Below are 285,510 nucleotides of genomic sequence, written 5' to 3'. Positions count from 1 at the left end.
GCGGCAACTTGCACAGATGTGCTGGGCTTTCCCTGTGAATTTTGTCTCTCTGAGTGCGCCCGTACTGACCCAAGCATTACCCGGGAAGCTGGGTGTGAAACGCTGTGTGCACGACCGAGTGGCAAGATGATTTCTTACCGTGGAGGACTGAACACCTTGGTCCCGTCCAGCTTTCTTCAGAGCCAAGGAGCGATGCTGAGCTCTCCAAGCTTTGTAGCATTTCTCTTTTTAAAATTCTCTGCTCCTAAGTTCCGGTATCTCCTCTGATGTCGTTTCTGAGGTACTTAGGAACGGAGTTTCTTTCTGGCTTGCGTTGACGGAGTCAGAGTCTGGGTACAGTTCTGTAATGTTGGCTGCTGCTGGTAAATAGGTTGTCTACTGCATTCTAAAAGCCTTTTCCTGAGGGTTTTAGAAGAAAAATAACGATTCATGGCAACGTGAATGAATGTTGAAAAAGACCAGCTAGTCGAACTAATGGTTAAACATTGCTATATGAATGCTGTTAATGATTTTATACGATCAAATCATTCTGCTTCCTGACGTGAAAAAGAATCTTCCGGTTAGAGGCACATCAACAAGAACAAAAATGATTGTTCTTACCTTAAATAATGTTGTGCTGTCAAATTCTGCTTCCATTTCATCTGAGAGCGTTGGGGTCAGTCCTATGGCACAGCCTTGCTTCGTAAAGCACACGGGAAAGGATCGAACACCGGGAACTTGAAGCAGCTCAAACTTTAAAACCCCAAACGTTCCTGCTGTGAGGAAACCTGGTTTGTAAATCTCCAGGGTGTTCTTGCAGGGATCCTCTGAAGAACCCATGATGTCTTAAACCCCACAAATGGGACAGCATGAGCTGGTTGCAGGGCAGACCCCGATACTGGTGGCACCTGGCCCGTGCCTATAGCACTCGGGTAGAACTGTAATGCCGTCAGATGTCAAGTGCATTGTTGCATTAATTGCAAAAATGATGCTTCATACATTTTTGTGGTTTTAGGGACCAGAACTTTGCTGGAGAAGTGCTGTCTTTCTTTCCTGTTTCTGAAGTACTCTTCCTTATCGAGTCAAGTTGCCAGAGAAGGAAAAGCAAAATCATTCCCTCTCCTCGACGGCCTAAAGAGGCAATCGTACTGTGTCAGGAATGGCTGATTCCTCCTTGAGATGGGAACAGACAGATTATTCCTCGTGGTTTCTTCCATCTGCGTCTTCTATAAATTTTTTAAATAGGTGTGTGTGTATACGTACATACCTCAGATTGCTGCATTCATGCAGTCCTGCCATCAGGGTAAAAAAAGTTCTCCTAGGGTGTCATCTTCAGTTAATACTATCATTAAAAATCTGACGTAGTCTGAGGTTAATGGAAAGGTACCCGCTGACTTCTGTGATTTTTCGTGAAATCCTAGAGAAAACATAGCGTGCTGTTCACAGAAGAACCACGGTTCAGGAGGGGACTCAGGAGTAGTAACTGGCAGTATTTACTGGAAAAAAAAAAAAAAATTACTGTCCTTCAGATACTTTTGAGTGTAGATCCTAAAGGTTTTCAAATCCTTAATTCCAGATTATGTTTGAGACGTTCAATGTGCCAGCCAGGTACGCAGCAATTCAGGCGGTGCTGTCTCTGTATGCATCTGGAAGAACGACTGGTGAGTCTTTCTGGGAGTCGTGTTTTCCACCTGTCCTCCTCCCGTGGATGTGCGTGCACGTGCGCCCACACAGACAGACGTCGATTGTGGTGCACCCAGCTGTGTGTTGAGAGGAGCTGGTGGCCATATGGCAACTGAACACTTCCCACCGTGCTGTGCAAGTACCTCTTTGGTTTTTTCCAACTTCACGGCAGGTATGGGTGTAGATCTGTGTCTTTCAAAAGCTCAGGTGACCGCAGCTCAGCTGTATCAACAGATGAAAGATGATAGTTTGATACTGCCCTTAATTGCACAGGATGGAGAAGAGGCTCTGGCTTAACTAGATTGTGCCAAACCCATGGTTCCTTCTTAGTTTAGACATATCTCTATTGTTAAGCTCCATTCCCAGTAAGAAAAAACACCCCAATCGGTAGCTAAATGAAAAAGTTTCATTGAAATCAGTGATGACTTTTGATGACACAATCATGACTGCTGTTAAGCGATCATTAGAATTAGCATGGAGGTCTCTTCTTATTGCTGTTTAGAGTCTGATCAAGCATTAAGACGATAAATTACTTCTTAGCAACCCTTGAGTCTTTGTATACTTTGAAAAAAATCAAAATGCCATCTGCCTCTCTAGCCTGATGCCACCATATAATTTTGTATAAAAAGATCGCCAGCTTACAGGAATTACAGTTGTCATAAATACTTGTTTTGTGTTTAAAAATCAACTATTTGTATGCATGTTTGGTATCAGAAATGCCTTATTCATTTTGAGTGGAAAACATGTACTTCATTTCCTATCCAAGAATAGAAGTGACATGGCTGTGCACAGATAAACTCTTGTTATCTTTTCCCTAATGAGGTGGTTTATTTTAATGGCAGATTCCAAGTTTTGATTTTATAGATAGAAGTTTATTTACAGTTTGTACATTGTTTCATGTCTGTAAAGCGCTAGGGGTTGTCTGAAGTGAAGTTGTCTCCGCGTACGTGTAAGATCACGATTGCTAGCATCCGTTCAGCAAGAGCAATACAATCAAATTGCTGAACGTTACACGTCTTTTTTTCCTCAAAATGCTTAGTTTGTGCCAACAATTTCATCTCACGTGAGCAGCTCTTCAGTTACAGCAATGACAGAAGCAATCATCACGTGAGCGTCTTTGTTGTTGCGTGTCACGGTTGAGAATACGGAGTATGTGGAGACCCTGTGTCGGTGGGCAATAACCAGCTTTTCCTTTTCTTTGACTTTCCAGGAGTAGTTTTGGATTCTGGAGATGGTGTCACTCACAATGTGCCTGTCTATGAGGGCTATGCCTTGCCCCCATCATGAGACTGGATCTGGTGGGCAGATACCTGACTGACTAACTCAATGAAAATTCTGACAGAGAGAGGCTACTCGTTTGTCACCACTGGTAATGAGCTGGGCTTTGGATATGCTTTGCATATGTTTGCTCTGTTACTTGTCATCTTATGCAGGAAGCCTGTACCTGGTGAGATGCATCAAAATGCCTGTCACTAGGTTGGCCTGGGAAAAACAGTTCCTGTTAGCTAATGGGATGCTCCTGGCTTTGGCTTTCAGCGTGTTTGTTGAGCATCAAGGACAAGGATGCCACCGCGTTTGGGAATCCTGAGTTACTGGCAAATTGAACGGGTTGTTGTGTTTTGATTATACCTCTTCCACAGAGAAAGGAACAAAGTTAGTAGCTGGCAATGGGTGACCCTCGGGAGATCTGGTCAAGGTTTTGTGACATAGACATGTAAACATTAATCTTTGCAGTATTCTGTAGTACAATATATCTGTTACTTGCCGATGAGGGAAATCTGGTAATCCAAAGGGAAAGTAATGTTGCTGAGACAAGAGAGAGGGCCAATGAACCACACGACCATCATGAACTCAGGGAAATGTGCATGAGAAAGTCTGTGTCCTGGCTGTTGTACTGTATGTTGATTAAAATCTTGTTGGCTGTCTGCAGCGGAACGGGAGATTGTGAGAGACGTCAAGGAGAAGCTTTGTTATGTGGCTTTGGATTTTGAAAATGAAATGGCAACTGCTGCTTCCTCCTCCTCTCTTGAAAAGAGCTATGAGCTTCCTGATGGACAGGTCATCACCATTGGAAATGAGCGGTTCCGATGCCCTGAAACTCTCTTCCAGCCATCCTTCATAGGTGAGACAGGGCTTTTCTTTCTAGGGACTTGACAGAGAATGAAAAGAAGAATTTCGTAGGAAGTATAGACAACCTGCAGCTATAGGAACTGAGGTACTGATTCTCAAATGTCCATAGAAACACGCAGCTTCTATTGACTTAATCAGCTCTTTAGAAGCGATGAACACTGCTGCTACAGCTGCTGGATGAGAAGGCGCCTGTCAGTTTAGAGGTACCTGCATCGTAAGATGATTTCAGCCTCTTATAAGAGCAGTAGAGTTTCTAAGGTGATGGTTTAGAGTACTGTCAGAAGATCGTGCTTTTTATCTCGACTGGCTGATGTATAACTGCACGGTGCTGCTTATGTGGGTTTTATATCTAGATGCTGCTTCAGGTTATTGTTTGATTATATTAATCTGTAGTGTAATCGTACAAAATGAAATCGTACATGATTTTCCAGTAGTTTTATCTGTAGTGTCAAATTTCCCATTCTATCCAGTGGATGACTGCCACTTTCTATGGTAACTTGTACCGCCCTCACACAAATTTCCTACTTTCAATTTAAATTCCACTTGTGAGGAGTGAGCCAAATGACTGCGGGCAGTTTGGCACGATTTCCATTAAACGAAGTGGTAAAGCTAGCTGCGTTTGTGTGTAGAAAGCAAACTATTGAAGCATTAATATAGCTCCAAGTTCTGCATTTGAACATCAGCAGGAGTGATGTTCAAATATTCTGCATTTGAACATCAGCAGGAGAAATGCTCGTTAGGAGGTGGGGGGATTTGGCTGCCAGAAGTGTATCGAGGATCAGCGTTGGTGTTCAACAGTGGTGTCAGAAACGTAGCGGTGGAAATCGGGACTTCCTGGATCACAGATCTTTGTCAAAATATGCGTGTTAAGCTAGTTTAAAAGTCTAGTACTTACAGTCCTGGGAACACAGTTTGGACTTTATCTGGTCTGTTCCTTTTCTTTAGCAAGGAACAGTACCACGAGATGCTCTCCTGAGCATCACGTAGGTTTTTTTTCCTGGAATTCTCTTGGACTACTGAGCTTCCCTTTCATTTGAACAGTAAGAAAAAGAAGGGAAGAAAGAGAAATCACATGTGTTGAAACTTCTTTCCACTCAGGGATGGAATCTGCAGGTATCCACGTAACCACTTACAACAGTACTCTGAAATGTGATATCGACATCCGTAAGGATCTCTATGCCAATAACGTCCTCTCTGGAGGAACCACGATGTATCCTGGGATTGGCGCTCTTATGCAGAAAGAGATTACCGCTTTGGCTCCAAGTGCTATGAAGATTCAGGTAATTTTGCACACCTGCGGTTCCAGAAGAAGCTTTTGTTGGAAAGTTAGATCCTATAGTCAAATGCAAATGTCCACAAGGGAATGTGCAGGTCTTGCATCCCAGGCCCTGATGTTAGGAGACCCTCGGACAGCCTGCTTAATTCATGCCTCTTTTCCTCCTAACAGCCAAAGCAGAATGAAGAGAGGGATTGGAGAGGTACTGGAATAGAAATGGTTGCTGAAGCCATGGGAGTTTCTGAGGTCATTTTGAGAAAATGTGAAAGAACAGTTAAGGAAGACAGTCCTGTGGGCTTCCCAGTGAAATAGGGCTAAGAAGGAGAAAGGGGCTCCTTGAAAGACACCACAGAACAGCAAGATAGGTAGGGATGAACCTAGAGAAGATGGAGCTGTAAATACTAAAGGGAACATGACCAACCTGAGAAGATACAGGGGATATTGTAGGCTTCAAGGCTTGGCTATCAGAGAAAAGGGTGAAAGAATAAATCCAAAATCCAAGCAGCGTGCAAAGTCTGCGGCTTGTTAGCTGTTTGGAAGGACCCTTTTGCCTTGGAGCAAGGCAATGTGTAGTGAAATAGAGAGGCCATGTTTGTCAGGCAGCAGACGACATGTTGCACGGGCATGACGTGGAGTGGCAGGCGTGGAAACGGGAGCACGCAGGAGCAGGGGTACATGCAGTGTATTTGAGCAATTGAGTGGCTCAGGCGGGAATCAGCGGGAGGTCTTCTAGCTTCACATCTAGTGCTTAGCTAGATACACAGTGCCAGTGTATCTCAGTGTTTTGGGGTTTGGGATTCTTTTTATGTAAAAGAATTCCTTTATCATTAGAAAAATGCTCCGACCGTTCTGTGCAGTGTTGTCCCAGCGGTCTTTATTTACAACCAAATTGGATAAATATTTCAAAACTTTACTTTTCTTTCGTATACGTTTGTAATTTTTTGGTAGCTGTGTTGTAGGCCATCTGCAGATCTCTCAACGGGCTGCAGTATTTGTCTGTTCATAGTAACGTTATAGCAGCTCTGTCGACTCAAGGTGGAAGACAAAATATGGCAGCCTTTCTACCTCTTCGGTGCTTTACTTCATTGGAGTTGTGCTTTGATGATGAAAAGCGTTTCACCTAGTTGTTTCCTCCAAAGAGATGTTTACTGTGTTAGCTGCTTGTCACTTTATTTACAACAGATTGTGCTTCTCTTCTAGATGATTGCACCAGCAGAATGTAAATACTCTGTCTGGACTGGGGGTTCAATACTGGCGTGTCTGTCCACTTTTCAGCAAATGTGGGTCAGCAAAGATGAATATGAGGAAGCTGGCCCCTCTATTGTCCATCGCAAGTGCTTTTAAATACTTCTGTCGCGTCCTGTCGGCGATAAGTAGTGCTGTTCCTCTACACATCACCTGTGCTCATTCACCTCTGAGGGTGGTTTGGCTTGCTTGCATCCGTTAAAAAACCACGGTGTATGGATGTCATAGAAATTAGCAAGTTACTTCTAATTTTTGATGCTAAAATGAGACTAACATTTCAGTGATGGGTGTTTTCCGAGACTGAGAACAGTAGTTATGCTATCCACCTCCCTTTCTCGTGCATTTGTAAGAGTTGTTCTACCAGCCAGGAGGACGCACCCCCATAAGGATGCTGTACCCGCCGTACCCGCTGGCGCCGCCGCGTGGGCGCCACGCGGTACTGCAGGCCGGCGTTCGGCGCAGGGTGTGTCCCGTCCGGCGCGCCGTCGGCTCGTGGCGCATGCGCGGTGCGGCGGAGCAGCATGGCGGCGGTGTGTTGTCGGGTGTCGGGGCGGCGGGGGAGCAGAGAGGCCAGCGGTGAGGCGCGGGCTCCCCTCCGGCGGGTGCGGGGGTGCGTGGTGGGTGCCCGAGGGTGGTGGGACGGGAAGCTTGGAGCCGGCCGCTGCGGCAGGCTGCAGGAGGCGAGCCGGGTGCGGGCAGCCCCGGGGCCAGAGGCGGGAGGTGACGGAAGGGAAGGGGGGAAGGAGGCGGGCACCCCCCCCCCAAGCCGGCAGCGCTCCCCCGGCCCCTGTCGCCCCGCGCAGCCGCCCCCAGCTGCAGCACGTCCCCTGAAGCCTGTCCCGGAGCGCCCGGCCTCCCGCAAGGCCCGTGGTGCGGGCGGGACGCTGGCCCTGGAGCGTGCCTCGGCCTCCCTGAAGGCGGTGGCCGCTGCTTGTTTGTGTGTGGCAGGGGCCGCGCTGAGGACGCGTTTGTCCGTTCGTGGCCTGGGGATGCCGTTGGCTGTGCCCGCTCCGGGCTTGTGTGGGCTGCGTGTGCCGGGCCTCGCTGTGCTGGCGGCGTGGGGGCGAAAAGGGGGAGGCGGAGCGCTGAGTGGCTGCGGGCAGGAGGTGTCGCGGCTGAAGCTGGAGAGTCCCGAGAAGGCTGAAGAAGAAGAAGAAGAAATGGAAGGCCAGCTGGCTGGCAGCTGGCTGGGGCTGCAGGCAGGAGAGAGCCTGCCTGTGCGGGTGAGGAAGGCTCCCTCTTGGTAGCCCGCAGCAGGCCAGGCCGCCAGCGTGCCCCGCAGGGTCTGTATGTGTCACCAGCAGCAGCATGGTCCGGTTGTGGAGCGTGTGAGCGCGGCTATGTGCGTAGGGAGCCTTGTCTCGTAAGAGCTGCGAGACATGGACGTTTTCTCTTAGGTGGGGGACAGCCAAGCGACCGGAGTTAGGGAAGAGGAATGGAGGAGAGCAGGAGAGAGAAGCTTCTGAAGCGGCAGAGTCTCCCGGCAGCGCGGAGAGCGAGAGCTGCGGTGAGTGGCGGGCCCTCGGGGCCCTGTCGCCCCTCTTCTGCGTCCCGGGCCCTCCCCTGGATCCTTCTCTCTCCCACGCTGCTGTGATTTTTTTTTTTTTTTTTTTTTTCTTTTTCCTTTTCTTTTCCTTTCCCTGTACCTCCCGTCTTCTGTCTGTGTTTGTGTCGTGCTCCCTCTCCCTCTTTTTCTCCCTCCAGAATTTCTCTAGCCGGCTCCCTGTCTCTATTTCTCTGTCCTACTGCCTGTCCGGTCGTTTCTTGCTGTACCTCCCTGTCCAGCCGGCTCTTTTTGCTCTCCCTTTTTGCCTTTCTCTCCTTCTCTGTCCTGCTTCATGGCCCTTTCTTCTCTTTCTCTCCCTCTCTGTTCTCTAGCCCCTTGCTGGTTTGTTTTGGGGTTTCCCTGCACACACGCCCCTCGCCCCCTTCTTGGTCTCTTTGTCTAGATCTGACCCTTTCTTTGTTTCTCGGTCCCTTTTTTCCTGTTCACTCTCCTTTTTCTCTCTCTGTCTGTGTCCCCTGCGCTCCGTTGCCATCTTTTTCTCTCCTTTCTTCTTCATCTCCTCCCCTGCCCCCGTCTCTCTCTCCCTCTTTCGCACTCACCGGCCCTACATTTTCGTGCTCCGTCTCTGCAAGGCTCCTCGTCCCTGTATTTCTTGATTTCTCTACCTCTCTGGCGTTTCCTTTCGACCCTTCTTTCTCTCTGAGCTCCTCGGTCCTCTGCCTTGTCTTATTTTCCTCTTCCTAGTGCTCTGCCCTGCTCCCCATCGCTTATTTTCTCTCTCCGTTTCTCTGTCCTGCTCCCCGTCCCTCTCTTTCTTTCAAGGGATGATTTCGTGTTATGGTTTGTAGCTGTTGTGTGCAGTGATGGGTTTTGTGGACGTGGCTGTTGACACTGGCAGGCGGCAGGAATGTGAATGCTGCAGAATTTCAGAGAGAAAGGCTCATTAATTAAAGATTACAGTTAAAACTGAACCAGGTCAGAAATGCGATTGTAATTTTTTCAGTACCCTAAAAGAGGCAATAAGGAAACATTTAAACCGTTCTTCTGTGCTGTAGATGGTGGAAGTATACATGACCAGCAGTGCTGTCTTTTTGTTTTCAGAGTGTTGAACTGGAGGCCCAGCGCTGTCGTGGGGCTGAAACGGATGCCACGCTGGCAGAGATAGAGAAGAAGTGAGCTGAAAGAGATGCTTACATCATGGATTTACAGACAGCGTGTGGATCAAGTGGTGTTGCCAATGGAATACTCGTGCCCAATGAAGAACTGAAGGTATATTAGCAGCTGAAATAGAAAATCTCCATAGAGATTTCAAGGAATCAGCAAATTCTGCTGCGTTATGCGGTGCATCTTTCTCTGAAGCACAAATCCTCTGCACTTCTTCACGTGAATCCAAATTCTTTACTGATTATTTTCATTTATGTTAGTAGATCTATATTTCTTTATTACTTTTGTCAGTATCATTTGTATGTATTAGTATCGACTTCAGAAGGTGCTGACAAATTTCATTCCAATTCAAACCAAACCTGAGCTTTGAGTTGAATGTTGCTCTAACTCTGAGGGAAGGGCTAGGAGTCAGCTTCATGATGATTACTGTATCTTTTTTCTGGGTCCCTTCTTTTAATTGTCTTTTGGTTTGCATTCTAAAGAATGAGCTGGCTGTTAAAGAATCCTCGCTCCAAAGCATGCAGATTCTAGTTCAGAACCTTAGCAAGAGAGTTGGAGGCAGTGAAGAGAAATGTAGCTTGTTCCAGGAGCAAACTGGAAGTCTTAAAAATATTCAAAGCAAAGAAAGATAGCGTTTCCAAGGAAAAGATGCTACATATATGGAAAATGTAAGTAAACACACTAAAAATACTTACATTGTGTGGTGGAAAAGATGGTGTCTTGGCTGTGGTGTTTTTATCTCAATAGTTAAGAAATGCCATTTTTAATTTTGGATGATCATTGAGTAAAGATCTATATGGTGATCAGACAAAATGAGAGTAATGAAGCAGTAGGTGGTTTGTGCTGACGATAATTGAAGCTGAAAGTTTTATGCAAGGAAGGAGTTTGGGGATGCGGCTGTTGTTTGGGCACGGAGGAACTTGTGTGTAACAGTGAAAGGAGTTGTGCAGAATTCTAGCTGAAGAACCGCCAGACGCCTCTTTCTTGTAGCGCTATGTTTGAAGGTGCAAACATGTGCACATACTATGGCTGGTAGCATTTTTGGATTATTGGAATCATTCAGGGCACAAATGACTGCTTGGCAGATCACTTTCACTTGTGCTGTGAGCTGTCTGGCACACTTCTTAGCATGAGAGCATGGAAAAACACTATGGTTTTCTTCCTGACTGAAAAATAGCTGAAGTTTCGAGCACTTAATGGGAAATGTTTCTGGGTGTTAGCAGCTGATTAACAGGCCAAGACAAACAACAACAGTTTTGTTAAATAATACTTTAAAAAAAAAAAAAAAAGTGGCAGTGGGGAGCCATTCCTTGATGTTATCGGTTCCTTGACGTTACCAAGCTCTTCAGCTCTCTTGGAAGCTAAATCTCAGGTTTGAATGCAGTGTGCCTGACCTCTCAGCGTTTGCGTTTTGCCATGTGGGACATACTGAGATGAACAGTGTTGTACATAATTTGATGTTATCTGTAACAAAAATGCTACTTTTGATCCTGAATGTGACCACATCTATTCAGTAGCACACAGGGAATTAGTTTAGATACAGTAAAGAAAGAAAAAGACAAACAATAGAGCCTGTAAAAGCCATTTTGGTGAGCACAGTGTCATAGCTCAGATATAAACCTGGGTAGGAGTTTATGTGAATTTATTCAAAATATCGTTAGTGAGAGTGCAAAAATTATATCTGTTTACAAAAATTGTAAGATAGCTGACAAAGGCACATTGGAAGCGTTGGTCACATTTAGCTGTTATGGTTGCTGGATGTTACTACTTTTTATTTACATTTGCAGTGGGATTTGGTAAATATGTTTTCCTATGCAATTTCTCTTGTTAGGCCAGTGAATCAGGTAGTGTGGATGAACTGCAGAATCAGCTCTTGGAATGGCAGGAGAATGTGACAGTGGCAATTTTCTTTTATTTTTGTGTCTTTGAAGAGGTTTGTGTAATTTATAAAAAAAAAAAAAAATCCCTGTAGAATCTATACTTGAAAAGAAACAAAGGTGTGTAAAATGAATGCAGATAATGTGACAGTGCCAAAAGCCAAAATGTAATTAAACCCAGAAGCAGAATCCAATTTAGCAGTCCTCATTTTAAGAGGGTCATTAATTCTTTTCTTTGACTTTTTTCCTCTAGTCTTTTGTGACAACATGTGAAGTATGCAATTTTGAAATATCACAGGAAGAACTTAAGTCTAGTAGGTGTTAGAGAATTGTGTGTTGATGAAATTCGTGGTAGAAGTAATCGTTGGACAGCTGGGATGAAAGCTGACTATTTCCAGCAGGGCTGAATCTCCTCATAGTTTCTGGTGTTTACCTCACAGATGCATCGACATAAGTTCCCTGCATTTTGCATGCTGTGAGAACAACCGTGGAGTGATGTGGTTAAATTGAAAGCTAAATTTGTAACTATCTGATTCATGTAATTTTCAGTTAGTATGGAGCCACCTTTACTGTCGTGTCTTTTCGCTGGCTGTTCTGTCCTGTCTGCTTTGCATGAGCCGTCTGTTTCTTCATCTGTTACCCCAAACGTGTTTTGTCCTATCACAAAACAGATGGGAATGTACTTTAAATGAAAAATCATTTCTAACAATGAACAGAATGCCTACCTAAGCTTTCATATTCTGAATTTACTCAGTGTGTTTATTTCAAAGTGATTCTTATCTTTGTCTTAAGAAGAATGGTATGATTAATTTACGGTAAGATGGTTTGATGCCGGTTTGCAGTGTAACAGATGCTTGTGACTTCCTCAAATGATCCGGCTTTGTAGCTCGTACTAAAATTAAAGCTGAAAGGGACGTATGGCATTTCCGTAAAAACTAACGTGATTGTTCAGATTGTAAAAACCACAGTTGTCTCAGCTGATGGATGCCTTTGTCGTACAAATCAGGTATATTTCAACCTGGTAAATTGAAACGAGATCTAGTTTGGCATTTGAATTGTTTGGCTTTTTTTTGAGTATCAGCATAACCTCACCCTTTCCAGTCTCCTGTATAAAGTCTTCCTTTAGAGCTGATGAAGAAGTAAAGTTAGACTTCAGTTTGCTGCTTCTTAGCGAGATGTGCAGACTTTATTCTGATGTTCTACGTAGTAATGTTGGAGGGAAATCACAAGGTGAACGCAGTGGATTGCTTCTTTAATCTTGTTGCTGTCCGTCATTGATAGGGACTTCAGCCTGTCCCTGGTCTCTCTTCATGTAGTAGTGTCTGATATAAATGTGATAGCCTTCCTGTGGCACAAAACTGATTGAGGATGACTGGTTCTTTCCTGGCTGCTCTGATGCAGCCATAGTCTCAGGGCAACAGGAGCTGGAGGAGGAACCGACCACAGTTCAAGGAATGGGCAGGCTGCAGCAAGCAAGAAGAAAAAGCAATCAGAGCAGCAGCAAGCTTCAGGTGGGTTAAAAGAGATAAGAATTTATTTTTACCTCTATGCTAATAAAACTAGGGGTTTTTGTTAAATACACGAAGGGCTTAAGAACTTAGATTGGTTGTATAAGTGAAAACTTTGGTAAATTTAATGATCGGGTGTGTAGCCAGAAGACGAGAAATTCCAATGGCATCACGCCTCTCTGTTCCTTGAGTAGGGAGTCTACTTAATTTTACATTGAACAATAACGAGCTTCACTCTGGAGTAATTCGCATGCTTGAAGCTGTGTGCATTCTTCATGTGTTAAGGCCATTTATTTTGGTTTAGATACAATCTTGATAAAACTCTCTGTTGGTGGAGCTTTACTTTTATTAGTAAGTGGTGTCAGTTCATTCAGGTTTGCTTCTAGGTAGGTGGTGCTGTAAGACACACGAGAAAATGAAGATCTTTTGTAAGAATTAGGATGTCACTGTCACATGAACATACCACTGGCAGAATAATCTTAAATTTAGTGAACTCCAATCCTTTACCCTGAAATTCAGAGGACCCTGTTAACTGTAGAAATCAGGGGACCAATGAAGGTATCCAAACATAGGGGTGTCTTAAAAGTGCTGGCTGATACCGCACAAAACCTGTGGGAGGCTTGGCTTCTCTGGAAATACTAGCTAGAAGCTGGGCAGGTTGCTCTAGTGTCCACAGCGCTCCCGTATGCTGACATTCAGGCACCTCAATCACTTGCTGAGCTTTAGGACTTAGAATTGAAACTATGCTTTTAATAACAGGATATGTATTTTACCCTTGCTTCTTTTCTTCTTTAAATTGAACTTCATTCTCATTTTTTACGCGTAGGAAGAATACAACTTTGATGGAAAGCAAAGCTTTCAAGAATTGCACGTCACCTTGGATAGCACTGATTCAGCTGAAGGAGAAAACATGGGAGACTGGTGGCCAGAGTACACTTCACCTAACGCAGGTGTGATAGCGACTAGACAGTTTATGAAAGCATGCACAGCATCTGTATTTTGTGTCTATTTTTGTTTCCAAATTCAACTAACAACCCCCTGGTGGTGTATTCTAATCTTTGTTGCATTTTTTTGGCTTGCATTTTCTTCCTTTTCATTTCAAAGCATGTGCGTGCTGGATGAGCTGCCTAGTTTTGGTTCAGAAGCAGAACGTAAATACGTCTGCACACTGGAGTTGGTTGAGCCTTGGTGCCCGTGAAATGTCCTGTGTGGCAAGGCCATGTGTTTTTTCAGTTACGAGTCTTGTTCCTGGGACTGTGCTTCCAATCTGTAACAGTTATGTTACAAAACAGAATGGCGTTCCATTGCTGTATGCTTTTAATTTAAAAATCAAAGTCTTATTTTTCAATGCAAATGTTTTTATATCAGTGGTAAAGGCTGCAAATATATCTCGCTGTTGAAATGGAACAGACTCACTTGCAAACTTTGATATAGACCGGTTTAAATTGTTTATTAACAAGTGCTTAAGATCTGATCCTGCAAGTACATTGATAGCTTATGATTAACGTAACATGAGCCACAGTATTGTTGAGAATATTTCTGCCAGATTCTCCGAGTTCTTGAGCTGTGCAACTTTATTTTGTTTTTTCAGCAGCTGAGGGAACTTTTGCCATCTAATTTTTGGAAAAGCAGGGTCTCGGGCACTTCCACTGGAAATGGCTGAGGTCTGCTTGTTCCCAACACTGGGGAGAATTGTGAATAAAAAGCTGAAACCATTTCTAGACTTGAGGAATGTTAGCAGGCCTTTCTTGAAATAATTTTTCTTCTTTGACAGAAGCAGGTTTACGGAGTGTGGTTGAAGAGTTGGAAATGGAAGGAAATCAACTGCAGGAAGAAATTCTTCTTCTAGAAGAGCGTTGTCAGGATCTGGAAGACAGAGTGCAGCTTCAAGGTAGAATGGAGACTCTTCAGGTGAGCTTTTCGGTTTGTGTAAAAACCTCATGATGGAAGAGAATCATTTTATTCTCTGTTGATATTCTTGGAGTCGTAGCCTCCAGTAAGACAGAAATGCCCATTTGCAGCTAGCAAAAACATGTCAAGGCATTATGCTTCGTCATTCTGTTGGCAGAGGGTGTACACATGCTAGATTATGCTCTGAAGTTGAAACCTGTTGCTTCTGTTCAGCTCAGGGAGAAACTTGTTTGGAAGTAAGCTTTGTTATTTGTTATTTGTTTTAGAAACCTAGTAAAAGGCAACCTGATTTTCATTATTGTTTGTTAGGGGGGCTTTGTCAGAAGGTCCTGAAACAGATTTTGTTACTACTGGCAGAAGTGTCCCTCTTCTTACATCCCTCAAGTTTCTTTTCTGTAACTGTGTGTGTATTATTACTATTTTTCTGTGCATATATACACACACATTTATAGAAAAGAAACTGTGCAAATATATAAAAGTTAAGTAATAACTAATACTTATTTATATGTATACAATCTAAACACCAGATATTAATTTGATATATATTGATATTGTAAAAGTATTCAATGGAGGCACCAAAAGGAACAGTGAAATAAATATTTATGAGGAAGGTTATTTTTTAGTATTTCCTGATTGATGAGTTACTACGATAACTTGTAAACCTTACTTTCACTAAATGATACAACTGATCTCTTCCTCAGACTCCTTCAGGTTCAGTGCATTACTCATAGTTCTTTGTCTGTTAAGCTGCACAAATATAAAAAAGAATTAATGATTTTAAGATGAAAGACAACCTGATATGTTAATTATTATTTGAGAATCTTGTAACAAAACCTTTCAAGACAGGTAACGTTTGGTGTAGATGAAGAAGGGCAGCTATTGAGGGCGGTACAGGTGTGTTCTGCCTCCTGCAAAATGCTAGCGTATTTTCATCAGAGGTGACAAGTTTGCCAGGTTAACCATGAGCCAGCAGTGTGCCCTGGCTGCCAAGAAAGCCAATGGGATCCTGGGGTGCATCAAGAAGAGTGTGGCCAGCAGGTTGAGGGAGGTTCTCCTTCCCCTCTACACTGCCCTAGTGAGGCCTTCTCTGGAGTACTCTGTCCAGTTCTGGGCTCCCCAGTTCAAGAAAGATGAAGAACTACTGGAAAGAGTCCAGCGGAGGGCTACAAGGATGGTGAGAGGACTGGAACATCTCTCCCATGAGGAGAGGCTGGGGGAGCTGGGCTTGTTCAGCCCGAAGAAGAGAAGGCTGCAAGGGGACCTAATATATACTTAGAAATGTCTGCAGGGTGGGTGTCAGGACGATGGGGCCAAGCTCTTTTCAGTGGTGCCCAGCGACAGGACAAGGGGCAATGGGCACAAACTGAAGCACAGGAAGTTCCATCTGAACGTGAGGAAGAATTTCTTCCCTCTGAGGGTGACGGAGCACTGGAACAGGCTGCCCAGGGAGGCTGTGGAGTCTCCTTCTCCGGAGATATTCAAGAGCCGCCTGGACGCGGTCCTGTGCAGCCTGCTGTAGGTGACCCTGCTTCGGCAGGAGCGTTGGACTAGATGACCCACAGAGGTCCCTTCCAACCCCGACCATTCTGTGTGATTCTGTGTCCTGTTTGCTGTGGAGTCTGGATACATGTTCTGCTTTTGGTTTTTGGATGTTGTTGCCAGTTTTTTTTTGTGGTTTTATTTTTGAATTGATTCAGTGTATCTGGCTAGAGTAGGAGATGTGCACTGTGTTTAAAAAAAAAAACAAACCAAAAAAAAAATCACCCCCCCACCCCCCCAAAAAAAAGAAACCACAAACCTGTGTGAATGCAGCTTGCTTCCTGTTTCTTTTCTCCACAATCCCCCATATGCAGATTTTTGCATTCCTTCAACCTTAAAAAACAGGCAAAAATAAATTGCAAGTTTGGTACTGTCTTCAAAGCAATGAGGAAAGTATTTTTTCAAAGCAGTAGCTTCCCCTCTTAAGAGAAGTAAGCTGCCTTAACACAGTGTGAGTGTGTGTGTTGCTTTGGGTGTACAGCAGTCCTCCTTCAGGTCATGCTATCATAGCATTGCTGCAGGAGGTGTTTCTGCAAGGTGAGTTGCATCGGTGTGAACTAACATCACATCTGAGCTGCTGGTATCAGTGTTGTGTTCTGCACTGATGATCTGCTCATGTGCTAGAATAGTGGTCTCTGTTACCGTGTGGGATGTAAATCTCCTGAAGAGTCCGATTTTCGTGACTCCAGTTATCTTGTGCTGTTCTGGGTGTTGGTACGTGATAATCCGCTTCACTCTTCTTTTGTTGCAGAATGAGAATGAGCATTTGCAAACTCAGCTTGCCCAGTTACGCAACCAACAAACGCGAGATGCGGCAAAGCATCACATTCTGATCTCTGGCTTGCATGAACAGCTCAAAGGGTAAGATGAAGGTTTTTTACAGCTCTGTGTAGGATTCGCTTTCTTTGTTTCAAGCTTGGACGTCTGATGAGAAGTATGATCTCTTAAAACACCTGCAAAGTGTGAGTTGATCCTGCTTCAGGTTGCAGTAATCTTGTTTTTGTAGTTGCAAGTGTAAATGGAAAGTGTAAAAATAATGATTCTTTTAGGAACCTAGTTTGGGGCTGATAAGTCTAGAAAGCTTAAAGCGAGCTTTGTGTTCAAAATATCTAACTATGTATTTCCTTGTTAGATGAAGTGACAGAAATAGCTTCCTTGAAACTTCCCTTAGGGAAAAAGAAGAAAAGCTGTTGAACACGACAGAAAAACTAGAGCAAATTGAAACTTGGAGGCAACTGCTTCAAGAAAAGGATCTTCTGAACAAAGAGCTTGGTGAAAATTCTGTGCATACTGAGCAAAAAGTAAGTTAAAGTTCTTGTGAAATAATATTGATTGGAACTGGTGAGCATTAGCCGTAAGTTCCTATTTGTGTCGCAGCAGCAATATTGCTGTTTTCTGTATCTGAAGGGTTTTGCTCTTTCTTTACAGTTTTATTCGCTTCATGTAGTTGCTTGAAGTTGGGTGTGAGGATTTCTTAGACACATCACAGAGCTTTGCATGAAAGTAGTTATGTTTGCTTGGGTTGCTAAGTTATCTTTGTTTATGAATTTCAAAACATAAACTCCAGTGTTAGGTAAATTTAATATTATAACTGTAACATCACAATTTTAATACAATTCTATACGTTTCTATCACATTGACTTTTATTTTGAATACTAAGCTGAATGAAGCCTTAAAGAAATGCAGTGTTTATGAAGTGGAGAACACTGAGCAGAAGAGAGTCATCAGGGATCTAACAGAAAAAGTTGCTACACTGAAGGAAAAGGTAACTAACTCATTAAAATAAAGTAAGAGAAGAAATTTGCTGTTCTTTTAACATGGCCCATTTAAATGTCAGCAAAATAACAGCATTGGCTGCTAAAAATTTCATAGACTAAACTTTCTGTGTGCTAAAACAGTCCACAGAATAACGTGGTTATCTTGTGGCTGTACGGTTGGGTACAGATTGATTACCTTAGATAGCTGTTCTACATGTGGAGTGTAACTTCCATTCTCCCTCTAACGTATGTTTGAAGTATTCTGGTAACATTATTTTCTTGATGTTTAGACTTTGAAACAAGAGGGCGTGGTAGAGTCGATGCAGCTGGATCTGGACCAGACAAATGAAGAGCTTGACAAATTGAATACAAGCCATTTAGAGGAAAGATCTCAACTTCTTCAAGATCTCCAGAAACGCGAAAGAGAAATTGATAATCTTGAAGAAGCAGTGGCAGAAAAAGACAGGGAGGTGTCTGTCCTGTCTCGCAATATGACAGAATGTGCCGCACAGGTGATGGTCCTGAAGCGTCAAGTGCAATGCAAAGAGGAAGAAATAGAAGGGATGGAAGAGGCTTTATCAAAGGCTGAAAGGGAAACTCGTTTCCTGAAAGAAGTACAAACAGCCGATATCAGAGGTGCAAGCCTGAAGATATCTGTCCTTTCTGAGCAAAGTAATACAAAGAGACTGGAGCTAGAAAGAGTGAGAGTTGAGAATGAAGCTAAAACCAAAGAAAATGAGGAATTAATAAGACAAAGCAGTGAGACCAGCAGGACAATGAAGGAGCTCCGTTCTGAACTCAAAGCCAACAAGGTCGCATACCGTAACATACTTGCAGAGTGTGAGTCACAAATTACTTTGCTGAAAGAACAAATTAGTAAATCATCTGAAAAGCTGCAAGAAACTAAGGATAAACAAAGAAAAGAAACTGAATATTTGAAATCTCAGCTTGAGGGAAACAATGCTCTAAAGGAAAAATGGGACAATTTGCTTAAAGAGAAAGAGACTAAAGCACAAACACTTGAAAATGAGTTAAAATCAATTAAAGATTCATACAACAAACTAGTTTTGGAAAATGCTAAAAAAGATGAAGAGTTGGCTGAGTTATCTAGGAAGCATGTAGAGCATACTGAACATCAGGAGACAATTACCAAAGAATTACAGGAGAAACAAGAGTGCATTATTTCATTAGAGCAGAAGCTTGGGGTTTTGGAGCAGCAAAATAAAGAGACGAAACTTAAATTAACTGGAGATCTGAAAGCCAGAGAGACATGGTGCAATGAACTTAATAACCAGTTAAATGAAATACTTAAACAAATGAACAGGATGGAAATAGAGACACGAGAGAAGGCTTCAGTTAATAAGCAATTGCAGGCAGATCTTGAAGGGAAAGATGAAAAATTGGCGGAGCAAATAAAAGCAGAAGGAGCTGCACTTTCAGCAGATTAATTCAAAGGTAACTTAGAACAACAGCCGAGATCCTCAGTAGCTCATGTGAGTCTGAGCTGGTATCAACACAGAAATATTGCTCAATTGGTGGTGTCTGGTGTATTTGAAAGTTAGAGTGCTGTAAAACTTGTGTTCTTCAAAACACCCCTCTTGGCTCAGACTGGAAATTGCAAGCGAGTTCCCGCCGCCCCGCTCCCCCCCAGCGGCACCCAGCATGAGGGCACACGGTATGGAATACCCTGCTCTGCTTGGCCAGGTTGGGTCAGCCCGCCTGGCTGTGTCCCTTCCTGGATTCCAGTGAAAATTAACCCTGACCTGGCCGAACCCAGGACATGGATAGGTACATAAGACAACCCTTACTCTTGTGTAAACAGAATTAAAGTCAGACAAGGAGAACTGTAAAGTAAAAAATAAACAAACAGCTGCATTACTGACGAAACTGTGGTCAGTGATCAATGACGACGTGGCTGTGTGGATGCTTTGCTCACCCTTCAGAGATGGCTGCGTTACGCAGTGTACACGTGTCCTTCAAGTCCTGCAGCACACACGGGCAGGATTCTTCACCAACTTTCCGTTAGAAAAGAGGTTTGGAAAATTGCAGCTCTGGAAATTAGAAGATGAAGTGGCACAAAGGTTGGTTTACTCCACTGCTTTGTGGTGCTTGTGGCTTCTTTAGTCGAAATAAAGATTTTTAGCAAGTAGAAAGATATTGACTGGCTTTTTTTTCCCCTTTAATATTTTCTAGGATGAAACTAGAGCAGAAGTTCCCCCTGGAGCTCCACAGGAAAGATGTGCGGTTGTTGTTGAAATAGACAACATGGAGCTAAATGAACTCAGAAAAAGGTCAGGACTGCAAGCATGTATTAGCAATATTGTTTTCCTAACAGCTGTGTTGTAAGTGCGAAAGTAATGCTTTTCTATGCCCCTAAGGTGTTTGGGGGCAAAGGGAAAGCCGTGGCTATACAGTGGATTAAATGAATCCTAGCCATATTCTTGAATTGTTCTCATCTGGTAATGTTTCTGGTTTGTTTTTGTAAAGATACATACTTACTGGTGACTTTTATTTCAAGATCTAGTCTAAAGCATCTCATTCTAATGAAGCGTTGATCACTAAAAAGAACATTCCGTAACAAAAAAGAAGACGGAAGTAATTCTTGAAGTATGTAAAATACTGATTTTGGATTTCCTTTCGTCATAGGCTTGCAGAGACTGAGCAACAGCACGACTCGGTGCAGCAGGCGCTCTCGCAGCTGCCAGAAACACTGGCGGAAGAGAGGAGGAGGAGAGAATCTGCGGAAGAGGCTCTTGGACTCTGTGAGGAGCGAAGTCACAGGTAAATTACTGCTGTCTGTCAAAGGTGTTTTTTTCTATTGAAAGAAAAGTGTCTGTAAAAGGTATTTCTTTTCTTACACTTTTGAAGTATGTGACAGATGGCTGCAATAAACTCTTAGGTGGTTGGAAATAACTTGCACGTTCAGAGAGCCAGAGCCATCCTGGATGAATGCATGGTGATGTTTTCATTTACCCTCTGCCTGGAGTAAATGCAGCGCGTACTAGAGAACTGGAAAGAGGAGCGTCAGAGTTTTTGTCTTTTATTTTTAGTGAGATTAGTGATAGGTTTTTCCTGTGGGTGTTAGATTTCTGAGCAAGTAATAGAAGAAGTAGAACAACAAATAATAGAACCTGTCTGTGAGTCCACAGTACTTGGATCAATGCAAATGCATGTGTAACTGTGCTATAAAGCGAGGTCTAACTCTGTGGATCAAGAGAATGTGAGGGGCTTTGGGATTATTTTTTTAAATTTAATTTCTTGCTTCAGATTTTGGACTCGATAGTCAGTGATATTTCTCTTTTTCCAAGTTAGAAAAAGAATTCACATCTAACAGCTTTAGTGCAGCCACTGTTTAGATTTAAAATACCATCGTCCATCTGCCTACATAAAGTGTCCATCACTGCCATCATCTGAAAAGCACCATTCAGTCAGGTAGCGATGATGGGGCTTATTCTGAATAAAGGAAACACCCTGAGAGTAGATTGCAAATCGAGACTGAAAAGGGCCTGGCAACATCAACTAAGTCTTCCTGGTTTTTGTGGAGACCTTTCACCAGTAATGTAAGTATACAAAACAATGTTTCTTTTGTGAATTCAGTACTTTACAAGAGTAGCTAATTCAGTGCTCCGCTGTCTCCCTGTAATTTTTCTGTAGATGTGAAGTAAGCGGTTACAGGTCTGTAGCTAGCGAATACGCTCTTCAGATGGAAACCGAGGAGGAAAGAGAAGCCTTAATCCTGAGTCCTGGTGAACGTGTTATTGTGCGAAAGGTAAGTGAAAGCTTTTAAAGCTCCTGAATGATGAGATACTTAAAAGTGGTGTGTACACCGTGTACTGCTAGTTATAGACTGGGTTGCAGACAGTGCAGCTCGTGATCGCCCTCATGCTGCTCCTTTCTTTTTCCTGTCTTCCCTCTGCTATACCTTTCTTTCAACTGTCGCACATTCTTGGAGTGTGGATTTCCCTTGTGAGTGACTGGGAGTCACTGATTTTGCGTTGTCCTCTTTATACGTAAGCACTGGCACGAAGCAGCTACGTGTCTAATCTGCCTTTTCTCTGAAAATCTGAGTGTGAAGTACCCTCTTACTGTGTTAGGTATCACGAGGATGGGGGGGTCCGTAGAGACAGCCATTCAAAGCAGCAAACTGCTTCTGAAACTACACTTTACTGAAAGAAAAAGTCCTTAATTTCTTTCTGTTTGGGTTATGGATGGTGAATCAGAATCAAATACAGGCAGCTGTGTAAACCGTGCCATGAAACACTTTACCTATGTCCAAATTAAAATATGACGTATCCTATTTATATGATACATGCAGCCATTAAATAAAATGTGTATGCATATAATTATGCATTTTCACTTCTCGTGTGCATATGTAATTACATAATACACAAATATCTTGTATCCATTCCTCTCCCCATTGATTAATGCTGTTTTCTTTGGGCTTTGAATCTTTTACGCTTACAAGCTGTGCTGTGGCATCCGTTGCTGCATCAGAGGCAAAAGGTTTATAGTGCCTCGGCAATCTAAGTTGCAGTGAAGCATCTTACCTGTACTTATGACTGCTTACTTGAAATTTTTTGTTTCCTAACCAGATGAAAGGAGCAGCCCTTTCCTTCAGAAGATGGCTCCGAGGGCGAAGTCTTTACTGTTGTAAGCTGCTGACGGCCAGAGCCAAATCCTGGTTTTGATTCCTCACATATCTAGTTACAATACATCTTGCTGTTTTATTGTGTATTGTTTTATTGTGACTCACTGGTGTTCTCTGAATACACTGCATTTGCTGCGTAAATTATTTCCCTTTCGGTAATGGTGTGCCAGTTCAAGGTAATGGACGTTTCACATGCTGCAGTTAAGCTCTGCACTGGACACAGTCGTATATATTCTTGTTACCCCAAATGAATCTTACGCTTCTCCAAATAAATTTGTGTCTATCACAAAAAGAAATTTGTGTATATCCCAGTTGCTCCAAAGTAGACTTGAATTGCTCTTTAACAGTGGGATATTATATTTGCTAAGGAGAAAAACATTCCCCTCTGCCCTACAAAGAAACTGCTGCATCCGAGTTATTGAATATGGTTTGTGAGTACATAATGATTGATTACTACTGAATGGGTTGTAAATGATATCTTTTCTATATAAATTTTATTTTACGAGTTAAACTATGGATTTTAAAGGAATATTCAGCTTTTGCTGTTTATTGGCTTCTTGGTTGTGACAAGAATTGTTATAGAGTGCAATAAAGGAAGAGCTCGATTTTTTTCTTTTTTTATTTGGCTGAAAATAAAAGATTTAAGTTGGTTGTTCTTTGGCCGCCCAGTTTGTAGTGGCTCTGACAAGGTGCACAGACATGTGTGTGGTAGTGAGTTAAGGTGATGATTAAAGATCCAAAAATGAGATGACGTGAAGAAATGTCTTCAGCTTCTTGATCCTTTACTGTTGTTTGAAGGTGCAATTTCTGTAGCTTGTTTTGGGTTTTTTTTGTTTGTTTGTTTTGGCTTTTATTTTTTTTATTCACTTGCACTTGTTGGTGGGTTTAGTTATTGCATTTCTTTGGGGCAAAATGTTTCTCAGCTGCTCAACACGTGAAATTGAGGCTTATAAAGACACAACCTTACGTATTTGACATACGTGGCGTCCAGGTACAAACGAATAGAGGGCGGGTTTTCAACTAAGAGGCTGTAAGAAGCGGAGGATTTGCATTCAGTTTCTGTAGACACGTAATAGAGCGTTTCGCCTTGCGTAGTAATACATCCAAGTTTTGTGACAGTGTTCTCTGAAACTGCACAACTACTTGGCTGATTGAAAAAGTAGCTGATTTGTGAAGACGATGGCCACTGGAAGCTCGAGTCTTGTTTTTACACCCTGTACTGTTGTTTGTTGGTGTTTATTCTCTCTGCATTTCCATTCACATCTGTGTGAAATGGAGGTACAACCAAAACAAAGCAAGTCTGAAGGAGTAGACATAAGGTCACAAAAAGGAGTAGCCGTTTGATTTCCTCTGTGCTAGACTAAAATCCTTAAAAATCTCATGGGACAAGAAAAATTTAATGAGTATGGAAATGGAAGGGTTCCATCGGTTTTACCGATGGGCAGGGACAAGGCTGACTTTGAGCAGATGTCAGTGAATCGAATTACCCGCTTCAGGTGCGAGGATGCTTGTACGCGAGGCCTGCTGCGCGGTCACAGGGCAGGTAAGAAAGGGGGGTTGGTTGGGATTTCCATTTGCAGAGTTAACGTGTACCACATTGTATCTGATGTTCTGCTTCACTTCTGTTTGTCATGTGGAATGGGAGATGCTGCCAGCCGGAGTTACCGCTGGAGGTAAATCCTGTGAACTTTCTTCTTCTGGCGGTTCTAGAATGTTTCTTAGCCTGGCAAAGGTTTTATCTATAGAAATTCAATCTTTCCCTATACAACTGCTGTCTTTTTTTTTTTGTAAAATGGTAACGGCTTGTCTCTTCTGAAGGGCTGATTGCTGATTCGGTGCCTGTTTTCAGCCATGCCGTCACCCAAACACGGAGAGAAGTCAGCTATCTTCAGTCTGTGCACCACGCAAACGCGCAAGTACAGTTGAAACATGAGGACTGTACATGGTAAGACTTTTCCCTTTCCAGCCTGAAGATGGCTGTTAACAGCATGATAACAAGCTATTCTTAACTAATTGTTTGAGAGTGGAGCAGAACACTTTGCAGTGACAACAGCGGACCTACAAATCCTTGCAGTCTTACTGGGCTCGCGTGAGGGATTCTTGTCTTCAGGGGAGAGAGTGACCCTCTGGCATGAGGCACAGCAGGTTAGCGAGCGGGAAAGGCTCCAGAGGTGTTGGCAATTCTGCCCTGATTTATCCAGCCCTTTCTGCTGTCACTGTGATAAGCAGAAACGGAAAAATAAGGTTTCAAAAAATGGCTTGAACTGTGTAGATACTCTGAACTCCATTCCAGAAGCTGATATAAATGTAATGGGAGGTGAGATCATGTCATTTACAAAGAGGCTTTTACAAATCGTCACCTTTTCCTGGGTAAGTGTGGCCCCGAGAGTTCTTTCCATGTTACAGCTCATGCTTTTAATGCTTTTGCTTCGGCTGGTCTGAGACCTTCTGGGGATCTACAGACTTCTTCCTGGACTTGGCTGCTGTTTGCTTCAGGCTTTGAAGGCATTCCAGAGAGTCTCCTGGTGTAAGGTAACTCGGGTCTGACTGTGTGGTTGCAGAGGCAATTTGTTTTAAATAAAACCACATTCAACCATGAATTCAACCATTAATTTTATGAATGTCAGTTGCTTCTCTGGCATCTAAGCAATAGTGAGTAAAAGTGTAAGCAGCGGCAACTTGCACAGATGTGCTGGGCTTTCCCTGTGAATTTTGTCTCTCTGAGTGCGCCCGTACTGACCCAAGCATTACCCGGGAAGCTGGGTGTGAAACGCTGTGTGCACGACCGAGTGGCAAGATGATTTCTTACCGTGGAGGACTGAACACCTTGGTCCTGTCCAGCTTTCTTCAGAGCCAAGGAGCGATGCTGAGCTCTCCAAGCTTTGTAGCATTTCTCTTTTTAAAATTCTCTGCTCCTAAGTTCCGGTATCTCCTCCGATGTCGTTTCTGAGGTACTTGGGAACGGAGTTTCTTTCTGGCTTGCGTTGACGGAGTCAGAGTCTGGGTACAGTTCTGTAATGTTGGCTGCTGCTGGTAAGTAGGTGGTCTACTGCATTCTAAAAGCCTTTTCCTGAGGGTTTTAGAAGAAAAATAACGATTCATGGCAACGTGAATGAATGTTGAAGAAGACCAGCTACTCGAACTAATGGTTAAACATTGCTATATGAATGCTGTTAATGATTTTATACGATCAAATCATTCTGCTTCCTGACGTGAAAAAGAATCTTCCGGTTAGAGGCACATCAACAAGAACTAAAATGATTGTTCTTACCTTAAATAATGTTGTACTGTCAAATTCTGCTTCCATTTCATCTGAGAGCGTTGGGGTCGGTCCTATGGCACAGCCTTGCTTCGTAAAGCACACGGGAAAGGATCGAACACCGGGAACTTGAAGCAGCTCAAACTTTAAAACCCCAAACGTTCCTGCTGTGAGGAAACCTGGTTTGTAAATCTCCAGGGTGTTCTTGCAGGGATTCTCTGAAGAGCCCACGATGTCTTAAACCCCACAAATGGGACAGCATGAGCTGGTTGCAGGGCAGACCCCGATACTGGTGGCACCTGGCCCGTGCCTATAGCACTCGGGTAGAACTGTAATGCCGTCAGATGTCAAGTGCATTGTTGCATTAATTGCAAAAATGATGCTTCATACATTTTTGTGGTTTTAGGGACCAGAACTTTGCTGGAGAAGTGCTGTCTTTCTTTCCTGTTTCTGAAGTACTCTTCCTTATCGAGTCAAGTTGCCAGAGAAGGAAAAGCAAAATCATTCCCTCTCCTCGACGGCCTAAAGAGGCAATCGTACTGTGTCAGGAATGGCTGATTCCTCCTTGAGATGGGAACAGACAGATTATTCCTCGTGGTTTCTTCCATCTGCGTCTTCTATAAATCTTTTAAATAGGTGTGTGTGTATACGTACATACCTCAGATTGCTGCATTCATGCAGTCCTGCCATCAGGGTAAAAAAAGTTCTCCCAGGGTGTCATCTTCAGTTAATGTTATCATTAAAAATCTGACGTAGTCTGAGGTTAATGGAAAGGTACCCACTGACTTCTGTGATTTTTCGTGAAATCCTAGAGAAAACATAGCGTGCTGTTCACAGAAGAACCACGGTTCAGGAGGGGACTCAGGAGTAGTAACTGGCAGTATTTACTGAAGACAAAAAAAAAATTACTGTCCTTCAGATACTTTTGAGTGTAGATCCTAAAGGTTTTCAAATCCTTAATTCCAGATTATGTTTGAGACGTTCAGTGTGCCAGCCAGGTACGTAGCAATTCAGGCGGTGCTGTCTCTGTATGCATCTGGAAGAACGACTGGTGAGTCTTTCTGGGAGTCGTGTTTTCCACCTGTCCTCCTCCCGTGGATGTGCGTGCACGTGCGCCCACACAGACAGACGTCGATTGTGGTGCACCCAGCTGTGTGTTGAGAGGAACTGGTGGCCATGTGGCAACTGAACACTTCCCACCGTGCTGTGCAAGTACCTCTTTGGTTTTTTCCAACTTCACGGCAGGTATGGGTGTAGATCTGTGTCTTTCAAAAGCTCAGGTGACCGCAGCTCAGCTGTATCAACAGATGAAAGATGATAGTTTGATACTGCCCTTAATTGCACAGGATGGAGAAGAGGCTCTGGCTTAACTAGATTGTGCCAAACCCATGGTTCCTTCTTAGTTTAGACATATCTCTATTGTTAAGCTCCATTCCCAGTAAGAAAAAACACCCCAATCGGTAGCTAAATGAAAAAGTTTCATTGAAATCAGTGATGACTTTTGATGACACAATCATGACTGCTGTTAAGCGATCATTAGAATTAGCATGGAGGTCTCTTCTTATTGCTGTTTAGAGTCTGATCAAGCATTAAGACGATAAATTACTTCTTAGCAACCCTTGAGTCTTTGTATACTTTGAAAAAAATCAAAATGCCATCTGCCTCTCTAGCCTGATGCCACCATATAATTTTGTATAAAAAGATCGCCAGCTTACAGGAATTACAGTTGTCATAAATACTTGTTTTGTGTTTAAAAATCAACTATTTGTATGCATGTTTGGTATCAGAAATGCCTTATTCATTTTGAGTGGAAAACATGTACTTCATTTCCTATCCAAGAATAGAAGTGACATGGCTGTGCACAGATAAACTCTTGTTATCTTTTCCCTAATGAGGTGGTTTATTTTAATGGCAGATTCCAAGTTTTGATTTTATAGATAGAAGTTTATTTACAGTTTGTACATTGTTTCATGTCTGTAAAGTGCTAGGGGTTGTCTGAAGTGAAGTTGTCTCCGCGTACGTGTAAGATCACGATTGCTAGCATCCGTTCAGCAAGAGCAATACAATCAAATTGCTGAACGTTACACGTCTTTTTTTCCTCAAAATGCTTAGTTTGTGCCAACAATTTCATCTCACGTGAGCAGCTCTTCAGTTACAGCAATGACAGAAGCAATCATCACGTGAGCGTCTTTGTTGTTGCGTGTCACGGTTGAGAATACGGAGTATGTGGAGACCCTGTGTCGGTGGGCAATAACCAGCTTTTCCTTTTCTTTGACTTTCCAGGAGTAGTTTTGGATTCTGGAGATGGTGTCACTCACAATGTGCCTGTCTATGAGGGCTGTGCCTTGCCCCCATCATGAGACTGGATCTGGTGGGCAGATACCTGACTGACTAACTCAATGAAAATTCTGACAGAGAGAGGCTACTCGTTTGTCACCACTGGTAATGAGCTGGGCTTTGGATATGCTTTGCATATGTTTGCTCTGTTACTTGTCATCTTATGCAGGAAGCCTGTACCTGGTGAGATGCATCAAAATGCCTGTCACTAGGTTGGCCTGGGAAAAACGGTTCCTGTTAGCTAATGGGATGCTCCTGGCTTTGGCTTTCAGCGTGTTTGTTGAGCATCAAGGACAAGGATGCCACCGTGTTTGGGAATCCTGAGTTACTGGCAAATTGAACGGGTTGTTGTGTTTTGATTATACCTCTTCCACAGAGAAAGGAACAAAGTTAGTAGCTGGCAATGGGTGACCCTCGGGAGATCTGGTCAAGGTTTTGTGACATAGACATGTAAACATTAATCTTTGCAGTATTCTGTAGTACAATATATCTGTTACTTGCCGATGAGGGAAATCTGGTAATCCAAAGGGAAAGTAATGTTGCTGAGACAAGAGAGAGGGCCAATGAACCACACGACCATCATGAACTCAGGGAAATGTGCATGAGAAAGTCTGTGTCCTGGCTGTTGTACTGTATGTTGATTAAAATCTTGTTGGCTGTCTGCAGCGGAACGGGAGATTGTGAGAGACGTCAAGGAGAAGCTTTGTTATGTGGCTTTGGATTTTGAAAATGAAATGGCAACTGCTGCTTCCTCCTCCTCTCTTGAAAAGAGCTATGAGCTTCCTGATGGACAGGTCATCACCATTGGAAATGAGCGGTTCCGATGCCCTGAAACTCTCTTCCAGCCATCCTTCATAGGTGAGACAGGGCTTTTCTTTCTAGGGACTTGACAGAGAATGAAAAGAAGAATTTCGTAGGAAGTATAGACAACCTGCAGCTATAGGAACTGAGGTACTGATTCTCAAATGTCCATAGAAACACGCAGCTTCTATTGACTTAATCAGCTCTTTAGAAGCGATGAACACTGCTGCTACAGCTGCTGGATGAGAAGGCGCCTGTCAGTTTAGAGGTACCTGCATCGTAAGATGATTTCAGCCTCTTATAAGAGCAGTAGAGTTTCTAAGGTGATGGTTTAGAGTACTGTCAGAAGATCGTGCTTTTTATCTCGACTGGCTGATGTATAACTGCACGGTGCTGCTTATGTGGGTTTTATATCTAGATGCTGCTTCAGGTTATTGTTTGATTATATTAATCTGTAATGTAATCGTACAAAATGAAATCGTACATGATTTTCCAGTAGTTTTATCTGTAGTGTCAAATTTCCCATTCTATCCAGTGGATGACTGCCACTTTCTATGGTAACTTGTACCGCCCTCACACAAATTTCCTACTTTCAATTTAAATTCCACTTGTGAGGAGTGAGCCAAATGACTGCGGGCAGTTTGGCACGATTTCCATTAAACGAAGTGGTAAAGCTAGCTGCGTTTGTGTGTAGAAAGCAAACTATTGAAGCATTAATATAGCTCCAAGTTCTGCATTTGAACATCAGCAGGAGTGATGTTCAAATATTCTGCATTTGAACATCAGCAGGAGAAATGCTCGTTAGGAGGTGGGGGGATTTGGCTGCCAGAAGTGTATCGAGGATCAGCGTTGGTGTTCAACAGTGGTGTCAGAAACGTAGCGGTGGAAATCGGGACTTCCTGGATCACAGATCTTTGTCAAAATATGCGTGTTAAGCTAGTTTAAAAGTCTAGTACTTACAGTCCTGGGAACACAGTTTGGACTTTATCTGGTCTGTTCCTTTTCTTTAGCAAGGAACAGTACCACGAGATGCTCTCCTGAGCATCACGTAGGTTTTTTTTCCTGGAATTCTCTTGGACTACTGAGCTTCCCTTTCATTTGAACAGTAAGAAAAAGAAGGGAAGAAAGAGAAATCACATGTGTTGAAACTTCTTTCCACTCAGGGATGGAATCTGCAGGTATCCACGTAACCACTTACAACAGTACTCTGAAATGTGATATCGACATCCGTAAGGATCTCTATGCCAATAACGTCCTCTCTGGAGGAACCACGATGTATCCTGGGATTGGCGCTCTTATGCAGAAAGAGATTACCGCTTTGGCTCCAAGTGCTATGAAGATTCAGGTAATTTTGCACACCTGCGCTTCCAGAAGAAGCTTTTGTTGGAAAGTTAGATCCTATAGTCAAATGCAAATGTCCACAAGGGAATGTGCAGGTCTTGCATCCCAGGCCCTGATGTTAGGAGACCCTCGGACAGCCTGCTTAATTCATGCCTCTTTTCCTCCTAACAGCCAAAGCAGAATGAAGAGAGGGATTGGAGAGGTACTGGAATAGAAATGGTTGCTGAAGCCATGGGAGTTTCTGAGGTCATTTTGAGAAAATGTGAAAGAACAGTTAAGGAAGACAGTCCTGTGGGCTTCGCAGTGAAATAGGGCTAAGAAGGAGAAAGGGGCTCCTTGAAAGACACCACAGAACAGCAAGATAGGTAGGGATGAACCTAGAGAAGATGGAGCTGTAAATACTAAAGGGAACATGACCAACCTGAGAAGATACAGGGGATATTGTAGGCTTCAAGGCTTGGCTATCAGAGAAAAGGGTGAAAGAATAAATCCAAAATCCAAGCAGCGTGCAAAGTCTGCGGCTTGTTAGCTGTTTGGAAGGACCCTTTTGCCTTGGAGCAAGGCAATGTGTAGTGAAATAGAGAGGCCATGTTTGTCAGGCAGCAGACGACATGTTGCACGGGCATGACGTGGAGTGGCAGGCGTGGAAACGGGAGCACGCAGGAGCAGGGGTACATGCAGTGTATTTGAGCAATTGAGTGGCTCAGGCGGGAATCAGCGGGAGGTCTTCTAGCTTCACATCTAGTGCTTAGCTAGATACACAGTGCCAGTGTATCTCAGTGTTTTGGGGTTTGGGATTCTTTTCACGTAAAAGAATTCCTTTATCATTAGAAAAATGCTCCGACCGTTCTGTGCAGTGTTGTCCCAGCGGTCTTTATTTACAACCAAATTGGATAAATATTTCAAACCTTTACTTTTCTTTCGTATATGTTTGTAATTTTTTGGTAGCTGTGTTGTAGGCCATCTGCAGATCTCTCACGGGCTGCGGTATTTGTCTGTTCATAGTAACGTTATAGCAGCTCTGTCGACTCAAGGTGGAAGACAAAATATGGCAGCCTTTCTACCTCTTCGGTGCTTTACTTCATTGGAGTTGTGCTTTGATGATGAAAAGCGTTTCACCTAGTTGTTTCCTCCAAAGAGATGTTTACTGTGTTAGCTGCTTGTCACTTTATTTACAACAGATTGTGCTTCTGTTCTAGATGATTGCACCAGCAGAATGTAAATACTCTGTCTGGACTGGGGGTTCAATACTGGCGTGTCTGTCCACTTTTCAGCAAATGTGGGTCAGCAAAGATGAATATGAGGAAGCTGGCCCCTCTATTGTCCATCGCAAGTGCTTTTAAATACTTCCGTCGCGTCCTGTCGGCGATAAGTAGTGCTGTTCCTCTACACATCACCTGTGCTCATTCACCTCTGAGGGTGGTTTGGCTTGCTTGCATCCGTTAAAAAACCACGGTGTATGGATGTCATAGAAATTAGCAAGTTACTTCTAATTTTTGATGCTAAAATGAGACTAACATTTCAGTGATGGGTGTTTTCCGAGACTGAGAACAGTAGTTATGCTCTACACCTCCCTTTCTCGTGCATTTGTAAGAGTTGTTCTACCAGCCAGGAGGACGCACCCCCATAAGGATGCTGTACCCGCCGTACCCGCTGGCGCCGCCGCGTGGGCGCAACGCGGTACTGCAGGCCGGCGTTCGGCGCAGGGTGTGTCCCCTCCGGCGCGCCGTCGGCTCGTGGCGCATGCGCGGTGCGGCGGAGCAGCCTGGCGGCGGTGTGTTGTCGGGTGTCGGGGCGGCGGGGGAGCAGAGAGGCCAGCGGTGAGGCGCGGGCTCCCCTCCGGCGGGTGCGGGGGTGCGTGGTGGGTGCCCGAGGGTGGTGGGACGGGAAGCTTGGAGCCGGCCGCTGCGGCAGGCTGCAGGAGGCGAGCCGGGTGCGGGCAGCCCCGGGGCCAGAGGCGGGAGGTGACGGAAGGGAAGGGGGGAAGGAGGCGGGCACCCCCCCCCCCAAGCCGGCAGCGCTCCCCCGGCCCCTGTCGCCCCGCGCAGCCGCCCCGAGCTGCAGCACGTCCCCTGAAGCCTGTCCCGGAGCGCCCGGCCTCCCGCAAGGCCCGTGGTGCGGGCGGGACGCTGGCCCTGGAGCGTGCCTCGGCCTCCCTGAAGGCGGTGGCCGCTGCTTGTTTGTGTGTGGCAGGGGCCGCGCTGAGGACGCGTTTGTCCGTTCGTGGCCTGGGGATGCCGTTGGCTGTGCCCGCTCCGGGCTTGTGTGGGCTGCGTGTGCCGGGCCTCGCTGTGCTGGCGGCGTGGGGGCGAAAAGGGGGAGGCGGAGCGCTGAGTGGCTGCGGGCAGGAGGTGTCGCGGCTGAAGCTGGAGAGTCCCGAGAAGGCTGAAGAAGAAGAAGAAGAAATGGAAGGCCAGCTGGCTGGCAGCTGGCTGGGGCTGCAGGCAGGAGAGAGCCTGCCTGTGCGGGTGAGGAAGGCTCCCTCTTGGTAGCCCGCAGCAGGCCAGGCCGCCAGCGTGCCCCGCAGGGTCTGTATGTGTCACCAGCAGCAGCATGGTCCGGTTGTGGAGCGCGCGAGCGTGGCTATGTGCGTAGGGAGCCTTGTCTTGTAAGAGCTGCGAGACATGGACGTTTTCTCTTAGGTGGGGGACAGCCAAGCGACCGGAGTTAGGGAAGAGGAATGGAGGAGAGCAGGAGAGAGAAGCTTCTGAAGCGGCAGAGTCTCCCGGCAGCGCGGAGAGCGAGAGCTGCGGTGAGTGGCGGGCCCTCGGGGCCCTGTCGCCCCTCTTCTGCGTCCCGGGCCCTCCCCTGGATCCTTCTCTCTCCCACGCTGCTGTGATTTTTTTTTTTTTTTTTTTTTTCTTTTTCCTTTTCTTTTCCTTTCCCTGTACCTCCCGTCTTCTGTCTGTGTTTGTGTCGTGCTCCCTCTCCCTCTTTTTCTCCCTCCAGAATTTCTCTAGCCGGCTCCCTGTCTCTATTTCTCTGTCCTACTGCCTGTCCGGTCGTTTCTTGCTGTACCTCCCTGTCCAGCCGGCTCTTTTTGCTCTCCCTTTTTGCCTTTCTCTCCTTCTCTGTCCTGCTTCATGGCCCTTTCTTCTCTTTCTCTCCCTCTCTGTTCTCTAGCCCCTTGCTGGTTTGTTTTGGGGTTTCCCTGCACACACGCCCCTCGCCCCCTTCTTGGTCTCTTTGTCTAGATCTGACCCTTTCTTTGTTTCTCGGTCCCTTTTTTCCTGTTCACTGTCCTTTTTCTCTCTCTGTCTGTGTCCCCTGCGCTCCGTTGCCATCTTTTTCTCTCCTTTCTTCTTCATCTCCTCCCCTGCCCCCGTCTCTCTCTCCCTCTTTCGCGCTCACCGTCCCTACATTTTCGTGCTCCGTCTCTGCAAGGCTCCTCGTCCCTGTATTTCTTGATTTCTCTACCTCTCTGGCGTTTCCTTTCGACCCTTCTTTCTCTCTGAGCTCCTCGGTCCTCTGCCTTGTCTTATTTTCCTCTTCCTAGTGCTCTGCCCTGCTCCCCATCGCTTATTTTCTCTCTCCGTTTCTCTGTCCTGCTCCCCGTCCCTCTCTTTCTTTCAAGGGATGATTTCGTGTTATGGTTTGTAGCTGTTGTGTGCAGTGATGGGTTTTGTGGACGTGGCTGTTGACACTGGAAGGCGGCAGGAATGTGAATGCTGCAGAATTTCAGAGAGAAAGGCTCAGTAATTAAGGATTACAGTTAAAACTGAACCAGGTCAGAAATGCGATTGTAATTTTTTCAGTACCCTAAAAGAGGCAATAAGGAAACATTTAAACCGTTCTTCTGTGCTGTAGATGGTGGAAGTATACATGACCAGCAGTGCTGTCTTTTTGTTTTCAGAGTGTTGAACTGGAGGCCCAGCGCTGTCGTGGGGCTGAAACGGATGCCACGCTGGCAGAGATAGAGAAGAAGTGAGCTGAAAGAGATGCTTACATCATGGATTTACAGACAGCGTGTGGATCAAGTGGTGTTGCCAATGGAATACTCGTGCCCAATGAAGAACTGAAGGTATATTAGCAGCTGAAATAGAAAATCTCCATAGAGATTTCAAGGAATCAGCAAATTCTGCTGCGTTATGCGGTGCATCTTTCTCTGAAGCACGAATCCTCTGCACTTCTTCACGTGAATCCAAATTCTTTACTGATTATTTTCATTTATGTTAGTAGATCTATATTTCTTTATTACTTTTGTCAGTATCATTTGTATGTATTAGTATCGACTTCAGAAGGTGCTGACAAATTTCATTCCAATTCAAACCAAACCTGAGCTTTGAGTTGAATGTTGCTCTAACTCTGAGGGAAGGGCTAGGAGTCAGCTTCATGATGATTACTGTATCTTTTTTCTGGGTCCCTTCTTTTAATTGTCTTTTGGTTTGCATTCTAAAGAATGAGCTGGCTGTTAAAGAATCCTCGCTCCAAAGCATGCAGATTCTAGTTCAGAACCTTAGCAAGAGAGTTGGAGGCAGTGAAGAGAAATGTAGCTTGTTCCAGGAGCAAACTGGAAGTCTTAAAAATATTCAAAGCAAAGAAAGATAGGGTTTCCAAGGAAAAGATGCTACCTGTATGGAAAATGTAAGTAAACACACTAAAAATACTTCCATTGTGTGGTGGAAAAGGTGGTGTCTTGGCTGTGGTGTTTTTATCTCAATAGTTAAGAAATGCCATTTTTAATTTTGGATGATCGTTGAGTAAAGATCTATATGGTGATCAGACAAAATGAGAGTAATGAAGCAGTAGGTGGTTTGTGCTGACGATAATTGAAGCTGAAAGTTTTATGCAAGGAAGGAGTTTGGGGATGCGGCTGTTGTTTGGGCACGGAGGAACTTGTGTGTAACAGTGAAAGGAGTTGTGCAGAATTCTAGCTGAAGAACCGCCAGACGCCTCTTTCTTGTAGCGCTATGTTTGAAGGTGCAAACATGTGCACATACTATGGCTGGTAGCATTTTTGGATTATTGGAATCATTCAGGGCACAAATGACTGCTTGGCAGATCACTTTCACTTGTGCTGTGAGCTGTCTGGCACACTTCTTAGCATGAGAGCATGGAAAAACACTATGGTTTTCTTCCTGACTGAAAAATAGCTGAAGTTTCGAGCACTTAATGGGAAATGTTTCTGGGTGTTAGCAGCTGATTAACAGGCCAAGACAAACAACAACAGTTTTGTTAAATAATACTTTAAAAAAAAAAAAAAAAGTGGCAGTGGGGAGCCATTCCTTGATGTTATCGGTTCCTTGACGTTACCAAGCTCTTCAGCTCTCTTGGAAGCTAAATCTCAGGTTTGAATGCAGTGTGCCTGACCTCTCAGCGTTTGCGTTTTGCCATGTGGGACATACTGAGATGAACAGTGTTGTACATAATTTGATGTTATCTGTAACAAAAATGCTACTTTTGATCCTGAATGTGACCACATCTATTCAGTAGCACACAGGGAATTAGTTTAGATACAGTAAAGAAAGAAAAAGACAAACAATAGAGCCTGTAAAAGCCATTTTGGTGAGCACAGTGTCATAGCTCAGATATAAACCTGGGTAGGAGTTTATGTGAATTTATTCAAAATATCGTTAGTGAGAGTGCAAAAATTATATCTGTTTACAAAAATTGTAAGATAGCTGACAAAGGCACATTGGAAGCGTTGGTCACATTTAGCTGTTATGGTTGCTGGATGTTACTACTTTTTATTTACATTTGCAGTGGGATTTGGTAAATATGTTTTCCTATGCAATTTCTCTTGTTAGGCCAGTGAATCAGGTAGTGTGGATGAACTGCAGAATCAGCTCTTGGAATGGCAGGAGAATGTGACAGTGGCAATTTTCTTTTATTTTTGTGTCTTTGAAGAGGTTTGTGTAATTTATAAAAAAAAAAAAAAATCCCTGTAGAATCTATACTTGAAAAGAAACAAAGGTGTGTAAAATGAATGCAGATAATGTGACAGTGCCAAAAGCCAAAATGTAATTAAACCCAGAAGCAGAATCCAATTTAGCAGTCCTCATTTTAAGAGGGTCATTAATTTTTTTCTTTGACTTTTTTCCTCTAGTCTTTTGTGACAACATGTGAAGTATGCAATTTTGAAATATCACAGGAAGAACTTAAGTCTAGTAGGTGTTAGAGAATTGTGTGTTGATGAAATTCGTGGTAGAAGTAATCGTTGGACAGCTGGGATGAAAGCTGACTATTTCCAGCAGGGCTGAATCTCCTCATAGTTTCTGGTGTTTACCTCACAGATGCATCGACATAAGTTCCCTGCATTTTGCATGCTGTGAGAACAACCGTGGAGTGATGTGGTTAAATTGAAAGCTAAATTTGTAACTATCTGATTCATGTAATTTTCAGTTAGTATGGAGCCACCTTTACTGTCGTGTCTTTTCGCTGGCTGTTCTGTCCTGTCTGCTTTGCATGAGCCGTCTGTTTCTTCATCTGTTACCCCAAACGTGTTTTGTCCTATCACAAAACAGATGGGAATGTACTTTAAATGAAAAATCATTTCTAACAATGAACAGAATGCCTACCTAAGCTTTCATATTCTGAATTTACTCAGTGTGTTTATTTCAAAGTGATTCTTATCTTTGTCTTAAGAAGAATGGTATGATTAATTTACGGTAAGATGGTTTGATGCCGGTTTGCAGTGTAACAGATGCTTGTGACTTCCTCAAATGATCCGGCTTTGTAGCTCGTACTAAAATTAAAGCTGAAAGGGACGTATGGCATTTCCGTAAAAACTAACGTGATTGTTCAGATTGTAAAAACCACAGTTGTCTCAGCTGATGGATGCCTTTGTCGTACAAATCAGGTATATTTCAACCTGGTAAATTGAAACGAGATCTAGTTTGGCATTTGAATTGTTTGGCTTTTTTTTGAGTATCAGCATAACCTCACCCTTTCCAGTCTCCTGTATAAAGTCTTCCTTTAGAGCTGATGAAGAAGTAAAGTTAGACTTCAGTTTGCTGCTTCTTAGCGAGATGTGCAGACTTTATTCTGATGTTCTACGTAGTAATGTTGGAGGGAAATCACAAGGTGAACGCAGTGGATTGCTTCTTTAATCTTGTTGCTGTCCGTCATTGATAGGGACTTCAGCCTGTCCCTGGTCTCTCTTCATGTAGTAGTGTCTGATATAAATGTGATAGCCTTCCTGTGGCACAAAACTGATTGAGGATGACTGGTTCTTTCCTGGCTGCTCTGATGCAGCCATAGTCTCAGGGCAACAGGAGCTGGAGGAGGAACCGACCACAGTTCAAGGAATGGGCAGGCTGCAGCAAGCAAGAAGAAAAAGCAATCAGAGCAGCAGCAAGCTTCAGGTGGGTTAAAAGAGATAAGAATTTATTTTTACCTCTATGCTAATAAAACTAGGGGTTTTTGTTAAATACACGAAGGGCTTAAGAACTTAGATTGGTTGTATAAGTGAAAACTTTGGTAAATTTAATGATCGGGTGTGTAGCCAGAAGACGAGAAATTCCAATGGCATCACGCCTCTCTGTTCCTTGAGTAGGGAGTCTACTTAATTTTACATTGAACAATAACGAGCTTCACTCTGGAGTAATTCGCATGCTTGAAGCTGTGTGCATTCTTCATGTGTTAAGGCCATTTATTTTGGTTTAGATACAATCTTGATAAAACTCTCTGTTGGTGGAGCTTTACTTTTATTAGTAAGTGGTGTCAGTTCATTCAGGTTTGCTTCTAGGTAGGTGGTGCTGTAAGACACACGAGAAAATGAAGATCTTTTGTAAGAATTAGGATGTCACTGTCACATGAACATACCACTGGCAGAATAATCTTAAATTTAGTGAACTCCAATCCTTTACCCTGAAATTCAGAGGACCCTGTTAACTGTAGAAATCAGGGGACCAATGAAGGTATCCAAACATAGGGGTGTCTTAAAAGTGCTGGCTGATACCGCACAAAACCTGTGGGAGGCTTGGCTTCTCTGGAAATACTAGCTAGAAGCTGGGCAGGTTGCTCTAGTGTCCACAGCGCTCCCGTATGCTGACATTCAGGCACCTCAATCACTTGCTGAGCTTTAGGACTTAGAATTGAAACTATGCTTTTAATAACAGGATATGTATTTTACCCTTGCTTCTTTTCTTCTTTAAATTGAACTTCATTCTCATTTTTTACGCGTAGGAAGAATACAACTTTGATGGAAAGCAAAGCTTTCAAGAATTGCACGTCACCTTGGATAGCACTGATTCAGCTGAAGGAGAAAACATGGGAGACTGGTGGCCAGAGTACACTTCACCTAACGCAGGTGTGATAGCGACTAGACAGTTTATGAAAGCATGCACAGCATCTGTATTTTGTGTCTATTTTTGTTTCCAAATTCAACTAACAACCCCCTGGTGGTGTATTCTAATCTTTGTTGCATTTTTTTGGCTTGCATTTTCTTCCTTTTCATTTCAAAGCATGTGCGTGCTGGATGAGCTGCCTAGTTTTGGTTCAGAAGCAGAACGTAAATACGTCTGCACACTGGAGTTGGTTGAGCCTTGGTGCCCGTGAAATGTCCTGTGTGGCAAGGCCATGTGTTTTTTCAGTTACGAGTCTTGTTCCTGGGACTGTGCTTCCAATCTGTAACAGTTATGTTACAAAACAGAATGGCGTTCCATTGCTGTATGCTTTTAATTTAAAAATCAAAGTCTTATTTTTCAATGCAAATGTTTTTATATCAGTGGTAAAGGCTGCAAATATATCTCGCTGTTGAAATGGAACAGACTCACTTGCAAACTTTGATATAGACCGGTTTAAATTGTTTATTAACAAGTGCTTAAGATCTGATCCTGCAAGTACATTGATAGCTTATGATTAACGTAACATGAGCCACAGTATTGTTGAGAATATTTCTGCCAGATTCTCCGAGTTCTTGAGCTGTGCAACTTTATTTTGTTTTTTCAGCAGCTGAGGGAACTTTTGCCATCTAATTTTTGGAAAAGCAGGGTCTCGGGCACTTCCACTGGAAATGGCTGAGGTCTGCTTGTTCCCAACACTGGGGAGAATTGTGAATAAAAAGCTGAAACCATTTCTAGACTTGAGGAATGTTAGCAGGCCTTTCTTGAAATAATTTTTCTTCTTTGACAGAAGCAGGTTTACGGAGTGTGGTTGAAGAGTTGGAAATGGAAGGAAATCAACTGCAGGAAGAAATTCTTCTTCTAGAAGAGCGTTGTCAGGATCTGGAAGACAGAGTGCAGCTTCAAGGTAGAATGGAGACTCTTCAGGTGAGCTTTTCGGTTTGTGTAAAAACCTCATGATGGAAGAGAATCATTTTATTCTCTGTTGATATTCTTGGAGTCGTAGCCTCCAGTAAGACAGAAATGCCCATTTGCAGCTAGCAAAAACATGTCAAGGCATTATGCTTCGTCATTCTGTTGGCAGAGGGTGTACACATGCTAGATTATGCTCTGAAGTTGAAACCTGTTGCTTCTGTTCAGCTCAGGGAGAAACTTGTTTGGAAGTAAGCTTTGTTATTTGTTATTTGTTTTAGAAACCTAGTAAAAGGCAACCTGATTTTCATTATTGTTTGTTAGGGGGGCTTTGTCAGAAGGTCCTGAAACAGATTTTGTTACTACTGGCAGAAGTGTCCCTCTTCTTACATCCCTCAAGTTTCTTTTCTGTAACTGTGTGTGTATTATTACTATTTTTCTGTGCATATATACACACACATTTATAGAAAAGAAACTGTGCAAATATATAAAAGTTAAGTAATAACTAATACTTATTTATATGTATACAATCTAAACACCAGATATTAATTTGATATATATTGATATTGTAAAAGTATTCAATGGAGGCACCAAAAGGAACAGTGAAATAAATATTTATGAGGAAGGTTATTTTTTAGTATTTCCTGATTGATGAGTTACTACGATAACTTGTAAACCTTACTTTCACTAAATGATACAACTGATCTCTTCCTCAGACTCCTTCAGGTTCAGTGCATTACTCATAGTTCTTTGTCTGTTAAGCTGCACAAATATAAAAAAGAATTAATGATTTTAAGATGAAAGACAACCTGATATGTTAATTATTATTTGAGAATCTTGTAACAAAACCTTTCAAGACAGGTAACGTTTGGTGTAGATGAAGAAGGGCAGCTATTGAGGGCGGTACAGGTGTGTTCTGCCTCCTGCAAAATGCTAGCGTATTTTCATCAGAGGTGACAAGTTTGCCAGGTTAACCATGAGCCAGCAGTGTGCCCTGGCTGCCAAGAAAGCCAATGGGATCCTGGGGTGCATCAAGAAGAGTGTGGCCAGCAGGTTGAGGGAGGTTCTCCTTCCCCTCTACACTGCCCTAGTGAGGCCTTCTCTGGAGTACTCTGTCCAGTTCTGGGCTCCCCAGTTCAAGAAAGATGAAGAACTACTGGAAAGAGTCCAGCGGAGGGCTACAAGGATGGTGAGAGGACTGGAACATCTCTCCCACGAGGAGAGGCTGGGGGAGCTGGGCTTGTTCAGCCCGAAGAAGAGAAGGCTGCGAGGGGACCTAATATATACTTAGAAATGTCTGCAGGGTGGGTGTCAGGACGATGGGGCCAAGCTCTTTTCAGTGGTGCCCAGCGACAGGACAAGGGGCAATGGGCACAAACTGAAGCACAGGAAGTTCCGTCGGAACGTGAGGAAGAATTTCTTCCCTCTGAGGGTGACGGAGCACTGGAACAGGCTGCCCAGGGAGGTTGTGGAGTCTCCTTCTCCGGAGATATTCAAGAGCCGCCTGGACGCGGTCCTGTGCAGCCTGCTGTAGGTGACCCTGCTTCGGCAGGAGCGTTGGACTAGATGACCCACAGAGGTCCCTTCCAACCCCGACCATTCTGTGTGATTCTGTGTCCTGTTTGCTGTGGAGTCTGGATACATGTTCTGCTTTTGGTTTTTGGATGTTGTTGCCAGTTTTTTTTTGTGGTTTTATTTTTGAATTGATTCAGTGTATCTGGCTAGAGTAGGAGATGTGCACTGTGTTTAAAAAAAAAACAAACCAAAAAAAAAATCACCCCCCCACCCCCCCAAAAAAAAGAAACCACAAACCTGTGTGAATGCAGCTTGCTTCCTGTTTCTTTTCTCCACAATCCCCCATATGCAGATTTTTGCATTCCTTCAACCTTAAAAAACAGGCAAAAATAAATTGCAAGTTTGGTACTGTCTTCAAAGCAATGAGGAAAGTATTTTTTCAAAGCAGTAGCTTCCCCTCTTAAGAGAAGTAAGCTGCCTTAACACAGTGTGAGTGTGTGTGTTGCTTTGGGTGTACAGCAGTCCTCCTTCAGGTCATGCTATCATAGCATTGCTGCAGGAGGTGTTTCTGCAAGGTGAGTTGCATCGGTGTGAACTAACATCACATCTGAGCTGCTGGTATCAGTGTTGTGTTCTGCACTGATGATCTGCTCATGTGCTAGAATAGTGGTCTCTGTTACCGTGTGGGATGTAAATCTCCTGAAGAGTCCGATTTTCGTGACTCCAGTTATCTTGTGCTGTTCTGGGTGTTGGTACGTGATAATCCGCTTCACTCTTCTTTTGTTGCAGAATGAGAATGAGCATTTGCAAACTCAGCTTGCCCAGTTACGCAACCAACAAACGCGAGATGCGGCAAAGCATCACATTCTGATCTCTGGCTTGCATGAACAGCTCAAAGGGTAAGATGAAGGTTTTTTACAGCTCTGTGTAGGATTCGCTTTCTTTGTTTCAAGCTTGGACGTCTGATGAGAAGTATGATCTCTTAAAACACCTGCAAAGTGTGAGTTGATCCTGCTTCAGGTTGCAGTAATCTTGTTTTTGTAGTTGCAAGTGTAAATGGAAAGTGTAAAAATAATGATTCTTTTAGGAACCTAGTTTGGGGCTGATAAGTCTAGAAAGCTTAAAGCGAGCTTTGTGTTCAAAATATCTAACTATGTATTTCCTTGTTAGATGAAGTGACAGAAATAGCTTCCTTGAAACTTCCCTTGGGGAAAAAGAAGAAAAGCTGTTGAACACGACAGAAAAACTAGAGCAAATTGAAACTTGGAGGCAACTGCTTCAAGAAAAGGATCTTCTGAACAAAGAGCTTGGTGAAAATTCTGTGCATACTGAGCAAAAAGTAAGTTAAAGTTCTTGTGAAATAATATTGATTGGAACTGGTGAGCATTAGCCGTAAGTTCCTATTTGTGTCGCAGCAGCAATATTGCAGTTTTCTGTATCTGAAGGGTTTTGCTCTTTCTTTACAGTTTTATTCGCTTCATGTAGTTGCTTGAAGTTGGGTGTGAGGATTTCTTAGACACATCACAGAGCTTTGCATGAAAGTAGTTATGTTTGCTTGGGTTGCTAAGTTATCTTTGTTTATGAATTTCAAAACATAAACTCCAGTGTTAGGTAAATTTAATATTATAACTGTAACATCACAATTTTAATACAATTCTATACGTTTCTATCACATTGACTTTTATTTTGAATACTAAGCTGAATGAAGCCTTAAAGAAATGCAGTGTTTATGAAGTGGAGAACACTGAGCAGAAGAGAGTCATCAGGGATCTAACAGAAAAAGTTGCTACACTGAAGGAAAAGGTAACTAACTCATTAAAATAAAGTAAGAGAAGAAATTTGCTGTTCTTTTAACATGGCCCATTTAAATGTCAGCAAAATAACAGCATTGGCTGCTAAAAATTTCATAGACTAAACTTTCTGTGTGCTAAAACAGTCCACAGAATAACGTGGTTATCTTGTGGCTGTACGGTTGGGTACAGATTGATTACCTTAGATAGCTGTTCTACATGTGGAGTGTAACTTCCATTCTCCCTCTAACGTATGTTTGAAGTATTCTGGTAACATTATTTTCTTGATGTTTAGACTTTGAAACAAGAGGACGTGGTAGAGTCGATGCAGCTGGATCTGGACCAGACAAATGAAGAGCTTGACAAATTGAATACAAGCCATTTAGAGGAAAGATCTCAACTTCTTCAAGATCTCCAGAAACGCGAAAGAGAAATTGATAATCTTGAAGAAGCAGTGGCAGAAAAAGACAGGGAGGTGTCTGTCCTGTCTCGCAATATGACAGAATGTGCCGCACAGGTGATGGTCCTGAAGCGTCAAGTGCAATGCAAAGAGGAAGAAATAGAAGGGATGGAAGAGGCTTTATCAAAGGCTGAAAGGGAAACTCGTTTCCTGAAAGAAGTACAAACAGCCGATATCAGAGGTGCAAGCCTGAAGATATCTGTCCTTTCTGAGCAAAGTAATACAAAGAGACTGGAGCTAGAAAGAGTGAGAGTTGAGAATGAAGCTAAAACCAAAGAAAATGAGGAATTAATAAGACAAAGCAGTGAGACCAGCAGGACAATGAAGGAGCTCCGTTCTGAACTCAAAGCCAACAAGGTCGCATACCGTAACATACTTGCAGAGTGTGAGTCACAAATTACTTTGCTGAAAGAACAAATTAGTAAATCATCTGAAAAGCTGCAAGAAACTAAGGATAAACAAAGAAAAGAAACTGAATATTTGAAATCTCAGCTTGAGGGAAACAATGCTCTAAAGGAAAAATGGGACAATTTGCTTAAAGAGAAAGAGACTAAAGCACAAACACTTGAAAATGAGTTAAAATCAATTAAAGATTCATACAACAAACTAGTTTTGGAAAATGCTAAAAAAGATGAAGAGTTGGCTGAGTTATCTAGGAAGCATGTAGAGCATACTGAACATCAGGAGACAATTACCAAAGAATTACAGGAGAAACAAGAGTGCATTATTTCATTAGAGCAGAAGCTTGGGGTTTTGGAGCAGCAAAATAAAGAGACGAAACTTAAATTAACTGGAGATCTGAAAGCCAGAGAGACATGGTGCAATGAACTTAATAACCAGTTAAATGAAATACTTAAACAAATGAACAGGATGGAAATAGAGACACGAGAGAAGGCTTCAGTTAATAAGCAATTGCAGGCAGATCTTGAAGGGAAAGATGAAAAATTGGCGGAGCAAATAAAAGCAGAAGGAGCTGCACTTTCAGCAGATTAATTCAAAGGTAACTTAGAACAACAGCCGAGATCCTCAGTAGCTCATGTGAGTCTGAGCTGGTATCAACACAGAAATATTGCTCAATTGGTGGTGTCTGGTGTATTTGAAAGTTAGAGTGCTGTAAAACTTGTGTTCTTCAAAACACCCCTCTTGGCTCAGACTGGAAATTGCAAGCGAGTTCCCGCCGCCCCGCTCCCCCCCAGCGGCACCCAGCATGAGGGCACACGGTATGGAATACCCTGCTCTGCTTGGCCAGGTTGGGTCAGCCCGCCTGGCTGTGTCCCTTCCTGGATTCCAGTGAAAATTAACCCTGACCTGGCCGAACCCAGGACATGGATAGGTACATAAGACAACCCTTACTCTTGTGTAAACAGAATTAAAGTCAGACAAGGAGAACTGTAAAGTAAAAAATAAACAAACAGCTGCATTACTGACGAAACTGTGGTCAGTGATCAATGACGACGTGGCTGTGTGGATGCTTTGCTCACCCTTCAGAGATGGCTGCGTTACGCAGTGTACACGTGTCCTTCAAGTCCTGCAGCACACACGGGCAGGATTCTTCACCAACTTTCCGTTAGAAAAGAGGTTTGGAAAATTGCAGCTCTGGAAATTAGAAGATGAAGTGGCACAAAGGTTGGTTTACTCCACTGCTTTGTGGTGCTTGTGGCTTCTTTAGTCGAAATAAAGATTTTTAGCAAGTAGAAAGATATTGACTGGCTTTTTTTTCCCCTTTAATATTTTCTAGGATGAAACTAGAGCAGAAGTTCCCCCTGGAGCTCCACAGGAAAGATGTGCGGTTGTTGTTGAAATAGACAACATGGAGCTAAATGAACTCAGAAAAAGGTCAGGACTGCAAGCATGTATTAGCAATATTGTTTTCCTAACAGCTGTGTTGTAAGTGCGAAAGTAATGCTTTTCTATGCCCCTAAGGTGTTTGGGGGCAAAGGGAAAGCCGTGGCTATACAGTGGATTAAATGAATCCTAGCCATATTCTTGAATTGTTCTCATCTGGTAATGTTTCTGGTTTGTTTTTGTAAAGATACATACTTACTGGTGACTTTTATTTCAAGATCTAGTCTAAAGCATCTCATTCTAATGAAGCATTGATCACTAAAAAGAACATTCCGTAACAAAAAAGAAGACGGAAGTAATTCTTGAAGTATGTAAAATACTGATTTTGGATTTCCTTTTGTCATAGGCTTGCAGAGACTGAGCAACAGCACGACTCGGTGCAGCAGGCGCTCTCGCAGCTGCCAGAAACACTGGCGGAAGAGAGGAGGAGGAGAGAATCTGCGGAAGAGGCTCTTGGACTCTGTGAGGAGCGAAGTCACAGGTAAATTACTGCTGTCTGTCAAAGGTGTTTTTTTCTGTTGACAGAAAAGTGTCTGTAAAAGGTATTTCTTTTCTTACACTTTTGAAGTATGTGACAGATGGCTGCAATAAACTCTTAGGTGGTTGGAAATAACTTGCACGTTCAGAGAGCCAGAGCCATCCTGGATGAATGCATGGTGATGTTTTCATTTACCCTCTGCCTGGAGTAAATGCAGCGCGTACTAGAGAACTGGAAAGAGGAGCGTCAGAGTTTTTGTCTTTTATTTTTAGTGAGATTAGTGATAGGTTTTTCCTGTGGGTGTTAGATTTCTGAGCAAGTAATAGAAGAAGTAGAACAACAAATAATAGAACCTGTCTGTGAGTCCGCAGTACTTGGATCAATGCAAATGCATGTGTAACTGTGCTATAAAGCGAGGTCTAACTCTGTGGATGAAGAAAATGTGATGGGCTTTGGGATTATTTTTTTAAATTTAATTTCTTGCTTCAGATTTTGGACTCGATAGTCAGTGATATTTCTCTTTTTCCAAGTTAGAAAAAGAATTCACATCTAACAGCTTTAGTGCAGCCACTGTTTAGATTTAAAATACCATCGTCCATCTGCCTACATAAAGTGTCCATCACTGCCATCATCTGAAAAGCACCATTCAGTCAGGTAGCGATGATGGGGCTTATTCTGAATAAAGGAAACACCCTGAGAGTAGATTGCAAATCGAGACTGAAAAGGGCCTGGCAACATCAACTAAGTCTTCCTGGTTTTTGTGGAGACCTTTCACCAGTAATGTAAGTATACAAAACAATGTTTCTTTTGTGAATTCAGTACTTTACAAGAGTAGCTAATTCAGTGCTCCGCTGTCTCCCTGTAATTTTTCTGTAGATGTGAAGTAAGCGGTTACAGGTCTGTAGCTAGCGAATACGCTCTTCAGATGGAAACCGAGGAGGAAAGAGAAGCCTTAATCCTGAGTCCTGGTGAACGTGTTATTGTGCGAAAGGTAAGTGAAAGCTTTTAAAGCTCCTGAATGATGAGATACTTAAAAGTGGTGTGTACACCGTGTACTGCTAGTTATAGACTGGGTTGCAGACAGTGCAGCTCGTGATCGCCCTCATGCTGCTCCTTTCTTTTTCCTGTCTTCCCTCTGCTATACCTTTCTTTCAACTGTCGCACATTCTTGGAGTGTGGATTTCCCTTGTGAGTGACTGGGAGTCACTGATTTTGCGTTGTCCTCTTTATACGTAAGCACTGGCATGAAGCAGCTACGTGTCTAATCTGCCTTTTCTCTGAAAATCTGACTGTGAAGTACCCTCTTACTGTGTTAGGTATCACGAGGATGGGGGGGTCCGTAGAGACAGCCATTCAAAGCAGCAAACTGCTTCTGAAACTACACTTTACTGAAAGAAAAAGTCCTTAATTTCTTTCTGTTTGGGTTATGGATGGTGAATCAGAATCAAATACAGGCAGCTGTGTAAACCGTGCCATGAAACACTTTACCTATGTCCAAATTAAAATATGACGTATCCTATTTATATGATACATGCAGCCATTAAATAAAATGTGTATGCGTATAATTATGCATTTTCACTTCTCGTGTGCATATGTAATTACATAATACACAAATATCTTGTATCCATTCCTCTCCCCATTGATTAATGCTGTTTTCTTTGGGCTTTGAATCTTTTACGCTTACAAGCTGTGCTGTGGCATCCGTTGCTGCATCAGAGGCAAAAGGTTTATAGTGCCTCGGCAATCTAAGTTGCAGTGAAGCATCTTACCTGTACTTATGACTGCTTACTTGAAATTTTTTGTTTCCTAACCAGATGAAAGGAGCAGCCCTTTCCTTCAGAAGATGGCTCCGAGGGCGAAGTCTTTACTGTTGTAAGCTGCTGACGGCCAGAGCCAAATCCTGGTTTTGATTCCTCACATATCTAGTTACAATACATCTTGCTGTTTTATTGTGTATTGTTTTATTGTGACTCACTGGTGTTCTCTGAATACACTGCATTTGCTGCGTAAATTATTTCCCTTTCGGTAATGGTGTGCCAGTTCAAGGTAATGGACGTTTCACATGCTGCAGTTAAGCTCTGCACTGGACACAGTCGTATATATTCTTGTTACCCCAAATGAATCTTACGCTTCTCCAAATAAATTTGTGTCTATCACAAAAAGAAATTTGTGTATATCCCAGTTGCTCCAAAGTTGACTTGAATTGCTCTTTAACAGTGGGATATTATATTTGCTAAGGAGAAAAACATTCCCCTCTGCCCTACAAAGAAACTGCTGCATACGAGTTATTGAATATGGTTTGTGAGTACATAATGATTGATTACTACTGAATGGGTTGTAAATGATATCTTTTCTATATAAATTTTATTTTAAGAGTTAAACTATGGATTTTAAAGGAATATTCAGCTTTTGCTGTTTATTGGCTTCTTGGTTGTGACAAGAAGTGTTATAGAGTGCAATAAAGGAAGAGCTCGATTTTTTTCTTTTTTTATTTGGCTGAAAATAAAAGATTTAAGTTGGTTGTTCTTTGGCCGCCCAGTTTGTAGTGGCTCTGACAAGGTGCACAGACATGTGTGTGGTAGTGAGTTAAGGTGATGATTAAAGATCCAAAAATGAGATGACGTGAAGAAATGTCTTCAGCTTCTTGATCCTTTACTGTTGTTTGAAGGTGCAATTTCTGTAGCTTGTTTTGGGTTTTTTTTGTTTGTTTGTTTTGGCTTTTATTTTTTTTATTCACTTGCACTTGTTGGTGGGTTTAGTTATTGCATTTCTTTGGGGCAAAATGTTTCTCAGCTGCTCAACACGTGAAATTGAGGCTTATAAAGACACAACCTTACGTATTTGACATACGTGGCGTCCAGGTACAAACGAATAGAGGGCGGGTTTTCAACTAAGAGGCTGTAAGAAGCGGAGGATTTGCATTCAGTTTCTGTAGACACGTAATAGAGCGTTTCGCCTTGCGTAGTAATACATCCAAGTTTGTGACAGTGTTCTCTGAAACTGCACAACTACTTGGCTGATTGAAAAAGTAGCTGATTTGTGAAGACGATGGCCACTGGAAGCTCGAGTCTTGTTTTTACACCCTGTACTGTTGTTTGTTGGTGTTTATTCTCTCTGCATTTCCATTCACGTCTGTGTGAAATGGAGGTACAACCAAAACAAAGCAAGTCTGAAGGAGTAGACATAAGGTCACAAAAAGGAGTAGCCGTTTGATTTCCTCTGTGCTAGACTAAAATCCTTAAAAATCTCATGGGACAAGAAAAATTTAATGAGTATGGAAATGGAAGGGTTCCATCGGTTTTACCGATGGGCAGGGACAAGGCTGACTTTGAGCAGATGTCAGTGAATCGAATTACCCGCTTCAGGTGCGAGGATGCTTGTACGCGAGGCCTGCTGCGCGGTCACAGGGCAGGTAAGAAAGGGGGGTTGGTTGGGATTTCCATTTGCAGAGTTAACGTGTACCACATTGTATCTGATGTTCTGCTTCACTTCTGTTTGTCATGTGGAATGGGAGATGCTGCCAGCCGGAGTTACCGCTGGAGGTAAATCCTGTGAACTTTCTTCTTCTGGCGGTTCTAGAATGTTTCTTAGCCTGGCAAAGGTTTTATCTATAGAAATTCAATCTTTCCCTATACAACTGCTGTCTTTTTTTTTTTGTAAAATGGTAACGGCTTGTCTCTTCTGAAGGGCTGATTGCTGATTCGGTGCCTGTTTTCAGCCATGCCGTCACCCAAACACGGAGAGAAGTCAGCTATCTTCAGTCTGTGCACCACGCAAACGCGCAAGTACAGTTGAAACATGAGGACTGTACATGGTAAGACTTTTCCCTTTCCAGCCTGAAGATGGCTGTTAACAGCATGATAACAAGCTATTCTTAACTAATTGTTTGAGAGTGGAGCAGAACACTTTGCAGTGACAACAGCGGACCTACAAATCCTTGCAGTCTTACTGGGCTCGCGTGAGGGATTCTTGTCTTCAGGGGAGAGAGTGACCCTCTGGCATGAGGCACAGCAGGTTAGCGAGCGGGAAAGGCTCCAGAGGTGTTGGCAATTCTGCCCTGATTTATCCAGCCCTTTCTGCTGTCACTGTGATAAGCAGAAACGGAAAAATAAGGTTTCAAAAAATGGCTTGAACTGTGTAGATACTCTGAACTCCATTCCAGAAGCTGATATAAATGTAATGGGAGGTGAGATCATGTCATTTACAAAGAGGCTTTTACAAATCGTCACCTTTTCCTGGGTAAGTGTGGCCCCGAGAGTTCTTTCCATGTTACAGCTCATGCTTTTAATGCTTTTGCTTCGGCTGGTCTGAGACCTTCTGGGGATCTACAGACTTCTTCCTGGACTTGGCTGCTGTTTGCTTCAGGCTTTGAAGGCATTCCAGAGAGTCTCCTGGTGTAAGGTAACTCGGGTCTGACTGTGTGGTTGCAGAGGCAATTTGTTTTAAATAAAACCACATTCAACCATGAATTCAACCATTAATTTTATGAATGTCAGTTGCTTCTCTGGCATCTAAGCAATAGTGAGTAAAAGTGTAAGCAGCGGCAACTTGCACAGATGTGCTGGGCTTTCCCTGTGAATTTTGTCTCTCTGAGTGCGCCCGTACTGACCCAAGCATTACCCGGGAAGCTGGGTGTGAAACGCTGTGTGCACGACCGAGTGGCAAGATGATTTCTTACCGTGGAGGACTGAACACCTTGGTCCTGTCCAGCTTTCTTCAGAGCCAAGGAGCGATGCTGAGCTCTCCAAGCTTTGTAGCATTTCTCTTTTTAAAATTCTCTGCTCCTAAGTTCCGGTATCTCCTCCGATGTCGTTTCTGAGGTACTTGGGAACGGAGTTTCTTTCTGGCTTGCGTTGACGGAGTCAGAGTCTGGGTACAGTTCTGTAATGTTGGCTGCTGCTGGTAAGTAGGTGGTCTACTGCATTCTAAAAGCCTTTTCCTGAGGGTTTTAGAAGAAAAATAACGATTCATGGCAACGTGAATGAATGTTGAAGAAGACCAGCTACTCGAACTAATGGTTAAACATTGCTATATGAATGCTGTTAATGATTTTATACGATCAAATCATTCTGCTTCCTGACGTGAAAAAGAATCTTCCGGTTAGAGGCACATCAACAAGAACTAAAATGATTGTTCTTACCTTAAATAATGTTGTACTGTCAAATTCTGCTTCCATTTCATCTGAGAGCGTTGGGGTCGGTCCTATGGCACAGCCTTGCTTCGTAAAGCACACGGGAAAGGATCGAACACCGGGAACTTGAAGCAGCTCAAACTTTAAAACCCCAAACGTTCCTGCTGTGAGGAAACCTGGTTTGTAAATCTCCAGGGTGTTCTTGCAGGGATTCTCTGAAGAGCCCACGATGTCTTAAACCCCACAAATGGGACAGCATGAGCTGGTTGCAGGGCAGACCCCGATACTGGTGGCACCTGGCCCGTGCCTATAGCACTCGGGTAGAACTGTAATGCCGTCAGATGTCAAGTGCATTGTTGCATTAATTGCAAAAATGATGCTTCATACATTTTTGTGGTTTTAGGGACCAGAACTTTGCTGGAGAAGTGCTGTCTTTCTTTCCTGTTTCTGAAGTACTCTTCCTTATCGAGTCAAGTTGCCAGAGAAGGAAAAGCAAAATCATTCCCTCTCCTCGACGGCCTAAAGAGGCAATCGTACTGTGTCAGGAATGGCTGATTCCTCCTTGAGATGGGAACAGACAGATTATTCCTCGTGGTTTCTTCCATCTGCGTCTTCTATAAATCTTTTAAATAGGTGTGTGTGTATACGTACATACCTCAGATTGCTGCATTCATGCAGTCCTGCCATCAGGGTAAAAAAAGTTCTCCCAGGGTGTCATCTTCAGTTAATGTTATCATTAAAAATCTGACGTAGTCTGAGGTTAATGGAAAGGTACCCACTGACTTCTGTGATTTTTCGTGAAATCCTAGAGAAAACATAGCGTGCTGTTCACAGAAGAACCACGGTTCAGGAGGGGACTCAGGAGTAGTAACTGGCAGTATTTACTGAAGACAAAAAAAAAATTACTGTCCTTCAGATACTTTTGAGTGTAGATCCTAAAGGTTTTCAAATCCTTAATTCCAGATTATGTTTGAGACGTTCAGTGTGCCAGCCAGGTACGTAGCAATTCAGGCGGTGCTGTCTCTGTATGCATCTGGAAGAACGACTGGTGAGTCTTTCTGGGAGTCGTGTTTTCCACCTGTCCTCCTCCCGTGGATGTGCGTGCACGTGCGCCCACACAGACAGACGTCGATTGTGGTGCACCCAGCTGTGTGTTGAGAGGAACTGGTGGCCATGTGGCAACTGAACACTTCCCACCGTGCTGTGCAAGTACCTCTTTGGTTTTTTCCAACTTCACGGCAGGTATGGGTGTAGATCTGTGTCTTTCAAAAGCTCAGGTGACCGCAGCTCAGCTGTATCAACAGATGAAAGATGATAGTTTGATACTGCCCTTAATTGCACAGGATGGAGAAGAGGCTCTGGCTTAACTAGATTGTGCCAAACCCATGGTTCCTTCTTAGTTTAGACATATCTCTATTGTTAAGCTCCATTCCCAGTAAGAAAAAACACCCCAATCGGTAGCTAAATGAAAAAGTTTCATTGAAATCAGTGATGACTTTTGATGACACAATCATGACTGCTGTTAAGCGATCATTAGAATTAGCATGGAGGTCTCTTCTTATTGCTGTTTAGAGTCTGATCAAGCATTAAGACGATAAATTACTTCTTAGCAACCCTTGAGTCTTTGTATACTTTGAAAAAAATCAAAATGCCATCTGCCTCTCTAGCCTGATGCCACCATATAATTTTGTATAAAAAGATCGCCAGCTTACAGGAATTACAGTTGTCATAAATACTTGTTTTGTGTTTAAAAATCAACTATTTGTATGCATGTTTGGTATCAGAAATGCCTTATTCATTTTGAGTGGAAAACATGTACTTCATTTCCTATCCAAGAATAGAAGTGACATGGCTGTGCACAGATAAACTCTTGTTATCTTTTCCCTAATGAGGTGGTTTATTTTAATGGCAGATTCCAAGTTTTGATTTTATAGATAGAAGTTTATTTACAGTTTGTACATTGTTTCATGTCTGTAAAGTGCTAGGGGTTGTCTGAAGTGAAGTTGTCTCCGCGTACGTGTAAGATCACGATTGCTAGCATCCGTTCAGCAAGAGCAATACAATCAAATTGCTGAACGTTACACGTCTTTTTTTCCTCAAAATGCTTAGTTTGTGCCAACAATTTCATCTCACGTGAGCAGCTCTTCAGTTACAGCAATGACAGAAGCAATCGTCACGTGAGCGTCTTTGTTGTTGCGTGTCACGGTTGAGAATACGGAGTATGTGGAGACCCTGTGTCGGTGGGCAATAACCAGCTTTTCCTTTTCTTTGACTTTCCAGGAGTAGTTTTGGATTCTGGAGATGGTGTCACGCACAATGTGCCTGTCTATGAGGGCTGTGCCTTGCCCCCATCATGAGACTGGATCTGGTGGGCAGATACCTGACTGACTAACTCAATGAAAATTCTGACAGAGAGAGGCTACTCGTTTGTCACCACTGGTAATGAGCTGGGCTTTGGATATGCTTTGCATATGTTTGCTCTGTTACTTGTCATCTTATGCAGGAAGCCTGTACCTGGTGAGATGCATCAAAATGCCTGTCAGTAGGTTGGCCTGGGAAAAACGGTTCCTGTTAGCTAATGGGATGCTCCTGGCTTTGGCTTTCAGCGTGTTTGTTGAGCATCAAGGACAAGGATGCCACCGCGTTTGGGAATCCTGAGTTACTGGCAAATTGAACGGGTTGTTGTGTTTTGATTATACCTCTTCCACAGAGAAAGGAACAAAGTTAGTAGCTGGCAATGGGTGACCCTCGGGAGATCTGGTCAAGGTTTTGTGACATAGACATGTAAACATTAATCTTTGCAGTATTCTGTAGTACAATATATCTGTTACTTGCCGATGAGGGAAATCTGGTAATCCAAAGGGAAAGTAATGTTGCTGAGACAAGAGAGAGGGCCAATGAACCACACGACCATCATGAACTCAGGGAAATGTGCATGAGAAAGTCTGTGTCCTGGCTGTTGTACTGTATGTTGATTAAAATCTTGTTGGCTGTCTGCAGCGGAACGGGAGATTGTGAGAGACGTCAAGGAGAAGCTTTGTTATGTGGCTTTGGATTTTGAAAATGAAATGGCAACTGCTGCTTCCTCCTCCTCTCTTGAAAAGAGCTATGAGCTTCCTGATGGACAGGTCATCACCATTGGAAATGAGCGGTTCCGATGCCCTGAAACTCTCTTCCAGCCATCCTTCATAGGTGAGACAGGGCTTTTCTTTCTAGGGACTTGACAGAGAATGAAAAGAAGAATTTCGTAGGAAGTATAGACAACCTGCAGCTATAGGAACTGAGGTACTGATTCTCAAATGTCCATAGAAACACGCAGCTTCTATTGACTTAATCAGCTCTTTAGAAGCGATGAACACTGCTGCTACAGCTGCTGGATGAGAAGGCGCCTGTCAGTTTAGAGGTACCTGCATCGTAAGATGATTTCAGCCTCTTATAAGAGCAGTAGAGTTTCTAAGGTGATGGTTTAGAGTACTGTCAGAAGATCGTGCTTTTTATCTCGACTGGCTGATGTATAACTGCACGGTGCTGCTTATGTGGGTTTTATATCTAGATGCTGCTTCAGGTTATTGTTTGATTATATTAATCTGTAATGTAATCGTACAAAATGAAATCGTACATGATTTTCCAGTAGTTTTATCTGTAGTGTCAAATTTCCCATTCTATCCAGTGGATGACTGCCACTTTCTATGGTAACTTGTACCGCCCTCACACAAATTTCCTACTTTCAATTTAAATTCCACTCGTGAGGAGTGAGCCAAATGACTGCGGGCAGTTTGGCACGATTTCCATTAAACGAAGTGGTAAAGCTAGCTGCGTTTGTGTGTAGAAAGCAAACTATTGAAGCATTAATATAGCTCCAAGTTCTGCATTTGAACATCAGCAGGAGTGATGTTCAAATATTCTGCATTTGAACATCAGCAGGAGAAATGCTCGTTAGGAGGTGGGGGGATTTGGCTGCCAGAAGTGTATCGAGGATCAGCGTTGGTGTTCAACAGTGGTGTCAGAAACGTAGCGGTGGAAATCGGGACTTCCTGGATCACAGATCTTTGTCAAAATATGCGTGTTAAGCTAGTTTAAAAGTCTAGTACTTACAGTCCTGGGAACACAGTTTGGACTTTATCTGGTCTGTTCCTTTTCTTTAGCAAGGAACAGTACCACGAGATGCTCTCCTGAGCATCACGTAGGTTTTTTTTCCTGGAATTCTCTTGGACTACTGAGCTTCCCTTTCATTTGAACAGTAAGAAAAAGAAGGGAAGAAAGAGAAATCACATGTGTTGAAACTTCTTTCCACTCAGGGATGGAATCTGCAGGTATCCACGTAACCACTTACAACAGTACTCTGAAATGTGATATCGACATCCGTAAGGATCTCTATGCCAATAACGTCCTCTCTGGAGGAACCACGATGTATCCTGGGATTGGCGCTCTTATGCAGAAAGAGATTACCGCTTTGGCTCCAAGTGCTATGAAGATTCAGGTAATTTTGCACACCTGCGCTTCCAGAAGAAGCTTTTGTTGGAAAGTTAGATCCTATAGTCAAATGCAAATGTCCACAAGGGAATGTGCAGGTCTTGCATCCCAGGCCCTGATGTTAGGAGACCCTCGGACAGCCTGCTTAATTCATGCCTCTTTTCCTCCTAACAGCCAAAGCAGAATGAAGAGAGGGATTGGAGAGGTACTGGAATAGAAATGGTTGCTGAAGCCATGGGAGTTTCTGAGGTCATTTTGAGAAAATGTGAAAGAACAGTTAAGGAAGACAGTCCTGTGGGCTTCCCAGTGAAATAGGGCTAAGAAGGAGAAAGGGGCTCCTTGAAAGACACCACAGAACAGCAAGATAGGTAGGGATGAACCTAGAGAAGATGGAGCTGTAAATACTAAAGGGAACATGACCAACCTGAGAAGATACAGGGGATATTGTAGGCTTCAAGGCTTGGCTATCAGAGAAAAGGGTGAAAGAATAAATCCAAAATCCAAGCAGCGTGCAAAGTCTGCGGCTTGTTAGCTGTTTGGAAGGACCCTTTTGCCTTGGAGCAAGGCAATGTGTAGTGAAATAGAGAGGCCATGTTTGTCAGGCAGCAGACGACATGTTGCACGGGCATGACGTGGAGTGGCAGGCGTGGAAACGGGAGCACGCAGGAGCAGGGGTACATGCAGTGTATTTGAGCAATTGAGTGGCTCAGGCGGGAATCAGCGGGAGGTCTTCTAGCTTCACATCTAGTGCTTAGCTAGATACACAGTGCCAGTGTATCTCAGTGTTTTGGGGTTTGGGATTCTTTTTATGTAAAAGAATTCCTTTATCATTAGAAAAATGCTCCGACCGTTCTGTGCAGTGTTGTCCCAGCGGTCTTTATTTACAACCAAATTGGATAAATATTTCAAACCTTTACTTTTCTTTCGTATATGTTTGTAATTTTTTGGTAGCTGTGTTGTAGGCCATCTGCAGATCTCTCACGGGCTGCGGTATTTGTCTGTTCATAGTAACGTTATAGCAGCTCTGTCGACTCAAGGTGGAAGACAAAATATGGCAGCCTTTCTACCTCTTCGGTGCTTTACTTCATTGGAGTTGTGCTTTGATGATGAAAAGCGTTTCACCTAGTTGTTTCCTCCAAAGAGATGTTTACTGTGTTAGCTGCTTGTCACTTTATTTACAACAGATTGTGCTTCTGTTCTAGATGATTGCACCAGCAGAATGTAAATACTCTGTCTGGACTGGGGGTTCAATACTGGCGTGTCTGTCCACTTTTCAGCAAATGTGGGTCAGCAAAGATGAATATGAGGAAGCTGGCCCCTCTATTGTCCATCGCAAGTGCTTTTAAATACTTCCGTCGCGTCCTGTCGGCGATAAGTAGTGCTGTTCCTCTACACATCACCTGTGCTCATTCACCTCTGAGGGTGGTTTGGCTTGCTTGCATCCGTTAAAAAACCACGGTGTATGGATGTCATAGAAATTAGCAAGTTACTTCTAATTTTTGATGCTAAAATGAGACTAACATTTCAGTGATGGGTGTTTTCCGAGACTGAGAACAGTAGTTATGCTCTACACCTCCCTTTCTCGTGCATTTGTAAGAGTTGTTCTACCAGCCAGGAGGACGCACCCCCATAAGGATGCTGTACCCGCCGTACCCGCTGGCGCCGCCGCGTGGGCGCCACGCGGTACTGCAGGCCGGCGTTCGGCGCAGGGTGTGTCCCGTCCGGCGCGCCGTCGGCGCGTGGCGCATGCGCGGTGCGGCGGAGCAGCCTGGCGGCGGTGTGTTGTCGGGTGGCGGGGCGGCGGGGGAGCAGAGAGGCCATCGGTGAGGCGCGGGCTCCCCTCCGGCGGGTGCGGGGGTGCGTGGTGGGTGCCCGAGGGTGGTGGGACGGGAAGCTTGGAGCCGGCCGCTGCGGCAGGCTGCAGGAGGCGAGCCGGGTGCGGGCAGCCCCGGGGCCAGAGGCGGGAGGTGACGGAAGGGAAGGGGGGAAGGAGGCGGGCACCCCCCCCCCAAGCCGGCAGCGCTCCCCCGGCCCCTGTCGCCCCGCGCAGCCGCCCCCAGCTGCAGCACGTCCCCTGAAGCCTGTCCCGGAGCGCCCGGCCTCCCGCAAGGCCCGTGGTGCGGGCGGGACGCTGGCCCTGGAGCGTGCCTCGGCCTCCCTGAAGGCGGTGGCCGCTGCTTGTTTGTGTGTGGCAGGGGCCGCGCTGAGGACGCGTTTGTCCGTTCGTGGCCTGGGGATGCCGTTGGCTGTGCCCGCTCCGGGCTTGTGTGGGCTGCGTGTGCCGGGCCTCGCTGTGCTGGCGGCGTGGGGGCGAAAAGGGGGAGGCGGAGCGCTGAGTGGCTGCGGGCAGGAGGTGTCGCGGCTGAAGCTGGAGAGTCCCGAGAAGGCTGAAGAAGAAGAAGAAGAAATGGAAGGCCAGCTGGCTGGCAGCTGGCTGGGGCTGCAGGCAGGAGAGAGCCTGCCTGTGCGGGTGAGGAAGGCTCCCTCTTGGTAGCCCGCAGCAGGCCAGGCCGCCAGCGTGCCCCGCAGGGTCTGTATGTGTCACCAGCAGCAGCATGGTCTGGTTGTGGAGCGCGCGAGCGCGGCTATGTGCGTAGGGAGCCTTGTCTTGTAAGAGCTGCGAGACATGGACGTTTTGTCTTAGGTGGGGGACAGCCAAGCGACCGGAGTTAGGGAAGAGGAATGGAGGAGAGCAGGAGAGAGAAGCTTCTGAAGCGGCAGAGTCTCCCGGGAGCGCGGAGAGCGAGAGCTGCGGTGAGTGGCGGGCCCTCGGGGCCCTGTCGCCCCTCTTCTGCGTCCCGGGCCCTCCCCTGGATCCTTCTCTCTCCCACGCTGCTGTGATATTTTTTTTTTTTTTTTTTCTTTTTCCTTTTCCTTTCCCTGTACCTCCCGTCTTCTGTCTGTGTTTGTGTCCTGCTCCCTCTCCCTCTTTTTCTCCCTCCAGAATTTCTCTAGCCGGCTCCCTGTCTCTATTTCTCTGTCCTGCTGGCTGTCCGGTCGTTTCTTGCTGTACCTCCCTGTCCAGCCGGCTCTTTTTGCTCTCCCTTTTTGCCTTTCTCTCCTTCTCTGTCCTGCTTCATGGCCCTTTCTTCTCTTTCTCTCCCTCTCTGTTCTCTAGCCCCTTGCTGGTTTGTTTTGGGGTTTCCCTGCACACACGCCCCTCGCCCCCTTCTTGGTCTCTTTGTCTAGATCTGACCCTTTCTTTGTTTCTCGGTCCCTTTTTTCCTGTTCACTGTCCTTTTTCTCTCTCTGTCTGTGTCCCCTGCGCTCCGTTGCCATCTTTTTCTCTCCTTTCTTCTTCATCTCCTCCCCCTGCCCCCGTCTCTCTCTCCCTCTTTCGCGCTCACCGTCCCTACATTTTCGTGCTCCGTCTCTGCAAGGCTCCTCGTCCCTGTATTTCTTGATTTCTCTACCTCTCTGGCGTTTCCTTTCGACCCTTCTTTCTCTCTGAGCTCCTCGGTCCTCTGCCTTGTCTTATTTTCCTCTTCCTAGTGCTCTGCCCTGCTCCCCATCGCTTATTTTCTCTCTCCGTTTCTCTGTCCTGCTCCCCGTCCCTCTCTTTCTTTCAAGGGATGATTTCGTGTTATGGTTTGTAGCTGTTGTGTGCAGTGATGGGTTTTGTGGACGTGGCTGTTGACACTGGAAGGCGGCAGGAATGTGAATGCTGCAGAATTTCAGAGAGAAAGGCTCAGTAATTAAGGATTACAGTTAAAACTGAACCAGGTCAGAAATGCGATTGTAATTTTTTCAGTACCCTAAAAGAGGCAATAAGGAAACATTTAAACCGTTCTTCTGTGCTGTAGATGGTGGAAGTATACATGACCAGCAGTGCTGTCTTTTCGTTTTCAGAGTGTTGAACTGGAGGCCCAGCGCTGTCGTGGGGCTGAAACGGATGCCACGCTGGCAGAGATAGAGAAGAAGTGAGCTGAAAGAGATGCTTACATCATGGATTTACAGACAGCGTGTGGATCAAGTGGTGTTGCCAATGGAATACTCGTGCCCAATGAAGAACTGAAGGTATATTAGCAGCTGAAATAGAAAATCTCCATAGAGATTTCAAGGAATCAGCAAATTCTGCTGCGTTATACGGTGCATCTTTCTCTGAAGCACAAATCCTCTGCACTTCTTCACGTGAATCCAAATTCTTTACTGATTATTTTCATTTATGTTAGTAGATCTATATTTCTTTATTACTTTTGTCAGTATCATTTGTATGTATTAGTATCGACTTCAGAAGGTGCTGACAAATTTCATTCCAATTCAAACCAAACCTGAGCTTTGAGTTGAATGTTGCTCTAACTCTGAGGGAAGGGCTAGGAGTCAGCTTCATGATGATTACTGTATCTTTTTTCTGGGTCCCTTCTTTTAATTGTCTTTTGGTTTGCATTCTAAAGAATGAGCTGGCTGTTAAAGAATCCTCGCTCCAAAGCATGCAGATTCTAGTTCAGAACCTTAGCAAGAGAGTTGGAGGCAGTGAAGAGAAATGTAGCTTGTTCCAGGAGCAAACTGGAAGTCTTAAAAATATTCAAAGCAAAGAAAGATAGCGTTTCCAAGGAAAGGATGCTACCTATATGGAAAATGTAAGTAAACACACTAAAAATACTTCCATTGTGTGGTGGAAAAGGTGGTGTCTTGGCTGTGGTGTTTTTATCTCAATAGTTAAGAAATGCCATTTTTAATTTTGGGTGATCGTTGAGTAAAGATCTATATGGTGATCAGACAAAATGAGAGTAATGAAGCAGTAGGTGGTTTGTGCTGACGATAATTGAAGCTGAAAGTTTTATGCAAGGAAGGAGTTTGAGGATGCGGCTGGTGTTTGGGCACGGAGGAACTTGTGTGTAACAGTGAAAGGAGTTGTGCAGAATTCTAGCTGAAGAACCGCCAGACGCCTCTTTCTTGTAGCGCTATGTTTGAAGGTGCAAAAATATGCACATACTATGGCTGGTAGCATTTTTGGATTATTGGAATCATTCAGGGCACAAATGACTGCTTGGCAGATCACTTTCACTTGTGCTGTGAGCTGTCTGGCACACTTCTTAGCATGAGAGCATGGAAAAACACTATGGTTTTCTTCCTGACTGAAAAATAGCTGAAGTTTCGAGCACTTAATGGGAAATGTTTCTGGGTGTTAGCAGCTGATTAACAGGCCAAGACAAACAACAACAGTTTTGTTAAATAATACTTTAAAAAAAAAAAAAAAAGTGGCAGTGGGGAGCCATTCCTTGATGTTATCGGTTCCTTGACGTTACCAAGCTCTTCAGCTCTCTTGGAAGCTAAATCTCAGGTTTGAATGCAGTGTGCCTGACCTCTCAGCGTTTGCGTTTTGCCATGTGGGACATACTGAGATGAACAGTGTTGTACATAATTTGATGTTATCTGTAACAAAAATGCTACTTTTGATCCTGAATGTGACCACATCTGTTCAGTAGCACACAGGGAATTAGTTTAGATACAGTAAAGAAAGAAAAAGACAAACAATAGAGCCTGTAAAAGCCATTTTGGTGAGCACAGTGTCATAGCTCAGATATAAACCTGGGTAGGAGTTTATGTGAATTTATTCAAAATATCGTTAGTGAGAGTGCAAAAATTGTATCTGTTTACAAAAATTGTAAGATAGCTGACAAAGGCACATTGGAAGCGTTGGTCACATTTAGCTGTTATGGTTGCTGGATGTTACTACTTTTTATTTACATTTGCAGTGGGATTTGGTAAATATGTTTTCCTATGCAATTTCTCTTGTTAGGCCAGTGAATCAGGTAGTGTGGATGAACTGCAGAATCAGCTCTTGGAATGGCAGGAGAATGTGACAGTGGCAATTTTCTTCAATTTTTGTGTCTTTGAAGAGGTTTGTGTAATTTATAAAAAAAAAATCCCTGTAGAATCTATACTTGAAAAGAAACAAAGGTGTGTAAAAATGAATGCAGATAATGTGACAGTGCCAAAAGCCAAAATGTAATTAAAACCAGAAGCAGAATCCAATTTAGCAGTCCTCATTTTAAGAGGGTCATTAATTCTTTTCTTTGACTTTTTCCTCTAGTCTTTTGTGACAACATGTGAAGTATGCAATTTTGAAATATCACAGGAAGAACTTAAGTCTAGTAGGTGTTAGAGAATTGTGTGTTGATGAAATTCGTGGTAGAAGTAATCCTTGGACAGCTGGGATGAAAGCTGACTGTTTCCAGCAGGGCTGAATCTCCTCATAGTTTCTGGTGTTTACCTCACAGATGCATCGACATAAGTTCCCTGCATTTTGCATGCTGTGAGAACAACCGTGGAGTGATGTGGTTAAATTGAAAGCTAAATTTGTAACTATCTGATTCATGTAATTTTCAGTTAGTATGGAGCCACCTTTACTGTCGTGTCTTTTCGCTGGCTGTTCTGTCCTGTCTGCTTTGCATGAGCCGTCTGTTTCTTCATCTGTTACCCCAAACGTGTTTTGTCCTATCACAAAACAGATGGGAATGTACTTTAAATGAAAAATCATTTCTAACAATGAACAGAATGCCTACCTAAGCTTTCATATTCTGAATTTACTCAGTGTGTTTATTTCAAAGTGATTCTTATCTTTGTCTTAAGAAGAATGGTACGATTAATTTACGATAAGATGGTTTGATGCCGGTTTGCAGTGTAACAGATGCTTGTGACTTCCTCAAATGATCTGGCTTTGTAGCTCGTACTAAAATTAAAGCTGAAAGGGACGTATGGCATTTCCGTAAAAACTAACGTGATTGTTCAGATTGTAAAAACCACAGTTGTCTCAGCTGATGGATGCCTTTGTCGTACAAATCAGGTATATTTCAACCTGGTAAATTGAAACGAGATCTAGTTTGGCATTTGAATTGTTTGGCTTTTTTTTGAGTATCAGCATAACCTCACCCTTTCCAGTCTCCTGTATAAAGTCTTCATTTAGAGCTGATGAAGAAGTAAAGTTAGACTTCAGTTTGCTGCTTCTTAGCGAGATGTGCAGACTTTATTCTGATGTTCTACGTAGTAATGTTGGAGGGAAATCACAAGGTGAACGCGATGGATTGCTTCTTTAATCTTGTTGCTGTCAGTCATTGATAGGGACTTCAGCCTGTCCCTGGTCTCTCTTTATGTAGTAGTGTCTGATGTAAATGTGATAGCCTTCCTGTGGCACAAAACTGATTGAGGATGACTGGTTCTTTCCTGGCTGCTCTGATGCAGCCATAGTCTCAGGGCAACAGGAGCTGGAGGAGGAACCGACCACAGTTCAAGGAATGGGCAGGCTGCAGCAAGCAAGAAGAAAAAGCAATCGGAGCAGCAGCAAGCTTCAGGTGGGTTAAAAGAGATAAGAATTTATTTTTACCTCTATGCTAATAAAACTAGGGGTTTTTGTTAAATACACGAAGGGCTTAAGAACTTAGATTGGTTGTATAAGTGAAAACTTTGGTAAATTTAATGATCGGGTGTGTAGCCAGAAGGCGAGAAATTCCAATGGCATCACGCCTCTCTGTTCCTTGAGTAGGGAGTCTACTTAATTTTACATTGAACAATAACGAGCTTCACTCTGGAGTAATTCGCATGCTTGAAGCTGTGTGCATTCTTCATGTGTTAAGGCCATTTTTTTTGGTTTAGATACAATCTTGATAAATCTCTCTGTTGGTGGAGCTTTACTTTTATTAGTAAGTGGTGTCAGTTCATTCAGGTTTGCTTCTAGGTAGGTGGTGCTGTAAGACACACGAGAAAATGAAGATCTTTTGTAAGAATTAGGATGTCACTGTCACATGAACATACCACTGGCAGAATAATCTTAAATTTAGTGAACTCCAATCCTTTACCCTGAAATTCAGAGGACCCTGTTAACTGTAGAAATCAGGGGACCAATGAAGGTATCCAAACATAGGGGTGTCTTAAAAGTCCTGGCTGATACCGCACAAAACCTGTGGGAGGCTTGGCTTCTCTGGAAATACTAGCTAGAAGCTGGGCAGGTTGCTCTAGTGTCCACAGCGCTCCCGTATGCTGACATTCAGGCACCTCAATCACTTGCTGAGCTTTAGGACTTAGAATTGAAACTATGCTTTTAATAACAGGATATGTATTTTACCCTTGCTTCTTTTCCTCTTTAAATTGAACTTCATTCTCCTTTTTTACGCGTAGGAAGAATACAACTTTGATGGAAAGCAAAGCTTTCAAGAATTGCACGTCACCTTGGATAGCACTGATTCAGCTGAAGGAGAAAACATGGGAGACTGGTGGCCAGAGTACACTTCACCTAACGCAGGTGTGATAGCGACTAGACAGTTTATGAAAGCATGCACAGCATCTGTATTTTGTGTCTATTTTTGTTTCCAAATTCAACTAACAACCCACTGGTGGTGTATTCTAATCTTTGTTGCATTTTTTTGGCTTGCATTTTCTTCCTTTTCATTTCAAAGCATGTGCGTGCTGGATGAGCTGCCTAGTTTTGGTTCAGAAGCAGAACGTAAATACGTCTGCACGCTGGAGTTGGTTGAGCCTTGGTGCCCGTGAAATGTCCTGTGTGGCAAGGCCATGTGTTTTTTCAGTTACGAGTCTTGTTCCTGGGACTGTGCTTCCAATCTGTAACAGTTATGTTACAAAACAGAATGGTGTTCCATTGCTGTATGCTTTTAATTTAAAAATCAAAGTCTTATTTTTCAATGCAAATGTTTTTATATCAGTGGTAAAGGCTGCAAATATATCTCGCTGTTGAAATGGAACAGACTCACTTGCAAACTTTGATACAGACCGGTTTAAATTGTTTATTAACAAGTGCTTAAGATCTGATCCTGCAAGTACATCGATAGCTTATGATTAACGTAACATGAGCCACAGTATTGTTGAGAATATTTCTGCCAGATTCTCCGAGTTCTTGAGCTGTGCAACTTTATTTTGGTTTTTCAGCAGCTGAGGGAACTTTTGCCATCTAATTTTTGGAAAAGCAGGGTCTCGGGCACTTCCACTGGAAATGGCTGAGGTCTGCTTGTTCCCAACACTGGGGAGAATTGTGAATAAAAAGCTGAAACCATTTCTAGACTTGAGGAATGTTAGCAGGCCTTTCTTGAAATAATTTTTCTTCTTTGACAGAAGCAGGTTTACGGAGTGTGGTTGAAGAGTTGGAAATGGAAGGAAATCAACTGCAGGAACCAATTCTTCTTCTAGAAGAGCGTTGTCAGGATCTGGAAGACAGAGTGAAGCTTCAAGGTAGAATGGAGACTCTTCAGGTGAGCTTTTCGGTTTGTGTAAAAACCTCATGATGGAAGAGAATCGTTTTATTCTCTGTTGATATTCTTAGAGTCGTAGCCTCCAGTAAGACAGAAATGCCCATTTGCAGCTAGCAAAAACATGTCAAGGCATTATGCTTCGTCATTCTGTTGGCAGAGGGTGTACACATGCTAGATTATGCTCTGAAGTTGAAACCTGTTGCTTCTGTTCAGCTCAGGGAGAAACTTGTTTGGAAGTAAGCTTTGTTATTTGTTATTTGTTTTAGAAACCTAGTAAAAGGCAACCTGATTTTCATTATTGTTTGTTAGGGGGGCTTTGTCAGAAGGTCCTGAAACAGATTTTGTTACTACTGGCAGAAGTGTCCCTCTTCTTACATCCCTCAAGTTTCTTTTCTGTAACTGTGTGTGTATTATTACTATTTTTCTGTGCATATATACACACACATTTATAGAAAAGAAACTGTGCAAATATATAAAAGTTAAGTAATAACTAATACTTATTTATATGTATACAATCTAAACACCAGATATTAATTTGATATATATTGATATTGTAAAAGTATTCAATGGAGGCACCAAAAGGAACCGTGAAATAAATATTTATGAGGAAGGTTATTTTTTAGTATTTCCTGATTGATGAGTTACTACGATAACTTGTAAACCTTACTTTCACTAAATGATACAACTGATCTCTTCCTCAGACTCCTTCAGGTTCAGTGCATTACTCATAGTTCTTTGTCTGTTAAGCTGCACAAATATAAAAAAGAATTAATGATTTTAAGATGAAAGACAACCTGATATGTTAATTATTATTTGAGAATCTTGTAACAAAGCCTTTCAAGACAGGTAACGTTTGGTGTAGATGAAGAAGGGCAGCTATTGAGGGCGGTACAGGTGTGTTCTGCCTCCTGCAAAATGCTAGCGTATTTTCATCAGAGGTGACAAGTTTGCCAGGTTAACCATGAGCCAGCAGTGTGCCCTGGCTGCCAAGAAAGCCAATGGGATCCTGGGGTGCATCAAGAAGAGTGTGGCCAGCAGGTTGAGGGAGGTTCTCCTTCCCCTCTACACTGCCCTAGTGAGGCCTCCTCTGGAGTACTCTGTCCAGTTCTGGGCTCCCCAGTTCAAGAAAGATGAAGAGCTACTGGAAAGAGTCCAGCGGAGGGCTACAAGGATGGTGAGAGGACTGGAACATCTCTCCCACGAGGAGAGGCTGGGGGAGCTGGGCTTGTTCAGCCCGAAGAAGAGAAGGCTGCGAGGGGACCTAATATATACTTAGAAATGTCTGCAGGGTGGGTGTCAGGACGATGGGGCCAAGCTCTTTTCAGTGGTGCCCAGCGACAGGACAAGGGGCAATGGGCACAAACTGAAGCACAGGAAGTTCCGTCGGAACGTGAGGAAGAATTTCTTCCCTCTGAGGGTGACGGAGCACTGGAACAGGCTGCCCAGGGAGGTTGTGGAGTCTCCTTCTCCGGAGATATTCAAGAGCCGCCTGGACGCGGTCCTGTGCAGCCTGCTGTAGGTGACCCTGCTTCGGCAGGAGCGTTGGACTAGATGACCCACAGAGGTCCCTTCCAACCCCGACCATTCTGTGTGATTCTGTGTCCTGTTTGCTGTGGAGTCTGGATACATGTTCTGCTTTTGGTTTTTGGATGTTGTTGCCAGTTTTTTTTTGTGGTTTTATTTTTGAATTGATTCAGTGTATCTGGCTAGAGTAGGAGATGTGCACTGTGTTTAAAAAAAAAACAAACCAAAAAAAAAATCACCCCCCCAAAAAAAAGAAACCACAAACCTGTGTGAATGCAGCTTGCTTCCTGTTTCTTTTCTCCACAATCCCCCATATGCAGATTTTTGCATTCCTTCAACCTTAAAAAACAGGCAAAAATAAATTGCAAGTTTGGTACTGTCTTCAAAGCAATGAGGAAAGTATTTTTTCAAAGCAGTAGCTTCCCCTCTTAAGAGAAGTAAGCTGCCTTAACACAGTGTGAGTGTGTGTGTTGCTTTGGGTGTACAGCAGTCCTCCTTCAGGTCATGCTATCATAGCATTGCTGCAGGAGGTGTTTCTGCAAGGTGAGTTGCATCGGTGTGAACTAACATCACATCTGAGCTGCTGGTATCAGTGTTGTGTTCTGCACTGATGATCTGCTCATGTGCTAGAATAGTGGTCTCTGTTACCGTGTGGGATGTAAATCTCCTGAAGAGTCCGATTTTCGTGACTCCAGTTATCTTGTGCTGTTCTGGGTGTTGGTACGTGATAATCCGCTTCACTCTTCTTTTGTTGCAGAATGAGAATGAGCATTTGCAAACTCAGCTTGCCCAGTTACGCAACCAACAAACGCGAGATGCGGCAAAGCATCACATTCTGATCTCTGGCTTGCATGAACAGCTCAAAGGGTAAGATGAAGGTTCTTTACAGCTCTGTGTAGGATTCGCTTTCTTTGTTTCAAGCTTGGACGTCTGATGAGAAGTATGATCTCTTAAAACACCTGCAAAGTGTGAGTTGATCCTGCTTCAGGTTGCAGTAATCTTGTTTTTGTAGTTGCAAGTGTAAATGGAAAGTGTAAAAATAATGATTCTTTTAGGAACCTAGTTTGGGGCTGATAAGTCTAGAAAGCTTAAAGCGAGCTTTGTGTTCAAAATATCTAACTATGTATTTCCTTGTTAGATGAAGTGACAGAAATGGCTTCCTTGAAACTTCCCTTGGAGAAAAAGAAGAAAAGCTGTTGAACACGACAGAAAAACTAGAGCAAATTGAAACTTGGAGGCAACTGCTTCAAGAAAAGGATCTTCTGAACAAAGAGCTTGGTGAAAATTCTGTGCATACTGAGCAAAAAGTAAGTTAAAGTTCTTGTGAAATAATATTGATTGGAACTGGTGAGCATTAGCCGTAAGTTCCTATTTGTGTCGCAGCAGCAATATTGCAGTTTTCTGTATCTGAAGGGTTTTGCTCTTTCTTTACAGTTTTATTCGCTTCATGTAGTTGCTTGAAGTTGGGTGTGAGGATTTCTTAGACACATCACAGAGCTTTGCATGAAAGTAGTTATGTTTGCTTGGGTTGCTAAGTTATCTTTGTTTATGAATTTCAAAACATAAACTCCAGTGTTAGGTAAATTTAATATTATAACTGTAACATCACAATTTTAATACAATTCTATACGTTTCTATCACATTGACTTTTATTTTGAATACTAAGCTGAATGAAGCCTTAAAGAAATGCAGTGTTTATGAAGTGGAGAACACTGAGCAGAAGAGAGTCGTCAGGGATCTAACAGAAAAAGTTGCTACACTGAAGGAAAAGGTAACTAACTCATTAAAATAAAGTAAGAGAAGAAATTTGCTGTTCTTTTAACATGGCCCATTTAAATGTCAGCAAAATAACAGCATTGGCTGCTAAAAATTTCATGCACTAAACTTTCTGTGTGCTAAAACAGTCCACAGAATAACGTGGTTATCTTGTGGCTGTACGGTTGGGTACAGATTGATTACCTTAGATAGCTGTTCTACATGTGGAGTGTAACTTCCATTCTCCCTCTAACGTATGTTTGAAGTATTCTGGTAACATTATTTTCTTGATGTTTAGACTTTGAAACAAGAGGACGTGGTAAGAGTCGATGCAGCTGGATCTGGACCAGACAAATGAAGAGCTTGACAAATTGAATACAAGCCATTTAGAGGAAAGATCTCAACTTCTTCAAGATCTCCAGAAACGCGAAAGAGAAATTGATAATCTTGAAGAAGCAGTGGCAGAAAAAGACAGGGAGGTGTCTGTCCTGTCTCGCAATATGACAGAATGTGCCGCACAGGTGATGGTCCTGAAGCGTCAAGTGCAATGCAAAGAGGAAGAAATAGAAGGGATGGAAGAGGCTTTATCAAAGGCTGAAAGGGAAACTCGTTTCCTGAAAGAAGTACAAACAGCCGATATCAGAGGTGCAAGCCTGAAGATATCTGTCCTTTCTGAGCAAAGTAATACAAAGAGACTGGAGCTAGAAAGAGTGAGAGTTGAGAATGAAGCTAAAACCAAAGAAAATGAGGAATTAATAAGACAAAGCAGTGAGACCAGCAGGACAATGAAGGAGCTCCGTTCTGAACTCAAAGCCAACAAGGTCGCATACCGTAACATACTTGCAGAGTGTGAGTCACAAATTACTTTGCTGAAAGAACAAATTAGTAAATCATCTGAAAAGCTGCAAGAAACTAAGGATAAACAAAGAAAAGAAACTGAATATTTGAAATCTCAGCTTGAGGGAAACAATGCTCTAAAGGAAAAATGGGACAATTTGCTTAAAGAGAAAGAGACTAAAGCACAAACACTTGAAAATGAGTTAAAATCAATTAAAGATTCATACAACAAACTAGTTTTGGAAAATGCTAAAAAAGATGAAGAGTTGGCTGAGTTATCTAGGAAGCATGTAGAGCATACTGAACATCAGGGGACAATTACCAAAGAATTACAGGAGAAACAAGAGTGCATTATTTCATTAGAGCAGAAGCTTGGGGTTTTGGAGCAGCAAAATGAAGAGACGAAACTTAAATTAACTGGAGATCTGAAAGCCAGAGAGACATGTTGCAAAGAACTTAATAACCAGTTAAATGAAATACTTAAACAAATGAACAGGATGGAAATAGAGACACGAGAGAAGGCTTCAGTTAATAAGCAATTGCAGGCAGATCTTGAAGGGAAAGATGAAAAATTGGCGGAGCAAATAAAAGCAGATGAATATCTGAAAAAAAGTATCGATATGTTGGAAAAAGAGAAGCAGGAGCTAATGAGTGAAAATGAGAATCTGTCCAAACTCTTGGATGTAAAAGAATGTGAATTATTAAAGAAAGTCCAGGCTGTGGCAGAAATAGAGAAGAAGTTGTCTGTCAGCACTGCCCGTGTCTTAGCTGAGAAGAATCAGCTTCAAGATGACCTGCAGCGCTGTCTTCAGGAGATGCACCAGAAGGAGCTGCACTTTCAGCAGATTAATTCAAAGGTAACTTAGAACAACAGCCGAGATCCTCAGTAGCTCATGTGAGTCTGAGCTGGTATCAACACAGAAATATTGCTCAATTGGTGGTGTCTGGTGTATTTGAAAGTTAGAGTGCTGTAAAACTTGTGTTCTTCAAAACACCCCTCTTGGCTCAGACTGGAAATTGCAAGCGAGTTCCCGCCGCCCCGCTCCCCCCCAGCGGCACCCAGCATGAGGGCACACGGTATGGAATACCCTGCTCTGCTTGGCCAGGTTGGGTCAGCGCGCCTGGCTGTGTCCCTTCCTGGATTCCAGTGAAAATTAACCCTGACCTGGCCGAACCCAGGACATGGATACATACATAAAACAACCCTTACTCTTGTGTAAACAGAATTAAAGTCAGACAAGGAGAACTGTAAAGTAAAAAATAAACAAACAGCTGCATTACTGACGAAACTGTGGTCAGTGATCAATGACGACGTGGCTGTGTGGATGCTTTGCTCACCCTTCAGAGATGGCTGCGTTACGCAGTGTACACGTGTCCTTCAAGTCCTGCAGCACACACGGGCAGGATTCTTCACCAACTTTCCGTTAGAAAAGAGGTTTGGAAAATTGCAGCTCTGGAAATTAGAAGATGAAGTGGCACAAAGGTTGGTTTACTCCACTGCTTTGTGGTGCTTGTGGCTTCTTTAGTCGAAATAAAGATTTTTAGCAAGTAGAAAGATATTGACTGGCTTTTTTTTCCCCTTTAATATTTTCTAGGATGAAACTAGAGCAGAAGTTCCCCCTGGAGCTCCACAGGAAAGATGTGCGGTTGTTGTGGAAATAGACAACATGGAGCTAAATGAACTCAGAAAAAGGTCAGGACTGCCAGCATGTATTAGCAATATTGTTTTCCTAACAGCTGTGTTGTAAGTGCGAAAGTAATGCTTTTCTATGCCCCTAAGGTGTTTGGGGGCAAAGGGAAAGCCGTGGCTATACAGTGGATTAAATGAATCCTAGCCATATTCTTGAATTGTTCTCATCTGGTAATGTTTCTGGTTTGTTTTTGTAAAGATACATACTTACTGGTGACTTTTATTTCAAGATCTAGTCTAAAGCATCTCATTCTAATGAAGCATTGATCACTAAGAAGAACATTCCGTAACAAAAAAGAAGACGGAAGTAATTCTTGAAGTATGTAAAATACTGATTTTGGATTTCCTTTTGTCATAGGCTTGCAGAGACTGAGCAACAGCACGACTCGGTGCAGCAGGCGCTCTCGCAGCTGCCAGAAACACTGGCGGAAGAGAGGAGGAGGAGAGAATCTGCGGAAGAGGCTCTTGGACTCTGTGAGGAGCGAAGTCACAGGTAAATTACTGCTGTCTGTCAAAGGTGTTTTTTTCTATTGAAAGAAAAGTGTCTGTAAAAGGTATTTCTTTTCTTACACTTTTGAAGTATGTGACAGATGGCTGCAATAAACTCTTAGGTGGTTGGAAATAACTTGCACGTTCAGAGAGCCAGAGCCATCCTGGATGAATGCATGGTGATGTTTTCATTTACCCTCTGCCTGGAGTAAATGCAGCGCGTACTAGAGAACTGGAAAGAGGAGCGTCAGAGTTTTTGTCTTTTATTTTTAGTGAGATTAGTGATAGGTTTTTCCTGTGGGTGTTAGATTTCTGAGCAAGTAATAGAAGAAGTAGAACAACAAATAATAGAACCTGTCTGTGAGTCCACAGTACTTGGAGCAATGCAAATGCATGTGTAACTGTGCTATAAAGCGAGGTCTAACTCTGTGGATGAAGAAAATGTGATGGGCTTTGGGATTATTTTTTTAAATTTAATTTCTTGCTTCAGATTTTGGACTCGATAGTCAGTGATATTTCTCTTTTTCCAAGTTAGAAAAAGAATTCACATCTAACAGCTTTAGTGCAGCCACTGTTTAGATTTAAAATACCATCGTCCATCTGCCTACATAAAGTGTCCATCACTGCCATCATCTGAAAAGCACCATTCAGTCAGGTAGCGATGATGGGGCTTATTCTGAATAAAGGAAACACCCTGAGAGTAGATTGCAAATCGAGACTGAAAAGGGCCTGGCAACATCAACTAAGTCTTCCTGGTTTTTGTGGAGACCTTTCACCAGTAATGTAAGTATACAAAACAATGTTTCTTTTGTGAATTCAGTACTTTACAAGAGTAGCTAATTCAGTGCTCCGCTGTCTCCCTGTAATTTTTCTGTAGATGTGAAGTAAGCGGTTACAGGTCTGTAGCTAGCGAATACGCTCTTCAGATGGAAACCGAGGAGGAAAGAGAAGCCTTAATCCTGAGTCCTGGTGAACATGTTATTGTGCGAAAGGTAAGTGAAAGCTTTTAAAGCTCCTGAATGATGAGATACTTAAAAGTGGTGTGTACACCGTGTACTGCTAGTTATAGACTGGGTTGCAGACAGTGCAGCTCGTGATCGCCCTCATGCTGCTCCTTTCTTTTTCCTGTCTTCCCTCTGCTATACCTTTCTTTCAACTGTCGCACATTCTTGGAGTGTGGATTTCCCTTGTGAGTGACTGGGAGTCACTGATTTTGCGTTGTCCTCTTTATACGTAAGCACTGGCACGAAGCAGCTACGTGTCTAATCTGCCTTTTCTCTGAAAATCTGAGTGTGAAGTACCCTCTTACTGTGTTAGGTATCACGAGGATGGGGGGGGCCGTAGAGACAGCCATTCAAAGCAGCAAACTGCTTCTGAAACTACACTTTACTGAAAGAAAAAGTCCTTAATTTCTTTCTGTTTGGGTTGTGGATGGTGAATCAGAATCAAATACAGGCAGCTGTGTAAACCGTGCCATAAAACACTTTACCTATGTCCAAATGAAAATATGACTGATCCTATTTATATGACACATGCAGCCATTAAATAAAATGTGTATGCATATAATTATGCATTTTCACTTCTCGTGTGCATATGTAATTGCATAATACACAAATATCTTGTATCCATTCCTCTCCCCATTGATTAACGCTGTTTTCTTTGGGCTTTGAATCTTTTACGCTTACAAGCTGTGCTGTGGCATCCGTTGCTGCATCAGAGGCAAAAGGTTTATAGTGCCTCGACAATCTAAGTTGCAGTGAAGCATCTTACCTGTACTTATGACTGCTTACTTGAAATTTTTTGTTTCCTAACCAGATGAAAGGAGCAGCCCTTTCCTTCAGAAGATGGCTTCGAGGGCGAAGTCTTTACTGTTGTAAGCTGCTGACGGCCAGAGCCAAATCCTGGTTTTGGTTCCTCACGTATCTAGTTACAATACATCTTGCTGTTTTATTGTGTGTTGTTTTATTGTGACTCACTGGTGTTCTCTGAATACACTGCATTTGCTGCGTAAATTATTTCCCTTTCGGTAATGGTGTGCCAGTTCAAGGTAATGGACGTTTCACATGCTGCAGTTAAGCTCTGCACTGGACACAGTCGTATATATTCTTGTTACCCCAAATGAATCTTACGCTTCTCCAAATAAATTTGTGTCTATCACAAAAAGAAATTTGTGTATATCACAGTTGCTCCAAAGTTGACTTGAATTGCTCTTTAACAGTGGGATATTATATTTGCTAAGGAGAAAAACATTCCCCTCTGCCCTACAAAGAAACTGCTGCATACGAGTTATTGAATATGGTTTGTGAGTACATAATGATTGATTACTACTGAATGGGTTGTAAATGATATCTTTTCTATATAAATTTTATTTTAAGAGTTAAACTATGGATTTTAAAGGAATATTCAGCTTTTGCTGTTTATTGGCTTCTTGGTTGTGACAAGAAGTGTTATAGAGTGCAATAAAGGAAGAGCTCGATTTTTTTCTTTTTTTATTTGGCTGAAAATAAAAGATTTAAGTTGGTTGTTCTTTGGCCGCCCAGTTTGTAATGGCTCTGACAAGGTGCACAGACATGTGTGTGGTAGTGAGTTAAGGTGATGATTAAAGATCCAAAAATGAGATGACGTGAAGAAATGTCTTCAGCTTCTTGATCCTTTACTGTTGTTTGAAGGTGCAATTTCTGTAGCTTGTCTTGGGTATTTTTTGTTTGTTTGTTTTGGCTTTTATTTTTTTTATTCACTTGCACTTGTTGGTGGGTTTAGTTATTGCATTTCTTTGGGGCAAAATGTTTCTCAGCTGCTCAACACGTGAAATTGAGGCTTATAAAGACACAACCTTACGTATTTGACATACGTGGCGTCCAGGTACAAACGAATAGAGGGCGGGTTTTCAACTAAGAGGCTGTAAGAAGCGGAGGATTTGCATTCAGTTTCTGTAGACACGTAATAGAGCGTTTCGCCTTGCGTAGTAATACATCCAAGTTTTGTGACAGTGTTCTCTGAAACTGCACAACTACTTGGCTGATTGAAAAAGTAGCTGATTTGTGAAGACGATGGCCACTGGAAGCTCGAGTCTTGTTTTTACACCCTGTACTGTTGTTTGTTGGTGTTTATTCTCTCTGCATTTCCATTCACGTCTGTGTGAAATGGAGGTACAACCAAAACAAAGCAAGTCTGAAGGAGTAGACATAAGGTCACAAAAAGGAGTAGCCGTTTGATTTCCTCTGTGCTAGACTAAAATCCTTAAAAATCTCATGGGACAAGAAAAATTTAATGAGTATGGAAATGGAAGGGTTCCATCGGTTTTACCGATGGGCAGGGACAAGGCTGACTTTGAGCAGATGTCAGTGAATCGAATTACCCGCTTCAGGTGCGAGGATGCTTGTACGCGAGGCCTGCTGCGCGGTCACAGGGCAGGTAAGAAAGGGGGGTTGGTTGGGATTTCCATTTGCAGAGTTAACGTGTACCACATTGTATCTGATGTTCTGCTTCACTTCTGTTTGTCATGTGGAATGGGAGATGCTGCCAGCCGGAGTTACCGCTGGAGGTAAATCCTGTGAACTTTCTTCTTCTGCCGGTTCTAGAATGTTTCTTAGCCTGGCAAAGGTTTTATCTATAGAAATTCAATCTTTCCCTATACAACTGCTGTCTTTTTTTTTTTGTAAAATGGTAACGGCTTGTCTCTTCTGAAGGGCTGATTGCTGATTCGGTGCCTGTTTTCAGCCATGCCGTCACCCAAACACTGAGAGAAGTCAGCTATCTTCAGTCTGTGCGCCACGCAAACGCGCAAGTACAGTTGAAACATGAGGACTGTACATGGTAAGACTTTTCCCTTTCCAGCCTGAAGATGGCTGTTAACAGCATGATAACAAGCTATTCTTAACTAATTGTTTGAGAGTGGAGCAGAACACTTTGCAGTGACAACAGCGGACCTACAAATCCTTGCAGTCTTACTGGGCTCGCGTGAGGGATTCTTGTCTTCAGGGGAGAGAGTGACCCTCTGGCATGAGGCACAGCAGGTTAGCGAGCGGGAAAGGCTCCAGAGGTGTTGGCAATTCTGCCCTGATTTATCCAGCCCTTTCTGCTGTCACTGTGATAAGCAGAAACGGAAAAATAAGGTTTCAAAAAATGGCTTGAACTGTGTAGATACTCTGAACTCCATTCCAGAAGCTGATATAAATGTAATGGGAGGTGAGATCATGTCATTTACAAAGAGGCTTTTACAAATCGTCACCTTTTCCTGGGTAAGTGTCGCCCCGAGAGTTCTTTCCATGTTACAGCTCACGATTTTAATGCTTTTGCTTCGGCTGGTCTGAGACCTTCTGGGGATCTACAGACTTCTTCCTGGACTTGGCTGCTGTTTGCTTCAGGCTTTGAAGGCATTCCAGAGAGTCTCCTGGTGTAAGGTAACTGGGGTCTGACTGTGTGGTTGCAGGGGCAATTTGTTCTAAATAAAACCACATTCAACCATGAATTCAACCATTAATTTTATGAATGTCAGTTGCTTCTCTGGCATCTAAGCAATAGTGAGTAAAAGTGTAAGCAGCGGCAACTTGCACAGATGTGCTGGGCTTTCCCTGTGAATTTTGTCTCTCTGAGTGCGCCCGTACTGACCCAAGCATTACCCGGGAAGCTGGGTGTGAAACGCTGTGTGCACGACCGAGTGGCAAGATGATTTCTTACCGTGGAGGACTGAACACCTTGGTCCCGTCCAGCTTTCTTCAGAGCCAAGGAGCGATGCTGAGCTCTCCAAGCTTTGTAGCATTTCTCTTTTTAAAATTCTCTGCTCCTAAGTTCCGGTATCTCCTCCGATGTCGTTTCTGAGGTACTTGGGAACGGAGTTTCTTTCTGGCTTGCGTTGACGGAGTCAGAGTCTGGGTACAGTTCTGTAATGTTGGCTGCTGCTGGTAAGTAGGTGGTCTACTGCATTCTAAAAGCCTTTTCCTGAGGGTTTTAGAAGAAAAATAACGATTCATGGCAACGTGAATGAATGTTGAAGAAGACCAGCTACTCGAACTAATGGTTAAACATTGCTATATGAATGCTGTTAATGATTTTATACGATCAAATCATTCTGCTTCCTGACGTGAAAAAGAATCTTCCGGTTAGAGGCACATCAACAAGAACTAAAATGATTGTTCTTACCTTAAATAATGTTGTACTGTCAAATTCTGCTTCCATTTCATCTGAGAGCGTTGGGGTCGGTCCTATGGCACAGCCTTGCTTCGTAAAGCACACGGGAAAGGATCGAACACCGGGAACTTGAAGCAGCTCAAACTTTAAAACCCCAAACGTTCCTGCTGTGAGGAAACCTGGTTTGTAAATCTCCAGGGTGTTCTTGCAGGGATCCTCTGAAGAGCCCACGATGTCTTAAACCCCACAAATGGGACAGCATGAGCTGGTTGCAGGGCAGACCCCGACACTGGTGGCACCTGGCCCGTGCCTATAGCACTCGGGTAGAACTGTAATGCCGTCAGACGTCAAGTGCATTGTTGCATTAATTGCAAAAATGATGCTTCATACATTTTTGTGGTTGTAGGGACCAGAACTTTGCTGGAGAAGTGCTGTCTTTCTTTCCTGTTTCTGAAGTACTCTTCCTTATCGAGTCAAGTTGCCAGAGAAGGAAAAGCAAAATCATTCGCTCTCCTCGACGGCCTGAAGAGGCAATCGTACTGTGTCAGGAATGGCTGATTCCTCCTTGAGATGGGAACAGACAGATTATTCCTCGTGGTTTCTTCCATCTGCGTCTTCTATAAATCTTTTAAATAGGTGTGTGTGTATACGTACATACCTCAGATTGCTGCATTCATGCAGTCCTGCCATCAGGGTAAAAAAAGTTCTCCCAGGGTGTCATCTTCAGTTAATACTATCATTAAAAATCTGACATAGTCTGAGGTTAATGGAAAGGTACCCGCTGACTTCTGTGATTTTTCGTGAAATCCTAGAGAAAACATAGCGTGCTGTTCACAGAAGAACCACGGTTCAGGAGGGGACTCAGGAGTAGTAACTGGCAGTATTTACTGGAAAAAAAAAAAAAAATTACTGTCCTTCAGATACTTTTGAGTGTAGATCCTAAAGGTTTTCAAATCCTTAATTCCAGATTATGTTTGAGACGTTCAATGTGCCAGCCAGGTACGCAGCAATTCAGGCGGTGCTGTCTCTGTATGCATCTGGAAGAACGACTGGTGAGTCTTTCTGGGAGTCGTGTTTTCCACCTGTCCTCCTCCCGTGGATGTGCGTGCACGTGCGCCCACACAGACAGACGTCAATTGTGGTGCACCCAGCTGTGTGTTGAGAGGAACTGGTGGCCATATGGCAACTGAACACTTCCCACCGTGCTGTGCAAGTACCTCTTTGGTTTTTTCCAACTTCACGGCAGGTATGGGTGTAGATCTGTGTCTTTCAAAAGCTCAGGTGACCGCAGCTCAGCTGTATCAACAGATGAAAGATGATAGTTTGATACTGCCCTTAATTGCACAGGATGGAGAAGAGGCTCTGGCTTAACTAGATTGTGCCAAACCCATGGTTCCTTCTTAGTTTAGACATATCTCTATTGTTAAGCTCCATTCCCAGTAAGAAAAAACACCCCAATCGGTAGCTAAATGAAAAAGTTTCATTGAAATCAGTGATGACTTTTGATGACACAATCATGACTGCTGTTAAGCGATCATTAGAATTAGCATGGAGGTCTCTTCTTATTGCTGTTTAGAGTCTGATCAAGCATTAAGACGATAAATTACTTCTTAGCAACCCTTGAGTCTTTGTATACTTTGAAAAAAATCAAAATGCCATCTGCCTCTCTAGCCTGATGCCACCATATAATTTTGTATAAAAAGATCGCCAGCTTACAGGAATTACAGTTGTCATAAATACTTGTTTTGTGTTTAAAAATCAACTATTTGTATGCATGTTTGGTATCAGAAATGCCATATTCATTTTGAGTGGAAAACATGTACTTCATTTCCTATCCAAGAATAGAAGTGACATGGCTGTGCACAGATAAACTCTTGTTATCTTTTCCCTAATGAGGTGGTTTATTTTAATGGCAGATTCCAAGTTTTGATTTTATAGATAGAAGTTTATTTACAGTTTGTACATTGTTTCATGTCTGTAAAGCGCTGGGGGTTGTCTGAAGTGAAGTTGTCTCCGCGTACGTGTAAGATCACAATTGCTAGCATCCGTTCAGCAAGAGCAATACAACCAAATTGCTGAACGTTACACGTCTTTTTTTCCTCAAAATGCTTAGTTTGTGCCAACAATTTCATCTCACGTGAGCAGCTCTTCAGTTACAGCAATGACAGAAGCAATCGTCACGTGAGCGTCTTTGTTGTTGCATGTCACGGTTGAGAATACGGAGTATGTGGAGACCCTGTGTCGGTGAGCAATAACCAGCTTTTCCTTTTCTTTGGCTTTCCAGGAGTAGTTTTGGATTCTGGAGATGGTGTCACTCACAATGTGCCTGTCTATGAGGGCTATGCCTTGCCCCCATCGTGAGACTGGATCTGGTGGGCAGATACCTGACTGACTAACTCAATGAAAATTCTGACAGAGAGAGGCTACTCGTTTGTCACCACTGGTAATGAGCTGGGCTTTGGATATGCTTTGCATATGTTTGCTCTGTTACTTGTCATCTTATGCAGGAAGCCTGTACCTGGTGAGATGCATCAAAATGCCTGTCACTAGGTTGGCCTGGGAAAAACAGTTCCTGTTAGCTAATGGGATGCTCCTGGCTTTGGCTTTCAGCGTGTTTGTTGAGCATCAAGGACAAGGATGCCACCGCGTTTGGAAATCCTGAGTTACTGGCAAATTGAACGGGTTGTTGTGTTTTGATTATACCTCTTCCACAGAGAAAGGAACAAAGTTAGTAGCTGGCAATGGGTGACCCTCGGGAGATCTGGTCAAGGTTTTGTGACATAGACATGTAAACATTAATCTTTGCAGTATTCTGTAGTACAATATATCTGTTACTTGCCGATGAGGGAAATCTGGTAATCCAAAGGGAAAGTAATGTTGCTGAGACAAGAGAGAGGGCCAATGAACCACACGACCATCATGAACTCAGGGAAATGTGCATGAGAAAGTCTGTGTCCTGGCTGTTGTACTGTATGTTGATTAAAATCTTGTTGGCTGTCTGCAGCGGAACGGGAGATTGTGAGAGACGTCAAGGAGAAGCTTTGTTATGTGGCTTTGGATTTTGAAAATGTCAGTTTAGAGGTACCTGCATCGTAAGATGATTTCAGCCTCTTTTAAGTGCAGTAGAGTTTCTAAGGTGATGATTTAGAGTACTGTCAGAAGATCGTGCTTTTTATCTCGACTGGCTGATGTATAACTGCACGGTGCTGCTTATGTGGGTTTTATATCTAGATGCTGCTTCAGTTTATTGTTTGATTATATTAATCTGTAATGTAATCATACAAAATGAAATCGCACGTTATTTTGCAGTAGTTTTATCTGTAGTGTCAAATTTCCCATTCTATCCAGTGGATGACTGCCACTTTCTATGGTAACTTGTACTGCCCTCACACAAATTTCCTACTTTCAATTTAAATTCCACTCGTGAGGAGTGAGCAAAATGACTGTGGGCAGTTTGGCACGATTTCCATTAAACGAAGTGGTAAAGCTAGCTGCGTTTGTGTGTAGAAAGCAAACTATTGAAGCATTAATATAGCTCCAAGTTCTGCATTTGAACATCAGCAGGAGCGATGTTCAAATATTCTGCATTTGAACATCAGCAGGAGAAATGCTCGTTAGGAGGTGGGGGGATTTGGCTGCCAGAAGTGTATCGAGGATCAGCGTTGGTGTTCAACAGTGGTGTCAGAAACGTAGCGGTGGAAATCGGGACTTCCTGGATCACAGATCTTTGTCAAAATATGCGTGTTAAGCTAGTTTAAAAGTCTAGTACTTACAGTCCTGGGAACACAGTTTGGACTTTATCTGGTCTGTTCCTTTTCTTTAGCAAGGAACAGTACCACGAGATGCTCTCCTGAGCATCACGTAGGTTTTTTTTCCTGGAATTCTCTTGGACTACTGAGCTTCCCTTTCATTTGAACAGTAAGAAAAAGAAGGGAAGAAAGAGAAATCACATGTGTTGAAACTTCTTTCCACTCAGGGATGGAATCTGCAGGTATCCACGTAACCACTTACAACAGTACTCTGAAATGTGATATCGACATCCGTAAGGATCTCTATGCCAATAACGTCCTCTCTGGAGGAACCACGATGTATCCTGGGATTGGCGATCGTATGCAGAAAGAGATTACCGCTTTGGCTCCAAGTGCTATGAAGATTCAGGTAATTTTGCACACCTGTGGTTCCAGAAGAAGCTTTTGTTGGAAAGTTAGATCCTATAATCAAATGCAAATGTCCACAAGGGAATGTGCAGGTCTTGCATCCCAGGCCCTGATGTTAGGAGACCCTCGGACAGCCTGCTTAATTCATGCCTCTTTTCCTCCTAACAGCCAAAGCAGAATGAAGAGAGGGATTGGAGAGGTACTGGAATAGAAATGGTTGCTGAAGCCATGGGAGTTTCTGAGGTCATTTTGAGAAAATGTGAAAGAACAGTTAAGGAAGACAGTCCTGTGGGCTTCGCAGTGAAATAGGGCTAAGAAGGAGAAAGGGGCTCCTTGAAAGACACCACAGAACAGCAAGATAGGTAGGGATGAACCTAGAGAAGATGGAGCTGTAAATACTAAAGGGAACATGACCAACCTGAGAAGATACAGGGGATATTGTAGGCTTCAAGGCTTGGCTATCAGAGAAAAGGGTGAAAGAATAAATCCAAAATCCAAGCAGCGTGCAAAGTCTGCGGCTTGTTAGCTGTTTGGAAGGACCCTTTTGCCTTGGAGCAAGGCAATGTGTAGTGAAATAGAGAGGCCATGTTTGTCAGGCAGCAGACGACATGTTGCACGGGCATGACGTGGAGTGGCAGGCGTGGAAACGGGAGCACGCAGGAGCAGGGGTACATGCAGTGTATTTGAGCAATTGAGTGGCTCAGGCGGGAATCAGCGGGAGGTCTTCTAGCTTCACATCTAGTGCTTAGCTAGATACACAGTGCCAGTGTATCTCAGTGTTTTGGGGTTTGGGATTCTTTTTACGTAAAAGAATTCCTTTATCATTAGAAAAATGCTCCGACCGTTCTGTGCAGTGTTGTCCCAGCGGTCTTTATTTACAACCAAATTGGATAAATATTTCAAACCTTTACTTTTCTTTCGTATACGTTTGTAAATTTTTGGTAGCTGTGTTGTAGGCCATCTGCAGATCTCTCAACGGGCTGCGGTATTTGTCTGTTCATAGTAACGTTATAGCAGCTCTGTCGACTCAAGGTGGAAGACAAAATATGGCAGCCTTTCTACCTCTTCGGTGCTTTACTTCATTGGAGTTGTGCTTTGATGATGAAAAGCGTTTCACCTAGTTGTTTCCTCCAAAGAGATGTTTACTGTGTTAGCTGCTTGTCACTTTATTTCCAACAGATTGTGCTTCTCTTCTGGATGATTGCACCAGCAGAATGTAAATACTCTGTCTGGACTAGGGGTTCAATACTGGCGTGTCTGTCCACTTTTCAGCAAATGTGGGTCAGCAAAGATGAATATGAGGAAGCTGGCCCCTCTATTGTCCATCGCAAGTGCTTTTAAATACTTCCGTCGCGTCCTGTCAGCGATAAGTAGTGCTGTTCCTCTACACATCACCTGTGCTCATTCACCTCTGAGGGTGGTTTGGCTTGCTTGCATCCGTTAAAAAACCACGGTGTATGGATGTCATAGAAATTAGCAAGTTACTTCTAATTTTTGATGCTAAAATGAGACTAACATTTCAGTGATGGGTGTTTTCCGAGACTGAGAACAGTAGTTATGCTCTACACCTCCCTTTCTCGTGCATTTGTAAGAGTTGTTCTACCAGCCAGGAGGACGCACCCCCATAAGGATGCTGTACCCGCCGTACCCGCTGGCGCCGCCGCGTGGGCGCCACGCGGTACTGCAGGCCGGCGTTCGGCGCAGGGTGTGTCCCGTCCGGCGCGCCGTCGGCTCGTGGCGCATGCGCGGTGCGGCGGAGCAGCATGGCGGCGGTGTGTTGTCGGGTGTCGGGGCGGCGGGGGAGCAGAGAGGCCAGCGGTGAGGCGCGGGCTCCCCTCCGGCGGGTGCGGGGGTGCGTGGTGGGTGCCCGAGGGTGGTGGGACGGGAAGCTTGGAGCCGGCCGCTGCGGCAGGCTGCAGGAGGCGAGCCGGGTGCGGGCAGCCCCGGGGCCAGAGGCGGGAGGTGACGGAAGGGAAGGGGGGAAGGAGGCGGGCATCCCCCCCAAGCCGGCAGCGCTCCCCCGGCCCCTGTCGCCCCGCGCAGCCGCCCCCAGCTGCAGCACGTCCCCTGAAGCCTGTCCCGGAGCGCCCGGCCTCCCGCAAGGCCCGTGGTGCGGGCGGCACGCTGGCCCTGGAGCGTGCCTGGGCCTCCCTGAAGGCGGTGGCCGCTGCTTGTTTGTGTGTGGCAGGGGCCGCGCTGAGGACGCGTTTGTCCGTTCGTGGCCTGGGGATGCCGTTGGCTGCGGCCGCTCCGGGCTTGTGTGGGCTGCGTGTGCCGGGCCTCGCTGTGCTGGCGGCGTGGGGGCGAAAAGGGAGAGGCGGAGCGCTGAGTGGCTGCGGGCAGGAGGTGTCGCGGCTGAAGCTGGAGAGTCCCGAGAAGGCTGAAGGAAGAAGAAGAAATGGAAGGCCAGCTGGCTGGCAGCTGGCTGGGGCTGCAGGCAGGAGAGAGCCTGCCTGTGCGGGTGAGGAAGGCTCCCTCTTGGTAGCCCGCAGCAGGCCAGGCCGCCAGCGTGCCCCGCAGGGTCTGTATGTGTCACCAGCAGCAGCATGGTCCGGTTGTGGAGCGCGGCTACGTGCGTAGGGAGCCTTGTCTCGTAAGAGCTGCGAGACATGGACGTTTTGTCTTAGGTGGGGGACAGCCAAGCGACCGGAGTTAGGGAAGAGGAATGGAGGAGAGCAGGAGAGAGAAGCGTCTGAAGCGGCAGAGTCTCCCGGGAGCGCGGAGAGCGAGAGCTGCGGTGAGTGGCGGGCCCTCGGGGCCCTGTCGCCCCTCTTCTGCGTCCCGGGCCCTCCCCTGGATCCTTCTCTCTCCCACGCTGCTGTGATATTTTTTTTATTTGTTTTTTTCTTTTTCCTTTTCTTTTCCTTTCCCTGTACCTCCCGTCTTCTGTCTGTGTTTGTGTTGTGCTCCCTCTCCCTCTTTTTCTCCCTCCAGAATTTCTCTAGCCGGCTCCCTGTCTCTATTTCTGTGTCCTGCTGGCTGTCCGGTCGTTTCTTGCTGTACCTCCCTGTCCAGCCGGCTCTCTTTTTGCTCTCCCTTTTTGCCTTTCTCTCCTTCTCTGTCCTGCTTCATGGCCCTTTCTTCTCTTTCTCTCCCTCTCTGTTCTCTAGCCCCTTGCTGGTTTGTTTTGGGGTTTCCCTGCACACACGCCCCCCGCCCCCTTCTTGGTCTCTTTGTCTAGATCTGACCCTTTCTTTGTTTCTCGGTCCCTTTTTTCCTGTTCACTGTCCTTTTTCTCTCTCTGTCTGTGTCCCCTGCGCTCCGTTGCCATCTTTTTCTCTCCTTTCTTCTTCATCTCCTCCCCATGCCCCCATCTCTCGCTCACCGGCCGTACGCTTTCTTGCTCCTTCTCTGCAAGGCTCCTCGTCCCTGTTTTTCTTGGATTTCTCTACCTCTCTGGCGTTTCCTTTCGACCTTTCTTTCTCTCTGAGCTCCTCGGTCTTCTGCCTTGTCTTATTTTCCTCTTCCTAGTGCTCTGCCCTGCTCCCCATCGTTTATTTTCTCTCTCCGTTTCTCTGCCCTGCTCCCCGTCCCTCTCTCTCTTTCTCCGTCCCCCTCTGCTGCTCCACAGCAGAGTTTTTCCTTTCTCCAGCTCTCTGACCGCTCCCCGCCCACCCAGGTTGACCGTCCCAGGTTTTGTTCTGCATCGCCATCCTGCCGCTGTCCTGATCTATCCTTTTATGCTCTTCTCTTTCTGTCTCTTTTCGTGTGTCCCCGCTGCTTTTTTCCCATCTGTGTCCAGATTCCTGTCCCTTTCCTTTCTCCTCTTGCTGTCCTTTTGCCCTGCTGCCTCTTGCTGTTTTTTCTGCCTTTCTCTCTCTGCACCATTCCCTCTCCCATCCTTTATTTCTCTATCCCCCTGTGCTGCTCGCTGTCCCTTCTTCCCTTTCTCTCTTCCTCGGTATTTTTTTTCTTTCTCCATACCTCTCTCCCACTGCCTGTCACGGTCACTTCCCCCCCCGCCCCCGCCAGTGCTGTCCTGCTCTGTCCCTTTTCTCTCTCTGTCATTTTGTCCTGCTCCCTGTGTCTGTTTTTTTAATTCCTCTCTCAGGGTCTCTCAGCCCGGTGCTGTTTTTTCCCTTCTCCGCCTCTCTCTCCTGCTGCCCAGCTGAGGCTTTTCCCCCTCCGTCTCTGTCCTGCTCCCCCGTCTGTTATTTTTGCCTGTCTTTCTCTTTATCCTGCCTCCCTGTCCCCTTTTTCTCTCTCAGTATCACCTTGTCCCACTCCCTTTCTCTGACAATCTGTCCTGCTCCTTGTCCTTCACTTTCCCTTCTCAATCATTCCCCATCCTTCTTCTGGCCTTTCTTCCTTCTCTTTCTACCCTGCTGCCGCAGTGCTTTTTTCTCCACCGCTGTCCTGCTCCCTGGCCCTTGTTTCCTCTCGCTGTCCCTCTGTCCTGCTTCCTGTGCCCCAGTTTTTCTGTTTCTCTGTCCTGCTGCCTGTCTGGTTGTTTCTTGCTGGACCTCCCTGTCCAGCCGGCTCTCCCTTTTTGCCTTTCTCTCCTCCTCTGTCCTGCTTCCTCGTCCTTTCTTCTCTTCTTCTGTCTCTCTGTCCTTCAGCTCCTTGCTGGTTTGTTTTGGGGTTCCCTCCCCGGCACCCCCCCACCACCCCACCCCTTCTGGGTCTCTTTGTCTAGATCTGACCCTTTCTTTGTCTCTGTGTCCTGCGCTCCGTTGCCATCTTTGTCTCTCCTTTCTTCTTCATCTCCTCCCCCTGCCCCCACCTCTCTCTCCCTCTTTCGCGCTCACCGGCCCTACGCTGTCTTGCTTTGTCTCTGCAAGGCTCCTCGTCTCTGTTTTTCTTGATTTCTCTACCTCTCTGGCGTTTTCTTTCGACCCTTCTTTCTCTCTGAGCTCCTCGGTCCTCTGCCTTGTCTTATTTTCCTCTTCCTAGTGCTCTGCCCTGCTCCCCATTGCTTATTTTCTCTCTCCGTTTCTCTGCCCTGCTCCCCATCCGTCCCTCTCTTTCTTTCTCTGTCCCCCTCTGCTGCTCCACAGCAGTGTTTTTCCTTTCTCCAGCTCTCTGACCTGCTCCCCACCCCCCTCCCCCCTTTTTCTCTCTGTCATTCTTCCTGCTTCCCTGGACCTCTCTCTCTGCAATCTCGCGTCCTACTCCCTGTTTGTATCCCACTGTCCTGGTCCCCATCCCTCTCTTTGCCTCTCTATCCCTTTGTCCCTGTTTTTTCTTTCTCCGTCTCTCTGCCCTGCTGCCTAGTTCTGTCCGGTTCCCTTTCTGTTTGCTGGGTGGTTGTTTTTTTTTTTTCTCTCTTCATTCCTCTGCCTTGCTCTGTGTATTCTGTCCTCTCACTGTCGCAGTGTCCTGCTGTGTGTTACCCATCCTTCTCCCTGTTGGTTTTTTTTTTTTTTTTTCCTCTTGCTCTGTCCCTCTGTCCTGCTGCCTGGAAGTAATTTTTTATTCTCTGCATTTCTGTTCTTCTGACCATGGCTGTTTTTTCATTCTCCACCTCTCTCTCCCCTGCTCCCCACCCTCACCTTTCTCTCCCTGACGTTCTTTCCTCTTCCCAGTCCCTCTGCTTTTGTGTATCCTTGCACTCCACTCCCTCTGTCTCGCTCTGTCACGCTGTCTTGCTCCCCATCCCTCCCTTTCCTTTCTACCCTTCCGATGTGTGTGTCCCCCAAGCCCCCTTTGTACGTGTCCCTGTCAACACCCTTCTGTCACTCTTCTTCCCTTGCTCTTCTGGCTCTTTTTCTCTCTCTTCCTCTGTGCTGCGGCCCATCGCTGTTTTTAACTCCTCCATCCCTTTGTCCCGCTCCCTGTCCTTGTCAGTTTTGCCCTGTGCTCCAGGCTTGCCTTGTTTTCTGCATCTCTGTCCTTTTGCCTGTACCCTTTTTCTCTCTGCTCCTCAGTCCTTCTGCCTCGTCTTGTTTTTCTCTTGCTGCCGTCCCTCTCTTTTTGTCTGTGACCCTCTGTGCTCTTCTCCTTCTCCCTCTCAGTTTGCGGTTGTCTTATGTGTCCCCCTCTCTGTCTCTCTCTTCTGCTGTCCTGCTCCCCAGCCCCGTTATTTATTGCTTCACCCCTCAGTCTTGCTCTCAGTCCCTGTTTTCTCTCGTGCTCCGCCTCGCTGCCGTTCTCTCTGTTGCTCTCGTTTGCTGTCTGTCCCAGCGTCCTGCTCCCTGTCGCGCTCTCTGTTTCACAGTCTGGCGTCGTGTCCCTCACCTGTTTTCTCTCTCACTCTGTCCTTCCTCCTGGCTTTTCCTTGTCCCTCTGGCCTCTTACTCGTCGCTACTTTTTTCTTCCTTTCTCTACCTCTCTGCCTCTGCCCTGTCGCTTTCTTCCTCTCTCTCTCTGCAATGTTTCTTTCTCCATCTGTGCCCCCCTCCCTGTCCCTTTTCTCTTGTTCTCTCTGTCCTCCATCCTCCCCGTAACTCTTTGTCTGTGTATCTCCATACTGCTGCCTGTCCCTTTGTTTCTCGCTATATGCCCCTGTCCGGCTTGCTGTCCCGTTGTTCTCCTCTGTGCTGAACCGTGGCCTTTTCTATCATCCTGCAGCCCATCACCGATTTTACTTTCTCCACCTCTTTGGCCTGATCTGTGTGTCTCCTGCCCCCGTCCATCTGGCTTGTTCGCTCTACTTGTGTCTCCCTCCAGTGTTCTTTATTCCTCCGATTCAGTTTCTCTCTTGATCCATCAGTTCTGCTGCCCGCTCGTCGTTCTCTGTCTCTCTCTCTTTCCCTCTGTGCTGTTCCTGCGCGTAGCGCGAGAGCAAGCGAGGCTACGTGCCTGGGGAGCCTTGTCTCGTAAGAGCTGCGAGACATGGACGTTTTGTCTTAGGTGGGGGACAGCCAAGCGACCGGGGTTACGGAAGAGGAATGGAGGAGAGCAGGACAGAGAAGCGTCTGAAGCGGCAGAGTCTCCCGGCAGCGCGGAGAGCGAGAGCCGCGGTGAGTGGCGGGCCCTCGGGGCCCTGTCGCCCCTCTTCTGCGTCCCAGGCCCTCCCCTGGATCCTTCTCTCTCCCACGCTGCTGTGATTTCTTTATTTTTCTTTTTCCTTTTCTTTTCCTTTCCCTGTACCTCCCGTCTTCTGTCTGTGTTTGTGTCCTGCTCCCTCTCCCTCTTTTTCTCCCTCCAGAATTTCTCTAGCCGGCTCCCTGTCTCTATTTCTCTGTCCTGCTGGCTGTCCGGTCGTTTCTTGCTGTACCTCCCTGTCCAGCCGGCTCTTTTTGCTCTCCCTTTTTGCCTTTCTCTCCTTCTCTGTCCTGCTTCATGGCCCTTTCTTCTCTTTCTCTCCCTCTCTGTTCTCTAGCCCCTTGCTGGTTTGTTTTGGGGTTTCCCTGCACACCCCCCCCCCCCGCCCCCTTCTTGGTCTCTTTGTCTAGATCTGACCCTTTCTTTGTTTCTCGGTCCCTTTTTTCCTGTTCACTGTCCTTTTTCTCTCTCTGTCTGTGTGTCCTGCACTCCGTTGCCATCTTTATCTCTCCTTTCTTCTTCATCTCCTCCCCCTGCCCCCGTCTCTCTCTCCCTCTTTCGCGCTCACCGGCCCTACATTTTCGTGCTCCGTCTCTGCAAGGCTCCTCGTCCCTGTATTTCTTGATTTCTCTACCTCTCTGGCGTTTCCTTTCGACCCTTCTTTCTCTCTGAGCTCCTTGGTCTTCTGCCTTGTCTTATTTTCCTCTTCCTAGTGCTCTGCCCTGCTCCCCATCGTTTATTTTCTCTCTCCGTTTCTCTGCCCTGCTCCCCGTCCCTCTCTCTCTTTCTCCGTCCCCCTCGGCTGCTCCACAGCAGAGTTTTTCCTTTCTCCGGCTCTCTGACCGCTCCCCGCCCACCCAGGTTGACCGTCCCAGGTTTTGTTCTGCGTCTCCATCCTGCCGCTGTCCTGATCTATCCTTTTGTGCCCTTCTCTTTCTGTCTCTTTTCGTGTGTCCCCGCTGCTTTTTTTCCCATCTCTGTCCAGCTCCCTGTCCCTTTCCTTTTTCCTCTTGCTGTCCTTTTGCCCTGCTGCCTCTTGCTGTTTTTTCTGCCTTTCTCTCTCTGCACCATTCCCTCTCCCATCCTTTATTTCTCTATCCCCCTGTGCAGCTCGCTGTCCCTTGTTTCCTTTCTCTCTTCCTCGGTATTTTTTTTCTTTCTCCATACCTCTCTCCCGCTGCCTGTCACGGTGGCATTTCTCCCACCAATGCTGTCCTGCTCTGTCCCTTTTCTCTCTCTCTGTCATTTTGTCCTGCTCCCTGTGTTTGTTTTTTTAATTCCTCCCTCAGGGTCCCTCAGCCCGGTGCTGTTTTTTCCCTTCTCCGCCTCTCTCTCCTGCTGCCCAGCTGAGGCTTTTCCCCCTCCGTCTCTGTCCTGCTCCCCCGTCTCTTACTTGTGCCTGTCTTTCACTTTGTCCTGCCTCCTTGTCCCCTTTTTCTCTCTCAGTATCACCTTGTCCCGCTCCCTGTCCCTGTCTTTCTCTGACAATCTGTCCTGCTCCTTGTCCTTCTCTTTCCCTTCGCTGTTATTCCCCGTCCTTCTTCTGGCCTTTCTTCCTTCTCTTTCTGTCCTACTGCCCCAGTGCCTCTTTTTCCACCGCTGTCCTGCTCCCTGGCCCTTGTTTCCTCTCGCCGTCCCTCTGTCCTGCTTCCTGTCCCCAGTTTTTCTGTCTCTCTTTCTCGATCCTGCTGCCTGTCCGGTCGTTTCTTGCTGTACCTGCCTGTGCAGCCGGCTCTCCCTTTTTGCCTTTCTCTCCTTCTCTTCCTGCTTCCCGGCCCGTTCTTGTCTTCCTCTCTGTCTGTCCTCTAGCCCCTTGCTGGTTTGTGTTGGGGTTCCAACCCTGACCACCCACCCCCTTCTTCGTCTGACCCTTTCTTTGTTTCTTAGTACGTTTCTTCCTGTTGCCTGTCCTTTTTCTCTCTCTGTCAGTGTGTCCTGCACTGCGTGGGACAGGGGTGGGAGGCTGAAAAAGGGTGGGAAGCTGAATGAAGTAGAGGCCAGCAAAAAGGGAGGTAGGAGGCTGACGAGGGGTGGGAGGTGGGGGGGGGGGGTGGCCGAGGAGGGGGGAGTAGAGGCCAGGAAAAAAAAGGAGGCCGGAAAGGGGTGGGAGGCCGGGGGCGAGAGTAGAGGCCAGAAAAAAAGGGAGGCCGGGGGGTGCGAGTAGAGGCCAGAAAGGCCCTTTTCTTGTGGCTTCTTCCCTGTCTTTATCTCTCTTTCCTGCCTTGTTTACTCCTCTGATTCAAGTTCTCTCTTGATCCCTGTGTTCTGCTTCCCACTCATCATATTCTCTCTTTTTCTCTGTCCTGTTCCTGAGGCTTCTTGTCTAGGAAGCCACGTCTCGTATGAGCTCTAAGACAGCCACATGCATTTTCTCTCAGGTGGAGGAGAGCCAAACGATTGGAGTTGCGGAAGAAGAAGGGAAGAGAGAAGGAGAGAGAAACATCTGAAGTGTCCAAGTCTCCCGGCAGCACCGAGAGTGAGAGCTGCGGTGAGTCCTGGGCCCTCGGGGCCCTGTCACCCCTCTTCTGCATCCTGGGCCCTGCCCGGCTCCCTCTCTTTCCCCCACTGCTACGATTATTTTTTTTTCTGCTCTTGTGTACCTTCTTTCTCCATCTGTCTCTGACTTGTCCCCATCTTTTAGGTCCTCCCTCTTTCTGCCTTGCAGCCTGTGGCATTTTTTTCCTTCTTCCCCTCTTTCTGTTCAGCTCCCGGTTACTAGTTTTGCTTTCCTCCTACTCTGTAGCCTGTCAGTACTTTTGCTGTCTTTGGTGCTCTCTGTCTGCCTCCTCGTCCCTTGATTCGAGGCCTTCCTTCTCGGCTCCGTAGCACGTCACAGATCTACTGCTTTCTCCATGTCTATTCTATTCTATTTCCTCATCTCTCTTTGTCCAGGTCCCTGCCGCTGTTCTTTTTTCCTCTGTCATGCTGCAGGGGATTTTTTTGCATCTCCTTCCCGCTCCCCATTCTTCATTTTCGGTCTGTGTCCTGCTCCCTCTTCTTCTTTCTGCTGCTGCTCTTCCTCTCTTGCTGCTGCTTCTTTCTCCATCTCTGTGGGACTGCCTGTCCCCGTCCTTCTCTCGCTGTCCCTTTACCTGCTTCGTGCTTTCTCGTTCCACCGCCGCTGTCCAGCCACCTGTCACTTTTCTCCTCTCTTGTAGTGGCCTGCACCCTGCTCCTCATTTTTGGCAGCCTCTGCCGAGCAGCGCGTCGCTCCGGGAGGCGACGGACGGACTGTTCCCCGCTGGAGCAACGGGCACAGCTGCGGGAAGGAGTGCCGAGGTGTCGGAGGGGCAGAGGGAGCGTCGGGGGCCCCGAGCCCCGGGGCGGAGCGGCTCCCGGGACTGGCTGGGTGCGTGACTGAATAAAGACCTGCGGTCCCTTTTGCCCTGGCGGCTGCGTTTGTGCTTGGTTTGCACGGGACGAGGGGCTGCGCCAGAGGCCAGGGGAGGAGGGGACGGGCTGTGGGGCTGGGGCGACGGCCCCCTGTTCGTGCCGGGCTCCAGCCGTGGGCCGGGGGAGCCCCAGGTGCGGGCAGCGGGGCTGATGGCGACGGCCCCTCCCTCTGCCGGTGGAGGGCCCGGTGCTGCCGTGGCCCGGGTGGCCGTGGAAGGGCCGGTACGATCGCTGCTGCCACCCGGTGAGCAAAGTTCGGTACTGCGGCTCGGGCGGCGCCGTGTCGAAGAGCTCGCTGCTGCCACCCGGTGAGCAAAGTTCGGTACTGCGGCTCGGGCGGCGCCGTGTCCAAGAGCTCGCTGCTGCCACCCGGTGAGCAAAGTTCGGTACTGCGGCTCGGGTGGCGCCGTGTCCAAGAGCTCGCTGCTGCCACCCGGTGAGCAAAGTTCGGTACTGCGGCTCGGGTGGCGCCAATGCGCGGTGGCGCCGTGTCTAAGAGCTCGCTGCTGCCACCCGGTGAGCAAAGTTCGGTACTGCGGCTCGAGTGGCGCAGGTGCTTTGCGCGCTGGGAGGAGCCGTGCCCTGTGTGTCCGGCGCTGCAATAAGGAACGCCTGCCTGCTTGCTGAAGTGCCCAAAGGGCTTCAGAGAGTCTTTGTGTTTGCCCAATGACGGCATCGTGGGCTCCAGCCGTGGGCCGGGGCCGGAAGAGCCCCAGGTGCGGGCAGCGGGGCTGATGGCGACGGCCCCTCCCTCTGCCGGTGGAGGGCCCGGTGCTGCCGTGGCCCGGGTGGCCGTGGAGGGGCCGGTACGATCGCTGCTGCCACCCGGTGAGCAAAGTTCGGTACTGCGGCTCGGGTGGCGCCGTGTCCAAGAGCTCGCTGCTGCCACCCGGTGAGCAAAGTTCGGTACTGCGGCTCGGGTGGCGCCAATGCGCGGTGGCGCCGTGTCTAAGAGCTCGCTGCTGCCACCCGGTGAGCAAAGTTCGGTACTGCGGCTCGGGTGGCGCCAATGCGCGGTGGCGCCATGTCCAAGAGCTCGCTGCTGCCATCCGGTGAGCAAAGTACGGTACTGCCGCTCGAGTGGCGCAGGTGCTTTGAGCGCTGGGAGGAGGCGTGCCCTGTGTGTCCGGCGCTGCAATAAGGAACGCCTGGCTGCTTGCTGAAGTGCCCAAAGGGCTTCAGAGAGTCTTTGTGTTTGCCCAATGACGGCATCATGGGCTCCAGCCGTGGGCCGGGGCCGGAAGAGCCCCAGGTGCAGGCAGCGGGGCTGATGGCGACGGCCCCTCCCTCTGCCGGTAGAGGGCCCGGTGCTGCCGTGCCGTGGCCGATGGGAGCCGAAGGAGGAGCGGAGCCATAGCCGCGTTGCGGCTGCAGCGAGGGAGAAGGTGAGCGCGGGGTGTAGGGGGGAAGTGGATGGAGCGGCGGGACCCGGGGAAAAGCCCCCGGGAGGGCGGGGTCCGTGTCGGGGGCAAGGAGCGGCGGGGGTGCGGCGCCGTGTCGGAGCCGCGATTCGGGGCCTGCCCGGAGCCGGCGCTGGGCGTGGACGCCGCGCCGTACCCCCTGGCGCCGCCTCGTGGACGCAACGCGGTACTGCAGGCAGGCGTTCGGCGCATGGTGTGGCCCCTCCGGCGCGCCGTCGGCGCGTGGCGCATGCGCGGTGCGGCGGAGCAGCATGGCGGCGGTGTGTTGTCGGGTGTCGGGGCGGCGGGGGAGCAGAGAGGCCAGCGGTGAGGCGGGGGCTCCCCTCCGGCGGGTGCGGGGGTGCGTGGTGGCTTCCCGAGGGTGGTGGGACGGGAAGCTTGGAGCCGGCCGCTGCGGCAGGCTGCAGGAGGCGAGCCGGGTGCGGGCAGCCCCGGGGCCAGAGGCAGGCGGTGACGGAAGGGAAGGGGGGAAGGAGGCGGGCATCCCCCCCAAGCCGGCAGCGCTCCACCGGCCCCTCTCGCCCCGCGCAGCCGGCCCCAGCTGCAGCACGTTTTTGTTAAATACACGAAGGGCTTAAGAACTTAGATTGGTTGTATAAGTGAAAACTTTGGTAAATTTAATGATCAGCTGTGTAGCCAGAAGACGAGAAATTCCAATGGCATCACGCCTCTCTGTTCCTTGAGTAGGGAGTCTACTTAATTTTACACTTTTGCCATCTAATTTTTGGAAAAGCAGGGTCTCGGGCACTTCCACTGGAAATGGTTGAGGTCTGCTTGTTCCCAACACTGGGGAGAATTGTGAATAAAAAGCTGAAACCATTTCTAGACTTGAGGAATGTTAGCAGGCCTTTCTTGAAATAATTTTTCTTCTTTGACAGAAGCAGGTTTACGGAGTGTGGTTGAAGAGTTGGAAATGGAAGGAAATCAACTGCAGGAACCAATTCTTCTTCTAGAAGAGCGTTGTCAGGATCTGGAAGACAGAGTGCAGCTTCAAGTTAGAATGGAGACTCCTCAGGTGAGCTTTTGGGTTTGTGTAAAAACCTCATGATAGAAGAGAATCGTTTTATTCTCTGTTGATATTCTTGGAGTCGTAGCCTCCAGTAAGACAGAAATGCCCATTTGCAGCTAGCAAAAACATGTCAAGGCATTATGCTTCGTCATTCTGTTGGCAGAGGGTGTACACATGCTAGATTATGCTCTGAAGTTGAAACCTGTTGCTTCTGTTCAGCTCAGGGAGAAACTTGTTTGCAAGTAAGCTTTGTTATTTGTTACTTGTTTTAGAAACCTAGTAAAAGGCAACCTGATTTTCATGATTGTTTGTTAGGGGGGCTTTGTCAGAAGGTCCTGAAACAGATTTTGTTACTACTGGCAGAAGTGTCCCTCTTCTTACATCCCTCAAGTTTCTTTTCTGTAACTGTGTGTGTATTATTATTATTTTTCTGTGCATATATACACACACAGTTATAGAAAAGAAACTGTGCAAATATATAAAAGTGAAGTAATAACTTATATATATACAATCTAAACACCAGATATTAATTTGATATATATTGATATTGTAAAAGTATTCAATGGAGGCACCAAAAGGAACAGTGAAATAAATATTTATGAGGAAGGTTATTTTTTAGTATTTCCTGATTGATGAGTTACTATGATAATTTGTAAACCTTACTTTCACTAAATGATACAACTGCTCTCTTCCTCAGACTCCTTCAGGTTCAGTGCATTACTTGTAGTTCTTTGTCTGTTAAGCTGCACAAATATAAAAAAGAATTAATGATTTTAAGATGAAAGACAACCTGATATGTTAATTATTATTTGAGAATCTTGTAACAAAGCCTTTCAAGACAGGTAACGTTTGGTGTAGATGAAGAAGGGCAGCTATTGAGGGCGGTACAGGTGTGTTCTGCCTCCTGCAAAATGCTAGCGTATTTTCATCAGAGGTGACAAGTTTGCCAGGTTAACCATGAGCCAGCAGTGTGCCCTGGCTGCCAAGAAAGCCAATGGGATCCTGGGGTGCATCAAGAAGAGTGTGGCCAGCAGGTTGAGGGAGGTTCTCCTTCCCCTCTACACTGCCCTAGTGAGGCCTCCTCTGGAGTACTCTGTCCAGTTCTGGGCTCCCCAGTTCAAGAAAGATGAGGAGCTACTGGAAAGAGTCCAGCGGAGGGCTACAAGGATGGTGAGAGGACTGGAAGATCTCTCCCACGAGGAGAGGCTGGGGGAGCTGGGCTTGTTCAGCCGGAAGAAGAGAAGGCTGCGAGGGGACCTAATATATACTTAGAAATGTCTGCAGGGTGGGTGTCAGGAAGATGGGGCCAAGCTCTTTTCAGTGGTGCCCAGCGACAGGACAAGGGGCAATGGGCACAAACTGAAGCACAGGAAGTTCCGTCTGAACGTGAGGAAGAATTTCTTCCCTCTGAGGGTGACGGAGCACTGGAACAGGCTGCCCAGGGAGGTTGTGGAGTCTCCTTCTCCGGAGACATTCAAGACCCGCCTGGATGCGGTCCTGTGCAGCCTGCTGTAGGTGACCCTGCTTCAGCAGGAGGGTTGGACTAGATGACCCACAGTGGTCCCTTCCAACCCCTAATATTCTGTGAATCTGTGAACTCAGGGAAATGTGCATGAGAAAGTCTGTGTCCTGGCTGTTGTACTGTATGTTGATTAAAATCTTGTTGGCTGTCTGCAGCGGAACGGGAGATTGTGAGAGACGTCAAGGAGAAGCTTTGTTATGTGGCTTTGGATTTTGAAAATGAAATGGCAGCTGCTGCTTCCTCCTCCTCTCTTGAAAAGAGCTATGAGCTTCCTGATGGACAGGTCATCACCATTGGAAATGAGTGGTTCCGATGCCCTGAAACTCTCTTCCAGCCATCCTTCATAGGTGAGACAGGACTTTTCTTTCTAGGGACTTGACAGAGAATGAAAAGAAGAATTTCGTAGGAAGTATAGACAACCTGCAGCTATAGGAACTGAGGTACTGATTCTCAAATGTCCATAGAAACACGCAGCTTCTATTGACTTAATCAGCTCTTTAGAAGCGATGAACACTGCTGCTACAGCTGCTGGATGAGAAGGCGCCTGTCAGTTTAGAGGTACCTGCATCGTAAGATGATTTCAGCCTCTTCTAAGTGCAGTAGAGTTTCTAAGGTGATGATTTAGAGTACTGTCAGAAGATCGTGCTTTTTATCTCGACTGGCTGATGTATAACTGCACGGTGCTGCTTATGTGGGTTTTATATCTAGATGCTGCTTCAGTTTATTGTTTGATTATATTAATCTGTAATGTAATCATACAAAATGAAATCGTACGTTATTTTGCAGTAGTTTTATCTGTAGTGTCAAATTTCCCATTCTATCCAGTGGATGACTGCCACTTTCTATGGTAACTTGTACTGCCCTCACACAAATTTCCTACTTTCAATTTAAATTCCACTCGTGAGGAGTGAGCCGAATGACTGCGGGCAGTTTGGCACGATTTCCATTAAACGAAGTGGTAAAGCTAGCTGCGTTTGTGTGTAGAAAGCAAACTATTGAAGCATTAATATAGCTCCAAGTTCTGCATTTGAACATCAGCAGGAGCGATGTTCAAATATTCTGCATTTGAACATCAGCAGGAGAAATGCTCGTTAGGAGGTGGGGGGATTTGGCTGCCAGAAGTGTATCGAGGATCAGCGTTGGTGTTCAACAGTGGTGTCAGAAACGTAGCGGTGGAAATCGGGACTTCCTGGATCACAGATCTTTGTCAAAATATGCGTGTTAAGCTAGTTTAAAAGTCTAGTACTTACAGTCCTGGGAACACAGTTTGGACTTTATCTGGTCTGTTCCTTTTCTTTAGCAAGGAACAGTACCACGAGATGCTCTCCTGAGCATCACGTAGTTTTTTTTTCCTGGAATTCTCTTGGACTACTGAGCTTCCCTTTCATTTGAACAGTAAGAAAAAGAAGGGAAGAAAGAGAAATCACATGTGTTGAAACTTCTTTCCACTCAGGGATGGAATCTGCAGGTGTCCACGTAACCACTTACAACAGTACTCTGAAATGTGATATCGACATCCGTAAGGATCTCTATGCCAATAACGTCCTCTCTGGAGGAACCACGATGTATCCTGGGATTGGCGCTCGTATGCAGAAAGAGATTACCGCTTTGGCTCCAAGTGCTATGAAGATTCAGGTAATTTTGCACACCTGCGGTTCCAGAAGAAGCTTTTGTTGGAAAGTTAGATCCTATAGTCAAATGCAAATGTCCACAAGGGAATGTCCAGGTCTTGCATCCCAGGCCCTGATGTTAGGAGACCCTCGGACAGCCTGCTTAATTCGTGCCTCTTTTCCTCCTAACAGCCAAAGCAGAATGAAGAGAGGGATTGGAGAGGTACTGGAATAGAAATGGTTGCTGAAGCCATGGGAGTTTCTGAGGTCATTCTGAGAAAATGTGAAAGAACAGTTAAGGAAGACAGTCCTGTGGGCTTCGCAGTGAAATAGGGCTAAGAAGGAGAAAGGGGCTCCTTGAAAGACACCACAGAACAGCAAGATAGGTAGGGATGAACCTAGAGAAGATGGAGCTGTAAATACTAAAGGGAACATGACCAACCTGAGAAGATACAGGGGATATTGTAGGCTTCAAGGCTTGGCTATCAGAGAAAAGGGTGAAAGAATAAATCCAAAATCCAAGCAGCGTGCAAAGTCTGCGGCTTGTTAGCTGTTTGGAAGGACCCTTTTGCCTTGGAGCAAGGCAATGTGTAGTGAAATAGAGAGGCCATGTTTGTCAGGCAGCAGACGACATGTTGCATGGGCATGACGTGGAGTGGCAGGCGTGGAAACGGGAGCACGCAGGAGCAGGGGTACATGCAGTGTATTTGAGCAATTCAGTGGCTCAGGCGGGAATCAGCGGGAGGTCTTCTAGCTTCACATCTAGTGCTTAGCTAGATACACAATGCCAGTGTATCTCAGTGTTTTGGGGTTTGGGATTCTTTTTATGTAAAAGAATTCCTTTATCATTAGAAAAATGCTCCGACCGTTCTGTGCAGTGTTGTCCCAGCGGTCTTTATTTACAACCAAATTGGATAAATATTTCAAAACTTTACTTTTCTTTCGTATACGTTTGTAATTTTTTGGTAGCTGTGTTGTAGGCCATCTGCAGATCTCTCAACAGGCTGCAGTATTTGTCTGTTCATAGTAACGTTATAGCAGCTCTGTCGACTCAAGGTGGAAGACAAAATATGGCAGCCTTTCTACCTCTTCGGTGCTTTACTTCATTGGAGTTGTGCTTTGATGATGAAAAGCGTTTCACCTAGTTGTTTCCTCCAAAGAGATGTTTACTGTGTTAGCTGCTTGTCACTTTATTTCCAACAGATTGTGCTTCTCTTCTGGATGATTGCACCAGCAGAATGTAAATACTCTGTCTGGACTGGGGGTTCAATACTGGCGTCTCTGTCCACTTTTCAGCAAATGTGGGTCAGCAAAGATGAGTATGAGGAAGCTGGCCCCTCTATTGTCCATCGCAAGTGCTTTTAAATACTTCTGTCGCGTCCTGTCGGCGATAAGTAGTGCTGTTCCTCTACACATCACCTGTGCTCATTCACCTCTGAGGGTGGTTTGGCTTGCTTGCATCCGTTAAAAAACCACGGTGTATGGATGTCATAGAAATTAGCAAGTTACTTCTAATTTTTGGTGCTAAAATGAGACTAACATTTCAGTGATGGGTGTTTTCCGAGACTGAGAACAGTAGTTATGCTATCCACCTCCCTTTCTCGTGCATTTGTAAGAGTTGTGCTACCAGCCAGGAGGACGCACCCCCATAAGGATGCTGTACCCGCCGTACCCGCTGGCGCCGCCGCGTGGGCGCCACGCGGTACTGCAGGCCGGCGTTCGGCGCAGGGTGTGTCCCCTCCGGCGCGCCGTCGGCTCGTGGCGCATGCGCGGTGCGGCGGAGCAGCCTGGCGGCGGTGTGTTGTCGGGTGTCGGGGCGGCGGGGGAGCAGAGAGGCCAGCGGTGAGGCGCGGGCTCCCCTCCGGCGGGTGCGGGGGTGCGTGGTGGGTGCCCGAGGGTGGTGGGACGGGAAGCTTGGAGCCGGCCGCTGCGGCAGGCTGCAGGAGGCGAGCCGGGTGCGGGCAGCCCCGGGGCCAGAGGCGGGAGGTGACGGAAGGGAAGGGGGGAAGGAGGCGGGCATCCCCCCCAAGCCGGCAGCGCTCCCCCGGCCCCTGTCGCCCCGCGCAGCCGCCCGCAGCTGCAGCACGTCCCCTGAAGCCTGTCCCGGAGCGCCCGGCCTCCCGCAAGGCCCGTGGTGCGGGCGGCACGCTGGCCCTGGAGCGTGCCTCGGCCTCCCTGAAGGCGGTGGCCGCTGCTTGTTTGTGTGTGGCAGGGGCCGCGCTGAGGACGCGTTTGTCCGTTCGTGGCCTGGGGATGCCGTTGGCTGCGGCCGCTCCGGGCTTGTGTGGGCTGCGTGTGCCGGGCCTCGCTGTGCTGGCGGCGTGGGGGCAAAAAGGGAGAGGCGGAGCGCTGAGTGGCTGCGGGCAGGAGGTGTCGCGGCTGAAGCTGGAGAGTCCCGAGAAGGCTGAAGAAGAAGAAGAAGAAATGGAAGGCCAGCTGGCTGGCAGCTGGCTGGGGCTGCAGGCAGGAGAGAGCCTGCCTGTGCGGGTGAGGAAGGCTCCCTCTTGGTAGCCCGCAGCAGGCCAGGCCGCCAGCGTGCCCCGCAGGGTCTGTATGTGTCACCAGCAGCAGCATGGTCCGGTTGTGGAGCGCGCGAGCGCGGCTACGTGCGTAGGGAGCCTTGTCTCGTAAGAGCTGCGAGACATGGACGTTTTGTCTTAGGTGGGGGACAGCCAAGCGACCGGAGTTAGGGAAGAGGAATGGAGGAGAGCAGGAGAGAGAAGCGTCTGAAGCAGCAGAGTCTCCCGGGAGCGCGGAGAGCGAGAGCCGCGGTGAGTGGCGGGCCCTCGGGGCCCTGTCGCCCCTCTTCTGCGTCCCGGGCCCTCCCCTGGATCCTTCTCTCTCCCACGCTGCTGTGATTTTTTTTTTTTTTTTTTTTTTTCTTTTTCCTTTTCCTTTCCCTGTACCTCCTGTCTTCTGTCTGTGTTTGTGTCGTGCTCCCTCTCCCTCTTTTTCTCCCTCCAGAATTTCTCTAGCCAGCTCCCTGTCTCTATTTCTGTGTCCTGCTGGCTGTCCGGTCGTTTCTTGCTGTACCTCCCTGTCCAGCCGGCTCTTTTTGCTCTCCCTTTTTGCCTTTCTCTCCTTCTCTGTCCTGCTTCATGGCCCTTTCTTCTCTTTCTCTCCCTCTCTGTTCTCTAGCCCCTTGCTGGTTTGTTTTGGGGTTTCCCTGCACACACGCCCCTCGCCCCCTTCTTGGTCTCTTTGTCTAGATCTGACCCTTTCTTTGTTTCTCGGTCCCTTTTTTCCTGTTCACTCTCCTTTTTCTCTCTCTGTCTGTGTCCCCTGCGCTCCGTTGCCATCTTTTTCTCTCCTTTCTTCTTCATCTCCTCCCCTGCCCCCGTCTCTCTCTCCCTCTTTCGCGCTCACCGTCCCTACATTTTCGTGCTCCGTCTCTGCAAGGCTCCTCGTCCCTGTATTTCTTGATTTCTCTACCTCTCTGGCGTTTCCTTTCGACCCTTCTTTCTCTCTGAGCTCCTCGGTCCTCTGCCTTGTCTTATTTTCCTCTTCCTAGTGCTCTGCCCTGCTCCCCATCGCTTATTTTCTCTCTCCGTTTCTCTGTCCTGCTCCCCGTCCCTCTCTTTCTTTCAAGGGATGATTTCGTGTTATGGTTTGTAGCTGTTGTGTGCAGTGATGGGTTTTGTGGACGTGGCTGTTGACACTGGAAGGCGGCAGGAATGTGAATGCTGCAGAATTTCAGAGAGAAAGGCTCAGTAATTAAAGATTACAGTTAAAACTGAACCAGGTCAGAAATGCGATTGTAATTTTTTCAGTACCCTAAAAGAGGCAATAAGGAAACATTTAAACCGTTCTTCTGTGCTGTAGATGGTGGAAGTATACATGACCAGCAGTGCTGTCTTTTCGTTTTCAGAGTGTTGAACTGGAGGCCCAGCACTGTCGTGGGGCTGAAACGGATGCCACGCTGGCAGAGATAGAGAAGAAGTGAGCTGAAAGAGATGCTTACATCATGGATTTACAGACAGCGTGTGGATCAAGTGGTGTTGCCAATGGAATACTCGTGCCCAATGAAGAACTGAAGGTATATTAGCAGCTGAAATAGAAAATCTCCATAGAGATTTCAAGGAATCAGCAAATTCTGCTGCGTTATACGGTGCATCTTTCTCTGAAGCACAAATCCTCTGCACTTCTTCACGTGAATCCAAATTCTTTACTGATTATTTTCATTTATGTTAGTAGATCTATATTTCTTTATTACTTTTGTCAGTATCATTTGTATGTATTAGTATCGACTTCAGAAGGTGCTGACAAATTTCATTCCAATTCAAACCAAACCTGAGCTTTGAGTTGAATGTTGCTCTAACTCTGAGGGAAGGGCTAGGAGTCAGCTTCATGATGATTACTGTATCTTTTTTCTGGGTCCCTTCTTTTAATTGTCTTTTGGTTTGCATTCTAAAGAATGAGCTGGCTGTTAAAGAATCCTCGCTCCAAAGCATGCAGATTCTAGTTCAGAACCTTAGCAAGAGAGTTGGAGGCAGTGAAGAGAAATGTAGCTTGTTCCAGGAGCAAACTGGAAGTCTTAAAAATATTCAAAGCAAAGAAAGATAGGGTTTCCAAGGAAAAGATGCTACCTATATGGAAAATGTAAGTAAACACACTAAAAATACTTCCATTGTGTGGTGGAAAAGGTGGTGTCTTGGCTGTGGTGTTTTTATCTCAATAGTTAAGAAATGCCATTTTTAATTTTGGATGATCGTTGAGTAAAGATCTATATGGTGATCAGACAAAATGAGAGTAATGAAGCAGTAGGTGGTTTGTGCTGACGATAATTGAAGCTGAAAGTTTTATGCAAGGAAGGAGTTTGAGGATGCGGCTGGTGTTTGGGCACGGAGGAACTTGTGTGTAACAGTGAAAGGAGTTGTGCAGAATTCTAGCTGAAGAACCGCCAGACGCCTCTTTCTTGTAGCGCTATGTTTGAAGGTGCAAAAATGTGCACATACTATGGCTGGTAGCATTTTTGGATTATTGGAATCATTCAGGGCACAAATGACTGCTTGGCAGATCACTTTCACTTGTGCTGTGAGCTGTCTGGCACACTTCTTAGCATGAGAGCATGGAAAAACACTATGGTTTTCTTCCTGACTGAAAAATAGCTGAAGTTTCGAGCACTTAATGGGAAATGTTTCTGGGTGTTAGCAGCTGATTAACAGGCCAAGACAAACAACAACAGTTTTGTTAAATAATACTTTAAAAAAAAAAAAAAAAAGTGGCAGTGGGGAGCCATTCCTTGATGTTATCGGTTCCTTGACGTTACCAAGCTCTTCAGCTCTCTTGGAAGCTAAATCTCAGGTTTGAATGCAGTGTGCCTGACCTCTCAGCGTTTGCGTTTTGCCATGTGGGACATACTGAGATGAACAGTGTTGTACATAATTTGATGTTATCTGTAACAAAAATGCTACTTTTGATCCTGAATGTGACCACATCTGTTCAGTAGCACACAGGGAATTAGTTTAGATACAGTAAAGAAAGAAAAAGACAAACAATAGAGCCTGTAAAAGCCATTTTGGTGAGCACAGTGTCATAGCTCAGATATAAACCTGGGTAGGAGTTTATGTGAATTTATTCAAAATATCGTTAGTGAGAGTGCAAAAATTATATCTGTTTACAAAAATTGTAAGATAGCTGACAAAGGCACATTGGAAGCGTTGGTCACATTTAGCTGTTATGGTTGCTGGATGTTACTACTTTTTATTTACATTTGCAGTGGGATTTGGTAAATATGTTTTCCTATGCAATTTCTCTTGTTAGGCCAGTGAATCAGGTAGTGTGGATGAACTGCAGAATCAGCTCTTGGAATGGCAGGAGAATGTGACAGTGGCAATTTTCTTCAATTTTTGTGTCTTTGAAGAGGTTTGTGTAATTTATAAAAAAAAAATCCCTGTAGAATCTATACTTGAAAAGAAACAAAGGTGTGTAAAATGAATGCAGATAATGTGACAGTGCCAAAAGCCAAAATGTAATTAAACCCAGAAGCAGAATCCAATTTAGCAGTCCTCATTTTAAGAGGGTCATTAATTTTTTTCTTTGACTTTTTTCCTCTAGTCTTTTGTGACAACATGTGAAGTATGCAATTTTGAAATATCACAGGAAGAACTTAAGTCTAGTAGGTGTTAGAGAATTGTGTGTTGATGAAATTCGTGGTAGAAGTAATCGTTGGACAGCTGGGATGAAAGCTGACTATTTCCAGCAGGGCTGAATCTCCTCATAGTTTCTGGTGTTTACCTCACAGATGCATCGACATAAGTTCCCTGCATTTTGCATGCTGTGAGAACAACCGTGGAGTGATGTGGTTAAATTGAAAGCTAAATTTGTAACTATCTGATTCGTGTAATTTTCAGTTAGTATGGAGCCACCTTTACTGTCGTGTCTTTTCGCTGGCTGTTCTGTCCTGTCTGCTTTGCATGAGCCGTCTGTTTCTTCATCTGTTACCCCAAACGTGTTTTGTCCTATCACAAAACAGATGGGAGTGTACTTTAAATGAAAAATCATTTCTAACAATGAACAGAATGCCTACCTAAGCTTTCATATTCTGAATTTACTCAGTGTGTTTATTTCAAAGTGATTCTTATCTTTGTCTTAAGAAGAATGGTATGATTAATTTACGATAAGATGGTTTGATGCCGGTTTGCAGTGTAACAGATGCTTGTGACTTCCTCAAATGATCTGGCTTTGTAGCTCGTACTAAAATTAAAGCTGAAAGGGACGTATGTCATTTCCGTAAAAACTAACGTGATTGTTCAGATTGTAAAAACCACAGTTGTCTCAGCTGATGGATGCCTTTGTCGTACAAATCAGGTATATTTCAACCTGGTAAATTGAAACGAGATCTAGTTTGGCATTTGAATTGTTTGGCTTTTTTTTGAGTATCAGCATAACCTCACCCTTTCCAGTCTCCTGTATAAAGTCTTCATTTAGAGCTGATGAAGAAGTAAAGTTAGACTTCAGTTTGCCGCTTCTTAGCGAGATGTGCAGACTTTATTCTGATGTTCTACGTAGTAATGTTGGAGGGAAATCACAAGGTGAACGCGATGGATTGCTTCTTTAATCTTGTTGCTGTCAGTCATTGATAGGGACTTCAGCCTGTCCCTGGTCTCTCTTTATGTAGTAGTGTCTGATGTAAATGTGATAGCCTTCCTGTGGCACAAAACTGATTGAGGATGACTGGTTCTTTCCTGGCTGCTCTGATGCAGCCATAGTCTCAGGGCAACAGGAGCTGGAGGAGGAACCGACCACAGTTCAAGGAATGGGCAGGCTGCAGCAAGCAAGAAGAAAAAGCAATCGGAGCAGCAGCAAGCTTCAGGTGGGTTAAAAGAGATAAGAATTTATTTTTACCTCTATGCTAATAAAACTAGGGGTTTTTGTTAAATACACGAAGGGCTTAAGAACTTAGATTGGTTGTATAAGTGAAAACTTTGGTAAATTTAATGATCGGGTGTGTAGCCAGAAGGCGAGAAATTCCAATGGCATCACGCCTCTCTGTTCCTTGAGTAGGGAGTCTACTTAATTTTACATTGAACAATAACGAGCTTCACTCTGGAGTAATTCGCATGCTTGAAGCTGTGTGCATTCTTCATGTGTTAAGGCCATTTTTTTTGGTTTAGATACAATCTTGATAAATCTCTCTGTTGGTGGAGCTTTACTTTTATTAGTAAGTGGTGTCAGTTCATTCAGGTTTGCTTCTAGGTAGGTGGTGCTGTAAGACACACGAGAAAATGAAGATCTTTTGTAAGAATTAGGATGTCACTGTCACATGAACATACCACTGGCAGAATAATCTTAAATTTAGTGAACTCCAATCCTTTACCCTGAAATTCAGAGGACCCTGTTAACTGTAGAAATCAGGGGACCAATGAAGGTATCCAAACATAGGGGTGTCTTAAAAGTCCTGGCTGATACCGCACAAAACCTGTGGGAGGCTTGGCTTCTCTGGAAATACTAGCTAGAAGCTGGGCAGGTTGCTCTAGTGTCCACAGCGCTCCCGTATGCTGACATTCAGGCACCTCAATCACTTGCTGAGCTTTAGGACTTAGAATTGAAACTATGCTTTTAATAACAGGATATGTATTTTACCCTTGCTTCTTTTCCTCTTTAAATTGAACTTCATTCTCCTTTTTTACGCGTAGGAAGAATACAACTTTGATGGAAAGCAAAGCTTTCAAGAATTGCACGTCACCTTGGATAGCACTGATTCAGCTGAAGGAGAAAACATGGGAGACTGGTGGCCAGAGTACACTTCACCTAACGCAGGTGTGATAGCGACTAGACAGTTTATGAAAGCATGCACAGCATCTGTATTTTGTGTCTATTTTTGTTTCCAAATTCAACTAACAACCCACTGGTGGTGTATTCTAATCTTTGTTGCATTTTTTTGGCTTGCATTTTCTTCCTTTTCATTTCAAAGCATGTGCGTGCTGGATGAGCTGCCTAGTTTTGGTTCAGAAGCAGAACGTAAATACGTCTGCACACTGGAGTTGGTTGAGCCTTGGTGCCCATGAAATGTCCTGTGTGGCAAGGCCATGTGTTTTTTCAGTTACGAGTCTTGTTCCTGGGACTGTGCTTCCAATCTGTAACAGTTATGTTACAAAACAGAATGGTGTTCCATTGCTGTATGCTTTTAATTTAAAAATCAAAGTCTTATTTTTCAATGCAAATGTTTTTATATCAGTGGTAAAGGCTGCAAATATATCTCGCTGTTGAAATGGAACAGACTCACTTGCAAACTTTGATACAGACCGGTTTAAATTGTTTATTAACAAGTGCTTAAGATCTGATCCTGCAAGTACATTGATAGCTTATGATTAACGTAACATGAGCCACAGTATTGTTGAGAATATTTCTGCCAGATTCTCCGAGTTCTTGAGCTGTGCAACTTTATTTTGGTTTTTCAGCAGCTGAGGGAACTTTTGCCATCTAATTTTTGGAAAAGCAGGGTCTCGGGCACTTCCACTGGAAATGGCTGAGGTCTGCTTGTTCCCAACACTGGGGAGAATTGTGAATAAAAAGCTGAAACCATTTCTAGACTTGAGGAATGTTAGCAGGCCTTTCTTGAAATAATTTTTCTTCTTTGACAGAAGCAGGTTTACGGACTGTGGTTGAAGAGTTGGAAATGGAAGGAAATCAACTGCAGGAACCAATTCTTCTTCTAGAAGAGCGTTGTCAGGATCTGGAAGACAGAGTGAAGCTTCAAGGTAGAATGGAGACTCTTCAGGTGAGCTTTTCGGTTTGTGTAAAAACCTCATGATGGAAGAGAATCGTTTTATTCTCTGTTGATATTCTTGGAGTCGTAGCCTCCAGTAAGACAGAAATGCCCATTTGCAGCTAGCAAAAACATGTCAAGGCATTATGCTTCGTCATTCTGTTGGCAGAGGGTGTACACATGCTAGATTATGCTCTGAAGTTGAAACCTGTTGCTTCTGTTCAGCTCAGGGAGAAACTTGTTTGGAAGTAAGCTTTGTTATTTGTTATTTGTTTTAGAAACCTAGTAAAAGGCAACCTGATTTTCATTATTGTTTGTTAGGGGGGCTTTGTCAGAAGGTCCTGAAACAGATTTTGTTACTACTGGCAGAAGTGTCCCTCTTCTTACATCCCTCAAGTTTCTTTTCTGTAACTGTGTGTGTATTATTACTATTTTTCTGTGCATATATACACACACATTTATAGAAAAGAAACTGTGCAAATATATAAAAGTTAAGTAATAACTAATACTTATTTATATGTATACAATCTAAACACCAGATACTAATTTGATATCTATTGATATTGTAAAAGTATTCAATGGAGGCACCAAAAGGAACCGTGAAATAAATATTTATGAGGAAGGTTATTTTTTAGTATTTCCTGATTGATGAGTTACTACGATAACTTGTAAACCTTACTTTCACTAAATGATACAACTGATCTCTTCCTCAGACTCCTTCAGGTTCAGTGCATTACTCATAGTTCTTTGTCTGTTAAGCTGCACAAATATAAAAAAGAATTAATGATTTTAAGATGAAAGACAACCTGATATGTTAATTATTATTTGAGAATCTTGTAACAAAACCTTTCAAGACAGGTAACGTTTGGTGTAGATGAAGAAGGGCAGCTATTGAGGGCGGTACAGGTGTGTTCTGCCTCCTGCAAAATGCTAGCGTATTTTCATCAGAGGTGACAAGTTTGCCAGGTTAACCATGAGCCAGCAGTGTGCCCTGGCTGCCAAGAAAGCCAATGGGATCCTGGGGTGCATCAAGAAGAGTGTGGCCAGCAGGTTGAGGGAGGTTCTCCTTCCCCTCTACACTGCCCTAGTGAGGCCTCCTCTGGAGTACTCTGTCCAGTTCTGGGCTCCCCAGTTCAAGAAAGATGAAGAGCTACTGGAAAGAGTCCAGCGGAGGGCTACAAGGATGGTGAGAGGACTGGAACATCTCTCCCACGAGGAGAGGCTGGGGGAGCTGGGCTTGTTCAGCCCGAAGAAGAGAAGGCTGCGAGGGGACCTAATATATACTTAGAAATGTCTGCAGGGTGGGTGTCAGGACGATGGGGCCAAGCTCTTTTCAGTGGTGCCCAGCGACAGGACAAGGGGCAATGGGCACAAACTGAAGCACAGGAAGTTCCGTCTGAACGTGTGGAAGAATTTCTTCCCTCTGAGGGTGACGGAGCACTGGAACAGGCTGCCCAGGGAGGCTGTGGAGTCTCCTTCTCCGGAGATATTCAAGAGCCGCCTGGACGCGGTCCTGTGCAGCCTGCTGTAGGTGACCCTGCTTCGGCAGGAGCGTTGGACTAGATGACCCACAGAGGTCCCTTCCAACCCCGACCATTCTGTGTGATTCTGTGTCCTGTTTGCTGTGGAGTCTGGATACATGTTCTGCTTTTGGTTTTTGGATGTTGTTGCCAGTTTTTTTTTGTGGTTTTATTTTTGAATTGATTCAGTGTATCTGGCTAGAGTAGGAGATGTGCACTGTGTTTAAAAAAAAAACAAACCAAAAAAAAAATCACCCCCCCACCCCCCCAAAAAAATGAAACCACAAACCTGTGTGAATGCAGCTTGCTTCCTGTTTCTTTTCTCCACAATCCCCCATATGCAGATTTTTGCATTCCTTCAACCTTAAAAAACAGGCAAAAATAAATTGCAAGTTTGGTACTGTCTTCAAAGCAATGAGGAAAGTATTTTTTCAAAGCAGTAGCTTCCCCTCTTAAGAGAAGTAAGCTGCCTTAACACAGTGTGTGTGTGTGTGTGTTGCTTTGGGTGTACAGCAGTCCTCCTTCAGGTCATGCTATCATAGCATTGCTGCAGGAGGTGTTTCTGCAAGGTGAGTTGCATCGGTGTGAACTAACATCACATCTGAGCTGCTGGTATCAGTGTTGTGTTCTGCACTGATGATCTGCTCATGTGCTAGAATAGTGGTCTCTGTTACCGTGTGGGATGTAAATCTCCTGAAGAGTCCGATTTTTGTGACTCCAGTTATCTTGTGCTGTTCTGGGTGTTGGTACGTGATAATCCGCTTCACTCTTCTTTTGTTGCAGAATGAGAATGAGCATTTGCAAACTCAGCTTGCCCAGTTACGCAACCAACAAACGCGAGATGCGGCAAAGCATCACATTCTGATCTCTGGCTTGCATGAACAGCTCAAAGGGTAAGATGAAGGTTCTTTACAGCTCTGTGTAGGATTCGCTTTCTTTGTTTCAAGCTTGGACGTCTGATGAGAAGTATGATCTCTTAAAACACCTGCAAAGTGTGAGTTGATCCTGCTTCAGGTTGCAGTAATCTTGTTTTTGTAGTTGCAAGTGTAAATGGAAAGTGTAAAAATAATGATTCTTTTACGAACCTAGTTTGGGGCTGATAAGTCTAGAAAGCTTAAAGCGAGCTTTGTGTTCAAAATATCTAACTATGTATTTCCTTGTTAGATGAAGTGACAGAAATAGCTTCCTTGAAACTTCCCTTGGAGAAAAAGAAGAAAAGCTGTTGAACACGACAGAAAAACTAGAGCAAATTGAAACTTGGAGGCAACTGCTTCAAGAAAAGGATCTTCTGAACAAAGAGCTTGGTGAAAATTCTGTGCATACTGAGCAAAAAGTAAGTTAAAGTTCTTGTGAAATAATATTGATTGGAACTGGTGAGCATTAGCCGTAAGTTCCTATTTGTGTCGCAGCAGCAATATTGCAGTTTTCTGTATCTGAAGGGTTTTGCTCTTTCTTTACAGTTTTATTCGCTTCATGTAGTTGCTTGAAGTTGGGTGTGAGGATTTCTTAGACACATCACAGAGCTTTGCATGAAAGTAGTTATGTTTGCTTGGGTTGCTAAGTTATCTTTGTTTATGAATTTCAAAACATAAACTCCAGTGTTAGGTAAATTTAATATTATAACTGTAACATCACAATTTTAATACAATTCTATACGTTTCTATCACATTGACTTTTATTTTGAATACTAAGCTGAATGAAGCCTTAAAGAAATGCAGTGTTTATGAAGTGGAGAACACTGAGCAGAAGAGAGTCGTCAGGGATCTAACAGAAAAAGTTGCTACACTGAAGGAAAAGGTAACTAACTCATTAAAATAAAGTAAGAGAAGAAATTTGCTGTTCTTTTAACATGGCCCATTTAAATGTCAGCAAAATAACAGCATTGGCTGCTAAAAATTTCATGCACTAAACTTTCTGTGTGCTAAAACAGTCCACAGAATAACGTGGTTATCTTGTGGCTGTACGGTTGGGTACAGATTGATTACCTTAGATAGCTGTTCTACATGTGGAGTGTAACTTCCATTCTCCCTCTAACGTATGTTTGAAGTATTCTGGTAACATTATTTTCTTGATGTTTAGACTTTGAAACAAGAGGACGTGGTAGAGTCGATGCAGCTGGATCTGGACCAGACAAATGAAGAGCTTGACAAATTGAATACAAGCCATTTAGAGGAAAGATCTCAACTTCTTCAAGATCTCCAGAAACGCGAAAGAGAAATTGATAATCTTGAAGAAGCAGTGGCAGAAAAAGACAGGGAGGTGTCTGTCCTGTCTCGCAATATGACAGAATGTGCCGCACAGGTGATGGTCCTGAAGCGTCAAGTGCAATGCAAAGAGGAAGAAATAGAAGGGATGGAAGAGGCTTTATCAAAGGCTGAAAGGGAAACTCGTTTCCTGAAAGAAGTACAAACAGCCGATATCAGAGGTGCAAGCCTGAAGATATCTGTCCTTTCTGAGCAAAGTAATACAATGAGACTGGAGCCAGAAAGAGTGAGAGTTGAGAATGAAGCTAAAACCAAAGAAAATGAGGAATTAATAAGACAAAGCAGTGAGACCAGCAGGACAATGAAGGAGCTCCGTTCTGAACTCAAAGCCAACAAGGTCGCATACCGTAACATACTTGCAGAGTGTGAGTCACAAATTACTTTGCTGAAAGAACAAATTAGTAAATCATCTGAAAAGCTGCAAGAAACTAAGGATGAACAAAGAAAAGAAAGTGAATATTTGAAATCTCAGCTTGAGGAAAACAATGCTCTAAAGGAAAAATGGGACAATTTGCTTAAAGAGAAAGAGACTAAAGCACAAACACTTGAAAATGAGTTAAAATCAATTAAAGATTCATACAACAAACTAGTTTTGGAAAATGCTAAAAAAGATGAAGAGTTGGCTGAGTTATCTAGGAAGCATGTAGAGCATACTGAACATCAGGGGACAATTACCAAAGAATTACAGGAGAAACAAGAGTGCATTATTTCATTAGAGCAGAAGCTTGGGGTTTTGGAGCAGCAAAATGAAGAGACGAAAGTTAAATTAACTGGAGATCTGAAAGCCAGAGAGACATGTTGCAAAGAACTTAATAACCAGTTAAATGAAATACTTAAACAAATGAACAGGATGGAAATAGAGACACGAGAGAAGGCTTCAGTTAATAAGCAATTGCAGGCAGATCTTGAAGGGAAAGATGAAAAATTGGCGGAGCAAATAAAAGCAGATGAATATCTGAAAAAAAGTATCGATATGTTGGAAAAAGAGAAGCAGGAGCTAATGAGTGAAAATGAGAATCTGTCCAAACTCTTGGATGTAAAAGAATGTGAATTATTAAAGAAAGTCCAGGCTGTGGCAGAAATAGAGAAGAAGTTGTCTGTCAGCACTGCCCGTGTCTTAGCTGAGAAGAATCAGCTTCAAGATGACCTGCAGCGCTGTCTTCAGGAGATGCACCAGAAGGAGCTGCACTTTCAGCAGATTAATTCAAAGGTAACTTAGAACAACAGCCGAGATCCTCAGTAGCTCATGTGAGTCTGAGCTGGTATCAACACAGAAATATTGCTCAATTGGTGGTGTCTGGTGTATTTGAAAGTTAGAGTGCTGTAAAACTTGTGTTCTTCAAAACACCCCTCTTGGCTCAGACTGGAAATTGCAAGCGAGTTCCCGCCGCCCCGCTCCCCCCCAGCGGCACCCAGCATGAGGGCACACGGTATGGAATACCCTGCTCTGCTTGGCCAGGTTGGGTCAGCGCGCCTGGCTGTGTCCCTTCCTGGATTCCAGTGAAAATTAACCCTGACCTGGCCGAACCCAGGACATGGATAGATACATAAGACAACCCTTACTCTTGTGTAAACAGAATTAAAGTCAGACAAGGAGAACTGTAAAGTAAAAAATAAACAAACAGCTGCATTACTGACGAAACCGTGGTCAGTGATCAATGACGACGTGGCTGTGTGGATGCTTTGCTCACCCTTCAGAGACGGCTGCGTTACGCAGTGTACACGTGTCCTTCAAGTCCTGCAGCACACACGGGCAGGATTCTTCACCAACTTTCCGTTAGAAAAGAGGTTTGGAAAATTGCAGCTCTGGAAATTAGAAGATGAAGTGGCACAAAGGTTGGTTTACTCCACTGCTTTGTGGTGCTTGTGGCTTCTTTAGTCGAAATAAAGATTTTTAGCAAGTAGAAAGATATTGACTGGCTTTTTTTTCCCCTTTAATATTTTCTAGGATGAAACTAGAGCAGAAGTTCCCCCTGGAGCTCCACAGGAAAGATGTGCGGTTGTTGTGGAAATAGACAACATGGAGCTAAATGAACTCAGAAAAAGGTCAGGACTGCAAGCATGTATTAGCAATATTGTTTTCCTAACAGCTGTGTTGTAAGTGCGAAAGTAATGCTTTTCTATGCCCCTAAGGTGTTTGGGGGCAAAGGGAAAGCCGTGGCTATACAGTGGATTAAATGAATCCTAGCCATATTCTTGAATTGTTCTCATCTGGTAATGTTTCTGGTTTGTTTTTGTAAAGATACATACTTACTGGTGACTTTTATTTCAAGATCTAGTCTAAAGCATCTCATTCTAATGAAGCGTTGATCACTAAAAAGAACATTCCGTAACAAAAAAGAAGACGGAAGTAATTCTTGAAGTATGTAAAATACTGATTTTGGATTTCCTTTTGTCATAGGCTTGCAGAGACTGAGCAACAGCACAACTCGGTGCAGCAGGCGCTCTCGCAGCTGCCAGAAACACTGGCGGAAGAGAGGAGGAGGAGAGAATCTGCGGAAGAGGCTCTTGGACTCTGTGAGGAGCGAAGTCACAGGTAAATTACTGCTGTCTGTCAAACGTGTTTTTTTCTGTTGAAAGAAAAGTGTCTGTAAAAGGTATTTCTTTTCTTACACTTTTGAAGTATGTGACAGATGGCTGCAATAAACTCTTAGGTGGTTGGAAATAACTTGCACGTTCAGAGAGCCAGAGCCATCCTGGATGAATGCATGGTGATGTTTTCATTTACCCTCTGCCTGGAGTAAATGCAGCGCGTACTAGAGAACTGGAAAGAGGAGCGTCAGAGTTTTTGTCTTTTATTTTTAGTGAGATTAGTGATAGGTTTTTCCTGTGGGTGTTAGATTTCTGAGCAAGTAATAGAAGAAGTAGAACAACAAATAATAGAACCTGTCTGTGAGTCCACAGTACTTGGAGCAATGCAAATGCATGTGTAACTGTGCTATAAAGCGAGGTCTAACTCTGTGGATGAAGAAAATGTGATGGGCTTTGGGATTATTTTTTTAAATTTAATTTCTTGCTTCAGATTTTGGACTCGATAGTCAGTGATATTTCTCTTTTTCCAAGTTAGAAAAAGAATTCACATCTAACAGCTTTAGTGCAGCCACTGTTTAGATTTAAAATACCATCGTCCATCTGCCTACATAAAGTGTCCATCACTGCCATCATCTGAAAAGCACCATTCAGTCAGGTAGCGATGATGGGGCTTATTCTGAATAAAGGAAACACCCTGAGAGTAGATTGCAAATCGAGACTGAAAAGGGCCTGGCAACATCAACTAAGTCTTCCTGGTTTTTGTGGAGACCTTTCACCAGTAATGTAAGTATACAAAACAATGTTTCTTTTGTGAATTCAGTACTTTACAAGAGTAGCTAATTCAGTGCTCCGCTGTCTCCCTGTAATTTTTCTGTAGATGTGAAGTAAGCGGTTACAGGTCTGTAGCTAGCGAATACGCTCTTCAGATGGAAACCGAGGAGGAAAGAGAAGCCTTAATCCTGAGTCCTGGTGAACGTGTTATTGTGCGAAAGGTAAGTGAAAGCTTTTAAAGCTCCTGAATGATGAGATACTTAAAAGTGGTGTGTACACCGTGTACTGCTAGTTATAGACTGGGTTGCAGACAGTGCAGCTCGTGATCGCCCTCATGCTGCTCCTTTCTTTTTCCTGTCTTCCCTCTGCTATACCTTTCTTTCAACTGTCGCACATTCTTGGAGTGTGGATTTCCCTTGTGAGTGACTGGGAGTCACTGATTTTGCGTTGTCCTCTTTATACGTAAGCACTGGCACGAAGCAGCTACGTGTCTAATCTGCCTTTTCTCTGAAAATCTGAGTGTGAAGTACCCTCTTGCTGTGTTAGGTATCACGAGGATGGGGGGGTCCGTAGAGACAGCCATTCAAAGCAGCAAACTGCTTCTGAAACTATACTGAAAGAAAAAGTCCTTAATTTCTTTCTGTTTGGGTTGTGGATGGTGAATCAGAATCAAATACAGGCAGCTGTGTAAACCGTGCCATAAAACACTTTACCTATGTCCAAATGAAAATATGACTGATCCTATTTATATGACACATGCAGCCATTAAATAAAATGTGTATGCATATAATTATGCATTTTCACTTCTCGTGTGCATATGTAATTGCATAATACACAAATATCTTGTATCCATTCCTCTCCCCATTGATTAACGCTGTTTTCTTTGGGCTTTGAATCTTTTACGCTTACAAGCTGTGCTGTGGCATCCGTTGCTGCATCAGAGGCAAAAGGTTTATAGTGCCTCGGCAATCTAAGTTGCAGTGAAGCATCTTACCTGTACTTATGACTGCTTACTTGAAATTTTTTGTTTCCTAACCAGATGAAAGGAGCAGCCCTTTCCTTCAGAAGATGGCTCCGAGGGCGAAGTCTTTACTGTTGTAAGCTGCTGACGGCCAGAGCCAAATCCTGGTTTTGATTCCTCACGTATCTAGTTACAATACATCTTGCTGTTTTATTGTGTGTTGTTTTATTGTGACTCACTGGTGTTCTCTAAATACACTGCATTTGCTGCGTAAATTATTTCCCTTTCGGTAATGGTGTGCCAGTTCAAGGTAATGGACGTTTCACATGCTGCAGTTAAGCTCTGCACTGGACACAGTCGTATATATTCTTGTTACCCCAAATGAATCTTACGCTTCTCCAAATAAATTTGTGTCTATCACAAAAAGAAATTTGTGTATATCACCGTTGCTCCAAAGTTGACTTGAATTGCTCTTTAACAGTGGGATATTATATTTGCTAAGGAGAAAAATATTCCCCTCTGCCCTACAAAGAAACTGCTGCATACGAGTTATTGAATATGGTTTGTGAGTACATAATGATTGATTACTACTGAATGGGTTGTAAATGATATCTTTTCTATATAAATTTTATTTTAAGAGTTAAACTATGGATTTTAAAGGAATATTCAGCTTTTGCTGTTTATTGGCTTCTTGGTTGTGACAAGAATTGTTATAGAGTGCAATAAAGGAAGAGCTCGATTTTTTTCTTTTTTTATTTGGCTGAAAATAAAAGATTTAAGTTGGTTGTTCTTTGGCCGCCCAGTTTGTAATGGCTCTGACAAGGTGCACAGACATGTGTGTGGTAGTGAGTTAAGGTGATGATTAAAGATCCAAAAATGAGATGACGTGAAGAAATGTCTTCAGCTTCTTGATCCTTTACTGTTGTTTGAAGGTGCAATTTCTGTAGCTTGTCTTGGGTATTTTTTGTTTGTTTGTTTTGGCTTTTATTTTTTTTATTCACTTGCACTTGTTGGTGGGTTTAGTTATTGCATTTCTTTGGGGCAAAATGTTTCTCAGCTGCTCAACACGTGAAATTGAGGCTTATAAAGACACAACCTTACGTATTTGACATACGTGGCGTCCAGGTACAAACGAATAGAGGGCGGGTTTTCAACTAAGAGGCTGTAAGAAGCGGAGGATTTGCATTCAGTTTCTGTAGACACGTAATAGAGCGTTTCGCCTTGCGTAGTAATACATCCAAGTTTTGTGACAGTGTTCTCTGAAACTGCACAACTACTTGGCTGATTGAAAAAGTAGCTGATTTGTGAAGACGATGGCCACTGGAAGCTCGAGTCTTGTTTTTACACCCTGTACTGTTGTTTGTTGGTGTTTATTCTCTCTGCATTTCCATTCACGTCTGTGTGAAATGGAGGTACAACCAAAACAAAGCAAGTCTGAAGGAGTAGACATAAGGTCACAAAAAGGAGTAGCCGTTTGATTTCCTCTGTGCTAGACTAAAATCCTTAAAAATCTCATGGGACAAGAAAAATTTAATGAGTATGGAAATGGAAGGGTTCCATCGGTTTTACCGATGGGCAGGGACAAGGCTGACTTTGAGCAGATGTCAGTGAATCGAATTACCCGCTTCAGGTGCGAGGATGCTTGTACGCGAGGCCTGCTGCGCGGTCACAGGGCAGGTAAGAAAGGGAGGTTGGTTGGGATTTCCATTTGCAGAGTTAACGTGTACCACATTGTATCTGATGTTCTGCTTCACTTCTGTTTGTCATGTGGAATGGGAGATGCTGCCAGCCGGAGTTACCGCTGGAGGTAAATCCTGTGAACTTTCTTCTTCTGGCGGTTCTAGAATGTTTCTTAGCCTGGCAAAGGTTTTATCTATAGAAATTCAATCTTTCCCTATGCAACTGCTGTCTTTTTTTTTTTGTAAAATGGTAACGGCTTGTCTCTTCTGAAGGGCTGATTGCTGATTCGGTGCCTGTTTTCAGCCATGCCGTCACCCAAACACGGAGAGAAGTCAGCTATCTTCAGTCTGTGCGCCACGCAAACGCGCAAGTACAGTTGAAACATGAGGACTGTACATGGTAAGACTTTTCCCTTTCCAGCCTGAAGATGGCTGTTAACAGCATGATAACAAGCTATTCTTAACTAATTGTTTGAGAGTGGAGCAGAACACTTTGCAGTGACAACAGCGGACCTACAAATCCTTGCAGTCTTACTGGGCTCGCGTGAGGGATTCTTGTCTTCAGGGGAGAGAGCGACCCTCTGGCATGAGGCACAGCAGGTTAGCGAGCGGGAAAGGCTCCAGAGGTGTTGGCAATTCTGCCCTGATTTATCCAACCCTTTCTGCTGTCACTGTGATAAGCAGAAACGGAAAAATAAGGTTTCAAAAAATGGCTTGAACTGTGTAGATACTCTGAACTCCATTCCAGAAGCTGATATAAATGTAATGGGAAGTGAGATCATGTCATTTACAAAGAGGCTTTTACAAATCGTCACCTTTTCCTGGGTAAGTGTCGCCCCGAGAGTTCTTTCCATGTTACAGCTCACGATTTTAATGCTTTTGCTTCGGCTGGTCTGAGACCTTCTGGGGATCTACAGACTTCTTCCTGGACTTGGCTGCTGTTTGCTTCAGGCTTTGAAGGCATTCCAGAGAGTCTCCTGGTGTAAGGTAACTGGGGTCTGACTGTGTGGTTGCAGGGGCAATTTGTTTTAAATAAAACCACATTCAACCATGAATTCAACCATTAATTTTATGAATGTCAGTTGCTTCTCTGGCATCTAAGCAATAGTGAGTAAAAGTGTAAGCAGCGGCAACTTGCACAGATGTGCTGGGCTTTCCCTGTGAATTTTGTCTCTCTGAGTGCACCCGTACTGACCCAAGCATTACCCGGGAAGCTGGGTGTGAAACGCTGTGTGCACGACCGAGTGGCAAGATGATTTCTTACCGTGGAGGACTGAACACCTTGGTCCCGTCCAGCTTTCTTCAGAGCCAAGGAGCGATGCTGAGCTCTCCAAGCTTTGTAGCATTTCTCTTTTTAAAATTCTCTGCTCCTAAGTTCCGGTATCTCCTCCGATGTCGTTTCTGAGGTACTTGGGAACGGAGTTTCTTTCTGGCTTGCGTTGACGGAGTCAGAGTCTGGGTACAGTTCTGTAATGTTGGCTGCTGCTGGTAAGTAGGTGGTCTACTGCATTCTAAAAGCCTTTTCCTGAGGGTTTTAGAAGAAAAATAACGATTCATGGCAACGTGAATGAATGTTGAAGAAGACCAGCTACTCGAACTAATGGTTAAACATTGCTATATGAATGCTGTTAATGATTTTATACGATCAAATCATTCTGCTTCCTGACGTGAAAAAGAATCTTCCGGTTAGAGGCACATCAACAAGAACTAAAATGATTGTTCTTACCTTAAATAATGTTGTACTGTCAAATTCTGCTTCCATTTCATCTGAGAGCGTTGGGGTCGGTCCTATGGCACAGCCTTGCTTCGTAAAGCACACGGGAAAGGATCGAACACCGGGAACTTGAAGCAGCTCAAACTTTAAAACCCCAAACGTTCCTGCTGTGAGGAAACCTGGTTTGTAAATCTCCAGGGTGTTCTTGCAGGGATCCTCTGAAGAGCCCACGATGTCTTAAACCCCACAAATGGGACAGCATGAGCTGGTTGCAGGGCAGACTCCGACACTGGTGGCACCTGGCCCGTGCCTATAGCACTCGGGTAGAACTGTAATGCCGTCAGATGTCAAGTGCATTGTTGCATTAATTGCAAAAATGATGCTTCATACATTTTTGTGGTTTTAGGGACCAGAACTTTGCTGGAGAAGTGCTGTCTTTCTTTCCTGTTTCTGAAGTACTCTTCCTTATCGAGTCAAGTTGCCAGAGAAGGAAAAGCAAAATCATTCGCTCTCCTCGACGGCCTAAAGAGGCAATCGTACTGTGTCAGGAATGGCTGATTCCTCCTTGAGATGGGAACAGACAGATTATTCCTCGTGGTTTCTTCCATCTGCGTCTTCTATAAATCTTTTAAATAGGTGTGTGTGTATACGTACATACCTCAGATTGCTGCATTCATGCAGTCCTGCCATCAGGGTAAAAAAAGTTCTCCCAGGGTGTCATCTTCAGTTAATATTATCATTAAAAATCTGACGTAGTCTGAGGTTAATGGAAAGGTACCCGCTGACTTCTGTGATTTTTCGTGAAATCCTAGAGAAAACATAGCATGCTGTTCACAGAAGATCCACGGTTCAGGAGGGGACTCAAGAGTAGTAACTGGCAGTATTTACTGAAGACAAAAAAAAAATTACTGTCCTTCAGATACTTTTGAGTGTAGATCCTAAAGGTTTTCAAATCCTTAATTCCAGATTATGTTTGAGACGTTCAGTGTGCCAGCCAGGTACGTAGCAATTCAGGCGGTGCTGTCTCTGTATGCATCTGGAAGAACGACTGGTGAGTCTTTCTGGGAGTCGTGTTTTCCACCTGTCCTCCTCCCGTGGATGTGCGTGCACGTGCGCCCACACAGACAGACGTCGATTGTGGTGCACCCAGCTGTGTGTTGAGAGGAACTGGTGGCCATATGGCAACTGAACACTTCCCACCGTGCTGTGCAAGTACCTCTTTGGTTTTTTCCAACTTCACGGCAGGTATGGGTGTAGATCTGTGTCTTTCAAAAGCTCAGGTGACCGCAGCTCAGCTGTATCAACAGATGAAAGATGATAGTTTGATACTGCCCTTAATTGCACAGGATGGAGAAGAGGCTCTGGCTTAACTAGATTGTGCCAAACCCATGGTTCCTTCTTAGTTTAGACATATCTCTATTGTTAAGCTCCATTCCCAGTAAGAAAAAACACCCCAATCGGTAGCTAAATGAAAAAGTTTCATTGAAATCAGTGATGACTTTTGATGACACAATCATGACTGCTGTTAAGCGATCATTAGAATTAGCATGGAGGTCTCTTCTTATTGCTGTTTAGAGTCTGATCAAGCATTAAGACGATAAATTACTTCTTAGCAACCCTTGAGTCTTTGTATACTTTGAAAAAAATCAAAATGCCATCTGCCTCTCTAGCCTGATGCCACCATATAATTTTGTATAAAAAGATCGCCAGCTTACAGGAATTACAGTTGTCATAAATACTTGTTTTGTGTTTAAAAATCAACTATTTGTATGCATGTTTGGTATCAGAAATGCCTTATTCATTTTGAGTGGAAAACATGTACTTCATTTCCTATCCAAGAATAGAAGTGACATGGCTGTGCACAGATAAACTCTTGTTATCTTTTCCCTAATGAGGTGGTTTATTTTAATGGCAGATTCCAAGTTTTGATTTTATAGATAGAAGTTTATTTACAGTTTGTACATTGTTTCATGTCTGTAAAGTGCTAGGGGTTGTCTGAAGTGAAGTTGTCTCCGCGTACGTGTAAGATCACGATTGCTAGCATCCGTTCAGCAAGAGCAATACAATCAAATTGCTGAACGTTACACGTCTTTTTTTCCTCAAAATGCTTAGTTTGTGCCAACAATTTCATCTCACGTGAGCAGCTCTTCAGTTACAGCAATGACAGAAGCAATCGTCACGTGAGCGTCTTTGTTGTTGCGTGTCACGGTTGAGAATACGGAGTATGTGGAGACCCTGTGTCGGCGGGCAATAACCAGCTTTTCCTTTTCTTTGACTTTCCAGGAGTAGTTTTGGATTCTGGAGATGGTGTCATGCACAATGTGCCTGTCTATGAGGGCTATGCCTTGCCCCCATCGTGAGACTGGATCTGGTGGGCAGATACCTGACTGACTAACTCAATGAAAATTCTGACAGAGAGAGGCTACTCGTTTGTCACCACTGGTAATGAGCTGGGCTTTGGATATGCTTTGCATATGTTTGCTCTGTTACTTGTCATCTTATGCAGGAAGCCTGTACCTGGTGAGATGCATCAAAATGCCTGTCAGTAGGTTGGCCTGGGAAAAACGGTTCCTGTTAGCTAATGGGATGCTCCTGGCTTTGGCTTTCAGCGTGTTTGTTGAGCATCAAGGACAAGGATGCCACCGCGTTTGGAAATCCTGAGTTACTGGCAAATTGAACGGGTTGTTGTGTTTTGATTATACCTCTTCCACAGAGAAAGGAACAAAGTTAGTAGCTGGCAATGGGTGACCCTCGGGAGATCTGGTCAAGGTTTTGTGACATAGACATGTAAACATTAATCTTTGCAGTATTCTGTAGTACAATATATCTGTTACTTGCCGATGAGGGAAATCTGGTAATCCAAAGGGAAAGTAATGTTGCTGAGACAAGAGAGAGGGCCAATGAACCACACGACCATCATGAACTCAGGGAAATGTGCATGAGAAAGTCTGTGTCCTGGCTGTTGTACTGTATGTTGATTAAAATCTTGTTGGCTGTCTGCAGCGGAACGGGAGATTGTGAGAGACGTCAAGGAGAAGCTTTGTTATGTGGTTTTGGATTTTGAAAATGTCAGTTTAGAGGTACCTGCATCGTAAGATGATTTCAGCCTCTTTTAAGTGCAGTAGAGTTTCTAAGGTGATGATTTAGAGTACTGTCAGAAGATCGTGCTTTTTATCTCGACTGGCTGATGTATAACTGCACGGTGCTGCTTATGTGGGTTTTATATCTAGATGCTGCTTCAGTTTATTGTTTGATTATATTAATCTGTAATGTAATCATACAAAATGAAATCGCACGTTATTTTGCAGTAGTTTTATCTGTAGTGTCAAATTTCCCATTCTATCCAGTGGATGACTGCCACTTTCTATGGTAACTTGTACTGCCCTCACACAAATTTCCTACTTTCAATTTAAATTCCACTCGTGAGGAGTGAGCCAAATGACTGCGGGCAGTTTGGCACGATTTCCATTAAACGAAGTGGTAAAGCTAGCTGCGTTTGTGTGTAGAAAGCAAACTATTGAAGCATTAATATAGCTCCAAGTTCTGCATTTGAACATCAGCAGGAGCGATGTTCAAATATTCTGCATTTGAACATCAGCAGGAGAAATGCTCGTTAGGAGGTGGGGGGATTTGGCTGCCAGAAGTGTATCGAGGATCAGCGTTGGTGTTCAACAGTGGTGTCAGAAACGTAGCGGTGGAAATCGGGACTTCCTGGATCACAGATCTTTGTCAAAATATGCGTGTTAAGCTAGTTTAAAAGTCTAGTACTTACAGTCCTGGGAACACAGTTTGGACTTTATCTGGTCTGTTCCTTTTCTTTAGCAAGGAACAGTACCACGAGATGCTCTCCTGAGCATCACGTAGTTTTTTTTTCCTGGAATTCTCTTCGACTACTGAGCTTCCCTTTCATTTGAACAGTAAGAAAAAGAAGGGAAGAAAGAGAAATCACATGTGTTGAAACTTCTTTCCACTCAGGGATGGAATCTGCAGGTGTCCACGTAACCACTTACAACAGTACTCTGAAATGTGGTATCGACATCTGTAAGGATCTCTATGCCAATAACGTCCTCTCTGGAGGAACCACGATGTATCCTGGGATTGGCGATCGTATGCAGAAAGAGATTACCGCTTTGGCTCCAAGTGCTATGAAGATTCAGGTAATTTTGCACACCTGCGGTTCCAGAAGAAGCTTTTGTTGGAAAGTTAGATCCTATAGTCAAATGCAAATGTCCACAAGGGAATGTCCAGGTCTTGCATCCCAGGCCCTGATGTTAGGAGACCCTCGGACAGCCTGCTTAATTCGTGCCTCTTTTCCTCCTAACAGCCAAAGCAGAATGAAGAGAGGGATTGGAGAGGTACTGGAATAGAAATGGTTGCTGAAGCCATGGGAGTTTCTGAGGTCATTCTGAGAAAATGTGAAAGAACAGTTAAGGAAGACAGTCCTGTGGGCTTCGCAGTGAAATAGGGCTAAGAAGGAGAAAGGGGCTCCTTGAAAGACACCACAGAACAGCAAGATAGGTAGGGATGAACCTAGAGAAGATGGAGCTGTAAATACTAAAGGGAACATGACCAACCTGAGAAGATACAGGGGATATTGTAGGCTTCAAGGCTTGGCTATCAGAGAAAAGGGTGAAAGAATAAATCCAAAATCCAAGCAGCGTGCAAAGTCTGCGGCTTGTTAGCTGTTTGGAAGGACCCTTTTGCCTTGGAGCAAGGCAATGTGTAGTGAAATAGAGAGGCCATGTTTGTCAGGCAGCAGACGACATGTTGCACGGGCATGACGTGGAGTGGCAGGCGTGGAAACGGGAGCACGCAGGAGCAGGGGTACATGCAGTGTATTTGAGCAATTGAGTGGCTCAGGCGGGAATCAGCGGGAGGTCTTCTAGCTTCACATCTAGTGCTTAGCTAGATACACAATGCCAGTGTATCTCAGTGTTTTGGGGTTTGGGATTCTTTTTACGTAAAAGAATTCCTTTATCATTAGAAAAATGCTCCGACCGTTCTGTGCAGTGTTGTCCCAGCGGTCTTTATTTACAACCAAATTGGATAAATATTTCAAAACTTTACTTTTCTTTCGTATACGTTTGTAATTTTTTGGTAGCTGTGTTGTAGGCCATCTGCAGATCTCTCAACGGGCTGCGGTATTTGTCTGTTCATAGTAACGTTATAGCAGCTCTGTCGACTCAAGGTGGAAGACAAAATATGGCAGCCTTTCTACCTCTTCGGTGCTTTACTTCATTGGAGTTGTGCTTTGATGATGAAAAGCGTTTCACCTAGTTGTTTCCTCCAAAGAGATGTTTACTGTGTTAGCTGCTTGTCACTTTATTTACAACAGATTGTGCTTCTCTTCTGGATGATTGCACCAGCAGAATGTAAATACTCTGTCTGGACTGGGGGTTCAATACTGGCGTCTCTGTCCACTTTTCAGCAAATGTGGGTCAGCAAAGATGAATATGAGGAAGCTGGCCCCTCTATTGTCCATCGCAAGTGCTTTTAAATACTTCTGTCGCGTCCTGTCGGCGATAAGTAGTGCTGTTCCTCTACACATCACCTGTGCTCATTCACCTCTGAGGGTGGTTTGGCTTGCTTGCATCCGTTAAAAAACCACGGTGTATGGATGTCATAGAAATTAGCAAGTTACTTCTAATTTTTGGTGCTAAAATGAGACTAACATTTCAGTGATGGGTGTTTTCCGAGACTGAGAACAGTAGTTATGCTATCCACCTCCCTTTCTCGTGCATTTGTAAGAGTTGTGCTACCAGCCAGGAGGACGCACCCCCATAAGGATGCTGTACCCGCCGTACCCGCTGGCGCCGCCGCGTGGGCGCCACGCGGTACTGCAGGCCGGCGTTCGGCGCGGGGTGTGTCCCCTCCGGCGCGCCGTCGGCTCGTGGCGCATGCGCGGTGCGGCGGAGCAGCCTGGCGGCGGTGTGTTGTCGGGTGTCGGGGCGGCGGGGGAGCAGAGAGGCCAGCGGTGAGGCGCGGGCTCCCCTCCGGCGGGTGCGGGGGTGCGTGGTGGGTGCCCGAGGGTGGTGGGACGGGAAGCTTGGAGCCGGCCGCTGCGGCAGGCTGCAGGAGGCGAGCCGGGTGCAGGCAGCCCCGGGGCCAGAGGCAGGAGGTGACGGAAGGGAAGGGGGGAAGGAGGCGGGCATCCCCCCCAAGTCGGCAGCGCTCCCCCGGCCCCTGTCGCCCCGCGCAGCCGCCCCCAGCTGCAGCACGTCCCCTGAAGCCTGTCCCGGAGCGCCCGGCCTCCCGCAAGGCCCGTGGTGCGGGCGGCACGCTGGCCCTGGAGCGTGCCTCGGCCTCCCTGAAGGCGGTGGCCGCTGCTTGTTTGTGTGTGGCAGGGGCCGCGCTGAGGACGCGTTTGTCCGTTCGTGGCCTGGGGATGCCGTTGGCTGCGGCCGCTCCGGGCTTGTGTGGGCTGCGTGTGCCGGGCCTCGCTGTGCTGGCGGCGTGGGGGCGAAAAGGGAGAGGCGGAGCGCTGAGTGGCTGCGGGCAGGAGGTGTCGCGGCTGAAGCTGGAGAGTCCCGAGAAGGCTGAAGAAGAAGAAGAAGAAATGGAAGGCCAGCTGGCTGGCAGCTGGCTGGGGCTGCAGGCAGGAGAGAGCCTGCCTGTGCGGGTGAGGAAGGCTCCCTCTTGGTAGCCCGCAGCAGGCCAGGCCGCCAGCGTGCCCCGCAGGGTCTGTATGTGTCACCAGCAGCAGCATGGTCCGGTTGTGGAGCGCGCGAGCGCGGCTACGTGCGTAGGGAGCCTTGTCTCGTAAGAGCTGCGAGACATGGACGTTTTGTCTTAGGTGGGGGACAGCCAAGCGACCGGAGTTAGGGAAGAGGAATGGAGGAGAGCAGGAGAGAGAAGCGCCTGAAGCGGCAGAGTCTCCCGGGAGCGCGGAGAGCGAGAGCTGCGGTGAGTGGCGGGCCCTCGGGGCCCTGTCGCCCCTCTTCTGCGTCCTGGGCCCTCCCCTGGATCCTTCTCTCTCCCACGCTGCTGTGATATTTTTTTTTTTTTTTTTTTTCTTTTTCCTTTTCCTTTCCCTGTACCTCCTGTCTTCTGTCTGTGTTTGTGTCGTGCTCCCTCTCCCTCTTTTTCTCCCTCCAGAATTTCTCTAGCCGGCTCCCTGTCTCTATTTCTCTGTCCTGCTGGCTGTCCGGTCGTTTCTTGCTGTACCTCCCTGTCCAGCCGGCTCTTTTTGCTCTCCCTTTTTGCCTTTCTCTCCTTCTCTGTCCTGCTTCATGGCCCTTTCTTCTCTTTCTCTCCCTCTCTGTTCTCTAGCCCCTTGCTGGTTTGTTTTGGGGTTTCCCTGCACACACGCCCCTCGCCCCCTTCTTGGTCTCTTTGTCTAGATCTGACCCTTTCTTTGTTTCTCGGTCCCTTTTTTCCTGTTCACTGTCCTTTTTCTCTCTCTGTCTGTGTCCCCTGCGCTCCGTTGCCATCTTTTTCTCTCCTTTCTTCTTCATCTCCTCCCCTGCCCCCGTCTCTCTCTCCCTCTTTCGCGCTCACCGGCCCTACATTTTCGTGCTCCGTCTCTGCAAGGCTCCTCGTCCCTGTATTTCTTGATTTCTCTACCTCTCTGGCGTTTCCTTTCGACCCTTCTTTCTCTCTGAGCTCCTCGGTCTTCTTCCTTGTCTTATTTTCCTCTTCCTAGTGCTCTGCCCTGCTCCCCATCGCTTATTTTCTCTCTCCGTTTCTCTGTCCTGCTCCCCGTCCCTCTCTTTCTTTCAAGGGATGATTTCGTGTTATGGTTTGTAGCTGTTGTGTGCAGTGATGGGTTTTGTGGACGTGGCTGTTGACACTGGAAGGCGGCAGGAATGTGAATGCTGCAGAATTTCAGAGAGAAAGGCTCAGTAATTAAGGATTACAGTTAAAACTGAACCAGGTCAGGAATGCGATTGTAATTTTTTCAGTATCCTAAAAGAGGCAATAAGGAAACATTTAAACCGTTCTTCTGTGCTGTATATGGTGGAAGTATACATGACCAGCAGTGCTGTCTTTTCGTTTTCAGAGTGTTGAACTGGAGGCCCAGCGCTGTCGTGGGGCTGAAACGGATGCCACGCTGGCAGAGATAGAGAAGAAGTGAGCTGAAAGAGATGCTTACATCATGGATTTACAGATAGCGTTTGGATCAAGTGGTGTTGCCAATGGAATACTCGTGCCCAATGAAGAACTGAAGATATATTAGCAGCTGAAATAGAAAATCTCCATAGAGATTTCAAGGAATCAGCAAATTCTGCTGCGTTATGCGGTGCATCTTTCTCTGAAGCACAAATCCTCTGCACTTCTTCACGTGAATCCAAATTCTTTACTGATTATTTTCATTTATGTTAGTAGATCTATATTTCTTTATTACTTTTGTCAGTATCATTTGTATGTATTAGTATCGACTTCAGAAGGTGCTGACAAATTTCATTCAAATTCAGACCAAACCTGAGCTTTGAGTTGAATGTTGCTCTAACTCTGAGGGAAGGGCTAGGAGTCAGCTTCATGATGATTACTGTATCTTTTTTCTGGGTCCCTTCTTTTAATTGTCTTTTGGTTTGCATTCTAAAGAATGAGCTGGCTGTTAAAGAATCCTCGCTCCAAAGCATGCAGATTGTAGTTCAGAACCTTAGCAAGAGAGTTGGAGGCAGTGAAGAGAAATGTAGCTTGTTCCAGGAGCAAACTGGAAGTCTTAAAAATATTCAAAGCAAAGAAAGATAGCGTTTCCAAGGAAAAGATGCTACCTATATGGAAAATGTAAGTAAACACACTAAAAATACTTCCATTGTGTGGTGGAGAAGGTGGTGTCTTGGCTGTGGTGTTTTTATCTCAATAGTTAAGAAATGCCATTTTTAATTTTGGGTGATCGTTGAGTAAAGATCTATATGGTGATCAGACAAAATGAGAGTAATGAAGCAGTAGGTGGTTTGTGCTGACGATAATTGAAGCTGAAAGTTTTATGCAAGGAAGGAGTTTGAGGATGCGGCTGGTGTTTGGGCACGGAGGAACTTGTGTGTAACAGTGAAAGGAGTTGTGCAGAATTCTAGCTGAAGAACCGCCAGACGCCTCTTTCTTGTAGCGCTATGTTTGAAGGTGCAAACATGTGCACATACTATGGCTGGTAGCATTTTTGGATTACTGGAATCATTCAGGGCACAAATGACTGCTTGGCAGATCACTTTCACTTGTGCTGTGAGCTGTCTGGCACACTTCTTAGCATGAGAGCGTGGAAAAACACTATGGTTTTCTTCCTGACTGAAAAATAGCTGAAGTTTCGAGTACTTAATGGGAAATGTTTCTGGGTGTTAGCAGCTGATTAACAGGCCAAGACAAACAACAACAGTTTTGTTAAATAATACTTTAAAAAAAAAAAAAAAAAGTGGCAGTGGGGAGCCATTCCTTGATGTTATCGGTTCCTTGACGTTACCAAGCTCTTCAGCTCTCTTGGAAGCTAAATCTCAGGTTTGAATGCAGTGTGCCTGACCTCTCAGCGTTTGCGTTTTGCCATGTGGGACATACTGAGATGAACAGTGTTGTACATAATTTGATGTTATCTGTAACAAAAATGCTACTTTTGATCCTGAATGTGACCACATCTGTTCAGTAGCACACAGGGAATTAGTTTAGATACAGTAAAGAAAGAAAAAGACAAACAATAGAGCCTGTAAAAGCCATTTTGGTGAGCACAGTGTCATAGCTCAGATATAAACCTGGGTAGGATTTTATGTGAATTTATTCAAAATATCGTTAGTGAGAGTGCAAAAATTATATCTGTTTACAAAAATTGTAAGATAGCTGACAAAGGCACATTGGAAGCGTTGGTCACATTTAGCTGTTATGGTTGCTGGATGTTACTACTTTTTATTTACATTTGCAGTGGGATTTGGTAAATATGTTTTCCTATGCAATTTCTCTTGTTAGGCCAGTGAATCAGGTAGTGTGGATGAACTGCAGAATCAGCTCTTGGAATGGCAGGAGAATGTGCCAGAGTCAGAGGAGTCCCGCGATCAAGTCAGAGAATAGAAATCTGCTGTGGTCTTGAGAATGGCTCAGACTGAGGAGGAGACAGAAGGTGAATGGATTTATTTACGATACAGTTATCGTATTTGTAGATGTACATCTATGTGTGTGTGTCTGCTGTCCTTCAGATTGAATTGGCAGCACACCACCGTGACTCATTTCTGTAGTCGTAAGATTTGTAGTTAGTGAAATTGCTTAAATGTGCAATTTCTTCTTTTTCCTATTTGCTTGAATCTGTTTTTCATACATTCATCTTTTTTTGTGTCCTTGTTATGAGTAGACGTGATATTCTGTTTGCAATCTGAGTTGCTGCTCTGTGAGAGTGCTTGAATTTACTTTGGAAGCTTGTTGTCTGCATATGAAAGATCAATGATAAAAAGTTCATCACGAAAAATGAAAGCTGCCTGCCTAGAACAGCCAGTGAAGGTGTGGGGAAACAGAAATGTTGGTTTGAATTTGATGACTGAAGGGGGTACTTTAGCAGAATGTACCTGAGTCAGTTTCTCTTTGAAATAGAATCACTGCGAAACCTTTCTTAGCATATCTAGTAATCTGTTGGTAAGTGCTGCTTCTACAAGTCAGCTGGGTAACATTAACTGGCAATGGTTTGGAGCTGGTTAAGACTATTAAATCACTTACAGAAAACAAGATTTCAAGTAACCTCAGATTTTGTAGTTTCCTAAATTATGAATGAAACGGGCGATAAGAAAGCAAAGCAGCTTCTGTTCAAACTTAGAAAAGTCTGGTGAAGTTTCAGATAGCTTGTACTGCTTTTTTCCATGCAATCTAGTATCAGATGCAATCTAGTACTGTAATTTTTGTCCTGTTAGTGAAGCGTGTGGGGATGAATGGCCAATTTTCATGTGCACAACCTACCTCCATAATTAATCGAGTGAGTTAATTTGAGTCTTCTCTTTTTAATCTGCGATTGAATTATTTTGCATTTACATGATGAATGTGGAAGTTCAGTACGTAAGCACAGAAATGTTTTGAGGATCACGTCGCTTCCTTTTGAGTGATTTGCGCACGTGATGCTTTGGAATTGAAAGAGAATAGTATTCCCTTCATTAAAACTGCCGATGACCTCATCTGCGGTAACTACAGATCCACATGCAATATTAATAACAGTTGTGAAATTTCACCTGCGTCAGGCCGTGTTTAATTTTGCGGTTTTTCCCCTTGGGATCAGCATGACCTTTCTGTTTCTTTTTTCCTGCCGTTACACCTGATGAGCACTCAGCGTCCCTTCCCCCTCCACTCCTACCCCACAGTGCCATCTGGTCAGCCAGTGAGAAGAGAGTTTCCCATATCAGAAGATGTGTTTACTTACTAATTGTTGGTAAAGCAATGCATAATTTAACTGAAAGTGTTTTAACACTTGCCTGAGTGTTCCAAATCATTCTAAAGTTCTGATTTCTAAACTTTCATTTTTCATGTGACAGTGGCAATTTTCTTTTATTTTTGCGTCTTTGAAGAGGTTTGTGTAATTTATAAAAAAAAAAAAATCCCTGTAGAATCTATACTTGAAAAGAAACAAAGGTGTGTAAAATGAATGCAGATAATGTGACAGTGCCAAAAGCCAAAATATAATTAAAACCAGAAGTAGAATCCAATTTAGCAGTCCTCATTTTAAGAGGGTCATTAATTTTTTTCTTTGACTTTTTTCCTCTAGTCTTTTGTGACAACATGTGAAGTATGCAATTTTGAAATATCACAGGAAGAACTTAAGTCTAGTAGGTGTTAGAGAATTGTGTGTTGATGAAATTCGTGGTAGAAGTAATCGTTGGACAGCTGGGATGAAAGCTGACTATTTCCAGCAGGGCTGAATCTCCTCATAGTTTCTGGTGTTTACCTCACAGATGCATCGACATAAGTTCCCTGCATTTTGCATGCTGTGAGAACAACCGTGGAGTGATGTGGTTAAATTGAAAGCTAAATTTGTAACTATCTGATTCATGTAATTTTCAGTTAGTATGGAGCCACCTTTACTGTCGTGTCTTTTCGCTGGCTGTTCTGTCCTGTCTGCTTTGCATGAGCCGTCTGTTTCTTCATGTTACCCCAAACGTGTTTTGTCCTATCACAAAACAGATGGGAATGTACTTTAAATGAAAAATCATTTCTAACAATGAACAGGATGCCTGCCTAAGCTTTCGTACTCCGAATTTACTCAGTGTGTTTATTTCAAAGTGATTCTTATCTTTGTCTTAAGAAGAATGGTATGATTAATTTACGATAAGATGGTTTGATGCCGGTTTGCAGTGTAACAGATGCTTGTGACTTCCTCAAATGATCCGGCTTTGTAGCTCGTACTAAAATTAAAGCTGAAAGGGACGTATGGCATTTCCGTAAAAACTAACGTGATTGTTCAGATTGTAAAAACCACAGTTGTCTCAGCTGATGGATGCCTTTGTCGTACAAATCAGGTATATTTCAACCTGGTAAATTGAAACGAGATCTAGTTTGGCATTTGAATTGTTTGGCTTTTTTTTGAGTATCAGCATAACCTCACCCTTTCCAGTCTCCTGTATAAAGTCTTCATTTAGAGCTGATGAAGAAGTAAAGTTAGACTTCAGTTTGCTGCTTCTTAGCGAGATCTGCAGACTTTATCCTGATGTTCTACGTAGTAATGTTGGAGGGAAATCACAAGGTGAACGCAATGGATTGCTTCTTTAATCTTGTTCCTGTCAGTCATTGATAGGGACTTCAGCCTGTCCCTGGTCTCTCTTTATGTAGTAGTGTCTGATGTAAATGTGATAGCCTTCCTGTGGCACAAAACTGATTGAGGATGACTGGTTCTTTCCTGGCTGCTCTGATGCAGCCATAGTCTCAGGGCAACAGGAGCTGGAGGAGGAACCGACCACAGTTCAAGGAATGGGCAGGCTGCAGCAAGCAAGAAGAAAAAGCAATCAGAGCAGCAGCAAGCTTCAGGTGGGTTAAAAGAGATAAGAATTTATTTTTACCTCTATGCTAATAAAACTAGGGGTTTTTGTTAAATACACGAAGGGCTTAAGAACTTAGATTGGTTGTATAAGTGAAAACTTTGGTGAATTTAATGATCGGGTATGTAGCCAGAAGATGAGAAATTCCAATGGCATCACGCCTCTCTGTTCCTTGAGTAGGGAGTCTACTTAATTTTACATTGAACAATAACGAGCTTCACTCTGGAGTAATTCACATGCTTGAAGCTGTGTGCATTCTTCATGTGTTAAGGCCATTTATTTTGGTTTAGATACAATCTTGATAAATCTCTCTGTTGGTGGAGCTTTACTTTTATTAGTAAGTGGTGTCAGTTCATTCAGGTTTGCTTCTAGGTAGGTGGTGCTGTAAGACACACGAGAAAATGAAGATCTTTTGTAAGAATTAGGATGTCACTGTCACATGAACATACCACTGGCAGAATAATCTTAAATTTAGTGAACTCCAATCCTTTACCCTGAAATTCAGAGGACCCTGTTAACTGTAGAAATCAGGGGACCAATGAAGGTATCCAAACATAGGGGTGTCTTAAAAGTCCTGGCTGATACCGCACAAAACCTGTGGGAGGCTTGGCTTCTCTGGAAATACTAGCTAGAAGCTGGGCAGGTTGCTCTAGTGTCCACAGCGCTCCCGTATGCTGACATTCAGGCACCTCAATCACTTGCTGAGCTTTAGGACTTAGAATTGAAACTATGCTTTTAATAACAGGATATGTATTTTACCCTTGCTTCTTTTCCTCTTTAAATTGAACTTCATTCTCATTTTTTACGCGTAGGAAGAATACAACTTTGATGGAAAGCAAAGCTTTCAAGAATTGCACGTCACCTTGGATAGCACTGATTCAGCTGAAGGAGAAAACATGGGAGACTGGTGGCCAGAGTACACTTCACCTAACGCAGGTGTGATAGCGACTAGACAGTTTATGAAAGCATGCACAGCATCTGTATTTTGTGTCTATTTTTGTTTCCAAATTCAACTAACAACCCACTGGTGGTGTATTCTAATCTTTGTTGCATTTTTTTGGCTTGCATTTTCTTCCTTTTCATTTCAAAGCATGTGCGTGCTGGATGAGCTGCCTAGTTTTGGTTCAGAAGCAGAACGTAAATACGTCTGCACGCTGGAGTTGGTTGAGCCTTGGTGCCCGTGAAATGTCCTGTGTGGCAAGGCCATGTGTTTTTTCAGTTACGAGTCTTGTTCCTGGGACTGTGCTTCCAATCTGTAACAGTTATGTTACAAAACAGAATGGCGTTCCATTGCTGTATGCTTTTAATTTAAAAATCAAAGTCTTATTTTTCAATGCAAATGTTTTTATATCAGTGGTAAAGGCTGCAAATATATCTCGCTGTTGAAATGGAACAGACTCACTTGCAAACTTTGATACAGACCGGTTTAAATTGTTTATTAACAAGTGCTTAAGATCTGATCCTGCAAGTACATCGATAGCTTATGATTAACGTAACATGAGCCACAGTATTGTTGAGAACATTTCTGCCAGATTCTCCGAGTTCTTGAGCTGTGCAACTTTATTTTGGTTTTTCAGCAGCTAAGGGAAGTTTTGCCATCTAATTTTTGGAAAAGCAGGGTCTCGGGCACTTCCACTGGAAATGGCTGAGGTCTGCTTGTTCCCAACACTGGGGAGAATTGTGAATAAAAAGCTGAAACCATTTCTAGACTTGAGGAATGTTAGCAGGCCTTTCTTGAAATAATTTTTCTTCTTTGACAGAAGTAGGTTTATGGAGTGTGGTTGAAGAGTTGGAAATGGAAGGAAATCAACTGCAGGAACCAATTCTTCTTCTAGAAGAGCGTTGTCAGGATCTGGAAGACAGAGTGAAGCTTCAAGGTAGAATGGAGACTCTTCAGGTGAGCTTTTCGGTTTGTGTAAAAACCTCATGATGGAAGAGAATCGTTTTATTCTCTGTTGATATTCTTGGAGTCGTAGCCTCCAGTAAGACAGAAATGCCCATTTGCAGCTAGCAAAAACATGTCAAGGCATTATGCTTCGTCATTCTGTTGGCAGAGGGTGTACACATGCTAGATTATGCTCTGAAGTTGAAACCTGTTGCTTCTGTTCAGCTCAGGGAGAAACTTGTTTGGAAGTAAGCTTTGTTATTTGTTTTAGAAACCTAGTAAAAGGCAACCTGATTTTCATGATTGTTTGTTAGGGGGGCTTTGTCAGAAGGTCCTGAAACAGATTTTGTTACTACTGGCAGAAGTGTCCCTCTTCTTACATCCCTCAAGTTTCTTTTCTGTAACTGTGTGTGTAGTATTATTATTTTTCTGTGCATATATACACACACAGTTATAGAAAAGAAACTGTGCAAATATATAAAAGTTAAGTAATAACTAACATTTATTTATATATATACAATCTAAACACCAGATATTAATTTGATATATATTGATATTGTAAAAGTATTCAGTGGAGGCACCAAAAGGAACAGTGAAATAAATATTTATGAGGAAGGTTATTTTTTAGTATTTCCTGATTGATGAGTTACTATGATAATTTGTAAACCTTACTTTCACTAAATGATACAACTGATCTCTTCCTCAGACTCCTTCAGGTTCAGTGCATTACTCATAGTTCTTTGTCTGTTAAGCTGCACAAATATAAAAAAGAATTAATGATTTTAAGATGAAAGACAACCTGATATGTTAATTATTATTTGAGAATCTTGTAACAAAGCCTTTCAAGACAGGTAACGTTTGGTGTAGATGAAGAAGGGCAGCTATTGAGGGCGGTACAGGTGTGTTCTGCCTCCTGCAAAATGCTAGCGTATTTTCATCAGAGGTGACAAGTTTGCCAGGTTAACCATGAGCCAGCAGTGTGCCCTGGCTGCCAAGAAAGCCAATGGGATCCTGGGGTGCATCAAGAAGAGTGTGGCCAGCAGGTTGAGGGAGGTTCTCCTTCCCCCCTACGCTGGCCTAGTGAGGCCTCCTCTGGAGTACTCTGTCCAGTTCTGGGCTCCCCAGTTCAAGAAAGATGAGGAGCTACTGGAAAGAGTCCAGCGGAGGGCTACAAGGATGGTGAGGGGACTGGAAGATCTCTCCCACGAGGAGAGGCTGGGGGAGCTGGGCTTGTTCAGCCCGAAGAAGAGAAGGCTGCGAGGGGACCTAATATATACTTAGAAATGTCTGCAGGGTGGGTGTCAGGACGATGGGGCCAAGCTCTTTTCAGTGGTGCCCAGCGACAGGACAAGGGGCAACGGGCACAAACTGAAGCACAGGAAGTTCTGTCTGAACGTGAGGAAGAATTTCTTCCCTCTGAGGGTGACGGAGCACTGGAACAGGCTGCCCAGGGAGGTTGTGGAGTCTCCTTCTCCGGAGATATTCAAGAGCCGCCTGGACGCGGTCCTGTGCAGCCTGCTGTAGGTGACCCTGCTTCGGCAGGAGCGTTGGACTAGATGACCCACAGAGGTCCCTTCCAACCCCGACCATTCTGTGTGATTCTGTGTCCTATTTGCTGTGGAGTCTGGATACATGTTCTGCTTTTGGTTTTTGGATGTTGTTGCCAGTTTTTTTTTGTGGTTTTATTTTTGAATTGGTTCGGTGTATCTGGCTAGAGTAGGAGATGTGCACTGTGTTTAAAAAACAAACAAACCAAAAATAACATCATCCCCCCACCCCCTCCAAAAAAAGAAACCACAAACCTGTGTGAATGCAGCTTGCTTCCTGTTTCTTTTCTCCACAATCCCCCATATGCAGATTTTTGCATTCCTTCAACCTTAAAAAACAGGCAAAAATAAATTGCAAGTTTGGTACTGTCTTCAAAGCAATGAGGAAAGTATTTTTTCAAAGCAGTAGCTTCCCCTCTTAAGAGAAGTAAGCTGCCTTAACACAGTGTGAGTGTGTGTGTTGCTTTGGGTGTACAGCAGTCCTCCTTCAGGTCATGCTATCATAGCATTGCTGCAGGAGGTGTTTCTGCAAGGTGAGTTGCATCGATGTGAACTAACATCACATCTGAGCTGCTGGTATCAGTGTTGTGTTCTGCACTGATGATCTGCTCATGTGCTAGAATAGTGGTCTCTGTTACCGTGTGGGATGTAAATCTCCTGAAGAGTCCGATTTTCGTGACTCCAGTTATCTTGTGCTGTTGTGGGTGTTGGTACGTGATAATCCGCTTCACTCTTCTTTTGTTGCAGAATGAGAATGAGCATTTGCAAACTCAGCTTGCCCAGTTACGCAACCAACAAACGCGAGATGCGGCAAAGCATCACATTCTGATCTCTGGCTTGCATGAACAGCTCAAAGGGTAAGATGAAGGTTCTTTACAGCTCTGTGTAGGATTCGCTTTCTTTGTTTCAAGCTTGGACGTCTGATGAGAAGTATGATCTCTTAAAACACCTGCAAAGTGTGAGTTGATCCTGCTTCAGGTTGCAGTAATCTTGTTTTTGTAGTTGCAAGTGTAAATGGAAAGTGTAAAAATAATGATTCTTTTAGGAACCTAGTTTGGGGCTGATAAGTCTAGAAAGCTTAAAGCGAGCTTTGTGTTCAAAATATCTAACTATGTATTTCCTTGTTAGATGAAGTGACAGAAATAGCTTCCTTGAAACTTCCCTTGGAGAAAAAGAAGAAAAGCTGTTGAACACGACAGAAAAACTAGAGCAAATTGAAACTTGGAGGCAACTGCTTCAAGAAAAGGATCTTCTGAACAAAGAGCTTGGTGAAAATTCTGTGCATACTGAGCAAAAAGTAAGTTAAAGTTCTTGTGAAATAATATTGATTGGAACTGGTGAGCATTAGCCGTAAGTTCCTATTTGTGTCGCAGCAGCAATATTGCAGTTTTCTGTATCTGAAGGGTTTTGCTCTTTCTTTACAGTTTTATTCGCTTCATGTAGTTGCTTGAAGTTGGGTGTGAGGATTTCTTAGACACATCACAGAGCTTTGCATGAAAGTAGTTATGTTTGCTTGGGTTGCTAAGTTATCTTTGTTTATGAATTTCAAAACATAAACTCCAGTGTTAGGTAAATTTAATATTATAACTGTAACATCACAATTTTAATACAATTCTATACGTTTCTATCACATTGACTTTTATTTTGAATACTAAGCTGAATGAAGCCTTAAAGAAATGCAGTGTTTATGAAGTGGAGAACACTGAGCAGAAGAGAGTCATCAGGGATCTAACAGAAAAAGTTGCTACACTGAAGGAAAAGGTAACTAACTCATTAAAATAAAGTAAGAGAAGAAATTTGCTGTTCTTTTAACATGGCCCATTTAAATGTCAGCAAAATAACAGCATTGGCTGCTAAAAATTTCATGCACTAAACTTTCTGTGTGCTAAAACAGTCCACAGAATAACGTGGTTATCTTGTGGCTGTACGGTTGGGTACAGATTGATTACCTTAGATAGCTGTTCTACATGTGGAGTGTAACTTCCATTCTCCCTCTAACGTATGTTTGAAGTATTCTGGTAACATTATTTTCTTGATGTTTAGACTTTGAAACAAGAGGACGTGGTAGAGTCGATGCAGCTGGATCTGGACCAGACAAATGAAGAGCTTGACAAATTGAATACAAGCCATTTAGAGGAAAGATCTCAACTTCTTCAAGATCTCCAGAAACGCGAAAGAGAAATTGATAATCTTGAAGAAGCAGTGGCAGAAAAAGACAGGGAGGTGTCTGTCCTGTCTCGCAATATGACAGAATGTGCCGCACAGGTGATGGTCCTGAAGCGTCAAGTGCAATGCAAAGAGGAAGAAATAGAAGGGATGGAAGAGGCTTTATCAAAGGCTGAAAGGGAAACTCGTTTCCTGAAAGAAGTACAAACAGCCGATATCAGAGGTGCAAGCCTGAAGATATCTGTCCTTTCTGAGCAAAGTAATACAATGAGACTGGAGCTAGAAAGAGTGAGAGTTGAGAATGAAGCTAAAACCAAAGAAAATGAGGAATTAATAAGACAAAGCAGTGAGACCAGCAGGACAATGAAGGAGCTCCGTTCTGAACTCAAAGCCAACAAGGTCGCATACCGTAACATACTTGCAGAGTGTGAGTCACAAATTACTTTGCTGAAAGAACAAATTAGTAAATCATCTGAAAAGCTGCAAGAAACTAAGGATGAACAAAGAAAAGAAAGTGAATATTTGAAATCTCAGCTTGAGGAAAACAATGCTCTAAAGGAAAAATGGGACAATTTGCTTAAAGAGAAAGAGACTAAAGCACAAACACTTGAAAATGAGTTAAAATCAATTAAAGATTCATACAACAAACTAGTTTTGGAAAATGCTAAAAAAGATGAAGAGTTGGCTGAGTTATCCAGGAAGCATGTAGAGCATACTGAACATCAGGAGACAATTACCAAAGAATTACAGGAGAAACAAGAGTGCATTATTTCATTAGAGCAGAAGCTTGGGGTTTTGGAGCAGCAAAATGAAGAGACGAAAGTTAAATTAACTGGAGATCTGAAAGCCAGAGAGACATGTTGCAAAGAACTTAATAACCAGTTAAATGAAATACTTAAACAAATGAACAGGATGGAAATAGAGACACGAGAGAAGGCTTCAGTTAATAAGCAATTGCAGGCAGATCTTGAAGGGAAAGATGAAAAATTGGCGGAGCAAATAAAAGCAGATGAATATCTGAAAAAAAGTATCGATATGTTGGAAAAAGAGAAGCAGGAGCTAATGAGTGAAAATGAGAATCTGTCCAAACTCTTGGATGTAAAAGAATGTGAATTATTAAAGAAAGTCCAGGCTGTGGCAGAAATAGAGAAGAAGTTGTCTGTCAGCACTGCCCGTGTCTTAGCTGAGAAGAATCAGCTTCAAGATGACCTGCAGCGCTGTCTTCAGGAGATGCACCAGAAGGAGCTGCACTTTCAGCAGATTAATTCAAAGGTAACTTAGAACAACAGCCGAGATCCTCAGTAGCTCATGTGAGTCTGAGCTGGTATCAACACAGAAATATTGCTCAATTGGTGGTGTCTGGTGTATTTGAAAGTTAGAGTGCTGTAAAACTTGTGTTCTTCAAAACACCCCTCTTGGCTCAGACTGGAAATTGCAAGCGAGTTCCCGCCGCCCCGCTCCCCCCCAGCGGCACCCAGCATGAGGGCACACGGTATGGAATACCCTGCTCTGCTTGGCCAGGTTGGGTCAGCCCGCCTGGCTGTGTCCCTTCCTGGATTCCAGTGAAAATTAACCCTGACCTGGCCGAACCCAGGACATGGATAGGTACATAAGACAACCCTTACTCTTGTGTAAACAGAATTAAAGTCAGACAAGGAGAACTGTAAAGTAAAAAATAAACAAACAGCTGCATTACTGACGAAACTGTGGTCAGTGATCAATGAGGACGTGGCTGTGTGGATGCTTTGCTCACCCTTCAGAGATGGCTGCGTTACGCAGTGTACACGTGTCCTTCAAGTCCTGCAGCACACACGGGCAGGATTCTTCACCAACTTTCCGTTAGAAAAGAGGTTTGGAAAATTGCAGCTCTGGAAATTAGAAGATGAAGTGGCACAAAGGTTGGTTTACTCCACTGCTTTGTGGTGCTTGTGGCTTCTTTAGTCGAAATAAAGATTTTTAGCAAGTAGAAAGATATTGACTGGCTTTTTTTTCCCCTTTAATATTTTCTAGGATGAAACTAGAGCAGAAGTTCCCCCTGGAGCTCCACAGGAAAGATGTGCGGTTGTTGTTGAAATAGACAACATGGAGCTAAATGAACTCAGAAAAAGGTCAGGACTGCAAGCATGTATTAGCAATATTGTTTTCCTAACAGCTGTGTTGGAAGTGCGAAAGTAATGCTTTTCTATGCCCCTAAGGTGTTTGGGGGCAAAGGGAAAGCCGTGGCTATACAGTGGATTAAATGAATCCTAGCCATATTCTTGAATTGTTCTCATCTGGTAATGTTTCTGGTTTGTTTTTGTAAAGATACATACTTACTGGTGACTTTTATTTCAAGATCTAGTCTAAAGCATCTCATTCTAATGAAGCATTGATCACTAAAAAGAACATTCCGTAACAAAAAAGAAGACGGAAGTAATTCTTGAAGTATGTAAAATACTGATTTTGGATTTCCTTTTGTCATAGGCTTGCAGAGACTGAGCAACAGCACAACTCGGTGCAGCAGGCGCTCTCGCAGCTGCCAGAAACACTGGCGGAAGAGAGGAGGAGGAGAGAATCTGCGGAAGAGGCTCTTGGACTCTGTGAGGAGCGAAGTCACAGGTAAATTACTGCTGTCTGTCAAACGTGTTTTTTTCTGTTGAAAGAAAAGTGTCTGTAAAAGGTATTTCTTTTCTTACACTTTTGAAGTATGTGACAGATGGCTGCAATAAACTCTTAGGTGGTTGGAAATAACTTGCACGTTCAGAGAGCCAGAGCCATCCTGGATGAATGCATGGTGATGTTTTCATTTACCCTCTGCCTGGAGTAAATGCAGCGCGTACTAGAGAACTGGAAAGAGGAGCGTCAGAGTTTTTGTCTTTTATTTTTAGTGAGATTAGTGATAGGTTTTTCCTGTGGGTGTTAGATTTCTGAGCAAGTAATAGAAGAAGTAGAACAACAAATAATAGAACCTGTCTGTGAGTCCACAGTACTTGGAGCAATGCAAATGCATGTGTAACTGTGCTATAAAGCGAGGTCTAACTCTGTGGATGAAGAAAATGTGATGGGCTTTGGGATTATTTTTTTAAATTTAATTTCTTGCTTCAGATTTTGGACTCGATAGTCAGTGATATTTCTCTTTTTCCAAGTTAGAAAAAGAATTCACATCTAACAGCTTTAGTGCAGCCACTGTTTAGATTTAAAATACCATCGTCCATCTGCCTACATAAAGTGTCCATCACTGCCATCATCTGAAAAGCACCATTCAGTCAGGTAGCGATGATGGGGCTTATTCTGAATAAAGGAAACACCCTGAGAGTAGATTGCAAATCGAGACTGAAAAGGGCCTGGCAACATCAACTAAGTCTTCCTGGTTTTTGTGGAGACCTTTCACCAGTAATGTAAGTATACAAAACAATGTTTCTTTTGTGAATTCAGTACTTTACAAGAGTAGCTAATTCAGTGCTCCGCTGTCTCCCTGTAATTTTTCTGTAGATGTGAAGTAAGCGGTTACAGGTCTGTAGCTAGCGAATACGCTCTTCAGATGGAAACCAAGGAGGAAAGAGAAGCCTTAATCCTGAGTCCTGGTGAACGTGTTATTGTGCGAAAGGTAAGTGAAAGCTTTTAAAGCTCCTGAATGATGAGATACTTAAAAGTGGTGTGTACACCGTGTACTGCTAGTTATAGACTGGGTTGCAGACAGTGCAGCTCGTGATCGCCCTCATGCTGCTCCTTTCTTTTTCCTGTCTTCCCTCTGCTATACCTTTCTTTCAACTGTCGCACATTCTTGGAGTGTGGATTTCCCTTGTGAGTGACTGGGAGTCACTGATTTTGCGTTGTCCTCTTTATACGTAAGCACTGGCACGAAGCAGCTACGTGTCTAATCTGCCTTTTCTCTGAAAATCTGAGTGTGAAGTACCCTCTTGCTGTGTTAGGTATCACGAGGATGGGGGGGTCCGTAGAGACAGCCATTCAAAGCAGCAAACTGCTTCTGAAACTATACTGAAAGAAAAAGTCCTTAATTTCTTTCTGTTTGGGTTGTGGATGGTGAATCAGAATCAAATACAGGCAGCTGTGTAAACCGTGCCATAAAACACTTTACCTATGTCCAAATGAAAATATGACTGATCCTATTTATATGACACATGCAGCCATTAAATAAAATGTGTATGCATATAATTATGCATTTTCACTTCTCGTGTGCATATGTAATTGCATAATACACAAATATCTTGTATCCATTCCTCTCCCCATTGATTAACGCTGTTTTCTTTGGGCTTTGAATCTTTTACGCTTACAAGCTGTGCTGTGGCATCCGTTGCTGCATCAGAGGCAAAAGGTTTATAGTGCCTCGGCAATCTAAGTTGCAGTGAAGCATCTTACCTGTACTTATGACTGCTTACTTGAAATTTTTTGTTTCCTAACCAGATGAAAGGAGCAGCCCTTTCCTTCAGAAGATGGCTTCGAGGGCGAAGTCTTTACTGTTGTAAGCTGCTGACGGCCAGAGCCAAATCCTGGTTTTGATTCCTCACGTATCTAGTTACAATACATCTTGCTGTTTTATTGTGTGTTGTTTTATTGTGACTCACTGGTGTTCTCTGAATACACTGCATTTGCTGCATAAATTATTTCCCTTTCGGTAATGGTGTGCCAGTTCAAGGTAATGGACGTTTCACATGATGCAGTTAAGCTCTGCACTGGACACAGTCGTATATATTCTTGTTACCCCAAATGAATCTTACGCTTCTCCAAATAAATTTGTGTCTATCACAAAAAGAAATTTGTGTATATCACCGTTGCTCCAAAGTTGACTTGAATTGCTCTTTAACAGTGGGATATTATATTTGCTAAGGAGAAAAATATTCCCCTCTGCCCTACAAAGAAACTGCTGCATACGAGTTATTGAATATGGTTTGTGAGTACATAATGATTGATTACTACTGAATGGGTTGTAAATGATATCTTTTCTATATAAATTTTATTTTAAGAGTTAAACTATGGATTTTAAAGGAATATTCAGCTTTTGCTGTTTATTGGCTTCTTGGTTGTGACAAGAATTGTTATAGAGTGCAATAAAGGAAGAGCTCGATTTTTTTCTTTTTTTATTTGGCTGAAAATAAAAGATTTAAGTTGGTTGTTCTTTGGCCGCCCAGTTTGTAATGGCTCTGACAAGGTGCACAGACATGTGTGTGGTAGTGAGTTAAGGTGATGATTAAAGATCCAAAAATGAGATGACGTGAAGAAATGTCTTCAGCTTCTTGATCCTTTACTGTTGTTTGAAGGTGCAATTTCTGTAGCTTGTCTTGGGTATTTTTTGTTTGTTTGTTTTGGCTTTTATTTTTTTTATTCACTTGCACTTGTTGGTGGGTTTAGTTATTGCATTTCTTTGGGGCAAAATGTTTCTCAGCTGCTCAACACGTGAAATTGAGGCTTATAAAGACACAACCTTACGTATTTGACATACGTGGCGCCCAGGTACAAACGAATAGAGGGCGGGTTTTCAACTAAGAGGCTGTAAGAAGCGGAGGATTTGCATTCAGTTTCTGTAGACACGTAATAGAGCGTTTCGCCTTGCGTAGTAATACATCCAAGTTTTGTGACAGTGTTCTCTGAAACTGCACAACTACTTGGCTGATTGAAAAAGTAGCTGATTTGTGAAGACGATGGCCACTGGAAGCTCGAGTCTTGTTTTTACACCCTGTACTGTTGTTTGTTGGTGTTTATTCTCTCTGCATTTCCATTCACGTCTGTGTGAAATGGAGGTACAACCAAAACAAAGCAAGTCTGAAGGAGTAGACATAAGGTCACAAAAAGGAGTAGCCGTTTGATTTCCTCTGTGCTAGACTAAAATCCTTAAAAATCTCATGGGACAAGAAAAATTTAATGAGTATGGAAATGGAAGGGTTCCATCGGTTTTACCGATGGGCAGGGACAAGGCTGACTTTGAGCAGATGTCAGTGAATCGAATTACCCGCTTCAGGTGCGAGGATGCTTGTACGCGAGGCCTGCTGCGCGGTCACAGGGCAGGTAAGAAAGGGAGGTTGGTTGGGATTTCCATTTGCAGAGTTAACGTGTACCACATTGTATCTGATGTTCTGCTTCACTTCTGTTTGTCATGTGGAATGGGAGATGCTGCCAGCCGGAGTTACCGCTGGAGGTAAATCCTGTGAACTTTCTTCTTCTGCCGGTTCTAGAATGTTTCTTAGCCTGGCAAAGGTTTTATCTATAGAAATTCAATCTTTCCCTATGCAACTGCTGTCTTTTTTTTTTTGTAAAATGGTAACGGCTTGTCTCTTCTGAAGGGCTGATTGCTGATTCGGTGCCTGTTTTCAGCCATGCCGTCACCCAAACACGGAGAGAAGTCAGCTATCTTCAGTCTGTGCGCCACGCAAACGCGCAAGTACAGTTGAAACATGAGGACTGTACATGGTAAGACTTTTCCCTTTCCAGCCTGAAGATGGCTGTTAACAGCATGATAACAAGCTATTCTTAACTAATTGTTTGAGAGTGGAGCAGAACACTTTGCAGTGACAACAGCGGACCTACAAATCCTTGCAGTCTTACTGGGCTCGCGTGAGGGATTCTTGTCTTCAGGGGAGAGAGTGACCCTCTGGCATGAGGCACAGCAGGTTAGCGAGCGGGAAAGGCTCCAGAGGTGTTGGCAATTCTGCCCTGATTTATCCAACCCTTTCTGCTGTCACTGTGATAAGCAGAAACGGAAAAATAAGGTTTCAAAAAATGGCTTGAACTGTGTAGATACTCTGAACTCCATTCCAGAAGCTGATATAAATGTAATGGGAGGTGAGATCATGTCATTTACAAAGAGGCTTTTACAAATCGTCACCTTTTCCTGGGTAAGTGTCGCCCCGAGAGTTCTTTCCATGTTACAGCTCACGATTTTAATGCTTTTGCTTCGGCTGGTCTGAGACCTTCTGGGGATCTACAGACTTCTTCCTGGACTTGGCTGCTGTTTGCTTCAGGCTTTGAAGGCATTCCAGAGAGTCTCCTGGTGTAAGGTAACTGGGGTCTGACTGTGTGGTTGCAGGGGCAATTTGTTCTAAATAAAACCACATTCAACCATGAATTCAACCATTAATTTTATGAATGTCAGTTGCTTCTCTGGCATCTAAGCAATAGTGAGTAAAAGTGTAAGCAGCGGCAACTTGCACAGATGTGCTGGGCTTTCCCTGTGAATTTTGTCTCTCTGAGTGCGCCCGTACTGACCCAAGCATTACCCGGGAAGCTGGGTGTGAAACGCTGTGTGCACGACCGAGTGGCAAGATGATTTCTTACCGTGGAGGACTGAACACCTTGGTCCCGTCCAGCTTTCTTCAGAGCCAAGGAGCGATGCTGAGCTCTCCAAGCTTTGTAGCATTTCTCTTTTTAAAATTCTCTGCTCCTAAGTTCCGGTATCTCCTCCGATGTCATTTCTGAGGTACTTGGGAACGGAGTTTCTTTCTGGCTTGCGTTGACGGAGTCAGAGTCTGGGTACAGTTCTGTAATGTTGGCTGCTGCTGGTAAGTAGGTGGTCTACTGCATTCTAAAAGCCTTTTCCTGAGGGTTTTAGAAGAAAAATAACGATTCATGGCAACGTGAATGAATGTTGAAGAAGACCAGCTACTCGAACTAATGGTTAAACATTGCTATATGAATGCTGTTAATGATTTTATACGATCAAATCATTCTGCTTCCTGACGTGAAAAAGAATCTTCCGGTTAGAGGCACATCAACAAGAACTAAAATGATTGTTCTTACCTTAAATAATGTTGTACTGTCAAATTCTGCTTCCATTTCATCTGAGAGCGTTGGGGTCGGTCCTATGGCACAGCCTTGCTTCGTAAAGCACACGGGAAAGGATCGAACACCGGGAACTTGAAGCAGCTCAAACTTTAAAACCCCAAACGTTCCTGCTGTGAGGAAACCTGGTTTGTAAATCTCCAGGGTGTTCTTGCAGGGATCCTCTGAAGAGCCCACGATGTCTTAAACCCCACAAATGGGACAGCATGAGCTGGTTGCAGGGCAGACTCCGACACTGGTGGCACCTGGCCCGTGCCTATAGCACTCGGGTAGAACTGTAATGCCGTCAGATGTCAAGTGCATTGTTGCATTAATTGCAAAAATGATGCTTCATACATTTTTGTGGTTTTAGGGACCAGAACTTTGCTGGAGAAGTGCTGTCTTTCTTTCCTGTTTCTGAAGTACTCTTCCTTATCGAGTCAAGTTGCCAGAGAAGGAAAAGCAAAATCATTCGCTCTCCTCGACGGCCTAAAGAGGCAATCGTACTGTGTCAGGAATGGCTGATTCCTCCTTGAGATGGGAACAGACAGATTATTCCTCGTGGTTTCTTCCATCTGCGTCTTCTATAAATCTTTTAAATAGGTGTGTGTGTATACGTACATACCTCAGATTGCTGCATTCATGCAGTCCTGCCATCAGGGTAAAAAAAGTTCTCCCAGGGTGTCATCTTCAGTTAATATTATCATTAAAAATCTGACGTAGTCTGAGGTTAATGGAAAGGTACCCGCTGACTTCTGTGATTTTTCGTGAAATCCTAGAGAAAACATAGCGTGCTGTTCACAGAAGAACCACGGTTCAGGAGGGGACTCAGGAGTAGTAACTGGCAGTATTTACTGGGAAAAAAAAAAAAAATTACTGTCCTTCAGATACTTTTGAGTGTAGATCCTAAAGGTTTTCAAATCCTTAATTCCAGATTATGTTTGAGACGTTCAATGTGCCAGCCAGGTACGCAGCAATTCAGGCGGTGCTGTCTCTGTATGCATTTGGAAGAACGACTGGTGAGTCTTTCTGGGAGTCGTGTTTTCCACCTGTCCTCCTCCCGTGGATGTGCGTGCACGTGCGCCCACACAGACAGACGTCGATTGTGGTGCACCCAGCTGTGTGTTGAGAGGAACTGGTGGCCATATGGCAACTGAACACTTCCCACCGTGCTGTGCAAGTACCTCTTTGGTTTTTTCCAACTTCACGGCAGGTATGGGTGTAGATCTGTGTCTTTCAAAAGCTCAGGTGACCGCAGCTCAGCTGTATCAACAGATGAAAGATGATAGTTTGATACTGCCCTTAATTGCACAGGATGGAGAAGAGGCTCTGGCTTAACTAGATTGTGCCAAACCCATGGTTCCTTCTTAGTTTAGACATATCTCTATTGTTAAGCTCCATTCCCAGTAAGAAAAAACACCCCAATCGGTAGCTAAATGAAAAAGTTTCATTGAAATCAGTGATGACTTTTGATGACACAATCATGACTGCTGTTAAGCGATCATTAGAATTAGCATGGAGGTCTCTTCTTATTGCTGTTTAGAGTCTGATCAAGCATTAAGACGATAAATTACTTCTTAGCAACCCTTGAGTCTTTGTATACTTTGAAAAAAATCAAAATGCCATCTGCCTCTCTAGCCTGATGCCACCATATAATTTTGTATAAAAAGATCGCCAGCTTACAGGAATTACAGTTGTCATAAATACTTGTTTTGTGTTCAAAAATCAACTATTTGTATGCATGTTTGGTATCAGAAATGCCTTATTCATTTTGAGTGGAAAACATGTACTTCATTTCCTATCCAAGAATAGAAGTGACATGGCTGTGCACAGATAAACTCTTGTTATCTTTTCCCTAATGAGGTGGTTTATTTTAATGGCAGATTCCAAGTTTTGATTTTATAGATAGAAGTTTATTTACAGTTTGTACATTGTTTCATGTCTGTAAAGCGCTAGGGGTTGTCTGAAGTGAAGTTGTCTCCGCGTACGTGTAAGATCACAATTGCTAGCATCCGTTCAGCAAGAGCAATACAATCAAATTGCTGAACGTTACACGTCTTTTTTTCCTCAAAATGCTTAGTTTGTGCCAACAATTTCATCTCACGTGAGCAGCTCTTCAGTTACAGCAATGACAGAAGCAATCGTCACGTGAGCGTCTTTGTTGTTGCGTGTCACGGTTGAGAATACGGAGTATGTGGAGACCCTGTGTCGGTGAGCAATAACCAGCTTTTCCTTTTCTTTGGCTTTCCAGGAGTAGTTTTGGATTCTGGAGATGGTGTCATGCACAATGTGCCTGTCTATGAGGGCTATGCCTTGCCCCCATCATGAGACTGGATCTGGTGGGCAGATACCTGACTGACTAACTCAATGAAAATTCTGACAGAGAGAGGCTACTCGTTTGTCACCACTGGTAATGAGCTGGGCTTTGGGTATGCTTTGCATATGTTTGCTCTGTTACTTGTCATCTTATGCAGGAAGCCTGTACCTGGTGAGATGCATCAAAATGCCTGTCACTAGGTTGGCCTGGGAAAAACAGTTCCTGTTAGCTAATGGGATGCTCCTGGCTTTGGCTTTCAGCGTGTTTGTTGAGCATCAAGGACAAGGATGCCACCGCGTTTGGGAATCCTGAGTTACTGGCAAATTGAACGGGTTGTTGTGTTTTGATTATACCTCTTCCACAGAGAAAGGAACAAAGTTAGTAGCTGGCAATGGGTGACCCTCGGGAGATCTGGTCAAGGTTTTGTGACATAGACATGTAAACATTAATCTTTGCAGTATTCTGTAGTACAATATATCTGTTACTTGCCGATGAGGGAAATCTGGTAATCCAAAGGGAAAGTAATGTTGCTGAGACAAGAGAGAGGGCCAATGAACCACACGACCATCATGAACTCAGGGAAATGTGCATGAGAAAGTCTGTGTCCTGGCTGTTGTACTGTATGTTGATTAAAATCTTGTTGGCTGTCTGCAGCGGAACGGGACATTGTGAGAGACATCAAGGAGAAGCTTTGTTATGTGGCTTTGGATTTTGAAAATGTCAGTTTAGAGGTACCTGCATCGTAAGATGATTTCAGCCTCTTCCAAGTGCAGTAGAGTTTCTAAGGTGATGATTTAGAGTACTGTCAGAAGATCGTGCTTTTTATCTCGACTGGCTGATGTATAACTGCACGGTGCTGCTTATGTGGGTTTTATATCTAGATGCTGCTTCAGTTTATTGTTTGATTATATTAATCTGTAATGTAATCATACAAAATGAAATCGCACGTTATTTTGCAGTAGTTTTATCTGTAGTGTCAAATTTCCCATTCTATCCAGTGGATGACTGCCACTTTCTATGGTAACTTGTACTGCCCTCACACAAATTTCCTACTTTCAATTTAAATTCCACTCGTGAGGAGTGAGCCAAATGACTGCGGGCAGTTTGGCACGATTTCCATTAAACGAAGTGGTAAAGCTAGCTGCGTTTGTGTGTAGAAAGCAAACTATTGAAGCATTAATATAGCTCCAAGTTCTGCATTTGAACATCAGCAGGAGCGATGTTCAAATATTCTGCATTTGAACATCAGCGGGAGAAATGCTCGTTAGGAGGTGGGGGGATTTGGCTGCCAGAAGTGTATCGAGGATCAGCGTTGGTGTTCAACAGTGGTGTCAGAAACGTAGCGGTGGAAATCGGGACTTCCTGGATCACAGATCTTTGTCAAAATATGCGTGTTAAGCTAGTTTAAAAGTCTAGTACTTACAGTCCTGGGAACACAGTTTGGACTTTATCTGGTCTGTTCCTTTTCTTTAGCAAGGAACAGTACCACGAGATGCTCTCCTGAGCATCACGTAGGTTTTTTTTCCTGGAATTCTCTTGGACTACTGAGCTTCCCTTTCATTTGAACAGTAAGAAAAAGAAGGGAAGAAAGAGAAATCACATGTGTTGAAACTTCTTTCCACTCAGGGATGGAATCTGCAGGTATCCACGTAACCACTTACAACAGTACTCTGAAATGTGGTATTGACATCCGTAAGGATCTCTATGCCAATAACGTCCTCTCTGGAGGAACCACGATGTATCCTGGGATTGGCGCTCGTATGCAGAAAGAGATTACCGCTTTGGCTCCAAGTGCTATGAAGATTCAGGTAATTTTGCACACCTGCGGTTCCAGAAGAAGCTTTTGTTGGAAAGTTAGATCCTATAGTCAAATGCAAATGTCCACAAGGGAATGTCCAGGTCTTGCATCCCAGGCCCTGATGTTAGGAGACCCTCGGACAGCCTGCTTAATTCGTGCCTCTTTTCCTCCTAACAGCCAAAGCAGAATGAAGAGAGGGATTGGAGAGGTACTGGAATAGAAATGGTTGCTGAAGCCATGGGAGTTTCTGAGGTCATTCTGAGAAAATGTGAAAGAACAGTTAAGGAAGACAGTCCTGTGGGCTTCGCAGTGAAATAGGGCTAAGAAGGAGAAAGGGGCTCCTTGAAAGACACCACAGAACAGCAAGATAGGTAGGGATGAACCTAGAGAAGATGGAGCTGTAAATACTAAAGGGAACATGACCAACCTGAGAAGATACAGGGGATATTGTAGGCTTCAAGGCTTGGCTATCAGAGAAAAGGGTGAAAGAATAAATCCAAAATCCAAGCAGCGTGCAAAGTCTGCGGCTTGTTAGCTGTTTGGAAGGACCCTTTTGCCTTGGAGCAAGGCAATGTGTAGTGAAATAGAGAGGCCATGTTTGTCAGGCAGCAGACGACATGTTGCACGGGCATGACGTGGAGTGGCAGGCGTGGAAACGGGAGCACGCAGGAGCAGGGGTACATGCAGTGTATTTGAGCAATTGAGTGGCTCAGGCGGGAATCAGCGGGAGGTCTTCTAGCTTCACATCTAGTGCTTAGCTAGATACACAATGCCAGTGTATCTCAGTGTTTTGGGGTTTGGGATTCTTTTTATGTAAAAGAATTCCTTTATCATTAGAAAAATGCTCCGACCGTTCTGTGCAGTGTTGTCCCAGCGGTCTTTATTTACAACCAAATTGGATAAATATTTCAAAACTTTACTTTTCTTTCGTATACGTTTGTAATTTTTTGGTAGCTGTGTTGTAGGCCATCTGCAGATCTCTCACGGGCTGCGGTATTTGTCTGTTCATAGTAACGTTATAGCAGCTCTGTCGACTCAAGGTGGAAGACAAAATATGGCAGCCTTTCTACCTCTTCGGTGCTTTACTTCATTGGAGTTGTGCTTTGATGATGAAAAGCGTTTCACCTAGTTGTTTCCTCCAAAGAGATGTTTACTGTGTTAGCTGCTTGTCACTTTATTTACAACAGATTGTGCTTCTCTTCTGGATGATTGCACCAGCAGAATGTAAATACTCTGTCTGGACTGGGGGTTCAATACTGGCGTCTCTGTCCACTTTTCAGCAAATGTGGGTCAGCAAAGATGAATATGAGGAAGCTGGCCCCTCTATTGTCCATCGCAAGTGCTTTTAAATACTTCCGTCGCGTCCTGTCGGCGATAAGTAGTGCTGTTCCTCTACACATCACCTGTGCTCATTCACCTCTGAGGGTGGTTTGGCTTGCTTGCATCCGTTAAAAAACCACGGTGGATGGATGTCATAGAAATTAGCAAGTTACTTCTAATTTTTGGTGCTAAAATGAGACTAACATTTCAGTGATGGGTGTTTTCCGAGACTGAGAACAGTAGTTATGCTATCCACCTCCCTTTCTCGTGCATTTGTAAGAGTTGTGCTACCAGCCAGGAGGACGCACCCCCATAAGGATGCTGTACCCGCCGTACCCGCTGGCGCCGCCGCGTGGGCGCCACGCGGTACTGCAGGCCGGCGTTCGGCGCGGGGTGTGTCCCCTCCGGCGCGCCGTCGGCGCGTGGCGCATGCGCGGTGCGGCGGAGCAGCCTGGCGGCGGTGTGTTGTCGGGTGTCGGGGCGGCGGGGGAGCAGAGAGGCCAGCGGTGAGGCGCGGGCTCCCCTCCGGCGGGTGCGGGGGTGCGTGGTGGGTGCCCGAGGGTGGTGGGACGGGAAGCTTGGAGCCGGCCGCTGCGGCAGGCTGCAGGAGGCGAGCCGGGTGCGGGCAGCCCCGGGGCCAGAGGCGGGAGGTGACGGAAGGGAAGGGGGGAAGGAGGCGGGCATCCCCCCCAAGTCGGCAGCGCTCCCCCGGCCCCTGTCGCCCCGCGCAGCCGCCCCCAGCTGCAGCACGTCCCCTGAAGCCTGTCCCGGAGCGCCCGGCCTCCCGCAAGGCCCGTGGTGCGGGCGGGACGCTGGCCCTGGAGCGTGCCTCGGCCTCCCTGAAGGCGGTGGCCGCTGCTTGTTTGTGTGTGGCAGGGGCCGCGCTGAGGACGCGTTTGTCCGTTCGTGGCCTGGGGATGCCGTTGGCTGCGGCCGCTCCGGGCTTGTGTGGGCTGCGTGTGCCGGGCCTCGCTGTGCTGGCGGCGTGGGGGCGAAAAGGGAGAGGCGGAGCGCTGAGTGGCTGCGGGCAGGAGGTGTCGCGGCTGAAGCTGGAGAGTCCCGAGAAGGCTGAAGAAGAAGAAGAAGAAATGGAAGGCCAGCTGGCTGGCAGCTGGCTGGGGCTGCAGGCAGGAGAGAGCCTGCCTGTGCGGGTGAGGAAGGCTCCCTCTTGGTAGCCCGCAGCAGGCCAGGCCGCCAGCGTGCCCCGCAGGGTCTGTATGTGTCACCAGCAGCAGCATGGTCCGGTTGTGGAGCGCGCGAGCGCGGCTACGTGCGTAGGGAGCCTTGTCTCGTAAGAGCTGCGAGACATGGACGTTTTGGCTTAGGTGGGGGACAGCCAAGCGACCGGAGTTAGGGAAGAGGAATGGAGGAGAGCAGGAGAGAGAAGCGTCTGAAGCGGCAGAGTCTCCCGGGAGCGCGGAGAGCGAGAGCTGCGGTGAGTGGCGGGCCCTCGGGGCCCTGTCGCCCCTCTTCTGCGTCCTGGGCCCTCCCCTGGATCCTTCTCTCTCCCACGCTGCTGTGATATTTTTTTATTTTTTTTTCTTTTTCCTTTTCCTTTCCCTGTACCTCCTGTCTTCTGTCTGTGTTTGTGTCGTGCTCCCTCTCCCTCTTTTTCTCCCTCCAGAATTTCTCTAGCCGGCTCCCTGTCTCTATTTCTCTGTCCTGCTGGCTGTCCGGTCGTTTCTTGCTGTACCTCCCTGTCCAGCCGGCTCTTTTTGCTCTCCCTTTTTGCCTTTCTCTCCTTCTCTGTCCTGCTTCATGGCCCTTTCTTCTCTTTCTCTCCCTCTCTGTTCTCTAGCCCCTTGCTGGTTTGTTTTGGGGTTTCCCTGCACACACGCCCCTCGCCCCCTTCTTGGTCTCTTTGTCTAGATCTGACCCTTTCTTTGTTTCTCGGTCCCTTTTTTCCTGTTCACTCTCCTTTTTCTCTCTCTGTCTGTGTCCCCTGCGCTCCGTTGCCATCTTTTTCTCTCCTTTCTTCTTCATCTCCTCCCCTGCCCCCGTCTCTCTCTCCCTCTTTCGCGTTAACCGGCCCTACATTTTCGTGCTCCGTCTCTGCAAGGCTCCTCGTCCCTGTATTTCTTGATTTCTCTATCTCTCTGGCGTTTCCTTTCGACCCTTCTTTCTCTCTGAGCTCCTCGGTCCTCTGCCTTGTCTTATTTTCCTCTTCCTAGTGCTCTGCCCTGCTCCCCATCGCTTATTTTCTCTCTCCGTTTCTCTGTCCTGCTCCCCGTCCCTCTCTTTCTTTCAAGGGATGATTTCGTGTTATGGTTTGTAGCTGTTGTGTGCAGTGATGGGTTTTGTGGACGTGGCTGTTGACACTGGAAGGCGGCAGGAATGTGAATGCTGCAGAATTTCAGAGAGAAAGGCTCAGTAATTAAGGATTACAGTTAAAACTGAACCAGGTCAGAAATGCGATTGTAATTTTTTCAGTACCCTAAAAGAGGCAATAAGGAAACATTTAAACCGTTCTTCTGTGCTGTAGATGGTGGAAGTATACATGACCAGCAGTGCTGTCTTTTCGTTTTCAGAGTGTTGAACTGGAGGCCCAGCGCTGTCGTGGGGCTGAAACGGATGCCACGCTGGCAGAGATAGAGAAGAAGTGAGCTGAAAGAGATGCTTACATCATGGATTTACAGACAGCGTGTGGATCAAGTGGTGTTGCCAATGGAATACTCGTGCCCAATGAAGAACTGAAGGTATATTAGCAGCTGAAATAGAAAATCTCCATAGAGATTTCAAGGAATCAGCAAATTCTGCTGCGTTATACGGTGCATCTTTCTCTGAAGCACAAATCCTCTGCACTTCTTCACGTGAATCCAAATTCTTTACTGATTATTTTCATTTATGTTAGTAGATCTATATTTCTTTATTACTTTTGTCAGTATCATTTGTATGTATTAGTATCGACTTCAGAAGGTGCTGACAAATTTCATTCCAATTCAAACCAAACCTGAGCTTTGAGTTGAATGTTGCTCTAACTCTGAGGGAAGGGCTAGGAGTCAGCTTCATGATGATTACTGTATCTTTTTTCTGGGTCCCTTCTTTTAATTGTCTTTTGGTTTGCATTCTAAAGAATGAGCTGGCTGTTAAAGAATCCTCGCTCCAAAGCATGCAGATTCTAGTTCAGAACCTTAGCAAGAGAGTTGGAGGCAGTGAAGAGAAATGTAGCTTGTTCCAGGAGCAAACTGGAAGTCTTAAAAATATTCAAAGCAAAGAAAGATAGGGTTTCCAAGGAAAAGATGCTACCTATATGGAAAATGTAAGTAAACACACTAAAAATACTTCCATTGTGTGGTGGAAAAGGTGGTGTCTTGGCTGTGGTGTTTTTATCTCAATAGTTAAGAAATGCCATTTTTAATTTTGGATGATCGTTGAGTAAAGATCTATATGGTGATCAGACAAAATGAGAGTAATGAAGCAGTAGGTGGTTTGTGCTGACGATAATTGAAGCTGAAAGTTTTATGCAAGGAAGGAGTTTGAGGATGCGGCTGGTGTTTGGGCACGGAGGAACTTGTGTGTAACAGTGAAAGGAGTTGTGCAGAATTCTAGCTGAAGAACCGCCAGACGCCTCTTTCTTGTAGCGCTATGTTTGAAGGTGCAAAAATATGCACATACTATGGCTGGTAGCATTTTTGGATTATTGGAATCATTCAGGGCACAAATGACTGCTTGGCAGATCACTTTCACTTGTGCTGTGAGCTGTCTGGCACACTTCTTAGCATGAGAGCATGGAAAAACACTATGGTTTTCTTCCTGACTGAAAAATAGCTGAAGTTTCGAGCACTTAATGGGAAATGTTTCTGGGTGTTAGCAGCTGATTAACAGGCCAAGACAAACAACAACAGTTTTGTTAAATAATACTTTAAAAAAAAAAAAAAAGTGGCAGTGGGGAGCCATTCCTTGATGTTATCGGTTCCTTGACGTTACCAAGCTCTTCAGCTCTCTTGGAAGCTAAATCTCAGGTTTGAATGCAGTGTGCCTGACCTCTCAGCGTTTGCGTTTTGCCATGTGGGACATACTGAGATGAACAGTGTTGTACATAATTTGATGTTATCTGTAACAAAAATGCTACTTTTGATCCTGAATGTGACCACATCTGTTCAGTAGCACACAGGGAATTAGTTTAGATACAGTAAAGAAAGAAAAAGACAAACAATAGAGCCTGTAAAAGCCATTTTGGTGAGCACAGTGTCATAGCTCAGATATAAACCTGGGTAGGAGTTTATGTGAATTTATTCAAAATATCGTTAGTGAGAGTGCAAAAATTATATCTGTTTACAAAAATTGTAAGATAGCTGACAAAGGCACATTGGAAGCGTTGGTCACATTTAGCTGTTATGGTTGCTGGATGTTACTACTTTTTATTTACATTTGCAGTGGGATTTGGTAAATATGTTTTCCTATGCAATTTCTCTTGTTAGGCCAGTGAATCAGGTAGTGTGGATGAACTGCAGAATCAGCTCTTGGAATGGCAGGAGAATGTGACAGTGGCAATTTTCTTCAATTTTTGTGTCTTTGAAGAGGTTTGTGTAATTTATAAAAAAAAAATCCCTGTAGAATCTATACTTGAAAAGAAACAAAGGTGTGTAAAATGAATGCAGATAATGTGACAGTGCCAAAAGCCAAAATGTAATTAAACCCAGAAGCAGAATCCAATTTAGCAGTCCTCATTTTAAGAGGGTCATTAATTTTTTTCTTTGACTTTTTTCCTCTAGTCTTTTGTGACAACATGTGAAGTATGCAATTTTGAAATATCACAGGAAGAACTTAAGTCTAGTAGGTGTTAGAGAATTGTGTGTTGATGAAATTCGTGGTAGAAGTAATCGTTGGACAGCTGGGATGAAAGCTGACTATTTCCAGCAGGGCTGAATCTCCTCATAGTTTCTGGTGTTTACCTCACAGATGCATCGACATAAGTTCCCTGCATTTTGCATGCTGTGAGAACAACCGTGGAGTGATGTGGTTAAATTGAAAGCTAAATTTGTAACTATCTGATTCATGTAATTTTCAGTTAGTATGGAGCCACCTTTACTGTCGTGTCTTTTCGCTGGCTGTTCTGTCCTGTCTGCTTTGCATGAGCCGTCTGTTTCTTCATCTGTTACCCCAAACGTGTTTTGTCCTATCACAAAACAGATGGGAATGTACTTTAAATGAAAAATCATTTCTAACAATGAACAGGATGCCTGCCTAAGCTTTCGTACTCCGAATTTACTCAGTGTGTTTATTTCAAAGTGATTCTTATCTTTGTCTTAAGAAGAATGGTATGATTAATTTACGATAAGATGGTTTGATGCCGGTTTGCAGTGTAACAGATGCTTGTGACTTCCTCAAATGATCTGGCTTTGTAGCTCGTACTAAAATTAAAGCTGAAAGGGACGTATGTCATTTCCGTAAAAACTAACGTGATTGTTCAGATTGTAAAAACCACAGTTGTCTCAGCTGATGGATGCCTTTGTCGTACAAATCAGGTATATTTCAACCTGGTAAACTGAAACGAGATCTAGTTTGGCATTTGAATTGTTTGGCTTTTTTTTGAGTATCAGCATAACCTCACCCTTTCCAGTCTCCTGTATAAAGTCTTCATTTAGAGCTGATGAAGAAGTAAAGTTAGACTTCAGTTTGCCGCTTCTTAGCGAGATGTGCAGACTTTATTCTGATGTTCTACGTAGTAATGTTGGAGGGAAATCACAAGGTGAACGCGATGGATTGCTTCTTTAATCTTGTTGCTGTCAGTCATTGATAGGGACTTCAGCCTGTCCCTGGTCTCTCTTTATGTAGTAGTGTCTGATGTAAATGTGATAGCCTTCCTGTGGCACAAAACTGATTGAGGATGACTGGTTCTTTCCTGGCTGCTCTGATGCAGCCATAGTCTCAGGGCAACAGGAGCTGGAGGAGGAACCGACCACAGTTCAAGGAATGGGCAGGCTGCAGCAAGCAAGAAGAAAAAGCAATCAGAGCAGCAGCAAGCTTCAGGTGGGTTAAAAGAGATAAGAATTTATTTTTACCTCTATGCTAATAAAACTAGGGGTTTTTGTTAAATACACGAAGGGCTTAAGAACTTAGATTGGTTGTATAAGTGAAAACTTTGGTGAATTTAATGATCGGGTATGTAGCCAGAAGATGAGAAATTCCAATGGCATCACGCCTCTCTGTTCCTTGAGTAGGGAGTCTACTTAATTTTACATTGAACAATAACGAGCTTCACTCTGGAGTAATTCACATGCTTGAAGCTGTGTGCATTCTTCATGTGTTAAGGCCATTTTTTTTGGTTTAGATACAATCTTGATAAATCTCTCTGTTGGTGGAGCTTTACTTTTATTAGTAAGTGGTGTCAGTTCATTCAGGTTTGCTTCTAGGTAGGTGGTGCTGTAAGACACACGAGAAAATGAAGATCTTTTGTAAGAATTAGGATGTCACTGTCACATGAACATACCACTGGCAGAATAATCTTAAATTTAGTGAACTCCAATCCTTTACCCTGAAATTCAGAGGACCCTGTTAACTGTAGAAAGCAGGGGACCAATGAAGGTATCCAAACATAGGGGTGTCTTAAAAGTGCTGGCTGATACCGCACAAAACCTGTGGGAGGCTTGGCTTCTCTGGAAATACTAGCTAGAAGCTGGGCAGGTTGCTCTAGTGTCCACAGCGCTCCCGTATGCTGACATTCAGGCACCTCAATCACTTGCTGAGCTTTAGGACTTAGAATTGAAACTATGCTTTTAATAACAGGATATGTATTTTACCCTTGCTTCTTTTCCTCTTTAAATTGAACTTCATTCTCATTTTTTACGCGTAGGAAGAATACAACTTTGATGGAAAGCAAAGCTTTCAAGAATTGCACGTCACCTTGGATAGCACTGATTCAGCTGAAGGAGAAAACATGGGAGACTGGTGGCCAGAGTACACTTCACCTAACGCAGGTGTGATAGCGACTAGACAGTTTATGAAAGCATGCACAGCATCTGTATTTTGTGTCTATTTTTGTTTCCAAATTCAACTAACAACCCACTGGTGGTGTATTCTAATCTTTGTTGCATTTTTTTGGCTTGCATTTTCTTCCTTTTCATTTCAAAGCATGTGCGTGCTGGATGAGCTGCCTAGTTTTGGTTCAGAAGCAGAACGTAAATACGTCTGCACGCTGGAGTTGGTTGAGCCTTGGTGCCCATGAAATGTCCTGTGTGGCAAGGCCATGTGTTTTTTCAGTTACGAGTCTTGTTCCTGGGACTGTTCTTCCAATACGTAACAGTTATGTTACAAAACAGAATGGCGTTCCATTGCTGTATGCTTTTAATTTAAAAATCAAAGTCTTATTTTTCAATGCAAATGTTTTTATATCAGTGGTAAAGGCTGCAAATATATCTCGCTGTTGAAATGGAACAGACTCACTTGCAAACTTTGATACAGACCGGTTTAAATTGTTTATTAACAAGTGCTTAAGATCTGATCCTGCAAGTACATCGATAGCTTATGATTAACGTAACATGAGCCACAGTATTGTTGAGAACATTTCTGCCAGATTCTCCGAGTTCTTGAGCTGTGCAACTTTATTTTGGTTTTTCAGCAGCTAAGGGAAGCTTTGCCATCTAATTTTTGGAAAAGCAGGGTCTCGGGCACTTCCACTGGAAATGGCTGAGGTCTGCTTGTTCCCAACACTGGGGAGAATTGTGAATAAAAAGCTGAAACCATTTCTAGACTTGAGGAATGTTAGCAGGCCTTTCTTGAAATAATTTTTCTTCTTTGACAGAAGTAGGTTTATGGAGTGTGGTTGAAGAGTTGGAAATGGAAGGAAATCAACTGCAGGAACCAATTCTTCTTCTAGAAGAGCGTTGTCAGGATCTGGAAGACAGAGTGAAGCTTCAAGGTAGAATGGAGACTCTTCAGGTGAGCTTTTCGGTTTGTGTAAAAACCTCATGATGGAAGAGAATCGTTTTATTCTCTGTTGATATTCTTAGAGTCGTAGCCTCCAGTAAGACAGAAATGCCCATTTGCAGCTAGCAAAAACATGTCAAGGCATTATGCTTCGTCATTCTGTTGGCAGAGGGTGTACACATGCTAGATTATGCTCTGAAGTTGAAACCTGTTGCTTCTGTTCAGCTCAGGGAGAAACTTGTTTGGAAGTAAGCTTTGTTATTTGTTTTAGAAACCTAGTAAAAGGCAACCTGATTTTCATGATTGTTTGTTAGGGGGGCTTTGTCAGAAGGTCCTGAAACAGATTTTGTTACTACTGGCAGAAGTGTCCCTCTTCTTACATCCCTCAAGTTTCTTTTCTGTAACTGTGTGTGTAGTATTATTATTTTTCTGTGCATATATACACACACAGTTATAGAAAAGAAACTGTGCAAATATATAAAAGTTAAGTAATAACTAACATTTATTTATATATATACAATCTAAACACCAGATATTAATTTGATATATATTGATATTGTAAAAGTATTCAGTGGAGGCACCAAAAGGAACAGTGAAATAAATATTTATGAGGAAGGTTATTTTTTAGTATTTCCTGATTGATGAGTTACTATGATAATTTGTAAACCTTACTTTCACTAAATGATACAACTGATCTCTTCCTCAGACTCCTTCAGGTTCAGTGCATTACTCATAGTTCTTTGTCTGTTAAGCTGCACAAATATAAAAAAGAATTAATGATTTTAAGATGAAAGACAACCTGGTATGTTAATTATTATTTGAGAATCTTGTAACAAAGCCTTTCAAGACAGGTAACGTTTGGTGTAGATGAAGAAGGGCAGCTATTGAGGGCGGTACAGGTGTGTTCTGCCTCCTGCAAAATGCTAGCGTATTTTCATCAGAGGTGACAAGTTTGCCAGGTTAACCATGAGCCAGCAGTGTGCCCTGGCTGCCAAGAAAGCCAATGGGATCCTGGGGTGCATCAAGAAGAGTGTGGCCAGCAGGTTGAGGGAGGTTCTCCTTCCCCCCTACGCTGGCCTAGTGAGGCCTCCTCTGGAGTACTCTGTCCAGTTCTGGGCTCCCCAGTTCAAGAAAGATGAGGAGCTACTGGAAAGAGTCCAGCGGAGGGCTACAAGGATGGTGAGGGGACTGGAAGATCTCTCCCACGAGGAGAGGCTGGGGGAGCTGGGCTTGTTCAGCCCGAAGAAGAGAAGGCTGCGAGGGGACCTAATATATACTTAGAAATGTCTGCAGGGTGGGTGTCAGGACGATGGGGCCAAGCTCTTTTCAGTGGTGCCCAGCGACAGGACAAGGGGCAATGGGCACAAACTGAAGCACAGGAAGTTCCGTCTGAACGTGAGGAAGAATTTCTTCCCTCTGAGGGTGACGGAGCACTGGAACAGGCTGCCCAGGGAGGTTGTGGAGTCTCCTTCTCCGGAGATATTCAAGAGCCGCCTGGACGCGGTCCTGTGCAGCCTGCTGTAGGTGACCCTGCTTCGGCAGGAGCGTTGGACTAGATGACCCACAGAGGTCCCTTCCAACCCCGACCATTCTGTGTGATTCTGTGTCCTATTTGCTGTGGAGTCTGGATACATGTTCTGCTTTTGGTTTTTGGATGTTGTTGCCAGTTTTTTTTTGTGGTTTTATTTTTGAATTGGTTCGGTGTATCTGGCTAGAGTAGGAGATGTGCACTGTGTTTAAAAAACAAACAAACCAAAAATAACATCATCCCCCCACCCCCTCCAAAAAAAGAAACCACAAACCTGTGTGAATGCAGCTTGCTTCCTGTTTCTTTTCTCCACAATCCCCCATATGCAGATTTTTGCATTCCTTCAACCTTAAAAAACAGGCAAAAATAAATTGCAAGTTTGGTACTGTCTTCAAAGCAATGAGGAAAGTATTTTTTCAAAGCAGTAGCTTCCCCTCTTAAGAGAAGTAAGCTGCCTTAACACAGTGTGAGTGTGTGTGTTGCTTTGGGTGTACAGCAGTCCTCCTTCAGGTCATGCTATCATAGCATTGCTGCAGGAGGTGTTTCTGCAAGGTGAGTTGCATCGATGTGAACTAACATCACATCTGAGCTGCTGGTATCAGTGTTGTGTTCTGCACTGATGATCTGCTCATGTGCTAGAATAGTGGTCTCTGTTACCGTGTGGGATGTAAATCTCCTGAAGAGTCCGATTTTCGTGACTCCAGTTATCTTGTGCTGTTCTGGGTGTTGGTACATGATAATCCGCTTCACTCTTCTTTTGTTGCAGAATGAGAATGAGCATTTGCAAACTCAGCTTGCCCAGTTACGCAACCAACAAACGCGAGATGCGGCAAAGCATCACATTCTGATCTCTGGCTTGCATGAACAGCTCAAAGGGTAAGATGAAGGTTTTTTACAGCTCTGTGTAGGATTCGCTTTCTTTGTTTCAAGCTTGGACGTCTGATGAGAAGTATGATCTCTTAAAACACCTGCAAAGTGTGAGTTGATCCTGCTTCAGGTTGCAGTAATCTTGTTTTTGTAGTTGCAAGTGTAAATGGAAAGTGTAAAAATAATGATTCTTTTAGGAACCTAGTTTGGGGCTGATAAGTCTAGAAAGCTTAAAGCGAGCTTTGTGTTCAAAATATCTAACTATGTATTTCCTTGTTAGATGAAGTGACAGAAATAGCTTCCTTGAAACTTCCCTTGGAGAAAAAGAAGAAAAGCTGTTGAACACGACAGAAAAACTAGAGCAAATTGAAACTTGGAGGCAACTGCTTCAAGAAAAGGATCTTCTGAACAAAGAGCTTGGTGAAAATTCTGTGCATACTGAGCAAAAAGTAAGTTAAAGTTCTTGTGAAATAATATTGATTGGAACTGGTGAGCATTAGCCGTAAGTTCCTATTTGTGTCGCAGCAGCAATATTGCTGTTTTCTGTATCTGAAGGGTTTTGCTCTTTCTTTACAGTTTTATTCGCTTCATGTAGTTGCTTGAAGTTGGGTGTGAGGATTTCTTAGACACATCACAGAGCTTTGCATGAAAGTAGTTCTGTTTGCTTGGGTTGCTAAGTTATCTTTGTTTATGAATTTCAAAACATAAACTCCAGTGTTAGGTAAATTTAATATTATAACTGTAACATCACAATTTTAATACAATTCTATACGTTTCTATCACATTGACTTTTATTTTGAATACTAAGCTGAATGAAGCCTTAAAGAAATGCAGTGTTTATGAAGTGGAGAACACTGAGCAGAAGAGAGTCATCAGGGATCTAACAGAAAAAGTTGCTACACTGAAGGAAAAGGTAACTAACTCATTAAAATAAAGTAAGAGAAGAAATTTGCTGTTCTTTTAACATGGCCCATTTAAATGTCAGCAAAATAACAGCATTGGCTGCTAAAAATTTCATAGACTAAACTTTCTGTGTGCTAAAACAGTCCACAGAATAACGTGGTTATCTTGTGGCTGTACGGTTGGGTACAGATTGATTACCTTAGATAGCTGTTCTACATGTGGAGTGTAACTTCCATTCTCCCTCTAACGTATGTTTGAAGTATTCTGGTAACATTATTTTCTTGATGTTTAGACTTTGAAACAAGAGGACGTGGTAGAGTCGATGCAGCTGGATCTGGACCAGACAAATGAAGAGCTTGACAAATTGAATACAAGCCATTTAGAGGAAAGATCTCAACTTCTTCAAGATCTCCAGAAACGCGAAAGAGAAATTGATAATCTTGAAGAAGCAGTGGCAGAAAAAGACAGGGAGGTGTCTGTCCTGTCTCGCAATATGACAGAATGTGCCGCACAGGTGATGGTCCTGAAGCGTCAAGTGCAATGCAAAGAGGAAGAAATAGAAGGGATGGAAGAGGCTTTATCAAAGGCTGAAAGGGAAACTCGTTTCCTGAAAGAAGTACAAACAGCCGATATCAGAGGTGCAAGCCTGAAGATATCTGTCCTTTCTGAGCAAAGTAATACAATGAGACTGGAGCTAGAAAGAGTGAGAGTTGAGAATGAAGCTAAAACCAAAGAAAATAAGACAAAGCAGTGAGACCAGCAGGACAATGAAGGAGCTCCGTTCTGAACTCAAAGCCAACAAGGTCGCATACCATAACATACTTGCAGAGTGTGAGTCACAAATTACTTTGCTGAAAGAACAAATTAGTAAATCATCTGAAAAGCTGCAAGAAACTAAGGATGAACAAAGAAAAGAAAGTGAATATTTGAAATCTCAGCTTGAGGGAAACAATGCTCTAAAGGAAAAATGGGACAATTTGCTTAAAGAGAAAGAGACTAAAGCACAAACACTTGAAAATGAGTTAAAATCAATTAAAGATTCATACAACAAACTAGTTTTGGAAAATGCTAAAAAAGATGAAGAGTTGGCTGAGTTATCCAGGAAGCATGTAGAGCATACTGAACATCAGGAGACAATTACCAAAGAATTACAGGAGAAACAAGAGTGCATTATTTCATTAGAGCAGAAGCTTGGGGTTTTGGAGCAGCAAAATGAAGAGACGAAACTTAAATTAACTGGAGATCTGAAAGCCAGAGAGACATGTTGCAAAGAACTTAATAACCAGTTAAATGAAATACTTAAACAAATGAACAGGATGGAAATAGAGACACGAGAGAAGGCTTCAGTTAATAAGCAATTGCAGGCAGATCTTGAAGGGAAAGATGAAAAATTGGCGGAGCAAATAAAAGCAGATGAATATCTGAAAAAAAGTATCGATATGTTGGAAAAAGAGAAGCAGGAGCTAATGAGTGAAAATGAGAATCTGTCCAAACTCTTGGATGTAAAAGAATGTGAATTATTAAAGAAAGTCCAGGCTGTGGCAGAAATAGAGAAGAAGTTGTCTGTCAGCACTGCCCGTGTCTTAGCTGAGAAGAATCAGCTTCAAGATGACCTGCAGCGCTGTCTTCAGGAGATGCACCAGAAGGAGCTGCACTTTCAGCAGATTAATTCAAAGGTAACTTAGAACAACAGCCGAGATCCTCAGTAGCTCATGTGAGTCTGAGCTGGTATCAACACAGAAATATTGCTCAATTGGTGGTGTCTGGTGTATTTGAAAGTTAGAGTGCTGTAAAACTTGTGTTCTTCAAAACACCCCTCTTGGCTCAGACTGGAAATTGCAAGCGAGTTCCCGCCGCCCCGCTCCCCACCAGCGGCACCCAGCATGAGGGCACACGGTATGGAATACCCTGCTCTGCTTGGCCAGGTTGGGTCAGCCCGCCTGGCTGTGTCCCTTCCTGGATTCCAGTGAAAATTAACCCTGACCTGGCCGAACCCAGGACATGGATAGATACATAAGACAACCCTTACTCTTGTGTAAACAGAATTAAAGTCAGACAAGGAGAACTGTAAAGTAAAAAATAAACAAACAGCTGCATTACTGACGAAACTGTGGTCAGTGATCAATGACGACGTGGCTGTGTGGATGCTTTGCTCACCCTTCAGAGACGGCTGCGTTACGCAGTGTACACGTGTCCTTCAAGTCCTGCAGCACACACGGGCAGGATTCTTCACCAACTTTCCGTTAGAAAAGAGGTTTGGAAAATTGCAGCTCTGGAAATTAGAAGATGAAGTGGCACAAAGGTTGGTTTACTCCACTGCTTTGTGGTGCTTGTGGCTTCTTTAGTCGAAATAAAGATTTTTAGCAAGTAGAAAGATATTGACTGGCTTTTTTTTTCCCCTTTAATATTTTCTAGGATGAAACTAGAGCAGAAGTTCCCTCTGGAGCTCCACAGGAAAGATGTGCGGTTGTTGTTGAAATAGACAACATGGAGCTAAATGAACTCAGAAAAAGGTCAGGACTGCAAGCATGTATTAGCAATATTGTTTTCCTAACAGCTGTGTTGTAAGTGCGAAAGTAATGCTTTTCTATGCCCCTAAGGTGTTTGGGGGCAAAGGGAAAGCCGTGGCTATACAGTGGATTAAATGAATCCTAGCCATATTCTTGAATTGTTCTCATCTGGTAATGTTTCTGGTTTGTTTTTGTAAAGATACATACTTACTGGTGACTTTTATTTCAAGATCTAGTCTAAAGCATCTCATTCTAATGAAGCGTTGATCACTAAAAAGAACATTCCGTAACGAAAAAGAAGACGGAAGTAATTCTTGAAGTATGTAAAATACTGATTTTGGATTTCCTTTTGTCATAGGCTTGCAGAGACTGAGCAACAGCACGACTCGGTGCAGCAGGCGCTCTCGCAGCTGCCAGAAACACTGGCGGAAGAGAGGAGGAGGAGAGAATCTGCGGAAGAGGCTCTTGGACTCTGTGAGGAGCGAAGTCACAGGTAAATTACTGCTGTCTGTCAAACGTGTTTTTTTCTATTGAAAGAAAAGTGTCTGTAAAAGGTATTTCTTTTCTTACACTTTTGAAGTATGTGACAGATGGCTGCAATAAACTCTTAGGTGGTTGGAAATAACTTGCACGTTCAGAGAGCCAGAGCCATCCTGGATGAATGCATGGTGATGTTTTCATTTACCCTCTGCCTGGAGTAAATGCAGCGCGTACTAGAGAACTGGAAAGAGGAGCGTCAGAGTTTTTGTCTTTTATTTTTAGTGAGATTAGTGATAGGTTTTTCCTGTGGGTGTTAGATTTCTGAGCAAGTAATAGAAGAAGTAGAACAACAAATAATAGAACCTGTCTGTGAGTCCACAGTACTTGGAGCAATGCAAATGCATGTGTAACTGTGCTGTAAAGCGAGGTCTAACTCTGTGGATCAAGAGAATGTGAGGGGCTTTGGGATTATTTTTTTAAATTTAATTTCTTGCTTCAGATTTTGGACTCGATAGTCAGTGATATTTCTCTTTTTCCAAGTTAGAAAAAGAATTCACATCTAACAGCTTTAGTGCAGCCACTGTTTAGATTTAAAATACCATCGTCCATCTGCCTACATAAAGTGTCCATCACTGCCATCATCTGAAAAGCACCATTCAGTCAGGTAGCGATGATGGGGCTTATTCTGAATAAAGGAAACACCCTGAGAGTAGATTGCAAATCGAGACTGAAAAGGGCCTGGCAACATCAACTAAGTCTTCCTGGTTTTTGTGGAGACCTTTCACCAGTAATGTAAGTATACAAAACAATGTTTCTTTTGTGAATTCAGTACTTTACAAGAGTAGCTAATTCAGTGCTCCGCTGTCTCCCTGTAATTTTTCTGTAGATGTGAAGTAAGCGGTTACAGGTCTGTAGCTAGCGAATACGCTCTTCAGATGGAAACCAAGGAGGAAAGAGAAGCCTTAATCCTGAGTCCTGGTGAACGTGTTATTGTGCGAAAGGTAAGTGAAAGCTTTTAAAGCTCCTGAATGATGAGATACTTAAAAGTGGTGTGTACACCGTGTACTGCTAGTTATAGACTGGGTTGCAGACAGTGCAGCTCGTGATCGCCCTCATGCTGCTCCTTTCTTTTTCCTGTCTTCCCTCTGCTATACCTTTCTTTCAACTGTCGCACATTCTTGGAGTGTGGATTTCCCTTGTGAGTGACTGGGAGTCACTGATTTTGCGTTGTCCTCTTTATACGTAAGCACTGGCATGAAGCAGCTACGTGTCTAATCTGCCTTTTCTCTGAAAATCTGACTGTGAAGTACCCTCTTGCTGTGTTAGGTATCACGAGGATGGGGGGGTCCGTAGAGACAGCCATTCAAAGCAGCAAACTGCTTCTGAAACTACACTTTACTGAAATAAAAAGTCCTTAATTTCTTTCTGTTTGGGTTGTGGATGGTGAATCAGAATCAAATACAGGCAGCTGTGTAAACCGTGCCATAAAACACTTTACCTATGTCCAAATGAAAATATGACTGATCCTATTTATATGACACATGCAGCCATTAAATAAAATGTGTATGCATATAATTATGCATTTTCACTTCTAGTGTGCATATGTAATTGCATAATACACAAATATCTTGTATCCATTCCTCTCCCCATTGATTAATGCTGTTTTCTTTGGGCTTTGAATCTTTTACGCTTACAAGCTGTGCTGTGGCATCCGTTGCTGCATCAGAGGCAAAAGGTTTATAGTGCCTCGGCAATCTAAGTTGCAGTGAAGCATCTTACCTGTACTTATGACTGCTTACTTGAAATTTTTTGTTTCCTAACCAGATGAAAGGAGCAGCCCTTTCCTTCAGAAGATGGCTCCGAGGGCGAAGTCTTTACTGTTGTAAGCTGCTGACGGCCAGAGCCAAATCCTGGTTTTGGTTCCTCACGTATCTAGTTACAATACATCTTGTTGTTTTATTGTGTGTTGTTTTATTGTGACTCACTGGTGTTCTCTGAATACACTGCATTTGCTGCGTAAATTATTTCCCTTTCGGTAATGGTGTGCCAGTTCAAGGTAATGGACGTTTCACATGCTGCAGTTAAGCTCTGCACTGGACACAGTCGTATATATTCTTGTTACCCCAAATGAATCTTACGCTTCTCCAAATAAATTTGTGTCTATCACAAAAAGAAATTTGTGTATATCACCGTTGCTCCAAAGTTGACTTGAATTGCTCTTTAACAGTGGGATATTATATTTGCTAAGGAGAAAAACATTCCCCTCTGCCCTACAAAGAAACTGCTGCATACGAGTTATTGAATATGGTTTGTGAGTACATAATGATTGATTACTACTGAATGGGTTGTAAATGATATCTTTTCTATATAAATTTTATTTTAAGAGTTAAACTATGGATTTTAAAGGAATATTCAGCTTTTGCTGTTTATTGGCTTCTTGGTTGTGACAAGAAGTGTTATAGAGTGCAATAAAGGAAGAGCTCGATTTTTTCTTTTTTTATTTGGCTGAAAATAAAAGATTTAAGTTGGTTGTTCTTTGGCCGCCCAGTTTGTAATGGCTCTGACAAGGTGCACAGACATGTGTGTGGTAGTGAGTTAAGGTGATGATTAAAGATCCAAAAATGAGATGACGTGAAGAAATGTCTTCAGCTTCTTGATCCTTTACTGTTGTTTGAAGGTGCAATTTCTGTAGCTTGTCTTGGGTATTTTTTGTTTGTTTGTTTTGGCTTTTATTTTTTTTATTCACTTGCACTTGTTGGTGGGTTTAGTTATTGCATTTCTTTGGGGCAAAATGTTTCTCAGCTGCTCAACACGTGAAATTGAGGCTTATAAAGACACAACCTTACGTATTTGACATACGTGGCGTCCAGGTACAAACGAATAGAGGGCGGGTTTTCAACTAAGAGGCTGTAAGAAGCGGAGGATTTGCATTCAGTTTCTGTAGGCACGTAATAGAGCGTTTCGCCTTGCGTAGTAATACATCCAAGTTTGTGACAGTGTTCTCTGAAACTGCACAACTACTTGGCTGATTGAAAAAGTAGCTGATTTGTGAAGACGATGGCCACTGGAAGCTCGAGTCTTGTTTTTACACCCTGTACTGTTGTTTGTTGGTGTTTATTCTCTCTGCATTTCCATTCACGTCTGTGTGAAATGGAGGTACAACCAAAACAAAGCAAGTCTGAAGGAGTAGACATAAGGTCACAAAAAGGAGTAGCCGTTTGATTTCCTCTGTGCTAGACTAAAATCCTTAAAAATCTCATGGGACAAGAAAAATTTAATGAGTATGGAAATGGAAGGGTTCCATCGGTTTTACCAATGGGCAGGGACAAGGCTGACTTTGAGCAGATGTCAGTGAATCGAATTACCCGCTTCAGGTGCGAGGATGCTTGTACGCGAGGCCTGCCGCGCGGTCACAGGGCAGGTAAGAAAGGGGGGTTGGTTGGGATTTCCATTTGCAGAGTTAACGTGTACCACATTGTATCTGATGTTCTGCTTCACTTCTGTTTGTCATGTGGAATGGGAGATGCTGCCAGCCGGAGTTACCGCTGGAGGTAAATCCTGTGAACTTTCTTCTTCTGGCGGTTCTAGAATGTTTCTTAGCCTGGCAAAGGTTTTATCTATAGAAATTCAATCTTTCCCTATACAACTGCTGTCTTTTTTTTTTTGTAAAATGGTAACGGCTTGTCTCTTCTGAAGGGCTGATTGCTGATTCGGTGCCTGTTTTCAGCCATGCCGTCACCCAAACACGGAGAGAAGTCAGCTATCTTCAGTCTGTGCGCCACGCAAACGCGCAAGTACAGTTGAAACATGAGGACTGTACATGGTAAGACTTTTCCCTTTCCAGCCTGAAGATGGCTGTTAACAGCATGATAACAAGCTATTCTTAACTAATTGTTTGAGAGTGGAGCAGAACACTTTGCAGTGACAACAGCGGACCTACAAATCCTTGCAGTCTTACTGGGCTCGCGTGAGGGATTCTTGTCTTCAGGGGAGAGAGTGACCCTCTGGCATGAGGCACAGCAGGTTAGCGAGCGGGAAAGGCTCCAGAGGTGTTGGCAATTCTGCCCTGATTTATCCAGCCCTTTCTGCTGTCACTGTGATAAGCAGAAACGGAAAAATAAGGTTTCAAAAAATGGCTTGAACTGTGTAGATACTCTGAACTCCATTCCAGAAGCTGATATAAATGTAATGGGAGGTGAGATCATGTCATTTACAAAGAGGCTTTTACAAATCGTCACCTTTTCCTGGGTAAGTGTCGCCCCGAGAGTTCTTTCCATGTTACAGCTCACGATTTTAATGCTTTTGCTTCGGCTGGTCTGAGACCTTCTGGGGATCTACAGACTTCTTCCTGGACTTGGCTGCTGTTTGCTTCAGGCTTTGAAGGTATTCCAGAGAGTCTCCTGGTGTAAGGTAACTGGGGTCTGACTGTGTGGTTGCAGGGGCAATTTGTTCTAAATAAAACCACATTCAACCATGAATTCAACCATTAATTTTATGAATGTCAGTTGCTTCTCTGGCATCTAAGCAATAGTGAGTAAAAGTGTAAGCAGCGGCAACTTGCACAGATGTGCTGGGCTTTCCCTGTGAATTTTGTCTCTCTGAGTGCGCCCGTACTGACCCAAGCATTACCCGGGAAGCTGGGTGTGAAACGCTGTGTGCACGACCGAGTGGCAAGATGATTTCTTACCGTGGAGGACTGAACACCTTGGTCCCGTCCAGCTTTCTTCAGAGCCAAGGAGCGATGCTGAGCTCTCCAAGCTTTGTAGCATTTCTCTTTTTAAAATTCTCTGCTCCTAAGTTCCGGTATCTCCTCTGATGTCGTTTCTGAGGTACTTAGGAACGGAGTTTCTTTCTGGCTTGCGTTGACGGAGTCAGAGTCTGGGTACAGTTCTGTAATGTTGGCTGCTGCTGGTAAATAGGTTGTCTACTGCATTCTAAAAGCCTTTTCCTGAGGGTTTTAGAAGAAAAATAACGATTCATGGCAACGTGAATGAATGTTGAAAAAGACCAGCTAGTCGAACTAATGGTTAAACATTGCTATATGAATGCTGTTAATGATTTTATACGATCAAATCATTCTGCTTCCTGACGTGAAAAAGAATCTTCCGGTTAGAGGCACATCAACAAGAACAAAAATGATTGTTCTTACCTTAAATAATGTTGTACTGTCAAATTCTGCTTCCATTTCATCTGAGAGCGTTGGGGTCGGTCCTATGGCACAGCCTTGCTTCGTAAAGCACACGGGAAAGGATCGAACACCGGGAACTTGAAGCAGCTCAAACTTTAAAACCCCAAACGTTCCTGCTGTGAGGAAACCTGGTTTGTAAATCTCCAGGGTGTTCTTGCAGGGATTCTCTGAAGAGCCCACGATGTCTTAAACCCCACAAATGGGACAGCATGAGCTGGTTGCAGGGCAGACCCCGATACTGGTGGCACCTGGCCCGTGCCTATAGCACTCGGGTAGAACTGTAATGCCATCAGATGTCAAGTGCATTGTTGCATTAATTGCAAAAATGATGCTTCATACATTTTTGTGGTTTTAGGGACCAGAACTTTGCTGGAGAAGTGCTGTCTTTCTTTCCTGTTTCTGAAGTACTCTTCCTTATCGAGTCAAGTTGCCAGAGAAGGAAAAGCAAAATCATTCGCTCTCCTCGACGGCCTAAAGAGGCAATCGTACTGTGTCAGGAATGGCTGATTCCTCCTTGAGATGGGAACAGACAGATTATTCCTCGTGGTTTCTTCCATCTGCGTCTTCTATAAATCTTTTAAATAGGTGTGTGTGTATACGTACATACCTCAGATTGCTGCATTCATGCAGTCCTGCCATCAGGGTAAAAAAAGTTCTCCCAGGGTGTCATCTTCAGTTAATGTTATCATTAAAAATCTGACGTAGTCTGAGGTTAATGGAAAGGTACCCACTGACTTCTGTGATTTTTCGTGAAATCCTAGAGAAAACATAGCGTGCTGTTCACAGAAGAACCACGGTTCAGGAGGGGACTCAGGAGTAGTAACTGGCAGTATTTACTGGGAAAAAAAAAAAAAATTACTGTCCTTCAGATACTTTTGAGTGTAGATCCTAAAGGTTTTCAAATCCTTAATTCCAGATTATGTTTGAGACGTTCAGTGTGCCAGCCAGGTACGTAGCAATTCAGGCGGTGCTGTCTCTGTATGCATCTGGAAGAACGACTGGTGAGTCTTTGTGGGAGTCGTGTTTTCCACCTGTCCTCCTCCCGTGGATGTGCGTGCACGTGCGCCCACACAGACAGACGTCGATTGTGGTGCACCCAGCTGTGTGTTGAGAGGAACTGGTGGCCATGTGGCAACTGAACACTTCCCACCGTGCTGTGCAAGTACCTCTTTGGTTTTTTCCAACTTCACGGCAGGTATGGGTGTAGATCTGTGTCTTTCAAAAGCTCAGGTGACCGCAGCTCAGCTGTATCAACAGATGAAAGATGATAGTTTGATACTGCCCTTAATTGCACAGGATGGAGAAGAGGCTCTGGCTTAACTAGATTGTGCCAAACCCATGGTTCCTTCTTAGTTTAGACATATCTCTATTGTTAAGCTCCATTCCCAGTAAGAAAAAACACCCCAATCGGTAGCTAAATGAAAAAGTTTCATTGAAATCAGTGATGACTTTTGATGACACAATCATGACTGCTGTTAAGCGATCATTAGAATTAGCATGGAGGTCTCTTCTTATTGCTGTTTAGAGTCTGATCAAGCATTAAGACGATAAATTACTTCTTAGCAACCCTTGAGTCTTTGTATACTTTGAAAAAAATCAAAATGCCATCTGCCTCTCTAGCCTGATGCCACCATATAATTTTGTATAAAAAGATCGCCAGCTTACAGGAATTACAGTTGTCATAAATACTTGTTTTGTGTTTAAAAATCAACTATTTGTATGCATGTTTGGTATCAGAAATGCCTTATTCATTTTGAGTGGAAAACATGTACTTCATTTCCTATCCAAGAATAGAAGTGACATGGCTGTGCACAGATAAACTCTTGTTATCTTTTCCCTAATGAGGTGGTTTATTTTAATGGCAGATTCCAAGTTTTGATTTTATAGATAGAAGTTTATTTACAGTTTGTACATTGTTTCATGTCTGTAAAGCGCTAGGGGTTGTCTGAAGTGAAGTTGTCTCCGCGTACGTGTAAGATCACGATTGCTAGCATCCGTTCAGCAAGAGCAATACAATCAAATTGCTGAACGTTACACGTCTTTTTTTCCTCAAAATGCTTAGTTTGTGCCAACAATTTCATCTCACGTGAGCAGCTCTTCAGTTACAGCAATGACAGAAGCAATCGTCACGTGAGCGTCTTTGTTGTTGCATGTCACGGTTGAGAATACGGAGTATGTGGAGACCCTGTGTCGGTGGGCAATAACCAGCTTTTCCTTTTCTTTGACTTTCCAGGAGTAGTTTTGGATTCTGGAGATGGTGTCACTCACAATGTGCCTGTCTATGAGGGCTATGCCTTGCCCCCATCATGAGACTGGATCTGGTGGGCAGATACCTGACTGACTAACTCAATGAAAATTCTGACAGAGAGAGGCTACTCGTTTGTCACCACTGGTAATGAGCTGGGCTTTGGATATGCTTTGCATATGTTTGCTCTGTTACTTGTCATCTTATGCAGGAAGCCTGTACCTGGTGAGATGCATCAAAATGCCTGTCACTAGGTTGGCCTGGGAAAAACAGTTCCTGTTAGCTAATGGGATGCTCCTGGCTTTGGCTTTCAGCGTGTTTGTTGAGCATCAAGGACAAGGATGCCACCGCGTTTGGGAATCCTGAGTTACTGGCAAATTGAACGGGTTGTTGTGTTTTGATTATACCTCTTCCACAGAGAAAGGAACAAAGTTAGTAGCTGGCAATGGGTGACCCTCGGGAGATCTGGTCAAGGTTTTGTGACATAGACATGTAAACATTAATCTTTGCAGTATTCTGTAGTACAATATATCTGTTACTTGCCGATGAGGGAAATCTGGTAATCCAAAGGGAAAGTAATGTTGCTGAGACAAGAGAGAGGGCCAATGAACCACACGACCATCATGAACTCAGGGAAATGTGCATGAGAAAGTCTGTGTCCTGGCTGTTGTACTGTATGTTGATTAAAATCTTGTTGGCTGTCTGCAGCGGAACGGGAGATTGTGAGAGACATCAAGGAGAAGCTTTGTTATGTGGCTTTGGATTTTGAAAATGTCAGTTTAGAGGTACCTGCATCGTAAGATGATTTCAGCCTCTTCCAAGTGCAGTAGAGTTTCTAAGGTGATGATTTAGAGTACTGTCAGAAGATCATGCTTTTTATCTCGACTGGCTGATGTATAACTGCACGGTGCTGCTTATGTGGGTTTTATATCTAGATGCTGCTGCAGTTTATTGTTTTATTATATTAATCTGTAATGTAATCATACAAAATGAAATCGTACGTTATTTTCCAGTAGTTTTATCTGTAGTGTCAAATTTCCCATTCTATCCAGTGGATGACTGCCACTTTCTATGGTAACTTGTACTGCCCTCACACAAATTTCCTACTTTCAATTTAAATTCCACTCGTGAGGAGTGAGCCAAATGACTGCGGGCAGTTTGGCACGATTTCCATTAAACGAAGTGGTAAAGCTAGCTGCGTTTGTGTGTAGAAAGCAAACTATTGAAGCATTAATATAGCTCCAAGTTCTGCCTTTGAACATCAGCAGGAGTGATGTTCAAATATTCTGCATTTGAACATCAGCGGGAGAAATGCTCGTTAGGAGGTGGGGGGATTTGGCTGCCAGAAGTGTATCGAGGATCAGCGTTGGTGTTCAACAGTGGTGTCAGAAACGTAGCGGTGGAAATCGGGACTTCCTGGATCACAGATCTTTGTCAAAATATGCGTGTTAAGCTAGTTTAAAAGTCTAGTACTTACAGTCCTGGGAACACAGTTTGGACTTTATCTGGTCTGTTCCTTTTCTTTAGCAAGGAACAGTACCACGAGATGCTCTCCTGAGCATCACGTAGGTTTTTTTTCCTGGAATTCTCTTGGACTACTGAGCTTCCCTTTCATTTGAACAGTAAGAAAAAGAAGGGAAGAAAGAGAAATCACATGTGTTGAAACTTCTTTCCACTCAGGGATGGAATCTGCAGGTGTCCACGTAAGCACTTACAACAGTACTCTGAAATGTGATATCGACATCCGTAAGGATCTCTATGCCAATAACGTCCTCTCTGGAGGAACCACGATGTATCCTGGGATTGGCGATCGTATGCAGAAAGAGATTACCGCTTTGGCTCCAAGTGCTATGAAGATTCAGGTAATTTTGCACACCTGCGCTTCCAGAAGAAGCTTTTGTTGGAAAGTTAGATCCTATAGTCAAATGCAAATGTCCACAAGGGAATGTGCAGGTCTTGCATCCCAGGCCCTGATGTTAGGAGACCCTCGGACAGCCTGCTTAATTCATGCCTCTTTTCCTCCTAACAGCCAAAGCAGAATGAAGAGAGGGATTGGAGAGGTACTGGAATAGAAATGGTTGCTGAAGCCATGGGAGTTTCTGAGGTCATTTTGAGAAAATGTGAAAGAACAGTTAAGGAAGACAGTCCTGTGGGCTTCCCAGTGAAATAGGGCTAAGAAGGAGAAAGGGGCTCCTTGAAAGACACCACAGAACAGCAAGATAGGTAGGGATGAACCTAGAGAAGATGGAGCTGTAAATACTAAAGGGAACATGACCAACCTGAGAAGATACAGGGGATATTGTAGGCTTCAAGGCTTGGCTATCAGAGAAAAGGGTGAAAGAATAAATCCAAAATCCAAGCAGCGTGCAAAGTCTGCGGCTTGTTAGCTGTTTGGAAGGACCCTTTTGCCTTGGAGCAAGGCAATGTGTAGTGAAATAGAGAGGCCATGTTTGTCAGGCAGCAGACGACATGTTGCACGGGCATGACGTGGAGTGGCAGGCGTGGAAACGGGAGCACGCAGGAGCAGGGGTACATGCAGTGTATTTGAGCAATTGAGTGGCTCAGGCGGGAATCAGCGGGAGGTCTTCTAGCTTCACATCTAGTGCTTAGCTAGATACACAGTGCCAGTGTATCTCAGTGTTTTGGGGTTTGGGATTCTTTTTACGTAAAAGAATTCCTTTATCATTAGAAAAATGCTCCGACCGTTCTGTGCAGTGTTGTCCCAGCGGTCTTTATTTACAACCAAATTGGATAAATATTTCAAACCTTTACTTTTCTTTCGTATACGTTTGTAAATTTTTGGTAGCTGTGTTGTAGGCCATCTGCAGATCTCTCACGGGCTGCGGTATTTGTCTGTTCATAGTAACATTATAGCAGCTCTGTCGACTCAAGGTGGAAGACAAAATATGGCAGCCTTTCTACCTCTTCGGTGCTTTACTTCATTGGAGTTGTGCTTTGATGATGAAAAGCGTTTCACCTAGTTGTTTCCTCCAAAGAGATGTTTACTGTGTTAGCTGCTTGTCACTTTATTTACAACAGATTGTGCTTCTCTTCTGGATGATTGCACCAGCAGAATGTAAATACTCTGTCTGGACTGGGGGTTCAATACTGGCGTCTCTGTCCACTTTTCAGCAAATGTGGGTCAGCAAAGATGAATATGAGGAAGCTGGCCCCTCTATTGTCCATCGCAAGTGCTTTTAAATACTTCTGTCGCGTCCTGTCGGCGATAAGTAGTGCTGTTCCTCTACACATCACCTGTGCTCATTCACCTCTGAGGGTGGTTTGGCTTGCTTGCATGCGTTAAAAAACCACGGTAGATGGATGTCATAGAAATTAGCAAGTTACTTCTAATTTTTGATGCTAAAATGAGACTAACATTTCAGTGATGGGTGTTTTCCGAGACTGAGAACAGTAGTTATGCTATCCACCTCCCTTTCTCGTGCATTTGTAAGAGTTGTTCTACCAGCCAGGAGGACGCACCCCCATAAGGATGCTGTACCCGCCGTACCCGCTGGCGCCGCCGCGTGGGCGCCACGCGGTACTGCAGGCCGGCGTTCGGCGCGGGGTGTGTCCCCTCCGGCGCGCCGTCGGCTCGTGGCGCATGCGCGGTGCGGCGTAGCAGCCTGGCGGCGGTGTGTTGTCGGGTGTCGGGGCGGCGGGGGAGCAGAGAGGCCAGCGGTGAGGCGCGGGCTCCCCTCCGGCGGGTGCGGGGGTGCGTGGTGGGTGCCCGAGGGTGGTGGGACGGGAAGCTTGGAGCCGGCCGCTGCGGCAGGCTGCAGGAGGCGAGCCGGGTGCGGGCAGCCCCGGGGCCAGAGGCAGGAGGTGACGGAAGGGAAGGGGGGAAGGAGGCGGGCATCCCCCCCAAGCCGGCAGCGCTCCCCCGGCCCCTGTCGCCCCGCGCAGCCGCCCCCAGCTGCAGCACGTCCCCTGAAGCCTGTCCCGGAGCGCCCGGCCTCCCGCAAGGCCCGTGGTGCGGGCGGGACGCTGGCCCTGGAGCGTGCCTCGGCCTCCCTGAAGGCGGTGGCCGCTGCTTGTTTGTGTGTGGCAGGGGCCGCGCTGAGGACGCGTTTGTCCGTTCGTGGCCTGGGGATGCCGTTGGCTGCGCCCGCTCCGGGCTTGTGTGGGCTGCGTGTGCCGGGCCTCGCTGTGCTGGCGGCGTGGGGGCGAAAAGGGGGAGGCGGAGCGCTGAGTGGCTGCGGGCAGGAGGTGTCGCGGCTGAAGCTGGAGAGTCCCGAGAAGGCTGAAGAAGAAGAAGAAGAAATGGAAGGCCAGCTGGCTGGCAGCTGGCTGGGGCTGCAGGCAGGAGAGAGCCTGCCTGTGCGGGTGAGGAAGGCTCCCTCTTGGTAGCCCGCAGCAGGCCAGGCCGCCAGCGTGCCCCGCAGGGTCTGTATGTGTCACCAGCAGCAGCATGGTCCGGTTGTGGAGCGCGCGAGCGCGGCTACGTGCGTAGGGAGCCTTGTCTCGTAAGAGCTGCGAGACATGGACGTTTTGTCTTAGGTGGGGGACAGCCAAGCGACCGGAGTTAGGGAAGAGGAATGGAGGAGAGCAGGAGAGAGAAGCGTCTGAAGCGGCAGAGTCTCCCGGGAGCGCGGAGAGCGAGAGCTGCGGTGAGTGGCGGGCCCTCGGGGCCCTGTCGCCCCTCTTCTGCGTCCCAGGCCCTCCCCTGGATCCTTCTCTCTCCCACGCTGCTGTGATTTCTTTATTTTTCTTTTTCCTTTTCCTTTCCCTGTACCTCCCGTCTTCTGTCTGTGTTTGTGTTGTGCTCCCTCTCCCTCTTTTTCTCCCTCCAGAATTTCTCTAGCCGGCTCCCTGTCTCTATTTCTCTGTCCTGCTGGCTGTCCGGTCGTTTCTTGCTGTACCTCCCTGTCCAGCCGGCTCTTTTTGCTCTCCCTTTTTGCCTTTCTCTCCTTCTCTGTCCTGCTTCATGGCCCTTTCTTCTCTTTCTCTCCCTCTCTGTTCTCTAGCCCCTTGCTGGTTTGTTTTGGGGTTTCCCTGCACACACGCCCCTCGCCCCCTTCTTGGTCTCTTTGTCTAGATCTGACCCTTTCTTTGTTTCTCGGTCCCTTTTTTCCTGTTCACTCTCCTTTTTCTCTCTCTGTCTGTGTCCCCTGCGCTCCGTTGCCATCTTTTTCTCTCCTTTCTTCTTCATCTCCTCCCCTGCCCCCGTCTCTCTCTCCCTCTTTCGCGCTCACCGGCCCTACATTTTCGTGCTCCGTCTCTGCAAGGCTCCTCGTCCCTGTATTTCTTGATTTCTCTACCTCTCTGGCGTTTCCTTTCGACCCTTCTTTCTCTCTGAGCTCCTCGGTCCTCTGCCTTGTCTTATTTTCCTCTTCCTAGTGCTCTGCCCTGCTCCCCATCGCTTATTTTCTCTCTCCGTTTCTCTGTCCTGCTCCCCGTCCCTCTCTTTCTTTCAAGGGATGATTTCGTGTTATGGTTTGTAGCTGTTGTGTGCAGTGATGGGTTTTGTGGACGTGGCTGTTGACACTGGCAGGCGGCAGGAATGTGAATGCTGCAGAATTTCAGAGAGAAAGGCTCATTAATTAAAGATTACAGTTAAAACTGAACCAGGTCAGAAATGCGACTGTAATTTTTTCAGTACCCTAAAAGAGGCAATAAGGAAACATTTAAACCGTTCTTCTGTGCTGTAGATGGTGGAAGTATACATGACCAGCAGTGCTGTCTTTTCGTTTTCAGAGTGTTGAACTGGAGGCCCAGCGCTGTCGTGGGGCTGAAACGGATGCCACGCTGGCAGAGATAGAGAAGAAGTGAGCTGAAAGAGATGCTTACATCATGGATTTACAGACAGCGTGTGGATCAAGTGGTGTTGCCAATGGAATACTCGTGCCCAATGAAGAACTGAAGGTATATTAGCAGCTGAAATAGAAAATCTCCATAGAGATTTCAAGGAATCAGCAAATTCTGCTGCGTTATGCGGTGCATCTTTCTCTGAAGCACAAATCCTCTGCACTTCTTCACGTGAATCCAAATTCTTTACTGATTATTTTCATTTATGTTAGTAGATCTATATTTCTTTATTACTTTTGTCAGTATCATTTGTATGTATTAGTATCGACTTCAGAAGGTGCTGACAAATTTCATTCCAATTCAAACCAAACCTGAGCTTTGAGTTGAATGTTGCTCTAACTCTGAGGGAAGGGCTAGGAGTCAGCTTCATGATGATTACTGTATCTTTTTTCTGGGTCCCTTCTTTTAATTGTCTTTTGGTTTGCATTCTAAAGAATGAGCTGGCTGTTAAAGAATCCTCGCTCCAAAGCATGCAGATTCTAGTTCAGAACCTTAGCAAGAGAGTTGGAGGCAGTGAAGAGAAATGTAGCTTGTTCCAGGAGCAAACTGGAAGTCTTAAAAATATTCAAAGCAAAGAAAGATAGCGTTTCCAAGGAAAAGATGCTACATATATGGAAAATGTAAGTAAACACACTAAAAATACTTACATTGTGTGGTGGAAAAGATGGTGTCTTGGCTGTGGTGTTTTTATCTCAATAGTTAAGAAATGCCATTTTTAATTTTGGATGATCGTTGAGTAAAGATCTATATGGTGATCAGACAAAATGAGAGTAATGAAGCAGTAGGTGGTTTGTGCTGACGATAATTGAAGCTGAAAGTTTTATGCAAGGAAGGAGTTTGGGGATGCGGCTGTTGTTTGGGCACGGAGGAACTTGTGTGTAACAGTGAAAGGAGTTGTGCAGAATTCTAGCTGAAGAACCGCCAGACGCCTCTTTCTTGTAGCGCTATGTTTGAAGGTGCAAACATGTGCACATACTATGGCTGGTAGCATTTTTGGATTATTGGAATCATTCACGGCACAAATGACTGCTTGGCAGATCACTTTCACTTGTGCTGTGAGCTGTCTGGCACACTTCTTAGCATGAGAGCATGGAAAAACACTATGGTTTTCTTCCTGACTGAAAAATAGCTGAAGTTTCGAGCACTTAATGGGAAATGTTTCTGGGTGTTAGCAGCTGATTAACAGGCCAAGACAAACAACAACAGTTTTGTTAAATAATACTTTAAAAAAAAAAAAAAAAGTGGCAGTGGGGAGCCATTCCTTGATGTTATCGGTTCCTTGACGTTACCAAGCTCTTCAGCTCTCTTGGAAGCTAAATCTCAGGTTTGAATGCAGTGTGCCTGACCTCTCAGCGTTTGCGTTTTGCCATGTGGGACATACTGAGATGAACAGTGTTGTACATAATTTGATGTTATCTGTAACAAAAATGCTACTTTTGATCCTGAATGTGACCACATCTGTTCAGTAGCACACAGGGAATTAGTTTAGATACAGTAAAGAAAGAAAAAGACAAACAATAGAGCCTGTAAAAGCCATTTTGGTGAGCACAGTGTCATAGCTCAGATATAAACCTGGGTAGGAGTTTATGTGAATTTATTCAAAATATCGTTAGTGAGAGTGCAAAAATTATATCTGTTTACAAAAATTGTAAGATAGCTGACAAAGGCACATTGGAAGCGTTGGTCACATTTAGCTGTTATGGTTGCTGGATGTTACTACTTTTTATTTACATTTGCAGTGGGATTTGGTAAATATGTTTTCCTATGCAATTTCTCTTGTTAGGCCAGTGAATCAGGTAGTGTGGATGAACTGCAGAATCAGCTCTTGGAATGGCAGGAGAATGTGACAGTGGCAATTTTCTTTTATTTTTGTGTCTTTGAAGAGGTTTGTGTAATTTATAAAAAAAAAAAAAAATCCCTGTAGAATCTATACTTGAAAAGAAACAAAGGTGTGTAAAATGAATGCAGATAATGTGACAGTGCCAAAAGCCAAAATGTAATTAAACCCAGAAGCAGAATCCAATTTAGCAGTCCTCATTTTAAGAGGGTCATTAATTCTTTTCTTTGACTTTTTTCCTCTAGTCTTTTGTGACAACATGTGAAGTATGCAATTTTGAAATATCACAGGAAGAACTTAAGTCTAGTAGGTGTTAGAGAATTGTGTGTTGATGAAATTCGTGGTAGAAGTAATCGTTGGACAGCTGGGATGAAAGCTGACTATTTCCAGCAGGGCTGAATCTCCTCATAGTTTCTGGTGTTTACCTCACAGATGCATCGACATAAGTTCCCTGCATTTTGCATGCTGTGAGAACAACCGTGGAGTGATGTGGTTAAATTGAAAGCTAAATTTGTAACTATCTGATTCATGTAATTTTCAGTTAGTATGGAGCCACCTTTACTGTCGTGTCTTTTCGCTGGCTGTTCTGTCCTGTCTGCTTTGCATGAGCCGTCTGTTTCTTCATCTGTTACCCCAAACGTGTTTTGTCCTATCACAAAACAGATGGGAATGTACTTTAAATGAAAAATCATTTCTAACAATGAACAGAATGCCTGCCTAAGCTTTCGTACTCCGAATTTACTCAGTGTGTTTATTTCAAAGTGATTCTTATCTTTGTCTTAAGAAGAATGGTATGATTAATTTACGATAAGATGGTTTGATGCCGGTTTGCAGTGTAACAGATGCTTGTGACTTCCTCAAATGATCCGGCTTTGTAGCTCGTACTAAAATTAAAGCTGAAAGGGACGTATGGCATTTCCGTAAAAACTAACGTGATTGTTCAGATTGTAAAAACCACAGTTGTCTCAGCTGATGGATGCCTTTGTCGTACAAATCAGGTATATTTCAACCTGGTAAATTGAAACGAGATCTAGTTTGGCATTTGAATTGTTTGGCTTTTTTTTGAGTATCAGCATAACCTCACCCTTTCCAGTCTCCTGTATAAAGTCTTCATTTAGAGCTGATGAAGAAGTAAAGTTAGACTTCAGTTTGCCGCTTCTTAGCGAGATGTGCAGACTTTATTCTGATGTTCTACGTAGTAATGTTGGAGGGAAATCACAAGGTGAACGCGATGGATTGCTTCTTTAATCTTGTTGCTGTCAGTCATTGATAGGGACTTCAGCCTGTCCCTGGTCTCTCTTTATGTAGTAGTGTCTGATGTAAATGTGATAGCCTTCCTGTGGCACAAAACTGATTGAGGATGACTGGTTCTTTCCTGGCTGCTCTGATGCAGCCATAGTCTCAGGGCAACAGGAGCTGGAGGAGGAACCGACCACAGTTCAAGGAATGGGCAGGCTGCAGCAAGCAAGAAGAAAAAGCAATCGGAGCAGCAGCAAGCTTCAGGTGGGTTAAAAGAGATAAGAATTTATTTTTACCTCTATGCTAATAAAACTAGGGGTTTTTGTTAAATACACGAAGGGCTTAAGAACTTAGATTGGTTGTATAAGTGAAAACTTTGGTAAATTTAATGATCGGGTGTGTAGCCAGAAGACGAGAAATTCCAATGGCATCACGCCTCTCTGTTCCTTGAGTAGGGAGTCTACTTAATTTTACATTGAACAATAACGAGCTTCACTCTGGAGTAATTCGCATGCTTGAAGCTGTGTGCATTCTTCATGTGTTAAGGCCATTTTTTTTGGTTTAGATACAATCTTGATAAAACTCTCTGTTGGTGGAGCTTTACTTTTATTAGTAAGTGGTGTCAGTTCATTCAGGTTTGCTTCTAGGTAGGTGGTGCTGTAAGACACACGAGAAAATGAAGATCTTTTGTAAGAATTAGGATGTCACTGTCACATGAACATACCACTGGCAGAATAATCTTAAATTTAGTGAACTCCAATCCTTTACCCTGAAATTCAGAGGACCCTGTTAACTGTAGAAATCAGGGGACCAATGAAGGTATCCAAACATAGGGGTGTCTTAAAAGTGCTGGCTGACACCGCACAAAACCTGTGGGAGGCTTGGCTTCTCTGGAAATACTAGCTAGAAGCTGGGCAGGTTGCTCTAGTGTCCACAGCGCTCCCGTATGCTGACATTCAGGCACCTCAATCACTTGCTGAGCTTTAGGACTTAGAATTGAAACTATGCTTTTAATAACAGGATATGTATTTTACCCTTGCTTCTTTTCTTCTTTAAATTGAACTTCATTCTCATTTTTTACGCGTAGGAAGAATACAACTTTGATGGAAAGCAAAGCTTTCAAGAATTGCACGTCACCTTGGATAGCACTGATTCAGCTGAAGGAGAAAACATGGGAGACTGGTGGCCAGAGTACACTTCACCTAACGCAGGTGTGATAGCGACTAGACAGTTTATGAAAGCATGCACAGCATCTGTATTTTGTGTCTATTTTTGTTTCCAAATTCAACTAACAACCCCCTGGTGGTGTATTCTAATCTTTGTTGCATTTTTTTGGCTTGCATTTTCTTCCTTTTCATTTCAAAGCATGTGCGTGCTGGATGAGCTGCCTAGTTTTGGTTCAGAAGCAGAACGTAAATACGTCTGCACACTGGAGTTGGTTGAGCCTTGGTGCCCGTGAAATGTCCTGTGTGGCAAGGCCATGTGTTTGTTCAGTTACGAGTCTTGTTCCTGGGACTGTGCTTCCAATCTGTAACAGTTATGTTACAAAACAGAATGGCGTTCCATTGCTGTATGCTTTTAATTTAAAAATCAAAGTCTTATTTTTCAATGCAAATGTTTTTATATCAGTGGTAAAGGCTGCAAATATATCTCGCTGTTGAAATGGAACAGACTCACTTGCAAACTTTGATACAGACCGGTTTAAATTGTTTATTAACAAGTGCTTAAGATCTGATCCTGCAAGTACATTGATAGCTTATGATTAACGTAACATGAGCCACAGTATTGTTGAGAACATTTCTGCCAGATTCTCCGAGTTCTTGAGCTGTGCAACTTTATTTTGTTTTTTCAGCAGCTGAGGGAACTTTTGCCATCTAATTTTTGGAAAAGCAGGGTCTCGGGCACTTCCACTGGAAATGGCTGAGGTCTGCTTGTTCCCAACACTGGGGAGAATTGTGAATAAAAAGCTGAAACCATTTCTAGACTTGAGGAATGTTAGCAGGCCTTTCTTGAAATAATTTTTCTTCTTTGACAGAAGCAGGTTTACGGACTGTGGTTGAAGAGTTGGAAATGGAAGGAAATCAACTGCAGGAACCAATTCTTCTTCTAGAAGAGCGTTGTCAGGATCTGGAAGACAGAGTGAAGCTTCAAGGTAGAATGGAGACTCTTCAGGTGAGCTTTTCGGTTTGTGTAAAAACCTCATGATAGAAGAGAATCGTTTTATTCTCTGTTGATATTCTTGGAGTCGTAGCCTCCAGTAAGACAGAAATGCCCATTTGCAGCTAGCAAAAACATGTCAAGGCATTATGCTTCGTCATTCTGTTGGCAGAGGGTGTACACATGCTAGATTATGCTCTGAAGTTGAAACCTGTTGCTTCTGTTCAGCTCAGGGAGAAACTTGTTTGGAAGTAAGCTTTGTTATTTGTTATTTGTTTTAGAAACCTAGTAAAAGGCAACCCGATTTTCATTATTGTTTGTTAGGGGGGCTTTGTCAGAAGGTCCTGAAACAGATTTTGTTACTACTGGCAGAAGTGTCCCTCTTCTTACATCCCTCAAGTTTCTTTTCTGTAACTGTGTGTGTATTATTACTATTTTTCTGTGCATATATACACACACATTTATAGAAAAGAAACTGTGCAAATATATAAAAGTTAAGTAATAACTAATACTTATTTATATGTATACAATCTAAACACCAGATATTAATTTGATATATATTGATATTGTAAAAGTATTCAATGGAGGCACCAAAAGGAACAGTGAAATAAATATTTATGAGGAAGGTTATTTTTTAGTATTTCCTGATTGATGAGTTACTACGATAACTTGTAAACCTTACTTTCACTAAATGATACAACTGATCTCTTCCTCAGACTCCTTCAGGTTCAGTGCATTACTCATAGTTCTTTGTCTGTTAAGCTGCACAAATATAAAAAAGAATTAATGATTTTAAGATGAAAGACAACCTGATATGTTAATTATTATTTGAGAATCTTGTAACAAAACCTTTCAAGACAGGTAACGTTTGGTGTAGATGAAGAAGGGCAGCTATTGAGGGTGGTACAGGTGTGTTCTGCCTCCTGCAAAATGCTAGCGTATTTTCATCAGAGGTGACAAGTTTGCCAGGTTAACCATGAGCCAGCAGTGTGCCCTGGCTGCCAAGAAAGCCAATGGGATCCTGGGGTGCATCAAGAAGAGTGTGGCCAGCAGGTTGAGGGAGGTTCTCCTTCCCCTCTACACTGCCCTAGTGAGGCCTTCTCTGGAGTACTCTGTCCAGTTCTGGGCTCCCCAGTTCAAGAAAGATGAAGAACTACTGGAAAGAGTCCAGCGGAGGGCTACAAGGATGGTGAGAGGACTGGAACATCTCTCCCACGAGGAGAGGCTGGGGGAGCTGGGCTTGTTCAGCCCGAAGAAGAGAAGGCTGCGAGGGGACCTAATATATACTTAGAAATGTCTGCAGGGTGGGTGTCAGGACGATGGGGCCAAGCTCTTTTCAGTGGTGCCCAGCGACAGGACAAGGGGCAATGGGCACAAACTGAAGCACAGGAAGTTCCGTCTGAACGTGAGGAAGAATTTCTTCCCTCTGAGGGTGACGGAGCACTGGAACAGGCTGCCCAGGGAGGTTGTGGAGTCTCCTTCTCCGGAGATATTCAAGAGCCGCCTGGACGCGGTCCTGTGCAGCCTGCTGTAGGTGACCCTGCTTCGGCAGGAGCGTTGGACTAGATGACCCACAGAGGTCCCTTCCAACCCCGACCATTCTGTGTGATTCTGTGTCCTGTTTGCTGTGGAGTCTGGATACATGTTCTGCTTTTGGTTTTTGGATGTTGTTGCCAGTTTTTTTTTGTGGTTTTATTTTTGAATTGATTCAGTGTATCTGGCTAGAGTAGGAGATGTGCACTGTGTTTAAAAAAAAAACAAACCAAAAAAAAAATCACCCCCCCACCCCCCCCAAAAAAAAGAAACCACAAACCTGTGTGAATGCAGCTTGCTTCCTGTTTCTTTTCTCCACAATCCCCCATATGCAGATTTTTGCATTCCTTCAACCTTAAAAAACAGGCAAAAATAAATTGCAAGTTTGGTACTGTCTTCAAAGCAATGAGGAAAGTATTTTTTCAAAGCAGTAGCTTCCCCTCTTAAGAGAAGTAAGCTGCCTTAACACAGTGTGAGTGTGTGTGTTGCTTTGGGTGTACAGCAGTCCTCCTTCAGGTCATGCTATCATAGCATTGCTGCAGGAGGTGTTTCTGCAAGGTGAGTTGCATCGGTGTGAACTAACATCACATCTGAGCTGCTGGTATCAGTGTTGTGTTCTGCACTGATGATCTGCTCATGTGCTAGAATAGTGGTCTCTGTTACCGTGTGGGATGTAAATCTCCTGAAGAGTCCGATTTTTGTGACTCCAGTTATCTTGTGCTGTTCTGGGTGTTGGTACGTGATAATCCGCTTCACTCTTCTTTTGTTGCAGAATGAGAATGAGCATTTGCAAACTCAGCTTGCCCAGTTACGCAACCAACAAACGCGAGATGCGGCAAAGCATCACATTCTGATCTGTGGCTTGCATGAACAGCTCAAAGGGTAAGATGAAGGTTTTTTACAGCTCTGTGTAGGATTCGCTTTCTTTGTTTCAAGCTTGGACGTCTGATGAGAAGTATGATCTCTTAAAACACCTGCAAAGTGTGAGTTGATCCTGCTTCAGGTTGCAGTAATCTTGTTTTTGTAGTTGCAAGTGTAAATGGAAAGTGTAAAAATAATGATTCTTTTAGGAACCTAGTTTGGGGCTGATAAGTCTAGAAAGCTTAAAGCGAGCTTTGTGTTCAAAATATCTAACTATGTATTTCCTTGTTAGATGAAGTGACAGAAATAGCTTCCTTGAAACTTCCCTTGGGGAAAAAGAAGAAAAGCTGTTGAACACGACAGAAAAACTAGAGCAAATTGAAACTTGGAGGTAACTGCTTCAAGAAAAGGATCTTCTGAACAAAGAGCTTGGTGAAAATTCTGTGCATACTGAGCAAAAAGTAAGTTAAAGTTCTTGTGAAATAATATTGATTGGAACTGGTGAGCATTAGCCGTAAGTTCCTATTTGTGTCGCAGCAGCAATATTGCTGTTTTCTGTATCTGAAGGGTTTTGCTCTTTCTTTACAGTTTTATTCGCTTCATGTAGTTGCTTGAAGTTGGGTGTGAGGATTTCTTAGACACATCACAGAGCTTTGCATGAAAGTAGTTATGTTTGCCTGGGTTGCTAAGTTATCTTTGTTTATGAATTTCAAAACATAAACTCCAGTGTTAGGTAAATTTAATATTATAACTGTAACATCACAATTTTAATACAATTCTATACGTTTCTATCACATTGACTTTTATTTTGAATACTAAGCTGAATGAAGCCTTAAAGAAATGCAGTGTTTATGAAGTGGAGAACACTGAGCAGAAGAGAGTCATCAGGGATCTAACAGAAAAAGTTGCTACACTGAAGGAAAAGGTAACTAACTCATTAAAATAAAGTAAGAGAAGAAATTTGCTGTTCTTTTAACATGGCCCATTTAAATGTCAGCAAAATAACAGCATTGGCTGCTAAAAATTTCATAGACTAAACTTTCTGTGTGCTAAAACAGTCCACAGAATAACGTGGTTATCTTGTGGCTGTACGGTTGGGTACAGATTGATTACCTTAGATAGCTGTTCTACATGTGGAGTGTAACTTCCATTCTCCCTCTAACGTATGTTTGAAGTATTCTGGTAACATTATTTTCTTGATGTTTAGACTTTGAAACAAGAGGGCGTGGTAGAGTCGATGCAGCTGGATCTGGACCAGACAAATGAAGAGCTTGACAAATTGAATACAAGCCATTTAGAGGAAAGATCTCAACTTCTTCAAGATCTCCAGAAACGCGAAAGAGAAATTGATAATCTTGAAGAAGCAGTGGCAGAAAAAGACAGGGAGGTGTCTGTCCTGTCTCGCAATATGACAGAATGTGCCGCACAGGTGATGGTCCTGAAGCGTCAAGTGCAATGCAAAGAGGAAGAAATAGAAGGGATGGAAGAGGCTTTATCAAAGGCTGAAAGGGAAACTCGTTTCCTGAAAGAAGTACAAACAGCCGATATCAGAGGTGCAAGCCTGAAGATATCTGTCCTTTCTGAGCAAAGTAATACAAAGAGACTGGAGCTAGAAAGAGTGAGAGTTGAGAATGAAGCTAAAACCAAAGAAAATGAGGAATTAATAAGACAAAGCAGTGAGACCAGCAGGACAATGAAGGAGCTCCGTTCTGAACTCAAAGCCAACAAGGTCGCATACCGTAACATACTTGCAGAGTGTGAGTCACAAATTACTTTGCTGAAAGAACAAATTAGTAAATCATCTGAAAAGCTGCAAGAAACTAAGGATAAACAAAGAAAAGAAACTGAATATTTGAAATCTCAGCTTGAGGGAAACAATGCTCTAAAGGAAAAATGGGACAATTTGCTTAAAGAGAAAGAGACTAAAGCACAAACACTTGAAAATGAGTTAAAATCAATTAAAGATTCATACAACAAACTAGTTTTGGAAAATGCTAAAAAAGATGAAGAGTTGGCTGAGTTATCTAGGAAGCATGTAGAGCATACTGAACATCAGGAGACAATTACCAAAGAATTACAGGAGAAACAAGAGTGCATTATTTCATTAGAGCAGAAGCTTGGGGTTTTGGAGCAGCAAAATAAAGAGACGAAACTTAAATTAACTGGAGATCTGAAAGCCAGAGAGACATGGTGCAATGAACTTAATAACCAGTTAAATGAAATACTTAAACAAATGAACAGGATGGAAATAGAGACACGAGAGAAGGCTTCAGTTAATAAGCAATTGCAGGCAGATCTTGAAGGGAAAGATGAAAAATTGGCGGAGCAAATAAAAGCAGAAGGAGCTGCACTTTCAGCAGATTAATTCAAAGGTAACTTAGAACAACAGCCGAGATCCTCAGTAGCTCATGTGAGTCTGAGCTGGTATCAACACAGAAATATTGCTCAATTGGTGGTGTCTGGTGTATTTGAAAGTTAGAGTGCTGTAAAACTTGTGTTCTTCAAAACACCCCTCTTGGCTCAGACTGGAAATTGCAAGCGAGTTCCCGCCGCCCCGCTCCCCCCCAGCGGCACCCAGCATGAGGGCACACGGTATGGAATACCCTGCTCTGCTTGGCCAGGTTGGGTCAGCCCGCCTGGCTGTGTCCCTTCCTGGATTCCAGTGAAAATTAACCCTGACCTGGCCGAACCCAGGACATGGATAGGTACATAAGACAACCCTTACTCTTGTGTAAACAGAATTAAAGTCAGACAAGGAGAACTGTAAAGTAAAAAATAAACAAACAGCTGCATTACTGACGAAACTGTGGTCAGTGATCAATGAGGACGTGGCTGTGTGGATGCTTTGCTCACCCTTCAGAGATGGCTGCGTTACGCAGTGTACACGTGTCCTTCAAGTCCTGCAGCACACACGGGCAGGATTCTTCACCAACTTTCCGTTAGAAAAGAGGTTTGGAAAATTGCAGCTCTGGAAATTAGAAGATGAAGTGGCACAAAGGTTGGTTTACTCCACTGCTTTGTGGTGCTTGTGGCTTCTTTAGTCGAAATAAAGATTTTTAGCAAGTAGAAAGATATTGACTGGCTTTTTTTTCCCCTTTAATATTTTCTAGGATGAAACTAGAGCAGAAGTTCCCCCTGGAGCTCCACAGGAAAGATGTGCGGTTGTTGTGGAAATAGACAACATGGAGCTAAATGAACTCAGAAAAAGGTCAGGACTGCCAGCATGTATTAGCAATATTGTTTTCCTAACAGCTGTGTTGTAAGTGCGAAAGTAATGCTTTTCTATGCCCCTAAGGTGTTTGGGGGCAAAGGGAAAGCCGTGGCTATACAGTGGATTAAATGAATCCTAGCCATATTCTTGAATTGTTCTCATCTGGTAATGTTTCTGGTTTGTTTTTGTAAAGATACATACTTACTGGTGACTTTTATTTCAAGATCTAGTCTAAAGCATCTCATTCTAATGAAGCATTGATCACTAAGAAGAACATTCCGTAACAAAAAAGAAGACGGAAGTAATTCTTGAAGTATGTAAAATACTGATTTTGGATTTCCTTTTGTCATAGGCTTGCAGAGACTGAGCAACAGCACGACTCGGTGCAGCAGGCGCTCTCGCAGCTGCCAGAAACACTGGCGGAAGAGAGGAGGAGGAGAGAATCTGCGGAAGAGGCTCTTGGACTCTGTGAGGAGCGAAGTCACAGGTAAATTACTGCTGTCTGTCAAAGGTGTTTTTTTCTATTGAAAGAAAAGTGTCTGTAAAAGGTATTTCTTTTCTTACACTTTTGAAGTATGTGACAGATGGCTGCAATAAACTCTTAGGTGGTTGGAAATAACTTGCACGTTCAGAGAGCCAGAGCCATCCTGGATGAATGCATGGTGATGTTTTCATTTACCCTCTGCCTGGAGTAAATGCAGCGCGTACTAGAGAACTGGAAAGAGGAGCGTCAGAGTTTTTGTCTTTTATTTTTAGTGAGATTAGTGATAGGTTTTTCCTGTGGGTGTTAGATTTCTGAGCAAGTAATAGAAGAAGTAGAACAACAAATAATAGAACCTGTCTGTGAGTCCACAGTACTTGGAGCAATGCAAATGCATGTGTAACTGTGCTATAAAGCGAGGTCTAACTCTGTGGATGAAGAAAATGTGATGGGCTTTGGGATTATTTTTTTAAATTTAATTTCTTGCTTCAGATTTTGGACTCGATAGTCAGTGATATTTCTCTTTTTCCAAGTTAGAAAAAGAATTCACATCTAACAGCTTTAGTGCAGCCACTGTTTAGATTTAAAATACCATCGTCCATCTGCCTACATAAAGTGTCCATCACTGCCATCATCTGAAAAGCACCATTCAGTCAGGTAGCGATGATGGGGCTTATTCTGAATAAAGGAAACACCCTGAGAGTAGATTGCAAATCGAGACTGAAAAGGGCCTGGCAACATCAACTAAGTCTTCCTGGTTTTTGTGGAGACCTTTCACCAGTAATGTAAGTATACAAAACAATGTTTCTTTTGTGAATTCAGTACTTTACAAGAGTAGCTAATTCAGTGCTCCGCTGTCTCCCTGTAATTTTTCTGTAGATGTGAAGTAAGCGGTTACAGGTCTGTAGCTAGCGAATACGCTCTTCAGATGGAAACCGAGGAGGAAAGAGAAGCCTTAATCCTGAGTCCTGGTGAACGTGTTATTGTGCGAAAGGTAAGTGAAAGCTTTTAAAGCTCCTGAATGATGAGATACTTAAAAGTGGTGTGTACACCGTGTACTGCTAGTTATAGACTGGGTTGCAGACAGTGCAGCTCGTGATCGCCCTCATGCTGCTCCTTTCTTTTTCCTGTCTTCCCTCTGCTATACCTTTCTTTCAACTGTCGCACATTCTTGGAGTGTGGATTTCCCTTGTGAGTGACTGGGAGTCACTGATTTTGCGTTGTCCTCTTTATACGTAAGCACTGGCATGAAGCAGCTACGTGTCTAATCTGCCTTTTCTCTGAAAATCTGACTGTGAAGTACCCTCTTACTGTGTTAGGTATCACGAGGATGGGGGGGTCCGTAGAGACAGCCATTCAAAGCAGCAAACTGCTTCTGAAACTACACTTTACTGAAAGAAAAAGTCCTTAATTTCTTTCTGTTTGGGTTATGGATGGTGAATCAGAATCAAATACAGGCAGCTGTGTAAACCGTGCCATGAAACACTTTACCTATGTCCAAATTAAAATATGACGTATCCTATTTATATGATACATGCAGCCATTAAATAAAATGTGTATGCATATAATTATGCATTTTCACTTCTCGTGTGCATATGTAATTACATAATACACAAATATCTTGTATCCATTCCTCTCCCCATTGATTAATGCTGTTTTCTTTGGGCTTTGAATCTTTTACGCTTACAAGCTGTGCTGTGGCATCCGTTGCTGCATCAGAGGCAAAAGGTTTATAGTGCCTCGGCAATCTAAGTTGCAGTGAAGCATCTTACCTGTACTTATGACTGCTTACTTGAAATTTTTTGTTTCCTAACCAGATGAAAGGAGCAGCCCTTTCCTTCAGAAGATGGCTCCGAGGGCGAAGTCTTTACTGTTGTAAGCTGCTGACGGCCAGAGCCAAATCCTGGTTTTGATTCCTCACATATCTAGTTACAATACATCTTGCTGTTTTATTGTGTATTGTTTTATTGTGACTCACTGGTGTTCTCTGAATACACTGCATTTGCTGCGTAAATTATTTCCCTTTCGGTAATGGTGTGCCAGTTCAAGGTAATGGACGTTTCACATGCTGCAGTTAAGCTCTGCACTGGACACAGTCGTATATATTCTTGTTACCCCAAATGAATCTTACGCTTCTCCAAATAAATTTGTGTCTATCACAAAAAGAAATTTGTGTATATCCCAGTTGCTCCAAAGTAGACTTGAATTGCTCTTTAACAGTGGGATATTATATTTGCTAAGGAGAAAAACATTCCCCTCTGCCCTACAAAGAAACTGCTGCATACGAGTTATTGAATATGGTTTGTGAGTACATAATGATTGATTACTACTGAATGGGTTGTAAATGATATCTTTTCTATATAAATTTTATTTTACGAGTTAAACTATGGATTTTAAAGGAATATTCAGCTTTTGCTGTTTATTGGCTTCTTGGTTGTGACAAGAAGTGTTATAGAGTGCAATAAAGGAAGAGCTCGATTTTTTTCTTTTTTTATTTGGCTGAAAATAAAAGATTTAAGTTGGTTGTTCTTTGGCCGCCCAGTTTGTAGTGGCTCTGACAAGGTGCACAGACATGTGTGTGGTAGTGAGTTAAGGTGATGATTAAAGATCCAAAAATGAGATGACGTGAAGAAATGTCTTCAGCTTCTTGATCCTTTACTGTTGTTTGAAGGTGCAATTTCTGTAGCTTGTCTTGGGTTTTTTTTGTTTGTTTGTTTTGGCTTTTATTTTTTTTATTCACTTGCACTTGTTGGTGGGTTTAGTTATTGCATTTCTTTGGGGCAAAATGTTTCTCAGCTGCTCAACACGTGAAATTGAGGCTTATAAAGACACAACCTTACGTATTTGACATACGTGGCGTCCAGGTACAAACGAATAGAGGGCGGGTTTTCAACTAAGAGGCTGTAAGAAGCGGAGGATTTGCATTCAGTTTCTGTAGACACGTAATAGAGCGTTTCGCCTTGCGTAGTAATACATCCAAGTTTGTGACAGTGTTCTCTGAAACTGCACAACTACTTGGCTGATTGAAAAAGTAGCTGATTTGTGAAGACGATGGCCACTGGAAGCTCGAGTCTTGTTTTTACACCCTGTACTGTTGTTTGTTGGTGTTTATTCTCTCTGCATTTCCATTCACGTCTGTGTGAAATGGAGGTACAACCAAAACAAAGCAAGTCTGAAGGAGTAGACATAAGGTCACAAAAAGGAGTAGCCGTTTGATTTCCTCTGTGCTAGACTAAAATCCTTAAAAATCTCATGGGACAAGAAAAATTTAATGAGTATGGAAATGGAAGGGTTCCATCGGTTTTACCGATGGGCAGGGACAAGGCTGACTTTGAGCAGATGTCAGTGAATCGAATTACCCGCTTCAGGTGCGAGGATGCTTGTACGCGAGGCCTGCTGCGCGGTCACAGGGCAGGTAAGAAAGGGGGGTTGGTTGGGATTTCCATTTGCAGAGTTAACGTGTACCACATTGTATCTGATGTTCTGCTTCACTTCTGTTTGTCATGTGGAATGGGAGATGCTGCCAGCCGGAGTTACCGCTGGAGGTAAATCCTGTGAACTTTCTTCTTCTGGCGGTTCTAGAATGTTTCTTAGCCTGGCAAAGGTTTTATCTATAGAAATTCAATCTTCCCCTATACAACTGCTGTCTTTTTTTTTTTGTAAAATGGTAACGGCTTGTCTCTTCTGAAGGGCTGATTGCTGATTCGGTGCCTGTTTTCAGCCATGCCGTCACCCAAACACGGAGAGAAGTCAGCTATCTTCAGTCTGTGCACCACACAAACGCGCAAGTACAGTTGAAACATGAGGACTGTACATGGTAAGACTTTTCCCTTTCCAGCCTGAAGATGGCTGTTAACAGCATGATAACAAGCTATTCTTAACTAATTGTTTGAGAGTGGAGCAGAACACTTTGCAGTGACAACAGCGGACCTACAAATCCTTGCAGTCTTACTGGGCTCGCGTGAGGGATTCTTGTCTTCAGGGGAGAGAGTGACCCTCTGGCATGAGGCACAGCAGGTTAGCGAGCGGGAAAGGCTCCAGAGGTGTTGGCAATTCTGCCCTGATTTATCCAGCCCTTTCTGCTGTCACTGTGATAAGCAGAAACGGAAAAATAAGGTTTCAAAAAATGGCTTGAACTGTGTAGATACTCTGAACTCCATTCCAGAAGCTGATATAAATGTAATGGGAGGTGAGATCATGTCATTTACAAAGAGGCTTTTACAAATCGTCACCTTTTCCTGGGTAAGTGTGGCCCCGAGAGTTCTTTCCATGTTACAGCTCATGCTTTTAATGCTTTTGCTTCGGCTGGTCTGAGACCTTCTGGGGATCTACAGACTTCTTCCTGGACTTGGCTGCTGTTTGCTTCAGGCTTTGAAGGCATTCCAGAGAGTCTCCTGGTGTAAGGTAACTCGGGTCTGACTGTGTGGTTGCAGAGGCAATTTGTTTTAAATAAAACCACATTCAACCATGAATTCAACCATTAATTTTATGAATGTCAGTTGCTTCTCTGGCATCTAAGCAATAGTGAGTAAAAGTGTAAGCAGCGGCAACTTGCACAGATGTGCTGGGCTTTCCCTGTGAATTTTGTCTCTCTGAGTGCGCCCGTACTGACCCAAGCATTACCCGGGAAGCTGGGTGTGAAACGCTGTGTGCACGACCGAGTGGCAAGATGATTTCTTACCGTGGAGGACTGAACACCTTGGTCCTGTCCAGCTTTCTTCAGAGCCAAGGAGCGATGCTGAGCTCTCCAAGCTTTGTAGCATTTCTCTTTTTAAAATTCTCTGCTCCTAAGTTCCGGTATCTCCTCCGATGTCGTTTCTGAGGTACTTGGGAACGGAGTTTCTTTCTGGCTTGCGTTGACGGAGTCAGAGTCTGGGTACAGTTCTGTAATGTTGGCTGCTGCTGGTAAGTAGGTGGTCTACTGCATTCTAAAAGCCTTTTCCTGAGGGTTTTAGAAGAAAAATAACGATTCATGGCAACGTGAATGAATGTTGAAGAAGACCAGCTACTCGAACTAATGGTTAAACATTGCTATATGAATGCTGTTAATGATTTTATACGATCAAATCATTCTGCTTCCTGACGTGAAAAAGAATCTTCCGGTTAGAGGCACATCAACAAGAACTAAAATGATTGTTCTTACCTTAAATAATGTTGTACTGTCAAATTCTGCTTCCATTTCATCTGAGAGCGTTGGGGTCGGTCCTATGGCACAGCCTTGCTTCGTAAAGCACACGGGAAAGGATCGAACACCGGGAACTTGAAGCAGCTCAAACTTTAAAACCCCAAACGTTCCTGCTGTGAGGAAACCTGGTTTGTAAATCTCCAGGGTGTTCTTGCAGGGATTCTCTGAAGAGCCCACGATGTCTTAAACCCCACAAATGGGACAGCATGAGCTGGTTGCAGGGCAGACCCCGATACTGGTGGCACCTGGCCCGTGCCTATAGCACTCGGGTAGAACTGTAATGCCGTCAGATGTCAAGTGCATTGTTGCATTAATTGCAAAAATGATGCTTCATACATTTTTGTGGTTTTAGGGACCAGAACTTTGCTGGAGAAGTGCTGTCTTTCTTTCCTGTTTCTGAAGTACTCTTCCTTATCGAGTCAAGTTGCCAGAGAAGGAAAAGCAAAATCATTCGCTCTCCTCGACGGCCTAAAGAGGCAATCGTACTGTGTCAGGAATGGCTGATTCCTCCTTGAGATGGGAACAGACAGATTATTCCTCGTGGTTTCTTCCATCTGCGTCTTCTATAAATCTTTTAAATAGGTGTGTGTGTATACGTACATACCTCAGATTGCTGCATTCATGCAGTCCTGCCATCAGGGTAAAAAAAGTTCTCCCAGGGTGTCATCTTCAGTTAATGTTATCATTAAAAATCTGACGTAGTCTGAGGTTAATGGAAAGGTACCCACTGACTTCTGTGATTTTTCGTGAAATCCTAGAGAAAACATAGCGTGCTGTTCACAGAAGAACCACGGTTCAGGAGGGGACTCAGGAGTAGTAACTGGCAGTATTTACTGGGAAAAAAAAAAAAAATTACTGTCCTTCAGATACTTTTGAGTGTAGATCCTAAAGGTTTTCAAATCCTTAATTCCAGATTATGTTTGAGACGTTCAGTGTGCCAGCCAGGTACGTAGCAATTCAGGCGGTGCTGTCTCTGTATGCATCTGGAAGAACGACTGGTGAGTCTTTGTGGGAGTCGTGTTTTCCACCTGTCCTCCTCCCGTGGATGTGCGTGCACGTGCGCCCACACAGACAGACGTCGATTGTGGTGCACCCAGCTGTGTGTTGAGAGGAACTGGTGGCCATGTGGCAACTGAACACTTCCCACCGTGCTGTGCAAGTACCTCTTTGGTTTTTTCCAACTTCACGGCAGGTATGGGTGTAGATCTGTGTCTTTCAAAAGCTCAGGTGACCGCAGCTCAGCTGTATCAACAGATGAAAGATGATAGTTTGATACTGCCCTTAATTGCACAGGATGGAGAAGAGGCTCTGGCTTAACTAGATTGTGCCAAACCCATGGTTCCTTCTTAGTTTAGACATATCTCTATTGTTAAGCTCCATTCCCAGTAAGAAAAAACACCCCAATCGGTAGCTAAATGAAAAAGTTTCATTGAAATCAGTGATGACTTTTGATGACACAATCATGACTGCTGTTAAGCGATCATTAGAATTAGCATGGAGGTCTCTTCTTATTGCTGTTTAGAGTCTGATCAAGCATTAAGACGATAAATTACTTCTTAGCAACCCTTGAGTCTTTGTATACTTTGAAAAAAATCAAAATGCCATCTGCCTCTCTAGCCTGATGCCACCATATAATTTTGTATAAAAAGATCGCCAGCTTACAGGAATTACAGTTGTCATAAATACTTGTTTTGTGTTTAAAAATCAACTATTTGTATGCATGTTTGGTATCAGAAATGCCTTATTCATTTTGAGTGGAAAACATGTACTTCATTTCCTATCCAAGAATAGAAGTGACATGGCTGTGCACAGATAAACTCTTGTTATCTTTTCCCTAATGAGGTGGTTTATTTTAATGGCAGATTCCAAGTTTTGATTTTATAGATAGAAGTTTATTTACAGTTTGTACATTGTTTCATGTCTGTAAAGCGCTAGGGGTTGTCTGAAGTGAAGTTGTCTCCGCGTACGTGTAAGATCACGATTGCTAGCATCCGTTCAGCAAGAGCAATACAATCAAATTGCTGAACGTTACACGTCTTTTTTTCCTCAAAATGCTTAGTTTGTGCCAACAATTTCATCTCACGTGAGCAGCTCTTCAGTTACAGCAATGACAGAAGCAATCGTCACGTGAGCGTCTTTGTTGTTGCGTGTCACGGTTGAGAATACGGAGTATGTGGAGACCCTGTGTCGGTGGGCAATAACCAGCTTTTCCTTTTCTTTGACTTTCCAGGAGTAGTTTTGGATTCTGGAGATGGTGTCACTCACAATGTGCCTGTCTATGAGGGCTGTGCCTTGCCCCCATCATGAGACTGGATCTGGTGGGCAGATACCTGACTGACTAACTCAATGAAAATTCTGACAGAGAGAGGCTACTCGTTTGTCACCACTGGTAATGAGCTGGGCTTTGGATATGCTTTGCATATGTTTGCTCTGTTACTTGTCATCTTATGCAGGAAGCCTGTACCTGGTGAGATGCATCAAAATGCCTGTCAGTAGGTTGGCCTGGGAAAAACGGTTCCTGTTAGCTAATGGGATGCTCCTGGCTTTGGCTTTCAGCGTGTTTGTTGAGCATCAAGGACAAGGATGCCACCGCGTTTGGGAATCCTGAGTTACTGGCAAATTGAACGGGTTGTTGTGTTTTGATTATACCTCTTCCACAGAGAAAGGAACAAAGTTAGTAGCTGGCAATGGGTGACCCTCGGGAGATCTGGTCAAGGTTTTGTGACATAGACATGTAAACATTAATCTTTGCAGTATTCTGTAGTACAATATATCTGTTACTTGCCGATGAGGGAAATCTGGTAATCCAAAGGGAAAGTAATGTTGCTGAGACAAGAGAGAGGGCCAATGAACCACACGACCATCATGAACTCAGGGAAATGTGCATGAGAAAGTCTGTGTCCTGGCTGTTGTACTGTATGTTGATTAAAATCTTGTTGGCTGTCTGCAGCGGAACGGGAGATTGTGAGAGACATCAAGGAGAAGCTTTGTTATGTGGCTTTGGATTTTGAAAATGTCAGTTTAGAGGTACCTGCATCGTAAGATGATTTCAGCCTCTTCCAAGTGCAGTAGAGTTTCTAAGGTGATGATTTAGAGTACTGTCAGAAGATCATGCTTTTTATCTCGACTGGCTGATGTATAACTGCACGGTGCTGCTTATGTGGGTTTTATATCTAGATGCTGCTGCAGTTTATTGTTTTATTATATTAATCTGTAATGTAATCATACAAAATGAAATCGTACGTTATTTTCCAGTAGTTTTATCTGTAGTGTCAAATTTCCCATTCTATCCAGTGGATGACTGCCACTTTCTATGGTAACTTGTACTGCCCTCACACAAATTTCCTACTTTCAATTTAAATTCCACTCGTGAGGAGTGAGCCAAATGACTGCGGGCAGTTTGGCACGATTTCCATTAAACGAAGTGGTAAAGCTAGCTGCGTTTGTGTGTAGAAAGCAAACTATTGAAGCATTAATATAGCTCCAAGTTCTGCCTTTGAACATCAGCAGGAGTGATGTTCAAATATTCTGCATTTGAACATCAGCGGGAGAAATGCTCGTTAGGAGGTGGGGGGATTTGGCTGCCAGAAGTGTATCGAGGATCAGCGTTGGTGTTCAACAGTGGTGTCAGAAACGTAGCGGTGGAAATCGGGACTTCCTGGATCACAGATCTTTGTCAAAATATGCGTGTTAAGCTAGTTTAAAAGTCTAGTACTTACAGTCCTGGGAACACAGTTTGGACTTTATCTGGTCTGTTCCTTTTCTTTAGCAAGGAACAGTACCACGAGATGCTCTCCTGAGCATCACGTAGGTTTTTTTTCCTGGAATTCTCTTGGACTACTGAGCTTCCCTTTCATTTGAACAGTAAGAAAAAGAAGGGAAGAAAGAGAAATCACATGTGTTGAAACTTCTTTCCACTCAGGGATGGAATCTGCAGGTGTCCACGTAAGCACTTACAACAGTACTCTGAAATGTGATATCGACATCCGTAAGGATCTCTATGCCAATAACGTCCTCTCTGGAGGAACCACGATGTATCCTGGGATTGGCGCTCGTATGCAGAAAGAGATTACCGCTTTGGCTCCAAGTGCTATGAAGATTCAGGTAATTTTGCACACCTGCGGTTCCAGAAGAAGCTTTTGTTGGAAAGTTAGATCCTATAGTCAAATGCAAATGTCCACAAGGGAATGTGCAGGTCTTGCATCCCAGGCCCTGATGTTAGGAGACCCTCGGACAGCCTGCTTAATTCATGCCTCTTTTCCTCCTAACAGCCAAAGCAGAATGAAGAGAGGGATTGGAGAGGTACTGGAATAGAAATGGTTGCTGAAGCCATGGGAGTTTCTGAGGTCATTTTGAGAAAATGTGAAAGAACAGTTAAGGAAGACAGTCCTGTGGGCTTCCCAGTGAAATAGGGCTAAGAAGGAGAAAGGGGCTCCTTGAAAGACACCACAGAACAGCAAGATAGGTAGGGATGAACCTAGAGAAGATGGAGCTGTAAATACTAAAGGGAACATGACCAACCTGAGAAGATACAGGGGATATTGTAGGCTTCAAGGCTTGGCTATCAGAGAAAAGGGTGAAAGAATAAATCCAAAATCCAAGCAGCGTGCAAAGTCTGCGGCTTGTTAGCTGTTTGGAAGGACCCTTTTGCCTTGGAGCAAGGCAATGTGTAGTGAAATAGAGAGGCCATGTTTGTCAGGCAGCAGACGACATGTTGCACGGGCATGACGTGGAGTGGCAGGCGTGGAAACGGGAGCACGCAGGAGCAGGGGTACATGCAGTGTATTTGAGCAATTGAGTGGCTCAGGCGGGAATCAGCGGGAGGTCTTCTAGCTTCACATCTAGTGCTTAGCTAGATACACAGTGCCAGTGTATCTCAGTGTTTTGGGGTTTGGGATTCTTTTTATGTAAAAGAATTCCTTTATCATTAGAAAAATGCTCCGACCGTTCTGTGCAGTGTTGTCCCAGCGGTCTTTATTTACAACCAAATTGGATAAATATTTCAAACCTTTACTTTTCTTTCGTATATGTTTGTAATTTTTTGGTAGCTGTGTTGTAGGCCATCTGCAGATCTCTCACGGGCTGCGGTATTTGTCTGTTCATAGTAACGTTATAGCAGCTCTGTCGACTCAAGGTGGAAGACAAAATATGGCAGCCTTTCTACCTCTTCGGTGCTTTACTTCATTGGAGTTGTGCTTTGATGATGAAAAGCGTTTCACCTAGTTGTTTCCTCCAAAGAGATGTTTACTGTGTTAGCTGCTTGTCACTTTATTTACAACAGATTGTGCTTCTGTTCTAGATGATTGCACCAGCAGAATGTAAATACTCTGTCTGGACTGGGGGTTCAATACTGGCGTGTCTGTCCACTTTTCAGCAAATGTGGGTCAGCAAAGATGAATATGAGGAAGCTGGCCCCTCTATTGTCCATCGCAAGTGCTTTTAAATACTTCCGTCGCGTCCTGTCGGCGATAAGTAGTGCTGTTCCTCTACACATCACCTGTGCTCATTCACCTCTGAGGGTGGTTTGGCTTGCTTGCATCCGTTAAAAAACCACGGTGTATGGATGTCATAGAAATTAGCAAGTTACTTCTAATTTTTGATGCTAAAATGAGACTAACATTTCAGTGATGGGTGTTTTCCGAGACTGAGAACAGTAGTTATGCTCTACACCTCCCTTTCTCGTGCATTTGTAAGAGTTGTTCTACCAGCCAGGAGGACGCACCCCCATAAGGATGCTGTACCCGCCGTACCCGCTGGCGCCGCCGCGTGGGCGCCACGCGGTACTGCAGGCCGGCGTTCGGCGCAGGGTGTGTCCCGTCCGGCGCGCCGTCGGCGCGTGGCGCATGCGCGGTGCGGCGGAGCAGCCTGGCGGCGGTGTGTTGTCGGGTGGCGGGGCGGCGGGGGAGCAGAGAGGCCATCGGTGAGGCGCGGGCTCCCCTCCGGCGGGTGCGGGGGTGCGTGGTGGGTGCCCGAGGGTGGTGGGACGGGAAGCTTGGAGCCGGCCGCTGCGGCAGGCTGCAGGAGGCGAGCCGGGTGCGGGCAGCCCCGGGGCCAGAGGCGGGAGGTGACGGAAGGGAAGGGGGGAAGGAGGCGGGCACCCCCCCCCCAAGCCGGCAGCGCTCCCCCGGCCCCTGTCGCCCCGCGCAGCCGCCCCCAGCTGCAGCACGTCCCCTGAAGCCTGTCCCGGAGCGCCCGGCCTCCCGCAAGGCCCGTGGTGCGGGCGGGACGCTGGCCCTGGAGCGTGCCTCGGCCTCCCTGAAGGCGGTGGCCGCTGCTTGTTTGTGTGTGGCAGGGGCCGCGCTGAGGACGCGTTTGTCCGTTCGTGGCCTGGGGATGCCGTTGGCTGTGCCCGCTCCGGGCTTGTGTGGGCTGCGTGTGCCGGGCCTCGCTGTGCTGGCGGCGTGGGGGCGAAAAGGGGGAGGCGGAGCGCTGAGTGGCTGCGGGCAGGAGGTGTCGCGGCTGAAGCTGGAGAGTCCCGAGAAGGCTGAAGAAGAAGAAGAAGAAATGGAAGGCCAGCTGGCTGGCAGCTGGCTGGGGCTGCAGGCAGGAGAGAGCCTGCCTGTGCGGGTGAGGAAGGCTCCCTCTTGGTAGCCCGCAGCAGGCCAGGCCGCCAGCGTGCCCCGCAGGGTCTGTATGTGTCACCAGCAGCAGCATGGTCTGGTTGTGGAGCGCGCGAGCGCGGCTATGTGCGTAGGGAGCCTTGTCTTGTAAGAGCTGCGAGACATGGACGTTTTCTCTTAGGTGGGGGACAGCCAAGCGACCGGAGTTAGGGAAGAGGAATGGAGGAGAGCAGGAGAGAGAAGCTTCTGAAGCGGCAGAGTCTCCCGGGAGCGCGGAGAGCGAGAGCTGCGGTGAGTGGCGGGCCCTCGGGGCCCTGTCGCCCCTCTTCTGCGTCCCGGGCCCTCCCCTGGATCCTTCTCTCTCCCACGCTGCTGTGATTTTTTTTTTTTTTTTTTTTTTCTTTTTCCTTTTCTTTTCCTTTCCCTGTACCTCCCGTCTTCTGTCTGTGTTTGTGTCGTGCTCCCTCTCCCTCTTTTTCTCCCTCCAGAATTTCTCTAGCCGGCTCCCTGTCTCTATTTCTCTGTCCTACTGCCTGTCCGGTCGTTTCTTGCTGTACCTCCCTGTCCAGCTGGCTCTTTTTGCTCTCCCTTTTTGCCTTTCTCTCCTTCTCTGTCCTGCTTCATGGCCCTTTCTTCTCTTTCTCTCCCTCTCTGTTCTCTAGCCCCTTGCTGGTTTGTTTTGGGGTTTCCCTGCACACACGCCCCTCGCCCCCTTCTTGGTCTCTTTGTCTAGATCTGACCCTTTCTTTGTTTCTCGGTCCCTTTTTTCCTGTTCACTCTCCTTTTTCTCTCTCTGTCTGTGTCCCCTGCGCTCCGTTGCCATCTTTTTCTCTCCTTTCTTCTTCATCTCCTCCCCTGCCCCCGTCTCTCTCTCCCTCTTTCGCGCTCACCGGCCCTACATTTTCGTGCTCCGTCTCTGCAAGGCTCCTCGTCCCTGTATTTCTTGATTTCTCTACCTCTCTGGCGTTTCCTTTCGACCCTTCTTTCTCTCTGAGCTCCTCGGTCCTCTGCCTTGTCTTATTTTCCTCTTCCTAGTGCTCTGCCCTGCTCCCCATCGCTTATTTTCTCTCTCCGTTTCTCTGTCCTGCTCCCCGTCCCTCTCTTTCTTTCAAGGGATGATTTCGTGTTATGGTTTGTAGCTGTTGTGTGCAGTGATGGGTTTTGTGGACGTGGCTGTTGACACTGGCAGGCGGCAGGAATGTGAATGCTGCAGAATTTCAGAGAGAAAGGCTCATTAATTAAAGATTACAGTTAAAACTGAACCAGGTCAGAAATGCGATTGTAATTTTTTCAGTACCCTAAAAGAGGCAATAAGGAAACATTTAAACCGTTCTTCTGTGCTGTAGATGGTGGAAGTATACATGACCAGCAGTGCTGTCTTTTTGTTTTCAGAGTGTTGAACTGGAGGCCCAGCGCTGTCGTGGGGCTGAAACGGATGCCACGCTGGCAGAGATAGAGAAGAAGTGAGCTGAAAGAGATGCTTACATCATGGATTTACAGACAGCGTGTGGATCAAGTGGTGTTGCCAATGGAATACTCGTGCCCAATGAAGAACTGAAGGTATATTAGCAGCTGAAATAGAAAATCTCCATAGAGATTTCAAGGAATCAGCAAATTCTGCTGCGTTATGCGGTGCATCTTTCTCTGAAGCACAAATCCTCTGCACTTCTTCACGTGAATCCAAATTCTTTACTGATTATTTTCATTTATGTTAGTAGATCTATATTTCTTTATTACTTTTGTCAGTATCATTTGTATGTATTAGTATCGACTTCAGAAGGTGCTGACAAATTTCATTCCAATTCAAACCAAACCTGAGCTTTGAGTTGAATGTTGCTCTAACTCTGAGGGAAGGGCTAGGAGTCAGCTTCATGATGATTACTGTATCTTTTTTCTGGGTCCCTTCTTTTAATTGTCTTTTGGTTTGCATTCTAAAGAATGAGCTGGCTGTTAAAGAATCCTCGCTCCAAAGCATGCAGATTCTAGTTCAGAACCTTAGCAAGAGAGTTGGAGGCAGTGAAGAGAAATGTAGCTTGTTCCAGGAGCAAACTGGAAGTCTTAAAAATATTCAAAGCAAAGAAAGATAGCGTTTCCAAGGAAAAGATGCTACATATATGGAAAATGTAAGTAAACACACTAAAAATACTTACATTGTGTGGTGGAAAAGATGGTGTCTTGGCTGTGGTGTTTTTATCTCAATAGTTAAGAAATGCCATTTTTAATTTTGGATGATCGTTGAGTAAAGATCTATATGGTGATCAGACAAAATGAGAGTAATGAAGCAGTAGGTGGTTTGTGCTGACGATAATTGAAGCTGAAAGTTTTATGCAAGGAAGGAGTTTGGGGATGCGGCTGTTGTTTGGGCACGGAGGAACTTGTGTGTAACAGTGAAAGGAGTTGTGCAGAATTCTAGCTGAAGAACCGCCAGACGCCTCTTTCTTGTAGCGCTATGTTTGAAGGTGCAAACATGTGCACATACTATGGCTGGTAGCATTTTTGGATTATTGGAATCATTCACGGCACAAATGACTGCTTGGCAGATCACTTTCACTTGTGCTGTGAGCTGTCTGGCACACTTCTTAGCATGAGAGCATGGAAAAACACTATGGTTTTCTTCCTGACTGAAAAATAGCTGAAGTTTCGAGCACTTAATGGGAAATGTTTCTGGGTGTTAGCAGCTGATTAACAGGCCAAGACAAACAACAACAGTTTTGTTAAATAATACTTTAAAAAAAAAAAAAAAAGTGGCAGTGGGGAGCCATTCCTTGATGTTATCGGTTCCTTGACGTTACCAAGCTCTTCAGCTCTCTTGGAAGCTAAATCTCAGGTTTGAATGCAGTGTGCCTGACCTCTCAGCGTTTGCGTTTTGCCATGTGGGACATACTGAGATGAACAGTGTTGTACATAATTTGATGTTATCTGTAACAAAAATGCTACTTTTGATCCTGAATGTGACCACATCTATTCAGTAGCACACAGGGAATTAGTTTAGATACAGTAAAGAAAGAAAAAGACAAACAATAGAGCCTGTAAAAGCCATTTTGGTGAGCACAGTGTCATAGCTCAGATATAAACCTGGGTAGGAGTTTATGTGAATTTATTCAAAATATCGTTAGTGAGAGTGCAAAAATTATATCTGTTTACAAAAATTGTAAGATAGCTGACAAAGGCACATTGGAAGCGTTGGTCACATTTAGCTGTTATGGTTGCTGGATGTTACTACTTTTTATTTACATTTGCAGTGGGATTTGGTAAATATGTTTTCCTATGCAATTTCTCTTGTTAGGCCAGTGAATCAGGTAGTGTGGATGAACTGCAGAATCAGCTCTTGGAATGGCAGGAGAATGTGACAGTGGCAATTTTCTTTTATTTTTGTGTCTTTGAAGAGGTTTGTGTAATTTATAAAAAAAAAATCCCTGTAGAATCTATACTTGAAAAGAAACAAAGGTGTGTAAAATGAATGCAGATAATGTGACAGTGCCAAAAGCCAAAATGTAATTAAACCCAGAAGCAGAATCCAATTTAGCAGTCCTCATTTTAAGAGGGTCATTAATTCTTTTCTTTGACTTTTTTCCTCTAGTCTTTTGTGACAACATGTGAAGTATGCAATTTTGAAATATCACAGGAAGAACTTAAGTCTAGTAGGTGTTAGAGAATTGTGTGTTGATGAAATTCGTGGTAGAAGTAATCGTTGGACAGCTGGGATGAAAGCTGACTATTTCCAGCAGGGCTGAATCTCCTCATAGTTTCTGGTGTTTACCTCACAGATGCATCGACATAAGTTCCCTGCATTTTGCATGCTGTGAGAACAACCGTGGAGTGATGTGGTTAAATTGAAAGCTAAATTTGTAACTATCTGATTCTTGTAATTTTCAGTTAGTATGGAGCCACCTTTACTGTCGTGTCTTTTCGCTGGCTGTTCTGTCCTGTCTGCTTTGCATGAGCCGTCTGTTTCTTCATCTGTTACCCCAAACGTGTTTTGTCCTATCACAAAACAGATGGGAATGTACTTTAAATGAAAAATCATTTCTAACAATGAACAGAATGCCTACCTAAGCTTTCATATTCTGAATTTACTCAGTGTGTTTATTTCAAAGTGATTCTTATCTTTGTCTTAAGAAGAATGGTATGATTAATTTACGGTAAGATGGTTTGATGCCGGTTTGCAGTGTAACAGATGCTTGTGACTTCCTCAAATGATCCGGCTTTGTAGCTCGTACTAAAATTAAAGCTGAAAGGGACGTATGGCATTTCCGTAAAAACTAACGTGATTGTTCAGATTGTAAAAACCACAGTTGTCTCAGCTGATGGATGCCTTTGTCGTACAAATCAGGTATATTTCAACCTGGTAAATTGAAACGAGATCTAGTTTGGCATTTGAATTGTTTGGCTTTTTTTTGAGTATCAGCATAACCTCACCCTTTCCAGTCTCCTGTATAAAGTCTTCCTTTAGAGCTGATGAAGAAGTAAAGTTAGACTTCAGTTTGCTGCTTCTTAGCGAGATCTGCAGACTTTATTCTGATGTTCTACGTAGTAATGTTGGAGGGAAATCACAAGGTGAACGCAGTGGATTGCTTCTTTAATCTTGTTGCTGTCCGTCATTGATAGGGACTTCAGCCTGTCCCTGGTCTCTCTTCATGTAGTAGTGTCTGATATAAATGTGATAGCCTTCCTGTGGCACAAAACTGATTGAGGATGACTGGTTCTTTCCTGGCTGCTCTGATGCAGCCATAGTCTCAGGGCAACAGGAGCTGGAGGAGGAACCGACCACAGTTCAAGGAATGGGCAGGCTGCAGCAAGCAAGAAGAAAAAGCAATCGGAGCAGCAGCAAGCTTCAGGTGGGTTAAAAGAGATAAGAATTTATTTTTACCTCTATGCTAATAAAACTAGGGGTTTTTGTTAAATACACGAAGGGCTTAAGAACTTAGATTGGTTGTATAAGTGAAAACTTTGGTAAATTTAATGATCGGGTGTGTAGCCAGAAGACGAGAAATTCCAATGGCATCACGCCTCTCTGTTCCTTGAGTAGGGAGTCTACTTAATTTTACATTGAACAATAACGAGCTTCACTCTGGAGTAATTCGCATGCTTGAAGCTGTGTGCATTCTTCATGTGTTAAGGCCATTTATTTTGGTTTAGATACAATCTTGATAAAACTCTCTGTTGGTGGAGCTTTACTTTTATTAGTAAGTGGTGTCAGTTCATTCAGGTTTGCTTCTAGGTAGGTGGTGCTGTAAGACACACGAGAAAATGAAGATCTTTTGTAAGAATTAGGATGTCACTGTCACATGAACATACCACTGGCAGAATAATCTTAAATTTAGTGAACTCCAATCCTTTACCCTGAAATTCAGAGGACCCTGTTAACTGTAGAAATCAGGGGACCAATGAAGGTATCCAAACATAGGGGTGTCTTAAAAGTGCTGGCTGATACCGCACAAAACCTGTGGGAGGCTTGGCTTCTCTGGAAATACTAGCTAGAAGCTGGGCAGGTTGCTCTAGTGTCCACAGCGCTCCCGTATGCTGACATTCAGGCACCTCAATCACTTGCTGAGCTTTAGGACTTAGAATTGAAACTATGCTTTTAATAACAGGATATGTATTTTACCCTTGCTTCTTTTCTTCTTTAAATTGAACTTCATTCTCATTTTTTACGCGTAGGAAGAATACAACTTTGATGGAAAGCAAAGCTTTCAAGAATTGCACGTCACCTTGGATAGCACTGATTCAGCTGAAGGAGAAAACATGGGAGACTGGTGGCCAGAGTACACTTCACCTAACGCAGGTGTGATAGCGACTAGACAGTTTATGAAAGCATGCACAGCATCTGTATTTTGTGTCTATTTTTGTTTCCAAATTCAACTAACAACCCACTGGTGGTGTATTCTAATCTTTGTTGCATTTTTTTGGCTTGCATTTTCTTCCTTTTCATTTCAAAACATGTGCGTGCTGGATGAGCTGCCTAGTTTTGGTTCAGAAGCAGAACGTAAATACGTCTGCACGCTGGAGTTGGTTGAGCCTTGGTGCCCGTGAAATGTCCTGTGTGGCAAGGCCATGTGTTTTTTCAGTTACGAGTCTTGTTCCTGGGACTGTGCTTCCAATCTGTAACAGTTATGTTACAAAACAGAATGGCGTTCCATTGCTGTATGCTTTTAATTTAAAAATCAAAGTCTTATTTTTCAATGCAAATGTTTTTATATCAGTGGTAAAGGCTGCAAATATATCTCGCTGTTGAAATGGAACAGACTCACTTGCAAACTTTGATATAGACCGGTTTAAATTGTTTATTAACAAGTGCTTAAGATCTGATCCTGCAAGTACATTGATAGCTTATGATTAACGTAACATGAGCCACAGTATTGTTGAGAATATTTCTGCCAGATTCTCCGAGTTCTTGAGCTGTGCAACTTTATTTTGTTTTTTCAGCAGCTGAGGGAACTTTTGCCATCTAATTTTTGGAAAAGCAGGGTCTCGGGCACTTCCACTGGAAATGGCTGAGGTCTGCTTGTTCCCAACACTGGGGAGAATTGTGAATAAAAAGCTGAAACCATTTCTAGACTTGAGGAATGTTAGCAGGCCTTTCTTGAAATAATTTTTCTTCTTTGACAGAAGCAGGTTTACGGAGTGTGGTTGAAGAGTTGGAAATGGAAGGAAATCAACTGCAGGAAGAAATTCTTCTTCTAGAAGAGCGTTGTCAGGATCTGGAAGACAGAGTGCAGCTTCAAGGTAGAATGGAGACTCTTCAGGTGAGCTTTTCGGTTTGTGTAAAAACCTCATGATAGAAGAGAATCGTTTTATTCTCTGTTGATATTCTTGGAGTCGTAGCCTCCAGTAAGACAGAAATGCCCATTTGCAGCTAGCAAAAACATGTCAAGGCATTATGCTTCGTCATTCTGTTGGCAGAGGGTGTACACATGCTAGATTATGCTCTGAAGTTGAAACCTGTTGCTTCTGTTCAGCTCAGGGAGAAACTTGTTTGGAAGTAAGCTTTGTTATTTGTTATTTGTTTTAGAAACCTAGTAAAAGGCAACCTGATTTTCATTATTGTTTGTTAGGGGGGCTTTGTCAGAAGGTCCTGAAACAGATTTTGTTACTACTGGCAGAAGTGTCCCTCTTCTTACATCCCTCAAGTTTCTTTTCTGTAACTGTGTGTGTATTATTACTATTTTTCTGTGCATATATACACACACATTTATAGAAAAGAAACTGTGCAAATATATAAAAGTTAAGTAATAACTAATACTTATTTATATGTATACAATCTAAACACCAGATATTAATTTGATATCTATTGATATTGTAAAAGTATTCAATGGAGGCACCAAAAGGAACAGTGAAATAAATATTTATGAGGAAGGTTATTTTTTAGTATTTCCTGATTGATGAGTTACTACGATAACTTGTAAACCTTACTTTCACTAAATGATACAACTGATCTCTTCCTCAGACTCCTTCAGGTTCAGTGCATTACTCATAGTTCTTTGTCTGTTAAGCTGCACAAATATAAAAAAGAATTAATGATTTTAAGATGAAAGACAACCTGATATGTTAATTATTATTTGAGAATCTTGTAACAAAACCTTTCAAGACAGGTAACGTTTGGTGTAGATGAAGAAGGGCAGCTATTGAGGGCGGTACAGGTGTGTTCTGCCTCCTGCAAAATGCTAGCGTATTTTCATCAGAGGTGACAAGTTTGCCAGGTTAACCATGAGCCAGCAGTGTGCCCTGGCTGCCAAGAAAGCCAATGGGATCCTGGGGTGCATCAAGAAGAGTGTGGCCAGCAGGTTGAGGGAGGTTCTCCTTCCCCTCTACACTGCCCTAGTGAGGCCTTCTCTGGAGTACTCTGTCCAGTTCTGGGCTCCCCAGTTCAAGAAAGATGAAGAACTACTGGAAAGAGTCCAGCGGAGGGCTACAAGGATGGTGAGAGGACTGGAACATCTCTCCCATGAGGAGAGGCTGGGGGAGCTGGGCTTGTTCAGCCCGAAGAAGAGAAGGCTGCGAGGGGACCTAATATATACTTAGAAATGTCTGCAGGGTGGGTGTCAGGACGATGGGGCCAAGCTCTTTTCAGTGGTGCCCAGCGACAGGACAAGGGGCAATGGGCACAAACTGAAGCACAGGAAGTTCCGTCTGAACGTGAGGAAGAATTTCTTCCCTCTGAGGGTGACGGAGCACTGGAACAGGCTGCCCAGGGAGGTTGTGGAGTCTCCTTCTCCGGAGATATTCAAGAGCCGCCTGGACGCGGTCCTGTGCAGCCTGCTGTAGGTGACCCTGCTTCGGCAGGAGCGTTGGACTAGATGACCCACAGAGGTCCCTTCCAACCCCGACCATTCTGTGTGATTCTGTGTCCTGTTTGCTGTGGAGTCTGGATACATGTTCTGCTTTTGGTTTTTGGATGTTGTTGCCAGTTTTTTTTTGTGGTTTTATTTTTGAATTGATTCAGTGTATCTGGCTAGAGTAGGAGATGTGCACTGTGTTTAAAAAAAAACAAACCAAAAAAAAAATCACCCCCCCACCCCCCCAAAAAAAAGAAACCACAAACCTGTGTGAATGCAGCTTGCTTCCTGTTTCTTTTCTCCACAATCCCCCATATGCAGATTTTTGCATTCCTTCAACCTTAAAAAACAGGCAAAAATAAATTGCAAGTTTGGTACTGTCTTCAAAGCAATGAGGAAAGTATTTTTTCAAAGCAGTAGCTTCCCCTCTTAAGAGAAGTAAGCTGCCTTAACACAGTGTGAGTGTGTGTGTTGCTTTGGGTGTACAGCAGTCCTCCTTCAGGTCATGCTATCATAGCATTGCTGCAGGAGGTGTTTCTGCAAGGTGAGTTGCATCGGTGTGAACTAACATCACATCTGAGCTGCTGGTATCAGTGTTGTGTTCTGCACTGATGATCTGCTCATGTGCTAGAATAGTGGTCTCTGTTACCGTGTGGGATGTAAATCTCCTGAAGAGTCCGATTTTCGTGACTCCAGTTATCTTGTGCTGTTCTGGGTGTTGGTACGTGATAATCCGCTTCACTCTTCTTTTGTTGCAGAATGAGAATGAGCATTTGCAAACTCAGCTTGCCCAGTTACGCAACCAACAAACGCGAGATGCGGCAAAGCATCACATTCTGATCTCTGGCTTGCATGAACAGCTCAAAGGGTAAGATGAAGGTTTTTTACAGCTCTGTGTAGGATTCGCTTTCTTTGTTTCAAGCTTGGACGTCTGATGAGAAGTATGATCTCTTAAAACACCTGCAAAGTGTGAGTTGATCCTGCTTCAGGTTGCAGTAATCTTGTTTTTGTAGTTGCAAGTGTAAATGGAAAGTGTAAAAATAATGATTCTTTTAGGAACCTAGTTTGGGGCTGATAAGTCTAGAAAGCTTAAAGCGAGCTTTGTGTTCAAAATATCTAACTATGTATTTCCTTGTTAGATGAAGTGACAGAAATAGCTTCCTTGAAACTTCCCTTGGGGAAAAAGAAGAAAAGCTGTTGAACACGACAGAAAAACTAGAGCAAATTGAAACTTGGAGGCAACTGCTTCAAGAAAAGGATCTTCTGAACAAAGAGCTTGGTGAAAATTCTGTGCATACTGAGCAAAAAGTAAGTTAAAGTTCTTGTGAAATAATATTGATTGGAACTGGTGAGCATTAGCCGTAAGTTCCTATTTGTGTCGCAGCAGCAATATTGCAGTTTTCTGTATCTGAAGGGTTTTGCTCTTTCTTTACAGTTTTATTCGCTTCATGTAGTTGCTTGAAGTTGGGTGTGAGGATTTCTTAGACACATCACAGAGCTTTGCATGAAAGTAGTTATGTTTGCCTGGGTTGCTAAGTTATCTTTGTTTATGAATTTCAAAACATAAACTCCAGTGTTAGGTAAATTTAATATTATAACTGTAACATCACAATTTTAATACAATTCTATACGTTTCTATCACATTGACTTTTATTTTGAATACTAAGCTGAATGAAGCCTTAAAGAAATGCAGTGTTTATGAAGTGGAGAACACTGAGCAGAAGAGAGTCATCAGGGATCTAACAGAAAAAGTTGCTACACTGAAGGAAAAGGTAACTAACTCATTAAAATAAAGTAAGAGAAGAAATTTGCTGTTCTTTTAACATGGCCCATTTAAATGTCAGCAAAATAACAGCATTGGCTGCTAAAAATTTCATAGACTAAACTTTCTGTGTGCTAAAACAGTCCACAGAATAACGTGGTTATCTTGTGGCTGTACGGTTGGGTACAGATTGATTACCTTAGATAGCTGTTCTACATGTGGAGTGTAACTTCCATTCTCCCTCTAACGTATGTTTGAAGTATTCTGGTAACATTATTTTCTTGATGTTTAGACTTTGAAACAAGAGGGCGTGGTAGAGTCGATGCAGCTGGATCTGGACCAGACAAATGAAGAGCTTGACAAATTGAATACAAGCCATTTAGAGGAAAGATCTCAACTTCTTCAAGATCTCCAGAAACGCGAAAGAGAAATTGATAATCTTGAAGAAGCAGTGGCAGAAAAAGACAGGGAGGTGTCTGTCCTGTCTCGCAATATGACAGAATGTGCCGCACAGGTGATGGTCCTGAAGCGTCAAGTGCAATGCAAAGAGGAAGAAATAGAAGGGATGGAAGAGGCTTTATCAAAGGCTGAAAGGGAAACTCGTTTCCTGAAAGAAGTACAAACAGCCGATATCAGAGGTGCAAGCCTGAAGATATCTGTCCTTTCTGAGCAAAGTAATACAAAGAGACTGGAGCTAGAAAGAGTGAGAGTTGAGAATGAAGCTAAAACCAAAGAAAATGAGGAATTAATAAGACAAAGCAGTGAGACCAGCAGGACAATGAAGGAGCTCCGTTCTGAACTCAAAGCCAACAAGGTCGCATACCGTAACATACTTGCAGAGTGTGAGTCACAAATTACTTTGCTGAAAGAACAAATTAGTAAATCATCTGAAAAGCTGCAAGAAACTAAGGATAAACAAAGAAAAGAAACTGAATATTTGAAATCTCAGCTTGAGGGAAACAATGCTCTAAAGGAAAAATGGGACAATTTGCTTAAAGAGAAAGAGACTAAAGCACAAACACTTGAAAATGAGTTAAAATCAATTAAAGATTCATACAACAAACTAGTTTTGGAAAATGCTAAAAAAGATGAAGAGTTGGCTGAGTTATCTAGGAAGCATGTAGAGCATACTGAACATCAGGAGACAATTACCAAAGAATTACAGGAGAAACAAGAGTGCATTATTTCATTAGAGCAGAAGCTTGGGGTTTTGGAGCAGCAAAATGAAGAGACGAAACTTAAATTAACTGGAGATCTGAAAGCCAGAGAGACATGGTGCAATGAACTTAATAACCAGTTAAATGAAATACTTAAACAAATGAACAGGATGGAAATAGAGACACGAGAGAAGGCTTCAGTTAATAAGCAATTGCAGGCAGATCTTGAAGGGAAAGATGAAAAATTGGCGGAGCAAATAAAAGCAGAAGGAGCTGCACTTTCAGCAGATTAATTCAAAGGTAACTTAGAACAACAGCAGAGATCCTCAGTAGCTCATGTGAGTCTGAGCTGGTATCAACACAGAAATATTGCTCAATTGGTGGTGTCTGGTGTATTTGAAAGTTAGAGTGCTGTAAAACTTGTGTTCTTCAAAACACCCCTCTTGGCTCAGACTGGAAATTGCAAGCGAGTTCCCGCCGCCCCGCTCCCCCCCAGCGGCACCCAGCATGAGGGCACACGGTATGGAATACCCTGCTCTGCTTGGCCAGGTTGGGTCAGCCCGCCTGGCTGTGTCCCTTCCTGGATTCCAGTGAAAATTAACCCTGACCTGGCCGAACCCAGGACATGGATAGGTACATAAGACAACCCTTACTCTTGTGTAAACAGAATTAAAGTCAGACAAGGAGAACTGTAAAGTAAAAAATAAACAAACAGCTGCATTACTGACGAAACTGTGGTCAGTGATCAATGACGACGTGGCTGTGTGGATGCTTTGCTCACCCTTCAGAGACGGCTGCGTTACGCAGTGTACACGTGTCCTTCAAGTCCTGCAGCACACACGGGCAGGATTCTTCACCAACTTTCCGTTAGAAAAGAGGTTTGGAAAATTGCAGCTCTGGAAATTAGAAGATGAAGTGGCACAAAGGTTGGTTTACTCCACTGCTTTGTGGTGCTTGTGGCTTCTTTAGTCGAAATAAAGATTTTTAGCAAGTAGAAAGATATTGACTGGCTTTTTTTTCCCCTTTAATATTTTCTAGGATGAAACTAGAGCAGAAGTTCCCCCTGGAGCTCCACAGGAAAGATGTGCGGTTGTTGTTGAAATAGACAACATGGAGCTAAATGAACTCAGAAAAAGGTCAGGACTGCAAGCATGTATTAGCAATATTGTTTTCCTAACAGCTGTGTTGTAAGTGCGAAAGTAATGCTTTTCTATGCCCCTAAGGTGTTTGGGGGCAAAGGGAAAGCCGTGGCTATACAGTGGATTAAATGAATCCTAGCCATATTCTTGAATTGTTCTCATCTGGTAATGTTTCTGGTTTGTTTTTGTAAAGATACATACTTACTGGTGACTTTTATTTCAAGATCTAGTCTAAAGCATCTCATTCTAATGAAGCGTTGATCACTAAAAAGAACATTCCGTAACAAAAAAGAAGACGGAAGTAATTCTTGAAGTATGTAAAATACTGATTTTGGATTTCCTTTTGTCATAGGCTTGCAGAGACTGAGCAACAGCACGACTCGGTGCAGCAGGCGCTCTCGCAGCTGCCAGAAACACTGGCGGAAGAGAGGAGGAGGAGAGAATCTGCGGAAGAGGCTCTTGGACTCTGTGAGGAGCGAAGTCACAGGTAAATTACTGCTGTCTGTCAAAGGTGTTTTTTTCTATTGAAAGAAAAGTGTCTGTAAAAGGTATTTCTTTTCTTACACTTTTGAAGTATGTGACAGATGGCTGCAATAAACTCTTAGGTGGTTGGAAATAACTTGCACGTTCAGAGAGCCAGAGCCATCCTGGATGAATGCATGGTGATGTTTTCATTTACCCTCTGCCTGGAGTAAATGCAGCGCGTACTAGAGAACTGGAAAGAGGAGCGTCAGAGTTTTTGTCTTTTATTTTTAGTGAGATTAGTGATAGGTTTTTCCTGTGGGTGTTAGATTTCTGAGCAAGTAATAGAAGAAGTAGAACAACAAATAATAGAACCTGTCTGTGAGTCCACAGTACTTGGAGCAATGCAAATGCATGTGTAACTGTGCTATAAAGCGAGGTCTAACTCTGTGGATGAAGAAAATGTGATGGGCTTTGGGATTATTTTTTTAAATTTAATTTCTTGCTTCAGATTTTGGACTCGATAGTCAGTGATATTTCTCTTTTTCCAAGTTAGAAAAAGAATTCACATCTAACAGCTTTAGTGCAGCCACTGTTTAGATTTAAAATACCATCGTCCATCTGCCTACATAAAGTGTCCATCACTGCCATCATCTGAAAAGCACCATTCAGTCAGGTAGCGATGATGGGGCTTATTCTGAATAAAGGAAACACCCTGAGAGTAGATTGCAAATCGAGACTGAAAAGGGCCTGGCAACATCAACTAAGTCTTCCTGGTTTTTGTGGAGACCTTTCACCAGTAATGTAAGTATACAAAACAATGTTTCTTTTGTGAATTCAGTACTTTACAAGAGTAGCTAATTCAGTGCTCCGCTGTCTCCCTGTAATTTTTCTGTAGATGTGAAGTAAGCGGTTACAGGTCTGTAGCTAGCGAATACGCTCTTCAGATGGAAACCGAGGAGGAAAGAGAAGCCTTAATCCTGAGTCCTGGTGAACGTGTTATTGTGCGAAAGGTAAGTGAAAGCTTTTAAAGCTCCTGAATGATGAGATACTTAAAAGTGGTGTGTACACCGTGTACTGCTAGTTATAGACTGGGTTGCAGACAGTGCAGCTCGTGATCGCCCTCATGCTGCTCCTTTCTTTTTCCTGTCTTCCCTCTGCTATACCTTTCTTTCAACTGTCGCACATTCTTGGAGTGTGGATTTCCCTTGTGAGTGACTGGGAGTCACTGATTTTGCGTTGTCCTTTTTATGCGTAAGCACTGGCATGAAGCAGCTACGTGTCTAATCTGCCTTTTCTCTGAAAATCTGACTGTGAAGTACCCTCTTACTGTGTTAGGTATCACGAGGATGGGGGGGTCCGTAGAGACAGCCATTCAAAGCAGCAAACTGCTTCTGAAACTACACTTTACTGAAAGAAAAAGTCCTTAATTTCTTTCTGTTTGGGTTATGGATGGTGAATCAGAATCAAATACAGGCAGCTGTGTAAACCGTGCCATGAAACACTTTACCTATGTCCAAATTAAAATATGACGTATCCTATTTATATGACACATGCAGCCATTAAATAAAATGTGTATGCGTATAATTATGCATTTTCACTTCTCGTGTGCATATGTAATTACATAATACACAAATATCTTGTATCCATTCCTCTCCCCATTGATTAATGCTGTTTTCTTTGGGCTTTGAATCTTTTACGCTTACAAGCTGTGCTGTGGCATCCGTTGCTGCATCAGAGGCAAAAGGTTTATAGTGCCTCGGCAATCTAAGTTGCAGTGAAGCATCTTACCTGTACTTATGACTGCTTACTTGAAATTTTTTGTTTCCTAACCAGATGAAAGGAGCAGCCCTTTCCTTCAGAAGATGGCTCCGAGGGCGAAGTCTTTACTGTTGTAAGCTGCTGACGGCCAGAGCCAAATCCTGGTTTTGATTCCTCACATATCTAGTTACAATACATCTTGCTGTTTTATTGTGTATTGTTTTATTGTGACTCACTGGTGTTCTCTGAATACACTGCATTTGCTGCGTAAATTATTTCCCTTTCGGTAATGGTGTGCCAGTTCAAGGTAATGGACGTTTCACATGCTGCAGTTAAGCTCTGCACTGGACACAGTCGTATATATTCTTGTTACCCCAAATGAATCTTACGCTTCTCCAAATAAATTTGTGTCTATCACAAAAAGAAATTTGTGTATATCCCAGTTGCTCCAAAGTAGACTTGAATTGCTCTTTAACAGTGGGATATTATATTTGCTAAGGAGAAAAACATTCCCCTCTGCCCTACAAAGAAACTGCTGCATACGAGTTATTGAATATGGTTTGTGAGTACATAATGATTGATTACTACTGAATGGGTTGTAAATGATATCTTTTCTATATAAATTTTATTTTACGAGTTAAACTATGGATTTTAAAGGAATATTCAGCTTTTGCTGTTTATTGGCTTCTTGGTTGTGACAAGAAGTGTTATAGAGTGCAATAAAGGAAGAGCTCGATTTTTTTCTTTTTTTATTTGGCTGAAAATAAAAGATTTAAGTTGGTTGTTCTTTGGCCGCCCAGTTTGTAGTGGCTCTGACAAGGTGCACAGACATGTGTGTGGTAGTGAGTTAAGGTGATGATTAAAGATCCAAAAATGAGATGACGTGAAGAAATGTCTTCAGCTTCTTGATCCTTTACTGTTGTTTGAAGGTGCAATTTCTGTAGCTTGTCTTGGGTTTTTTTTGTTTGTTTGTTTTGGCTTTTATTTTTTTTATTCACTTGCACTTGTTGGTGGGTTTAGTTATTGCATTTCTTTGGGGCAAAATGTTTCTCAGCTGCTCAACACGTGAAATTGAGGCTTATAAAGACACAACCTTACGTATTTGACATACGTGGCGTCCAGGTACAAACGAATAGAGGGCGGGTTTTCAACTAAGAGGCTGTAAGAAGCGGAGGATTTGCATTCAGTTTCTGTAGACACGTAATAGAGCGTTTCGCCTTGCGTAGTAATACATCCAAGTTTGTGACAGTGTTCTCTGAAACTGCACAACTACTTGGCTGATTGAAAAAGTAGCTGATTTGTGAAGACGATGGCCACTGGAAGCTCGAGTCTTGTTTTTACACCCTGTACTGTTGTTTGTTGGTGTTTATTCTCTCTGCATTTCCATTCACGTCTGTGTGAAATGGAGGTACAACCAAAACAAAGCAAGTCTGAAGGAGTAGACATAAGGTCACAAAAAGGAGTAGCCGTTTGATTTCCTCTGTGCTAGACTAAAATCCTTAAAAATCTCATGGGACAAGAAAAATTTAATGAGTATGGAAATGGAAGGGTTCCATCGGTTTTACCGATGGGCAGGGACAAGGCTGACTTTGAGCAGATGTCAGTGAATCGAATTACCCGCTTCAGGTGCGAGGATGCTTGTACGCGAGGCCTGCTGCGCGGTCACAGGGCAGGTAAGAAAGGGGGGTTGGTTGGGATTTCCATTTGCAGAGTTAACGTGTACCACATTGTATCTGATGTTCTGCTTCACTTCTGTTTGTCATGTGGAATGGGAGATGCTGCCAGCCGGAGTTACCGCTGGAGGTAAATCCTGTGAACTTTCTTCTTCTGCCGGTTCTAGAATGTTTCTTAGCCTGGCAAAGGTTTTATCTATAGAAATTCAATCTTCCCCTATACAACTGCTGTCTTTTTTTTTTTTTGTAAAATGGTAACGGCTTGTCTCTTCTGAAGGGCTGATTGCTGATTCGGTGCCTGTTTTCAGCCATGCCGTCACCCAAACACGGAGAGAAGTCAGCTATCTTCAGTCTGTGCACCACGCAAACGCGCAAGTACAGTTGAAACATGAGGACTGTACATGGTAAGACTTTTCCCTTTCCAGCCTGAAGATGGCTGTTAACAGCATGATAACAAGCTATTCTTAACTAATTGTTTGAGAGTGGAGCAGAACACTTTGCAGTGACAACAGCGGACCTACAAATCCTTGCAGTCTTACTGGGCTCGCGTGAGGGATTCTTGTCTTCAGGGGAGAGAGTGACCCTCTGGCATGAGGCACAGCAGGTTAGCGAGCGGGAAAGGCTCCAGAGGTGTTGGCAATTCTGCCCTGATTTATCCAGCCCTTTCTGCTGTCACTGTGATAAGCAGAAACGGAAAAATAAGGTTTCAAAAAATGGCTTGAACTGTGTAGATACTCTGAACTCCATTCCAGAAGCTGATATAAATGTAATGGGAGGTGAGATCATGTCATTTACAAAGAGGCTTTTACAAATCGTCACCTTTTCCTGGGTAAGTGTCGCCCCGAGAGTTCTTTCCATGTTACAGCTCATGCTTTTAATGCTTTTGCTTCGGCTGGTCTGAGACCTTCTGGGGATCTACAGACTTCTTCCTGGACTTGGCTGCTGTTTGCTTCAGGCTTTGAAGGCATTCCAGAGAGTCTCCTGGTGTAAGGTAACTCGGGTCTGACTGTGTGGTTGCAGAGGCAATTTGTTTTAAATAAAACCACATTCAACCATGAATTCAACCATTAATTTTATGAATGTCAGTTGCTTCTCTGGCATCTAAGCAATAGTGAGTAAAAGTGTAAGCAGCGGCAACTTGCACAGATGTGCTGGGCTTTCCCTGTGAATTTTGTCTCTCTGAGTGCGCCCGTACTGACCCAAGCATTACCCGGGAAGCTGGGTGTGAAACGCTGTGTGCACGACCGAGTGGCAAGATGATTTCTTACCGTGGAGGACTGAACACCTTGGTCCTGTCCAGCTTTCTTCAGAGCCAAGGAGCGATGCTGAGCTCTCCAAGCTTTGTAGCATTTCTCTTTTTAAAATTCTCTGCTCCTAAGTTCCGGTATCTCCTCCGATGTCGTTTCTGAGGTACTTGGGAACGGAGTTTCTTTCTGGCTTGCGTTGACGGAGTCAGAGTCTGGGTACAGTTCTGTAATGTTGGCTGCTGCTGGTAAGTAGGTGGTCTACTGCATTCTAAAAGCCTTTTCCTGAGGGTTTTAGAAGAAAAATAACGATTCATGGCAACGTGAATGAATGTTGAAGAAGACCAGCTACTCGAACTAATGGTTAAACATTGCTATATGAATGCTGTTAATGATTTTATACGATCAAATCATTCTGCTTCCTGACGTGAAAAAGAATCTTCCGGTTAGAGGCACATCAACAAGAACTAAAATGATTGTTCTTACCTTAAATAATGTTGTACTGTCAAATTCTGCTTCCATTTCATCTGAGAGCGTTGGGGTCGGTCCTATGGCACAGCCTTGCTTCGTAAAGCACACGGGAAAGGATCGAACACCGGGAACTTGAAGCAGCTCAAACTTTAAAACCCCAAACGTTCCTGCTGTGAGGAAACCTGGTTTGTAAATCTCCAGGGTGTTCTTGCAGGGATTCTCTGAAGAGCCCACGATGTCTTAAACCCCACAAATGGGACAGCATGAGCTGGTTGCAGGGCAGACCCCGATACTGGTGGCACCTGGCCCGTGCCTATAGCACTCGGGTAGAACTGTAATGCCGTCAGATGTCAAGTGCATTGTTGCATTAATTGCAAAAATGATGCTTCATACATTTTTGTGGTTTTAGGGACCAGAACTTTGCTGGAGAAGTGCTGTCTTTCTTTCCTGTTTCTGAAGTACTCTTCCTTATCGAGTCAAGTTGCCAGAGAAGGAAAAGCAAAATCATTCGCTCCCCTCGACGGCCTAAAGAGGCAATCGTACTGTGTCAGGAATGGCTGATTCCTCCTTGAGATGGGAACAGACAGATTATTCCTCGTGGTTTCTTCCATCTGCGTCTTCTATAAATCTTTTAAATAGGTGTGTGTGTATACGTACATACCTCAGATTGCTGCATTCATGCAGTCCTGCCATCAGGGTAAAAAAAGTTCTCCCAGGGTGTCATCTTCAGTTAATGTTATCATTAAAAATCTGACGTAGTCTGAGGTTAATGGAAAGGTACCCACTGACTTCTGTGATTTTTCGTGAAATCCTAGAGAAAACATAGCGTGCTGTTCACAGAAGAACCACGGTTCAGGAGGGGACTCAGGAGTAGTAACTGGCAGTATTTACTGAAGACAAAAAAAAAATTACTGTCCTTCAGATACTTTTGAGTGTAGATCCTAAAGGTTTTCAAATCCTTAATTCCAGATTATGTTTGAGACGTTCAATGTGCCAGCCAGGTACGTAGCAATTCAGGCGGTGCTGTCTCTGTATGCATCTGGAAGAACGACTGGTGAGTCTTTGTGGGAGTCGTGTTTTCCACCTATCCTCCTCCCGTGGATGTGCGTGCACGTGCGCCCACACAGACAGACGTCGATTGTGGTGCACCCAGCTGTGTGTTGAGAGGAACTGGTGGCCATGTGGCAACTGAACACTTCCCACCGTGCTGTGCAAGTACCTCTTTGGTTTTTTCCAACTTCACGGCAGGTATGGGTGTAGATCTGTGTCTTTCAAAAGCTCAGGTGACCGCAGCTCAGCTGTATCAACAGATGAAAGATGATAGTTTGATACTGCCCTTAATTGCACAGGATGGAGAAGAGGCTCTGGCTTAACTAGATTGTGCCAAACCCATGGTTCCTTCTTAGTTTAGACATATCTCTATTGTTAAGCTCCATTCCCAGTAAGAAAAAACACCCCAATCGGTAGCTAAATGAAAAAGTTTCATTGAAATCAGTGATGACTTTTGATGACACAATCATGACTGCTGTTAAGCGATCATTAGAATTAGCATGGAGGTCTCTTCTTATTGCTGTTTAGAGTCTGATCAAGCATTAAGACGATAAATTACTTCTTAGCAACCCTTGAGTCTTTGTATACTTTGAAAAAAATCAAAATGCCATCTGCCTCTCTAGCCTGATGCCACCATATAATTTTGTATAAAAAGATCGCCAGCTTACAGGAATTACAGTTGTCATAAATACTTGTTTTGTGTTTAAAAATCAACTATTTGTATGCATGTTTGGTATCAGAAATGCCTTATTCATTTTGAGTGGAAAACATGTACTTCATTTCCTATCCAAGAATAGAAGTGACATGGCTGTGCACAGATAAACTCTTGTTATCTTTTCCCTAATGAGGTGGTTTATTTTAATGGCAGATTCCAAGTTTTGATTTTATAGATAGAAGTTTATTTACAGTTTGTACATTGTTTCATGTCTGTAAAGCGCTAGGGGTTGTCTGAAGTGAAGTTGTCTCCGCGTACGTGTAAGATCACGATTGCTAGCATCCGTTCAGCAAGAGCAATACAATCAAATTGCTGAACGTTACACGTCTTTTTTTCCTCAAAATGCTTAGTTTGTGCCAACAATTTCATCTCACGTGAGCAGCTCTTCAGTTACAGCAATGACAGAAGCAATCGTCACGTGAGCGTCTTTGTTGTTGCGTGTCACGGTTGAGAATACGGAGTATGTGGAGACCCTGTGTCGGTGGGCAATAACCAGCTTTTCCTTTTCTTTGACTTTCCAGGAGTAGTTTTGGATTCTGGAGATGGTGTCACGCACAATGTGCCTGTCTATGAGGGCTGTGCCTTGCCCCCATCATGAGACTGGATCTGGTGGGCAGATACCTGACTGACTAACTCAATGAAAATTCTGACAGAGAGAGGCTACTCGTTTGTCACCACTGGTAATGAGCTGGGCTTTGGATATGCTTTGCATATGTTTGCTCTGTTACTTGTCATCTTATGCAGGAAGCCTGTACCTGGTGAGATGCATCAAAATGCCTGTCAGTAGGTTGGCCTGGGAAAAACGGTTCCTGTTAGCTAATGGGATGCTCCTGGCTTTGGCTTTCAGCGTGTTTGTTGAGCATCAAGGACAAGGATGCCACCGCGTTTGGGAATCCTGAGTTACTGGCAAATTGAACGGGTTGTTGTGTTTTGATTATACCTCTTCCACAGAGAAAGGAACAAAGTTAGTAGCTGGCAATGGGTGACCCTCGGGAGATCTGGTCAAGGTTTTGTGACATAGACATGTAAACATTAATCTTTGCAGTATTCTGTAGTACAATATATCTGTTACTTGCCGATGAGGGAAATCTGGTAATCCAAAGGGAAAGTAATGTTGCTGAGACAAGAGAGAGGGCCAATGAACCACACGACCATCATGAACTCAGGGAAATGTGCATGAGAAAGTCTGTGTCCTGGCTGTTGTACTGTATGTTGATTAAAATCTTGTTGGCTGTCTGCAGCGGAACGGGAGATTGTGAGAGACGTCAAGGAGAAGCTTTGTTATGTGGCTTTGGATTTTGAAAATGAAATGGCAACTGCTGCTTCCTCCTCCTCTCTTGAAAAGAGCTATGAGCTTCCTGATGGACAGGTCATCACCATTGGAAATGAGCGGTTCCGATGCCCTGAAACTCTCTTCCAGCCATCCTTCATAGGTGAGACAGGGCTTTTCTTTCTAGGGACTTGACAGAGAATGAAAAGAAGAATTTCGTAGGAAGTATAGACAACCTGCAGCTATAGGAACTGAGGTACTGATTCTCAAATGTCCATAGAAACACGCAGCTTCTATTGACTTAATCAGCTCTTTAGAAGCGATGAACACTGCTGCTACAGCTGCTGGATGAGAAGGCGCCTGTCAGTTTAGAGGTACCTGCATCGTAAGATGATTTCAGCCTCTTATAAGAGCAGTAGAGTTTCTAAGGTGATGGTTTAGAGTACTGTCAGAAGATCGTGCTTTTTATCTCGACTGGCTGATGTATAACTGCACGGTGCTGCTTATGTGGGTTTTATATCTAGATGCTGCTTCAGGTTATTGTTTGATTATATTAATCTGTAATGTAATCGTACAAAATGAAATCGTACATGATTTTCCAGTAGTTTTATCTGTAGTGTCAAATTTCCCATTCTATCCAGTGGATGACTGCCACTTTCTATGGTAACTTGTACCGCCCTCACACAAATTTCCTACTTTCAATTTAAATTCCACTCGTGAGGAGTGAGCCAAATGACTGCGGGCAGTTTGGCACGATTTCCATTAAACGAAGTGGTAAAGCTAGCTGCGTTTGTGTGTAGAAAGCAAACTATTGAAGCATTAATATAGCTCCAAGTTCTGCATTTGAACATCAGCAGGAGTGATGTTCAAATATTCTGCATTTGAACATCAGCAGGAGAAATGCTCGTTAGGAGGTGGGGGGATTTGGCTGCCAGAAGTGTATCGAGGATCAGCGTTGGTGTTCAACAGTGGTGTCAGAAACGTAGCGGTGGAAATCGGGACTTCCTGGATCACAGATCTTTGTCAAAATATGCGTGTTAAGCTAGTTTAAAAGTCTAGTACTTACAGTCCTGGGAACACAGTTTGGACTTTATCTGGTCTGTTCCTTTTCTTTAGCAAGGAACAGTACCACGAGATGCTCTCCTGAGCATCACGTAGGTTTTTTTTCCTGGAATTCTCTTGGACTACTGAGCTTCCCTTTCATTTGAACAGTAAGAAAAAGAAGGGAAGAAAGAGAAATCACATGTGTTGAAACTTCTTTCCACTCAGGGATGGAATCTGCAGGTATCCACGTAACCACTTACAACAGTACTCTGAAATGTGATATCGACATCCGTAAGGATCTCTATGCCAATAACGTCCTCTCTGGAGGAACCACGATGTATCCTGGGATTGGCGCTCTTATGCAGAAAGAGATTACCGCTTTGGCTCCAAGTGCTATGAAGATTCAGGTAATTTTGCACACCTGCGCTTCCAGAAGAAGCTTTTGTTGGAAAGTTAGATCCTATAGTCAAATGCAAATGTCCACAAGGGAATGTGCAGGTCTTGCATCCCAGGCCCTGATGTTAGGAGACCCTCGGACAGCCTGCTTAATTCATGCCTCTTTTCCTCCTAACAGCCAAAGCAGAATGAAGAGAGGGATTGGAGAGGTACTGGAATAGAAATGGTTGCTGAAGCCATGGGAGTTTCTGAGGTCATTTTGAGAAAATGTGAAAGAACAGTTAAGGAAGACAGTCCTGTGGGCTTCCCAGTGAAATAGGGCTAAGAAGGAGAAAGGGGCTCCTTGAAAGACACCACAGAACAGCAAGATAGGTAGGGATGAACCTAGAGAAGATGGAGCTGTAAATACTAAAGGGAACATGACCAACCTGAGAAGATACAGGGGATATTGTAGGCTTCAAGGCTTGGCTATCAGAGAAAAGGGTGAAAGAATAAATCCAAAATCCAAGCAGCGTGCAAAGTCTGCGGCTTGTTAGCTGTTTGGAAGGACCCTTTTGCCTTGGAGCAAGGCAATGTGTAGTGAAATAGAGAGGCCATGTTTGTCAGGCAGCAGACGACATGTTGCACGGGCATGACGTGGAGTGGCAGGCGTGGAAACGGGAGCACGCAGGAGCAGGGGTACATGCAGTGTATTTGAGCAATTGAGTGGCTCAGGCGGGAATCAGCGGGAGGTCTTCTAGCTTCACATCTAGTGCTTAGCTAGATACACAGTGCCAGTGTATCTCAGTGTTTTGGGGTTTGGGATTCTTTTTATGTAAAAGAATTCCTTTATCATTAGAAAAATGCTCCGACCGTTCTGTGCAGTGTTGTCCCAGCGGTCTTTATTTACAACCAAATTGGATAAATATTTCAAACCTTTACTTTTCTTTCGTATATGTTTGTAATTTTTTGGTAGCTGTGTTGTAGGCCATCTGCAGATCTCTCACGGGCTGCGGTATTTGTCTGTTCATAGTAACGTTATAGCAGCTCTGTCGACTCAAGGTGGAAGACAAAATATGGCAGCCTTTCTACCTCTTCGGTGCTTTACTTCATTGGAGTTGTGCTTTGATGATGAAAAGCGTTTCACCTAGTTGTTTCCTCCAAAGAGATGTTTACTGTGTTAGCTGCTTGTCACTTTATTTACAACAGATTGTGCTTCTGTTCTAGATGATTGCACCAGCAGAATGTAAATACTCTGTCTGGACTGGGGGTTCAATACTGGCGTGTCTGTCCACTTTTCAGCAAATGTGGGTCAGCAAAGATGAATATGAGGAAGCTGGCCCCTCTATTGTCCATCGCAAGTGCTTTTAAATACTTCCGTCGCGTCCTGTCGGCGATAAGTAGTGCTGTTCCTCTACACATCACCTGTGCTCATTCACCTCTGAGGGTGGTTTGGCTTGCTTGCATCCGTTAAAAAACCACGGTGTATGGATGTCATAGAAATTAGCAAGTTACTTCTAATTTTTGATGCTAAAATGAGACTAACATTTCAGTGATGGGTGTTTTCCGAGACTGAGAACAGTAGTTATGCTCTACACCTCCCTTTCTCGTGCATTTGTAAGAGTTGTTCTACCAGCCAGGAGGACGCACCCCCATAAGGATGCTGTACCCGCCGTACCCGCTGGCGCCGCCGCGTGGGCGCCACGCGGTACTGCAGGCCGGCGTTCGGCGCAGGGTGTGTCCCGTCCGGCGCGCCGTCGGCGCGTGGCGCATGCGCGGTGCGGCGGAGCAGCCTGGCGGCGGTGTGTTGTCGGGTGGCGGGGCGGCGGGGGAGCAGAGAGGCCATCGGTGAGGCGCGGGCTCCCCTCCGGCGGGTGCGGGGGTGCGTGGTGGGTGCCCGAGGGTGGTGGGACGGGAAGCTTGGAGCCGGCCGCTGCGGCAGGCTGCAGGAGGCGAGCCGGGTGCGGGCAGCCCCGGGGCCAGAGGCGGGAGGTGACGGAAGGGAAGGGGGGAAGGAGGCGGGCACCCCCCCCCCAAGCCGGCAGCGCTCCCCCGGCCCCTGTCGCCCCGCGCAGCCGCCCCCAGCTGCAGCACGTCCCCTGAAGCCTGTCCCGGAGCGCCCGGCCTCCCGCAAGGCCCGTGGTGCGGGCGGGACGCTGGCCCTGGAGCGTGCCTCGGCCTCCCTGAAGGCGGTGGCCGCTGCTTGTTTGTGTGTGGCAGGGGCCGCGCTGAGGACGCGTTTGTCCGTTCGTGGCCTGGGGATGCCGTTGGCTGTGCCCGCTCCGGGCTTGTGTGGGCTGCGTGTGCCGGGCCTCGCTGTGCTGGCGGCGTGGGGGCGAAAAGGGGGAGGCGGAGCGCTGAGTGGCTGCGGGCAGGAGGTGTCGCGGCTGAAGCTGGAGAGTCCCGAGAAGGCTGAAGAAGAAGAAGAAGAAATGGAAGGCCAGCTGGCTGGCAGCTGGCTGGGGCTGCAGGCAGGAGAGAGCCTGCCTGTGCGGGTGAGGAAGGCTCCCTCTTGGTAGCCCGCAGCAGGCCAGGCCGCCAGCGTGCCCCGCAGGGTCTGTATGTGTCACCAGCAGCAGCATGGTCTGGTTGTGGAGCGCGCGAGCGCGGCTATGTGCGTAGGGAGCCTTGTCTTGTAAGAGCTGCGAGACATGGACGTTTTGTCTTAGGTGGGGGACAGCCAAGCGACCGGAGTTAGGGAAGAGGAATGGAGGAGAGCAGGAGAGAGAAGCTTCTGAAGCGGCAGAGTCTCCCGGGAGCGCGGAGAGCGAGAGCTGCGGTGAGTGGCGGGCCCTCGGGGCCCTGTCGCCCCTCTTCTGCGTCCCGGGCCCTCCCCTGGATCCTTCTCTCTCCCACGCTGCTGTGATTTTTTTTTTTTTTTTTTTTTTCTTTTTCCTTTTCTTTTCCTTTCCCTGTACCTCCCGTCTTCTGTCTGTGTTTGTGTCGTGCTCCCTCTCCCTCTTTTTCTCCCTCCAGAATTTCTCTAGCCGGCTCCCTGTCTCTATTTCTCTGTCCTACTGCCTGTCCGGTCGTTTCTTGCTGTACCTCCCTGTCCAGCTGGCTCTTTTTGCTCTCCCTTTTTGCCTTTCTCTCCTTCTCTGTCCTGCTTCATGGCCCTTTCTTCTCTTTCTCTCCCTCTCTGTTCTCTAGCCCCTTGCTGGTTTGTTTTGGGGTTTCCCTGCACACACGCCCCTCGCCCCCTTCTTGGTCTCTTTGTCTAGATCTGACCCTTTCTTTGTTTCTCGGTCCCTTTTTTCCTGTTCACTCTCCTTTTTCTCTCTCTGTCTGTGTCCCCTGCGCTCCGTTGCCATCTTTTTCTCTCCTTTCTTCTTCATCTCCTCCCCTGCCCCCGTCTCTCTCTCCCTCTTTCGCGCTCACCGGCCCTACATTTTCGTGCTCCGTCTCTGCAAGGCTCCTCGTCCCTGTATTTCTTGATTTCTCTACCTCTCTGGCGTTTCCTTTCGACCCTTCTTTCTCTCTGAGCTCCTCGGTCCTCTGCCTTGTCTTATTTTCCTCTTCCTAGTGCTCTGCCCTGCTCCCCATCGCTTATTTTCTCTCTCCGTTTCTCTGTCCTGCTCCCCGTCCCTCTCTTTCTTTCAAGGGATGATTTCGTGTTATGGTTTGTAGCTGTTGTGTGCAGTGATGGGTTTTGTGGACGTGGCTGTTGACACTGGCAGGCGGCAGGAATGTGAATGCTGCAGAATTTCAGAGAGAAAGGCTCATTAATTAAAGATTACAGTTAAAACTGAACCAGGTCAGAAATGCGATTGTAATTTTTTCAGTACCCTAAAAGAGGCAATAAGGAAACATTTAAACCGTTCTTCTGTGCTGTAGATGGTGGAAGTATACATGACCAGCAGTGCTGTCTTTTTGTTTTCAGAGTGTTGAACTGGAGGCCCAGCGCTGTCGTGGGGCTGAAACGGATGCCACGCTGGCAGAGATAGAGAAGAAGTGAGCTGAAAGAGATGCTTACATCATGGATTTACAGACAGCGTGTGGATCAAGTGGTGTTGCCAATGGAATACTCGTGCCCAATGAAGAACTGAAGGTATATTAGCAGCTGAAATAGAAAATCTCCATAGAGATTTCAAGGAATCAGCAAATTCTGCTGCGTTATGCGGTGCATCTTTCTCTGAAGCACAAATCCTCTGCACTTCTTCACGTGAATCCAAATTCTTTACTGATTATTTTCATTTATGTTAGTAGATCTATATTTCTTTATTACTTTTGTCAGTATCATTTGTATGTATTAGTATCGACTTCAGAAGGTGCTGACAAATTTCATTCCAATTCAAACCAAACCTGAGCTTTGAGTTGAATGTTGCTCTAACTCTGAGGGAAGGGCTAGGAGTCAGCTTCATGATGATTACTGTATCTTTTTTCTGGGTCCCTTCTTTTAATTGTCTTTTGGTTTGCATTCTAAAGAATGAGCTGGCTGTTAAAGAATCCTCGCTCCAAAGCATGCAGATTCTAGTTCAGAACCTTAGCAAGAGAGTTGGAGGCAGTGAAGAGAAATGTAGCTTGTTCCAGGAGCAAACTGGAAGTCTTAAAAATATTCAAAGCAAAGAAAGATAGCGTTTCCAAGGAAAAGATGCTACATATATGGAAAATGTAAGTAAACACACTAAAAATACTTACATTGTGTGGTGGAAAAGATGGTGTCTTGGCTGTGGTGTTTTTATCTCAATAGTTAAGAAATGCCATTTTTAATTTTGGATGATCGTTGAGTAAAGATCTATATGGTGATCAGACAAAATGAGAGTAATGAAGCAGTAGGTGGTTTGTGCTGACGATAATTGAAGCTGAAAGTTTTATGCAAGGAAGGAGTTTGGGGATGCGGCTGTTGTTTGGGCACGGAGGAACTTGTGTGTAACAGTGAAAGGAGTTGTGCAGAATTCTAGCTGAAGAACCGCCAGACGCCTCTTTCTTGTAGCGCTATGTTTGAAGGTGCAAACATGTGCACATACTATGGCTGGTAGCATTTTTGGATTATTGGAATCATTCAGGGCACAAATGACTGCTTGGCAGATCACTTTCACTTGTGCTGTGAGCTGTCTGGCACACTTCTTAGCATGAGAGCATGGAAAAACACTATGGTTTTCTTCCTGACTGAAAAATAGCTGAAGTTTCGAGCACTTAATGGGAAATGTTTCTGGGTGTTAGCAGCTGATTAACAGGCCAAGACAAACAACAACAGTTTTGTTAAATAATACTTTAAAAAAAAAAAAAAAAGTGGCAGTGGGGAGCCATTCCTTGATGTTATCGGTTCCTTGACGTTACCAAGCTCTTCAGCTCTCTTGGAAGCTAAATCTCAGGTTTGAATGCAGTGTGCCTGACCTCTCAGCGTTTGCGTTTTGCCATGTGGGACATACTGAGATGAACAGTGTTGTACATAATTTGATGTTATCTGTAACAAAAATGCTACTTTTGATCCTGAATGTGACCACATCTATTCAGTAGCACACAGGGAATTAGTTTAGATACAGTAAAGAAAGAAAAAGACAAACAATAGAGCCTGTAAAAGCCATTTTGGTGAGCACAGTGTCATAGCTCAGATATAAACCTGGGTAGGAGTTTATGTGAATTTATTCAAAATATCGTTAGTGAGAGTGCAAAAATTATATCTGTTTACAAAAATTGTAAGATAGCTGACAAAGGCACATTGGAAGCGTTGGTCACATTTAGCTGTTATGGTTGCTGGATGTTACTACTTTTTATTTACATTTGCAGTGGGATTTGGTAAATATGTTTTCCTATGCAATTTCTCTTGTTAGGCCAGTGAATCAGGTAGTGTGGATGAACTGCAGAATCAGCTCTTGGAATGGCAGGAGAATGTGACAGTGGCAATTTTCTTTTATTTTTGTGTCTTTGAAGAGGTTTGTGTAATTTATAAAAAAAAAAAAAAATCCCTGTAGAATCTATACTTGAAAAGAAACAAAGGTGTGTAAAATGAATGCAGATAATGTGACAGTGCCAAAAGCCAAAATGTAATTAAACCCAGAAGCAGAATCCAATTTAGCAGTCCTCATTTTAAGAGGGTCATTAATTCTTTTCTTTGACTTTTTTCCTCTAGTCTTTTGTGACAACATGTGAAGTATGCAATTTTGAAATATCACAGGAAGAACTTAAGTCTAGTAGGTGTTAGAGAATTGTGTGTTGATGAAATTCGTGGTAGAAGTAATCCTTGGACAGCTGGGATGAAAGCTGACTATTTCCAGCAGGGCTGAATCTCCTCATAGTTTCTGGTGTTTACCTCACAGATGCATCGACATAAGTTCCCTGCATTTTGCATGCTGTGAGAACAACCGTGGAGTGATGTGGTTAAATTGAAAGCTAAATTTGTAACTATCTGATTCTTGTAATTTTCAGTTAGTATGGAGCCACCTTTACTGTCCTGTCTTTTCGCTGGCTGTTCTGTCCTGTCTGCTTTGCATGAGCCGTCTGTTTCTTCATCTGTTACCCCAAACGTGTTTTGTCCTATCACAAAACAGATGGGAATGTACTTTAAATGAAAAATCATTTCTAACAATGAACAGAATGCCTACCTAAGCTTTCATATTCTGAATTTACTCAGTGTGTTTATTTCAAAGTGATTCTTATCTTTGTCTTAAGAAGAATGGTATGATTAATTTACGGTAAGATGGTTTGATGCCGGTTTGCAGTGTAACAGATGCTTGTGACTTCCTCAAATGATCCGGCTTTGTAGCTCGTACTAAAATTAAAGCTGAAAGGGACGTATGGCATTTCCGTAAAAACTAACGTGATTGTTCAGATTGTAAAAACCACAGTTGTCTCAGCTGATGGATGCCTTTGTCGTACAAATCAGGTATATTTCAACCTGGTAAATTGAAACGAGATCTAGTTTGGCATTTGAATTGTTTGGCTTTTTTTTGAGTATCAGCATAACCTCACCCTTTCCAGTCTCCTGTATAAAGTCTTCCTTTAGAGCTGATGAAGAAGTAAAGTTAGACTTCAGTTTGCTGCTTCTTAGCGAGATCTGCAGACTTTATTCTGATGTTCTACGTAGTAATGTTGGAGGGAAATCACAAGGTGAACGCAGTGGATTGCTTCTTTAATCTTGTTGCTGTCCGTCATTGATAGGGACTTCAGCCTGTCCCTGGTCTCTCTTCATGTAGTAGTGTCTGATATAAATGTGATAGCCTTCCTGTGGCACAAAACTGATTGAGGATGACTGGTTCTTTCCTGGCTGCTCTGATGCAGCCATAGTCTCAGGGCAACAGGAGCTGGAGGAGGAACCGACCACAGTTCAAGGAATGGGCAGGCTGCAGCAAGCAAGAAGAAAAAGCAATCAGAGCAGCAGCAAGCTTCAGGTGGGTTAAAAGAGATAAGAATTTATTTTTACCTCTATGCTAATAAAACTAGGGGTTTTTGTTAAATACACGAAGGGCTTAAGAACTTAGATTGGTTGTATAAGTGAAAACTTTGGTAAATTTAATGATCGGGTGTGTAGCCAGAAGACGAGAAATTCCAATGGCATCACGCCTCTCTGTTCCTTGAGTAGGGAGTCTACTTAATTTTACATTGAACAATAACGAGCTTCACTCTGGAGTAATTCGCATGCTTGAAGCTGTGTGCATTCTTCATGTGTTAAGGCCATTTATTTTGGTTTAGATACAATCTTGATAAAACTCTCTGTTGGTGGAGCTTTACTTTTATTAGTAAGTGGTGTCAGTTCATTCAGGTTTGCTTCTAGGTAGGTGGTGCTGTAAGACACACGAGAAAATGAAGATCTTTTGTAAGAATTAGGATGTCACTGTCACATGAACATACCACTGGCAGAATAATCTTAAATTTAGTGAACTCCAATCCTTTACCCTGAAATTCAGAGGACCCTGTTAACTGTAGAAATCAGGGGACCAATGAAGGTATCCAAACATAGGGGTGTCTTAAAAGTGCTGGCTGATACCGCACAAAACCTGTGGGAGGCTTGGCTTCTCTGGAAATACTAGCTAGAAGCTGGGCAGGTTGCTCTAGTGTCCACAGCGCTCCCGTATGCTGACATTCAGGCACCTCAATCACTTGCTGAGCTTTAGGACTTAGAATTGAAACTATGCTTTTAATAACAGGATATGTATTTTACCCTTGCTTCTTTTCCTCTTTAAATTGAACTTCATTCTCATTTTTTACGCGTAGGAAGAATACAACTTTGATGGAAAGCAAAGCTTTCAAGAATTGCACGTCACCTTGGATAGCACTGATTCAGCTGAAGGAGAAAACATGGGAGACTGGTGGCCAGAGTACACTTCACCTAACGCAGGTGTGATAGCGACTAGACAGTTTATGAAAGCATGCACAGCATCTGTATTTTGTGTCTATTTTTGTTTCCAAATTCAACTAACAACCCCCTGGTGGTGTATTCTAATCTTTGTTGCATTTTTTTGGCTTGCATTTTCTTCCTTTTCATTTCAAAGCATGTGCGTGCTGGATGAGCTGCCTAGTTTTGGTTCAGAAGCAGAACGTAAATACGTCTGCACGCTGGAGTTGGTTGAGCCTTGGTGCCCGTGAAATGTCCTGTGTGGCAAGGCCATGTGTTTTTTCAGTTACGAGTCTTGTTCCTGGGACTGTGCTTCCAATCTGTAACAGTTATGTTACAAAACAGAATGGTGTTCCATTGCTGTATGCTTTTAATTTAAAAATCAAAGTCTTATTTTTCAATGCAAATGTTTTTATATCAGTGGTAAAGGCTGCAAATATATCTCGCTGTTGAAATGGAACAGACTCACTTGCAAACTTTGATATAGACCGGTTTAAATTGTTTATTAACAAGTGCTTAAGATCTGATCCTGCAAGTACATTGATAGCTTATGATTAACGTAACATGAGCCACAGTATTGTTGAGAATATTTCTGCCAGATTCTCCGAGTTCTTGAGCTGTGCAACTTTATTTTGTTTTTTCAGCAGCTGAGGGAACTTTTGCCATCTAATTTTTGGAAAAGCAGGGTCTCGGGCACTTCCACTGGAAATGGCTGAGGTCTGCTTGTTCCCAACACTGGGGAGAATTGTGAATAAAAAGCTGAAACCATTTCTAGACTTGAGGAATGTTAGCAGGCCTTTCTTGAAATAATTTTTCTTCTTTGACAGAAGCAGGTTTACGGACTGTGGTTGAAGAGTTGGAAATGGAAGGAAATCAACTGCAGGAACCAATTCTTCTTCTAGAAGAGCGTTGTCAGGATCTGGAAGACAGAGTGAAGCTTCAAGGTAGAATGGAGACTCTTCAGGTGAGCTTTTCGGTTTGTGTAAAAACCTCATGATGGAAGAGAATCGTTTTATTCTCTGTTGATATTCTTGGAGTCGTAGCCTCCAGTAAGACAGAAATGCCCATTTGCAGCTAGCAAAAACATGTCAAGGCATTATGCTTCGTCATTCTGTTGGCAGAGGGTGTACACATGCTAGATTATGCTCTGAAGTTGAAACCTGTTGCTTCTGTTCAGCTCAGGGAGAAACTTGTTTGGAAGTAAGCTTTGTTATTTGTTATTTGTTTTAGAAACCTAGTAAAAGGCAACCTGATTTTCATTATTGTTTGTTAGGGGGGCTTTGTCAGAAGGTCCTGAAACAGATTTTGTTACTACTGGCAGAAGTGTCCCTCTTCTTACATCCCTCAAGTTTCTTTTCTGTAACTGTGTGTGTATTATTACTATTTTTCTGTGCATATATACACACACATTTATAGAAAAGAAACTGTGCAAATATATAAAAGTTAAGTAATAACTAATACTTATTTATATGTATACAATCTAAACACCAGATATTAATTTGATATATATTGATATTGTAAAAGTATTCAATGGAGGCACCAAAAGGAACAGTGAAATAAATATTTATGAGGAAGGTTATTTTTTAGTATTTCCTGATTGATGAGTTACTACGATAACTTGTAAACCTTACTTTCACTAAATGATACAACTGATCTCTTCCTCAGACTCCTTCAGGTTCAGTGCATTACTCATAGTTCTTTGTCTGTTAAGCTGCACAAATATAAAAAAGAATTAATGATTTTAAGATGAAAGACAACCTGATATGTTAATTATTATTTGAGAATCTTGTAACAAAACCTTTCAAGACAGGTAACGTTTGGTGTAGATGAAGAAGGGCAGCTATTGAGGGCGGTACAGGTGTGTTCTGCCTCCTGCAAAATGCTAGCGTATTTTCATCAGAGGTGACAAGTTTGCCAGGTTAACCATGAGCCAGCAGTGTGCCCTGGCTGCCAAGAAAGCCAATGGGATCCTGGGGTGCATCAAGAAGAGTGTGGCCAGCAGGTTGAGGGAGGTTCTCCTTCCCCTCTACACTGCCCTAGTGAGGCCTTCTCTGGAGTACTCTGTCCAGTTCTGGGCTCCCCAGTTCAAGAAAGATGAAGAACTACTGGAAAGAGTCCAGCGGAGGGCTACAAGGATGGTGAGAGGACTGGAACATCTCTCCCACGAGGAGAGGCTGGGGGAGCTGGGCTTGTTCAGCCCGAAGAAGAGAAGGCTGCGAGGGGACCTAATATATACTTAGAAATGTCTGCAGGGTGGGTGTCAGGACGATGGGGCCAAGCTCTTTTCAGTGGTGCCCAGCGACAGGACAAGGGGCAATGGGCACAAACTGAAGCACAGGAAGTTCCGTCTGAACGTGAGGAAGAATTTCTTCCCTCTGAGGGTGACGGAGCACTGGAACAGGCTGCCCAGGGAGGTTGTGGAGTCTCCTTCTCCGGAGATATTCAAGAGCCGCCTGGACGCGGTCCTGTGCAGCCTGCTGTAGGTGACCCTGCTTCGGCAGGAGCGTTGGACTAGATGACCCACAGAGGTCCCTTCCAACCCCGACCATTCTGTGTGATTCTGTGTCCTGTTTGCTGTGGAGTCTGGATACATGTTCTGCTTTTGGTTTTTGGATGTTGTTGCCAGTTTTTTTTTGTGGTTTTATTTTTGAATTGATTCAGTGTATCTGGCTAGAGTAGGAGATGTGCACTGTGTTTAAAAAAAAAACAAACCAAAAAAAAAATCACCCCCCCACCCCCCCAAAAAAAAGAAACCACAAACCTGTGTGAATGCAGCTTGCTTCCTGTTTCTTTTCTCCACAATCCCCCATATGCAGATTTTTGCATTCCTTCAACCTTAAAAAACAGGCAAAAATAAATTGCAAGTTTGGTACTGTCTTCAAAGCAATGAGGAAAGTATTTTTTCAAAGCAGTAGCTTCCCCTCTTAAGAGAAGTAAGCTGCCTTAACACAGTGTGAGTGTGTGTGTTGCTTTGGGTGTACAGCAGTCCTCCTTCAGGTCATGCTATCATAGCATTGCTGCAGGAGGTGTTTCTGCAAGGTGAGTTGCATCGGTGTGAACTAACATCACATCTGAGCTGCTGGTATCAGTGTTGTGTTCTGCACTGATGATCTGCTCATGTGCTAGAATAGTGGTCTCTGTTACCGTGTGGGATGTAAATCTCCTGAAGAGTCCGATTTTCGTGACTCCAGTTATCTTGTGCTGTTCTGGGTGTTGGTACGTGATAATCCGCTTCACTCTTCTTTTGTTGCAGAATGAGAATGAGCATTTGCAAACTCAGCTTGCCCAGTTACGCAACCAACAAACGCGAGATGCGGCAAAGCATCACATTCTGATCTCTGGCTTGCATGAACAGCTCAAAGGGTAAGATGAAGGTTTTTTACAGCTCTGTGTAGGATTCGCTTTCTTTGTTTCAAGCTTGGACGTCTGATGAGAAGTATGATCTCTTAAAACACCTGCAAAGTGTGAGTTGATCCTGCTTCAGGTTGCAGTAATCTTGTTTTTGTAGTTGCAAGTGTAAATGGAAAGTGTAAAAATAATGATTCTTTTAGGAACCTAGTTTGGGGCTGATAAGTCTAGAAAGCTTAAAGCGAGCTTTGTGTTCAAAATATCTAACTATGTATTTCCTTGTTAGATGAAGTGACAGAAATAGCTTCCTTGAAACTTCCCTTGGGGAAAAAGAAGAAAAGCTGTTGAACACGACAGAAAAACTAGAGCAAATTGAAACTTGGAGGCAACTGCTTCAAGAAAAGGATCTTCTGAACAAAGAGCTTGGTGAAAATTCTGTGCATACTGAGCAAAAAGTAAGTTAAAGTTCTTGTGAAATAATATTGATTGGAACTGGTGAGCATTAGCCGTAAGTTCCTATTTGTGTCGCAGCAGCAATATTGCAGTTTTCTGTATCTGAAGGGTTTTGCTCTTTCTTTACAGTTTTATTCGCTTCATGTAGTTGCTTGAAGTTGGGTGTGAGGATTTCTTAGACACATCACAGAGCTTTGCATGAAAGTAGTTATGTTTGCCTGGGTTGCTAAGTTATCTTTGTTTATGAATTTCAAAACATAAACTCCAGTGTTAGGTAAATTTAATATTATAACTGTAACATCACAATTTTAATACAATTCTATACGTTTCTATCACATTGACTTTTATTTTGAATACTAAGCTGAATGAAGCCTTAAAGAAATGCAGTGTTTATGAAGTGGAGAACACTGAGCAGAAGAGAGTCATCAGGGATCTAACAGAAAAAGTTGCTACACTGAAGGAAAAGGTAACTAACTCATTAAAATAAAGTAAGAGAAGAAATTTGCTGTTCTTTTAACATGGCCCATTTAAATGTCAGCAAAATAACAGCATTGGCTGCTAAAAATTTCATAGACTAAACTTTCTGTGTGCTAAAACAGTCCACAGAATAACGTGGTTATCTTGTGGCTGTACGGTTGGGTACAGATTGATTACCTTAGATAGCTGTTCTACATGTGGAGTGTAACTTCCATTCTCCCTCTAACGTATGTTTGAAGTATTCTGGTAACATTATTTTCTTGATGTTTAGACTTTGAAACAAGAGGGCGTGGTAGAGTCGATGCAGCTGGATCTGGACCAGACAAATGAAGAGCTTGACAAATTGAATACAAGCCATTTAGAGGAAAGATCTCAACTTCTTCAAGATCTCCAGAAACGCGAAAGAGAAATTGATAATCTTGAAGAAGCAGTGGCAGAAAAAGACAGGGAGGTGTCTGTCCTGTCTCGCAATATGACAGAATGTGCCGCACAGGTGATGGTCCTGAAGCGTCAAGTGCAATGCAAAGAGGAAGAAATAGAAGGGATGGAAGAGGCTTTATCAAAGGCTGAAAGGGAAACTCGTTTCCTGAAAGAAGTACAAACAGCCGATATCAGAGGTGCAAGCCTGAAGATATCTGTCCTTTCTGAGCAAAGTAATACAAAGAGACTGGAGCTAGAAAGAGTGAGAGTTGAGAATGAAGCTAAAACCAAAGAAAATGAGGAATTAATAAGACAAAGCAGTGAGACCAGCAGGACAATGAAGGAGCTCCGTTCTGAACTCAAAGCCAACAAGGTCGCATACCGTAACATACTTGCAGAGTGTGAGTCACAAATTACTTTGCTGAAAGAACAAATTAGTAAATCATCTGAAAAGCTGCAAGAAACTAAGGATAAACAAAGAAAAGAAACTGAATATTTGAAATCTCAGCTTGAGGGAAACAATGCTCTAAAGGAAAAATGGGACAATTTGCTTAAAGAGAAAGAGACTAAAGCACAAACACTTGAAAATGAGTTAAAATCAATTAAAGATTCATACAACAAACTAGTTTTGGAAAATGCTAAAAAAGATGAAGAGTTGGCTGAGTTATCTAGGAAGCATGTAGAGCATACTGAACATCAGGAGACAATTACCAAAGAATTACAGGAGAAACAAGAGTGCATTATTTCATTAGAGCAGAAGCTTGGGGTTTTGGAGCAGCAAAATGAAGAGACGAAACTTAAATTAACTGGAGATCTGAAAGCCAGAGAGACATGGTGCAATGAACTTAATAACCAGTTAAATGAAATACTTAAACAAATGAACAGGATGGAAATAGAGACACGAGAGAAGGCTTCAGTTAATAAGCAATTGCAGGCAGATCTTGAAGGGAAAGATGAAAAATTGGCGGAGCAAATAAAAGCAGAAGGAGCTGCACTTTCAGCAGATTAATTCAAAGGTAACTTAGAACAACAGCCGAGATCCTCAGTAGCTCATGTGAGTCTGAGCTGGTATCAACACAGAAATATTGCTCAATTGGTGGTGTCTGGTGTATTTGAAAGTTAGAGTGCTGTAAAACTTGTGTTCTTCAAAACACCCCTCTTGGCTCAGACTGGAAATTGCAAGCGAGTTCCCGCCGCCCCGCTCCCCCCCAGCGGCACCCAGCATGAGGGCACACGGTATGGAATACCCTGCTCTGCTTGGCCAGGTTGGGTCAGCCCGCCTGGCTGTGTCCCTTCCTGGATTCCAGTGAAAATTAACCCTGACCTGGCCGAACCCAGGACATGGATAGGTACATAAGACAACCCTTACTCTTGTGTAAACAGAATTAAAGTCAGACAAGGAGAACTGTAAAGTAAAAAATAAACAAACAGCTGCATTACTGACGAAACTGTGGTCAGTGATCAATGACGACGTGGCTGTGTGGATGCTTTGCTCACCCTTCAGAGATGGCTGCGTTACGCAGTGTACACGTGTCCTTCAAGTCCTGCAGCACACACGGGCAGGATTCTTCACCAACTTTCCGTTAGAAAAGAGGTTTGGAAAATTGCAGCTCTGGAAATTAGAAGATGAAGTGGCACAAAGGTTGGTTTACTCCACTGCTTTGTGGTGCTTGTGGCTTCTTTAGTCGAAATAAAGATTTTTAGCAAGTAGAAAGATATTGACTGGCTTTTTTTTCCCCTTTAATATTTTCTAGGATGAAACTAGAGCAGAAGTTCCCCCTGGAGCTCCACAGGAAAGATGTGCGGTTGTTGTGGAAATAGACAACATGGAGCTAAATGAACTCAGAAAAAGGTCAGGACTGCAAGCATGTATTAGCAATATTGTTTTCCTAACAGCTGTGTTGTAAGTGCGAAAGTAATGCTTTTCTATGCCCCTAAGGTGTTTGGGGGCAAAGGGAAAGCCGTGGCTATACAGTGGATTAAATGAATCCTAGCCATATTCTTGAATTGTTCTCATCTGGTAATGTTTCTGGTTTGTTTTTGTAAAGATACATACTTACTGGTGACTTTTATTTCAAGATCTAGTCTAAAGCATCTCATTCTAATGAAGCATTGATCACTAAAAAGAACATTCCGTAACAAAAAAGAAGACGGAAGTAATTCTTGAAGTATGTAAAATACTGATTTTGGATTTCCTTTTGTCATAGGCTTGCAGAGACTGAGCAACAGCACGACTCGGTGCAGCAGGCGCTCTCGCAGCTGCCAGAAACACTGGCGGAAGAGAGGAGGAGGAGAGAATCTGCGGAAGAGGCTCTTGGACTCTGTGAGGAGCGAAGTCACAGGTAAATTACTGCTGTCTGTCAAAGGTGTTTTTTTCTGTTGAAAGAAAAGTGTCTGTAAAAGGTATTTCTTTTCTTACACTTTTGAAGTATGTGACAGATGGCTGCAATAAACTCTTAGGTGGTTGGAAATAACTTGCACGTTCAGAGAGCCAGAGCCATCCTGGATGAATGCATGGTGATGTTTTCATTTACCCTCTGCCTGGAGTAAATGCAGCGCGTACTAGAGAACTGGAAAGAGGAGCGTCAGAGTTTTTGTCTTTTATTTTTAGTGAGATTAGTGATAGGTTTTTCCTGTGGGTGTTAGATTTCTGAGCAAGTAATAGAAGAAGTAGAACAACAAATAATAGAACCTGTCTGTGAGTCCGCAGTACTTGGATCAATGCAAATGCATGTGTAACTGTGCTATAAAGCGAGGTCTAACTCTGTGGATCAAGAGAATGTGAGGGGCTTTGGGATTATTTTTTTAAATTTAATTTCTTGCTTCAGATTTTGGACTCGATAGTCAGTGATATTTCTCTTTTTCCAAGTTAGAAAAAGAATTCACATCTAACAGCTTTAGTGCAGCCACTGTTTAGATTTAAAATACCATCGTCCATCTGCCTACATAAAGTGTCCATCACTGCCATCATCTGAAAAGCACCATTCAGTCAGGTAGCGATGATGGGGCTTATTCTGAATAAAGGAAACACCCTGAGAGTAGATTGCAAATCGAGACTGAAAAGGGCCTGGCAACATCAACTAAGTCTTCCTGGTTTTTGTGGAGACCTTTCACCAGTAATGTAAGTATACAAAACAATGTTTCTTTTGTGAATTCAGTACTTTACAAGAGTAGCTAATTCAGTGCTCCGCTGTCTCCCTGTAATTTTTCTGTAGATGTGAAGTAAGCGGTTACAGGTCTGTAGCTAGCGAATACGCTCTTCAGATGGAAACCGAGGAGGAAAGAGAAGCCTTAATCCTGAGTCCTGGTGAACGTGTTATTGTGCGAAAGGTAAGTGAAAGCTTTTAAAGCTCCTGAATGATGAGATACTTAAAAGTGGTGTGTACACCGTGTACTGCTAGTTATAGACTGGGTTGCAGACAGTGCAGCTCGTGATCGCCCTCATGCTGCTCCTTTCTTTTTCCTGTCTTCCCTCTGCTATACCTTTCTTTCAACTGTCGCACATTCTTGGAGTGTGGATTTCCCTTGTGAGTGACTGGGAGTCACTGATTTTGCGTTGTCCTCTTTATACGTAAGCACTGGCATGAAGCAGCTACGTGTCTAATCTGCCTTTTCTCTGAAAATCTGAGTGTGAAGTACCCTCTTACTGTGTTAGGTATCACGAGGATGGGGGGGTCCGTAGAGACAGCCATTCAAAGCAGCAAACTGCTTCTGAAACTACACTTTACTGAAAGAAAAAGTCCTTAATTTCTTTCTGTTTGGGTTATGGATGGTGAATCAGAATCAAATACAGGCAGCTGTGTAAACCGTGCCATGAAACACTTTACCTATGTCCAAATTAAAATATGACGTATCCTATTTATATGATACATGCAGCCATTAAATAAAATGTGTATGCGTATAATTATGCATTTTCACTTCTCGTGTGCATATGTAATTACATAATACACAAATATCTTGTATCCATTCCTCTCCCCATTGATTAATGCTGTTTTCTTTGGGCTTTGAATCTTTTACGCTTACAAGCTGTGCTGTGGCATCCGTTGCTGCATCAGAGGCAAAAGGTTTATAGTGCCTCGGCAATCTAAGTTGCAGTGAAGCATCTTACCTGTACTTATGACTGCTTACTTGAAATTTTTTGTTTCCTAACCAGATGAAAGGAGCAGCCCTTTCCTTCAGAAGATGGCTCCGAGGGCGAAGTCTTTACTGTTGTAAGCTGCTGACGGCCAGAGCCAAATCCTGGTTTTGATTCCTCACATATCTAGTTACAATACATCTTGCTGTTTTATTGTGTATTGTTTTATTGTGACTCACTGGTGTTCTCTGAATACACTGCATTTGCTGCGTAAATTATTTCCCTTTCGGTAATGGTGTGCCAGTTCAAGGTAATGGACGTTTCACATGCTGCAGTTAAGCTCTGCACTGGACACAGTCGTATATATTCTTGTTACCCCAAATGAATCTTACGCTTCTCCAAATAAATTTGTGTCTATCACAAAAAGAAATTTGTGTATATCCCAGTTGCTCCAAAGTAGACTTGAATTGCTCTTTAACAGTGGGATATTATATTTGCTAAGGAGAAAAACATTCCCCTCTGCCCTACAAAGAAACTGCTGCATACGAGTTATTGAATATGGTTTGTGAGTACATAATGATTGATTACTACTGAATGGGTTGTAAATGATATCTTTTCTATATAAATTTTATTTTACGAGTTAAACTATGGATTTTAAAGGAATATTCAGCTTTTGCTGTTTATTGGCTTCTTGGTTGTGACAAGAAGTGTTATAGAGTGCAATAAAGGAAGAGCTCGATTTTTTTCTTTTTTTATTTGGCTGAAAATAAAAGATTTAAGTTGGTTGTTCTTTGGCCGCCCAGTTTGTAGTGGCTCTGACAAGGTGCACAGACATGTGTGTGGTAGTGAGTTAAGGTGATGATTAAAGATCCAAAAATGAGATGACGTGAAGAAATGTCTTCAGCTTCTTGATCCTTTACTGTTGTTTGAAGGTGCAATTTCTGTAGCTTGTCTTGGGTTTTTTTTGTTTGTTTGTTTTGGCTTTTATTTTTTTTATTCACTTGCACTTGTTGGTGGGTTTAGTTATTGCATTTCTTTGGGGCAAAATGTTTCTCAGCTGCTCAACACGTGAAATTGAGGCTTATAAAGACACAACCTTACGTATTTGACATACGTGGCGTCCAGGTACAAACGAATAGAGGGCGGGTTTTCAACTAAGAGGCTGTAAGAAGCGGAGGATTTGCATTCAGTTTCTGTAGACACGTAATAGAGCGTTTCGCCTTGCGTAGTAATACATCCAAGTTTGTGACAGTGTTCTCTGAAACTGCACAACTACTTGGCTGATTGAAAAAGTAGCTGATTTGTGAAGACGATGGCCACTGGAAGCTCGAGTCTTGTTTTTACACCCTGTACTGTTGTTTGTTGGTGTTTATTCTCTCTGCATTTCCATTCACGTCTGTGTGAAATGGAGGTACAACCAAAACAAAGCAAGTCTGAAGGAGTAGACATAAGGTCACAAAAAGGAGTAGCCGTTTGATTTCCTCTGTGCTAGACTAAAATCCTTAAAAATCTCATGGGACAAGAAAAATTTAATGAGTATGGAAATGGAAGGGTTCCATCGGTTTTACCGATGGGCAGGGACAAGGCTGACTTTGAGCAGATGTCAGTGAATCGAATTACCCGCTTCAGGTGCGAGGATGCTTGTACGCGAGGCCTGCTGCGCGGTCACAGGGCAGGTAAGAAAGGGGGGTTGGTTGGGATTTCCATTTGCAGAGTTAACGTGTACCACATTGTATCTGATGTTCTGCTTCACTTCTGTTTGTCATGTGGAATGGGAGATGCTGCCAGCCGGAGTTACCGCTGGAGGTAAATCCTGTGAACTTTCTTCTTCTGCCGGTTCTAGAATGTTTCTTAGCCTGGCAAAGGTTTTATCTATAGAAATTCAATCTTCCCCTATACAACTGCTGTCTTTTTTTTTTTTGTAAAATGGTAACGGCTTGTCTCTTCTGAAGGGCTGATTGCTGATTCGGTGCCTGTTTTCAGCCATGCCGTCACCCAAACACGGAGAGAAGTCAGCTATCTTCAGTCTGTGCGCCACGCAAACGCGCAAGTACAGTTGAAACATGAGGACTGTACATGGTAAGACTTTTCCCTTTCCAGCCTGAAGATGGCTGTTAACAGCATGATAACAAGCTATTCTTAACTAATTGTTTGAGAGTGGAGCAGAACACTTTGCAGTGACAACAGCGGACCTACAAATCCTTGCAGTCTTACTGGGCTCGCGTGAGGGATTCTTGTCTTCAGGGGAGAGAGTGACCCTCTGGCATGAGGCACAGCAGGTTAGCGAGCGGGAAAGGCTCCAGAGGTGTTGGCAATTCTGCCCTGATTTATCCAGCCCTTTCTGCTGTCACTGTGATAAGCAGAAACGGAAAAATAAGGTTTCAAAAAATGGCTTGAACTGTGTAGATACTCTGAACTCCATTCCAGAAGCTGATATAAATGTAATGGGAGGTGAGATCATGTCATTTACAAAGAGGCTTTTACAAATCGTCACCTTTTCCTGGGTAAGTGTCGCCCCGAGAGTTCTTTCCATGTTACAGCTCATGATTTTAATGCTTTTGCTTCGGCTGGTCTGAGACCTTCTGGGGATCTACAGACTTCTTCCTGGACTTGGCTGCTGTTTGCTTCAGGCTTTGAAGGCATTCCAGAGAGTCTCCTGGTGTAAGGTAACTGGGGTCTGACTGTGTGGTTGCAGGGGCAATTTGTTCTAAATAAAACCACATTCAACCATGAATTCAACCATTAATTTTATGAATGTCAGTTGCTTCTCTGGCATCTAAGCAATAGTGAGTAAAAGTGTAAGCAGCGGCAACTTGCACAGATGTGCTGGGCTTTCCCTGTGAATTTTGTCTCTCTGAGTGCGCCCGTACTGACCCAAGCATTACCCGGGAAGCTGGGTGTGAAACGCTGTGTGCACGACCGAGTGGCAAGATGATTTCTTACCGTGGAGGACTGAACACCTTGGTCCCGTCCAGCTTTCTTCAGAGCCAAGGAGCGATGCTGAGCTCTCCAAGCTTTGTAGCATTTCTCTTTTTAAAATTCTCTGCTCCTAAGTTCCGGTATCTCCTCCGATGTCGTTTCTGAGGTACTTGGGAACGGAGTTTCTTTCTGGCTTGCGTTGACGGAGTCAGAGTCTGGGTACAGTTCTGTAATGTTGGCTGCTGCTGGTAAGTAGGTGGTCTACTGCATTCTAAAAGCCTTTTCCTGAGGGTTTTAGAAGAAAAATAACGATTCATGGCAACGTGAATGAATGTTGAAGAAGACCAGCTACTCGAACTAATGGTTAAACATTGCTATATGAATGCTGTTAATGATTTTATACGATCAAATCATTCTGCTTCCTGACGTGAAAAAGAATCTTCCGGTTAGAGGCACATCAACAAGAACTAAAATGATTGTTCTTACCTTAAATAATGTTGTACTGTCAAATTCTGCTTCCATTTCATCTGAGAGCGTTGGGGTCGGTCCTATGGCACAGCCTTGCTTCGTAAAGCACACGGGAAAGGATCAAACACCGGGAACTTGAAGCAGCTCAAACTTTAAAACCCCAAACGTTCCTGCTGTGAGGAAACCTGGTTTGTAAATCTCCAGGGTGTTCTTGCAGGGATCCTCTGAAGAGCCCACGATGTCTTAAACCCCACAAATGGGACAGCATGAGCTGGTTGCAGGGCAGACCCCGACACTGGTGGCACCTGGCCCGTGCCTATAGCACTCGGGTAGAACTGTAATGCCGTCAGATGTCAAGTGCATTGTTGCATTAATTGCAAAAATGATGCTTCATACATTTTTGTGGTTTTAGGGACCAGAACTTTGCTGGAGAAGTGCTGTCTTTCTTTCCTGTTTCTGAAGTACTCTTCCTTATCGAGTCAAGTTGCCAGAGAAGGAAAAGCAAAATCATTCCCTCTCCTCGACGGCCTAAAGAGGCAATCGTAGCGTCCTAAAAATATCCGAGGAATCCAAAACAGAAGTCTTGGTGACACTCGGGCCCTCCCTCGGTGGAAGTTTTGCCATGAACTTGAAGAAGTTCAGGGCTTCGTCGGATGCGTTGGCCAACGCATCCGAAGTCGTGTTGTTCCTGGGCGGTTGCACCAGCTGCCTCTTGTTCTGTTTCCCAGAATAACCACTTCGAGAAGGTAGTTACCACTTCCAAGTACACTCTTGTAGCGAGCACTTCACGCTGCAGAGTAGCTGTCGCTTAAAAACACCCAGCAAACGCTTTCCTGAAACTTCTGGTGGGGGTTATTTTTAGTTGGTTGGTGAAGATTGATGATGATCCTCTAAGAAAGAGGCAAATTTAAACATGCCACTGGGAAACAGCCGCGGTCTCGGAGGTCATGAATGTCTGGTGATTCTTATTTACCATCTCAGTACTGGCATTCTAGCTGGTAGGTGCATAATTCATTTTTAACAAATGAAATTTCTAGAAGAGAATTCAGCCTTGGAAGAGATGGGGTTCTGCTTGCTTCAGTCCAAGTAGAGCTGAATGTCTGTCCTCTAGCTGAACTTGTCCTGTGGTCGCGAGGCCAATCAACAGAATCTCACAGGACTCCTCGAGGCTACAGCAGAGGAGGTGTCCTTTTTGGAAGGAGCGGCTGAATGTCCTGATTAATTTGCTTCGGTAAAACCTATTCAAGCTGAAATTTATGTGGATACTTCAGATACTCTGGAGAAGTGCTGTCTGTCTGTCCTGTTTCTTAAGTACTCTTCCTTATCGAGTCAAGTTGCCAGAGAAGGAAAAGCAAAATCATTCGCTCTCCTCGACGGCCTAAAGAGGCAATCGTACTGTGTCAGGAATGGCTGATTCCTCCTTGAGATGGGAACAGACAGATTATTCCTCGTGGTTTCTTCCATCTGCGTCTTCTATAAATCTTTTAAATAGGTGTGTGTGTATACGTACATACCTCAGATTGCTGCATTCATGCAGTCCTGCCATCAGGGTAAAAAAAGTTCTCCCAGGGTGTCATCTTCAGTTAATATTATCATTAAAAATCTGACGTAGTCTGAGGTTAATGGAAAGGTACCCACTGACTTCTGTGATTTTTCGTGAAATCCTAGAGAAAACATAGCGTGCTGTTCACAGAAGAACCACGGTTCAGGAGGGGACTCAGGAGTAGTAACTGGCAGTATTTACTGAAGACAAAAAAAAAATTACTGTCCTTCAGATACTTTTGAGTGTAGATCCTAAAGGTTTTCAAATCCTTAATTCCAGATTATGTTTGAGACGTTCAGTGTGCCAGCCAGGTACGCAGCAATTCAGGCGGTGCTGTCTCTGTATGCATCTGGAAGAACGACTGGTGAGTCTTTGTGGGAGTCGTGTTTTCCACCTGTCCTCCTCCCGTGGATGTGCGTGCACGTGCGCCCACACAGACAGACGTCGATTGTGGTGCACCCAGCTGTGTGTTGAGAGGAGCTGGTGGCCATATGGCAACTGAACACTTCCCACCGTGCTGTGCAAGTACCTCTTTGGTTTTTCCCAACTTCACGGCAGGTATGGGTGTAGATCTGTGTCTTTCAAAAGCTCAGGTGACCGCAGCTCAGCTGTATCAACAGATGAAAGATGATAGTTTGATACTGCCCTTAATTGCACAGGATGGAGAAGAGGCTCTGGCTTAACTAGATTGTGCCAAACCCATGGTTCCTTCTTAGTTTAGACATATCTCTATTGTTAAGCTCCATTCCCAGTAAGAAAAAACACCCCAATCGGTAGCTAAATGAAAAAGTTTCATTGAAATCAGTGATGACTTTTGATGACACAATCATGACTGCTGTTAAGCGATCATTAGAATTAGCATGGAGGTCTCTTCTTATTGCTGTTTAGAGTCTGATCAAGCATTAAGACGATAAATTACTTCTTAGCAACCCTTGATTCTTCGTATACTTTGAAAAAAATCAAAATGCCATCTGCCTCTCTAGCCTGATGCCACCATATAATTTTGTATAAAAAGATCGCCAGCTTACAGGAATTACAGTTGTCATAAATACTTGTTTTGTGTTTAAAAATCAACTATTTGTATGCATGTTTGGTATCAGAAATGCCTTATTCATTTTGAGTGGAAAACATGTACTTCATTTCCTATCCAAGAATAGAAGTGACATGGCTGTGCACAGATAAACTCTTGTTATCTTTTCCCTAATGAGGTGGTTTATTTTAATGGCAGATTCCAAGTTTTGATTTTATAGATAGAAGTTTATTTACAGTTTGTACATTGCTTCATGTCTGTAAAGCGCTGGGGGTTGTCTGAAGTGAAGTTGTCTCCGCGTACGTGTAAGATCACAATTGCTAGCATCCGTTCAGCAAGAGCAATACAACCAAATTGCTGAACGTTACACGTCTTTTTTTCCTCAAAATGCTTAGTTTGTGCCAACAATTTCATCTCACGTGAGCAGCTCTTCAGTTACAGCAATGACAGAAGCAATCGTCACGTGAGCGTCTTTGTTGTTGCGTGTCACGGTTGAGAATACGGAGTATGTGGAGACCCTGTGTCGGTGGGCAATAACCAGCTTTTCCTTTTCTTTGACTTTCCAGGAGTAGTTTTGGATTCTGGAGATGGTGTCACGCACAATGTGCCTGTCTATGAGGGCTATGCCTTGCCCCCATCATGAGACTGGATCTGGTGGGCAGATACCTGACTGACTAACTCAATGAAAATTCTGACAGAGAGAGGCTACTCGTTTGTGACCACTGGTAATGAGCTGGGCTTTGGATATGCTTTGCATATGTTTGCTCTGTTACTTGTCATCTTAGGCAGGAAGCCTGTACCTGGTGAGATGCATCAAAATGCCTGTCACTAGGTTGGCCTGGGAAAAACAGTTCCTGTTAGCTAATGGGATGCTCCTGGCTTTGGCTTTCAGCGTGTTTGTTGAGCATCAAGGACAAGGATGCCACCGCGTTTGGGAATCCTGAGTTACTGGCAAATTGAACGGGTTGTTGTGTTTCATTATACCTCTTCCACAGAGAAAGGAACAAAGTTAGTAGCTGGCAGTGGGTGACCCTCGGGAGATCTGGTCAAGGTTTTGTGACATAGACATGTAAACATTAATCTTTGCAGTATTCTGTAGTACAATATATCTGTTACTTGCCGATGAGGGAAATCTGGTAATCCAAAGGGAAAGTAATGTTGCTGAGACAAGAGAGAGGGCCAATGAACCACACGACCATCATGAACTCAGGGAAATGTGCATGAGAAAGTCTATGTCCTGGCTGTTGTACTGTATATTGATTAAAATCTTGTTGGCTGTCTGCAGCGGAACGGGAGATTGTGAGAGACATCAAGGAGAAGCTTTGTTATGTGGCTTTGGATTTTGAAAATGTCATTGTAGAGGTACCTGCATCGTAAGATGATTTCAGCCTCTTTTAAGTGCAGTAGAGTTTCTAAGGTGATGATTTAGAGTACTGTCAGAAGATCGTGCTTTTTATCTCGACTGGCTGATGTATAACTGCACGGTGCTGCTTATGTGGGTTTTATATCTAGATGCTGCTTCAGGTTATTGTTTGATTATATTAATCTGTAATGTAATCATACAAAATGAAATCGTACATGATTTTGCAGTAGTTTTATCTGTAGTGTCAAATTTCCCATTCTATCCAGTGGATGACTGCCACTTTCTATGGTAACTTGTACTGCCCTCACACAAATTTCCTACTTTCAATTTAAATTCCACTCGTGAGGAGTGAGCCAAATGACTGCGGGCAGTTTGGCACGATTTCCATTAAACGAAGTGGTAAAGCTAGCTGCGTTTGTGTGTAGAAAGCAAACTATTGAAGCATTAATATAGCTCCAAGTTCTGCATTTGAACATCAGCAGGAGCGATGTTCAAATATTCTGCATTTGAACATCAGCAGGAGAAATGCTCGTTAGGAGGTGGGGGGATTTGGCTGCCAGAAGTGTATCGAGGATCAGCGTTGGTGTTCAACAGTGGTGTCAGAAACGTAGCGGTGGAAATCGACTTCCTGGATCACAGATCTTTGTCAAAATATGCGTGTTAAGCTAGTTTAAAAGTCTAGTACTTACAGTCCTGGGAACACAGTTTGGACTTTATCTGGTCTGTTCCTTTTCTTTAGCAAGGAACAGTACCACGAGATGCTCTCCTGAGCATCACGTAGGTTTTTTTTCCTGGAATTCTCTTGGACTACTGAGCTTCCCTTTCATTTGAACAGTAAGAAAAAGAAGGGAAGAAAGAGAAATCACATGTGTTGAAACTTCTTTCCACTCAGGGATGGAATCTGCAGGTATCCACGTAACCACTTACAACAGTACTCTGAAATGTGATATCGACATCCGTAAGGATCTCTATGCCAATAACGTCCTCTCTGGAGGAACCACGATGTATCCTGGGATTGGCGCTCGTATGCAGAAAGAGATTACCGCTTTGGCTCCAAGTGCTATGAAGATTCAGGTAATTTTGCACACCTGCGCTTCCAGAAGAAGCTTTTGTTGGAAAGTTAGATCCTATAATCAAATGCAAATGTCCACAAGGGAATGTCCAGGTCTTGCATCCCAGGCCCTGATGTTAGGAGACCCTCGGACAGCCTGCTTAATTCGTGCCTCTTTTCCTCCTAACAGCCAAAGCATAATGAAGAGAGGGATTGGAGAGGTACTGGAATAGAAATGGTTGCTGAAGCCATGGGAGTTTCTGAGGTCATTTTGAGAAAATGTGAAAGAACAGTTAAGGAAGACAGTCCTGTGGGCTTCGCAGTGAAATAGGGCTAAGAAGGAGAAAGGGGCTCCTTGAAAGACACCACAGAACAGCAAGATAGGTAGGGATGAACCTAGAGAAGATGGAGCTGTAAATACTAAAGGGAACATGACCAACCTGAGAAGATACAGGGGATATTGTAGGCTTCAAGGCTTGGCTATCAGAGAAAAGGGTGAAAGAATAAATCCAAAATCCAAGCAGCGTGCAAAGTCTGCGGCTTGTTAGCTGTTTGGAAGGACCCTTTTGCCTTGGAGCAAGGCAATGTGTAGTGAAATAGAGAGGCCATGTTTGTCAGGCAGCAGACGACATGTTGCACGGGCATGACGTGGAGTGGCAGGCGTGGAAACGGGAGCACGCAGGAGCAGGGGTACATGCAGTGTATTTGAGCAATTGAGTGGCTCAGGCGGGAATCAGCGGGAGGTCTTCTAGCTTCACATCTAGTGCTTAGCTAGATACACAGTGCCAGTGTATCTCAGTGTTTTGGGGTTTGGGATTCTTTTCACGTAAAAGAATTCCTTTATCATTAGAAAAATGCTCCGACCGTTCTGTGCAGTGTTGTCCCAGCGGTCTTTATTTACAACCAAATTGGATAAATATTTCAAAACTTTACTTCTCTTTCGTATATGTTTGTAATTTTTTGGTAGCTGTGTTGTAGGCCATCTGCAGATCTCTCACGGGCTGCGGTATTTGTCTGTTCATAGTAATGTTATAGCAGCTCTGTCGACTCAAGGTGGAAGACAAAATATGGCAGCCTTTCTACCTCTTCGGTGCTTTACTTCATTGGAGTTGTGCTTTGATGATGAAAAGCGTTTCACCTAGTTGTTTCCTCCAAAGAGATGTTTACTGTGTTAGCTGCTTGTCACTTTATTTACAACAGATTGTGCTTCTGTTCTAGATGATTGCACCAGCAGAATGTAAATACTCTGTCTGGACTGGGGGTTCAATACTGGCGTCTCTGTCCACTTTTCAGCAAATGTGGGTCAGCAAAGATGAATATGAGGAAGCTGGCCCCTCTATTGTCCATTGCAAGTGCTTTTAAATACTTCCGTCGCGTCCTGTCGGCGATAAGTAGTGCTGTTCCTCTACACATCACCTGTGCTCATTCACCTCTGAGGGTGGTTTGGCTTGCTTGCATCCGTTAAAAAACCACGGTGTATGGATGTCATAGAAATTAGCAAGTTACTTCTAATTTTTGATGCTAAAATGAGACTAACATTTCAGTGATGGGTGTTTTCCGAGACTGAGAACAGTAGTTATGCTATCCACCTCCCTTTCTCGTGCATTTGTAAGAGTTGTGCTACCAGCCAGGAGGACGCACCCCCATAAGGATGCTGTACCCGCCGTACCCGCTGGCGCCGCCGCGTGGGCGCCACGCGGTACTGCAGGCCGGCGTTCGGCGCGGGGTGTGTCCCCTCCGGCGCGCCGTCGGCGCGTGGCGCATGCGCGGTGCGGCGGAGCAGCCTGGCGGCGGTGTGTTGTCGGGTGTCGGGGCGGCGGGGGAGCAGAGAGGCCAGCGGTGAGGCGCGGGCTCCCCTCCGGCGGGTGCGGGGGTGCGTGGTGGGTGCCCGAGGGTGGTGGGACGGGAAGCTTGGAGCCGGCCGCTGCGGCAGGCTGCAGGAGGCGAGCCGGGTGCGGGCAGCCCCGGGGCCAGAGGCGGGAGGTGACGGAAGGGAAGGGGGGAAGGAGGCGGGCATCCCCCCCAAGCCGGCAGCGCTCCTCCGGCCCCTGTCGCCCCGCGCAGCCGCCCCCAGCTGCAGCACGTCCCCTGAAGCCTGTCCCGGAGCGCCCGGCCTCCCGCAAGGCCCGTGGTGTGCGGGCGGCACGCTGGCCCTGGAGCGTGCCTCGGCCTCCCTGAAGGCGGTGGCCGCTGCTTGTTTGTGTGTGGCAGGGGCCGCGCTGAGGACGCGTTTGTCCGTTCGTGGCCTGGGGATGCCGTTGGCTGCGCCCGCTCCGGGCTTGTGTGGGCTGCGTGTGCCGGGCCTCGCTGTGCTGGCGGCGTGGGGGCGAAAAGGGAGAGGCGGAGCGCTGAGTGGCTGCGGGCAGGAGGTGTCGCGGCTGAAGCTGGAGAGTCCCGAGAAGGCTGAAGAAGAAGAAGAAATAGAAGGCCAGCTGCCGCTGGCGCTGCAGGCAGGAGAGAGCCTGCCTGTGCGGGTGAGGAAGGCTCCCTCTTGGTAGCCCGCAGCAGGCCAGGCCGCCAGCGTGCCCCGCAGGGTCTGTATGTGTCACCAGCAGCAGCATGGTCCGGTTGTGGAGCGCGCGAGCGCAGCTACGTGCGTAGGGAGCCTTGTCTCGTAAGAGCTGCGAGACATGGACGTTTTGTCTTAGGTGGGGGACAGCCAAGCGACCGGAGTTAGGGAAGAGGAATGGAGGAGAGCAGGAGAGAGAAGCGTCTGAAGCGGCAGAGTCTCCCGGGAGCGCTGAGAGCAAGAGCTGCGGTGAGTGGCGGGCCCTCGGGGCCCTGTCGCCCCTCTTCTGCGTCCCGGGCCCTCCCCTGGATCCTTCTCTCTCCCACGCTGCTGTGATATTTTTTTTATTTGTTTTTTTCTTTTTCCTTTTCTTTTCCTTTCCCTGTACCTCCCGTCTTCTGTCTGTGTTTGTGTTGTGCTCCCTCTCCCTCTTTTTCTCCCTCCAGAATTTCTCTAGCCGGCTCCCTGTCTCTATTTCTGTGTCCTGCTACCTGTCCGGTCGTTTCTTGCTGTACCTCCCTGTCCAGCCGGCTCTCTTTTTGCTCTCCCTTTTTGCCTTTCTCTCCTTCTCTGTCCTGCTTCATGGCCCTTTCTTCTCTTTCTCTCCCTCTCTGTTCTCTAGCCCCTTGCTGGTTTCTTTTGGGGTTTCCCTGCACACACCCCCCCCGCCCCCTTCTTGGTCTCTTTGTCTAGATCTGACCCTTTCTTTGTTTCTCGGTCCCTTTTTTCCTGTTCACTGTCCTTTTTCTCTCTCTGTCTGTGTGTCCTGCACTCCGTTGCCATCTTTATCTCTCCTTTCTTCTTCATCTCCTCCCCCTGCCCCCGTCTCTCTCTCCCTCTTTCGCGCTCACCGGCCCTACATTTTTGTGCTTCGTCTCTGCAAGGCTCCTCGTCCCTGTATTTCTTGATTTCTCTACCTCTCTGGCGTTTCCTTTCGACCCTTCTTTCTCTCTGAGCTCCCTGGTCTTCTGCCTTGTCTTATTTTCCTCTTCCTAGTGCTCTGCCCTGCTCCCCATCGTTTATTTTCTCTCTCCGTTTCTCTGCCCTGCTCCCCGTCCCTGTCTCTCTTTCTCCGTCCCCCTCTGCTGCTCCACAGCAGTGTTTTTCCTTTCTCCAGCTCTCTGACCGCTCCCCGCTCACCCAGGTTGACCGTCCCAGGTTTTGTTCTGCGTCTCCATCCTGCCGCTGTCCTGATCTATCCTTTTGTGCCCTTCTCTTTCTGTCTCTTTTCGTGTGTCCCCGCTGCTTTTTTTCCCATCTCTGTCCAGCTCCCTGTCCCTTTCCTTTTTCCTCTTGCTGTCCTTTTGCCCTGCTGCCTCTTGCTGTTTTTTCTGCCTTTCCCTCTCTGCACCATTCCCTCTCCCATCCTTTATTTCTCTATCCCCCTGTGCAGCTCGCTGTCCCTTGTTTCCTTTCTCTCTTCCTCGGTATTTTTTTTCTTTCTCCATACCTCTCTCCCGCTGCCTGTCACGGTGGCATTTCTCCCACCAATGCTGTCCTGCTCTGTCCCTTTTCTCTCTCTCTGTCATTTTGTCCTGCTCCCTGTGTTTGTTTTTTTAATTCCTCCCTCAGGGTCCCTCAGCCCGGTGCTGTTTTTTCCCTTCTCCGCCTCTGTCTCCTGCTGCCCAGCTGAGGCTTTTCCCCCTCCGTCTCTGTCCTGCTCCCCCGTCTCTTACTTGTGCCTGTCTTTCACTTTGTCCTGCCTCCTTGTCCCCTTTTTCTCTCTCAGTATCACCTTGTCCCGCTCCCTGTCCCTGTCTTTCTCTGACAATCTGTCCTGCTCCTTGTCCTTCTCTTTCCCTTCGCTGTTATTCCCCGTCCTTCTTCTGGCCTTTCTTCCTTCTCTTTCTGTCCTACTGCCCCAGTGCCTCTTTTTCCACCGCTGTCCTGCTCCCTGGCCCTGGTTTCCTCTCGCCGTCCCTCTGTCCTGCTTCCTGTCCCCAGTTTTTCTGTCTCTCTTTCTCGATCCTGCTGCCTGTCCGGTCGTTTCTTGCTGTACCTGCCTGTGCAGCCGGCTCTCCCTTTTTGCCTTTCTCTCCTTCTCTTCCTGCTTCCCGGCCCGTTCTTGTCTTCCTCTCTGTCTGTCCTCTAGCCCCTTGCTGGTTTGTGTTGGGGTTCCAACCCTGACCACCCACCCCCTTCTTCGTCTGACCCTTTCTTTGTTTCTTAGTACGTTTCTTCCTGTTGCCTGTCCTTTTTCTCTCTCTGTCAGTGTGTCCTGCACTGCGTGGGACAGGGGTGGGAGGCTGAAAAAGGGTGGGAAGCTGAATTAAGTAGAGGCCAGCAAAAAGGGAGGTAGGAGGCTGACGAGGGGTGGGAGGTGGGGGGGGGGGTGGCCGAGGAGGGGGGAGTAGAGGCCAGGAAAAAAAAGGAGGCCGGAAAGGGGTGGGAGGCCGGGGGCGAGAGTAGAGGCCAGAAAAAAAGGGAGGCCGGGGGGTGCGAGTAGAGGCCAGAAAGGCCCTTTTCTTGTGGCTTCTTCCCTGTCTTTATCTCTCTTTCCTGCCTTGTTTACTCCTCTGATTCAAGTTCTCTCTCGATCCATGTGTTCTGCTTCCCACTCATCATATTCTCTCTTTTTCTCTGTCCTGTTCCTGAGGCTTCTTGTCTAGGAAGCCACGTCTCGTATGAGCTCTAAGACAGCCACATGCATTTTCTCTCAGGTGGAGGAGAGCCAAACGATTGGAGTTGCGGAAGAAGAAGGGAAGAGAGAAGGAGAGAGAAACATCTGAAGTGTCCAAGTCTCCCGGCAGCACCGAGAGTGAGAGCTGCGGTGAGTCCTGGGCCCTCGGGGCCCTGTCACCCCTCTTCTGCATCCTGGGCCCTGCCCGGCTCCCTCTCTTTCCCCCACTGCTACGATTATTTTTTTTTCTGCTCTTGTGTACCTTCTTTCTCCATCTGTCTCTGACTTGTCCCCATCTTTTAGGTCCTCCCTCTTTCTGCCTTGCAGCCTGTGGCATTTTTTTCCTTCTTCCCCTCTTTCTGTTCAGCTCCCGGTTACTAGTTTTGCTTTCCTCCTACTCTGTAGCCTGTCAGTACTTTTGCTGTCTTTGGTGCTCTCTGTCTGCCTCCTCGTCCCTTGATTCGAGGCCTTCCTTCTTGGCTCCGTAGCACGTCACAGATCTACTGCTTTCTCCATGTCTATTCTATTCTATTTCCTCATCTCTCTTTGTCCAGGTCCCTGCCGCTGTTCTTTTTTCCTCTGTCATGCTGCAGGGGATTTTTTTGCATCTCCTTCCCGCTCCCCATTCTTCATTTTCGGTCTGTGTCCTGCTCCCTCTTCTTCTTTCTGCTGCTGCTCTTCCTCTCTTGCTGCTGCTTCTTTCTCCGTCTCTGTGGGACTGCCTGTCCCCGTCCTTCTCTCGCTGTCCCTTTCCCTGCTTGGTGCTTTCTCGTTCCACCGCCGCTGTGCAGCCACCTGTCACTTTTCTCCTCTCTTGTAGTGGCCTGCACCCTGCTCCTCATTTTTGGCAGCCTCTGCCGAGCAGCGCGTCGCTCCGGGAGGCGACGGACGGACTGTTCCCCGCTGGAGCAACGGGCACAGCTGCGGGAAGGAGTGCCGAGGTGTCGGAGGGGCAGAGGGAGCGTCGGGGGCCCCGAGCCCCGGGGCGGAGCGGCTCCCGGGACTGGCTGGGTGCGTGACTGAATAAAGACCTGCGGTCCCTTTTGCCCTGGCGGCTGCGTTTGTGCTTGGTTTGCACGGGACGAGGGGCTGCGCCAGAGGCCAGGGGAGGAGGGGACGGGCTGTGGGGCTGGGGCGACGGCCCCCTGTTCCTGCCGGGCTCCAGCCGTGGGCCGGGGGAGCCCCAGGTGCGGGCAGCGGGGCTGATGGCGACGGCCCCTCCCTCTGCCGGTGGAGGGCCCGGTGCTGCCGTGGCCCGGGTGGCCGTGGAGGGGCCGGTACGATCGCTGCTGCCACCCGGTGAGCAAAGTTCGGTACTGCGGCTCGGGCGGCGCCGTGTCGAAGAGCTCGCTGCTGCCACCCGGTGAGCAAAGTTCGGTACTGCGGCTCGGGCGGCGCCGTGTCCAAGAGCTCGCTGCTGCCACCCGGTGAGCAAAGTTCGGTACTGCGGCTCGGGTGGCGCCAATGCGCGGTGGCGCCGTGTCTAAGAGCTCGCTGCTGCCACCCGGTGAGCAAAGTTCGGTACTGCGGCTCGGGTGGCGCCAATGCGCGGTGGCGCCATGTCCAAGAGCTCGCTGCTGCCATCCGGTGAGCAAAGTACGGTACTGCCGCTCGAGTGGCGCAGGTGCTTTGAGCGCTGGGAGGAGGCGTGCCCTGTGTGTCCGGCGCTGCAATAAGGAACGCCTGGCTGCTTGCTGAAGTGCCCAAAGGGCTTCAGAGAGTCTTTGTGTTTGCCCAATGACGGTATCATGGGCTCCAGCCGTGGGCCGGGGCCGGAAGAGCCCCAGGTGCAGGCAGCGGGGCTGATGGCGACGGCCACTCCCTCTGCCGGTAGAGGGCCCGGTGCTGCCGTGCCGGGCCCGATGGGAGCCGAAGGAGGAGCGGAGCCATAGCCGCGTTGCGGCTGCAGCGAGGGAGAAGGTGAGCGCGGGGTGTAGGGGGGAAGTGGATGGAGCGGCGGGACCCGGGGAAAAGCCCCCGGGAGGGCGGGGTCCGTGTCGGGGGCAAGGAGCGGCGGGGGTGCGGCGCCGTGTCGGAGCCGCGAGTCGGGGGCTGCCCGGAGCCGGCGCTGGGCGTGGACGCCGCGCCGTACCCCCTGGCGCCGCCTCGTGGACGCAACGCGGTACTGCAGGCAGGCGTTCGGCGCATGGTGTGGCCCCTCCGGCGCGCCGTCGGCGCGTGGCGCATGCGCGGTGCGGCGGAGCAGCATGGCGGCGGTGTGTTGTCGGGTGTCGGGGCGGCGGGGGAGCAGAGAGGCCAGCGGTGAGGCGGGGGCTCCCCTCCGGCGGGTGCGGGGGTGCGTGGTGGCTTCCCGAGGGTGGTGGGACGGGAAGCTTGGAGCCGGCCGCTGCGGCAGGCTGCAGGAGGCGAACCGGGTGCGGGCAGCCCCGGGGCCAGAGGCAGGCGGTGACGGAAGGGAAGGGGGGAAGGAGGCGGGCATCCCCCCCAAGCCGGCAGCGCTCCACCGGCCCCTCTCGCCCCGCGCAGCCGGCCCCAGCTGCAGCACGTTTTTGTTAAATACACGAAGGGCTTAAGAACTTAGATTGGTTGTATAAGTGAAAACTTTGGTAAATTTAATGATCAGCTGTGTAGCCAGAAGACGAGAAATTCCAATGGCATCACGCCTCTCTGTTCCTTGAGTAGGGAGTCTACTTAATTTTACACTTTTGCCATCTAATTTTTGGAAAAGCAGGGTCTCGGGCACTTCCACTGGAAATGGTTGAGGTCTGCTTGTTCCCAACACTGGGGAGAATTGTGAATAAAAAGCTGAAACCATTTCTAGACTTGAGGAATGTTAGCAGGCCTTTCTTGAAATAATTTTTCTTCTTTGACAGAAGCAGGTTTACGGAGTGTGGTTGAAGAGTTGGAAATGGAAGGAAATCAACTGCAGGAACAAATTCTTCTTCTAGAAGAGCGTTGTCAGGATCTGGAAGACAGAGTGCAGCTTCAAGTTAGAATGGAGACTCTTCAGGTGAGCTTTTGGGTTTGTGTAAAAACCTCATGATAGAAGAGAATCGTTTTATTCTCTGTTGATATTCTTGGAGTTGTAGCCTCCAGTAAGACAGAAATGCCCATTTGCAGCTAGCAAAAACATGTCAAGGCATTATGCTTCGTCATTCTGTTGGCAGAGGGTGTACACATGCTAGATTATGCTCTGAAGTTGAAACCTGTTGCTTCTGTTCAGCTCAGGGAGAAACTTGTTTGGAAGTAAGCTTTGTTATTTGTTACTTGTTTTAGAAACCTAGTAAAAGGCAACCTGATTTTCATTATTGTTTGTTAGGGGGGCTTTGTCAGAAGGTCCTGAAACAGATTTTGTTACTACTGGCAGAAGTGTCCCTCTTCTTACATCCCTCAAGTTTCTTTTCTGTAACTGTGTGTGTATTATTATTATTTTTCTGTGCATATATACACACACAGTTATAGAAAAGAAACTGTGCAAATATATAAAAGTGAAGTAATAACTTATATATATACAATCTAAACACCAGATATTAATTTGATATATATTGATATTGTAAAAGTATTCAATGGAGGCACCAAAAGGAACAGTGAAATAAATATTTATGAGGAAGGTTATTTTTTAGTATTTCCTGATTGATGAGTTACTATGATAATTTGTAAACCTTACTTTCACTAAATGATACAACTGCTCTCTTCCTCAGACTCCTTCAGGTTCAGTGCATTACTTGTAGTTCTTTGTCTGTTAAGCTGCACAAATATAAAAAAGAATTAATGATTTTAAGATGAAAGACAACCTGATATGTTAATTATTATTTGAGAATCTTGTAACAAAGCCTTTCAAGACAGGTAACGTTTGGTGTAGATGAAGAAGGGCAGCTATTGAGGGCGGTACAGGTGTGTTCTGCCTCCTGCAAAATGCTAGCGTATTTTCATCAGAGGTGACAAGTTTGCCAGGTTAACCATGAGCCAGCAGTGTGCCCTGGCTGCCAAGAAAGCCAATGGGATCCTGGGGTGCATCAAGAAGAGTGTGGCCAGCAGGTTGAGGGAGGTTCTCCTTCCCCTCTACACTGCCCTAGTGAGGCCTCCTTTGGAGTACTCTGTCCAGTTCTGGGCTCCCCAGTTCAAGAAAGATGAGGAGCTACTGGAGAGAGTCCAGCGGAGGGCTACAAGGATGGTGAGAGGACTGGAACATCTCTCCCACGAGGAGAGGCTGGGGGAGCTGGGCTTGTTCAGCCCGAAGAAGAGAAGGCTGCGAGGGGACCTAATATATACTTAGAAATGTCTGCAGGGTGGGTGTCAGGACGATGGGGCCAAGCTCTTTTCAGTGGTGCCCAGCGACAGGACAAGGGGCAATGGGCACAAACTGAAGCACAGGAAGTTCCGTCTGAACGTGAGGAAGAATTTCTTCCCTCTGAGGGTGACGGAGCACTGGAACAGGCTGCCCAGGGAGGTTGTGGAGTCTCCTTCTCCGGAGACATTCAAGACCCGCCTGGATGCGGTCCTGTGCAGCCTGCTGTAGGTGACCCTGCTTCGGCAGGAGGGTTGGACTAGATGACCCACAGTGGTCCCTTCCAACCCCTAATATTCTGTGAATCTGTGAACTCAGGGAAATGTGCATGAGAAAGTCTGTGTCCTGGCTGTTGTACTGTATGTTGATTAAAATCTTGTTGGCTGTCTGCAGCGGAACGGGAGATTGTGAGAGACGTCAAGGAGAAGCTTTGTTATGTGGCTTTGGATTTTGAAAATGAAATGGCAGCTGCTGCTTCCTCCTCCTCTCTTGAAAAGAGCTATGAGCTTCCTGATGGACAGGTCATCACCATTGGAAATGAGCGGTTCCGATGCCCTGAAACTCTCTTCCAGCCATCCTTCATAGGTGAGACAGGGCTTTTCTTTCTAGGGACTTGACAGAGAATGAAAAGAAGAATTTCGTAGGAAGTATAGACAACCTGCAGCTATAGGAACTGAGGTACTGATTCTCAAATGTCCATAGAAACACGCAGCTTCTATTGACTTAATCAGCTCTTTAGAAGCGATGAACACTGCTGCTACAGCTGCTGGATGAGAAGGCGCCTGTCAGTTTAGAGGTACCTGCATCGTAAGATGATTTCAGCCTCTTCCAAGTGCAGTAGAGTTTCTAAGGTGATGATTTAGAGTACTGTCAGAAGATCGTGCTTTTTATCTCGACTGGCTGATGTATAACTGCACGGTGCTGCTTATGTGGGTTTTATATCTAGATGCTGCTTCAGGTTATTGTTTGATTATATTAATCTGTAATGTAATCATACAAAATGAAATCGTACGTTATTTTGCAGTAGTTTTATCTGTAGTGTCAAATTTCCCATTCTATCCAGTGGATGACTGCCACTTTCTATGGTAACTTGTACTGCCCTCACACAAATTTCCTACTTTCAATTTAAATTCCACTCGTGAGGAGTGAGCCAAATGACTGCGGGCAGTTTGGCACGATTTCCATTAAACGAAGTGGTAAAGCTAGCTGCGTTTGTGTGTAGAAAGCAAACTATTGAAGCATTAATATAGCTCCAAGTTCTGCATTTGAACATCAGCAGGAGCGATGTTCAAATATTCTGCATTTGAACATCAGCAGGAGAAATGCTCGTTAGGAGGTGGGGGGATTTGGCTGCCAGAAGTGTATCGAGGATCAGCGTTGGTGTTCAACAGTGGTGTCAGAAACGTAGCGGTGGAAATCGACTTCCTGGATCACAGATCTTTGTCAAAATATGCGTGTTAAGCTAGTTTAAAAGTCTAGTACTTACAGTCCTGGGAACACAGTTTGGACTTTATCTGGTCTGTTCCTTTTCTTTAGCAAGGAACAGTACCACGAGATGCTCTCCTGAGCATCACGTAGGTTTTTTTTCCTGGAATTCTCTTGGACTACTGAGCTTCCCTTTCATTTGAACAGTAAGAAAAAGAAGGGAAGAAAGAGAAATCACATGTGTTGAAACTTCTTTCCACTCAGGGATGGAATCTGCAGGTATCCACGTAACCACTTACAACAGTACTCTGAAATGTGATATCGACATCCGTAAGGATCTCTATGCCAATAACGTCCTCTCTGGAGGAACCACGATGTATCCTGGGATTGGCGCTCGTATGCAGAAAGAGATTACCGCTTTGGCTCCAAGTGCTATGAAGATTCAGGTAATTTTGCACACCTGCGCTTCCAGAAGAAGCTTTTGTTGGAAAGTTAGATCCTATAATCAAATGCAAATGTCCACAAGGGAATGTCCAGGTCTTGCATCCCAGGCCCTGATGTTAGGAGACCCTCGGACAGCCTGCTTAATTCGTGCCTCTTTTCCTCCTAACAGCCAAAGCAGAATGAAGAGAGGGATTGGAGAGGTACTGGAATAGAAATGGTTGCTGAAGCCATGGGAGTTTCTGAGGTCATTTTGAGAAAATGTGAAAGAACAGTTAAGGAAGACAGTCCTGTGGGCTTCCCAGTGAAATAGGGCTAAGAAGGAGAAAGGGGCTCCTTGAAAGACACCACAGAACAGCAAGATAGGTAGGGATGAACCTAGAGAAGATGGAGCTGTAAATACTAAAGGGAACATGACCAACCTGAGAAGATACAGGGGATATTGTAGGCTTCAAGGCTTGGCTATCAGAGAAAAGGGTGAAAGAATAAATCCAAAATCCAAGCAGCGTGCAAAGTCTGCGGCTTGTTAGCTGTTTGGAAGGACCCTTTTGCCTTGGAGCAAGGCAATGTGTAGTGAAATAGAGAGGCCATGTTTGTCAGGCAGCAGACGACATGTTGCACGGGCATGACGTGGAGTGGCAGGCGTGGAAACGGGAGCACGCAGGAGCAGGGGTACATGCAGTGTATTTGAGCAATTGAGTGGCTCAGGCGGGAATCAGCGGGAGGTCTTCTAGCTTCACATCTAGTGCTTAGCTAGATACACAGTGCCAGTGTATCTCAGTGTTTTGGGGTTTGGGATTCTTTTCACGTAAAAGAATTCCTTTATCATTAGAAAAATGCTCCGACCGTTCTGTGCAGTGTTGTCCCAGCGGTCTTTATTTACAACCAAATTGGATAAATATTTCAAAACTTTACTTCTCTTTCGTATATGTTTGTAATTTTTTGGTAGCTGTGTTGTAGGCCATCTGCAGATCTCTCACGGGCTGCGGTATTTGTCTGTTCATAGTAATGTTATAGCAGCTCTGTCGACTCAAGGTGGAAGACAAAATATGGCAGCCTTTCTACCTCTTCGGTGCTTTACTTCATTGGAGTTGTGCTTTGATGATGAAAAGCGTTTCACCTAGTTGTTTCCTCCAAAGAGATGTTTACTGTGTTAGCTGCTTGTCACTTTATTTACAACAGATTGTGCTTCTGTTCTAGATGATTGCACCAGCAGAATGTAAATACTCTGTCTGGACTGGGGGTTCAATACTGGCGTCTCTGTCCACTTTTCAGCAAATGTGGGTCAGCAAAGATGAATATGAGGAAGCTGGCCCCTCTATTGTCCATCGCAAGTGCTTTTAAATACTTCCGTCGCGTCCTGTCGGCGATAAGTAGTGCTGTTCCTCTACACATCACCTGTGCTCATTCACCTCTGAGGGTGGTTTGGCTTGCTTGCATCCGTTAAAAAACCACGGTGTATGGATGTCATAGAAATTAGCAAGTTACTTCTAATTTTTGATGCTAAAATGAGACTAACATTTCAGTGATGGGTGTTTTCCGAGACTGAGAACAGTAGTTATGCTATCCACCTCCCTTTCTCGTGCATTTGTAAGAGTTGTGCTACCAGCCAGGAGGACGCACCCCCATAAGGATGCTGTACCCGCCGTACCCGCTGGCGCCGCCGCGTGGGCGCCACGCGGTACTGCAGGCCGGCGTTCGGCGCGGGGTGTGTCCCCTCCGGCGCGCCGTCGGCGCGTGGCGCATGCGCGGTGCGGCGGAGCAGCATGGCGGCGGTGTGTTGTCGGGTGTCGGGGCGGCGGGGGAGCAGAGAGGCCAGCGGTGAGGCGCGGGCTCCCCTCCGGCGGGTGCGGGGGTGCGTGGTGGGTGCCCGAGGGTGGTGGGACGGGAAGCTTGGAGCCGGCCGCTGCGGCAGGCTGCAGGAGGCGAGCCGGGTGCGGGCAGCCCCGGGGCCAGAGGCGGGAGGTGACGGAAGGGAAGGGGGGAAGGAGGCGGACACCCCCCAAAGCCGGCAGCGCTCCTCCGGCCCCTGTCGCCCCGCGCAGCCGCCCCCAGCTGCAGCACGTCCCCTGAAGCCTGTCCCGGAGCGCCCGGCCTCCCGCAAGGCCCGTGGTGTGCGGGCGGCACGCTGGCCCTGGAGCGTGCCTCGGCCTCCCTGAAGGCGGTGGCCGCTGCTTGTTTGTGTGTGGCAGGGGCCGCGCTGAGGACGCGTTTGTCCGTTCGTGGCCTGGGGATGCCGTTGGCTGCGCCCGCTCCGGGCTTGTGTGGGCTGCGTGTGCCGGGCCTCGCTGTGCTGGCGGCGTGGGGGCGAAAAGGGAGAGGCGGAGCGCTGAGTGGCTGCGGGCAGGAGGTGTCGCGGCTGAAGCTGGAGAGTCCCGAGAAGGCTGAAGAAGAAGAAGAAATAGAAGGCCAGCTGCCGCTGGCGCTGCAGGCAGGAGAGAGCCTGCCTGTGCGGGTGAGGAAGGCTCCCTCTTGGTAGCCCGCAGCAGGCCAGGCCGCCAGCGTGCCCCGCAGGGTCTGTATGTGTCACCAGCAGCAGCATGGTCCGGTTGTGGAGCGCGCGAGCGCAGCTACGTGCGTAGGGAGCCTTGTCTCGTAAGAGCTGCGAGACATGGACGTTTTCTCTTAGGTGGGGGACAGCCAAGCGACCGGAGTTACGGAAGAGGAATGGAGGAGAGCAGGACGGAGAAGCGTCTGAAGCGGCAGAGTCTCCCGGGAGCGCGGAGAGCGAGAGCTGCGGTGAGTGGCGGGCCCTCGGGGCCCTGTCGCCCCTCTTCTGCGTCCCGAGCTGTCCCCTGGATCCTTCTCTCTCCCACGCTGCTGTGATTTTTTTTTTTTTTCTTTTTCCTTTTGTTTTCCTTTCCCTGTACCTCCCGTCTTCTGTCTGTGTGTGTGTTCTGCTCCCTCTCCCTCTTTTTCTCCCTTCAGAATTTCTCTAGCCGGCTCCCTGTCTCTATTTGTCTGTCCTGCTGGCTGTCCGATCGTTTCTTACTGTACCTCCCTGTCCAGCCGGCTCTCTTTTTGCTCTCCCTTTTTGCCTTTCTCTCCTTCTCTGTCCTGCTTCGTGGCCCTTTCTTCTCTTTCTCTCCCTCTCTGTTCTCTAGCCCCTTGCTGGTTTGTTTTGGGGTTTCCCTGCACACACGCCCCCCGCCCCTTTCTTGGTCTCTTTGTCTAGATCTGACCCTTTCTTTGTTTCTCGGTCCCTTTTTTCCTGTTCACTGTCCTTTTTCTCTCTCTGTCTGTGTCCCCTGCGCTCCGTTGCCATCTTTATCTCTCCTTTCTTCTTCATCTCCTCCCCCTGCCCCCGTCTCTCTCTCCCTCTTTCGCGCTCACCGGCCCTACATTTTCGTGCTCCGTCTCTGCAAGGCTCCTCGTCCCTGTATTTCTTGATTTCTCTACCTCTCTGGCGTTTCCTTTCGACCCTTCTTTCTCTCTGAGCTTCTCGGTCTTCTCCCTTGTCTTATTTTCCTCTTCCTAGTGCTCTGCCCTGCTCCCCATCGCTTATTTTCTCTCTCCGTTTCTCTGCCCTGCTCCCCGTCCCTCTCTCTCTTTCTCCGTCCCCCTCTGCTGCTCCACAGCAGTGTTTTTCCTTTCTCCAGCGCTCTGACCTGCTCCCCACCCCCCTCCCCCCTTTTTCTCTCTGTCATTCTTCCTGCTTCCCTGGACCTCTCTCTCTGCAATCTCGAGTCCTACTCCCTGTTTGTATCCCACTGTCCTGGTCCCCATCCCTCTCTTTGCCTCTCTATCCCTTTGTCCCTGTTTTTTCTTTCTCCGTCTCTCTGCCCTGCTGCCTAGTTCTGTCCGGTTCCCTTTCTGTTTGCTGGGTTGTTTTTTTTTTTTTCTCTCTTCATTCTTCTGCTTTGCTCTGTGTTCCCTCCCTCTCACTCCTGCAGCGTCCTGCTGTGTGTTACCTGTCCTTCTCCCTCTTGATATTTTTGCTCTTGCTCTGTCCCTCTGTCCTGCTGCCTGGAAGTAATTTTTTCTTCTCTGCATTTCTGTTCTTCTGACCATGGCTGTTTTTTCATTCTCCACCTCTCTCTCTCCTGCTCGCCAGCCTCGCCTTTCTCTCCCTGACGTTCTTTCCTCTTCCCAGTCCCTCTGCTTTTGTGTATCCTTGCACTCCACTCCCTCTGTCACGCTGTCTTGCTCCCCATCCCTCCCTTTCCTTTCTACCCTTCCGATGTCTGTGTCCCCCAAGCCCGCTTTGTACGTGTCCCTGTCAACACCCTTCTGTCACTCTTCTTCCCTTGCTGCTCTTGCTCTTTTTCTCTCTCTTCCTCTGTGCTGCGGCCCATCGCTGTTTTTAACTCCTCCATCCCTTTGTCCCGCTCCCTGTCCTTGTCAGTTTTGCCCTGTGCTCCAGGCTTTCCTTGTTTTCTGCATCTCTGTCCTTTTCCCTGTACCCTTTTTCTCTCTGCTCCTCAGTCCTTCTGCCTCGTCTTGTTTTTCTCTTTCTGCCGTCCCTCTCTTTTTGTCTGTGACCCTCTGTGCTCTTCTCCTTCTCCCTCTCAGTTTGCGGTTGTCCTATGTGTCCCCCTCTCTGTCTCTCTCTTCTGCTGTCCTGCTCCCCAGCCCCGTTATTTATTGCTTCACCCCTCGGTCTTGCTCTCAGTCCCTGTTTTCTCTCGTGCTCCGCCTCGCTGCCGTTCTCTCTGTTGCTCTCGTTTGCTGTCTGTCCCAGCGTCCTGCTCCCTGTCGCGCTCTCTGTTTCACAGTCTGGCGTCGTGTCCCTCACCTGTTTTCTCTCTCACTCTGTCCTTCCTCCTGGCTTTTCCTTGTCCCTCTGGCCTCTTACTCGTCGCTACTTTTTTCTTCCTTTCTCTACCTCTCTGCCTCTGCCCTGTCGCTTTCTTCCTCTCTCTCTCTGCAATGTTTCTTTCTCCATCTGTGCCCCCCTCCCTGTCCCTTTTCTCTTGTTCTCTCTGTCCTCCATCCTCCCCGTAACTCTTTGTCTGTGTATCTCCATACTGCTGCCTGTCCCTTTGTTTCTCGCTATATGCCCCTGTCCAGCTTGCTGTCCCGTTGTTCTCCTCTGTGCTGAACCGTGGCCTTTTCTATCATCCTGCAGCCCGTCACCGATTTTACTTTCTCCACCTCTTTGGCCTGATCTGTGTGTCTCCTGCCCCCGTCCATCTGGCTTGTTCGCTCTACTTGTGTCTCCCTCCAGTGTTCTTTATTCCTCCGATTCAGTTTCTCTCTTGATCCATCAGTTCTGCTGCCCGCTCGTCGTTCTCTGTCTCTCTCTCTTTCCCTCTGTGCTGTTCCTGCGCGTAGCGCGCGAGCAAGCGAGGCTACGTGCCTGGGGATCCTTGTCTCGTAAGAGCTGCGAGACATGGACGTTTTCTCTTAGGTGGGGGACAGCCAAGCGACCGGAGTTACGGAAGAGGAATGGAGGAGAGCAGGAGAGAGAAGCGTCTGAAGCGGCAGAGTCTCCCGGGAGCGCAGAGAGCGAGAGCTGCGGTGAGTGGCGGGCCCTCGGGGCCCTGTCGCCCCTCTTCTGCGTCCCGGGCCCTCCCCTGGATCCTTCTCTCTCCCACGCTGCTGTGATTTTTTTTTTTTTTTCTTTTTCCTTTTGTTTTCCTTTCCCTGTACCTCCCGTCTTCTGTCTGTGTTTGTGTTCTGCTCCCTCTCCCTCTTTTTCTCCCTTCAGAATTTCTCTAGCCGGCTCCCTGTCTCTATTTCTCTGTCCTGCTGGCTGTCCGGTCGTTTCTTGCTGTACCTCCCTGTCCAGCCGGCTCTCTTTTTGCTCTCCCTTTTTGCCTTTCTCTCCTTCTCTGTCCTGCTTCGTGGCCCTTTCTTCTCTTTCTCTCCCTCTCTGTTCTCTAGCCCCTTGCTGGTTTGTTTTGGGGTTTCCCTGCACACACGCCCCCCGCCCCTTTCTTGGTCTCTTTGTCTAGATCTGACCCTTTCTTTGTTTCTCGGTCCCTTTTTTCCTGTTCACTGTCCTTTTTCTCTCTCTGTCTGTGTGTCCTGCACTCCGTTGCCATCTTTATCTCTCCTTTCTTCTTCATCTCCTCCCCCTGCCCCCGTCTCTCTCTCCCTCTTTCGCGCTCACCGGCCCTACATTTTCGTGCTCCGTCTCTGCAAGGCTCCTCGTCCCTGTATTTCTTGATTTCTCTACCTCTCTGGCGTTTCCTTTCGACCCTTCTTTCTCTCTGAGCTCCTCGGTCTTCTCCCTTGTCTTATTTTCCTCTTCCTAGTGCTCTGCCCTGCTCCCCATCGCTTATTTTCTCTCTCCGTTTCTCTGCCCTGCTCCCCGTCCCTGTCTTTCTTTCTCCGTCCCCCTCGGCTGCTCCACAGCAGAGTTTTTCCTTTCTCCGCTCTCTGACCCGCTCCCCGCCCACCCAGGTTGACCGTCCCAGGTTTTGTTCTGCGTCTCCATCCTGCCGCTGTCCTCATCTATCCTTTTGTGCCCTTCTCTTTCTGTCTCTTTTCGTGTGTCCCCGCTGCTTTTTTTCCCATCTCTGTCCAGCTCCCTGTCCCTTTCCTTTTTCCTCTTGCTGTCCTTTTGCCCTGCTTCCTCTTGCTGTTTTTTCTGCCTTTCTCTCTCTGCACCATTCCCTCTCCCATCCTTTCTTTCTCGATCCCCCTGTGCAGCTCGCTGTCCCTTGTTTCCTTTCTCTCTTCCTCGGTATTTTTTTTCTTTCTCCATACCTCTCTCCCGCTGCCCGTCACGGTCGCATTTCTCCCCCCAACGCTGTCCTGCTCTGTCCCTTTTCTCTCTCTCTGTCGTTTTGTCCTGCTCCCTGTGTTTGTTTTTTAATTCCTCCCTCAGGGTCCCTCAGCCCGGTGCTGTTTTTTCCCTTCTCCGCCTCTGTCTCCTGCTGCCCAGCTGAGGCTTTTCCCCCTCCGTCTCTGTCCTGCTCCCCCGTCTCTTACTTGTGCCTGTCTTTCACTTTGTCCTGCCTCCTTGTCCCCTTTTTCTCTCTCAGTATCACCTTGTCCCGCTCCCTGTCCCTGTCTTTCTCTGACAATCTGTCCCGCTCCTTGTCCTTCTCTTTCCCTTTGCTGTTATTCCCCGTCCTTGTTCTGGCCTTTCTTCCTTCTCTTTCTGTCCTACTGCCCCAGTGCCTCTTTTTCCACCGCTGTCCTGCTCCCTGGCCCTTGTTTCCTCTCGCCGTCCCTCTGTCCTGCTTCCTGTCCCCAGTTTTTCTGTCTCTCTTTCTCGATCCTGCTGCCTGTCCGGTCGTTTCTTGCTGTACCTGCCTGTGCAGCCGGCTCTCCCTTTTTGCCTTTCTCTCCTTCTCTTCCTGCTTCCCGGCCCGTTCTTGTCTTCCTCTCTGTCTGTCCTCTATCCCCTTGCTGGTTTGTGTTGGGGTTCCAACCCTGACCACCCACCCCCTTCTTCGTCTGACCCTTTCTTTGTTTCTTAGTACGTTTCTTCCTGTTGCCTGTCCTTTTTCTCTCTCTGTCAGTGTGTCCTGCACTGCATGGGACGGTGGTGGGAGGCTGAAAAAGGGTGGGAAGCTGGGGGGGCGGAGTGGAGGCTGGAAAGAGGTAGGAGGTTGCAGAGGGGTGGGAAGCTGAATTAAGTAGAGGCCAGCAAAAAGGGAGTTAGGAGGCTATCGAGGGGTGGGAGGCGGGGGGGGGGGGGCGAGGAGGGGGGAGTAGAGGCCAGGAAAAAAAAGGAGGCCGGAAAGGGGTGGGAGGCTGCAGAGGGGTGGGAGGCCGGGGGCGAGAGTAGAGGCCAGAAAAAAAGGGAGGCCGGAAAGGGGTGGGAGGCTGCAGAGGGGTGGGAGGCTGGGGGCGAGAGTAGAGGCCAGAAAAAAAAGGAGGCCGGGGGGTGCGAGTAGAGGCCAGAAAGGCCCTTTTCTTGTGGCTTCTTCCCTGTCTTTATCTCTCTTTCCTGCCTTGTTTACTCCTCTGATTCAAGTTCTCTCTCGATCCGTGTGTTCTGCTTCCCACTCATCATATTCTCTCTTTTTCTCTGTCCTGTTCCTGAGGCTTCTTGTCTAGGAAGCCACGTCTCGTATGAGCTCTAAGACAGCCACATGCATTTTCTCTCAGGTGCAGGAGAGCCAAACGATTGGAGTTGCGGAAGAAGAAGGGAAGAGAGAAGGGGAGAGAAACATCTGAAGTGTCAAAGTCTCCCGGCAGCACCGAGAGTGAGAGCTGCGGTGAGTCGTGGGCCCTCGGGGCCCTGTCACCCCTCTTCTGCATCCTGGGCCCTCCCCGGCTCCCTCTCTTTCCCCCACTGCTACGATTTTTTTTTTTTCCTGCTCTTGTGTACCTTCTTTCTCCATCTGTCTCTGACTTGTCCCCATCTTTTAGGTCCTCCCTCTTTCTGCCCTGCAGCCCGTGGCATTTTTTTCCTTCTTCCCCTCTTTCTGTTCAGCTCCCGGTTACTAGTTTTGCTTTCCTCCTACTCTGTAGCCTGTCAGTACTTTTGCTGTCTTTGGTGCTCTCTGTCTGCCTCCTCGTCCCTTGATTCGAGGCCTTCCTTCTCGGCTCCGTAGCACGTCACAGATCTACTGCTTTCTCCATGTCTATTCTATTCTATTTCCTCATCTCTCTTTGTCCAGGTCCCTGCCGCTATTCTTTTTTCCTCTGTCATGCTGCAGGGTTTTTTTTTGCATCTCCTTCCTGCTCCCCGTTCTTCACTTTCGGTCTGTGTCCTGCTCCCTCTTCTTCTTTCTGCTGCCGCTCTTGCTCTCTTGCTGCTGCTTCTTTCTCCGTCTCTGTGGGACTGCCTGTCCCCGTCCTTCTCTCGCCGTCCCTTTCCCTGCTTGGTGCTTTCTCGTTCCACCGCCGCTGTCCAGCCACCTGTCACTTTTCTCCTCTCTTGTAGTGGCCTGCACCCTGCTCCTCATTTTTGGCAGCCTCTGCCGAGCAGCGCGTCGCTCCGGGAGGCGACGGACGGACTGTTCGCCGCTGGATCAACGGGCGCAGCTGCGGGAAGGAGTGCCGAGGTGTCGGAGGGGCAGAGGGAGTGTCGGGGGCCCCGACCCCGGAGCAGAGCGGCTCCCGGGACTGGCTGGGTGCGTGACTGAGTAAAGACCTGCGGTCCCTTTTGCCCTGGCGGCTGCGTTTGTGCTTGGTTTGCACGGGACGAGGGGCTGCGCCAGAGGCCAGGGGAGGAGGGGACGGGCTGTGGGGCTGGGGCGACGGCCCCCTGTTCCTGCCGGGGTCCAGCCGTGGGCCGGGGCCGGGGGAGCCCCAGGTGCGGGCAGCGGGGCTGATGGCGACGGCCGCTCCCTGTGCCGGTGGAGGGCCCGGTGCTGCCGTGGCGCGGGTGGCCGTGGAGGGGCCGGTACGATCGCTGCTGCCACCCGGTGAGCAAAGTTCGGTACTGCCGCTCGAGTGGCGCAGGTGCTTTGCGCGCTGGGAGGAGCCGTGCCCTGTGTGTCCGGCGCTGCAATAAGGAACGCCTGCCTGCTTGCTGAAGTGCCCAAAGGGCTTCAGAGAGTCTTTGTGTTTGCCCAATGACGGCATCGTGGGCTTCAGCCGTGGGCCGGGGCCGGAAGAGCCCCAGGTGCGGGCAGCGGGGCTGATGGCGACGGCCCCTCCCTCTGCCGGTAGAGGGCCCGGTGCTGCCGTGCCGGGCCCGATGCAAGCCGAAGGAGGAGCGGAGCCATAGCCGGGTTGCGGCTGCAGCGAGGGAGAAGGTGAGCGCGGGGTATGGGGGGGGGTTGGATGGAGCGGCGGGTCCCGGGGAAAAGCCCCCGGGAGGGCGGGGTCCGTGTCGAGGGCAAGGAGCGGCGGGGGTGCGGTGCCGTGTCGGAGCCGCGAGTCGAGGTCTGCTCGGAGCCGGAGCCGGCGCTGGGCTCCGCCCCCGCCCCCGCTGGCGCCGCCCCCGCCCCCGCTGGCGCCGCCCCCGCCCTCGCTGGCGCCGCCCCCGCCCCCGCTGGCGCCGCCCCCGCCCCCGCTGGCGCCGCCCCCGCCCCCGCTGGCGCCGCCCCCGCCCCCGCTGGCGCCGCCCCCGCCCCCGCTGGCGCCGCCCCCGCCCCCGCTGGCGCCGCCCCCGCCCCCGCTGGCGCCGCCCCCGCCCCCGCTGGCGCCGCCCCCGCCCCCGCTGGCGCCGCCCCCGCCCCCGCTGGCGCCGCCCCCGCCCCCGCTGGCGCCGCCCCCGCCCCCGCTGGCGCCGCCCCCGCCCCCGCTGGCGCCGCCCCCGCCCCCGCTGGCGCCGCCCCCGCCCCCGCTGGCGCCGCCCCCGCCCCCGCCCCCGCTGGTGCCGCCCCCGCCCCCGCCGCCCCCTGGCCGCAACGCGGTACTGCAGCCCGGCGTTCGGCTCAGAGTGTGGCCCCTCCGGCGCGCCGTCGGCGCGTGGCGCATGCGCGGTGCGGCGGAGCAGCATGGCGGCGGCCTGGTGTCCGGTGCCGGGGCGGCGGGGGAGCAGAGAGGCCAGCGGTGAGGCGCGGGCTCCCCTCTGGCGGGTGCGGGGGTGCGTGGAGGCTGCTCGAGGGTGGTGGGACGGGAAGCTTGGAGCCGGCCGCTGCGGCAGGCTGCAGGAGGCGAGCCGGGTGCGGGCAGCCCCGGGGCCAGAGGCGGGAGGTGACGGAAGGGAATGGGAGAAGGAGGCGGGCACCCCCCCCCCCCCCAAGTCGGCAGTGCTCCCCCGGCCCCGCTCGCCCCGCGCAGCCGCCCCCAGCTGCAGCACGTCCCCTGAAGCCTGTGTCCCGGAGCGCCCGGCCTCCCCCAAGGCCCGTGGTGCGGGCTGCCTCGGCCTCCCTGAACGCGGTCGCCGCTGCTTGTTTATGTGTGGCAGTGGCCGCGCTGAGTTCGCGTTTGTCCGTTCGTGCCCTGGGGATGCCGTTGGCTGCGCCCGCTCCGGGCTTTTGTGGGCTGCGTGTGCCGGGCCTCGCTGTGCTGGCGGCGTGGGGGCGAAAAGGGAGAGGCGGAGCGTTGAGTGGCTGCGGACAGGAGGTGGCGCGGCTGAAGCTGGAGAGTCCCGAGAAGGCTGAAGAAGAAGAAGAAATGGAAGGCCACCTGGCTGGCAGCTGCCTGGCGCTGCGGGTGAGGAAGGCTCCGTCTTGGTAGCCCGCAGCAGGCCAGGCCGCCAGCGTGCCCCGCAGGGTCTGTATGTGTCACCAGCAGCAGCATGGTCCGGTTGTGGAGCGCGCGAGCGCGGCTGCGTGTGTAGGGATCCTTGTCTCGTAAGAGCTGCGAGACATGGACGTTTTCTCTTAGGTGGGGGACAGCCAAGCGACCGGAGTTATGGAAGAGGAATGGAGGAGAGCAGGACGGAGAAGCGTCTGAAGCGGCAGAGTCTCCCGGGAGCGCGGAGAGCGAGAGCTGCGGTGAGTGGCGGGCCCTCGGGGCCCTGTCGCCCCTCTTCTGCGTCCCGAGCTGTCCCCTGGATCCTTCTCTCTCCCACGCTGCTGTGATTTTTTTTTTTTTTCTTTTTCCTTTTGTTTTCCTTTCCCTGTACCTCCCGTCTTCTGTCTGTGTGTGTGTTCTGCTCCCTCTCCCTCTTTTTCTCCCTTCAGAATTTCTCTAGCCGGCTCCCTGTCTCTATTTCTGTGTCCTGCTGGCTGTCCGATCGTTTCTTACTGTACCTCCCTGTCCAGCCGGCTCTCTTTTTGCTCTCCCTTTTTGCCTTTCTCTCCTTCTCTGTCCTGCTTCGTGGCCCTTTCTTCTCTTTCTCTCCCTCTCTGTTCTCTAGCCCCTTGCTGGTTTGTTTTGGGGTTTCCCTGCACACACGCCCCCCGCCCCTTTCTTGGTCTCTTTGTCTAGATCTGACCCTTTCTTTGTTTCTCGGTCCCTTTTTTCCTGTTCACTGTCCTTTTTCTCTCTCTGTCTGTGTCCCCTGCGCTCCGTTGCCATCTTTATCTCTCCTTTCTTCTTCATCTCCTCCCCCTGCCCCCGTCTCTCTCTCCCTCTTTCGCGCTCACCGGCCCTACATTTTCGTGCTCCGTCTCTGCAAGGCTCCTCGTCCCTGTATTTCTTGATTTCTCTACCTCTCTGGCGTTTCCTTTCGACCCTTCTTTCTCTCTGAGCTTCTCGGTCTTCTCCCTTGTCTTATTTTCCTCTTCCTAGTGCTCTGCCCTGCTCCCCATCGCTTATTTTCTCTCTCCGTTTCTCTGCCCTGCTCCCCGTCCCTCTCTCTCTTTCTCCGTCCCCCTCTGCTGCTCCACAGCAGTGTTTTTCCTTTCTCCAGCGCTCTGACCTGCTCCCCACCCCCCTCCCCCCTTTTTCTCTCTGTCATTCTTCCTGCTTCCCTGGACCTCTCTCTCTGCAATCTCGAGTCCTACTCCCTGTTTGTATCCCACTGTCCTGGTCCCCATCCCTCTCTTTGCCTCTCTATCCCTTTGTCCCTGTTTTTTCTTTCTCCGTCTCTCTGCCCTGCTGCCTAGTTCTGTCCGGTTCCCTTTCTGTTTGCTGGGTTGTTTTTTTTTTTTTCTCTCTTCATTCTTCTGCTTTGCTCTGTGTTCCCTCCCTCTCACTCCTGCAGCGTCCTGCTGTGTGTTACCTGTCCTTCTCCCTCTTGATATTTTTGCTCTTGCTCTGTCCCTCTGTCCTGCTGCCTGGAAGTAATTTTTTCTTCTCTGCATTTCTGTTCTTCTGACCATGGCTGTTTTTTCATTCTCCACCTCTCTCTCTCCTGCTCGCCAGCCTCGCCTTTCTCTCCCTGACGTTCTTTCCTCTTCCCAGTCCCTCTGCTTTTGTGTATCCTTGCACTCCACTCCCTCTGTCACGCTGTCTTGCTCCCCATCCCTCCCTTTCCTTTCTACCCTTCCGATGTCTGTGTCCCCCAAGCCCGCTTTGTACGTGTCCCTGTCAACACCCTTCTGTCACTCTTCTTCCCTTGCTGCTCTTGCTCTTTTTCTCTCTCTTCCTCTGTGCTGCGGCCCATCGCTGTTTTTAACTCCTCCATCCCTTTGTCCCGCTCCCTGTCCTTGTCAGTTTTGCCCTGTGCTCCAGGCTTTCCTTGTTTTCTGCATCTCTGTCCTTTTCCCTGTACCCTTTTTCTCTCTGCTCCTCAGTCCTTCTGCCTCGTCTTGTTTTTCTCTTTCTGCCGTCCCTCTCTTTTTGTCTGTGACCCTCTGTGCTCTTCTCCTTCTCCCTCTCAGTTTGCGGTTGTCCTATGTGTCCCCCTCTCTGTCTCTCTCTTCTGCTGTCCTGCTCCCCAGCCCCGTTATTTATTGCTTCACCCCTCGGTCTTGCTCTCAGTCCCTGTTTTCTCTCGTGCTCCGCCTCGCTGCCGTTCTCTCTGTTGCTCTCGTTTGCTGTCTGTCCCAGCGTCCTGCTCCCTGTCGCGCTCTCTGTTTCACAGTCTGGCGTCGTGTCCCTCACCTGTTTTCTCTCTCACTCTGTCCTTCCTCCTGGCTTTTCCTTGTCCCTCTGGCCTCTTACTCGTCGCTACTTTTTTCTTCCTTTCTCTACCTCTCTGCCTCTGCCCTGTCGCTTTCTTCCTCTCTCTCTCTGCAATGTTTCTTTCTCCATCTGTGCCCCCCTCCCTGTCCCTTTTCTCTTGTTCTCTCTGTCCTCCATCCTCCCCGTAACTCTTTGTCTGTGTATCTCCATACTGCTGCCTGTCCCTTTGTTTCTCGCTATATGCCCCTGTCCAGCTTGCTGTCCCGTTGTTCTCCTCTGTGCTGAACCGTGGCCTTTTCTATCATCCTGCAGCCCGTCACCGATTTTACTTTCTCCACCTCTTTGGCCTGATCTGTGTGTCTCCTGCCCCCGTCCATCTGGCTTGTTCGCTCTACTTGTGTCTCCCTCCAGTGTTCTTTATTCCTCCGATTCAGTTTCTCTCTTGATCCATCAGTTCTGCTGCCCGCTCGTCGTTCTCTGTCTCTCTCTCTTTCCCTCTGTGCTGTTCCTGCGCGTAGCGCGCGAGCAAGCGAGGCTACGTGCCTGGGGATCCTTGTCTCGTAAGAGCTGCGAGACATGGACGTTTTCTCTTAGGTGGGGGACAGCCAAGCGACCGGAGTTACGGAAGAGGAATGGAGGAGAGCAGGACGGAGAAGCGTCTGAAGCGGCAGAGTCTCCCGGGAGCGCAGAGAGCGAGAGCTGCGGTGAGTGGCGGGCCCTCGGGGCCCTGTCGCCCCTCTTCTGCGTCCCGGGCCCTCCCCTGGATCCTTCTCTCTCCCACGCTGCTGTGATTTTTTTTTTTTTTTCTTTTTCCTTTTGTTTTCCTTTCCCTGTACCTCCCGTCTTCTGTCTGTGTTTGTGTTCTGCTCCCTCTCCCTCTTTTTCTCCCTTCAGAATTTCTCTAGCCGGCTCCCTGTCTCTATTTCTGTGTCCTGCTGGCTGTCCGGTCGTTTCTTGCTGTACCTCCCTGTCCAGCCGGCTCTCTTTTTGCTCTCCCTTTTTGCCTTTCTCTCCTTCTCTGTCCTGCTTCGTGGCCCTTTCTTCTCTTTCTCTCCCTCTCTGTTCTCTAGCCCCTTGCTGGTTTGTTTTGGGGTTTCCCTGCACACACGCCCCCCGCCCCTTTCTTGGTCTCTTTGTCTAGATCTGACCCTTTCTTTGTTTCTCGGTCCCTTTTTTCCTGTTCACTGTCCTTTTTCTCTCTCTGTCTGTGTCCCCTGCGCTCCGTTGCCATCTTTATCTCTCCTTTCTTCTTCATCTCCTCCCCCTGCCCCCGTCTCTCTCTCCCTCTTTCGCGCTCACCGGCCCTACATTTTCGTGCTCCGTCTCTGCAAGGCTCCTCGTCCCTGTATTTCTTGATTTCTCTACCTCTCTGGCGTTTCCTTTCGACCCTTCTTTCTCTCTGAGCTCCTCGGTCTTCTCCCTTGTCTTATTTTCCTCTTCCTAGTGCTCTGCCCTGCTCCCCATCGCTTATTTTCTCTCTCCGTTTCTCTGCCCTGCTCCCCGTCCCTGTCTTTCTTTCTCCGTCCCCCTCTGCTGCTCCACAGCAGAGTTTTTCCTTTCTCCGCTCTCTGACCCGCTCCCCGCCCACCCAGGTTGACCGTCCCAGGTTTTGTTCTGCGTCTCCATCCTGCCGCTGTCCTCATCTATCCTTTTGTGCCCTTCTCTTTCTGTCTCTTTTCGTGTGTCCCCGCTGCTTTTTTTCCCATCTCTGTCCAGCTCCCTGTCCCTTTCCTTTTTCCTCTTGCTGTCCTTTTGCCCTGCTTCCTCTTGCTGTTTTTTCTGCCTTTCTCTCTCTGCACCATTCCCTCTCCCATCCTTTCTTTCTCGATCCCCCTGTGCAGCTCGCTGTCCCTTGTTTCCTTTCTCTCTTCCTCGGTATTTTTTTTCTTTCTCCATACCTCTCTCCCGCTGCCCGTCACGGTCGCATTTCTCCCCCCAACGCTGTCCTGCTCTGTCCCTTTTCTCTCTCTCTGTCGTTTTGTCCTGCTCCCTGTGTTTGTTTTTTAATTCCTCCCTCAGGGTCCCTCAGCCCGGTGCTGTTTTTTCCCTTCTCCGCCTCTGTCTCCTGCTGCCCAGCTGAGGCTTTTCCCCCTCCGTCTCTGTCCTGCTCCCCCGTCTCTTACTTGTGCCTGTCTTTCACTTTGTCCTGCCTCCTTGTCCCCTTTTTCTCTCTCAGTATCACCTTGTCCCGCTCCCTGTCCCTGTCTTTCTCTGACAATCTGTCCCGCTCCTTGTCCTTCTCTTTCCCTTTGCTGTTATTCCCCGTCCTTGTTCTGGCCTTTCTTCCTTCTCTTTCTGTCCTACTGCCCCAGTGCCTCTTTTTCCACCGCTGTCCTGCTCCCTGGCCCTTGTTTCCTCTCGCCGTCCCTCTGTCCTGCTTCCTGTCCCCAGTTTTTCTGTCTCTCTTTCTCGATCCTGCTGCCTGTCCGGTCGTTTCTTGCTGTACCTGCCTGTGCAGCCGGCTCTCCCTTTTTGCCTTTCTCTCCTTCTCTTCCTGCTTCCCGGCCCGTTCTTGTCTTCCTCTCTGTCTGTCCTCTAGCCCCTTGCTGGTTTGTGTTGGGGTTCCAACCCTGACCACCCACCCCCTTCTTCGTCTGACCCTTTCTTTGTTTCTTAGTACGTTTCTTCCTGTTGCCTGTCCTTTTTCTCTCTCTGTCAGTGTGTCCTGCACTGCGTGGGACGGTGGTGGGAGGCTGAAAAAGGGTGGGAAGCTGGGGGGGCGGAGTGGAGGCTGGAAAGAGGTAGGAGGTTGCAGAGGGGTGGGAAGCTGAATTAAGTAGAGGCCAGCAAAAAGGGAGTTAGGAGGCTATCGAGGGGTGGGAGGCGGGGGGGGGGGGGGGGGGGGCGAGGAGGGGGGAGTAGAGGCCAGGAAAAAAAAGGAGGCCGGAAAGGGGTGGGAGGCTGCAGAGGGGTGGGAGGCCGGGGGCGAGAGTAGAGGCCAGAAAAAAAGGGAGGCCGGAAAGGGGTGGGAGGCTGCAGAGGGGTGGGAGGCTGGGGGCGAGAGTAGAGGCCAGAAAAAAAAGGAGGCCGGGGGGTGCGAGTAGAGGCCAGAAAGGCCCTTTTCTTGTGGCTTCTTCCCTGTCTTTATCTCTCTTTCCTGCCTTGTTTACTCCTCTGATTCAAGTTCTCTCTCGATCCGTGTGTTCTGCTTCCCACTCATCATATTCTCTCTTTTTCTCTGTCCTGTTCCTGAGGCTTCTTGTCTAGGAAGCCACGTCTCGTATGAGCTCTAAGACAGCCACATGCATTTTCTCTCAGGTGCAGGAGAGCCAAACGATTGGAGTTGCGGAAGAAGAAGGGAAGAGAGAAGGGGAGAGAAACATCTGAAGTGTCAAAGTCTCCCGGCAGCACCGAGAGTGAGAGCTGCGGTGAGTCGTGGGCCCTCGGGGCCCTGTCACCCCTCTTCTGCATCCTGGGCCCTCCCCGGCTCCCTCTCTTTCCCCCACTGCTACGATTTTTTTTTTTTCCTGCTCTTGTGTACCTTCTTTCTCCATCTGTCTCTGACTTGTCCCCATCTTTTAGGTCCTCCCTCTTTCTGCCCTGCAGCCCGTGGCATTTTTTTCCTTCTTCCCCTCTTTCTGTTCAGCTCCCGGTTACTAGTTTTGCTTTCCTCCTACTCTGTAGCCTGTCAGTACTTTTGCTGTCTTTGGTGCTCTCTGTCTGCCTCCTCGTCCCTTGATTCGAGGCCTTCCTTCTCGGCTCCGTAGCACGTCACAGATCTACTGCTTTCTCCATGTCTATTCTATTCTATTTCCTCATCTCTCTTTGTCCAGGTCCCTGCCGCTATTCTTTTTTCCTCTGTCATGCTGCAGGGTTTTTTTTTGCATCTCCTTCCTGCTCCCCGTTCTTCACTTTCGGTCTGTGTCCTGCTCCCTCTTCTTCTTTCTGCTGCCGCTCTTGCTCTCTTGCTGCTGCTTCTTTCTCCGTCTCTGTGGGACTGCCTGTCCCCGTCCTTCTCTCGCCGTCCCTTTCCCTGCTTGGTGCTTTCTCGTTCCACCGCCGCTGTCCAGCCACCTGTCACTTTTCTCCTCTCTTGTAGTGGCCTGCACCCTGCTCCTCATTTTTGGCAGCCTCTGCCGAGCAGCGCGTCGCTCCGGGAGGCGACGGACGGACTGTTCGCCGCTGGATCAACGGGCGCAGCTGCGGGAAGGAGTGCCGAGGTGTCGGAGGGGCAGAGGGAGCGTCGGGGGCCCCGACCCCGGAGCAGAGCGGCTCCCGGGACTGGCTGGGTGCGTGACTGAGTAAAGACCTGCGGTCCCTTTTGCCCTGGCGGCTGCGTTTGTGCTTGGTTTGCACGGGACGAGGGGCTGCGCCAGAGGCCAGGGGAGGAGGGGACGGGCTGTGGGGCTGGGGCGACGGCCCCCTGTTCCTGCCGGGGTCCAGCCGTGGGCCGGGGCCGGGGGAGCCCCAGGTGCGGGCAGCGGGGCTGATGGCGACGGCCGCTCCCTGTGCCGGTGGAGGGCCCGGTGCTGCCGTGGCGCGGGTGGCCGTGGAGGGGCCGGTACGATCGCTGCTGCCACCCGGTGAGCAAAGTTCGGTACTGCGGCTCGGGCGGCGCAGGTGCTTTGCGCGCTGGGAGGAGCCGTGCCCTGTGTGTCCGGCGCTGCAATAAGGAACGCCTGCCTGCTTGCTGAAGTGCCCAAAGGGCTTCAGAGAGTCTTTGTGTTTGCCCAATGACGGCATCGTGGGCTTCAGCCGTGGGCCGGGGCCGGAAGAGCCCCAGGTGCGGGCAGCGGGGCTGATGGCGACGGCCCCTCCCTCTGCCGGTAGAGGGCCCGGTGCTGCCGTGCCGGGCCCGATGCGAGCCGAAGGAGGAGCGGAGCCATAGCCGGGTTGCGGCTGCAGCGAGGGAGAAGGTGAGCGCGGGGTATGGGGGGGGGTTGGATGGAGCGGCGGGTCCCGGGGAAAAGCCCCCGGGAGGGCGGGGTCCGTGTCGAGGGCAAGGAGCGGCGGGGGTGCGGTGCCGTGTCGGAGCCGCGAGTCGGGGTCTGCTCGGAGCCGGAGCCGGCGCTGGGCGCCGCCCCCGCCCCCGCTGGCGCCGCCCCCGCCCCCGCTGGCGCCGCCCCCGCCCCCGCTGGCGCCGCCCCCGCTGGCGCCGCCCCCGCCCCCGCTGGCGCCGCCCCCGCCCCCGCTGGCGCCGCCCCCGCCCCCGCTGGCGCCGCCCCCGCCCCCGCTGGCGCCGCCCCCGCCCCCGCTGGCGCCGCCCCCGCCCCCGCTGGCGCCGCCCCCGCCCCCGCTGGGGCCGCCCCCGCCCCCGCTGGGGCCGCCCCCGCCCCCGCTGGCGCCGCCCCCGCCCCCGCTGGCGCCGCCCCCGCCCCCGCTGGCGCCGGCCCCGCCCCCGCTGGCGCCGCCCCCGCCCCCGCTGGCGCCGCCCCCGCCCCCGCTGGCGCCGCCCCCGCCCCCGCTGGCGCCGCCCTCGCCCCCGCCGCCCCCTGGCCGCAACGCGGTACTGCAGCCCGGCGTTCGGCTCAGAGTGTGGCCCCTCCGGCGCGCCGTCGGCGCGTGGCGCATGCGCGGTGCGGCGGAGCAGCATGGCGGCGGCCTGGTGTCCGGTGCCGGGGCGGCGGGGGAGCAGAGAGGCCAGCGGTGAGGCGCGGGCTCCCCTCTGGCGGGTGCGGGGGTGCGTGGTGGCTGCTCGAGGGTGGTGGGACGGGAAGCTTGGAGCCGGCCGCTGCGGCAGGCTGCAGGAGGCGAGCCGGGTGCGGGCAGCCCCGGGGCCAGAGGCGGGAGGTGACGGAAGGGAATGGGAGAAGGAGGCGGGCACCCCCCCCCCCCCCCCAAGTCGGCAGTGCTCCCCCGGCCCCGCTCGCCCCGCGCAGCCGCCCCCAGCTGCAGCACGTCCCCTGAAGCCTGTGTCCCGGAGCGCCCGGCCTCCCCCAAGGCCCGTGGTGCGGGCTGCCTCGGCCTCCCTGAACGCGGTCGCCGCTGCTTGTTTATGTGTGGCAGGGGCTGCGCTGAGTTCGCGTTTGTCCGTTCGTGCCCTGGGGATGCCGTTGGCTGCGCCCGCTCCGGGCTTTTGTGGGCTGCGTGTGCCGGGCCTCGCTGTGCTGGCGGCGTGGGGGCGAAAAGGGAGAGGCGGAGCGCTGAGTGGCTGCGGACAGGAGGTGGCGCGGCTGAAGCTGGAGAGTCCCGAGAAGGCTGAAGAAGAAGAAGAAATGGAAGGCCACCTGGCTGGCAGCTGCCTGGCGCTGCGGGTGAGGAAGGCTCCGTCTTGGTAGCCCGCAGCAGGCCAGGCCGCCAGCGTGCCCCGCAGGGTCTGTATGTGTCACCAGCAGCAGCATGGTCCGGTTGTGGAGCGCGCGAGCGCGGCTGCGTGCGTAGGGAGGCTTGTCTCGTAAGAGCTGCGAGACATGGACGTTTTGTCTTAGGTGGGGGACAGCCAAGCGACCGGAGTTACGGAAGAGGAATGGAGGAGAGCAGGACAGAGAAGCGTCTGAAGCGGCAGAGTCTCCCGGGAGCGCGGAGAGCGAGAGCTGCGGTGAGTGGCGGGCCCTCGGGGCCCTGTCGCCCCTCTTCTGCGTCCCGAGCTGTCCCCTGGATCCTTCTCTCTCCCACGCTGCTGTGATTTTTTTTTTTTTTTTCTTTTTCCTTTTGTTTTCCTTTCCCTGTACCTCCCGTCTTCTGTCTGTGTTTGTGTTCTGCTCCCTCTCCCTCTTTTTCTCCCTTCAGAATTTCTCTAGCCGGCTCCCTGTCTCTATTTGTCTGTCCTGCTGGCTGTCCGGTCGTTTCTTGCTGTACCTCCCTGTCCAGCCGGCTCTCTTTTTGCTCTCCCTTTTTGCCTTTCTCTCCTTCTCTGTCCTGCTTCATGGCCCTTTCTTCTCTTTCTCTCCCTCTCTGTTCTCTAGCCCCTTGCTGGTTTGTTTTGGGGTTTCCCTGCACACACGCCCCCCGCCCCTTTCTTGGTCTCTTTGTCTAGATCTGACCCTTTCTTTGTTTCTCGGTCCCTTTTTTCCTGTTCACTGTCCTTCTTCTCTCTCTGTCTGTGTCCCCTGCGCTCCGTTGCCATCTTTATCTCTCCTTTCTTCTTCATCTCCTCCCCCTGCCCCCGTCTCTCTCTCCCTCTTTCGCGCTCACCGGCCCTACATTTTCGTGCTCCGTCTCTGCAAGGCTCCTCGTCCCTGTATTTCTTGATTTCTCTACCTCTCTGGCGTTTCCTTTCGACCCTTCTTTCTCTCTGAGCTCCTCGGTCTTGTCCCTTGTCTTATTTTCCTCTTCCTAGTGCTCTGCCCTGCTCCCCATCGCTTATTTTCTCTCTCCGTTTCTCTGCCCTGCTCCCCGTCCCTGTCTGTCTTTCTCCGTCCCCCTCTGCTGCTCCACAGCAGAGTTTTTCCTTTCTCCGGCTCTCTGACCCGCTCCCCGCCCACCCAGGTTGACCGTCCCAGGTTTTGTTCTGCGTCTCCATCCTGCCGCTGTCCTCATCTATCCTTTTGTGCCCTTCTCTTTCTGTCTCTTTTCGTGTGTCCCCGCTGCTTTTTTTCCCATCTCTGTCCAGCTCCCTGTCCCTTTCCTTTTTCCTCTTGCTGTCCTTTTGCCCTGCTTCCTCTTGCTGTTTTTTCTGCCTTTCTCTCTCTGCGCCATTCCCTCTCCCATCCTTTCTTTCTCGATCCCCCTGTGCAGCTCGCTGTCCCTTGTTTCCTTTCTCTCTTCCTCGGTATTTTTTTTCTTTCTCCATACCTCTCTCCCGCTGCCCGTCACGGTCGCATTTCTCCCCCCAACGCTGTCCTGCTCTGTCCCTTTTCTCTCTCTCTGTCGTTTTGTCCTGCTCCCTGTGTTTGTTTTTTAATTCCTCCCTCAGGGTCCCTCAGCCCGGTGCTGTTTTTTCCCTTCTCCGCCTCTGTCTCCTGCTGCCCAGCTGAGGCTTTTCCCCCTCCGTCTCTGTCCTGCTCCCCCGTCTCTTACTTGTGCCTGTCTTTCACTTTGTCCTGCCTCCTTGTCCCCTTTTTCTCTCTCAGTATCACCTTGTCCCGCTCCCTGTCCCTGTCTTTCTCTGACAATCTGTCCCGCTCCTTGTCCTTCTCTTTCCCTTTGCTGTTATTCCCCGTCCTTGTTCTGGCCTTTCTTCCTTCTCTTTCTGTCCTACTGCCCCAGTGCCTCTTTTTCCACCGCTGTCCTGCTCCCTGGCCCTTGTTTCCTCTCGCCGTCCCTCTGTCCTGCTTCCTGTCCCCAGTTTTTCTGTCTCTCTTTCTCGATCCTGCTGCCTGTCCGGTCGTTTCTTGCTGTACCTGCCTGTGCAGCCGGCTCTCCCTTTTTGCCTTTCTCTCCTTCTCTTCCTGCTTCCCGGCCCGTTCTTGTCTTCCTCTCTGTCTGTCCTCTATCCCCTTGCTGGTTTGTGTTGGGGTTCCAACCCTGACCACCCACCCCCTTCTTCGTCTGACCCTTTCTTTGTTTCTTAGTACGTTTCTTCCTGTTGCCTGTCCTTTTTCTCTCTCTGTCAGTGTGTCCTGCACTGCGTGGGACGGTGGTGGGAGGCTGAAAAAGGGTGGGAAGCTGGGGGGGCGGAGTGGAGGCTGGAAAGAGGTAGGAGGTTGCAGAGGGGTGGGAAGCTGAATTAAGTAGAGGCCAGCAAAAAGGGAGTTAGGAGGCTATCGAGGGGTGGGAGGCGGGGGGGGGGGGGCGAGGAGGGGGGAGTAGAGGCCAGGAAAAAAAAGGAGGCCGGAAAGGGGTGGGAGGCTGCAGAGGGGTGGGAGGCCGGGGGCGAGAGTAGAGGCCAGAAAAAAAGGGAGGCCGGAAAGGGGTGGGAGGCTGCAGAGGGGTGGGAGGCCGGGGGCGAGAGTAGAGGCCAGAAAAAAAGGGAGGCCGGGGGGTGCGAGTAGAGGCCAGAAAGGCCCTTTTTTGTGGCTTCTTCCCTGTCTTTATCTCTCTTTCCTGCCTTGTTTACTCCTCTGATTCAAGTTCTCTCTCGATCCGTGTGTTCTGCTTCCCACTCATCATATTCTCTCTTTTTCTCTGTCCTGTTCCTGAGGCTTGTTGTCTAGGAAGCCACGTCTCGTATGAGCTCTAAGACAGCCACATGCATTTTCTCTCAGGTGCAGGAGAGCCAAACGATTGGAGTTGCGGAAGAAGAGGGGAAGAGAGAAGGGGAGAGAAACATCTGAAGTGTCAAAGTCTCCCGGCAGCACCGAGAGTGAGAGCTGCGGTGAGTCGTGGGCCCTCGGGGCCCTGTCACCCCTCTTGTGCATCCTGGGCCCTCCCCGGCTCCCTCTCTTTCCCCCACTGCTACGATTATTTTTTTTTTCTGCTCTTGTGTACCTTCTTTCTCCATCTGTCTCTGACTTGTCCCCATCTTTTAGGTCCTCCCTCTTTCTGCCCTGCAGCCCGTGGCATTTTTTTCCTTCTTCCCCTCTTTCTGTTCAGCTCCCGGTTACTAGTTTTGCTTTCCTCCTACTCTGTAGCCTGTCAGTACTTTTGCTGTCTTTGGTGCTCTCTGTCTGGCTCCTCGTCCCTTGATTCGAGGCCTTCCTTCTCGGCTCCGTAGCACGTCACAGATCTACTGCTTTCTCCATGTCTATTCTATTCTATTTCCTCATCTCTCTTTGTCCAGGTCCCTGCCGCTATTCTTTTTTCCTCTGTCATGCTGCAGGGTTTTTTTTTGCATCTCCTTCCTGCTCCCCGTTCTTCATTTTCGGTCTGTGTCCTGCTCCCTCTTCTTCTTTCTGCTGCCGCTCTTGCTCTCTTGCTGCTGCTTCTTTCTCCGTCTCTGTGGGACTGCCTGTCCCCGTCCTTCTCTCGCCGTCCCTTTCCCTGCTTGGTGCTTTCTCGTTCCACCGCCGCTGTCCAGCCACCTGTCACTTTTCTCCTCTCTTGTAGTGGCCTGCACCCTGCTCCTCATTTTTGGCAGCCTCTGCCGAGCAGCGCGTCTCTCCGGGAGGCGACGGACGGACTGTTCGCCGCTGGATCAACGGGCGCAGCTGCGGGAAGGAGTGCCGAGGTGTCGGAGGGGCAGAGGGAGCGTCGGGGGCCCCGACCCCGGAGCAGAGCGGCTCCCGGGACTGGCTGGGTGCGTGACTGAGTAAAGACCTGCGGTCCCTTTTGCCCTGGCGGCTGCGTTTGTGCTTGGTTTGCACGGGACGAGGGGCTGCGCCAGAGGCCAGGGGAGGAGGGGACGGGCTGTGGGGCTGGGGCGACGGCCCCCTGTTCCTGCCGGGGTCCAGCCGTGGGCCGGGGCCGGGGGAGCCCCAGGTGCGGGCAGCGGGGCTGATGGCGACGGCCCCTCCCTGTGCCGGTGGAGGGCCCGGTGCTGCCGTGGCGCGGGTGGCCGTGGAGGGGCCGGTGCTGCCGTGGCGCGGGTGGCCGTGGAGGGGCCGGTACGATCGCTGCTGCCACCCGGTGAGCAAAGTTCGGTACTGCGGCTCGGGCGGCGCCAACGCGCGGTGGCGCCGTGTCCAAGAGCTCGCTGCTGCCACCCGGTGAGCAAAGTTCGGTACTGCCGCTCGAGTGGCGCAGGTGCTTTGCGCGCTGGGAGGAGCCGTGCCCTGTGTGTCCGGCGCTGCAATAAGGAACGCCTGCCTGCTTGCTGAAGTGCCCAAAGGGCTTCAGAGAGTCTTTGTGTTTGCCCAATGACGGCATGGTGGGCTCCAGCCGTGGGCCGGGGCCGGAAGAGCCCCAGGTGCGGGCAGCGGGGCTGATGGCGACGGCCCCTCCCTCTGCCGGTAGAGGGCCCGGTGCTGCCGTGCCGGGCCCGATGCGAGCCGAAGGAGGAGCGGAGCCATAGCCGGGTTGCGGCTGCAGCGAGGGAGAAGGTGAGCGCGGGGTATGGGGGGGGGGGTTGGATGGAGCGGCGGGTCCCGGGGAAAAGCCCCCGGGAGGGCGGGGTCCGTGTCGAGGGCAAGGAGCGATGGGGGTGCGGCGCCGTGTCGGAGCCGCGAGTCGGGGTCTGCTCGGAGCCGGAGCCGGCGCTGGGAGCCGCCCCCGCCCCCGCTGGCGCCGCCCCCGCCCCCGCTGGCGCCGCCCCCTCTCCCGCTGGCGCCGCCCCCTCTCCCGCTGGCGCCGCCCCCTCTCCCGCTGGCGCCGCCCCCTCTCCCGCTGGCGCCGCCCCCGCCCCCGCTGGCGCCGCCCCCGCCCCCGCTGGCGCCGCCCCCGCCCCCGCTGGCGCCGCCCCCGCCCCCGCTGGCGCCGCCCCCGCCCCCGCTGGCGCCGCCCCCGCCCCCGCTGGCGCCGCCCCCGCCCCCGCTGGCGCCGCCCCCGCCCCCGCTGGCGCCGCCCCCGCCCCCGCTGGCGCCGCCCCCGCCCCCGCTGGCGCCGCCCCCGCCCCCGCTGGCGCCGCCCCCCGCCCCCGCTGGCGCCGCCCCCGCCCCCGCTGGCGCCGCCCCCGCCCCCGCTGGGGCCGCCCCCGCCCCCGCTGGCGCCGCCCCCGCCCCCGCTGGCGCCGCCCTTGCCCCCGCTGGCGCCGCCCTTGCCCCCGCTGGCGCCGCCCTTGCCCCCGCTGGCGCCGCCCTTGCCCCCGCTGGCGCCGCCCTTGCCCCCGCTGGCGCCGCCCTTGCCCCCGCTGGCGCCGCCCTTGCCCCCGCTGGCGCCGCCCCCGCCCCCGCTGGCGCCGCCCCCGCTGGCGCCGCCCTCGCCCCCGCCGCCCCCTGGCCGCAACGCGGTACTGCAGCCCGGCGTTCGGCTCAGAGTGTGGCCCCTCCGGCGCGCCGTCGGCGCGTGGCGCATGCGCGGTGCGGCGGAGCAGCATGGCGGCGGCCTGGTGTCCGGTGCCGGGGCGGCGGGGGAGCAGAGAGGCCAGCGGTGAGGCGCGGGCTCCCCTCTGGCGGGTGCGGGGGTGCGTGGTGGCTGCTCGAGGGTGGTGGGACGGGAAGCTTGGAGCCGGCCGCTGCGGCAGGCTGCAGGAGGCGAGCCGGGTGCGGGCAGCCCCGGGGCCAGAGGCGGGAGGTGACGGAAGGGAATGGGAGAAGGAGGCGGGCACCCCCCCCCCCCCCCCCAAGTCGGCAGTGCTCCCCCGGCCCCGCTCGCCCCGCGCAGCCGCCCCCAGCTGCAGCACGTCCCCTGAAGCCTGTGTCCCGGAGCGCCCGGCCTCCCCCAAGGCCCGTGGTGCGGGCTGCCTCGGCCTCCCTGAACGCGGTCGCCGCTGCTTGTTTATGTGTGGCAGGGGCTGCGCTGAGTTCGCGTTTGTCCGTTCGTGCCCTGGGGATGCCGTTGGCTGCGCCCGCTCCGGGCTTTTGTGGGCTGCGTGTGCCGGGCCTCGCTGTGCTGGCGGCGTGGGGGCGAAAAGGGAGAGGCGGAGCGCTGAGTGGCTGCGGACAGGAGGTGGCGCGGCTGAAGCTGGAGAGTCCCGAGAAGGCTGAAGAAGAAGAAGAAATGGAAGGCCACCTGGCTGGCAGCTGCCTGGCGCTGCGGGTGAGGAAGGCTCCGTCTTGGTAGCCCGCAGCAGGCCAGGCCGCCAGCGTGCCCCGCAGGGTCTGTATGTGTCACCAGCAGCAGCATGGTCCGGTTGTGGAGCGCGCGAGCGCGGCTGCGTGCGTAGGGAGGCTTGTCTCGTAAGAGCTGCGAGACATGGACGTTTTGTCTTAGGTGGGGGACAGCCAAGCGACCGGAGTTACGGAAGAGGAATGGAGGAGAGCAGGACAGAGAAGCGTCTGAAGCGGCAGAGTCTCCCGGGAGCGCGGAGAGCGAGAGCTGCGGTGAGTGGCGGGCCCTCGGGGCCCTGTCGCCCCTCTTCTGCGTCCCGAGCCCTCCCCTGGATCCTTCTCTCTCCCACGCTGCTGTGATTTTTTTTTTTTTTTTTCTTTTTCCTTTTGTTTTCCTTTCCCTGTACCTCCCGTCTTCTGTCTGTGTTTGTGTTCTGCTCCCTCTCCCTCTTTTTCTCCCTTCAGAATTTCTCTAGCCGGCTCCCTGTCTCTATTTGTCTGTCCTGCTGGCTGTCCGGTCGTTTCTTGCTGTACCTCCCTGTCCAGCCGGCTCTCTTTTTGCTCTCCCTTTTTGCCTTTCTCTCCTTCTCTGTCCTGCTTCGTGGCCCTTTCTTCTCTTTCTCTCCCTCTCTGTTCTCTAGCCCCTTGCTGGTTTGTTTTGGGGTTTCCCTGCACACACGCCCCCCGCCCCTTTCTTGGTCTCTTTGTCTAGATCTGACCCTTTCTTTGTTTCTCGGTCCCTTTTTTCCTGTTCATTGTCCTTTTTCTCTCTCTGTCTGTGTCCCCTGCGCTCCGTTGCTATCTTTATCTCTCCTTTCTTCTTCATCTCCTCCCCCTGCCCCCGTCTCTCTCTCCCTCTTTCGCGCTCACCGGCCCTACATTTTCGTGCTCCGTCTCTGCAAGGCTCCTCGTCCCTGTATTTCTTGATTTCTCTACCTCTCTGGCGTTTCCTTTCGACCCTTCTTTCTCTCTGAGCTTCTCGGTCTTCTCCCTTGTCTTATTTTCCTCTTCCTAGTGCTCTGCCCTGCTCCCCATCGCTTATTTTCTCTCTCCGTTTCTCTGCCCTGCTCCCCGTCCCTCTCTCTCTTTCTCCGTCCCCCTCTGCTGCTCCACAGCAGTGTTTTTCCTTTCTCCAGCGCTCTGACCTGCTCCCCACCCCCCTCCCCCCTTTTTCTCTCTGTCATTCTTCCTGCTTCCCTGGACCTCTCTCTCTGCAATCTCGAGTCCTACTCCCTGTTTGTATCCCACTGTCCTGGTCCCCATCCCTCTCTTTGCCTCTCTATCCCTTTGTCCCTGTTTTTTCTTTCTCCGTCTCTCTGCCCTGCTGCCTAGTTCTGTCCGGTTCCCTTTCTGTTTGCTGGGTTGTTTTTTTTTTTCTCTCTTCATTCTTCTGCTTTGCTCTGTGTTCCCTCCCTCTCACTCCTGCAGCGTCCTGCTGTGTGTTACCTGTCCTTCTCCCTCTTGATATTTTTGCTCTTGCTCTGTCCCTCTGTCCTGCTGCCTGGAAGTAATTTTTTCTTCTCTGCATTTCTGTTCTTCTGACCATGGCTGTTTTTTTCATTCTCCACCTCTCTCTCTCCTGCTCGCCAGCCTCGCCTTTCTCTCCCTGACGTTCTTTCCTCTTCCCAGTCCCTCTGCTTTTGTGTATCCTTGCACTCCACTCCCTCTGTCACGCTGTCTTGCTCCCCATCCCTCCCTTTCCTTTCTACCCTTCCGATGTCTGTGTCCCCCAAGCCCGCTTTGTACGTGTCCCTGTCAACACCCTTCTGTCACTCTTCTTCCCTTGCTGCTCTTGCTCTTTTTCTCTCTCTTCCTCTGTGCTGCGGCCCATCGCTGTTTTTAACTCCTCCATCCCTTTGTCCCGCTCCCTGTCCTTGTCAGTTTTGCCCTGTGCTCCAGGCTTTCCTTGTTTTCTGCATCTCTGTCCTTTTCCCTGTACCCTTTTTCTCTCTGCTCCTCAGTCCTTCTGCCTCGTCTTGTTTTTCTCTTTCTGCCGTCCCTCTCTTTTTGTCTGTGACCCTCTGTGCTCTTCTCCTTCTCCCTCTCAGTTTGCGGTTGTCCTATGTGTCCCCCTCTCTGTCTCTCTCTTCTGCTGTCCTGCTCCCCAGCCCCGTTATTTATTGCTTCACCCCTCGGTCTTGCTCTCAGTCCCTGTTTTCTCTCGTGCTCCGCCTCGCTGCCGTTCTCTCTGTTGCTCTCGTTTGCTGTCTGTCCCAGCGTCCTGCTCCCTGTCGCGCTCTCTGTTTCACAGTCTGGCGTCGTGTCCCTCACCTGTTTTCTCTCTCACTCTGTCCTTCCTCCTGGCTTTTCCTTGTCCCTCTGGCCACTTACTCGTCGCTACTTTTTTCTTCCTTTCTCTACCTCTCTGCCTCTGCCCTGTCGCTTTCTTCCTCTCTCTCTCTGCAATGTTTCTTTCTCCATCTGTGCCCCCCTCCCTGTCCCTTTTCTCTTGTTCTCTCTGTCCTCCATCCTCCCCGTAACTCTTTGTCTGTGTATCTCCA

This window comes from Opisthocomus hoazin, chromosome 8 (genome assembly GCF_030867145.1).
Source record: "Opisthocomus hoazin isolate bOpiHoa1 chromosome 8, bOpiHoa1.hap1, whole genome shotgun sequence".
In the NCBI taxonomy this organism is placed as follows: Eukaryota; Metazoa; Chordata; class Aves; order Opisthocomiformes; family Opisthocomidae; genus Opisthocomus; species Opisthocomus hoazin.
This window is presented reverse-complemented; position numbering follows the sequence as displayed.